At 42.5% G+C, this 288,358-nt stretch overlaps 4 protein-coding genes across 4 annotated transcripts in view; 1 reads left to right on the top strand and 3 right to left on the bottom strand.

The window, feature by feature from the left end:
• Window positions 1–10,207, bottom strand: part of rims2a (regulating synaptic membrane exocytosis 2a) — a 993,532-nt gene extending 983,325 nt beyond the window's left edge. The window contains exons 1-2 of the mRNA XM_067981485.1: window positions 10,155–10,207; window positions 9,936–10,046 (exon numbers count right to left, since the gene is read on the bottom strand). Of these exons, the coding sequence (XP_067837586.1) occupies window positions 9,936–10,046; window positions 10,155–10,207 (164 nt within the window). The remainder of the gene's footprint in view (window positions 1–9,935; window positions 10,047–10,154) is intronic.
• A 52,438-nt stretch (window positions 10,208–62,645) lies between these two features.
• On the bottom strand, window positions 62,646–184,848 carry dcaf13 (ddb1 and cul4 associated factor 13). The gene is made up of 11 exons (XM_067981474.1): window positions 184,233–184,848; window positions 169,612–169,811; window positions 159,287–159,394; window positions 156,597–156,686; window positions 155,512–155,667; window positions 140,184–140,261; window positions 140,010–140,092; window positions 125,257–125,421; window positions 107,802–107,937; window positions 66,188–66,351; window positions 62,646–62,970 (listed from the first exon to the last, which is right to left on the bottom strand). Exons 1-11 carry the CDS (start codon window positions 184,300–184,302, stop codon window positions 62,883–62,885), a joined length of 1,338 nt encoding a protein of 445 aa, XP_067837575.1. The 5' UTR covers window positions 184,303–184,848; the 3' UTR covers window positions 62,646–62,882.
• Window positions 184,483–234,426, top strand: LOC137319123 (solute carrier family 25 member 32-like). Its single transcript, XM_067981475.1, has 7 exons — window positions 184,483–184,814; window positions 198,883–199,033; window positions 201,985–202,070; window positions 203,845–204,005; window positions 216,865–216,978; window positions 232,242–232,387; window positions 233,681–234,426. Exons 1-7 carry the CDS (start codon window positions 184,646–184,648, stop codon window positions 233,808–233,810), a joined length of 957 nt encoding a protein of 318 aa, XP_067837576.1. The 5' UTR covers window positions 184,483–184,645; the 3' UTR covers window positions 233,811–234,426.
• Window positions 234,427–234,892: 466 nt separating this feature from the next.
• LOC137307076 (collagen triple helix repeat-containing protein 1-like) lies at window positions 234,893–266,599 on the bottom strand. The gene is made up of 4 exons (XM_067976413.1): window positions 266,384–266,599; window positions 259,163–259,384; window positions 236,939–237,155; window positions 234,893–235,655 (listed from the first exon to the last, which is right to left on the bottom strand). The coding sequence occupies exons 1-4, from the start codon at window positions 266,495–266,497 to the stop codon at window positions 235,510–235,512; spliced, it is 699 nt and encodes a 232-aa protein (XP_067832514.1). The 5' UTR covers window positions 266,498–266,599; the 3' UTR covers window positions 234,893–235,509.
• Between the last annotated feature and the right edge of the window lie 21,759 nt (window positions 266,600–288,358).

Raw genomic sequence — 288,358 nt, 5'->3', positions numbered from 1 at the left:
CAACAGGTGTAATGTTTGCATTCCTTCATGAGGTTATTAAAATCAAGTAACAAGTACAGATTACTCTTAGTTTTATTTCTTATAATCGGAATTTTTATCACATTGAAACTTTTATCTTAAATTAAGGAACAATATTACTATTAAACTACTTTAACTACAAATTTATGACAAAATATAACTTAATGAAGCATCATTTTAATTACACAGAAAATGAGTTTGTTTGTAGAGAACGTGGCAGTGTAGTGCTGCCCCACACGTGCATAATTCAAAAGCAACACTTGTAATAGTGCGTGCAGATAGAGCACACATTTTGACTTTAGTGCCTAAAGAAAATCAGGGGAAGAACCCTGTAACTCACTTGTTCTGTTGTAGCTAATGCTACAAAACTTCTGTTGGGCACTTTGGATGTGCCACCTCCTATTTCTAAAGCAACTACCTCCTAGTTTAATCATTACTAAAAGCAGAGCACAACACAATGGATAAACTGGCTTCTTTTAAAATAAAGGTATGTTTTCTCTGTGAACACACCTGGTATAATTCCTATATCTATGTCACAAGGAGGTTGACCAGAGCTGTCAACATCAGGTATAAGATTTTCATTCAGGAGTCACCTCGCTTCACATCCTTTTTCTCTCTCATTCTTCTTTGATATTATTTTCCTTTTCTTTTTTATTTCTTGTGCCCTTTCCCTCTCTCCTTTGTCTGTTTTCTCTTTTTGCCCTTTCTCGTGTGTTGTCCTGTTTCAGCTTCTCTCTGTTTTTCTTTATTTCTGTTTCTGACTCCACAGCCTATCTGCCTGAGGGGCGAGTAACACTATTGTGGCTTTCTCTTGCTACAGAAGAAGGGAACAAAAAGAATGCTTTGGAGAAAGGACTATCCCAGCATTCACAGCCACAGGGAAAGTCCCCTATTAAATCTGCAGAGCCCCAAAATTTTAATGGAGGAAACTTAATATTGCTACGGGTCCTGGGAAAGCCATGCCTCCATAACATTATTTTGCTCTCTTTTCATCTCCAACAGGAAAAAGCAGAATAAAACTCCAAGCTGTTATTTTACTGGTATAGTGCAGAAGTGAGATGGACAGTCATTGCTCACAAGAGTTTCCCCATCAAATGTAGGAGAATTGGTAAGCATGACAATAAAAGGCAGCTTCAAAAAAATTTAGTTTTATATATAAAGTAACCATTTGTCTAAATAATGAAGAATCTTACAGCAGTTACTATAATGCGTGTCCTTTTAGATGGAAAAACATTTTAAAACTAAAATATACAAACACTATATAGATTCTGAGGTCTTGTGAATTGAGTGACAGCAGTAAAGATGTTTATACCACAACTGTGGCATTGGTGCAAAGTAGTTTCCACTTCTCAGCAATGCTAAAATTGCAGTACAAATCCAAAGTCGGAGCCTGAGTCTAGTTCTGGAGAGAAATGATGCAAAGCTTCTGGAGGATGTAGTCTCACACCACATTGGTTTGACCCCCACATGGAGTATAACTTCAGTGTACTGTCAAACCAGGTTTAAAAAATACTCAGTGTTATCTACCTGGTACTGATTTAAATGCTTAGAGAACCGAGACGCTCCTGACCAGATTCTCTAAACATTTAAATTTTAACTACTGGAAGAGGAGCTCTGTGCGGGCAGGTAAGCTTGTAGACACAAAGTTCTTCCTCCAAGGCAAAAGAACTGCAGTTTGAGCCAGGCAGTATGAACATGGTACTGCTCAACTGGAACCAATATAAATGCACCACTAATGCTTTACTATGAGCCTATTCGATACAGTGTCATTGTACAATTATATTTTATTGTCCTATATAAGCCTGTTCCACAAAGTATCAAAAATTTAAATCAAAATCATATTCTGTTTAAGCAAATCATTGCCATGAAAAGTATTTTGTACTTCATGGAAATGGCATTACAACGGAGAACAGACAGTATTGTTAAAATAAAGCTTCAGTAACCTCACCCAACTGTTCTGCAATCCATACAGCAATTTAGTTCTTATTTAAAATTATAATTTACAACTAACTTTCATCACTATAATTACTTAGCTCATGGTATTAACAGAATATATGATGAGGAGCCACGGAATACAATTTATATCCCATATGTGGCACTCACCATAACTCACTCCTGGCTTTGTTGCTTAGGACTTAACAGGTCAGCCCACCAGTGCAATATAAATCATATCTCATAGTTCCTCATCATGAATGCTCTATTTGCATAGTTCAGGCTCATAAATGAATCAAAGTATATGGCAGCAATACACTACTGAAAAAAATCATAAAGACTCCTTGGGAAATACAGCAATTATATGAACTGAATTTCCTCAGCTGGAGTATTGTGTCCAATTCTGGGCACCACACTTTAGGAAGAATGTCAAGGCCTTGGAGAGGGTACAGAGGAGATTTACTAGAGTGGTATCAGGGATGAGGGATTTCAGTTATACGGAGAGACTAGAGAAGCTGGGGTTGTTCTCCTTAGAGCAGAGAAAGTTAAGGGGAGAAACTGTTTCCACTGGCAGGAGGGTCGGTAACCAGAGGACACAGAATAAAGGTAATTAGCAAAAGAACCAGAGGGGAGATGAGGAGAATTTTTTTACACAACAAGTTGTTATGATCTGGAATGCACTGCCTGAAAAGGTGATGGAAACAGATTCAATAGTAACTTTCAAAAGGGAATTGGATAAATACTTGAAGGGGAAAAAATGCAGGGCTATGGGGAAAGAGCAGGGGAGTGGGACTAATTGAATAGCTCTTTCAAAGAGCCGGCAAAGGCACGATGGGCTGAATGGCTTCCTTATGCACTGTATGATTCTATGATTCAATCAATTTGTACGTTTTCATTTAAACAATAGACTGGTAAAATTAAAAGGTATGAAGATAACACATTAAAACTCATCTTTTTCAGAACTCTGTCGTGAATAGGGGATGGTATTACTGGGGCAGTAAGCTCACCATGCACCAAAGAAATGATCCTGAGAAATTCAATCAAGAGTCTCACCATCAATTATATAAAAGAAAGAGAGACAGAGGGACAGATAGAGATAGAGATGGATGTTTGTTTCAAAGTATTGTGATGAATTTTAACATCTTTTAGTTTTTGCTTCTGGCCCCTTTCTGTGGATTTGCTGAATATTTTTCTTTGAGCAGCGCTTACACCATTGAAGGAAACGGGTCTGGAGTAGTTACTATTTCCAAATGTGTGAAGGACCTGAGTTAAAATACGAAGTTAAATAATAAGACTGCTGAGATTCTCAGGATTAATATAGTACACTTTATTAAACTAATGGTCTATCATTAACAGAATACAAACTGAAAACTTTATGGAAACTAATCTACTCATGCCGTAGTTCATATAACTCAAGAATACAGCCAGTGCTACTTGATGGCTTACTTTTGATAAAGCACTAGCTCCAAAAGCATGTGCTCTATTTACTATCAAGCTCAGCCACCACTCTACATGTTTAAAAAACTTAGAAGAAATAGACAAAAATTATTGATTGACTGGGTGGTTCAATGTGTTGGAACATTCTCCTTTTACCTCTTGACAAGATTTGAATCTTGTTTAGACTGGTGGAATGAAAACCTGTACTAGATTTATCGCCCTGATGGCTGTAAGGGTCCCACATGGAATTAATTTGGACAGTCCTTAATACCTTTGGTGAAATTTTGTGCTAATTAAGGTGAAGAAAGTCAGTGAAATTAACAGAATATTTTCCACTTCTCTTTTGGTGCCAAATGTTAACATCAAGTAGCCCAGATCAGGCATCAATAATACAGTTAAACTTTACCTAAACTGCACAAAAGTATACCTTAAGCATTACCTAGTGCATTAATGTGATTTCTTCATTTCCCGTACCAGTCATCCTTATGACCTTTCTAAGTGGTATTGCCAATTTAAAATAACGTAATGCTAAATGAGGGGGAGTATTATATTGTGGACCTACAGCTATCAGGAACTTGTATGGGGGCTGTTAAGCATACTTTATCACATCAGTCTGGGCTGGATCTAATCCCAGGTGTCTGCAAGGAGAAGATTGTACTCTAACTTATTGAATCACTCGGTTTCCTACGTTTGCACAGTCTTAACCCAAGCTCTTAGTAAGCACAAGATTCTCCATAATACTGTATTATCAAGTAGTAATCTTACTTAGAGGCCATGAATGTGGCTGTTGTGGGAAGTGGAATGCAAGAGGGGTTCTCTGGGATTAGTAATACTACCAATTGTTGAGGCTGAGTAGCAGGACCTTTACACCACGTATAACCAATTGCTATAGCTGGCCTGACAATGTTTAATGTTGACTCTGGATATCTGCTATTTACAATGGAGCTGCTCCAGGATGCTCCCCAGTACATCACAGTAGTAACCTACCTGAGGGTCTCTATAGTGGCAGTAAAATTGACATGTTTTAAAAAATATCAAAAAGTTATGATCGAGGGTTTTTTTATATATATATATTTATAAAAAAGGAAAGTATTTTGAACAAGAAGTATCTCCATAGAGTTTCCTTTCCCTTGAATGAGCACACAAATTCATGAGAATTATTGTTAAAAGTTAGTCATATTGCTTTGAAATTGGATTTTTAAAAAGGGTAATGATGGTGACTCTTTACTTAAAAGGTTAAAATAATTATTCGCCTGCACAGTAATTTAAATCATCCAAATAAAACAATGAAGATCTTGAAGTGGCTCAGTTATCGTTTCCAATGTTATTAGTATCAAAAAAGTGACTTGCTCCACGTAATGTGAGATGGACTCAATTAGTAGGATGTTCTGGAAGAAATGTCTTTCCTTCACCTATTGAGATTTGTCTGAAAAAAACACTACAACATAGGTCACTGCTCCTTTTTGACTACAGGAACTAGAAAGAAATGTGTTCCTGTTTCTCTGACTTAATGTGAACCACCGCATCTGACCAAACAGCTATACTGACAGGAGAGAATTTCACGTTCTCCTTCTATTCCAACTTAATATGAGCAGAGTTACTAACCGGATGAAATACTCACTAAATTGAAAACTGACTCCTGACACAACTCATCAGTTGTAAGGAGCAAGCATGCAATCTACAGTAACCAATGTGTGTGTGTAATCCAATTATGAGCATGAATGAGTTCAAACTGCACACTAAATGGCACCTCTCAATGAGGTGGTGGAGGGATAAAGGAGGTCTATTCTGCCCAAAGAAAGTGAGGAAAAGAGTACTTTTCCATTTTAATGTGGTTCACTTTGGGCCAGCATGCAAGATTGAACTTGAAAATGTGACACTTGGTGCAGTGTCAACTGAATAATGAAAACTACAGTGAGATGCAAATAATGTAGTTTAAGCTAGAATCGATAATTTAATGGTTTACTTTTATTTTTGGTCAATTTGGTGCTAGTTATGATGAAGCATGTCAATTTTGGGCAAGAGAATGCTATTTCATTTTAACCACCTAATGCAGCATTAAGCACTCCCAGGTAATTACAGCATACACAGGCCAACAATACTTGAGAACCACAGCGAGCGAACAGCCCCAACTCAGTCTTTGATATTCATTGCATCAACCATCTTTGTGTGGCCGCTCTGAGTGAGGACTGCTAATTAGTATCATATTATGGGAAGTATAGTGCTGTGGATTCATTCCTACTAACATCCTTAGAGCTGGCAGAGGGAGGAGACTTATCGTTCATCCATCATGCTGCATACACTCCCATGACTCAGATGTGAGTGTCCTAACCCATTGTACCACCCAGTTCCCTGTTCATTGTTCAGTTTTTAATTTTTTAAAATTCCATGCTTCCCTCCTCCAGTACCCAGTAGCCAATACCTCACCGGATATGCACATGTGAGCCTTGGCATAGAACCTGAGCATACTATTCGGCATCAAAACATATCCCAATCATGTCCTCACCTAACAGTGGCATATGTGCACTTCCAGTAGAGGATGCTGAATAGCGATCTAGAGTGGGAACTCTCTCATTTTCATCTTCCTATCGGAAGGACACAATGATCAATTGTATCACCCCTAACACCAGCATGCCTGAGATCAGCTAACTCAGCACAGACCAAGGATTGAACCTGTGATCTTCCTAGTCTTTATGGCTCAGCTAATCATTGGATAACCTCACTGAGCTTTCAGCAGACACATTATTCAGTTTAAATCCATAATTGGGAGCAATTTACAAAAGTAGTGACAAGAAGAGATCAAAGTTAAATCTTTGCTGTTAATTTATAAATTCTACATACAAGATTTAATATTACCCATATTTACAAAGAAACATCCTTTCTACTGAACTGTCATTGCTCTCCTAGTAATTCCTGTTTCTTCCTTTATAAATTAATTTTGACCATAAATATACACCATTTACAGCTACAATTATATGTTTATGCCCTATTTTCAGAACTTCTGATTTGCTGTCCTTTTCCCTTTTTTTCTAATTCCTCCACCACTGCCTGGCACATGAAGAAAGACTAGTTGGTCAATTCCTTCAAGAAATGAGGAGTGAAAGGGAGAATATGGATAGAACAGAAAGCAGGAAAGAAAAATACACAAAAGTGAGAGTTTTGTCTGCATATTGTAGGAGTATTTTGAAAAATTATGCCCATGGTCTTTTTCTCCCTCGCCATTTAAAATTCTTTATATTATCACTGTAGTTTGACTATTGTAATATTGGTATTCTGTAAATAGATCTAGCAGGATATGTGAAATATGATACACATAACCCTCAATGAAACAGAAAATGGATCAAGACCATTAAAATACATTGTACATGGGCAAAGGAAGTTACATTATTGGCAGAAACGATGTACAGAATAATAGATACCTAGAGTGATTACAAGGCAGTAATCTCATCAAGTGGTTCAGGTGACAGTATAACCTATGAGATTGAGGCACGAGCAGTTTATAATAGCCATCTAAGCCCAGAGATGAAATTACAGCCTTGAAGTCACCCTCATGCATCTTTTTTTCTTTTTAATATATAAATTAAATCTTGCGGGGTTATTTTGTTGAGGATTTTTTTTGCAATAGCAGCAAGTGCCACGGCAGACAGCAAAATCCAATGAGTTCCATGTCATTGATCCACAATAATGTCTGCATGGAAGGATTATTAATTGGGACATAATCACTACAAAATTATCAAAATGTGATCTCCACTTGATAACTTGGAAATAACAGTCAGTATACAGAAGTTTATATCACATGTATGAAAAGTTATGGTGTACTATGTGAGGTATAAAAACGCCATTAGCTTCTGTCCAAACTATGTCAGAGCCTTCACAATATGTTCCAACTTTCAGGCCCTCTGCCTGTTAGTATGTTAACATCAGTGCATCTTGGCCAATTAAATAAAAAGTTAATATAAATGGAAACAAATGAATCAATCATCACCCTTACATATTTCAACCTCCTGTCTGCCAACTTTTTCTCCGTGGTCTGGGTAGAGGACTTAGCTGTTTGCCCTCTAGTTTGAATTTCTCAAACACCAGTAATTAGGATAGCAGTCAACTTCCACATCATATGGCCTCCATAAAAAAAATTACTGTGTTCAGAATGCCAAAGCAACAAACACACACACTTGGAATCAGTGCATAAATAAAAATGTGAACTTATTTTAATACATTTTTTACAATATGTATTGTGGATTTTAAGCAGCTCACATACCCTGGAGTGGTGGGGAATGACAAATACACCACTCATGAAATTGACCCTACAAGTCAACCTGCCTGTGGCGCTCAAGAGTTAATAGACCGAACATTGCTCAATAGTGTATTTTTCATACACCATGACTTCCATCATGGACTTCTATATAAATGTGAACATTTTTAAGGAGAAACATGAAGCGTACAATGTTGTGAAATTCCCCACTGCGGCATCAGTTGAGATAGTTTTTTGTCTATTTGACTACTCTAAAGAACACTAGTTCCCATAAATAGATCCTGTACCAGTTTTATCTGACCATCTGGAAAAGTATTTCTCAACGTATGCACACTGACCTGGACATATTTGTCTAAATTATTTTTTTTTCTCTTTCACCCATTAAACTACATTGAAACAGCAAGTTTCTAGATAACCTTTCCACCTTCACAAGCCTACATTCCAGTTTAAAACGTATTATTTCCAGGAAAGCATTAATTATATTGACTTACATTGCTTTCTTCTTACTCGATAACTTGTCAAATATCACACCTATATTTCATTCTACTAATGTACACCATGCACAGCAGATGCAACATAACAAAAATCAAAATTTCAAACACACAGTCAGACAACCAAGACAGAGAAGTTGGCCATCCTTTTGAGAAAAAGTCAAAATGCTTAGTTTAAAATGGGCTTTTTCTTAGTGTCACAATGGAAAATTTTCATACACTCAGACGTAAGCACCCAGTTCGAAACTTAAACACATTCTTAAAACTGTCACCCCACCTTACGCAGCACTGGAAGTGAACATGACTTCAGAACTTTGGATAACATATATTTATTGTACAACTTTCAATATCATTCTCCAGCCCAAACAGCGAAGCATCACACAACGAGCAACACACCACAAACTGTGCCATTAAAAAAACCACAAAACTGAACTGAGGAAGATTCACCAGCAGGTAACTAATACTTCATATTCTTCTTGTATTCTCTGAACCCACAATCTAAATAATTAAAGAAGACACTGGGCCCATCAATTTAATTTTAAAAGAAAATATTACATGAGCAAGCAATCCTCTCTTATCACAATGAAGAGATAATGATGATATGAATATCATAGCAAATGTAAATGTATTAAGAGACTGAATAACTAATCGAAATACAGTAGCATTTTGAAGTGAATTAATTTAAAAATGCATAACCACTGCAACACTTCAGCGTAGTATGACACCAACACCTTTCAGCCAGCTCCAGCTGCTGCAGGTGACTTTACCTTATAATCTCTTTTTGAGGTTCAGTTTAGCATAATAATGACATTATCAGAAACAGGAACATTTAACTTGACGAACGGTTAAATTACTTTTGATACCCTCCCATATTTTCTTACACACAATGTATATTATCCTAGTTCTGGCTGCCCATGCTCTGTGGCCTTTAGTTCTCCATTGCCCTCTTTCTTTCTCTCTCTCTCTCTTTGGGCAGGGTTGTGCTGGCTGTTGCTCAGTCTCAGAGTTGAGCTCTGGTTGTGGTTATGGTCAGGGGTCTGGCTGTGATTCTGCCTCAGAGTCTGGCTGTGGCTGTGGGCTCAGCCTCAAGCGTCTCCTTCGGTTGTGATTGTGTGTGAGGCTGGCTGTGGGCTGCTGGGCGCTGTCCGCTGCTGTGTGGTGCTGAAACCCCCCCCCCAGTCACCCGGGGCTCGCCTGTCACCAGCAGCTGCTGCCGGTTTTCTAACTTTCACTGGATACCGCCGCGGCTCCCACAGCACCGATCGCCCTGGGGCTTAGCTCGGCACAGGTGGGGGGCGTTAAGCGCTGGGTCGAGGACCCGGGGCTTTGGCGGGGAAGAGGAGGGGATGAAAGGTGGGGGGAGAAAGAGAGAGAGAGAGAGAGAGCAGGGGAGAGGGTTGACATTATTACAATCTCACATCATTTCCAAAGACATTTCCGTACATCTGCACAAAAAAAAAACCACACTCAGGGACCCAAACCCTGCAGAGCTCTGCTCTGAATTCATCATTTTAAAAAAATGATACAACTCAAACCTCACAGCACAGCCTTTTGCTGAAATTTCAGGCGGAAGATGGCGGCTGGAAAACCCAACCCACGGCTTGTAGGCCAAATGTTACAAATTTAAAAAAAAAATCTTTGCAAGTCTGAGTCTCTGGGTGTGTATTTGTTTTTTTTTGCATTTTTTTTTTCCTTCTTTGCATTTTGCTCTTTTTTTTCTTGCTGTTGTTGCAGCGATTGTCTTTTTTTTTTCGTTTGTCGTTAGAGACAAACAAATTATTGTTCTTTTTTCCCCATCTTCTTACCTGAGCATGGACTGTTCCTTCTCTTCCTCCTGGCGTTGCCTGTCCATGACGGCCAGGATGATCTTCCTCTCCTCCTCGGTGAGGTGGCTGAGGTCCGGCATTTCGGACATGTCGGCGGCAGCGGGCGCGGGAGAAGCAGAAGCGGCGGCGGCGGCGGCGGTGGAGGAGGAGGCGGCGGCGGCAGGAGGAGCAGCAGCAAGAGGAGATGGATGAGGGTGAGGAGGAACAGGGCCGGGCTGACGAGGGCCCCGAGGCCCCAGCGGAGCCGACATCTTTAACGATGATAATAACAATATATAATATATATATATATATATATTCTTTTTTTTAAAAAAAAACCACCCCACTAACAATTACAGGGAAAGAAAGAGGAAGAGCTGATGGAGACGGCGCGCTGGTCTGCTGATACTCCCGGGCTCGAGTGCTGGAGGAAGCGGCAGCAGCAGCAGCAGCTACGGTAAGAGCAGAAAGCTGGTCCAGTCACATCCAAATTATTTCCACCGCTCGCTGCAATTCGCTTCATAATTCTCTCTCTCCATTTATGCATATGCACTTTACAGGAAAGGGGGGAGGACTCCGCGGGGGAAAAAAAAAACTATTAGTTAAGAACGGCGATGCATTTTATCTTCTTGTTGTCTCTCTCTCTCTCGCAGTCTGTCTGCTAACCCATCGCTAACATGATTAGCGAGCACGTTATTTTTGCATCCAGCCCATCGCCTCCCTTTCGACTTGTGCAGAGAGAGGGGGGAAAAAATTGAAGAAAAAAGCCAAACAAAAAAAAAGCAAAAAAAAGTTCACATTTTTTTAAAAAAGAAAAGCCTAAAAGGAAAGACAAGGCGGGGTCTAATTACGAGACGTAGGACACACACAGCTAAAAGGATATATTAACTGTAAGAGTGAGAGGGGGGAAGAGAGCCGGAGTGCGCTTTCATTGAGAGCGAAAACTCTGCAAACTATGGAGCGGATTATTGATCAGGACCTGGAGCGCTGTCAAATTGGACTCGGCTCAACCCTCCCTATCCTGTCTGACCCAAGAGGAGGCAGAAATCAAATTCCGTTTGGGATCATTGTGATGAGATTTAATTAAGGTCGGTTCTATCTGCCATTATTAAAACATTGGTTTGCATGTATACATTTTTTTTTCTGGAACACACAATATTGAGTTACACAGTAGCCTAAGCATTAATCATCATTTTTAGCATTAAGATTCAGACCCATTTATCTTTGCTCGCTATGAGAGAAGACCTGGTGCATTTAACTTTGCAGTGGGACCGGGTTAAGGTCGTTTTTCCTCGCTTCATATAATATGACACGTGTAGCATTTTCCACCACACTTTTTTTGGGATTAAACGGCAAGTAAGTTATATACTTTTAATCACCGACAAAAATAAGCCTACATTTCAGGGGCCCAATTTAGAGTCGCGCACACATTGTGTCGAGGAACCGGATTTATTTAAACGGTAGCATTTCCAGGGACAATTTTAAATTTGCTAGCTAACAAATAAAGGAAAATGACATCGGGCTATAGAAACGCTCTTCATTATTAAGCTATAAGAAAATAAATCGTTGATATTGCTTTTAATTTTAAAAATACACGAAGTGGAATATTTAAGTCACGTCACCCCATTTCCCTTGGATTCCTTTGTTGCCGAGGGCAGGCTTAAGTTGCATGTGATTGGGAATACAGGACCTCGGACAGCAACCAGCGTGGCTGCCCCCTCTCCAGAATGTGCCAGGACAGTGCCTGTCATCGATATCAGATAACTTCCTTAATATCCCATTTTCTGTCTGGATCTTTAGCTTCACGAAGAACATTTACTTGACTGAATGCATGCTTGGATTGACAGCTATGAGAAAACAACAACAAAGCTTTAACTGGACAGTCACAATCGTCAACTGGGTATATTTTTATTCAGGGCTAATGTAAAAGATCTGACAGCGCAGGGAGAGAAGAGCATTAAATGCTCCGGAACGAATACAAATGTTAATAGGCCTGTATAGAGTTATTTCCTCCCGACTTCAGAGGGTTGGAATAAATTACGACTTGCACGAGTTGACAGTAACTCCAATGATAGGAAGTCATCTCATAAAATTGTGTAAACGCTCAATGAGTTGCCAAAGGACTTTACAATCGGTTCAAGTGAAATCCTTAATTTTTAGAGCCAGTCAAAACCACACACACACACACACATAATATATTCATTGTCAGAAATAAGTTTACTGAATCAGACAAATTGAACGAAAATCTTTTATTGAAAACCTACTGGGTTATAACGATTAGCCAGTGATAAATTAAACTAACAGAGCTATCAAAAGGCTCGGAAACTGGTTGGATCATATAAGTAATTATTTTCATATGGATATATTTGGATTATTTTGTTGCACTAGAAGGGTGATTAAGACGAAAATACAATTAACCAGAATTTACACAATTTACACCATAAGAACTTTGCTGTAAAGATGAAAAGCAAGAAAACAACTGCAAATGCTGGAAATCTGAAGGAAAGACAGGAAATACTAGAAGTATACAACGTTGAGAAAGAGAAAAGATAGCTTAACGTTCTGGGTATTCTGATCAAGGGTCTACACCCGAAACATTAGTTTATCTTCTCTGTGCAGTTGCATACTGTGTATTTCCAGGAGTTTCTGATTTTATAGCAGTTGTACTATATATTCAAATGTCATAAAAATCGATACTTTCTGCATTCTCAGTAAAATAACTCATAAGCTTTTGTCGAAATGCCTTAAACAGTATCCTGTCCTCAACAATAAATAAAATAAAATCTAAATGGCCTTATGACCCCCTTTCACTTTCCATCCATTAGGAAATGTCAATTAATTATCCTCTGTTAACTGTGTGAAGTCTAACAGATAACACGCACAAATCCTGATGTATGATTGTATCCATGTGTAAAAATAAATGGGGTTCTGAGGTGGACAGGATCAGTGTTCCAGCCCATTCCAAAACATTGGAATTTGATCGGTACAAGCATTTCCTGTGTACAGTCTAAATGCCTTGGAAACGTATGGAAATTAGTGTGTTCGTAGTACTTCACCATTTTGAATGGGAGTTGCTGAGGGGGAAACAATCCATTTCAGCAGCAAACGCCCCGGCTTTACAATACTGCACATTAGAAGTTGGAAGAGTAATTTGACGAGTAAAATTAGCCTGGTAAAAATCCTCCATGTCTGACTGTTCATATTCACAAATGTTTAAAAGTCAGAGGCATTCGCGGGAGGAAAGGACGTAAAAGAAAAACAGAAGTTACTGTAATTTAGAAATCTGAATTTAATCAGGTGGCTTGCAACGGAGCGCTATGCCATTACACGATATGTGCACACCATCAGCTACGCTTTAGTAATAACATTTCGTCTCTGTTATTTGTGTTCTACAAGGATACGTTATTCTCAGAATTACTTAATTAAAGCAACTTCATGTGCAATTTTCAAAGGATAATTCGAAGGAGCAGCCCCCCTCCATTTCAGAGTTTAGCATCGTATATATGCGAGCTATATATTTTCTCCTAATTCCCCTTCTTCGCTCTCTGCTCTCCTAACGGTGGTGACTCGTGCTAAGATAAAGTTCCTGAGGAACAGGCACCCCTCTACTAATTTGCTGACAAGGCCATTCTTCACGTCTGAATGTGGGCGTGCTACTAGACCACGGAGACGGGGGATGGGTGAGGGGGGAATCACAGCTAAGCCTGATCATGGCTTCATCTGACATTCACGTGTGCACACTTTCCAGCAAGGCTAGCTGCTTGATGACCAGCAACTAATTTTTGTGCCACCCACCCCATCCCAACCTAGCTCTCAGGGATATTGAGCATTTGTACTGCCAACTGTCTGAGACCAGCTAACTCAGCACAGGCCAGGATGGAGCCTTGGATCTCCTGGTCTGTATAACTTACTGCCCCACCACACAATGCTTTTACTCTCTGGGCCAACAGAGAAGGTCCAAACTATATCTTAACTATCACATTTCAAATAAAAAATCTATGTGTTTGTGTTGATTTTAATTGAACTCTTACCATTTAAAACGGACCATTGTTCCTTCCTTACTATACTTTTAACTGTAGATTTTATTAATAGTTTGAAATAATTAGGAAACAGACTATCTAAAGAAGTATGTCTCACCTTTCTTTACCCTGTCTCTGGATAATTATTTGTCCTGCCTGGGGAACCGAATCAGGGATCACACAATAGGAATGTTTAGTAACAGTTTGTTTCAAATGATTGTCCTGACAGAGTAAGGCGAGTCTGTTCCATTTGCATTTAAACATCATTTGTACCTAGTAGATTATTGGTGGTAGAATCAGAATATTAACAATCCCAGCACCAATACTGTCAATTAGGGTATTTATTTTTCTGATGCATACATATTATTCTTCCAATGTAATTGGTTCCTATAATATTTAGTGGAGGAAATTACCCAATATCGTCTCAGATTTAAGCACTAGATACTGTTTCAGCAAAACAAGATTGCAATATTGCTCGTAAACTAAGCTTAACAGTACAAGTAACTTTCACTTGCCATAGACTAAGTTTCTGTTTTGAGCATTTTATTAACACTTCTTACATTTTGGTCCCCAGGTGAATGCAGCTGCAATTTTATAAATCCTCAGCCTCCAGTTATTCCCTGATCTCCGAGAAGAGACAACCACAACCCAATTAAGTAATGTAGGAAATCATGTAAAAATAGAAAATATTGAGATGGCTGACACCTTATGGTGTATAATGTACAATTTCTTTAGAAGGGCAAGTTAAGTTAATGGCGGTGGGGAACTGTGCACTATAAATCAGTAAACTTGCTTTTCGGAAGAATTTGCACACTATGCAAATCAGTGTTCCATTGATTGTGTTGGCAGTTCTCAAAGAATAATTCTGAGCATTAATAGAAACACACAAGTGATAATGAAGTCAACATTCAAGATTATTTTGTAAATGTCTCTTTTTAAGAACCCATACCTTTTCATTTCTTTTGAAATTATCCCCAGAATGTATTTAGATTTATATTGGATAATAAAATATAATCTTAACTAGCCTATATTGTGGACAGGAAGGTTCAGCAATAGAAGTTATCAATTCAGCTCCATGGTAATAAATTAAACTTGTCTACTTTGCCCATAGTTGGAAGCACATAACTACAAAACAGAAGTATTTTCACCGTATATAGATGCAATAAGATCCTCAACAATGGCTAAATACCCAGCTGTTAAACATTACTCTATTGATAGAGAAAATATATATGCTCAACCTTAATGGGAGCCTTACTTCTTCTTTGCCATATCAGAATGCAGATTTATGGAGCCAATTTATATCTGTATGTCAACACCAACCTAGGAAGTAGACTTACAAAATTAACCAGATATCCAGATTAATAATTTCTAAACACTGGTGAATTTTGGTTAAGCTATTTTGAACCATCATTTCAAACTTTTGTTTTTGGAATTTACTGATATAAAACTAAATTTATTTGTTCAATGTTGAACAAATGTCAAACACAAAGGTGTGGCCAATGAAGGAGTTTGAAATTTCTGTATGTGGCTCTTTACCCAAAAAGGGTTGATATCACTGTTGTAGATTACACTCTGTAAATCTCTTTACAAAACCTCTCTGATGTGTATTTGGTTTTATGTAAATTAAAGTTCATTAACACCAGCTCAAATATCGATGTTGTAGTGTTGTAGTAGCTAATCATCTGACAACTGACTCCGTGAAATGGCGCGCTAAACTTAAGAAATGCTAAATGCCTGGCTTACCTTAGGAGAAAAGTTAATCAAAGTGCATTGTTACCATCTCAAGTAAATGTCAACATTTGAGTGCAACAATCCATTTGGCTGGTGGCATGCAAGTTTGCCTTCTTAATATACAATGGAAAGTGCAATTCTGCAATCTATTTCTCCCCTTTCCAAGTGAGTGCCAAGTGACAATGATGAGGGACTTCAGTTATTTGGAGAGACTAGAGAAGCTAGGATTGTTCTCCTTAGAGCAGAGAAGTTTAAGGGGAGAATAAATACAGGTGTTCAAAATTATGAGGGGTTTTGATAGAATAGATAGGGAGAAACTGTTTCCACTGGCAGGAGGGCCAGTAACCACGGGACACAGATTTAAGATAATTGGCAAAAAAATCCAGGGGGAAATGAGGAGAATTTTTTTACGCCGTGAGTTGTTATGCACTACCTGAGAGGGTGGTGGAAGCAGATTCAATAGTATCCTTCAAAGGAGAATTGGATATATACTTGAAAAGGAGAAATTTGCAGGTCTATGGGAAAATGAGGGAGTGGGACTGTTTTGGATAGCTCATTTAAAGAGCCGGCACAGACACGATGGGTCGAATAGCCTCCTTCTGTGCTCTATGATTCTATGACAAGATTACTGATACAATGCTAGATTTCTTTGGGGTCCTGTGTATAGGCATAGTGTTTCGTTTGATGATAACTATGTGTGAACCATGGATAGTTAATACTGAGCTATAAGAAAATGGTAATTTATAGTAAATGGCAAATTAAACCATTTTGTGAAGTAACATGTAATAATGTAAATTTAATACTTTAACAATAAGAGATGAGCAACTATTTAAGTGTGGTTTATAGAGAAAACTGGATATAAAATTTACATTGAAGCCGCAATTGAGAGAGATTTTCATACTTTTGCAACACAATTTATTAATAGATTATGTTTTAACATGTTACAAACTTATACTGTATCAATCCTAAGATTGTCCAAAATTTAATGACTAGGAATGCAGAAATTTTGGCTGAATAATCTGAAATGGATGGTATGCTTAAAGTGAACCATAATTAATGACTGAAAAGAACGGCCAAGAATGGCAGTCTGTCAGCAGAGAAAAACACTGAGTGTTGCAGAACAGAAAGTGTCTCTACTTTTTAGCTTCGCGAAGGAGAAGACCACAGCATTGGGCTTTCAGATTCTGGTTGGTTATTTCTGTAACATTATAAGTTATATCACGTTATATCACTGTATAAAATATCAATTATGCATAATGTAGGCTAACATGATATGAATATCAATATCAATTTACACAGCATATTGCAATGCGTACATATTCCATTCCCACTTTTCTGCGTTCAAAGGCAAATGATCTAAATCATTCACTCAGAACTGCACATGTGAACAATTCATATCCCAAACCTTGTCTGGAGCATTGGACAAAGACCCCATCATTATGTCTGAAGAGGCGGAGAATATTTAATTTAATAATGTTTGGAGGAAGAGGAGAATGTTGTCTCTTGTAGCATAAATAATCCAGCTTCTGACAGATGGAAGGCTATAAACTCAACTGGAGGGCTCAATTAGAAAGAAAGAAGTAACTTACTTGCATTTATATAGTGTCTGTCATGTCCTCAGGATGTCCCAAAGTGCTCCACAGCCAATGAATTACTTTTGAAGTGTAGTCACTGTTTTATGTAGGGAAACATAGTAACCAATTTGTGCATAGCAAAGTCCCACAAACAGCAATGAGACAAATGTATTGGTGGTGTCAGTTGAGGGATAAATGTTGGCTGGGATACTGGGAAAATGCTCCTGCTCTTTTCTGGATTGTGCCATGGGATCTTTTACATCCACCTGAACAGGCAGGCGAGACCTCCAACAATTCAGAGTTCCATCAGTACTGCACTGAAGTGTCAGCCTAGATTAAGTGTTTAAGTGCTGCAGTGGGACCACAACCTTCTGACTCAAGGGTTAGTGTATTACCGGAGGAGCAAACTGACAAGTACAAGAGACATATAGGAAACAAGAAAGGGCATATCAGTCAAGGGAATCAGGAATTAGCCCCTCAATCCAGTTTCTGTAGACTTTGAGACAAGGAATTTTTCAAGAGCTTAGAGAACCAACAGTGTTATCAATACTGTGCAAACTGTCCTACGCCAACTGTATAATGACTCACATACTTGGATTGAAATATTGCCAGGCAAGGTTAGCTGAGTAGATTGGCTCAATCATTGCTATGTTAACTTTTGCAAAGTTGGAAATCAGTTATCACTTCAAAATTAAATGTAAAGATTGAATAAAGATTATATAGACAATAAAAAAAAGATGACAAAAGGGAGTACGAAGAGGTTAGGAAAGAAGTAAAAAAAAATTAGGAAAGCAAAGAGGAACTATGAAATTAAATTATCAAGGAATATAAAAATAAATAGTAAAGTATTCTACTGACACGTAAATAACAAAAGAAAAACCAGGATACGGATAGGGCCACTAAGGGATACACAAGATAAACTCATAAGTAATGATAGCGAAATGGCAGAAATATTGAATAGTTACTTTGCCTCAGTATTTACCAGGGAGACTAACAAGGTGGACATGACATTAGAAGAAGAGATCAAAAAAGATATAAAGACTTTTAAGATAGAAAGTGGGGGAGATAATTGATAAACTAATCAAACTTAGAGAGGATTAAACCCCTGGTCTGGATGAACTCCGTCTGTGCATATTAAAAGAAGAAAGGGAAGAGATAGCACAGGCACTATTATATATTTATAAAAATTCATTAGAAAAGGCAATAATGCCAGAGGATTGGCAGACAGCTAATGTGATTCCTATATTTGAAAAGGGAGATAGAACAAGTCCAAGGAACTATAGACCAGTTAGCTTAACATTGGTGGGAGGAAAGATAATGGAATATTTACTCAAAGATGTAATAGAAAAACATCTAGAAACCGAAATTATAATAAAGAGTAGTAGGCACGGATTTAAGGGAAGGTAAGGCTTGACCAAGCTTATTGAATTCTTTGAATGAATAACAGAAAGGATATACAAGGGTAATGTAGTAAATGTAATATATTTAGATTTTCAAAAGGCCTTCGATAAGGTACTGCACAGTAGACTCATGACTAAGGTCAGGGCATGTGGAGTCAGAAGACAAGTAGCAGAATGGATAGCAAGCTAGCTACAAAACAAAAAACAAAGAGTAGGGGTTAAGGGTAGCTACTCAGACTGGCAAAAGGTGGGAAGTGGTGTTCCACAGGGATCGGTGCTGGGACCACTGTTGTTCACCATCTACATAAATGATTTGGAGTCGGGAATTGGAAGTTTCAAAATTTGCGGATGACGCCAAATTTGGGGGTGTAGTTAATACTGAGGAGGATTGTGACGAAATACAAGAAGACATTTTTTTTATTCATTCGTGGGATGTGGGCGTCACAGGCAAGGCCAACATTTATTGCCTATCCCTAATTGCCCTTGGGAACATGGTAATGAGCCGCCTTCTTGAACCGCTGCAGTCCGTGTGGTGAAGGTTCTCCCACAGCGCTGTTAGGTAGGGAGTTCCAGGATTTTGACCCAGTGACGATGAAGGAACGGCGATATATTTCCAAGTCGGGATGGTATGTGACTTGGAGGGAAACGTGCAGTTGGTGTTGTCCCCATGTGCCTGCTGCCCTTGTCCTTCTAGGTGGTAAAGGTCGCTGGCAATGAGCAAGTCATTGTAGCCTGTCAAGCCTCACTACCCATTACCTCTGTGGTCCCAGAAACTTCTGGGAAATTATTCTATACACCAACCACCTGCATTAATAAACTTGCAGAAATAATTGGCAAATGAATTCCAATACAAATAAGTGTGAGGTGGTGTATTTTGGTAGGAAAAATAAATTACCCTTGGAAAACAAGAGTCTAAATGGGATAGATCATTAAAAGTAGCAATATAAGTTAATAAGGCCATAAAAATACAAACAAAGCAATGGGGTTCATTTCTAGAGGTATAGAATTGAAAAGCTATGTTAAATTTGTGTAGAACCTTGGTTACAGTTCGCGTACTGTGAACAGTTCTGGTCTCCAAATTACAAAAAGGATATAGAGACACTGGAGAAGGTGCAAAAAAGATTTACACAGAAATGAGAGGTGATAACTATTAGGAAAGACTGAACAGGCTGGGGCTTTTTTCTCGAGAAAAGAAAAGGCCGATGGGTGACCTAATAGAGGTCTTTAAAATTATGAAGGGGTTTGAAAGATAGACGTAGAGAAAATGTTTCCACTTGTGTGGGAGTCCAAAACTAGGGGCCATGAATATAAGATCATCACTAATAAATCCAATAAAGAATTCAGGAGAAACTTCTTTACCCAGAGAGTGGTTGAATGTGGAACTCGCTTACCTAATTCAGTTGATCTGAACTTCTTCTAGTATTGAAGTGTAAACGGTAATATTCCTCATCATATATAGTGTGTCTTTATACTGATTTGCGCTGACTATCCAAAGTTAACTTTGTGAAATTGCTATTATGCAATTACATCAACTAACTCTTTCCAGTTGATGTTACATACAGTCTAAAAGTCAGCAACATCTGTTTCAGCTCTTCTTGGCAGTATTTCAAGTCTCAATCAGTATGTTTTTTTCTTCTGAACTGATGGTAAACAGTAGCTTGCACTAATTTGCTAAATCACAGTGGCTATAAATCAAGGCAAAAAGCAATAAATTGTACAGTTGGTTCACAAAGTAAATGGAAATTTTAAAATGGTCATAGTTGGATTTGTGGCAAAAATGTAATGAAGCTATGCAACAAGAACTTTCTGACAAGATTCAGTCTCCCCATTACAGAGCCTATTTAATGTCAATTATGATAAGATAAAATTCTAATTATGATAATTTTTGTTCTATCAATAAATCATCACACTACTTCTGAGAATCACTGTTGATGAGAACTGGACGTCTTGAGTCACTGAGATTTATGTTGAATACTCATTCTTTAAAAAGATTAGACTGTGAAGCCTCTGTTACAGCAGCAGTACATCCCGTTAGCTGCAATAGATGTTCCACTCTGCTTTGTGAGAAATTCAGTGGGTGCATAACTGGTAGAAGGAAGGGCATCTGCATGAGGATTTATTACATTAGTACTCCTGATTATTTTGGTTTTTTAAATAAATTTGTTGTTATTTTAAGGGATTGATTAATTTTGTTCTCACTTCTGGCCTCTTTGGTTGCTAATGGATGGCTCTTATTGGTGCTGTGGATATGATTTGATCTTTTAATGCCACTTCTGAAGTTTGTTCAGTTGTGTATGTGTGAAGCAGGTGGTTGGTGTATAGAATAATTTCCCAGAAGTTTCTGGGATCACAGAGGTAGTGGGTAGTGAGGCTTGACAGGCTACAATGACTTGCTCATTGCCATAAGCAACATAGCTGAGATAATTTATCAGAGAGCAATTCAACTAAACATGATAGTCCCTCAGTTTCTCAACCAATTTGATGAGAAGCTTGTTTAACCATTCTAGTAATAAACTCCTACTTGTGGATTGCCAAACATATCTGGGACAGTGCCCCAACTACTTGGGTGCACTCCTGCCTAAAACTGCCTAAGATGGCGTTTTTCTAGTGCGTGTATAGCACACATTTTTATTAATATTAAGGGAAATGCCATCATTCTTATCTGTATCTATCATGTCAACTATTATCAACAGCTCCCATCACTGCATTGGGATCCAACTCATCTACCCAAAGAAGTTTTACTCGAGGCCACAACCACAGACAGACGTGGATGGATCTGTGGCAAGCGCTTCAGGTGCATGCTATTTGAAACACAAGTGGTATTAAGAACATAAGAACATAAGAAATAGGACCAGGAGTAGGCTATACAGCCCCTCAAGCCTCCTCCGCCAGTCAATCAGATCATGGCTGATCTTCAACCTCAACTCCACTTTCCTACCTCATCCCATATCCCTTGATTCCCCTAGAGTCCAAAAATCTATCTATCTCAGCCTTGAAAAGACTCAATGACTGAGCATCCACAGCCCTCTGGGGTAGAGAATTCCAAAGATTCACAACTCTGAGTGAAGAAATTCCTCCTCATCTCAGCCTTAAATGGCTGACCCCTTATCCTGCAACTAGGCCCTCTAGTTCGAGACTCTCCAGCCATGGGAAACAACCTCTCCCTCTATCCTGTCAAGCCCCCTCAGAATCTCAAATGTTCCAATGAGATCACCTCTCATTCTTCTAAACTCCAGAGAGTATAGGCTCATTTTACTCAACCTCTCCTCAAAGGACAACCCTCTCATTCCAGGAATTAATCTAGTGAAACTTCATTGCACCGCCTCTAAGGCAAGTATATCCTTCCTTAGATAAGGAGACCAAAACTATACGCAGTACTCCAGGTGAGATCTCACCAAATCTCAACCAATTCTCTATCCTATACAATTGTGGTAAGACTTCCTTACTCTTGTGCACCAACCCTTGCAATAAAGGCCAACATGCCATTTACCTTCCTAATTGCTTGCTGTACCTGCATGCTAACTTTTTGTGTTTCTTGCACCAGGTCGGTAAGTGTCTGCAGCTCAAGGAACTTCGGCTCCGAGTTGAGGAGCTGGAGTCTGAGCTGCACACATTGCGAGGCATCAGGGAGGGAGAAAGTTACCTGGACACTTTGATCCAGGAGGCAGTCAAGCGCCTTAGACTAAATACTGTAGAATTGGCATGTGGTCAGGGACAGGAGGGTATGACTGCGAGTGAGGCAGGTATGGGGATTCAGGAGGTAGCATTGCAGGAGCCTCAGCCTCTGCACTTGTCCAATAGATATGAGGTTCTTGCAGCCCTTGTGGACGAGTGCAGGAACTGCAGGGAGGATGAGCAAACTGGCCACGGCACCGTGGTTCAGGGGGCCATTCAAGTGGGGGGAGTAAAAAGGAATGTGGTTGTAGTAGGCGACAGTATAGTTAGAGGGATAGATACTGTTCTCTGCAGCCAAGAGCGAGAGTCCCGAAGGCTGTGTTCCCTACTCGGTGCCAGGGTTAAGGACATCTCCTCAGGGCTGGAGAGATACTTGGAGTGGGAGGGGAGAGGATCCACGTGTCGTGGTCCATGTAGGTACCAACGACATAGGTAGGACTAAGAAAGAGGTTCTGCTGAGGGAGTTTGAGCAGCTAGGGACTAAATTAAAAAGCAGAACCACAAAGGTGATAATCTCCGGATTATTACCTGAGCCACGAGCAAATTGGCACAGGGTAAATCAGATCAGAGAGCTGAATGGGTGGCTCAAAGATTGGTGTGGGAGAAGTGGGTTTCGATTCATGGGGCACTGTCACCAGTACTGGGGAAAGAGGGTGCTGTTCCGTTGGGATGGGCTTCACCTGAACCATGCTGGGACCAGTGTTCTGGCAAACCGAATAACTAGGGCGGTAGAGAAGGCTTTAAACTAAATAGAGGGGAGGAGGGCTCAGGTGGGGAAAAGTTTAGATTGATAAAGAGAAAAGACAATGAAGTAGTACAGGAAAGTGATGGGGCTAATGATAAACAGAGTGTATCAGGAAGGGACAGAGCATACAAACATAAGAGTGCACTAGCAAAGGGGGCTGGGGTAGGAAAGAATGGTAAAAAGACAAAATTAAAGGTTCTTTATCTGAATGCGTGCAGCATTCGTAATAAGATAGATGAATTGATGGCACAAATAGAAACAAATGGGTATGATCTCGTGACCATTACAGAGACATGGTTGCAAGGTGACCAAGGTTGGGAGCTAAATATTCAGGGTTATTTAATATTTCAGAAGGATAGGAAAAAAGCTAAAAGTGGTGGGGTAGCTCTGTTAATAAAGGATGAAATTGGTAAAATAGTCAGAAATTATCTTGGGTCAGAAGATCAAGATGTCGAATCAATTTGGGTGGAGGTAAGAAATAGCAAGGGAAAGAAATCACTGGTGGGAGTAATATATCGGCCCCCTAACAGTAGCTATACTGTAGGGCAAAATATTAATCAGGAAATAAGGGGGGGTTTTAAAAAAGGTAATGCAATAATCATGGGCACATGGGCGATTTTAACTTTCACATAGATTGGACAAATCAAATTGGCAAAATAGCCCTGAGGAGGAGCTCATAGAGTGTATTAGGGATTGTTTCTTAGACCAATACGTTGGGGAACCAACCAGGAAACAGGTCATTTTGGATCTGGTAATGGGTAATGAAACAGGATTAATTAATGATCTCAAAGTAAAGGATCCCTTGGGAAGCAGTGATCATAACATGATAGAATTTCACATCCAGTTTGAGAGCAAGGATCTAGGGTCTGAAACTACTGTATTAAACTTAAATAAGGGCAATTATAAAGGAATGAGGGCGGAATTGGCTAAAGTGGACTCGGTAAACAGATTAGATGGTATGATGGTGGATAAGAAGTGGCAAATATTTAAAAAGATATTTTGTGACTTGCTAGAAAAAATATATATCCCTGTTAAGAGGAAAGACTCCACAAAAAGGGTGAACCAACCATAGCTAACTAAGGAAGTAAAGGATGGTATCAGGTTAAAAGAAAAAGCATACAACATGGCAAAGATTACTGGTAAGCCCGAAGATTGGGAAAACTTTAAAAACTGGCAAAGAATGACTAAAAGAATAATAAAGAGGGAGAAAATAAATTATGAGAGTAAACTAGCAAGAAATATAAAAACTGACAGTAAAAGCTCTGACAAGTATATGAAAAGGAAGAGGGTAGCTAAAGTAAACATTGGTCCCTTAGAGGATGAGACTGGGGAAATAATAATGGAAAACAAGGAAATGGCAGAGAAATTGAAGAGATAATTTATATCTGTCTTCACAGTAGAAGACACTAATAATATACCAATAATAGTAAAAAATCAAGGGGCAAAGGGGTGGGGGGGAGAAACTAAAAACAATCACTATTACTAGAGAAAAAGTACTAGGTAAACTAATGGGTCTAAAGGCTGACAAGTCCCCTGGACCTGATGGCTTGAATCCGAGGGTCTTAAAGGAAGTGGCTACAGAGATAGTGGATGCATTGGTTGTAATCTTCCAGAATTCATTGATTCTGGAAAGGTCCCAGAGGATTGGAAAACCTTAAACGTAACACACCTATTCAAGAAGGGAGTGAGACAGAAAGCAGTAGTTACCAGGTAGATAGACCAGTTAAGCAGGTCGACCAGTTAAGCAGATAGATAGACCAGTTAGTCTAACATCTGTCATTGAGAAAATGCTAGAATCCATTATTAAGGAAGTAGTAGCAGGATATTTGGAGACTCATAATACAATCAAGGAGAGTCAACATGGTTTTATGAAGGGGAAATCTTGTCTGACAAATTTATTAGAGTTCTTTGAGGAAGTAACGGGCAGGGTGGATAAAGGGGAACCAATGGATGCAGTATATTTGGATTTCCAAAAGGCATTCGATAAGGTGCCACATAAAAGATTACTGCACAAGATAAGAGTTCATGGTGTTGGGGGTAATATACTGGCATGGATAGAGGATTGGCTAACTAACAGAAAACAAAGAGTCGGGATAAAAGGGTCATTTTCAAAATGGCAATCTGTAACTAGTGGGGTGCGCAGGGATCAGTGCTGGGGCCTCAGCCACTGACAATATATATCAATGACTTGGATGAAGGAACAGAGTGTCTTGTGGCCAAATTTGCTGATGATACAAAGATAGGTGGAAAAACAAATTGCGATGAGGACACAAAGTGTCTGCAAAGGGATATTGACAGGTTAAGTGAATGGGCAAAAATTTGGCAGATGGAATATAATGTGGGAAAATGTGAAGTCATCCACTTTGGGAGGAAAAATAAAAAAGCAAAATATTATTTGAATGGAGAAATATTGCAAAACGCTGTGGTACAGAGGGATTTGGGTGTCCTCGTACATGAAACACAAAAAGTCAACATACAGGTGCAGCAGGTAATCCGGAAGGCAAATGGAATATTGGCCTTTATTTCTAGGGGGATGGAGTATAAAAGCAGGGAAGTCATGCTACAACTGTACAGGGTGCTGATGAGACCATACCTGGAGTACTGCATACAGTTCTGGTGCCCTTATTTAAGGAAGGACATACTTGCATTAGAGACAGTTCAGAGAAGGTTCACTAGGTTGATTCTGGGTATGGAAGGGTTGTCTTATGAGGAAAGATTGAACAGGTTGGGTCAATTCTCATTGGAGTTTAGAAGAATGAGAGGAGATCTTATTGAAACATACAAGATTCTGAGGGGACTCGATAGGGTAGATGCTGAGAGGATGTTACCCCTCATGGGGGAATCTAAAACTAGGGGCATAGTCTCAGAATAAGGGGTCGCCTGTTTAAGATGGAAATGAGGAGGAATTTCTTCTCCCAGAGGGTCGTGAATCTTTGGAATTCTTTACCCCAAAAGGCTGTGGAGGCTGAGTCATTGAATACATTCAAGGCTGAGTTAGACAAATTTTTGATCAGCAAGGGAGTCAAAGGACATGGGGAAAGGGCGGGAAAGTGGAGTTGAGGTAAAAATCAGATCAGCCATGATCTCATTGAATGGCGAAGCAGGCTTGAGGGGCCGAATGGCCTACTCCTGCTCCTATCTCTTATGGTCTTATGGTCTAGGACACCCAAGTCTCTCTGGGCACCAACATTTAATAGTTTCTCACCATTTAAAAAATATTCTGTTTTTCTATTCTTCCTACCAAAGTGAATGACCTCACATTATACTCCATCTACCACCTTCTTGCCCACTCACTTAACCTATCTATATCCCTTCGCAGACTCTTTATGTCCTCCTCACAGTTTACTTTCCCACCTAGCATTGTATCATCAGCAAACTTGAATAAATTACACTCGGTCCCTTCATCCAAGTCATTAATATAGATTGTAAATAGCTGAGGCCCAAGCACCGATCCTTGCGGTACCCCACTAGTTACAGCCTGCCAACCTGAAAATGACCTGTTTATCCCTACTCTCTGTTTTCTGTCCGTTAACCAACCCTCTATCCATGCTAATACGTTACCCCCAACCCCATGAGCCCTTATCTTGCGTAACAACCTTTTACGTGGCACTTTATCGAATGCCTTTTTAAAATCCAAATATATTACATCCACTGGTTCTCCTTTATCTACCCAGCTAGTTACATCCTCAAGAAACTCTAATAAATTTGTCAAACACAATTTCCCTTTCATAAAACCATGTTGACTCTGCCTAATCATATTATGATGTTCAAAATCATTTCCTTATTAATGGATTCCAGCATTTTCCTGACGACTGATGTCAGGCGAACTGCCCTGTTTTCTCTCTTCCTCCTTTCTTGAATAGCAGGGTTATATTTCCTACCTTCCAATCCGCTGGGACCGTTCTAGAATCTAGGGAATTTTGGAAAATCATAACCAATGCATCCATTATTTTTGCAGCCATCTCGGATGTAGGCCATCATGTCCAGGGGATTTACCGGATTTTAGTCCCTTTACTTTCTCAAGTACTTTTTCTCTACTGATAATAATTACTTTAAGTTCCTCACTATCATTAGCCCCTTGGTTCCCCACTATTTTTGGTATGCTTTTTGTGTCTTCTATTGTGAAGACAGATACAAAATATTTGTTTAACGCATCTGCCATTTCCTGATCCCCATTATAATTTCTCTTGTCTCAGCCTCAAGGGAACCAACATTTACTTTTGCTACCCTCTTCCTTTTTACAAACTTGTAGAAGCTCTTAAAATCTGCTTTTATATTCTGTTTTCTCCCTTTTTATCAATTTTTTGGTCATCCTTTGCTGGTTTCTAAAACTCTCCCAATCCTCAGGCTTACTACTCTTCTTGGCAACATTATAGGCCTTTTCTATTAATCTAATACTATCCTTAACGTCTTTAGTGAGCCACAGGTGGATTGCTTTTCAACCGTCATACCCCTTAATTTAATTTCCCATTCAACCTTAGCCAACTCACCCCTTATACCTATGTAATTGGCTTTATTTCAGAATCTAATTTCTGACTTAAGTACGTCACTGTCAAACTCAATGTGATAATCTATCATATTATGATCACTCTTCCCCAGAGGATCCTTTACTGTGAGATTGCTAATTAATTCTGTCTCATTACACAGAACATGAATTAAAATAGACTGTTCCCTGATTGGTTCTATGAACTCGTCCTCCAAACTACCTTTGCCAGTTTGATTTACCCTGTCTATTTGAAGATTAAAGTCTCCATGATTACTGCATTACCTTAGGATATGTATAAAAGCTACTGGAATCATATGGCTGAGGAATCACAGCTGTAAAGAAGGAAATTACTACTTGTTGTGTTGAAAGGAATTACAGCAGTTTCTTATATAGTGACCACTGCCGCAATATGAAATTATTCTTGATAGTTAGGGTGAATGAAAACATTTCTATTGGATTCCAATATAAGGATAATTTATGGCATTTAAAGTTGATTGTGTGTTCGTAATTGCTCCAAACTACATGTTATTTTAACCATCATCAAATGAGGACAACACGGTTACACAATACATTGGAATGTCAACACACTGCACTACAACATCAGAGGATGTAGGTCCAATTCTCCATGTCACTGAATTGTCATTCTCAGTTGTGCTAGAGACCAAGCATCTCTCTGTAGAAAGGAGGAAACACTGAGAGAGAGTCATTTCCAGAGTCTCTTCATTGTCAGTGATGCTGGATAGAAACCCTGGTTGCAGTTTGCCTGATATCCCACTCAATTGCAGATGGTGCATGTCCTAGGGATACCAATGAACTGGGAAGAAAAGAGAGGGATTTGATTGTTCCACAAAAACTAAATTCCATTAAAGTTATCTGTTAAAACATATAAACTCCATGTCCTGATGAAGGGTACACACCCAAAACATCATAATCTGTCTTTTCTCTTTATAGATGTTGACTGACCTGATGTCTATTTCTGTCCTTATTTCAGATTTCCAGTTTTCCCTTTTTATTTTATGTTCTACGTTTGTATAACTGACATAAATATGGACATCAATTTACCTTTGACGCAAAATTTTAATAAGGATCTCACATGAGCTTAAGATTGCAGGACACTTTGTATCGTGAACAACAGATCATGTTGTTGAACACTTGAATTGGCATCAGTGATCTGCTTGCGTCCAAATCCATGACATTACAGTCATGTTTCCAACTTTATAATAATCTGTACCGTAGTATTATAAACCAAGAAACATATGGCAGGTATCAAACTGATGTGTGCCTTGTACTGCATTTGGATATTTAGTACATAAGTTCTTTGCTTTCTCACAATAGTCTATCCACACACTACATAATTAAAATATGAAACCAAAAAAATGCCAGCAACATTGGAATTTGATGGATGTGACTTAGAAGCTGTGTCCTTAAAACTGACCTCAATCTTTTCCAGCTTATTAACAACCTGGAGTGAGATGAGCTGGACAGCTGTCTCCTCCATCAGCATCAGTCATTCCTAGGAAGTTGGGCCACCTCCTGTGACCTTGACTGAGCACTTGACGTTGGTTAATTTATCCTTGGCATGTTGTCTGATGTCCATTTGCACTCTCCTGCATTGCCCCCAGATGATCTTACCTTCAAATCCAGTATTTATAATAATTTTTTTGTACTACACACAGCTACTTTTCTGGTATATTTTTTCTTGTTGCCAAAGTTTCTCCAATGATAGTTCACTGTCTCAGTCATCAATATTCCATATGTGTACATCTTTGCATTTGGCTATGATTTTTGCATGCAAAGTAAAAGTATAGGTTTGAGTTTTTAACACCAGTACTCATCTAATCATTAGGAAAAACGATTACTTTGCTCGGTGACTTAAGGTTAAAGATTTAACATTCCACAACCCTATTACCTTTGGGTGAAAACTTCTACCAGACTTGCTGTCTTATTCCTAATTTCCTAATTTTTCACTCATGTCCCCTTGTATTTGAACCCTTTATCATAGTGAACAAAAATAACCTCCTCCCATTATATGGCTTGGACACTATAAACCAGAATACATGTGTAAAAAAAAAATTTCCAAAAAAGCCTACGGACACATAAATAACAGAAAACTGCATCTATGGAGCTGATACATTGATACTAATGAATAGCCCCCTCTCCTAAACTGGGAGTCAATTCAGATGTAGAAAAACCCCAAAACAAGAGATTCTATTTTATTAATTCTGCATGGTACCAAGTCACCCAAGCTGGATTAAAATAACAAAACTGATTCTCCTGTAATAAGTAATCCACTGCATGATGATAAAGCAAGCACTGAGGCCAAACAAGCAGCCACTGAGCTGGCTACACAATGTAATTCTATTAGTCAGAACAAGAGGGCAGCACAGTGGCACAACTCACTGAAGCATCAACATACTGGTATTACAGGTTTGGTCCCTCATTCTCTGAATTCTCAATCTCAGACTTATCCAAAAATACCAACATCTGGGGCTCGATTTTACCAGGCCTGCGGGTTTCCGGCGGGTTGGGTTTCGGGAGCGTGGTCAACACGCTCGGTGAAATTAGTGGGTTGCCCGCGCGAACGTAGCAGGCAACACACTAATAGGAATCAATTACCTGCTCCTCTGGGGTCCACGCTGCTGGTCTGCACGTCGGGCGGGCTGCGCATGCGCAGTATGATCTGTCAGCTGGAGGCTCTCTAGTTAAAGGGGCAGTCCTCCACTGACAGATGCTGCAACCAATGGAACAAATTTCAGCATGGAGCAGCCCAGGGGGAAGGCTGCTCCCAGTTTAATGATGCCTCACCCCAGGTATCATCAGATGGGGTGAGGAGGAGGGCGAAGACAGAGATCTTCCACCCGGCGGGCGGGAGGAAGCGGCCAGCCTCTGCCACCAAGAAGGCCTGGCTCGAGGTGGCAGAGGGGGTCACCTGCGCAATCAACATATCGCCCACCTGCATACAGTGCAGGAGGCGCTGCAATGACCTCAGTAGTTCAGCCACAGTGAGAACACGAAGTCTTTCCCCTACACTCCATCTGCCACTACACTGCCCCAACCCCACATCTCCTTCGGCACCGCCAACACTACTCTGTCACATCACCCCTCATACCCACTCAAACCCCATCCTCATCTTACCTCCACCTACTCACCTCGCCAGTACTCATCCTGCCACTAACACGCGACCCAATCCTCATACAATCTCATGGCTCTATCCCATACTCACCCTCTCGTGCATCTCCCTCACGGCCAGCCTCACTCAACCTGCCACCACCTGTGCTGCAGCCACAGGGCATGCATCACATATGTGCAGTAGGCAGCGTAAGGCAAATGTTTTGTGAGCATGAAGGGGGTGCACAAGGGTGTCGGAGGGTTTGCCATGGGTGTTACCTATATTGAATTTCAGAGCAACAAACAGCACACATTATATTGGCACCACCACTGCCATGTCTCCGCGAATCCTGTCTGTTGTGTCCAATAATGCCCGCTCCTGGGTATCACTATGAGGACCCACCACTGATGCCACCCATCGTGTTACTGCAGTGTAGGTGCAGGTGTATTTGCAGGGCTCTTCCGCGCAGACCACTGAGAGACATCCGAGGTGTAGCCGGCTGCACCCTGGAAGGATGTGGAGGAGAAGGTGTGGAGGGCAGTGGTGACTTTGACAGCGACAGGTAAGCAGTTGGTGCTGGGGCCAGCCAGGAGCCGCTCGGCATGAAAGAGCCTGCAGATCTCCACGACTACATGTCGAGCGAATCTGCGCCTCCGTGTGCACTGCTGCTCAGAGAGATCCGGGGAGCTGCGCCTCGGTCTGTGGACCCTGTGGCGAGGGTAGTGCCCTCTGCGATGCGTCTCTCTCTGCGGTAGCCCTCCCTCCTGCTGTGCAGGTGGGCGTGCAACAACACTGTGTTGGGGGGCTCCACGTCTCTGCGGCAGACGGCGTGGACTGCGAGGCTGCTGGGGCTGGTCATGCTCTTCGTCCTGCGAGGGTGTCCACGCAACACCCATCTGGCAGGTGTTGGTCTGAGGGGTTGTGCAGGGTAGGTGGGTGGTTCCTCGGACTGGGGCTGCAGTTTCGTGTCGGTCTGTCCTCTGGCTTGGCGGGGGGTGGTGGGGGCCAGGGGTTGCCCTATGTGACGCGGTGGCCTCCTGCGTGGGTGAGGGCTCTCCCCCGTTGGGTGCACCTGCCACAGGCTGCTGGCTGCAACACGCCTGGTTGGAGAGAGACTGTTTCCCCCAGTGTGGGAAACACGCTGCGATGCAGGTGAAATCCCACACTTCCTCTTTTGACAGCTGATTCAGCTCATTAACTGACCTCAACAAGCAAGGTAAGTACTCTCAAGTGGAACCCCGCTGGCTTTAATTGCCTGTGGGATTCCCACCAGCGGGGGCCACGCACGCAGCCCCGCACGTCGTCGGGGAACCTGGAAGTGGTCGGGATCGCGGCGCGACCCGGTCACGTGACCTCATATCGGGATTTTCGGGGCACCCCCGCTGGAAACCCGCAGGAAACCCGACCCTAAAATCGAGCCCCTGATTTATCTAAAAAATCAAGGGGAAAGGGCAACCAGGAGACCAGTCTGGCAGGATTTATACATAATTAAATCTGATGAATTTAGTTCTATTTAATTTCATCTTGGTGTTCATCAGCATTGTACAGAGAACAAAACCCACCTGCAAAGGAAACACTCTTGCCAAAGTTTAACAGGACAGGGATAAATAACCTCAATATAGAATGCAGATAGCAGGTGGAATTAGATAAGAGCACACCACATACCTGGCAATATACGCATTTGAATTAACTCTTTGTGTACATAGTTGGCTATCACACCCCTGAAACAATTGGGACTGGGTCACTGCCTCCTGTCTATAAAAGCCAATCGTTCATGAGGAAGGTCCAACAATGTTCTTGTCTGTGTGTGTGTGGCAATATTATAGAAAGATTTCAACAGATCAGTCAGCACCTGTAAAGAATTATTGGCTAATTGACATAGCAGAGATTTTCTGCTTAACCTGTAATATGTTTCTGACATGTGCACAGGTCAAGGATTTCTAAGGGTTAATTTTCAAGGGTCCAGCATCCTTTCCATCACCTTGACAGAGAAAGGCAGACTTGTGCCAGCAAGACAAAGAATGGATTGGTAGGTTAATGAGCTCACCTAGGAGCAAATGAGCCAACCGTTGAAACCGTTACCCATAACAATCTGGAATACTCGGTAATTTGTTATCTCATTTCAGACACTTCCTGTAAGCATTCACACATGAGATCGTTGGAGAAGCTGTGTTCTTGTGTGCACAGCATGGGTTGTCTGGTAATAATCCACTCTTACGAGGGTGGTAGCTAGTTTAATTGGCAGCTCTACTGGCCAACCCCGGATGGGTCAAACTGCCAAACTTCCTGTCAAGAAGGCCGCAAAATCACAAAGACCCATATAATTAGGATCAGCTGTTAAGGTCTGCCGAGAGAGGCAGGTAAGGTGTAGGCAGGTCTACCTTAAGAAACAAGCTGACCAATCTCAGAGCAAGCCTTCGCTGATTCAGTGTTAAGGCGGACTAAAACTGAATTTAACTTAGCCCACCAACTGAGATGAGATGGTGGCTGTTTATTACTTTTTTATTTATGATGAGAATCTGAAGTTAAGTTGATGTAAGGTGAGATTTTCTATAACTGTTACTCTGTATGTTCACTTACTGTAAAATAAATCAGCTTAATGATTCGAGTATGGCCGCATCTCACTAAAATATTAATCAATCTGGCTTTTGGAAGATTAGAAAAGTGCCTGTGAGGCGCATTCAAAGATTGGAATATTCAGTCCATATAACAAGAGAGACTCATTGGCCCCGATATTTACTCGGAGCCAGGAAGAGAGTGGGGGGGGAGGATTTTCGGATGGGAAACCCGGAAGTAAGGGTTTCCCACACGTCATGACAATTATTGATGGTAGGATGTCCTTTAAATTTTTTCATCAGGTTTTGCGCCCGACAGCCAGCCAGATTGATAGGCTGACTGCCTTTTGGGCGAGAAACCATTTGGGGAGAAATCGGGGTCTTTGGGGTTTGGATCAGGGGGGTCGGGGAGAGATCAAGGTCTTCGGGGTTTGGACCGGGAGGGCCAATCGCGGGGGTGGGTGGGGGAAGTCAGACATCGCGGGAAGGGGGTGGGGCGAATCGGACATCATTGGGGGTGTGGGGCGCATTGGATATTGTGGGGGGATTGGGGTGCATCGGACATCATGGGGAGCGGGGGGTGAATCGAACATTGTGGGGGGGTTGGCCGATCGCGGGGGTCCGATTGCGTGGAGGTAAGCTCGGTGAGCCACAGGGAAGCACTGCTGCTCCTCCTGGTCCACAAGCAGTGCAACAAAGGCACTTACCTCATGAATCCAGCCCTTCTCACCTCCTTTTATGGGAATCCCAGCCTCCATGCCTTAAAAATAAAAATTGAGTTAAAATGGAGGCAAGCAACCTCTGTTAAAACCGGAAGTGGGCGGGTTAGAGGCGGGTTTGAGATTTTTAAGATTTTTATCTCCCCACCCACCTCCTTAGGGGTTAATATTCACCCCATTGTTAGACCTTCTATGTTATGAGAATGTATTATTAGGGATTGGGTACTATCGGCAAAGTTCTGAATGTAAGTGATGTGAGGTCTGCCTATGGGAGTCACCAGCACCATTGACTCTGAGAGAATATCTAAGGCAAACTGAAAATTTGTAACAGACACTTTTATGACATTTTGGGTGTGAACCCTTTGTCGGAACCTGAAACATCATAATCTATCTGTTCTCTTTACAGATGCTGAATAACCTGCTGTATACTTTCAGTATTTTCTGTTTTTATTTCAAATTTTCAGCATTTGCTGTTTTTTTACTTTGTAAGACACAATGTACTAAATATCCTTGGCAGGCCTTCTGAGGGCTGTATTATAGTGAATTTCCTTAGTGATTTGGCCATTTGAACAATATTTACAACAATGCAATGATCTTTTCAATGACACCGCAAGTGGACTGGATTACTTGATCATAATTCACTTTGGAGAGGGTTACCAGGAGTTCCAGGAGCAGTTGTCAACCAATGTCACATCCCATAGACATTGGCGAGTCAGCCATGAAAGATCTGTATATTCATCAAAAATGGTACTTGTTGGGCACTGAAAATAACAAAAGATTCCCTTCTATATCAACTTGACAATAACTCATAATATTTTCTTACTTAGATACTAGCACTAATAACACTGCCTACCTATGAGAGCCACAAGCCTGAAATGGGGTCAGTATATCCTATGTAATATTCATGGTTCTCTCCTAATTGTTGCCTTTCTCCCAGTCCCACTATTATTTGGGGTTATGCACCACATGTAACAAATTTTATTGCACATAGTACGTAGAAGAAACTTTCTCCCCAGTTCATCCTTACTTTTTTTCTTATTCGTTCATGGGATGTGGGCGTCGCTGGCGAGGCCAGCATTTATTGCCCATCCCTAATTACCCTTGAGAAGGTGGTGGTCAGCCACCTTCTTGAACTGCTGCAGTCCGTGTGGTGAAGGTTCTCTCACAGTGCTGTTAGGAAGGGAGTTCCAGGATTTTGACCCAGCGACGATGAAGGAACGGCGATATATTTCCAAGTCGAGATGGTGTGTGACTTGGAGGGGAATGTGCAGGTGGTGTTGTTCCCACGTACCAGCTGCTCTTGTCCTTCTAGGTGGTAGATACCGCGGGTTTGGGAGGTGCTGTCGAAGAAGCCTTGGCGTGTTGCTGCAGTGCATCCTGTGGATGGTACACATTGCAGCCACAGTGCGCCGGTGGTGAAGGGAGTGAATGTTTAGGGTGGTGGATGGGGTGCCAATCAAGTGGGCTGCTTTGTCCTGGATGGTATCGAGCTTCTTGAGTGTTGTTGGAGTTGCACTCATCCAGACAAGTGGAGAGTATTCCATCACACTCCTGACTTGTGCCTTGTAGATGGTGGAAAAGCTTTGGGGAGTCAGGAGGTGAGTCACTCGCCACAGAATACTCAGCCTCTGACCTGCTCTTGTAGCCACAGTATTTATACGGCTGGTCCAGTTAAGTTTCTGGTCAATGGTGACCCCCAGGATGTTGATGGTGGGGGATTCGGTGATGGTAATGCCGTTGAATGTCAAGGGGAGGTGGTTAGACTCTCTCTTGTTGGAGATAGTCATTGCCTGGCACTTGTCTGGCACGAATGTTACTTGCCGCTTATCAGCCCAAGCCTGGATGTTGTCCAGGTCTTGCTGCATGCGGGCTCGGACTGCTTCATTATCCGAGGGGTTGCGAATGGAACTGAACACTGTGCAATCGTCAGCGAACATCCCAATTTCTGACCTTATGATGGAGGGAAGGTCATTGATGACGCAGCTGAAGATGGTTCAGCCCAGGACACTGCCCTGAGGAACTCCTGCAGCAATGTCCTGGGGCTGAGATGATTGGCCTCTAACAACCACTATCATCTTCCTTTGTGCTAGGTATGACTCCAGCCACTGGAGAGTTTTCCCCCTGATTCCCATTGATTTCAATTCTACTAGGGCTCCTTGGTGCCACACTCGGTCAAATGCTGCCTTGATGTCAAGGGCAGTCACTCTCACCTCACCTCTGGAATTCAGCTCTTTTGTCCATGTTTGGACCAAGGCTGTAATGAGGTCTGGAGCCGAGTGGTCCTGGCGGAACCCAAACTGAGCATCGGTGAGCAGGTTACATGATTTTTGTTGTTTTCAAAAGTTACTGAGTATCTGGTTACCTTTGAGCAGGTCTGAATTGTCCACATTGTTTGTTCTTGTTACTTTGCTTAAGTGTTGGGCAATTTTAAAATTATTTCCCTCCACTCTCAGAAATCTGACTTTTGCCATTTGTTTTGTCTAATTGAGAAGGTGGGCTGAAGTCCTCTGTTGGTGACCATCAATAAATAGCCTCTAGGAGGTGTGTATAGGCAGCCCAGGATGCTTGGGCATCTTCTTTCATCATGGTATCATAGTAGGTACTGCACAGGCGGAGGCCATTTGGCCCATCATGCCTGTGCCAGCTCTTTGAAAGAACTATCCATTTTGTTCCATTCCCCTGCTCTTTCCCCATAGCCCTGTAAATTTTTTCCCCTCAAGTGTTTATCAAAGTCCCTTTTGAAAGTTACTATTGAATCTGCTTCCACCAACCTTACAGGCAGTGCATTCCAGATCATTACAACCCACTGCGTAAAAAAATGTTTCCTCTTGTCGCCTCTGGCTCTTTTGCCAATCACCTTAAATCTGTGTCCTCTGGTTACTGCCCATTCTGCCACTGGAAACAGTTTCTCCTTATTTATTCTATCAAATCTGTTCATGATTTTGAACATTTCTATCAAATCTCCCCTTAACCTTCTCTGTTCTAGGAAAACAACCCCAGCTTCTCCAAACTCTCCACATAACTGAAGTCCCTCATCCTTGGCACCATTTTAATAAATCTCTTCTGCACCCTCTCTAAGGCTTTGATATGCTCCCTAAAGTGTGGTGCCCAGAATTGAACACAATACTTTAGCTGAGGCCTAACCAGTGTTTTATAAAGGTTTAGCATAACTTCCTTGCTTTTGTACTCTATGCCTCTATTAATAAAGCCCAGGATCCCATATGCTTTATTAACAGCCTTCTCAACTTGTCCTGCCACCTTCAAAGATTTGTGTACATACACACCCAGGTCTCTCTGTTCCTGCACCCCCTTTAAAATTGTACTATTTACTTTATATTGCCTCTCCTCATTCTCCCTACCAAAATGCATCACTTCACACTTCTGTGCATTAAATTTCATCTGCCATGTGTCTGCCCATTTCACCAGTCTGTTTATGTCCTCCTGAAGTCTGTTATTGTCATCCATATTGTTTACTACGTTTCCGAGTTTTGTGTCATCTGCAAACTTTGAAATTATACCCTCTATACCCAAGTCCAAATCATTCATATATATCAAAAAGAACAATGGTCCTAATACTAACCCCTAGGGAACACCACTGTATACTTCCCACTCATCTGAAAAACAGCCATTCACCATGACTCTCTGCTTTCTGTCCCTTAGCCAATTTTGTATCCACGCTGCCACTGTCCCTTTAATCCCATGGGCTTTAATTTTGCCAACTAGTCTATTATGTGGTACTTTATCAAATGCCTTTTCAAAGTTCATATACACAACATCAACCACACTACCCTCATCAACCCTCTCCGTTACTTCATCAAAGAACTCAATCAAGTTTCCTTTAACAATTTAACAATGTTCCTTTAACAAATCCGTGCTGACTTTCATTTATTAGCCCATACTTTTCCAAGTGCCAATTAATTTTGACTCGGATTATTGTCTCTACAAGTTTCCCCACCACCGACGTTAGGCTGTCAGGCCTGTGATTGCTGGGTTTATCCCTCTCCCCTTTTTTGAACATTTGCAATCCTCCAGTCCTCCAGCACCAACTCCATAGCTAAGGAGGATTGAAAGATTGTGGCCAGAGCCTCCGCAATTTCCACCCTCGAATGCATCTCACCTGGACTGGGTGACTTTTCTACTTTGAGTACTGCCAATCTTTTAAGTACCTCCTTTTCATCTATTTTTATTCTATCCAATATCACTACTACCTCCTCCTTTACTGCTACAATGGCAGCATCCTCTTCTCTAGTGAAGACGGATACGAAGTATTCATTTAGTACCTCAGCCATGCCCTCTGCCTCCACAAGATCTCCTCTTTTGTCGCTAATCGGTCCCACTCTTCCTTTAACTATTTATATGTTTATAAAAGACTTTTGGGTTCCCTTTTATGTTAGCCGCTAATCTCTTCTTATAATCTCTCTTTGTCCCTCATATTCTCTTTTTTAGATTTCCTCTGTACTTTCTGTATTTAGCCTGGTTCTCTACTGTATTATTAGTCTTACATTCATCAAAATCTTCCTTTTTCTGTTTCATTTTAATCTCTATATCTTTAGTCATCCAGGGAGCTCTAGCTTTGGATGCCCTTCATTTCCCCCTCGTAGGAATGTGTCTACTCTGTACCCAAACCAACTCCTCCTTGAAGGTCTCCCATTGTTCAGTTACTGTTTTGCCTAACAATTTTTGATTCCAATCCACCTGGGCAAGATCCCTTTTTAACTCACTGAAATTTGCCCTCCTCTGGTTAAGCATTTTCATATTTGATTGTTCCTTGTCCTTTTCCATAACTATTCTAAACCTAATGATATTATGATCACTGTGCCCCAAATGTTCCCCCACTGAAACATACTCCACCAGCCACACTTCATTCCCCAGAACTAGATCCAGCACTGTTTCCTTCGGTTGGGCTAGAAACACACTGTTCCAGAAAGTTCTCTTGAACACATTTCAGGAATTCCTCCCCCTCTTTGCCCTTTACACTGTTACTGTCCCAGTCTATATTGGATTATTGAAGTCCCCCATTATCACTATTCGATAGTTCTTGCACCTTTCTGTAATTTGCCTGCAAATGTTCTTCTATCTCCTTCCCACTCTTTGGTGACCTATAGTATACACCCAGTAGCGTAATAGCTCCTCCATTGTTCCTTAATTCCAATTAAATAGATTCTGCCTTTGACCCTAAAACTACATTATCCGTTTCCAGTGCTATAAGAGTTTCTTTGATCAATACAGCTACCCCCATCTTTCTTTCCTTCCCTATCTTTTCTGAATATCTTGTAGTCAGGAATATTAAGTCCCCAATCATCCCCTTCTTTGAGCCAAATCTCTGTTATTGCCACCATATCATAGACCCATGTGGTGACTTGAGCCTGCAGCTCACCAACCTCATTTACCACTCTCTGTGCATTTACACACATGCACGCCAATCTCATCTTAGATTGCCTCGCATTTGTCCCCTGTCTGATCCCTCCTATTTCTGAACTACTCTTTACTCCAATGCTACTTGTCCCTCCCATTCCTCTGTGCACCTTGATTCTCCTCTCTAATGTTTCATCCTGGTGCCCATCCCCCTGCCAAATTCGTTTAAACCCTCCCCCACAGCACTAGATAACTTACCCGTGAGGACATTGGTCCCAGCTCTGTTGAGGTGTAAACCATCCATCTTGAACAGATCCCTTCGGCCCAGAACTGATCCCAATGCCCCAGGAATCTGAAGCCCTCCCTCTTGCTCCATTATTCCAGCCACGCACTAACCTGTCTTATCCTACTATTCCTATACTCACTAGAGTGTGGCACTGGGAGTAATGCAGAGATCACTACCTTTGAGGTCCTGCTTTTTAACTTCCTCCCCAGCTCCTGAAACTCTGACTGCAGGACCTTAACCCTTTTTCTTCCTATGTCATTGGTTCCCACGTGGACCACGACTTCTGGCTGTTCCCCTTCTCCCTCAAAATGTTCTGCACCTTCTCAGTGACGTCCTTTACCCTGACACCAGGGAGGCAACACACCATGAGGGACTCACATCGGCAGTTGCAGAAATGCCTGTCTATTCCCCTGACTATCGAATCCCCTATAACAACTGCATTTCTTTTGCCCACTCTGCAGCAGAGTCTCCCATGGTGCCCGTGGATTTGCTCCTAATTACATTCCCCCGAGATGTCAACTCCCTCACAGGTATTCAACACTGAATAGCGGTTTGTGAGTGCCACAGTCCCAGGGGATTCCTGCACTGCCTGCCTGTTCCTCCTAATCTGTCTGGTGGTCACCCACTCCTTGTCCGCCTTAACTCTCCGTAGCTGTGGGGTGACCACCTCCTGAAACATGCTCTTAGCTTACCGTATGCATTGTGGTGACACCAGCCACCCTTCAAGCTCAGAAACTCTGAGCTCGAACTCAAGCAGTTGGCGGCATTTCCTGCACATGGTTTTCCAGGACAAACAAAGTGTTCTGGAGTTCCCATGTGGCACAGGATGTGCATGCAATGGGCCCCTGCTGTCCTGCCATGTTAGCTACAGTTATTTAAACTGTTTGTTTAGCTTTAAGGCACTTTACTGTTTATCTGACACTAAAACACATAAAAAGCATTAACCAACCACTAAAAAACACTAGCCACCAACACAATATTCACTAAGAACACTTACCAACTAAATACTTACACTGACTTACCCTCAGCGCTAAAGATTATTATGCTCTTAATACTTAAGATAAATGATAAATTAAATAATTAGTTCTAATTCCTTTGCTCCACCTCTCCTCACACTGTGCTCAATATGAGGTCAGTTTTTGAGTTTTCCCCTCTATCTGTTTCCCCTCTGGGTTAGGGTTTGGGTCTCCCGATAGGCTCTGCTGCTGCTCTCGGGCTCTGTTTAAATCTGCTGCTCTTTCTTCTCCTTCCCTGCAAGGAGACATCTGGGGTATAATTTCAACCCCCAAGAACGGGTGGGTTGGGGGGGGGAGGGTGGGAGTTTAAAATAACAGCTTTTTGGAGCGGGACCACATCCCGGCTCCAACATGCCCACTTTTAGGTTTAACCCAGGCAGGTTTGTCTGCGTGTGGAGAGCAGACACCAGTAAGTTCCGCCCCCACCTAAAGTCTGCGGGCCAAAATTAAAAGGGCAATGTACCTCATTAAGATACCTGAGGTACTTAATATTTTGTGTATTGGAAAATTAAAATGAATTTAACCTTACCTGTCCGATTCACGTTAAGTGAAAGCAGGCGGGAAGGGCTGGATCCATGAGATGAGCGCCTTTATTGCAATACTTGTGGGTCCGGAGAAGCAGGAGTGCTTCATCCAGACCCAACAAGCTCACCTGGCTGACAGGGCCCCCGCGATCGGCCGCTCCCCACCCCCCCAAATGGTGGAGCCCCCCCTCCATGGTAGACCCCCATCTACCTCCGGCTCTTCACCCGAGCTCCAGCGACCTCTGATCATCAAGTCCCAGCCCATCCAATCTTCTCCCCGGCCCATCCGATCTCCTCCCCAGTCCATGATCCATCCCTCCCTCCCTCCCTCCCTCCCTCCCTCCGATTCCCAGCTGTGGCCTGTTACCGCAGGCCTTCCTGCCTGCCTGTCAATCAGGCTGGCTGCTGGGTGCGAAGCCCGGAAGTAAGATTTATTGGCCTCATTAAGGTCACGATCATAGATTGCAACTCGCCAATTTACCTTCTGGGTTTTGCACCCGAAAATCATCCCCCCCCGCTCCCTTCCCGGCTCGAAGTCAAAATTCTGCCTCTGGTCTTTGATTTGCCTGTTCATCCAACAGTATGGCTAACATTGGAAAAATCATCTTGTGGGTTGTGTGGGTGCAGCTTACTAGAGCTTCAATGTATTGCACTGCAATGCTGCTGCTACTTAGGGAAATTGTATCTCTCAATACATTCTCTTTTAGTGAGTCTTTTTTTAAAAAAGGTAACAAAAGTGACCCAGAAAACTATAGTCCAGTGAGTTTGTGGGTGAAGTTGTGGAAACTCTTATTAAAGGTAATATCATGGAGCATCTGGATAGAAATTAAGTCATAAAATATAGCCAATATGGGTTCATGAAGGTGAACATAAAAACATAACATAAGAAATAGGAGCAGGAGTAGGCCATATGGCCTCTCGAGCCTGCTCCACCATTCAATAAGATCATGGCTGATCTTTGCCCTCAAATCCACTTTCTTGCCCAATCCCTATATCCCTAGATTCCCTTAGAGTCCAAAAATCTATTGATCTCAGTCTTGAATATACTCAGTGACTGAGCATCCACAGCCCTCTGGGGTAGAGAATTCCAAAGATTCACAAACCTCTGAGTGAACAAATTCCTCCTCATCTCAGTCCGAAATGGCCGACCCATAGTCCTGAGACCATTCCCCCTAGTTCTAGACTCTCCAGCCAAGGGAAGACCTCTAAGAATTTTATATGTTTCAATGAGATCACCTCTCATTCTTCTAAACTCCAGAGAATATAGGCCCATTTTGCTCAATCTTTCCTCATAGGACAACCCTGTCATCCCAGGAATCAATCTAGTGAACATTTGTTGCACTGCCTCTAAGGCAAGTATATCCTTCCTTAGGTAAGGAGACCAAAACTGTACACAGTACTCCAAGTGTGGTCTCACCAAAGCCCTGTACAATTGCAGCAAGACTTCCTTACTCTTGTACTCCAGGTCCCTTGCAATAAAGGCCAATATACCATTTGCCTTCCTAATTGCTTGCTGTACCTGCATGTTAACTTTCTGTGTTTCGTGTACAAGGACACCCAAATCTCTCTGAACACCAACATTTAATACTTTCTCACCATTTAAAAAATAGTCTGTTGTTCTATTCATCCGACCAAAGTGAATAACCTCACATTTCCCTACATTATATTCCATCTGCCACTTTCTCGCCCACTCACTAAACCTGTCTATATCCCTTTGCATCCTCTTTACGTCCTCCTCACAGCTTACTTTCCCACCTAGCTTTGTATCATCAGCAAACTTGGATACATTACACTCGGTCCCTTCATCTAAGTCATTTATACAGATTGTAAATAGCTGAGGCCCAAGCACTGATCCTAGTAACAGCCTGCCATCCTGAAAATGACCCGCTTATTCCTACTCTCCGTTTTCTGTCCGTTAACCAATCCTCTATCCATGCTAATATATTACCCCCAATTCCATGAGCCCTTATCTTGTGTAAAAACCTTTTGTGTGGCACCTTATCGAATGCCTTTTGAAAATCCAAATATTTTCTACGTTCACTGGTTCCCATTTATCTACCCTGCTAGTTACATTCTCAAAAAACTAATTGATTTGTCAAACATGATTTCCCTTTCATGAAACCATGTTGACTCTGACACAAAGATTGGTGGTATTGTAAGCAGTGTAGATGAAAACATAAAATTACAAAGCGATATTGATAGATTAGGTGAATGGGCAAAACTGTGGCAAATGGAATTCAATGTAGACAAATGGGAGGTCATCCACTTTGGATCAAAAAAGTATAGAACAGGGTACTTTCTAAATGGTAAAAAGTTAAAAACAGTGGATGTCCAAAGGAACCTAGGGGTTCAGGTACATAGATCATTGAAGTGTCATGAACAGGTGTAGAAAATAATCGGACAACACCTTCAGAGATTATCCCCTTCGTCAGGGGAATGAGTGAAAGGTTCTCAAATCGCATATCTTATATTAGGCTGGGACACCATCACACCATCAAAAGGTGTCGTTGGTGTTCAGACAGATTAGCCACGGAGAACAGTACGTCCCAGTACACTGAATATACATTGTGTCAAATTATACAGACAGAGAGAAAGAGACCCAAATGGCAGAGAGAGAATATTAAAAAGATAACTTGTTTTTCCCCTTGCTGGTGGGGTTACGTGTAGCGTGACATGAACCCAAGATCCCGGTTGAGGCCGTCCTCATGGGTGCGGAACTTGGCTATCAATTTCTGCTCGACGATTTTGCGTTGTCTTGTGTCTCGAACGCCGCCTTGGAGAATGCTTACCCGAAGATCGGTGGCTGAATGTCCTTGACTGCTAAAGTGTTCCCCGACTGGGAGGGAACCCTCCTGTCTGGCGATTGTTGCGCGGTGTCCGTTCATCCATTGTCGCAGTGTCTGCATGGTCTCGCCAATGTACCATGCTCCGGGGCATCCTTTCCTGCAACGTATGAGGTAGACAACGTTGGCCGAGTCACAGGAGTATGAACCATGTACCTGGTGGGTGGTGTCCTCTCGTGTGATGGTGGTATCCGTGTTGATGATCTGGCATGTCTTGCAGAGGTTGCCGTGGCACGGTTGTGTGGTGTCATGGACGCTGTTCTCCTGAAAGCTGGGTAATTTGCTGCGAACGATGGTCTGTTTGAGGTTGGGTGGCTGTTTGTCCACCCCAGTCCATCACCGGCATCTCCACATCAGAAAATAATCAATAAGGCTAATGGAATGCTGGTCTTTATATCTATAGGACTAGAGTACAAGGGGGCAGAAGTTATGCTGCAGCTATACAAAACCCTGGTTAGACCGCACCTGGAGTACTGTGAGCAGTTCTGGGCACCACTCCTTCGGAAGGACATATTGGCCTTGGAGGGAGTGCAGCGTAGGTTTACTAGAATGATACCCGGACTTCAAGGGTTAAGTTATGAGGAGAAATTGCACAAATTGGGGTTGTATTCTCTGGAGTTTAGAAGGTTAAGGGGTGATCTGATCGAAGTTTATAAGATATTAAGGGGAACGGATAGGGTGGATAGAAACTATTTCTGCTGGTTGGGGATTCTAGGAGTAGGGGGCACAGTCTAAAAATTAGAGCCAGACCTTTCAGAAGCGAGATTAGAAAACATTACTACACACAAAGGGTGGTAGAAGTTTGGAACTCTCTTCCGCAAACGGCAATTGATACTAGCTCAATTGCTACATTTAAATCTGAGATAGATAGCTTTTTGACAATCAAAGGTATTAAGGGATATGGGCCAAAGGCAGGTATATGGAGTTAGATCACAGATCAGCCATGATCTTATCAAATGGCGGAACAGGCACGAGGGGCTGAATGGCCTACTCCTGTTCCTAATCATATTTTGATTTTCTAAGTGCACTGTTACCACTTCCTTAATAATGGATTCCAGCATTTTCCCGACGACTGATGTCAGGCTAACTGGCCTGTAGTTCCCTGTTTTCTCTCTCTCTCCTTTCTTGAATAGTGATGTTACATTTGCTACCTTCCAGTCCACTGGGACCGTTGTAGAATCTAGGGAATTTTGGAAGATCCCAACCAATGCATCCATTATGTCTGCAGCCACCTCTTTTAGAACCCTAGGATGTAGGCCATCAGGTCCAGGGGATTTTAATCCCATTTATTTCTCCAGTTCTTTTTCTTTACTAATATTAATTACTTTAAGTTCCTCACTCTCATTAGACTCTTGGACTTGTCAATCTAATTTACTGATTTTCTTTGAGGAGTGTGACAAAGGAGCTTGATGGGGTAAGGCAGCGGATATAGTGTACTTGGATTTCAGTAAGGCCTTTGATATTGTTCCTCTGGAAAGGCTGAAAATAAAGAAAGTGGGAATCAGTGGACATATTTTATGATGGATATGTAATTGGTTGACCGATCGAACCCTGAGGGTGGTGGTGCAGGGATTGTCAGCCGCCTGGGAGAATGTTACAGGGGTCTGTTTTGGGAGCTCTTTTGTTTAATGTCTTCATAAATGATCTGGAGCTAGAAATCCAATCATAGTGGTTACATTTGCAGATAATACAAAACTAATGAAGGTGGTAGACTCCAAATCTCAACAGGAGCATTTGAATATACTTGGCAATTGGACAGATAGGTGGCAGATGAAATTCAATGTAGAGAACTGCAAAATGCTTCACATAGGGACAAAAAAAATCAGGAAGGGATTATTACTTAAACAGAAAGAAAATAATGTGCATGGAAAATGGAAGAGATTTGGAGGTTCCGATTGACAGTAAATTGAAGTTATCGCAATAATGTTTGGTGGCAGTGAGTAAAGCAAATCAGATGCTGGGAAGTATAAAGATGTCAATATTGACCCGAAATAATGAGGCAATCCTACCACTTTAAAAATCATTGGTGCGATCGCATTTACAATACTGTGTACAGTTCTGGTCGCTACAGTACAATAAGGATATTGAGCTATTGAAAGGATACAGAAGAGGGCAACCAGAATGATTGAGGGGATGGAGAGATTGGTTTATGAGGAGCGATTATGTAAATTTAGCAGGTTCTCACTGGGAACGAGAAGGTTGAGTGGTGATATGATTGATGTTTTTAGGATTCTAAAGGGACTAGATAATGTAGACCATGATAAGCTGTTTCACCTGATCGAGAATAGTACAACCAGAGGACACATCCTGCTTTGAAGAGGGGTAAATTCAAAACCAATCTGCAGAAACATTGGCCTCGATTTTTACAGGGTGGTGGGAAGGGTGCATGGGAGCCCGGTAGCGGGCGACGAACCTGGCAAGGTCGAGGACGCGGAGGCCCTGCCAATCTTAATGACAGGGCCTCATTTGAATGAATCTCTGCAGAGTCCTGCCTGACACCCGACCAGATTCACAGCCTGGCAGGAGTGGGCATCTGGCAGCATGAGGCCTCAGCCGGGGACCCGTGGGAATGGTCCCCGCAGTCAGCAAAGGAGCGGGGGAAGGCTTTGGCACGATCGAGGTGGGGGAGAAGGCTCTGGCAAAGATCTGGAGGGGGGGTAGCAAAGGAGGCCCAAGGCTTCCTTGTGAGGCCTGGAAGAGCATTCTGGCCCACAAGGAAACCTAAAATAAAACTTTAAAACTTACTTTCTGGGCCTCTTCTGGACCATGATCCGCTCCCAGCAGGGTTGGTCTGATGGAGAAGCCGTCACTGCTCCCCCGCTCAGGCCTTCAACTAAAATTGCAGATCGGATCCTGCTGACTTCATCGGACCCAATCTGCATATTTAAAAAGGGACCCCGCTTCCTTCCTGTGGGGGGCCTGCTCAAAAGAGTAGGTTAAGATCGGGACCCGGCGGGAAGGCAGCGGGATCAGAGGACGTAAATGACTGGTCTTATTTTAACGGCCCCCCTGCATGACTTCTGCCAGGCGGGAGCAATTAAATTTGAAGGTATTATTTCAGTGAGTGAATGGTAAATCTATGGAACAGGTTCCCTAGCGAGACAGTGGAAGCAGATAGTATTGATTAATTCAAATGTAAATTAGATAGATTTCTTTCAGAGAATAATACTTTAGGATACGGTATATGAGTAATTTGAGATATAAAATATGGTAAGCGTAGCTTGCTTGGGAGGAACAGGTGACTTTGGACCTATGGTTCCCAAAGCTCTCCATCACTGGGGTTTTCCTCGCCTCATGTCTGGGTCTATTGTAGACTAATTGATAGAGATTGATTGCCATCGTTAGTCAACAACTCCATTATCGTTGTATCAAGTGACTACTAGGATGGTAGAAGGTGAACTAGATGGACCTTGGTCTTTTTTCATTTAGCACTTGCTAAGAACACATTCAGGCTTTGTGCAAATAATTCATGCATGAACATAATCTGCCCATAACAATTTAAAACATTTACTGAATATGCACAAAATGAAGCAAAAATGGATTTGATAACACGCATGCTGCAAATGGCCCAATAACAGAGAGAACTTGTACTCATACTATCCAGTTTCAGTTCACAGAAATTTGGTGAAAAACACCAAAGGCCCGATATTTATGGGGAAGTGGGGAGGGTGCGAGGGAGCCCGAAAGAACCTGCCAAGTCCGGGGACGCGGAGGTCCTGTCGAACTTAACAGCAGGACCTCATTATCACTATTTTGTTCTGTTTTCCTCCCTTCAGTCGGCAAAATTGACCCTTGGGGACGGTCCCTGGCAATCGGGTGGGGGGAGGATCGACAATCGGGGTTTGTGGTGGGGAGAGATCGGCCATTGGGGCTGGAGCGAGAGAATGGCCGTGATTTGCACGGGGGAGGCCGAAGGCTTTCTTGAAGGGCTAGGGGGATACATAAGAACATAAGAACATAAGAAATTGGAGCAGGAGTAGGCCAATCGGCCCCTCGAGCCTGCTCCGCCATTCAATAAGATCATGGCTGATCTGATCCCAACCACAAATCTAAAGAACACAAGAAGTCGGAGCAGGACCCGGCCACATAGCCCCTGGGCCCTCTCCGCCACCCACAGGGCAATGACCGATCCGAACTCAGCTTCATGTCCAATTTCCTGCCCGCTCCCCATAACCCCTAATTCCCTTTACTTCTAGGAAACTGTCTATTTCTGTTTTAAATTTATCTAATGATGTAGCTTCCACAGCTTCCTGGGGCAGCAAATTCCACAGACCTACCACCCTCTGAGTGAAGAAGTTTCTCCTCATCTCAGTTTTGAAAGAGCAGCCCCTTATTCTAAGATTATGCCCCCTAGTTCTAGTTTCACCCATCTTTGGGAACATCCTTACTGCATCCACCCGATCAAGACCCTTCACAATCTTATATGTTTCAATAAGATCGCCTCTCATTCTTCTGAACAAAAGTAGCGCTGCGAACAGTACACTCCTGCTCCTCCTGGCCCACAAGGAGTGCTGGAAAAGGCACTTACCTTGTGGAGCCAGCAGCTCCCACCTCCCTTTCACTGCCTGGTTTCCCGACCTCTGGGATGGCAGGACACTTGGACGCCCCGATATCCGCCACCATAAAAAAGGCGATGGGAGCTTGCGCTGCGTGTCGGGAACACGCTCTCCGTATTTCAGTCTTTAACCCACTCCCCCATCTGACCCTCTCCAGGTCATCATGGGGAGGTTAATATTGAGGCCCAGGTGTTACCTTTTACTATACTTACTTATGTAGATTATGCCGTACAAATATAGCGCTGTGCTATATTTTCAAAGAATGGGAATTGCTAATTCATTTCCAATGTAAAAAATACATAGCACATTTTTTAAAATTTCCATCTAAATCACTTTCAAACCTAAATTCCAAATCAGAATTTTCATTGGCAAAATGTAACTGGTTTAGGAGCTACCCTGGGATTTGACGACAAGATGGTTCTGATTTCCCATTAAGTTCACCCCTGTTTGGAATGTCCACTTATATTACACCAGATACACTAGCGTTGAATTTCATATAGTTCAGTGAAAAATGACCACAACATTGAAACAACATTTTCAGAAGATGACCAACTTGATTTATCTACAGCAGAATATAAGTGTAATGAAAGAAGATAATTCAACGTGAATTAAAGGTGCTGCTTAACAATAAAAAGCTAGTTGCATTGGTTTTGGATCAGAAACGCTAGTTCTGTTTTAGATATGTCCTCTTTGGTTATCATGTTTGGCAATTTACCTTTTGTTTAGTTTTGATGCACCAAGAGTGAAGATTTTTAATGTAAAATATATCAGTGTCAGCATTAAAGAGTTTAATATGAAATGTTTGAAGATGAGTGGGAGCATTCAGAAGAGGTATCTGAATCCTATATTTTAAAGGCCATTAATCACCTTGCAAAATCACAGAACCAATTCATGATTATCCTCTCACACCCCCATAAACCCAAGTAATTTTCTTGTTGGAACTCCAGCAGACCGTATTAGGGCATAATCTCATTACGTGCAGTTTACTTAGGTTATAACATTAATAGGACTGGTACTGGTATTTCAATCTTTAAGTCAACTGAACAGGTAGATGTCAAGCTTCCAAATTCCACATTTTTGGATTTAGAAGAAAAGAGAAAATAAAATATTTATGTACAAGTTAACGTAGTATTTTTACTCACATTAAGCAGTTTATCAAGAAAAAGCTGTACTATATTATGAAATCAGTTTAATATTCTACCTATGTTGTATTACTTTTTACATGTTTAATTTAGTCTACTGACATTTTAAATATAACATTAAATAGACTGTTGCACAGGAATCATGCACATTAGTTTGACTGTAAATACAATATAAATGTGACTTTTTCAATTATGGATTAACATGCTATTCATTAAAGTATGAATCTACTAACAGGTCCATCATTAATGACATCTTGAGGTGTCTGTGTTAACATTGGAGTGAAGTTTCTCATTTCCTTTTTTTTTCATTTATTCCTTATTCATTTAGTGATACGGTTTTAATTTTCTGTGTAGTTTTGATTGTTTATAGAGGCCAGTGTGTCATTGTGGAGAAAAATTAAATTCCAACTTAAGAATTTTTAAAAACTACAAATTTGACTTTAATAGGTCTTAATTAATTTAAATCAAATCTGCATATTTAAATAATTATTGACAGGCTTTTAAGTTTATTTAGAAGGTCCAAATATAACCTTTAAAGAATTGCTAATTGCATAAGTCTCACTTTAGCAGTCATTGTGGCCCAGGATGTGGACCTTCGCATTCTATATCATCAGTTATGCAAACTCAAAACCAGATAATAGACTGTGTTCTAATCCTTACCAAATTATCAGTTGTTGTACATCGAATGAAAACTGCTGGGGAGAAGAAATGATAACAAGTAAATGTAGAAACATTCCTATGACCATGGAAAAGATGTGTAGGTTGCATCTGCAGAAGAATCCGATAGTGGATTATCTTCAACCTATATTGGATTGGTGAGGACTGGATAGTAAGAGAATGGTGATAGCAAGGGTTATGGTCTGACCCCAAATGAAATGCACATCTTATGAGAAACACATTAAGCACCTTACTGAAGCCAACTGTTTCAAATCCCATTAAGTATTTAGAAGCAGACGCAACAACTGATGCCAGCCTTTAAGGAGAAACTTCTTTCTGGAGAGGTTATGATGGAGATGGGGAATGAAATACATGCAGGGAACCATAGAACCTTGTTCCAGATTTCACACTCCAATCTAGCCAGTTTTAGTGGTAAAAGGGATTTCAGATCTTCTGTTTGATCTGGGATCTGACCACAAATATGGGTCACAATGTCTGTTCCCATTTGGCAAACAGGTTAATGGAAGTAATCAGGATAATGCCAAGAATATAGTATCGTGAGGAGAAATACTCAGACAGCAAAACAACCAGATTAGGGTTAGAGGGGCAAAGATAAATATGCATGAATCAACAACAACTTGCATTTATATAGTGCCTTTAACAACAACAATTTAATGTAGTAAAGCATCCCAAGGCTCTTCACAGGAGCGCTATCAAACAAAAATTGATACCGAGCCACATAAGGAGATATTAGGACAGGTGACCAAAAGCTTGGTCAAAAAGATAGGTTTTAAGGAGCGTCTTAAAAGAGGAGAGTGAGGCAGAGAAGTTTAGCAAAGGAATTCCAGAGCTTAGGGCCTAGGCAGCTGAAGGCACGGCCGCCAAAGGCGCAGCGATGAAAACTGGGGATGCATAAGAGGCCAGAATTGGAGGAGTGCAGAGATTGCATAAGAACAGAAGAACATAAGAAATAGGAACAGAAGTGGGCCATACGGCCCCACAAGCCTGCTCTATCATTCAATAAGATCATGGCTAATCTTCTACCTCAACTCCACTTTCCCACCCTATCCCCATATCCCTTGATTTCCTTAGGGTCCAAAAATCTATCAATCTCAGTCTTGAATATACTCAGTGACTGAGCATCCACACCTCTCTAGGGTAGAGAATTACAAAGATTCACAACCCTCTGAGTGAAGAAATTTTTTCTCATCTCGGTCCTAAATGGCCGACCCCTTAGCTTGAGACTATGACCCCTAGTTCTGGACTCTCCAGCCAGGGGAAACAGCCTCTCAGCATCTACGTTGTCAAGCCCTCTAAGAATTTTATACGTTTCAGTGAGATCACCACTCATTCTTCTAAACTCCAGAGAATATAGGCCTATTCTACTCAATCTCTCCTCATAGGACAACCCTCTCATCCCAGGAATCAATCTAGTGAACCTTCATTGCACCCCCTCTAAGGCAAGTATATCCATCCTTAGGTAAGGAGACCGAAACTGTATTCAGTACTGCAGGTGTGGTCTCACCAGAGCCCTATGTGATTAGACCATAAGAGATAGGAGCAGGAGTAGGCCATTCGGCCCCTCGAGCCTGCTGCAAAACCTCATTGCTTTTATACTCCAACCCCCTTGCAATAAAGGCCAACATACCATTTGCCTTCCTAATTGCTTGCTGTATCTGCATGTTAATGTTCTGTGATTCATGTACAAGGACATTAAAATCCCTCTGAATACCAACATTTCTTAGTCTCTCACCTTTTAAAAAACATTCTGCTTTTCTATTCTTCCTACCAAAGTGGATAACTTCACATTTCCATACATTATATTCCATCTGCCACCTTCTCGCCCACTCACTAAACCAGTCTATATCCCTTTGCAGCCACTTTGTGTCCTCTTCGCAGCTTACTTTCCCATCTAGCTTTGTATTATCAGCAAACTTGGATACATTACACCCGGTCCCCTTATCTAAGTCATTGATAAATATTGTAAACAACTGAAGCCCAAGCACTGATCCTTGCGGCACCCCACTAGTTACAACCTGCCAACCCGAAAATGACCCGTTTATTCCTACTCTCTGTTTTCTGTCCGTTAACCAATCCTCAATCCATGCTAATATATTACCCCCAATCCCATGAGCCCTTATCTTGTGTAACAACCTTTTGTGTGGCATCTTATCGAATGCCTTTTGAAAATCCAAATATACTACATCCACTGGTTCCCCCTTTATCTACCCTGCTGGTTACACCCTTGTAAAATTCTAATAGATTTGTCAAACACGATTTCCCTTTCATAAAACCATGTTGACTCTGCCTAATCATATTCTGATTTTCTAAATGCCCTGTTAGTACATCCTTAATAATAGATTCTAGCATTTTCCCTACTACTGATGTCAGGCTAACATAAATGTTCCCTGTTTTCTTTCCAGGAGCCAATCTCGGGAGGTTGTAGGGCTGGAGGAGGTTACAGAGATAGGGAGGGGCGAGGCCATGGAGGGATTTGAAAACAAGGATGAGAATTTTAAAATCAAGACATTGCCAGACCGGGAGCCAATGTAGGTCAGCAAGCACAGTGGTGATGGCAGAACGGGACTTGGTGCGAGTTAGGATACAGGCAGCAGAGTTTTGGATGAGCTCAAATTTATAGAGTGCGCAAGATGGGAGGTCAGCCAGGGGAACATTGGAATAGAGTCAAAGGCATGGACGAGGGTTTCAGCAGCAGATAAGCTGAGGCAGGGGTGGAGACAGGTGATGTTATGGAAGTGAAAGTAGGCGGTCTTGGTGATGGAGAGGATATGGGGTCTGAAGCTCAGCTCAGGGTCAAATAGGACGCCAAGATTGCGAACAGTCTGGTTCAGTCTCAGACAGTGGCCAGAGAGAGGGATGGAGTTTGTGAATAAAGAACGGAGTTTGTGGAGGGGACCAAAGATGATGGCTTTGGTCTTCCCAATATTTTATTGGAGGAAATTTCTGCTCATGCAATACTGGACATTGGACAAGCAGTGTAACAAAAAAATTAGAATCCTAGAAACATTTGAAATAAAGTGATAGAAACTAATATTTATGATAAGACATCCCAGAATGATAGATGGTGATATATTTTTCAAGAGTACAGGGCATTCGGGAGATATAGAGATCTGCCTTGTATGTAAGGGATATCTAGGAGGTTAATATAGTTGAGTCAGGACCATAGTCAATGGTATGAAATCTCAGAACAGATGTGTTCAATAAGAAACGGGTCAGAAAAACATTTGGAGTTTACTACAGATCAGCAGGCCAAATAAGAATAACATTACTTTATTATGGTATTAGAAGTGTAAGTGAAAAAAGGAAGGCTTTACTAATGGAAGATTTCAATCAGCTCAATATAATTTAGGATAACCAAGTGGGAAGGCTGAGTTTGTCAATGTAATGCATGGATGCTTCCTGACTATGTTCTCATGAGGGGTGACTTTCTTCTGCACTTGATCCTTGTGAATGATCCAGAGAGGAAAAGTAGAGGAACCACTAGCAATAGTGATCATAGCATAACTTTTAATTTGATATAGGAAACAGCAGATATGTAACCAAACCATAGTAAGTGACTTTAGGGTTATGAGAGAAGGGAGAGGGTGATTATTGAGACCAGTAGAGGATTACGGAAGCAAATCAAAAGGCCAAGAGAAAATTGGAATGGGACATAGAAAAGGATGAAAAACATGCCAAAAAATTCTTCCAGTACTATAACAGCAAGCTGAAGATAGGGTCAAAGTTAAAACATTAAGGCATCCACATACAATTAAACATGAGAATGATTACTTTTTGGGAGATTTTTATAGGAAGACGACTAACTATGTACCAGATAGCCTAGGATTTTTGACAATAATAAACTAGAGGTTCTAGATGGGGTAAAGGGGTGGACAATCAATAAATCCTGCAGGACATTAACTATACTCCAGAGTATTTAAAAAGAGACAAGAGATTTGTAAAGTACTGATTATCATTTCGAAGAATAGTAGATAGGGTCCAACAGACTGGAAATAGGCAAATGTAGTTCTCAGTATTCAAAACGAGCTGAAGTATGAAAGCTGTTAATTACAAAGCCATGAGCCTGACCTCAATAATCATAAACAAAATTAAGTACCTGCACAAAAATAATCCAATAAATGATCAACACAGCTTCAGTAGGGTAGATCTTGCCAAATCAACTTCATAGATTTTTTGAAAAAAGGAGGCGACATCCCAAATTGACAGTAGGCATGAGACAAAGTCTACTTATACTTTCAAACAGTCTTTTAGAAAGTATCACATGAAAGACTTTTATAAACATAAGTCTATGGATAGCTAGGCTAAGACATGAACATGGATTAATAATGGGCCAAAGGAGAGACAGAGGATAGTTGCAAGGGCAGCCAGGTCGCAAAGGGGGGGGGGGGGGGCGGGGGGTAGAACTTCAGGAGTCTGTGCTGGGACCCCTCCTATTCCAAGTAAGGATATATAGGTGATTGTATACTCAAGGGAGGCAGCCAAGATCTTACAAAGATAGGGTTTCTACCTGGGTTGATCAGTGACAAATGCAATTCAATATAAAAAAGTGCAAGGCCCTGCATATATTGGATGTAAAAATAGGAGACAGATGTACTTTATGGTTGGAACAGAACTGGTCAAAGGGAAATTTGAAAGAGATCTAAGAGTGCTCGTTGACTTACCATTCACCAACGCCAAACAGTGTGAGGTGACAATGAATAAAATAATAGGATTCTGGGTTATGTTCTGTGAAAGTATTGCATATAATTCAGGATCCTGAAGAAGTGCAGGTGAGAGCAAGGAGGCTGATACCCTCAGAGGGAAGAGCTAAGAGGAACACTTGCTTGCAAAGCCAATTTTAACTACAATTCTTTTAACTTCATGGGTTTAGGGGATTGGAAAAGACTATTCACTGATTATTCTTTGATTGGTAGATTTTAACTAGCCATTTTTGGACCAATCAGGAATCAGCCTTTACCAGCCCTCCTGGAAAGTTTAAGGAGCTTAAGTATCCATGTTTTCATATTTCAAGGATGGGGAAAAGGGAGGGGGGCAAAGGCTTGAATTTTTTTGTGTATGGGGGCTTTGTAATTTGTGTGTTGTTGCTTACTTTTCTGCATCATCATAGGCAGCCCCAAGCTTCAAAACATTGAATAGCCCTGAGCTAGGGATCTTCAGCCTCAAAAGGACACGTCTTGGAGGGAGCCTTGTAAATAAATTACTTAACAGGATACAGAAAGTTAACCGAATACCTTTAAAGGGCCAGGGCAGCAGAACAAGAGTGCACAGGTTCAGGGTAATTAAGGTCAAATTTAAAATCAGTATCAGGAATTTTTTTTTACATAGAGGGCATTCAACAGTTGGAGTCGATTGCGAGGCAAGACACTGCTTTCTGTAATGGGAAGGTGTAAGGATTGGTATTATAGGACGAGATAAAATGGTTGAAGGAACTTCTTTATCCAAACTCATCTTGGAATGCCCATTGATCATATATTTAGATTACATTACACAAACAGCTTTTAGGCCAAGCTGTGAACAAAAATGGATTGAAATGCAGGTCATCAGAACTGCAGCAATTGCTGACAATCTTGGCATATATGCTGTCTGTGAGTCATTCTTAATGGAGTAAATGAGTATTTGTCCTTGTCTGTGATTTGTTTTGGCAGGACCATGGTACAAATTGTGTCAGGATGCCCTACATTTGCAAGTGTAGGTTGGCATACTTCCGTGGGTAAGATATGGTTACAAGTACTTTTGAAGTTCTTTAGATGAGAATTCAAATTATACCAAACATACACTTTGTATTCTTTTCAGAACATAGTTAAAAGTGCTTTTGAAATCCTTGTAACCATATCTTGAAAAGGTTACCATTCACCATCAGCTGTTGATGTTTGCCTACTGGATATCTACCCAGAGATGGATCATTCCACAGATCTTTGATCTTAATTATCACCATGAAGATTGGCTAAGCAGCAACAGACACAAACTATAGCTATGCTGGTCGCACCCAGCTGATTCAAACTTCAACAAGTAATGCCCACTTAAGTGTAGCACTGACTGACCCTATAGATCACCTGAAAGAAGCAACAGAGCGGCCAATACTTGCACTATATCGGAATCATGAAAAGAATACCAAGTGTAGGTTTGGCCATATGATTGGGATCATTTAAAAATTGTCTCAAACAGGCATTGGCTACATTGGACCACCAGTCAAAATATCCAGATGACTTCTCGACTCAGACAAAGCAGATCATATCTAGTCACTGCAGTGCAACCAGATCTCATCCAAGAAGTTGGCTATTGGCATGGGCTCTCAATATTATTTAAATGAAAAGTGTGCTGCAGTATTGGCTAAAAAGCTGAAATAGGTGGGGAAAAAAATCAGAACTAAAATTTCATGTAAGCGTACCTCAATGCTAAGTGAAAAAATTGTGTCACCAGCTCACACCAGGTGGAAGTCAGTATCAGTTGCAGATGATTTTTAGACAGAATCAGAAAACCGGTGGAAGGTAGTTAAATCTTTTTCCAACATCATGTCAAATTCACCTATCCTTTTGAGGATAGTCATATGCCATACCACTATACAGAAGGCAGGCCTGAAAACCACAGCAAAGTTTGGGCTTTACGCTATTCTACTTGGGTTCAGCACTACTGACCACTTGCATCCCATATGGACTGGTGTGCCTTTACCTGCCCAAAATCTACATAAGCGACAGCAATACCCATGGATTGAACACACAACCTTTGCCAGTGGACACCAGCTTACTGGAACATAGTTTCCAGAAAGTAAATTGAATATAAACTCCATCATTCAGAGACTCAATCAATAAGCCGAGAAACTTTATTTAACAGATAAACAAATCAGTGCAAAACAATGTATTTACCATAATTTACAAACGATACTATCTTCCACGATATTGCAAAAAGACACTTCACGAGCAATCTTTCAACATTCATTGAATCTCATATGGTGAACCATGCAGTGTTAAACTAGCCCAATTTCTCGGCTGGCTACAGACTGCAGACTGACTTATGAGCCACAGAAGTATCTTTCCAAGTCTTTTGAAGATGTACTTAAACAAAGTCCATTAATAAAAAGCTACATTTCCCTTAATTATATTGGTTATCCATCAGTTACATAGGATATTTGCCCCCCACTTTAAAAAAGCTGAGTTAGTTGGTATTTAACACTTCATCAATCCAGACAAAGATAATATAACCCAATGCCCCCGAATTCAATTAGTATATTAAACCCCATCCTTTGTTTTACAAGGAACTAGTCACAGATTTACATAAACATTCCCCCATCGATATCCATTCAGGCAATCCATCTTGGTTTCCAGTCATGTACAATAGCAACGATCAGATCATGCATACCAAGGACTTCCAGAACAATGCCTGTCTCTGCCTTTTCCTGAGGGGCAAATATTGGCCAGACTGAAATGTAAATTCCCTTCAGTTTAACATTTCAGTCTGGCCAATATTTGCAATTACTAATCTTAACTGTTTGTAATGTTACTAGCAATAAGGAATTCAAATCAATAATCTTATACAGATTAAAAATACATTTTTGTCACAACCATATTTACTGAAATGACATCTAAACCCAATGTCAGCAATGAGAATTTCCATCAAATGGCAGTACCTAATCATCCTGGTCAACATCAAGCACAAGGAAGTTAATTATCTTGTGAAGCTACTCACCCTAATAGCATAAGTGCTAGGGTTCTCAAAACCCTGGCTGGAGAACTACTGGTCCCCTCACTTAACCAACTTAACTGTCTGTATCAAGCAGCGTTTCCTCATGAGTGTAAAGAAAGAATTGCATTTATATTTTGCCTGGCACAGTACTCAGGACATCCCAAAGTACTTCACAGTCAATGAATTACTTTTGAAGTGTAACTACTGTTGTTACGTAGGCAAATGTAGCAGCTAATTTGCATATAGCAAGATCCCACAAACACCGTCGAGACAAATGGTCAGGTAATCTGTTTTGGAGGTGTTGGTTGCGGGATAAATGTTAGCCAGCACACCAGGACACCCCTGCTCTTCTTCAAATACTGCCATGGTATCTTTTACATCCCCCTGAACAGACAGATGGGGGAAGAGTAGTTAACTACAAGAATACATGCTTAGAATACAATGAAAGGAATTAAAGTTTATAAGGATAAATACAAACAGACAACATTCTATGCTACAGGTGCAGTTTAGACCCAAAAGGCCACTGGCAGGTTTTAGATATGATGTGGAGATGCCGGTGATGGACTGGGGTTGACAATTGTAAACAATTTTACAACACCAAGTTATAGTCCAGCAATTTTATTTTAAATTCACAAGCTTTCGGAGATTTTCTCCTTCCTGAAATGACATTTTAGATAGCAATTTGTACCCTGTTTTATGAAGTCAGCTCATTAAGCATAGCTTGAAGTGCAGATTTGGATAGGTGTTAAGGAGCACATAAATGGCAGGAGTGGAAACTTGTAACTGAAATTTAAAGGGGACAATTAAGGGGAGGGTCAGATATGGAGAACAAAAATTCCAAAAGCCTTTGGAAAGGTTCAGAAGGTATTTCAACACATTAGTGACCTTTGCCAAGTTTAAGGGGCAGCAGAGCAAAAGGTGATAGGCAAATATAAGGGAAAGAAAATTTAAAGAGCATGGGCCCGATTTTACCAGGGGTGCGGGTTCTCGGCGGGTAGTCCAGCGGGCGCGTTGCTGCGCGATCGTAGCAGGCAACACACTAATTGGATCCACTTACCTGCTCCTCCGGGTTCCCCGATGCTGATCAGCGCGGTCGGGCGGGCTGCGCATGCGCAGTAAGATCTGTCAGCTGGAGGCGCTCTATTTAAAGGGGCAATCCTCCACTGACAGATGCTGCCACAAACAGCAAAAATTACAGCATGGAGCAGCCCAGGGGGAAGGCTGATCCCAGTTTAATGATGCCTCACCCCAGGTATCATTAGATGGGGTGAGGAGGAGGGGGAGGACAGAGATCTTCCCCCCGGCGGACGGGAGGAAGCGGCCTGCCTCTGCCACCAAGAAGACCTGGCTCGAGGTGGCAGAGGGAGTCACCTGAGCCACCAACATATCGCCCACCTGCACACAGTGCAGGAGGCACTCCAATGACCTCAGTAGGTCAGCCACACGTAGTGAGAACACGTAGTCTTTCCCCTGCACTCCGTCTGTCACAACACTGCCCCCACCCCACATCTCCTTCGGCACTGCCAACACTACTCTGTCACATCACCCCTCATACCCACTCAAACCTCATCCTCATCTTACCTGCACCTACTCACCTCGCGAGTACTCACCCCGCCACCCAATCCTCATACAATCTCATGGCTCTATCCCATACTCACCCTCTCGTGCATCTCTTTCACGGCCAGCCTCACTCAACCTGCCACCACCTGTGCTGCAGCCACAGGGCATGCATCACATATGTGTAGTAGGAAGCGTAAGGCAAACGTGTTGTGAGCATGAGGGGGATGCACAAGGGTGTTTGAGGGTTTGTCATGGCTCTTACTTCTATTGAATTAAAGAACAACTCACATCACACATTATATTGGCACCACTACTGCCATGGCTTCGCGAATCCTGTCCGGTTTGTGCAATAATGCCCGCTCCTGGGTACCACTGATGCCACCCAGTGTGTCACTGCAGAGTGGGTGTAGGTGTATTTGCAGGGCTCTTCTGCGCAGACGACTGAGACACATCGGGGATGTCCCCAGTTGCAGCCTGGAAGGCTGTGGAGCAGAAGTTCGGGAGGGCAGTGGTGACTTTGACAGCGACAGGTAGGAAAGATGGTGCACCGGGCCAGCCAGGAGCAGCTCGGCATGAGAGAGGCTGCAGATGTCCACGGCTACATGTCGACTGACTCTGAGCCTCTGTGTGCACTGCTGCTCAGAGAGGTCCAGGAGGATGAGCCTCGGTCTGTGGAACGTGTGGCGAGGGTAGTGCCCTCTGCGACGCATCTCTCTCTGCGGTAGCCCTCCCTCCTGCTGTACAGGTGGATGTGTCACAGCACTCTGTTGTGGAGCTCCACGTGTCAGAGGTGGACGGCGAGGCTGGTGATGCTGTTCGCCCTCCGAGGAGGTCATGACTGCAGCTACAGCGGCCCCCATCCGCAAGATGTACATCTGAGGGGGTCCGCAAGGTAGGTACATGTCTCTGGACCCCGGGGTAAGTGTGCAGGTTGGTGACTTCGACCATCAGGAGGAGGGTGGTGGAGGCCAAACTTTGTCCCAAGTGACAGAGCGGCCTCCTGCAATGGCTGAGGGTCTCCCCCCCGCACCTGTCAAATGGACCTTTGCAGCTGCCACAGGCTGACGGCTGCAACACGTCCATTTCAACTGGGACTGTTTCCCCCAGTGTGTGAAACAGTCCCATGTTTATCCAAAATCACACAGTCCCTTAATCAGGTCAGTTAATGACCTGAACAAGCAAATACACTCAAGTGGCATCCCGCTGGCTTTAATTGCCTGCGGGATTCCCACCAGCGGGGGCTGCGCACGCACCCCCGCAAGTCAGCGCGGAACCTGGAAGTGGGCGGGATCGAGGCGCGATCCGGTCCCGCTCCGGGATTTCTCGATTTTCGGGGCCCCCCCCGCCGAGAACGCACGCGATAGTGGGTGCTAAAATCGGGCCCCATGAGTCTACAGGCAAATGACAGCAGCCCAGCACCCAACACCATAAGATGGCTGCTGAAGTGGATGTGATTCTGCATGAGAGGACTTCAAGCAGGGTGGCCCTCTATGTCACTCCACATGCCTGCAAGGTATGCCTGCAGACAATTTTCAGGCCACAACTGTTACTGTCAACAAATGTGCCAGCCCTATGTTATAGTGGTATCCGCAGTTATCCTTGTAGCAGATGGCACAGTTCTGCATCTAGCTCTCTGCTGACCCAGACTCTGAAGACTGTTTCCCATTCTCACTGCCAGGTAGGTGTGTCAGAGCTTGTAGAAATGGCTGGTGGCATCTTGCTAAGTGCAGCTGCTGTTGATTTCCCTGGCATGCCTTTTCCAATGCAATGCCACTGAAGGAGTGATATACTGTGATTGGGGTGCTTCAGAGGTATATCCAGCATTAAGGTAAGTCAGGTATTCACATATCTTAGTTATGCTATCAGGTCTGCTGCCCTAGTTTCCTTGGGGAATAGGAACCTCGTGCACTAATTGACTGTCAACGTGAAGTCTGGCCACTTCTGTCTGCAGATGTGGGTGTGAGGATGGACAAAACCAACTCTCAGAGCCTGACCTCCCTACCGGTCCCTCCAAAGGTCCTCCTCCAAACACCTCAGACAGGATTCTCATTGGTGACAGTAATTGGCTGGGTGAAAAAAATTAAACACATGACATAAAGGGGCTTATGACAACCAAAGTACCAGCAGAAAAAAAAATGTACAGAAATGTCAACAAAAATTACAAAAATATTGCAGAACAAAGCCTGTGCCCTTTAGAAATGACATTGCATGCCTGAGTGTCGGGAAATAGTGTACAGAACATTCCCCCTCCCGAAAGAATATTTAAATAAAATGCACAATCATTTTCCACTACTGGCTGCTCAATTGACGCTGTTGCAGTAGTGGAAAATCTAGGGTTATGATTCCAGGCCTGCAGGGACTTGGAATGCAACAGATCAGGGTTTACTCATATAGATTGTACCTGAAGTTTTTGCTTGATTACATTGGGGGAGGGGAAAGAAGGGAAACATCAGATAGATTAATCTTCAAGGCTTTGTCTGATTAATTTACTTGCCTCTGGAGAATGCTATGCATGGTCAGTTGCAACAAGCAAACTTTTTTTTATTTTCAAAACAAAAATCTTCTCAAAGCAGTAGAAACGTTAAAGACAATATAATCCATAACAATTAATAGCTTTATTACATTTGTGTCCTTTTATGTTTATCTGTGTATGAAATGAATGTGATCATAAGACCAGTATTTGAATTTTGATAAATTGAAGTAATTCAAAGTGGGTAAATTGGTAAGTCAGTCAAAACACAATGCTGAAATGAGAATCAGATACTTGACTTACATATTTTCATTTATCTTTACCACTTAAATCATGAGAACAGTTTTTTAAACCGATGTTCTCCATATTTAGTTGTCTAATGTACATTAAAAAAATCCCAGTTATAGATTATACAACTGTCATTTTTAGAATGCAAACAAACTTCTTCAAATATTGACTCTGTACTTCCATATTTTCACCATTATTGCATGTGATCAGTATTTAAATAGTTTAATGAACACTAAGGCTTTAAGAACATAAAGCGCTCAGTTACTAGATAGTTGGCATAATTTGAGTTCCACGCAGTGTATTGTTATGATAATTTATTTCCAGAAAAGTTAAGTTGTCCAGGAAAGCAGGTTATACATAAAATTCTTAATGAAGTTATATTTCAAATGTTTATCTTAATCAGCTTCTGAAAAAGTATTTTAAATCCTTAGGCAACATTATTTGGATTTTTGTAACTCCGTCTAAATTTTGCAAAAGTTCAGTTCTGAAATATTGCCCAATAATTAAGACACTCTGTTGTAACACAGACAGAATAACTATTTCACCACAGCCACGATATGCTTCTTCTTCTCGGAGACAAATGGTACGGATCCTGGTTTGCTGTGCTTGCGACGATTCAGTTCCCTGAAAAGATGAGTGAGTTTGTAATGAGGTACTCTTGTTTGGTTAAATACTTATTTAAACATTAATATACTTTCATACCTACTGCTAATTGTAGCATCTTCTCTTCAAATGCCAAAAATCATACACACATCTACTTGCATTTATATAGCACCTTTAATGTAGTAAAACATCCCAAGGTGCTTCACAGAAGCGTTATCAAACAAAACAGACACTGAGCCACATAAGGAGATATTAGGACAAGTGACCAAAAGCTTGGTCAAAGAGGTAGGTTTTAAGGAGCGTCTTAAAGGAGGAGAGGTAGAGAGATTTAGGGAGGGAATTCCAGAGCTTAGGGCCTAGGCCACCAATGGTGGAGTGATTAAAATTAGGGATGTGCAAGAGGCAAGAATTAGAGGAACACAGAGATCTCAGAGAGTTGTAGGGCTGGAGGAGGTAACGGAGATAGGGAGGGGCAACACCATGGAGGGATTTGAAAACAAGGATGAGAATTTTAAAATCGAGGTGTTCCCAGAGCGAGAGCCAATGTAGGTCAGTGAACCTCCTCCAACCCTCCAAGATCTCTGTGCTCCTCCAAATCTTGCCTCTTGTGCCTCCAGCTGCCTAGGCCCTAAGCTCTGGAATTCCCTCCTTAAACCCCTCCCCTCCTCTCCTCTCCATCTCTCCTCCTTTAAGACACTCTTTAAACCTATCTCTTTGACCAAGCTTTTGGTCACTTGTCCTAATATCTCCTTATGTGGCTTGGTGTCAATTTTGGGTGAACGGGACTTGGTGTGAGTTAGGATTCACACAACAGAGTTTTAGTTGAGCTCAAGTTTATGGAGGATGGAAGATGGAAGGCCGGCCAGGAGAGAGTCATTGGCAGACCCTATTTGTCAGCTAAAACAAAAAAAAGACTTTACGTTGTCTCAAAATTGATGAGAAAGCAAATTACATATTTTTTTTAAAAAAAAACAGTTGCTGGGGGTTGCGGAGGGGTTGGAAAGGAAGGCTTTCCACAGACATTTATTATAAGCTCAAAGGTACCCTCTTCCTACCTCTCTTCCTGCAAAGACCACATCTCTTTCTCCCAATGTCTGTCTCCATCGTATTTGCTTTGACGTCTCCACTTTCTGTACTGCAGCTTCTGAAATGTCCTTTCTCCTATAGGCGACAGGGCACGTGTCCACGTCCGCCCCATTTCCCTTGCTTAGCGCTCTCACTCACTCCCTCTGTACAAATGCCATCTATATATTCACTTCTTCCCAAACTAGGGTTGCCAACTCTGGATGGACGTATTCCTCGAGGTTTCATCACATAACCTCCCACCTCCAACTACTCCATCCAGTCAAAACTAACTTTTTTTCCCATCTCCAATATTTTTGTAACTAATGAACAAAAGTGCTCACAGAAAATGAAAAAAACGCTTTCCTAATCTCCCTGTTGTTTGCCATTTCAGCACCCCACCACCCACCTCCCTTACACAATTTCTCTTAGTCCTGGCTATGCTGGAGCCATCTGGTCTGGTCAGTGATTTCAGCTATCTCTCCCATTTTTTTGCCCATTTCTGTCATCTAACTGCCACTTCACCCGCCCCCATTTTGAAAGTTTTTTTTTAAAAACTGTGTGCGCATCTTTCTCATTACTTGCCCCTACTTCTAACCATTTTCCTGCCCTCTAGTTCTTTTAATGTCTGTTTACTTCCTCATTGAGATAATCCTTTCATATCACTTCTTTATAGCTTTTTTAAAAATCTGTTTGCAAGTGATTAAATCCATTAACTGGCACTCCACTAGGAATAATCATTCCCAATTCTTGACTTCTGCCTGGCCTCCTCTCCACTCTCCTCCATTTGTTCATCTCTATAAAAGGAGCTTACTTAACTTTCAATTTCCAGCTTTGTCAAAAGGTGAAGACCCAAAATGTTAACCTCTCTACACTCTTTTCAAATGCTAATGTTCCTACGCTGTATTTCTAGCATTTCCTGTTTTTATTTATACAGCAAGGAGGTAACATTAGGAAATGAGAATTCTGGATCCTGGATGTGAAGCAGGAATCTGATCTTTACTCATACATTAACCCTTTGACAGCTAGCAGATGCAGTAGCAATTTTTAGCTCTGTGGACTATCCAGTTTTGTAGCTTTTCAGCTGCTACACTGGGACATTGAAACAATTATTAAATTAAACAATTAATAAATCTACACAAACATCAGTAATAGACTACTGTATTAACCCTAATCCTTAAAAGTACAGTTAACTAACTGTAGAGATGATTTTGAAGTTCAATGGGAGCTCATTCATAAAAATCAGCTTATAGGTAAAATATTAAAAATTAAACACAGCAATTTTGCTTTCAATGTTGTCCCTCCTCCATTGACTAATTTTTTTATCATACTGAACAGGCTAGTGCTCTTTTCTCTAGAGAAGACTTAGAGGTGACCTGAGAGGTCTTTGCAATTATGAAGGGATTCAATAGGGTAGACGTAGAGAAGATGTTTCCACTTGTGGGGGGGGTCCAAAACCAGGGGCCGTAAATATAAGATAGTCACGAATAAATTCAATGAGTAAAGATATTTCTCCTGAATTCCTTAAGAGAGTGGTGAAAATGTGGAACTTGCTACCACATGGGAGTGGTTGAGGCGATTAGCATTGATGCATTTAAGGGGAGCTAGATAAGTACTCAAGGGAGAAAGGAATAGAAGGATATGTTGAGGGTTGGATGAAGTAAGCTGGGAGGAACTAGTAGAAACACAGATTAAAAAATGCAAAAGTGTCATTCTTCAGTTAAATAGATCTAAATTAGTTGTGGCTCATTCCAAGATTAGTTCACTAGTTGCTGTTAGTGCCACTCTGTAACCAACTCTTAGATGATGTGCAAGAGTGGATGGGAAGATTAATTATTTTACCTCCCTCTCTGTATGAGAGCACTTCTCCGCTACTTGCCATCACCTGAGGGTACAGGCAAGATTGGAAACACCAGATGGGTTACTGTGGATCCAAACTCATTCTACCTCTCTGCAGCATAGTGCATTGGAAAACCCACTAAGATTGCATTCATCAAATAACAATGGCATATCTAGTCAGGTTATACGTAGCCTAATTTTTGAACTGCAGCTTTATGTTTGAATGTAGTATATTTTGGGTACTTTTAAAAAGTTCTGAATCAAACTTTAGTTAAAATAGGACGTAGAAAACATTATATACAGGGTGTTGTATTGCAGGATAGTTTTTGAAACATACTTTCTGCGTCGTGCTTCCCTCATAATGCGCAGTTCCTTAGACTGGTTGTAAATCATTTTAGGCAAATGACGGTGACGGGCTATACGTTTGATGTGAGGATGGTGCTGGAATTTTTCTTTAAGTTTTTGGTTGTAGTTCAAAGCAGCCTTCTCTCTCGGTGCAAGCTAAAGCAGAAAAATAAATGGTATTAATGCATCTAAATTCTTCAATTACACTATTCAAGAACACAAAATACAACTAAGTTCTTCAGATTTGGGTTTTCAAGCTTCATGTCCCTCCCAAACCACTGACAATTTTTAATAAAGTTTTTTAATTACTAATTTATCAGCATTAATATTCCTTGCAATGTAACTTAATCAATATTTATTAAATACTATTTAGTACTTTGGTAACATCATAATTCAAAGTCTAAACATTTTCCTTATGGTAGCATACAGTTATTTGCATTAAAACCAGTAAAAATAAATCTTAACAGAAAAGTTGGAATACAAACTGAACCAAAGAAAAGAAACTCAATATGCTGAAGTGTTTTGATTGTAAGGATATCTGATCAAAATTAAACATCAACAACATTTAATTGTGTAACTAAAAGGGACCATTTTAAAATAAAATTGACGACATTATCTCTTGCCTTTGCCCAGCAACAATTATGTAAAAACCAATTAAAAAGGTGAAGTGCCATGCCAGGGCAGTACTTTAAAGAGATTACACTTTACATAGTCCAAACAAATAAAATGATTTAAAAGTTAAATAAATATCCATGAACAAAAAAGCAAAATCTATTACATTTTAAAGGATGGTTTAAAAGGAACCACTTGGAATTTTTGTCAAATGTGAGAAATTTAAAAAGGTGCATTGATAAAATGAATTCCAGCCGAAATAGGCAACAGTGGCATACTGTTGTATTTATACACAGATGAAATTTTAATGAGCAGTTCATCAACTGAACATCAGTATTCTTTTTATACTCTTAACAGATTACAGAATATTTGTGGCCGAGGTGGGGGAAGAGAAATGAAAAGACCAAAAGGAAATATTGAAAATGCATGGTCCAGTAGTTCAGTTGTGGACTACTATTGCAAGGGGAGGCAAAGGAGAAAATAGATGACCATGTACACACTTTGAATGTCTAATAAGCAAATCCTCTCCCGTCCAAGTGGGCAACATTTCAGCTCAAAGTGTTTTTTTAGCTTTTTGAACTAAAATTATCAGCACAATCACTGAATGTTCCCAATTCTGTAGAGAAGCACACATCAGATTATGGAGCTTCAGAATGAAACAAATGGCTAAGAAGCATTTTTGCGGATTGAGGAAAAATATAAATAGCTGGGGGGTTGGGGGGAGGGAGAAGAAGAGGAGAATAGGAAATAATAGGAATGTTAGAATTGAATTGAGAGGGGTGGTACTGAGAGAGGGACATGTGCTGAAAGGATTCCGAAGTTCATTTACAGTCCAGTGCCTAAATATTATTACCACGCGCAAATTGGCATAGGGTCAAACAGATCAGAGAGTTAAATGCGTGGCTCAAAGGTGTGGGAGACAGGGGTTTTGATTCATGGGGCACTGGCACCAGTCCTGGGGAAAGAGGGAGCTGATCCATTGGGACGGGCTCCACTTAAACCGGGCTGGGTCCAGTGTCCTGGCGAATCGAAAAACTAGGGCTGTCGACAGGGCTTTAAACTAAAAAAAGAGGTGGTGGGGGGGGGGGTTGAGGTGAGGGGAAATTTATACATCTAAAGAAAAAAGTCAAGGCCATAGAGCAGTGTAGCGATTTGGCTAAAGATAAGCAGAGTGTAACAGGAAGGGACAGAGAGTTTAACAGTAATAGTGCATCAGTGAATAAGGTCAAATCAGGGAAAAATAGTAAAAAGATAAAGCAAAAGATACTTTATCTGAATGCACGAAGCATTCGTAGCAAGATAAACTAATTAATGGCACAAAGAGATAAATGGGTTTGATTTAGTAGCCAATAGGAAAAAATGTTAAAAAGGCAAAATTAAAGGCACTTTATCCGAATGCCTTCGCAACAAGGTAGATAAACAGTGCCCCGCGCTAGTGAGTAAGGATGCAAAGAGGCTTCAAGGGGATATAGACAGGCTAAATGAGTGGGCAAGAACATGGCAGATGGAATATAATGTGGAAAAATGTGAAGTTATCCACTTTGGTAGGAAAAACAGAAATGCAGAGGATTTTTTAAATGGTGAGAGATTGGGAAATGTTAATGTCTGGGTGTCCTTGTACATGAGTCACTGAGAGCTAACATGTAGGTGCAGCAAACAATTAGGAAGCAAATGGTATGATGGCCTTTATTACAAGAGGATTTGATTACAGGAGTAAAGATGTCTTACTGCAATTATTATAGGGCCTTGGTGAGAACGCACCTGGAATATTGTGTACAATTTTGTTCTCCTTACCTAAGAAAGGATATACTTGCCATAGAAGGTTCACCAGACTGATTCCTGGGATGGTGGGATTGTCTTATGAGGAGGGATTGAGTAGACTAAGCCTGTGTTTTCTAGAGTTTAGAAGAATAAGAACATAAGAAATAGGAGCAGGAGTAGGCCAATTGGCCCCTCGAGCCTGCTCCGCCATTCAATAAGATCATGGCTGAAATGATCCTAACCTCAAACTTAAATTCATGTCCAATTTCCTGCCCGCTCCCCGTAACCCCTAATTCCCTTTACTTCTAGGAAACTGTCTATTTCTGTTTTAAATTTATTTAATGATGTAGCTTCCACAGCTTCCTGGGGCAGCAAATTCCACAGACCTACTACCCTCTGAGTGAAGAAGTTTCTCCTCATCTCAGTTTTGAAAGAGCAGCCCCTTATTCTAAGATTATGACCCCTAATTCTAGTTTCACCCATCCTTGGGAACATCCTTACCGCATCCACCCGATCAAGCCCCTTCACAATCTTATATGTTTCAATAAGATCGCCTCTCATTCTTCTGAACTCCAATGACTAGAGTCCCAATCTACTCAACCTTTCCTCATATGTCCATCCCCTCATCAGTTTCACTTTAGACAAAGATATAATAGCTCAAAACTCTCTGGCTACCACACAACACATTTTTGAGTCTTCCACCAGATAATGCAATATGCAAGATGGAATATTGTATACCAGTTAGAGATGAGGCAAGTTAGACATGGCATTAGGACAAAGATGGGCTTTTTAAACAATGGGATGATGACAGCTGTTTTGTGGAGGGGAACAATTCCTGAGGAAGCTCAATGAAATCAGCAAGTACTGAGCTGAGGAAGGTTCTTGAGTAGTGAGCAACTGCATTGAGGGAGCTGGCAGTATATCTCTGACGATAGGAGTCTGATGGATGCTGGTGTGGGGAGGGAGGGCTGGCACACCTTAGAGGTTGGAAGAAGCAGAGGCATGAGCAGATAGCCTAAATAAGCTTAGTGATAACACTGCAGCATTACCATTGATTTGATTGTGGCACATTCTCAGGAGATGTTTATACTGTCAGTTGCAACTTATATAGGGTAGTTCACATTGTTACACTATATACCCAACCATGTATATATGAAGTATTGTGAAAGTGTTCTATAAAAATAGAAATCTAATATAGCCTGTCTCACGTGGGTAACTTACATTTATATCAAAATAAATATTCCCATAACAGGGGATCAACCCTGGTTCAATGAGGAGTGTAGAACAGCATGCCAGGAGCAGCACCAGTCGTACCTAACAATGAGGTGCCAACCTGGTGAAGCTACAACTCAGGACTACATGCATGCTAAACAGCAGAAGCAACATGCTAAGTGATTCCACAACCAATGAATCAGATCAAAGCTCTGCAGTCCTGCCACATCCAGTCATGAATGGTGGTGGGCAATTAAACAACTAACAGGAGGAGAAGGCTCTGCAAACATCCCCATCCTCAATGATGGCGGAGTCCAGCACCTGAGTACAAAAGACAAGACTGAAGCGTTTGCAACCATCTTCAGCCAGAAGTGCCGAGTGGATGATCCATCGCGGCCTCCTCCCAATATCCCCACCATCACAGAAGCCAGTCTTCAGCCAATTCGATTCACTCCACGTGATATCAAGAAAATGATATGAGTGCACTGGATACAGCAAAGGCTATGGGCCCCGACAACATCCCGGCTGTAGTGCTGAAGACTTGTGCTCCAGAACTAGTCGCTCCTCTAGCCAAGCTGTTCCAGAATAGCTACAACACTGGCATCTACCCGACAATGTGGAAAATTGCCCAGGTACGTCCTGTCCACAAAAAGCAGGACAAATCCAATCCGGCCAATTACCGCCCCATCAGTCCACTCTCAATCATCAGCAAAGTGATGGAAGATGTCGTCGACAGTGCTATCAAGCGGCACTTACTCACCAATAACCTGCTCACCGATGCTCAGTTTGGGTTCTGCCAGGACCACTCGGCTCCAGACCTCATTACAGCCTTGGTCCAAACATGGACAAAAGAGATGAATTTCAGAGGTGAGGCGAGAGTGACTGCCCTTGACATCAAGGCAGCATTTGACCAATGTGGCACCAAGGAGCCCTAGTAAAATTGAAGTCAATGGGAATCAGGGGGAAAACTCTCCAGTGGCTGGAGTCATACCTAGCACAAAGGAAGATGGTAGTGGTTGTTGGAGGCCAATCATCTCAGCCCCAGGACATTGCTGCAGGAGTTCCTCAGGACAGTGTCCTGGGCTGAACCATCTTCAGCTGCTTCATCAATGACCTTCCCTTCATCCTAAGGTCAGAAATGGGGATGTTCGCTGATGATTGCACAGTGTTCAGTTCCATTCGCAACCCCTCAGATAATGAAGCAGTCTGTGCCTGCATGCAGCAAGACCTGGACAACATCCAGGCTTGGGCTGATAACTGGCAAGTAACATTCGTGCCAGACAAGTGCCAGGCAATGACTATCTCCAACAAAAGAGTGTCTAACCACCTCCCCTTAACATTCAACGGCATTACCATTGCCGAAGCCCCCATCAACATCCTGGGGGTCACTATTGACCAGAAACTTAACTGGAACAGCCATATAAATACTGTGGCTACAAGAGCAGCTCAGAGGCTGGGTATTCTTCGGTGAGTGACTCACCTCCTGACTCCCCAAAGCCTTTCCACCATCTACAAGGCACAAGTCAGGAGTGTGATGGAATACTCTCCACTTGTCTGGATGAGTGCAGCTACAACAACACTCAAGAAGCTCAACACCATCCAGGACAAAGCAGCCCGCTTGATTGGTACCCCATCCACCACCCTAAACATTCACTCCCTTCACCATCGGCGCACTGTGGCTGCAGTATGTACCATCTACAGGATGCACTGCAGCAACTCGCCAAGGCTTCTTCAACAGCACCTCCCAAACCAGCGACCTCTACCACCTAGAAGGACAAGAGCAGCAGGCACATGGGAACACCACCACCTGCACGTTCCCCTCCAGGTCACACAGCATCCCGACTTGGAAATATATCGCCGTTCCTTCATCGTTGTTGGGTCAAAATCCTGGAACTCCCTTCCTAACAGCACTGTGGGAGAACCTTCACCACACTGACTGCAGCAGTTTAAGGCAGCGGGTCACCACCACCTTCTCAAGGGCAATTAGGGATGGGCAATAAATGCTGGCCTAGCCAGCGACGCCCACATCCCATGAACGAATAAAAAAAAATTGCAACTCCATCCACTCGGTCTCCAAATCTGATAGATTATTAGCCTAACATGTCTGTCACTGCAGCTTGCTGTCTCAGGGTGTAAGCGGTTGGGAATGCAAAGCTTCAAAATCGGCTAGAAAATGATTTGAATTTTTAATTAAAAAATTGTATTTTTCTTCTTTCATTGTTAATGGCAGAAATGCATTATGCTACTTATGGCATATAGCTCCTTTCAGTGACATAACTTATTAATAAGTATTAGTAACAGAAAGATTTTCAATAAACCTTTAAAGTCAGGACACTAAACACGAGAAATTAAATAGACTGCTTTTTAATTGCAATTAAATTTACTCTTAAAACGTTAATTCTTACAGCTGCTGAGTCAAATGGGGCTAAGGATATGACACAGTGAAATGTTTATTAATAGGTTATCAAAAGTTAAAAATGTAATTGTTTAATTGCAAAAGAAATTCCAATATTCTATCTGCCTGAAATACTTAATTTGCTAATTTCAATGAAAGGTCAAGGGGACATCCCACTTTTTGAAGTACTATAGTATACAGATTAGAATAGGACTTCATTCTTTAGCAATGTGCATCCGTAGAGTCCACTTAACTTAGTTTGGCATAAATCAACATTTCATTCTCAGTAATTAAAATGCATCCAAAGAATTGAATTGTAGCTTTCACCGCATGTTCCTGTACATAAAATCTACACAACTACAAATACACCACCACAGAACTATTGTAAGCAAGCATGGGTACTCATGGAATAAACTGTATATCTCACTGGGTGATGACTTAAGATATTTAATATATTTACATAAGTGTACCAAAAAAATCCAGATTATTATACCAATCATGTGATGCCATATAATGTTGATTAAATGTCACCATCACTATTATTACTTTTTATCCACAATATAGTTCTTCACTTTTCAATTGCATTCTGAACCGTAAGGAAGAAAAATTGTTTTATATATAATATATATATATATATATATATATATATATATATATATCACTTATGAATGAGTCATCAGGTGGAGTTTCAATTTTTAAGCTCTGCTGACCACTTAGACTAATACCTGGGAGAACATTCACCTATGTGTTTTCTACTTGTACAAAAATCATTCTTCCTTTTATTATTAATAATGAAATGAGTTTGTGAACATTTTTCTTGGAAATACCAATTTTGCATCATTAACACAATATGCACATTACCGTGGTAATCTATGGAGACATCATACATCTCAAGTTAACTGCACATCACATAATAACTTTTGATAATTCCCCCATACAGCTACTTAACAATTAGAGAAATAAAGAACCTTGTAAATAGAGGAAAAAAAACATGCATCTCATCCAAGCCTTTAGTCCATTTATTTTTGCCACCTTTTTGCGTTCATCAAAATGACGTACATCAATTTTACCTGAACGGAGGCCCAACCAGTCCCCATCCATCACCAACTTCCTCTGCCTGGCTGAACTTGTCCTTACATTGATCAACAACTTCTTTAACTCCACTTACTTCCTCAAAATAGGTGTCGCTATGGGAACCCGTATGGGTCCTAGCTATGCCTGCCTTTTCGGGGGTAACGTGGAATGGAACATTCCTTGTTCCAGTCCTACTCAGGTCCCCTCCTTCACATCTTTTTCCGGTACAATGACGACTGTGTTGGTGCCACTTCCTGCTCTTGCCCCGAACTGGAAAATTTCATCAACTTTGCTTCTAATTTCTACCCCTCCCTCACCCTCACATGGTCGATCCTCAACTCTTTCCTTCCTTTCCTTGACTTCTCTATCTCCATTTCTGGGGATAGGCTGTCCATCAATATCTTCTATAAGCCCACCGATTCCCACAGCTACCTTGATTACACTTCCTCCCACCTCACTTCCTATAAGGACTCTATTCCCTTCTCCCAGTTTCTCTGTCTCCGTCACATCTGTTCTGATGATGCCACCTTCCACACCAGTTTTGATACACCTTCCTTTTTCTTCAACTGAGGATTCCCCTCTAATGTGGTTGACAGGGCCCTCGACAGTGTTCGTCCATTTCCCGCATTTCAGCCCTCACCCCTTCCCCTCCCTCCTAGAACCACAATAGGGTTCCCCCTTCTCCTCCCCTCCCCTCCCACCTCACCAGCCTCCACATTCAACGGATCATCCTCCGCCATTTCCGCCACCTCCAGCACGATGCCACCACCATATCTTCCCATCTCCTTTCAGCATTCTGAAGGGACCGCTCCCTTCACGACACCCTGGTCCAATCTTCCATCACCCTCAACACTCGCTCCCCTTCCTCCAGCACCTTCCCATGCAAGCGCAGGAGATGCAACACCTGCACTTTCACCTCCTTCCATTCCCACCGTCCAGGGCCCCAAACACTCTTTCCGGATGAAACAACATTTTACTTGTACTGCTTCCAACTTAGTATACTGTATTCGCTGCTTACAATGCAATCTCCTCTACATTGGGGTGACCAAACTCAAATTGGGTGATTATCTTTGCTGAACACCTCCGTTCAGTACGCAACCATGACCGTGAGCTTCCGGTCGTTTGCCATTTTAATTCTCCATCCCACTCCCACTCTGACCTCTCTGTCCTTGGCCTCCTACACTGTTCCAATGAAGCTGAATGCAAGCTCTAGGAACAGCACCTCATCTTTCGATCAGGCACTTTACAGCCTTCCGGCCTCAACATGGATTTCAATGACTTCAGATCATAATGTCAGTTCTGACGGAAGTTCTTCGACTTGAAACGTTAACTGTTTCTTTCTTCACAGATGCTGCCTGACTCGCTGAGCTTCTCCAGCATTGACTCTTCTTACTTCAGATTTCCAGCATCCACATATTTTGCTTTTGATTCAGATCATAACCACTGCTCCAATTTCTGATAGCAGATATTAGTAATGGTTCTGCTGTAACCATTTACAGCCCCACTAGACCCATCTTTTGTTTCTTTACTTGTCCCGTTATCATCCCTTTTTGCCTTGCACCATCATCCCTTTTGTCATTTAATGACTCCTGCCATCCACCCTATCACAGACCTTCCCTTTTGTTCTTCACCCCCCCCACCCCTTTTTCTCTGGCTTTGTACTCGCTTATAAACTGTTACATCTCTAACTTCTTCCAGTTCATCGACCTGAAAAGTTAACTCTGTTTCCGTCTCTACAGGTGCTGCCTAACCTGCTGAGTGTTTCCAGTATTTTCTGTTTTTATTTGAGGTACATCCATGTTGGGGAACAGAACAAGTTTGCACTTTGCAAACCTAATGCAAGCATCAAGCAATTTCAGGTAAATTGCAGCATAACTAGATCTAGACGGTAAGGTTGCTCTACCCCAACAGCAATCTTAGAACCTGCAACTTAGAAAATATCCCTAATGCACCATTGAGTTTGTAGACTTCCCACACCTACCATCCTTGTGGCCTCTGAATAAGGTATTCAATTTAGAAATAATTTGTGGTGAACTACAGGCAATGTTGTGCTGTGGATTCACCTCTATTAGGAATCAGCCTGAAACTGCTCAAAATAATATTAGATTCTTAAAATCAGCAAGACAATCATTTTCTCACCAGTCCCAGATATGAAAGAACAGTTTGCTACCCAATTGCACTTAGCCCTTTTTCCCAAGCTCCCTTGCCAACAAAATGTTTATGACTCAATTACCTTACAGGGATTTTTTTTTTACATTTTAATACTGCTCTCAGGAAAACTATGGCTGGAATGGGAGCAGAAAAAATGTTTGTATAAAAATAATCAACTTTCTGAAATACTGCTACCATAGGTTTCCAAAGCTGGTGACACAATTACTCCAATATTACCATTATACCTATTCATCCTAGCAGTTCCAGGACCTCAGTTCTATCCTAATGTACATATTCTTGTCAACATAATTTATTCTTTTCCCTCCTATCACCACCAACTTGCATTTATATAGTGCCTATAACACAAAAAAAACCAAGGCGCTTCATCAAGGGGTGAAGAAAAAATTAGCTATTAGGAGGGGTGGCCAACAGCTTGGTCGAAGAAGTGGGTTTTAAAAGGAAGAGAGGGAGCTGGAGAGGTTTAGGGAAGGATTCCATAATCCCAAAAGGAAGAGAGAGCGCTGGAGAGGTTTAGGGAAAGATTCCCGAGTCCAGGCAGTTGAAGGCATGGCTGCCAATGATGGAGAGTAGAAGATATGCACAAGAGGCTGCAATCAGAGGAACAAGTGTTGTAGTGCTGGAGGAAATGATAGCCAGGTATGGGTGAAGTCATTGAAGGGTTTAAACGCAAGGATGAGGATTTTAAATCTAAGGTGCTGGGGGACCGGAAGCCAATGTCGGTTACTGAGGACAAGGGTGATGAGCAAGAGGGACTTAATGCAGGATAGTATACGAGCAACTGAGTTCTGGATGAGCTGAAGTTTATGATGGGTTAAAAATGGGAGGCCAACCAGTAGAGTATTGGAGTAATTGATTCTGAAGGTGACAAAGACATGGATGTGGGCTTCAGTGACAGATAGACTGAGCTAGGAATGAAGGTGGAAATAACTGAGTCTTTGGATGGAGTGGATATGGCGTCAGAAGCCCAGAATGGGGTCAGTTAAGACAGAGGTTCTGAACAGTTTGGCTCAGCCTGAGACAATGACTAGGGAGGGGGAATGGAGTCAGTGGCGAGAGTATGGAGTTTGTGGCAGGGGCCAAAAGAGATTGCTTCAGTTATCCCAATGGTCAGCTAGAGGAAAATGCAGCTCAACCAAGACTGTATGGAAAAGCAGACTGACAGCACAGAGGCAGTGGAGGGGTTAGGAGAGGCAGTGTAGAGGTAGAGCTGGGTGACATTATCATTGTATGTGGAAATTGACTCCATGTCTGCAGATGAGGTCACCAAGGAACAACATGCAAGTGAGGAAGAAGAGGGGACCAAGAATGGTTCCCCCTAAGGTAACCGTATTGAGTTGTGAAGGGAAGCCATCGCTAGAGATGCTGGGTTACAACTAGATAAATAAGAGTGGAACCAAGTGAGGGCAGTGCCATCCAACTGGACCATGAAGTGAGACGTTGGAGGAGGATGATGTGATCGACTGTGTTGAAATTTGTCGAAAGGTTGAGGAAGGATAATGCAGCATGTTATTGGTTACCTCGGTAGAGCCACTTTGGGAGGAGCAGAAACCTGATTGGAAAGATTCGAACAGGAAGTTGCAGGACAGATGGGTGTGGATCCAGGAGGTGACAATGAGTTGAAGGATGTTGGAGTAAGAAGAAAACATAGGAACATAGGAACAGGAGTAGGCCGTTCAGCCCCTCGTGCCTGCTCCGCCATTTGATAAGATCATGGCTGATCTGTGATCTAACTCCATATACCTGCCTTTGGCCCATATCCCTTAATATCTTTGACTGCCAAAAATCTATCTATCTCAGATTTAAATTTAGCAATTGAGCTAGTATCAATTGCCGTTTGCGGAAGAGAGTTCCAAACTTCTACAACCCTTTGTGTGTAGAAATGTTTTCTAATCTCGCTCCTGAAAGGTCTGGCTCTAATTTTTAGACTGTGCCCCCTACTCCTAGAATCCCCAACCAGCGGAAATAGTTTCTCTCTATCCACCTATCCGTTCCCCTTAATATCTTATAAACTTCGATCAGATCACCCCTTAACCTTCTAAACTCTAGAGAATACAACCCCAAAAAAGAACTTGCATTTATATAGTTCCTTTCACAACCTCAAGAAGTCCCAAAGCACTTTTGAAGTGTAATTACTGTTGTAATGTAGAGGGCAACGTGGTAAGAAAAAGCCAAGGTGGCTGACTGGTCGTGTACAAATCTTAAGGGATCTACTACTCAACTAAACAAAGTACAAAGAACAGCTAAAGAAAACGAAAGCTGCTATTAAAAGCAGCTGAAAGGATAACGGAAAAGAGCATTGTAGACAATTGTGGAAGTAATGGGAAAGCTTTTTCAATTACATGAAGAGTCAGCAGACTGCCAAAGATCGTATTGGGCCTTTGAAGGATGCTCAAGGACAGGTTACGAAGGACTGACTGGGTATGGCAGAAATATTAAATGAGTACTTTGCATCGGTCTTCACTCTTGAAGATGCTCGACTGTTATAAATTAATCATGTTAATAAGAAAACTAGTACTATTAACATAATGTTAATATTACTAGTTTATATTAGTAATAATAACTAATTATATTATTAGTAATATATTAATTATACATTAATATAACATTGTGTGTTATGCCTCGATGATGTGTTAAAGTCTCTGGAGTGGGACTTGAACCCACAACCTTCTAACTCAGAGGTGAGAGTGCTACCACTAAGCCAAGCCTGAATAGAAAGGGAGGCTAAAGATGGGGCAGTAATTTTCAAGGACAGGGGTTGAGGGTATATTGAGAGGGGATGATGACAGTGATTTTGAAAAGGGAGGGGAACAGTCTCTTAGGAAAGGGAACCATTTATTATGTCAGTTAGCATGGGGGTCAGGAAGGGTAGTTGGATAGTCAGAGTTTAGTGCGAACCTGAGGGAGCAGGAGGGGTATATCGTGGCTGAGATGAGCTTGGAGAAAGTATAGGGGGAGATAGAGAGAAACCATCTCCCCCTATACTCTCTGGGGGTTCAAGGCCAGGGGTAAGGTGGGGACTGGGGGAGGTTTGGCATGGTAGGCTTGGCATTGTAGGCAAGGGGAGGAGGGAGAAGCAGCAGAGACAGCTGAGCGAATGGTCTCTATCTCAGTGATAAAGAAATCCATGAGCTACTCAATCTTCTCACTATAGGTGAGGGTGGAGGAGGAGGCAGGGGAAAGAGGTTTAAGGAAGCAGTTAGTAGTGTAGAAAAGGCACCTGGGGTTATTCTTGCTCTCCAGGGTGAACCAGAGGACACAGATTTAAGGTGATTGGCAAAAGAACCAAAGGGGACATGAGGAAATTTTTTTTTTTTAAAACGCAGCGAGTAGTTATGATCTGGAATGCGCTGCCTGAAAGGGTGGTGGGAAGCAGATTCAATCATGGCTTTCAAAATGGAATTGGATAAATACTTGAAGGGAAATAATTTGCAGGGCTACGGGGGAAAAGCAAGGAAATGGGACTAATTGGATTGCTCTTACAAAAAGCCAGCACGGGCTCTATGGGCTGAATGGCCTCCTTCTGTACTGTAACGATTCTATGATTCTAACTTAGAGTAGTGTGTGATCTTGGCAGAGGAGAGAAAGAGCTTGATGCAGTCCAGCCAGATCACTTGATGGATCGCTGTGGCGCATCAGGTACGCTCATATTTTGTGCCCCTTAAACTCGGGAGTGAAATTGGGGGCCATACCATGGAGAAAGATAGGGATAGGAGATAATAATGGTTTTCCTCGGGACGAGGGCATTGAAGGTGGAGGTGAGGGACTGGATGGGCAAACCAACAGCTGCAGAGATTTTGCAGCAAATTGACAAATTAGTTGCATTAATTTGCCTTGCAAAGTACAATTTTATATAATCGTACTACTTATTTAGTATATGCCCTCTGGATTTACAATATGCCCATCGTTATATTCATAAAGAAACTTGTTCCAAAGATAAGTTCATTGATTTGATAAATGATCTTTGACAGAAACTACCACTTGGAAATAACTCCTTTGGAATTAACCCTATTGAAATATACTTTTTGAAACTGAAAACATAACAAATTAATTCATGAAGTCAGTGGTAAATGTCAAAAATAATCTTCACTGTAAAAGAGTGACAGCAGTTTTGTAAAGGACTATATCTAGACTGGCTTTGTACTCATTTTCAAATAATATCTTTCAATTATTTTTCCCAGTGTGGGCCTTAAACTTTACGGACTAACAGCATAAAGATACTATGGTATTAGGCTTAATGCAATCTAGGTCATTTTAAACCTGCCAAGCAAAAAGACAAATCATTTTACCCTAATTAAATCATAGCCTTCACTTTTACACCTCAATCAATGAGGAGTTCCAACTTTCATTACCAGTTAAATAAATGTATCAAGCTTCATCCAGTCAAGTTCATTTTCCTAAGCCTTCCTAAATAGCTGCTTCTGTCTTAATAAATCCCTGTCTCACTCTTTTTACTGAAAACTGTCGAAGCAATCTAAACTGTAAGAGCTTTTATTATAATTAAAAGCAATGATTTTCTTTAATTCAATTTATTTAAGACGATCAAATTGCTGCTGATCTAGTACAACTGCAATGCTTCTCTAGACAAAAAAAGTATCAATTAAGTAAATTATGAAAGCCGTCAAAATACGTGCAACCAAATGGGTGCTTTTCGCTAGATAATCAGTAGATTACCAGGCCAGAAAATCTGCTAGAATGCTGAAGGGAATATTATCCAGGTATATTTTTCACTGTTATTAAATACAGCAATTGTAAGTCAATTGCAGTTATGATTTTAAGGCTTCAGTCATTCCATTCAGGCAAACCTGTACTTTGTGAAGTATTTAAAACTTGATAAAAAAAAATCTATTCTACAAATCTGGAATCTAAATTGTCAGTTTGTCATTTATTTTTTGGGTGAGAGGAGAATTCTAAACAACTAGTATTTGCATAGCACTTCTCAAGCAATGAAAGAATCTGATATGCTTTGCAGGGAGGTAACGGACACCAAGCAGGAAGCAAAAGAGAAATTAGAGAAGGTGATGGACAGTATGGTCAAGAGTTAAGTTTTGAGACAGCTTTTGAAGGTGAAGAGAATTCCAGAATGCACGAGTACTGTCGCTAAAAGCTCTACCACACCTGACAGAGCAAAAAGGTGCAGGGCAAATTCACAGCACACCAGAATCAGAGTGGAAGGTGCTAGCTGGGACATAGGGCTGGAGTAAGTTGCATTTACATTACCAGTGGCTCCCATGCAGATTTAGTTCTGGCAATATATCCACAAATATTTTTTTAAAACTCCTATTCCCCAGTACTAACATGTGAAGGCTTGAGATACCTGAGCATTGCTTTCATTGCAATTTCTATCCAGTTGTATCCTTTCTCGATTTAATTGTCTTTTCTCTTTGCTCCTCTTCACAATTCCAGCTGGGTGAGCTATGTACTTGGTACCTATTCCACAAAACTAGGATTGAGCAGGATTTTATTTTGGTCTTGGATGCCTGTAACTACTATAACCACCAGGCCGGCAGTAAATAACTAATATTGCACCAGGTGTGCATTACACCACAACGGCTTTGCTGGAAGACAATGTTAACAGAATCTTAGAAGTGTGGGAATGAGATAGCTAAGTTATCATTTGGGATGCATTCAGAAATTTTGGAAGGAGGCAACTGGTTAGATGAGAGATTTTGCAACCTTAATAAGTACTCTCCATAAATTTGTGGACTGAGGGATATGAGCCTGATGGACAAGAATGGATGCACTAAGTTCATTAGAGGTAAATAGTTGCTGGCAGCCAAGTACTAGACTTCAGGTAACTGGCTTTGAGCCTTTAGCTTATCAGAATGCTTTTCAAGCTGACATCTGCCGAAGATAAGATTTTAGAGACCATCTTAAAACAGGGTGTTGTGAAACACCTGTAGAATGATACCCGGACTTCAAGGGTTAAGTTACGAGGAGAGATTACACAAATTGGGGTTGTATTCTGTAGAGTTTAGAAGGTTAAGAGGTGATCTGATCGAAGTTTATAAGATATTAAGGGGAACAGATAGGGTGGATAGAGAGAAACTATTTCTGCTGGTTGGGGATTCTAGGAGTAGGGGGGCTAAATTTAAATCTGAGATAGATAGCTTTTTGGCAACCAAAGGTATTAAGGGATATGGGCCAAAGGCAGGTATATGGAGTTAGATCACAGATCAGCCATGATCTTATCAAATGGTGGAGCAGGCACGAGGGGCTGAATAGCCTACTCCTGTTCCTATGTTCCTAAGTGCAAAGTCACCGGGACTAGTCAGTATGGCTTTACTGGAGAGGGGGGCGAGGGAAAGAGAGAGAAGATCATGTTTAACAAACCTGTTAGAATTCTTTGAGAAGGTATCAGACCTTGTAGATAAAGGAAACTCCATGGACTTTGTTTATTGGGACTTCCACAAGGCTTTTGATAAAGTACCACATAGGAGGTTGCTCCATATAGAAAGAAAAACAAAATCAGTGAGTAGCTATTGGAGTGGTTTGGCAACTGGCTACATCAAAGGAGACCAGGATAGTAATGCATAGAGTTGCATCAGAATGGCAGGAAGTGACCAATTGGTTGCCCCAAAGATCAGTAATGAAACCATTGCAATTCACATTGTATATCAATGATTTGGAAGTGGGGAGAGATTAACTTGTCAAATTTGTCAATGACAGCAATGTAGTGGGAGAGTTGCAAACAATCAAGAGAAAACTGATCAGGTGCAGAGAAATTTTAAAGAGATTGGGAAATTGAACTGAGAAATGACACAATGTCACCAAGTGTAAAGTGATGAGACTAGAAAAATAAACATTGAAGCAATAAATAAAATGGTGTTACCATCCATGGGATACAGCACAGGAAAAGGATTTGGGGGTATTGGTGGACAGATCATTGAAACCACCTGCAGTGTGTGGCTGCACAGGTGGAATGGAACTAAATCATATGGTGTGATATTGAGCCTATATGTGGTATTGATTTCTCCCCATCTGGAGGACTGTGTGCAGTTCTAGTTTCCATATTACAGGAAGGATGAAAATTATGCAGCAAAAGGCTAACTGTCCGATACCCAGCATCAGATATATGAGCTACAAGGAGAGACTACAGATGCTGAGTTTGTTCAATTGGGGAAGAGAACATGCAATGAGAATTTTATTAGGCATTCAAGGATACGTAAGGATATCGACAAATTGAACCCTAAGAAACAGTACCATGGCACAAAGAATGACAACGAGGATGCATGGGATGAAGGTCAGAAGAGGGAAGTTGAAAAGACATTCAGATATATCCATTTCACGGAGGGTGGTGAATTTTTGGAATGGATTGTCTATGGAGGCAAGTGAGGCTGATAGCATCAGTACTTTTAAGAAGGAATTGCCCAGGCATTTGACGAGAAAATCCATTGAGCAATACAGGTAGTGAACTGCGTATTTTGCTTTTGAACTCCAGTGGACCGAAATGGTCCTTTCCTGCCCTGTACATTCCTATATAAGGTTACAATACATGTCATACCACTGTTGGTGTATATCTAACAAATTCAGACAGTTGTAGGAATGCATGAACAACTTACGTCCTCCAGGAATGAGCCAAAGCAGCTGTTGGGAACCTTAACATGAAAAGGAACTCCTTTACCCCTGATTTTCTCCCCTCCTCTACTGAAGGCACTCTCATATGCTGGAGTACAATTACACAGGCAGCAGCAGCTCTCCCAAGTGGGCATTTTACACGTGCAAGTCAAGATAGTGAGTGTCAGTGGGTTATTCAACTTTTGAGAGACACCACAATCAAATGTAATCTAGACTTCACTAAATGTCCTATAAGTACACTCCACCAGAGATCACTAGACAACTTTTAGAAGCAGGAGCCCCGATTATTTTTCCCCCTCGCTAGCTTAGTGTCTGAGGCTAACTCAGCACAGACCAAGGATTAAACCTAGGATCTTACTGATGTGTTTGGTTCTGCTCCAGACGTTTATCAATTGAGTCACCAGGGAAGCTGAGGCAGAAGGAATTCAAGCAGAACTTAATTATCTTAGCTGGTGAGAGTAGATTTACACATACTGAGGTGTTTTGCAAGTTAAGAGGGCAGAGGATTAGCCTCCTCCATTTCTGTGGGTATATGAATATGCAAGAGTAAGTGTATGTGTGAATGAATGTTTTGTTTGTGGGGGAAGAGAGAGAGAAAGAAGGAAGAAATGAGTTCATAGGAGGGAATGAAGGGAGATCAAGTAGTTTGGGTAAAACAGTGAATTAGTAGTCCCACAATCTGGGGCAATTTAAATTAGATAACTTCAAGTACATATTGTGTTAATAAATGTTAATATAGGAGGTGCTATTTCATGGAGATTGTGCTCGTGATTTTCTATCCGTTAAGTGTGTGGTTGGATGCTCCCCACCGGGCTGGCATATTCGTAAAATTGGCCCTAGGATGTTAATTGTGGTCTAAATTGATGCTCCTGTAACTGCATGCTAATCCTTCTCTAGCATTTATAGTTATATTTGTTTGCATTATATTGGAAAATGCTTAATCACAAAAAAATTCCCCATTCAAATAACTGTCAAAAAACAATATTTAGCAAACCCAATTTTGTAGCTAATGAATAACCAAGATTGAGTTTTTATTATCATATACATGACATCCTCTGGACACAAAAATAATTAATATAAATATATCATTATGAACATAGTTAACCAAGTAGATCCAAAGCAAAATGCATAATCAATACTGAAGACATTGTTTTGTTGTGTATTGACTCAATTAAGTTACTTTTGAAAAACAATAAGAGTCAACTATATAGCTACTCTGAGAAGGCTGGAACGCAGAAACAAAATATTTGTTGCATAGCCTCAGGCTGAACTCTACAATTACTGACTTAGTAAACCTCCAACCAACGCTATACACCAGATACATCGACGACATTTTCTTCCTATGGAACCACGGTGAAGAATCACTGAAGAGACTACACAATAACATCAACAAGTTCCATCCCACCATCAAACTCACCATGGACTAGTCCTCAGAATCGGTTTCTTTCTTGGACACACAAATCTCCATCAAAGACGGGCACCTCAGCACCTCACTCTACCGCAAGCCCACGGACAACCTCACGATGCTCCACTTTTCCAGCTTCCACCCTAACCACGTCAAAGAGGCCATCCCCTATGGACAGGCCCTGCGAATACACAGGATCTGCTCAGACGAGGAGGAACGCGATGGACACCTACAGACGCTGAAAGACGCCCTCGTAAGAACGGGATATGACGCTCAACTCATCGATCAACAGTTCCGACGGGCCACAGCGAAAAATCGCATAGACCTCCTCAGAAGACAAACACGGGCGCAACCAACAGAGTACCCTTCGTCGTCCAGTACTTCCCCGGAGCGGAGAAACTACGCCATGTTCTCCGCAGCCTTCAACATGTCATCGATGACGACAAACACCTCACTATGGCCATCCCCACGCCTCCACTACTCGCCTTTAAACAGCCACCCAACCTCAAACAGACCATCATTCGCAGCAAATTACCCAGCTTTCAGGAGAACAGCGTCCACGACACCATACAACCCTGCCACGGCAACCTCTGCAAGACATGCCAGATCATCGACACAGATAACACCATCATACGAGAGGACACCACCCACCAGGTACATGGTTCATACTCCTGTGACTCGGCCAACGTTGCAAGAAAGGATGCCCCGGAGCATGGTACATTGGCGAGACCATGCAGACACTGCGACAACGGATGAACGGACACCCCGCAACAATCGCCAGACAGGAGGGTTCCCTCCCAGTCGGGGAACACTTCAGCAGTCAAGGACATTCAGCCACCGATCTTCGGGTAAGCGTTCTCCTAGGCGACCTTTGAGACACAAGACAACGCAAAATCGTCGAGCAGAAATTGATAGCCAAGTTCCGCACCCACGAGGACGGCCTCAACCGGGATCTTGGGTTCATGTCGCACTACACGTAACCCCACCAGCGGAAAAAAAAGTTATCTGTTTTTAATACAACTGGTCATTCTCTCCCTTTCTCTTCCTTTCGGATGTTTCTCTCTCTCTCTCCCTCCCTCTCTGTCTGTCTTTGGTTCTGGCCGTTTGTATATTCAGTAGTCTGGTATCTAATGTTTCTCTGTCTGAACACTATTCAATTCATTTGATTGCCTTGATAAGTTGGAAAGATTATCTGTAATCACCAGGCATTGTTCTCTGACTATATATGCGGCAATTTTCAAGGAATCAGATACTCACCTGACGAAGGAGAAAGCCTCCGAAAGCTTGTGATTTTCAAATAAAACTGTTGGACTATAATCTGGTGTTGTAAGATTCCTTACATTAGTAAATTTGAGTTAAGGGGGGAGTGGTGTGACTCGTGTCCAAAACTAAGTGACAGACCTCATATCTGCACATCAACTGAGTTCAAATCCCGCCATGGCAATTAAATTCAATTAATTAAATAAAATCTGGAATAAAAAAAACTAGTATCAGTAATGATGGCTATGAAACTACCAGGCATGGATGTTAGGGAACTTGGGGAAATAAATAGTGATGTCTTGAGGAGTGTACATATTACAGAGAGGGAGGTGCTGGAAGTCTTAACGCGCATCAAGGTAGATAAATCTCCGGGACCTGATGAAATGTATCCCAGGACGTTATGGGAGGTTAGGGAGGAAATTGCGGGTCCCCTAGCAGAGATATTTGAATCATCCACCGCTACAGGTGAGGTGCCTGAAGATTGGAGGGTAGCAAATGTTGTGCCTTTGTTTAAGAAGGGCGGCAGGGAAAAGCCTGGGAACTACAGACCAGTGAGCCTGACATCTGTAGTGGGTAAGTTGTTAGAGGGTATTCTGAGGGACAGGATCTACAGGCATTTGGAGAGGCAGGGACTAATTAGGAACAGTCAGCATGGTTTTGTGAGAGGAAAATCATGTCTCACGAATTTGATTGAGTTTTTTGAAGGGGTAACCAAGAAGATAGATGAGGGCTGTGCAGTAGACGTGGTCTACATGGACTTCAGCAAAGCATTTGACAAGGTACCGCAAGGTAGGTTGTTACATAACGTTAAATCTCATGGGATCCAAGGTGAGGTAGCCAATTGGATACAAAATTGGCTTGACGACAGAAGACAGAGGGTGGTTGTCGAGGGTTGTTTTTCAAACTGGATGCCTGTGTCCAGCGGTGTGCCTCAGGGATCGGTGCTGGGTCCGCTGTTATTTGTTATTTATATTAATGATTTGGATGAGAATTTAGGAGGCATGGTTAGTAAGTTTGCAGATGACACGAAGATTGGTGGCATTGTGGACAGTGAAGAAGGTTATCTAGGATTGCAACGGGATCTTGATAAATTGGGCCAGTGGGCCGATGAATGGCAGATGGAGTTTAATTTAGATAAATGTGAGGTGATGCATTTTGGTAGATCGAATCGGGCCAGGACCTACTCCGTTAATGGTAGGGCGTTGGGGAGAGTTATCGAACAAAGAGATCTAGGAGTACAGATTCATAGCTCCTTGAAAGTGGAGTCACAGGTGGATAGGGTGGTGAAGAAGGCATTCAGCATGCTTGGTTTCATTGGTCAGAACATTGAATGCAGGAGTTGGGATGTCTTGTTGAAGTTGTACAGGGCATTGGTGAGGCCACACTTGGAGTACTGTGTACAGTTCTGGTCACCCTATTATAGAAAGGATATTATTAAACTAGAAAGAGTGCAGAAAAGATTTACTAGGATGCTACCGGGACTTGATGGTTTGACTTACAGGGAGAGGTTAGACAGACTGGGACTTTATTCCCTGGAGAGTAGGAGGTTTAGGGGTGATCTTATAGAAGTCTATAAAATAATGAGGGGCATAGATAAGGTCGATAGTCAAAATCTTTTCCCAAAGGTAGGGGAGTCTATAACGAGGGGGCACAGATTTAAGGTGAGAGGGGAGAGATACAAAAGGATCCAGAGTGGCAATTTTTTCACTCAAAGGGTGGTGAGTGTCTGGAACGAGCTGCCAGAGGCAGTAGTAGAGGCGGGTACAATTTTGTCTTTTAAAAAGCATTTGGACAGTTACATGGGGAAGATGGGTATCGAGGGATATGGGCCAAGTGCAGGCAATTGGGACTAGCTTAGTGGTATAAACTGGGCGACATGGACATGTTGGGCCGAAGGGCCTGTTTCCATGTTGTAACTTCTATGATTCTATTGTCGTAAAAACCGATCTGGTTCACTAATGTCCTTTTGGGAAGGAAACTTGCTGCCCTTACTCAATCTGGCCTATATGTGACTCCAGACCCACAGCAATGTGGTTGATTCTTAACTGCCCTCTGAAATGGCTTAGCAAGCCATTTAGTTGTACAATCTCGCTACAAAAAGTCATAAGAATAAGACTGGACGGACCAATAGGCACCGGACACGGCAAAGGCAAACCAAGCCCAGTTGACTCTGCAAAGTCCTCCTCACTAACATCTGGGGACTTGTGCCAAAATTGGGAGAGCTGTCCCACAGACCAGTCAAGCAACAGCCTGACAGCCATACTCACAGAATCATACCGTTCAGCCAATGTTCCAGAATCTTCCATCACCTTCCCTGGGTATGTCCTGAGGTGGCGGTACAGTGATGTACAGTTAGGAGGTAGTGGTCCTCAACATTAACTCCGGATCTCATGGCATCAGGAGAGGCTTACCGCCCTCCCTCAGCTGATGAATCAGTCCTCCTCCATGTTGAGCACCACTTGGAGGAAGTACTGAGGGTAGCAAGGGCACCACTACTGACCGAGTCCTGAAGGACATAGCTGCCAGACTGGGCCTGCGGCAGCTGGTGAGCGAACCAACACGAGGGAAAAACCTACTTGACCTCGTCCTCACCAATCTACCTGTCACAGATGCATTTGTCCATGACAGTATTGGTAGGAGTGACCGCCGCACAGTCCTCGAGGAGACAAAGTCCCGTCTTCACACTGAGGACACCATCCAACGTGTTGTGTGACACCACGCCCGTGCTAAATGGGATAGATTCAGAACAGATCTAGCAGCTCAAAACTGGGCATCCATGAGGCGCTGTGGGCCATCAGCAGAAGCAGAATTGTATTCCAGCACAATCTGTAACCTCGTGGCCCAAGGCAGGGGATCAATCCTGGCTCAATGAGGAGTGTAGAAGAGAATGCCAGAAGCAGTACCAGGCGTACCTAAAAATGAGATGCCAACCTGGTGAAGCTACAACACAGGACTACATGCATGCTAAACAGTGGAAGCAACATGCTATAGACAGCGCTAAGCGATTCCACAACCAACGGATCAGATCAAAGCTCTGCAGTTCTGCCACATCCAGTCGTGAATGGTGGTGGACAATTAAACAACTAACGGGAGGAGGAGGCTCTGTGAACATCCTCATCCTCAATGATGACAGAGTCCAGCATGTGAGTGCAAAAGACAAGGCTGAAGCATTTGCAACCATCTTCAGCCAGAAGTGCCGGGTGGATGATCCATCTCGGCCTCCTCCCGAGATCCCCACCATCACAGAAGCCAGTCTTCAGCCAATTCGATTTGCTCCACGTGAAATCAAGAAATGGCTGAGTGCACCGGATACAACAAAGGCTATGAGCCCCGACAACATTCTGGTTGTAGTGCTGAAGACTTGTGCTCCAGAACTAGCCGCGCCTCTAGCCAAACTGTTCCACTACAGCTACTACACTGGCATCTATCCGACAATGTGGAAAATTGCCCATGTATGTTCTGTCCACAAAAAGCAGGACAAATCCAATCCGGCCAATTACCACCCCATCAGTCTACTCTCAATCAGCAAATCGATGGAAGATGTCGTCGACAGTCTATCAAGCGGCACTTACTCACTAATAACCTGCTCACCGATGCTCAGTTTGGGTTCCACCAGGACCACTCGGCTCCAGACCTCATTACAGCCTTGGTCCAAACATGGACAAAAGAGCTGAATTCCAGAGGTGAGGTGAGGGTGATTGCCCTTGACATCAAGTCAGCATTTGACCGAATGTGGCACCAAGGAGCCCCGAGTAAAATTGAAGTCAATGGGAATGAGGGGGAAAACTCTCCAGTGGCTGGAGTCATACCTAGCACAAAGGAAGATGGTAGTGGTTGTTGGAGGTTATTCGTCTCAGCCCCAGGACATTGCTGCAGGAGTTCCTCAGGGCAGTGTCCTGAACCCAACCATCTTCAGCTGTTTTATGAATGACCTTCCCTCCATCAAAGGTCAGAAATGGGGATGTTTGCCGATAATTGCTCAGTGTTCAGTTCCATTCGCAACCCCTCAGATAATGAAGCAGTCCGTGCCCGCGTGCGGCAAGACCTGGACGACATCCAGGCTTGGGCTCATAAGTGGCAAGTAACATTCGTGCCACACAAGTGCCAGGCAATGACCATTTCCAACAAGAGAGATCTAACCACCTCCCCTTGACATTCAACGGCATTACCATCGCCGAATCCCCCACCATCAACATCCTGGGGGTCACCATTGACCAGAAACTTAACTGGAACAGCCATATAAAAACTGTGGCTACAAGAGCAGTTCAGAGGCTGGGTATTCTGCGGCGAGTGACTCACCTCCTGATTCCCCAAAGCCTTTCCACCATCTACAAGGCACAAGTCAGGAGTGTGATGGAATACTCTCCACTTGCCTGGATGAGTACAGCTCCAACAACACTCAAGAAGCTCGACACCATCCAGGACAAAGCAGCTCGCTTGACTGGTACCCCATCCATCTCCCTTCACCACCGGCGCACCGTGGCTGCAGTGTGTATCATCTACAGGATGCACTGCAGCAACTCGCCAAGGCTTCTTCGACAGCACCTCCCAAACCAGCAATCTCTACCACCTAGAAGGACAAGGGCAGCAAGCAAATGGGAACACCACCTGCATGTTCCCTTCAAGTCACAAACCGTCCCGACTTGGAAATATATCGCTGTTCCTTCATTGTCACTGGGTCAATGTCCTGGAACTCCCTACCTAACAGCACTGTGGGAGGACCTTCATCACACGGACTGCAGCGGTTTACGGTGGCGGCTCACCACTACCTCCTCAAAAGGCAATTAGGGATGGGCAATAAATGCTGGCCTTGCCAGTGCGCCCACATCCCAAGAACGAATAAATTTTAAAAAAAACTCCAGGATCAGACACTTTAATGGCCATATCTTTAAATCTGCAAAACCTGTCACCAAAATGATTTTTTTAATGATTAAATACCTTGCCCTGAGCAGTACAGTTACCTTGCATGCTTGAAGACAATTTAAAAAAAATAAGTATACATATTTAAAAATATAGTTTTTGCAGTATATTTTGCCAATAAATACTTAAAGATATGGTCATTGAAGAGTTTGATCCTGGAGTAACTTCTCTAACCTGGACACATGCACTAGTATTCCATTTGCAAATAAAGTAGATCCTATTTAGGAAGTTACATAATGGATTTTTTTTCTGCAGATTCCTCCCTAATGGAGGACTCTCAAAATTCTAGGGCCAAATCTTGCTGGAGCGGGGCATCTCACGGCGTACGCTATTAGTTAGACTTTTTCCTGCACCCTTCAGCTCAAAATTTTTTTGCGCTGTAACTTGCTGGAAGTACGAGCCAATAACGGCGTGGCGAGGGCAATGAGGCATCTCGTACCTTACTGAATGGCAGGACCAACAGTCTTATCTCTTTAACCAATGAGATTTAAGGATTAAGAAAGAAACAGAAAAACGACAGAGAGGAGGGTGAATTAAGAGTCAAATCAGGTTCAGAAACAGAAATAAAGAGGGAAAAAAAGATTGAATTAAGAGAGAGAGAGAAAAAAGAGACAGAAAGGAAAAGTAAGAAAAAAAATTAAAAATTGTGTAATTTTAAAAATCTCCAATAAGAATTTACTACATGCAAGAATGAAGCAGAACAGTTTAAACTGTTCACTTTCAGGGCCAGAGGTTGATTGGCATTGCATTAACAATTATCACGTCGTTAAAACGGTACTTATGCTCTTTAATTATGTGCACTAACTTTCTGCTGCGAGTTTAATGGGCAATTAATGTGTCAATCCAACAAGTTCTTAATAACGGGGAGGCTAAGGGCGAGATGCCGTTTTGTGCGAAGCAAACGGCGGAGCGGCATATATCAACAAGCAAATTCTGGAGATTCGCAACTCACAGTGCATCTCTTTATCCATTAATAACAGCGTGCGTTGTGAACTCGCTGTTATTTTTCCAGGAGGATTTGGCCCTCTCTCTCGTCTCCTCTCATACCATAGGTGACATTCCAATTCTAAAATGACGAGTATACCAGTACTCTGGTTACTAATAACAGTTGGGTTGGCTAAGGTTACACATCACTACGAAACGTATTTATTTCTAATTCTGTGATAGTGGGCAATGTCCTCTTGGAGTGATTTGCTTGGCTCAATTCAAGCCGTTGTTATACCATACGTTATAGTCACGCCTATTAAATATTTGTAATTGTATGAAGGTTACACATCACATTCTAATCTTTGCAACTATTTTTTTCTTTGAAAAATTGTTTGAAGAGAAAGTTCAGCACACAAACATTCCAACCCACATAGCAACAAAGTAATCAGCATTTGCTAAAACTACAAAGAAATAGTTTGCACCATTACACATCTTTTCTCAGCTAAATATTTAATATTTAATGGTTAAAAACACAAGGACCTGTAAGATAGGATTTAGATCACACTTGTGTAGCTGCCTATAGCTCACTTGTGATTTCAATACTCATGAGTTATCAAGTAACCCCATTTGTGGATATAAATGCTATCCTTCATCTCTCTCTGTAAAGCTGTTGGAAAAAGTCTTACATAAATTTTAAAATGTTTCTGGTAAGGATCTTGAGCACTAAGAGGATATACTGTACATAACAAATATCCTTTTGTAAAATCCTGTAACTCAATAGATAATTACTCTGTATTTAACACATTGGGTTAATTTTTAAAATAAGTCACAAGTTCTCATTACTTTACTCTTCATACATTGTCCAATCTCTAGGACTTTACAAAATAAGTCCTTCCTGATCACCTTAAGATTGCGGTTTACTGTGTATAATGTATTTTCTGCACAGTTATTAAATGCTGAACAGAGCAGTTACAATGCTGTATCAGTTATAAAGCAATGTCAAGCAGGGAAGGGAAAGGGGGAATGGAGTTTTTGTATTGTGCACGGGACTCCTTTCTTACCCAGTATGTAAGAAGCCCAAGAGAGGAATCACTGCTGGATCTAGTCATGGGAAATGAACCCAGAGCAGGTAAGAGAAGTAAACATAGGGGAAACATCTAAACAATAACGATCACAACATAATACGGTTTAAAATAACCTTATTGAGAAAGACACAAGTAAAACAAAGACCAAAGTAATAGATTGGAAAAAAAGCTAATTTTGAGGGAATGAGAATGGAACGAGGGAGGATAAACTGGAAAAAAATATTGACAAACAAAGCAATTGACAGATAGAGCAGCAGTGGGAAGTATTTAAAAAGGTGATCAATAGAGTTCAGGAGAAATATATTCTGCTAAAAAACAAGAACAAACTAGCCAATAATGAGACACCATGGATGACTAAAGAGATAAGGACAAAATTGAAACCGAAGAAAAAGGCATACACAATAAAGGAGAGGATGACAAAAGAGAATACGAAGAGATTAGGAAAGAAATCAAAAGAACAATTAGGAAAGTTTGTTAGGAACTACAAAATTAAATTATCAAGGAATATAAAAATAGTAAAGTATTCTACAGACACAAATAACAAAAGGGAATTCAGTATAGTGATAGGGCCACTAAGGGGTGCACAAGATAAACTCACAGGTAATGACAGCAACATGGCAGAAATGTTGACTAATTACTTTGCCTCAGTATTTACCAGGGAGACTAAAGGGGTGGACATGATTGGGCCATGTAGCGCCCATTGTTTCAGCGCTACACAGCCTCTCCAACACCCAAGATGGTGTCTTGGCTGTGCACGCACGTTTCCAGCGTGACGTGCGCCTGACGCCATCTTGGTATAGGAGTCAGCGCATGCGCAAATACCGAACGCCGGAGGCATGTAAAGTGAGGAGAAAATGTATACAATCAGTGTGCAACGCTGATTTAAAGTGATAAACACCATTTTGGGACTTAACACTCAACTCAACACAGTTTTAACTCCAACCATCTGAACGTGTCTTAAGAATGGCGGAACAGGCCACTTGCTGCCTCCTGATATGCGCCACCTTCTCCTGCAAGAAAGCAGGAGTGATGTGCCTGTCATGGTTGAACAGCTGCCAGTGTGTGTGGCCTGTGAGTTGTGGGTGGGTGGCTTGCAACAGTGGTAACGTGTAAGGGTGAGAGGAAGCATCTGATTGGAAGAGTTGAGTACTGATGGAAAGAGTTTGTTGATATGTGGGTGATGGGGGGGGGGGGGGGGGGGGGTGTAGTGCATGGAGCAGTGGATGCGGCTGGTGGTGTAGTTGGTAGGAGACGCCACTTGACAGTTTACCTACTCACCTTGACCACTCATGTCAAAGCATTGAACTTCTTCCTGCACTGCATCCACATTCAAGATGCTGTGCGCCTGGCATTGACTTCATCCCCCGCTGCCTCTCACTGCCTTTTGGGTATATGTCTGGAGGGCCTCTTGCCCCCACCCCCTGCAAATATATGATGTGCTTCCTTCTGTCCACCTCTTACACCAAGGCCTTTAGTGCATCAGCAGAGAACCTTGGTGCACGCTCTCTCACTGGCCTGGTACAAACTCAGATCGGCAGATTGGTGAGGTCCAGCATGCAGATTGGAGGATATGGGATTTAGTAATGGGTAACCTTTATTCAATGTTTGAACATAACTCATCAGTTTGAAACATGGGGACGGGAGCTGCATCTGTGTTTTGCATGTGCAATGTCTGATCTCAGTTTAGATAGCAGACTGTTATTTTCAGCAAATAACAGGTACCAGCTATATTTAAGAGATTTTTAAGAGATAGCCTGCCTGCTGGTGGAAAGTGCAAATTGCATTAAAAATCCTCGTGTCAATGCTGATTCGGAATGCTGCTTGGAGTTAAGTCCTCAAGACTCACAAAAGTCTCATCCTGCCTGCGCAGGGGCCACTGGGTTAATAGCGGATCACGCTACCCCGCCCAATAATAGGCCCTATCCAATTTTTACCCCCGATATCTTTTCTGTTCTCTTCTTCTAATGTCAAGACTTTCAAGATAGAAAGGGGGGAGCTAATTGATAAACTAGCTAAAATCAGAGGATAAAACCTCTGGTCCAGATGGATTACATCCACACATACTAAAAGAAGCTAGGGAAGAGATAGTAGAGGCACTATTATATATTTATAAAAATTCATTTAAAAAAAAATTCGCTCATGGGATGTAGGCGTCGCTGGCGAGGCCGGCATTTATTGCCCATCCCTAATTGCCCTCGAGAAGGTGGTGGTGAGCCGCCTTCTTGAACTGCTGCAGTCCGTGTGGTGACGGTTCTCTCACAGTGCTGTTAGGAAGGGAGTTCCAGGATTTTGACCCAGCAACAATGAAGGAACGGCGATATATTTCCAGGTCGGGATGGTGTGTGACTTGGAGGGTAACGTGCAGGTGGTGTTGTTCCCATGTGCCTGCTGCTCTTGTCCTTCTAGGTGGGAGAGGTCGCGGGTTTGGGAGGTGCTGTCGAAGAAGCCTTGGCGAGTTGCTGCAGTGCATCCTGTGGATGGTACACACTGCAGCCACTGTGCGCCGGTGGTGAAGGGAGTGAATGTTTAGGGTGGTGGATGGGGTGCCAATCCAGCGAGCTGCTTTGTCCTGGATGGTGTCGAGCTTCTTGAGTGTTGTTGGAGCTGTACTCATCCAAGCAAGTGGAGTGTATCCCATTACACTCCTGACTTGTGCCTTGTAGATGGTGGAAAGGCTTTGGGGAGTCAGGAGTTGAGTCACTTGCCGCAGAATACCCAGCCTCTGACCTGCTCTCGTAGCCACAGTATTTATATGGCTGGTCCAGTTAAGTTTCTGGTCAATGGTGACCCCCAGGATGTTGATGGTGGGGGATTCGGTGATGGTAATGCCGTTGAATGTTAAGGGGAGGTGGTTAGACTCACTCTTGTTGGAGATGGTCGTTGCCTGGCACTTGTCTGGCGCGAATGTTACTTGACACTTATGAGCCCAAGCCTGGATGTTGTCCAGGTCTTGCTGCATGCGGGCTCGGACTGCTTCATTATTTGAGGGGTTGCGAATGGAACTGAACACTGTGCAATCATCAGCGAACATCCCCATTTTTGACCTTATGATGGAGGGAAGGTCATTGATGAAGCAGCTGAAGATGGTTGGGCGTAAGACACTGCCCTGAGGAACTCCTGCAGCAATGTCCTGGGGCTGAGATGATTGGCCGCCAACAACCACTACCATCTTCCTTTGTGCTAGGTATGACTCCAGCCACTGGAGAGTTTTCCCCCTGATTCCCATTGACTTCAATTTTACTAGGGCTCCTTGGTGCCACACTCGGTCAAATGCTACCTTAATGTCAAGGGCAGTCACTCTCACCTCACCTCTGGAATTCAGCTCTTCTGTCCATGTTTGGACCAAGGCTGTAATGAGGTCTGGAGCCGAGTGGTCCTGGCGGAACCCAAACTGGTAATTTGAAAATGGTATCGTGCCAGAGGACAGCTAATGTTATTGCTATATTTAAAAAGGATGATAGAGAAAGTCCAGGGAACTATAGACCAGTTAGCTTAACGCCGGTGGTAGGAAACATAATGGAATCCTTCCTCAAAGATGTAATAGAAAAACATGTAGAAACTGAAAATATTAGAAAGAATAGTCAACAAGAATTTCAAAAGGGAAGGTCATGCTTGATCAACCTTATTGAATTCTTTGAAGAAATAACAGATCGAGCAGACAAGGGTAATGCAGTAGATGTAATATACTTGGATTTTGAAAAGGTCTTTGATAAAGTACTGCATAGTAGACTCATGACTAAAGTCAGAGCATGTGGAGTCAGGGGACAAGTAGCAGAATGAACATAACACAAGAACATAACAATTAGGAACAGGAGTAGGCCATACAGCACCTTGAGCCTGCTCTGCTATTCAATATGATCATGGCTGATCTTCTACCTGAACTCCACTTTCCCACCCTATCCTCATATCCCATGATTCCTTTAGTGTCCAAAATTCTACTGATCTCAGTCTTGAATATACTCAACAACTGAGCAGTCACAGCCCTCTGGGGCAGAGAATGCCAAAGATTCTGAGTGAAGAAATTTTTCCTCATCTCGGTCCTAAATGGTCGACCGCTTATCTTGAGACTATGGTCCCTAGTTCTTGACTCTCCGGCCAGGGGAAACAGCCTCTCAGCATCTTCCTTGTCAAGCCCTCTAAGAATTTTATAGCGTTCAATGAGATCACCTTTCATTTTCTAAACTCCAGAGAATATAGGTCCATTCTACACAATCTCGCCTCATAGAACAACCCTCTCATCCCAGGAATCAATCTAGTGAACCTTCGTTGCATCCCCGCTAAGTTAAGTATATCTTTCCTTAGATAAGGAGACCAAAACTATGCACAGTACTGCAGGTGTGGTCTCACCAGAGCCCTATATTATTGCAGCAAGACCTCATTACTCTTAGCCTTCATTGCAAGGGGTTGGAGTATAACATACTATTCGCCTTCCTTTTTGCTTCCTGCACCTGCATGTTAACTTTCTGTGATTCGTGTACAACGACACCCAAATCTGTCTGATTGACAACATTTCTTACTCTCTCACCTTTTAAAAAATATTCTGCTTTTCTATTCTTCCTACCAAAGTGGATAATTTCACATTTCCCCACATTATACTCCATCTGCCACCTTCTCGCCCACTTACTTAATCTGTCTATATCCCTTTGCAGCCTCTTTGCATCCTCCTTGCAGCTTACTTTCCCACCTAGCTTTGTATCAAATTCACAAGCTTTCGGAGGCTTCCTCCTTTGTCAGGTGAACGATGTGAAAATCGTTCACCTGACAAAGGAGGAAGCCTCCGAAAGCTTGTGAATTTAAAATAAAATTGCTGGACTATAACTTGGTGTTGTAAAATTGTTTACAATTGTCAACCCCAGTCCATCACCGGCATCTCCACATCATAGCTTTGTATCATTAGCAAACTCGGTCTCTTCATCTAAGTCATTGATATACATTGTAAACAGCTGAGGCCCAAGCACTGATCCTTGCAGCACCCCACTAGTTACAACCCGCCAACCCGAAAGTGACCCGTTTATTCCTACTCTCTGTTTTCTGTCCGTTAACCAATCCTCAATCTATGCTAATATATTACCCCCAATCCGATGAGCCCTAATCTTATGTAACAACCTCATGTGTGGCACCTTATTGAATGCCTTGTGAAAATCCAAATATACTACATTCACTGGTTCCCTCTTATCTGTCTTGCTAGTTACACCCTCAAAAATTTCTAATAGATTTGTCCAACAAGATTTCCCTTTCATAAACCCAAGTTGAATCTGCCTAATCATATTATGATTTTCTAAGTGCCCTGTTACTATGTTGTTCTTCATAGATTCTAGCATTTTCACTGCTACTGATGTCAGGCTAACAGGCCTATAGTTGTTTTCTCTCTCCATCCTTTCTTGAATAGTGGGGTTACATTTGCTACCTTCCAATCCACGGGGACCGTTCTAGAATCTAGGGAATTCTGGACAATCAAAACCAATGCATCAACTATCTCTGCAGCCTCCTCTTTTAAAACATTAGGATGTAGGCCATTGGGCCCAGGGGATGTCAACTTTTAGTCTCATTAATTTCTCCAGTTCTTTTTCTTTACTAATCTTAATTACTTTAAGTTCCTCACTCTCATTAGACCCTTGGTTCCCCACTATTTCCAGAATGTTTTTTGTGTCTTCTACAGTGAAGACAGATACAAAATATTTGTTTAACGTCTCTGGCATTTCCTTAATCCCCATTATAATTTCTGCTGACCCTGCATCTAGGGGACCCATGTTTACTTTTGCTATTCTCTTCCTTTTTACATACTTGCAGAAGCACTTACTAGTTACTTGCTAGTTTACTCTCATATTCTATTTTCTCCCTCTTTATCAATTTCTTGGTCATCCGTTGCTGATTTTCAAAAACCCTCCCAATCCTCAGGCTTACTACTCTTTTTGGCAACACTATAAGCCTCTTCTTTTAATCTAATACTGTCTTTAACTTCTCCAGTTAGCTACGGTTGGATCATTTTTCCCGGAGTTTTTATTCCTCAAGGGAATGTATATTCGTTGAGAATTATGAATTATTTCTTTAAATGTTTGCCATTGCTCATCTAGTCATATATTTTAATCTAATGGACAGCAAGCTGGCCACAAATCAGAGAGTAGGGGTTAAAAGTAGTTACTCAGACTGGCGGAAGGTGGGAAGTGGTGTTCCACAGGGACCAGTACTGGGACCACTGATGTTCACCATTTACTTAAAGAATTTGGACTTGGGAATTGGAAGTACAATTTCAAAATTTGCAGATGACACCAAATTGGGGAGTACAGTTAATACTGATGAAGACTGTGACAAAATAAAAGAATATGTAATAAACTTGCAGAATGGGAATGTAAATGGCAAATTTCAATATAGATAAGTGTGAGTGGTGCATTTTGGAGACCACATACAAGAGTCTAAATGGGAAAGAGAAGTAAAGGGATCTAGTGGTACACATTCACAAATCATTAAAAGTTAAGACCATAAATAATGCAAACAAAGCACTGGGGTTCATTTCTAGAGGAACAGAATTGAAAATTGTTAAACTTGTATACAACTGTGGTCAGACCACACTTGGCGTACTGTTCTGGTCTCCATATTACAAAAAGGATATAAAGGTGCTGGAGAAGGTGCAAAAAAGATGCACAAGGATGATACCAGAACTGAAAGGTTATAACTATCAGGAAAGACTGAACAGGCTGGAGCTCTTTTCTCTAGAAAAGAGAAGGCTGAGGGGTGACCTAATAGAGGTCCTAAAAATTCTAAAGGGGTTTGATAGGGCAGATGTAGAGAAGATGTTTCCACTTGTGGGGGAGTCCAAAACTAGGGGCCATAAATATAAGATAGTCACTGATACATCCAATAAAGAATTCAGGAGAAATTTCTTTACCTCGTGTGTGGTTAGAACGTGGAACTTGCTGAAGTAGTTGAGACGAATAGCATTGATGCATTTAAGTACATGAGGGAGAAACAAATAGAAGGATATGCAGATAGGTTAGATGAAGTAGGGTGGGAGGAGGCTCGTGCGGAGCATAACCGGCACAGACCAGTTGGAACGAATAGTCTGTTTCCATGCTGTAAATTATATGTAAACTGCATACTTAGTTAGTGCAATTTTGTAAGTACTTAAGGCATTTATGTAGGTTTTGATTGCCTCAGAAGTGCACAATCGCCCATGCACTAGAAATGTGAGGCATCTGTTAAGGAGATCTGCATCTTGAGATCAAATGATGAGGCTACACTCAAAATGGAAGGAAGTACTTGCAAGTATCATAAATTCTATATATCAAACTTTCCTGCCATCTGTTAAAAATACTTTAGACTTTTATTCTTGGCTGTATTTACAGTTTATGAAACTAGAATCTTCTGATTTTTAAAAATCTTGTATAGTATAGCACATTATTGGTATTAAGACAGATTTTTTGACCGTGTGGAACATGCGTTAGAGGTTATAGTGACCTGATTTGACAGCCTTACAGAAAAGTGAGTGCCAGTCTATGGATTTGTTGGATTCATTTAGGAGTGATTGGATTTGTTCTAATTTCAAATTCAGTATGTGAGTTGTTTTCAAAATACTGGAATGACTACTGCTATGTGGTTGTCAGGGTTACAAGCAGCATATGTTCACTACAAATAGCTGTTATGCTTTTTAAATTGGTAGACGTTTTTAGCATATATCAATATAGTTTGGGATAGTAATTTTCCTTCAGAGGACTTTGTTCCTGATTGGACAAGACTTAGAAGTGACAGTGATATATGACTATAATAGTTCTTAATTTAATAACCTCTAAATGATCCCATTTCAAAACAATTAAGATTGATCTAGATTGTTGTAGCCACAAAGCCCTTTTTTCAACTACTGAGGAATGGGAGTTCCAGTCATCATATGTAGGACTTCCTGGATGCAAACTAAAAAGGTAAATATATCTATACAGGAACCAAAATTACCCATGCTTTATATAAAATCTATTTGCTCTGCCTCAGACTGTTATCTAGCATTACAATTTGGATATGAATCCAACCAGCCAATTATTTTATTGACTATGTATAAACACTAAATCTGTTAAGTCATTTCAAATTCATTCCTAAAAGGCTCATCCATTTTTGGCATTTCTACATAGGTATTGACACTTAAATGATAACTTTATTACTCACAGATGCTCCAAACACATTCCATTCCCCCCTGCCTCACTTCAAGGCAAAATATTTGGTCTACAAGAAGGTAGTAAAATACCCTAGTCAAGTAAAGAGTTCATACGATCAAGAGCCAATAAGTAGATTGATTATACTAAAAGGACACACAAGACAGCATGCAGAGCAGTTTCACTATGATTTTTAAAAAATTATAAAAATACTTGTGATGGGAAAGCAACAAAATAAGTGCCTTGCTAATATACTAACCAATAGATAAGCCTTCTTATAATAACTTTCTCACTCAGCCGTTTATGCTGTGCGATTACTGGATAACATTCCAGAAAAGGCTAGTGTTCAGTGGACTGTGAATATCTATTCACTAAAGCACTGGTACATCAATTTTAAAATCTGTACTGATTGAGTGTCCTGAGTTGTTACATACTAATTGACTTATGAACTACAGCACAAGCACAAGATACAGATCCATGCTTATGGTTCTCTACATGCACGTTTTCAATTTTAACAGGAGTTTTGGGCAGAACGGAAAGAAGAGGGAGGACGTTCCCATGACAGTTTAAAAATTCAGAGTAGGATGATATTTGTGTCATAATGGTCAATGCCAGGAACAGAATAATGTTGCAGTTATGAAAAGTTATGAAAAGCAATGAAAAGGTAGGAGATAAAGAGTAGGGATTATGGGTATGTACTCTAATTGGCAGGATGTGATTAATGGTGTTCCCCAGGGATCTTTTCTGGGGCCTCAGCTTTTCACTATATTTATCAATAACTTAGATGAAGGAATAGAGAGCCGTATATCTAAGTTTGCTGACGACACTAAGTTAAGTGGCACAGTGAATAGTGTAGATGGGAGCAACACGTTTCAAAGGGAAATTGATAGATTAAGTGAATGGGCAAATGGAGTTCATTGTGGGGAAGTGGGAGGTCATCCACTTTGGACCTAAGAAAAATAGATCAGATTATTTTCTAAATGGTGAGAAGTTAGGACCTGTGGAGGGGCAGAGAGATTTAGGGGTCCATGTATAGAAATCATTAAAAACTAGTGGACAGGTACAAAAAAATATATAAAAGGTGAATGGAATGTTAGCCTTTATCGTAAGGGGATGGAATACAAAGGAGTGGAAGTTATGTTACAATTGTATAAAGCTCTGGTTAGATCATATCTGAAGTACTGCATTCAGTTCTGAGCACCGCACCTCGGGAATGATATATTAGCTTTGGAGGGGATGCAGCCCTGATTCACTAGAATGATACCGGGTATAGAAGATTAAGGGGTGATTTAATTGAGGTGTTTAAGATGATTAAAGGATTTGATAGGGTAGATACAGAGAAACTATTTCCTCTGGTGGGGGAGTTCAGAACAAGGGGGCATAACCTTAAAATTAGAGCTAGGCTGTTCAGGGGTGATGTCAGAGAGCACTTCTTCACACAATGGTTGTGGAAATCTGGAACACTCTTCCCCCAAAAAGCTGTTGAGGCTAGGTCAATTGTGAAAATTTCAAAATTGAGATTGGTAGATCTTTGAAATAAAAACAGAAAATGCTGGAAATACTCAGCAAGTCAGGCAGCATCTGTGGACGCTCCTTAAAACCTACCTCTTCGACCAAGCTTTTGGTCACCTATCCGAATATCTCATGTGGCTCGGTGTTAAATTTTGTTTGATAACGCTCCTGTGAAGCGCCTTGGGATGTTTTACAACATTAAAGATGCCATATAAATGCAAGTTGTTGTAATAATTGCAGTTACCCTGTTCCAATTTCCCATATGATAACAGGATTTGATACAGTAGATACAGCGAAGCTAATTCCTCTGGCAGGGGAATCCAGAAAAAGGGGGCGCAATCTTAAAAATTAGAACTAGACCATTCAGGAGTGAAATCAGGAAGTTTTTTTTTTAATTCGTTCATGGGATGTGGGCGTTGCTGCAAGGCCAGCATTTATTGCCCATCCCTAATTGCCCTTGAAAAGGTGGTGGAGAGTCCCCTTCTTGAACCACTAGAGTCCGTGTGGTGATGGTTCTCCCACAGTGCTGTTAGGTAGGCAGTTCCAGGATTTTGACCCAGCGATGATGAAGGAACGGCGATATATTTGCAAATCGGGATGGTCTGTGTGTGACTTGGAGGATAACGTGCAGGTGGTGTTGTTCCCATGTGCCTGCTGCCCATGTCCTTCTAGGTGGTAAAGGTCCCGGGTTTGGGAGGTGCTGTCGAAGAAGCCTTGGCGAGTTGCTGCAGTACATCCTGTGGATGGTACACACTGCAGCCACGGTGCACCGGGGTGAAGGGAGTGAATGTTTAGAGTGGTGGATGGGGTGCCAATCAAGCGAGCTGCTTTGTCCTGGATGGTGTCGAGCTTCTTGAGTATTGTTGGAGCTGCACTCATCCAGGCAAGTGGAGAGTATCCCATCACACTCCTGACTTGTGCCTTGTAGTTGATGGAAAGGCTTTGGGGAGTCAGGAGGTGAGTCACTTGCCGCAGAATACCCGGCCCATGACCTGCTCTTGTAGCCACAGTGTTCATGTGGCTGGTCCAGTTAAGTTTCTGGTCAATGGTGACCCCCAGGATGTTGATGGTGGGGGATTCAGCGATGGTAATGCTGTTGAATGTCAAGGGGAGGTGGTTAAGACACTCTTGTTGGAGATGGACATTGCCTGGCACTTGTGTGGCACGAATGTTACTTGCCACTTATCAGCCCAAGCCTGGATGTTGTCTTGCTGCATGCGGGCACGGACTGCTTCATTATCTGAAGGGTTGCGAATAGAACTGAACACTGTGCAATCATCAGCGAACATCCTAAGGTCAGAAATGGGGATGGAGGGAAGGTCACTGATGAAGCAGCTGAAGATGGTTGGGCCAAGGACACTGCCTTGAGAAACTCCTACAGCAATGTCCTGGGGCTGAGATGATTGGCCTCCAACAACCACTACCATCTTCCTTTGTGCTAAGTATGACTCCAGCCACTGGAGAGTTTTCCCCACGATTCCCATTGACTTCAATTTTACTAGGGCTCCTTGGTGCCATACTCGGTCACATGCTGACTTGATGTCAAGGGCAGTCACTCTCACCTCACCTCTGGAATTCAGCTCTTTTGTCCATGTTTGGACCAAGGCTGTAATGAGGTCTGGAGCTGAGTGGTCCTGGCGGAACCCAAACTGAGCATCGGTGAACAGGTTATTGGTATGTGCCACTTGATAGCACTGTCGACGACACCTTCCATCACTTTGCTGATGATTGAGAATAGACTGATGGGGCGGTAATTGGCCGGATTGGATTTGTCCTGCTTTTTGTGGACAGGACATACCTGGGCAATTTTCCACATTGTCGGGTAGATGCCTGTGTTGTAGCTATTCTGGAACAGCTTGGCTGGAAGCGCGGCTAGTTCTGGAGCACAAGTCTTCAGCACTACAGCCGGGATGATGTCGGGGCCCCATAGCCTTTGCTGTATCCAGTGCACTCATATCATTTTCTTGATATCACGAGGAGTGAATCGAATTGGCTGAAGACTGGCTTCTGTGATGGTGGGGATCTCGGGAGGAGGCCGAGATGGATCATCCACTCGGCACTTCTGGCTGAAGATGGTTGCAAACGCTTCAGCCTTGTCTTTTGTACTCACGTGCTGGTCTCCGCCATCATTGAGGATGGGAATGTTTACAGAGCCTCCTCCTCCTGTTAGTTGTTTAATTGTCCATCACCATTCATGACTGGATGTGGCAGAACTGCAGAGCTTTGATCTGATCCGTTGGTTGTGGAATTGCTTAGCAATGTCCATAGCATGTTGCTTCCACTGTTTGGCATGCATATAGTCCTGTGTTGTAGATTCACCAGGTTGGCACCTCATTTTAGGTACACCTGATGCTGCTTCTGGCATGCTGTTCTACACTCCTCATTGAACCAGGGTTGATCCCCTGGCTTGTTGGTAATGGTAGAGTGAGGAATATGTCGGACCATGAGGTTACAGATTGTGCTGGAATACAATTCTGCTGCTGCTGATGGCCCACAGTGCCTCATGGATGCCCAGTTTTGAGCTGCTAGATCTGTTCTGAATCTATCCCATTTAGCATGGTGGTAGTGCCACACAACACGTTGGATGGTGTCCTCAGTGTGAAGACGGGACTTCGTCTCCTCGAGGACTGTGCGGTGGTCACTCCTACCAATACTGTCATGGACAGAAGCATGTGTGACAGGTAGATTGGTGAGGACGAGGTCAAGTCGGTTTTTCCCTCGTGTTGGTTCGCTCACCACCTGCTGCAGGCCCAGTCTGGTAGCTATGTCCTTCAGGACTCGGCCAGCTCGGTCAGTAGTGGTGCTACTGAGCCACTCTTGGTGATGGACACTGAAGTCCGTCACCCAGAATGCAGAGTACATTCTGTGCCCTTGCTACCTTCAGTGCTTTCTCCAAGTGGTGCTCAACATGGAGGAGGACTGATTCATCAGCTGAGGGAGGGCGGTAGGTGGTAATCAGCAGGAGGTTTCCTTGCCCATGTTTGACCTGATGCCATGAGATTTCACTGGGTCTGGAGTCAATGTTGAGGACTCCCAGGGCCACTCCCTCCTGACTGTATATCACTGTACCGCCACCTCTGGTGGGTCTGTCCTGCTGGTGGGACAGGACATACCCAGGGATGGTGATGGAAGAGTCTGGGATATTGGCTGAAAGGTATGATTCTGTGAGTATGGCTATGTCAGGCTGTTGCTTGACTAGTCTGTGGGACAGCTCTCCCAATTTTGGCATAAGTCCCCAGATGTTAGTGTGGAGGACTTTGCAGGGTCGAATGGCCCTGGTTTGCCTTTGTCGTGTCCAGTGCCTAGTGGTCCATCCGGTTTTATTCTTATTATGACTTTTTGTAGTGAGATTGTACAACTGAGTGGCTTGCTGGGCCATTTCAGAGGGCGATTAAGAATCAACCACATTGCTGTGGGTCTGGAGTCACATATAGGCCAGACCGGGTAAGGACGGCAGGTTTCCTTCCCTAAACGACATTGGTGAACCAGATGGGTTTTTACGGCAATCTGGTAGTTTCATGGCCACCATTACTGATACTAGTTTTTTTTTATTCCTGATTTTTAAAAACATTTATTTAATTGAATTTAAATTCCCCAGCTGCTGTGGCGGGATTTGAACTTGTTACTCTGGATTACTAGTCCAGTAACATAACCACTATGCTACCGAAAGTGTAGTGGAAATCTGAAAATGCTCTCCCCCAAGGTGAATTGAAATTTAAAAGACTAAGAGCGACAGATTTTAATTAGGTAAGGGTATCAAGTGCCATAGATCAATGGCGGGTAAATGGAGTTGAGGTACAGATCAGCCATGCTATAACTGAATGGAGGAATAGCCTCCAGGGGCTGAATGACCTACTCCTGTTCCTATGTTCAACCCTCTTACCAATCTAACCTTGAATGCTGACAGTTTCTGCTTCGACCACTAACCCTGGAAGTGAATTCCATACCCTCACAACTCTGTGTAAAGAAGTTACTCCTGCCCTCTTCTAAATTTCTTACTTTTAACCTTGTATCTATGGCCCCATGTTCTTGACCCTTCTAACTCTTCTATTAATGCCCAATCTCTACTTTCATGGGAAGCATCTTGGGATGCTTTTCTACATTGAAGGTGCGACATAAATGCAAATTTACTGATGAGAGTCCCAGGCTGATGGTGGGAAGCAGCAATAAAATCAAAGATATCTCCAATGAGATTTTTTTTGGGATCAGATGGCTCTGGATTAGACAAACCCAAGTTGTAGCCCCCACTAAAATGAATAGATCTGCACTTGGATACAGCTGGCTCCTCCCAGTCAGTGACAGTCAGATTGGTTTGACAGGAAGGACACCTGGCATAGCAGGTGTCAGTTCAGTTGTAAGTTTGAAGTTCCTTAAAGTAGCAAGAATATGTTTGTAATTACTTCTTCCCCATGGCTTGCCTTCCCTTTAAACAGAAAATCTACTGTATTAAGTGGGCATCCTCAAAACAACAGTAAAAGCATTTCAAATCCGAACTGACACAGTTCATATGATATGCAATGTTGTGTTCAGATTGGTATAAAAAACTTGATGGTAAAGAATCCACTTTGTTTTGAAGGTCAGATTATCCTTTCGCCCTGCCCTATGCCAAGAGGTGTCATCTCGAGTCCCTACCTTCACACTTAAGAGGGTGAGAAAGTATCTCTCTTAGCCTGTTTATTGCTGAGAAAGGAAGTTCTAATAACAATTTCAAATAATACATGGGTCATCAGCATTAACAATCAGGTAACAACCAACTGACTAGTCTGTGGGACAACAAGGGCGAATATGATGTTAATAGAAAAATCTTTAAGTATGGAACAAAAAGTTATTGACAAAACAATTGCCAGATCCTGGGGAATGTAGTCTAGTCTGATAGAAATCTCATCACATATAGGACAGAGTGATGATATTTTACTTTTGAGTAAGATAAGATGGTGGCTCTAAAACAATCAACTGATCAAATAACACAGCTGGTTTCATGGCCTAACAACGTTGATGGGTTATTACTCATAGAATCTTCAAAATGACCGATTCTTTTATTTTATTGGTGTACTCGAAATTCTATAGCACTGACATTGAAGCAAGAGACAGCATAGCAGGGCTAATTGGTTCTTGCAGTATTTCACACTGTAAAATAGTGCATCAGTAGTCATAAAGTTATCCTATAAATGTTTCTGTAACAAGCTAGGACCAGATGTGGCTTATAGGCACTTACATACGTTTAATGCCATTTTGCTTGTAATGTGCTTTTCAACTTTCCTCCATAATTCAAATGCCCATTGTATAAAATATCATGGAACTGTTGCAATTAAATATGCAATGAAATTCTCCAGAAGCAGCCCAGTATTATATCTGGAAAACTACTTTGGTAAATTATCTGAATAATAAAACCACTCAGTTTATAAAAACCCTCAAATAACCATATAATCACACATCATAGAAATAAATCTCAAGATTTATGTACAATGCTAACAGGAAACTAGTAGTCAGGTATTATTCATCATGCACATTCTCGTCAGGATGAATGCAGTGGGAATTCTTTAAATGCTACCACTTACCACACCAAGCTTTTCAGAAGCGTTAGCCTTCCACAAACGGATATTCATTTCATCAGAACCACATAGTATGTATTTGTTGTCGGCAGACCACTTTACACACATCACGTGCTGCATACGTTTTGTATGGTACACCTCCCTAGAAAATAAAATGGTTATATTAATAGAATGATGCTTTACAGCCAGCATTACTATTTGAAACAGAAGGCGTATATGAAAAAAACCAGAAAGCTTTCTTGTGGATCAAACACACCCAAACAAATGGACCTACAGTTGGTGCTGCCATCGGTGAAGTAAATAGAAAATGCTAAATCTAAAATTGTTCTCCATTATGTTTATTCCCATTAATGGTATATTTGCTCAAAAAGTTTGTTCATGAGAAATTTTACACCCAAATTGCACAATCATCACTTTCTATACAATTTGTTGCAGTTTCACTAATTTCTGCAACTCATCACACTGCAAGTTAAAATAACCACGTGAAACCTGGTTTACATGTAATGCAAAACATTTACATTGCCAAGAGTATTAAAGAACAATTGAGACACAAAAACCTGGGAATTCCTGAAAAGTGGACAAAATAAGGGAGGGGGGTGGGGAAGAGAAAGGCAGTTTTCTTGTTGGCACTCAGTGCATATACTGTATATACATGATTACTGTATTCACATGAAGTTAAGATCAAGGCAGATTTAAATAAGGAAAATGCCATTACTAACAAATGCAGGATCAGTTAAAAGGAGATTTTTAAACAAACAGTGTTCCACTGTTCTTTTAAAAAATGTACAATAGCATTTTATTTTTTTCAAAAGTGTATTCTTCCTCAGGTTCAGCAGTGTCACCTGTGCAAAATCAAAATGAAATAGCCTAATAAATCGGCTTTTCAAAGTTAAGCAATTTCAATGATTAAGTTTCTAAAGATTAAATACCTCACTTTAAATGATTAAAAAATCACTGCCAAGCCGATTGCTTATTTTCAGGAGAAACTGTAGCAATAGGGTTAACTTTTTTTTTTAACTTGGTTTGGTATCACAGGGTTGGCACTTGAACTGAGTGGATTCCAGGAGACAGTGTTAAGGGATTCAAAACAGACAAGTGTTCTTTGTCAATGCTTTGCCAGTTTAACGACATTGAGCACGTAAATCCTTGAGACCAGTTTTATCAATAAGAAGATTAAACTTTGCTAACTTTTAATTCAGTGCAGATATAAAGCATGTTAATTGGACAACTAATATTTACAGATGTGTTGTACCATTTTAATTGAAATCCTAACCTTGATAAAGAGTAGTTGGCCAGATTGTCAGGAAATAATGATGCTGCTCTGATAGTATTTAATTTCTGCATCTGCTTTAACAAATTAGCAAAATCAGTACAAGATGAGATATGGTGCTACCAGAGAGCTAGTTAACTTAACACAAGTATAAAAGAGAGATAACTGAAGAAAGAAATTAGTCAAAGAAAATTGTCAGTAAACCAGGAAGAAAGTCAACAGATGATTTTCCCCATACAGACTCTAAAGACATGAAACAGTGCACCACAGAATGGTGTTTCAACACGATGATTTACCTGTTAATCTGATCAATGAGGACAAATGTCTTTATGCAATCATCCAAGTTAGACTTAATACTGGAGTACCTTGCTAGTTAAACGACAAGTGTTGACTTTACAAAGTATATATGGTAATCCTGGAAATTAAATGTTGTTACTTTTAGTTGAACTCAGTGAAGGTGGTGCTAGTGTAATTGATCTAAATTTGCAATTTATATGTTGATGGGTTCAGTTAAAATAATTTAGGACTGATGTCAAGTAATTGCTCTTCACAAAGAAAGTGATCAACTTAGAGAATAGATTTCCAGTGCTAGTAGTGGAGGCGAAAACTATGGAATCTTTTAAGAAACAATTGGATGCCGATACTGGGGAACTCTAGGATCTCTATGGATGGATGAATTAATATGGGCTGAATGGTTTACTTCACCCGTAATTATCTTGTGAATTACAAATACATTAAACCGTGTTTTGTCCTGTCCTGGGCAAGTCCGATATGAATGAAGAAATGGCTGTGGTTGTGTTCTTTTCAGTCGTCATTATGTAAGGGCAATGCTAGACCGCTGAATGGAATCATGGAAACTATAGACATAAACCAAAATCTCAGCCAATTTCTCCTACATATTACAAAAAAAATGGGAAAAGGTACAAATTGATCACTCCTGTGCTGTCCTATGTAGCCTTTCTAGCAAGGCACTCATCTTCTTTCATAACATAGCCTTAACTCTTAAGTCAAAAAACCTTCCTCTGTAACCAAAATAAAACACTGGCAACTTCTTTACAAATATGAATCTTGAGAAATCTAAACACTAAACTACTACAATATACAATGTGTAAACTTTTTGCATGGCTGTTCAAACATTCTAAACCAGAAAAAAAATCACAGAAAATTATTTCTATCTATACATTAAAAGTAATAACTAGAATGAGATTCAACTTTTGCAACAAGAAAATGCTGAAACACAGAGTTTGGTAAAATAATGCTGTTTAAACTCACAATACAAGGTCCTTGATTACGCTGACCTTTGAAAAGTACATTCATCTATGCTCAGCAAACAGTGGAAATTTCTGCTAAATCATGGTCTTAAGCTTTTAAAAGCTGTATTAAAATCAATATGCAACATCACTGATCAATGGTGTACACAAATAATTATTTTTGTTTCGACTTCTTCAGTATTAGCACTGTTAAAGTCATATCTACAAAGAACAAATTAATAACATCATAGCATTCTTTCATAAATGAAGGCTGAGGAATGAAAGGAATTGTGTGTGTTAAATAATTATCGCCCCTCCAACAAATAGGCTCTACAGAATAAGTTCGGAATATGCAAATTCCCAAATCTACAAACTATAACTAAACTTCACCATCTAAAATTAAAATGTCTGATGTTTGAAATTACAATATACTCGTATGAAACAGAGTTTTAATACAAACTGGATGATTGCTTTAATCAATATTAGCCCCCAAAATGTAGTATCCTTTATCAGAGTAGCTCCCTACGCTTTCCATTTTATAAGCGGTTCATAAAAATCTGAACTTCTGGTTACTTAAATTTTTTAACATCTCTTGATTAACTCAAATAAAAGCAATCACACAGTATTGGAAAGTTCCAGCCTTAGGGAAGCAATTTATCCAGACATTGATGTTTAGCTAAAATCATTTTTGTTGTTCCAACCTTCCTTCTCTCCATTCCAGTAACTTGAGCACATATCAAGGCTGACACTTCAGTACAGTACCAATGGAGTGCTGCACTATCGGAGGTGCCATCTTTCAGATGAGATGTTAAACCAAAGTCCTATCTGCCCTGTCGGATGGACTTAAAAGATCCCATGGCACTATTTGAAGAGGAACAGTAGAGTTCTCCCAATGCCCTGGCCAATATTTATACCTCCACCAACACCATTAAAAATGATTTTCTGGTCATTCATCTCATTGTTGTTTATGGGACCTTGTGTGCAAGAATTGGCAGCCACGTTTCCTACATTTCAACTGAAAATACACTTCAAAAGTACTTCATTGGCTGTGAAGTGCCTCAGGATGTCGTGAGGACTTGAAAAGTTCTATGTAAATGCAAGTTCTTTCTTTACATCTGGCTACCTCATATTGCTTGGCTTCTTGAACTCTCATTTCATATTTTCGCTACACTGTTCATACGAAGGGTTCAACATCCAAAATATTGACTTCTGTTCTCTCAACAGATACTGCCTGACCAGCTGAGTGTTTCTAGCATTTTTCTGTTTTTGTTTCATATATCCAGCATTTGCAGATTTTTTGTTGTTGCTTTTTTATTGGTACTTTTAACTTTATTTGTTTACTCTTTCTTCTCCTTTCACTGAAATTAGGTGATTCCACTGTCTGAGTGGTAGTGACAGTGACAGACTGAGATTCCCTCACAGGAAGAAATATTTTGTGTATATACATAAACATTGCTTTGCTGCTTAATTGAGAAACCTTGTGATTTAGCTATTAGTTTAAGAGTTTTATAGCTGCAATTAGTTAATCATGGGAAGGGATGTATTGCAGAACTGTAATTTGCAAAAAAAGTGGAAAGAATATAGAATTACATAGGATGTACAGCACAGAAACTGGCCATTCGGCCCAACTGGTCCATGCCGGTGTTTATGCTCTATTCGAACCTCCTCCCACCCCTCTTCATCTAACCGTATCAGCATAACCTTCTATTCTTTTCTCCCTCGTGTTTATCTAGCTTCCCCTAAATGCATCTATGTTATTTGCTTCAACTACTCCTTGTGGTAGCACGTTCCACATTCTAACCACTCTCTGGGTAAAGAATACTAGCTGACAAGAGAACAAGCAAGAGGATTCACTCCTTCAATTAGGTAGAAGGCCTTTGTCAGTTCATTCATTTATTTTACCCGTTGGGATTGTTTGTTCTTTAAACTTTCCTTTAATATAATGATGTGGCTGGCAGATGTGCAAAGAGTCACAGAGGCTGTAATTTCAAGCCTTAGAGAAGACAATTAGCAACCTACAGAGCTGACAGCTGCAGCCAAGGTAGAACATCTTCCGGCGCCTCCCAAATTTGGTAACTATCAATCAGTTCAGTTTGACGATACAGTTTGTTAGATTAAGAACTTTACTGCATGTACTGTCTCATTATATGAATTTTATATTAATTGAATAATTCTTGTAGAACCTCTTCCATAGCCTATTATATCATTGTGGAATCTACATTTTAAAAATAAAGCCTGATCTTAGCGGGACTAATGTGAGGAATTGAAAGTTCTGAACCAAGGACAAAAAAAATGTAAGTAGACCTTTGCATTAGTCCAACACAACCATCTAACAATTCTCCTGTTTTTCTGTTATGTAAGTTACATGTCATTCTACCGACACTGCCTCTCGTGTTTTCTCCTTCCCATTTGTTCTGAATCTATTAAAATGTTCTGGAGTCATTTTTTCAGTTTTGATCAAGGGCTGTACACCTGAAACATTAACTTAATCACAAGATATTTACAGACAACGAAGACCATTTGGCCCATCTGGATTCATCCATCTAACCAACCCTTTCTTAAATGATTCCAGGGTTTTAGCCTCCACTATTCTATCAGAGTTTATTCCACCTGATGAACATTCCTGTGTGAAGAAAAATTTCCTGATATCTGCCACAAAAGTACTTTTCTCTAGGTTGAATCAGTGTTTTCTAGTTCTACTCCCACTGTTTAATTTAAAATAGTATTCTAGGTTAACATTTGCTATGCCGTAACAATCTTACTTATCTCAATAAGATTATCTCTCTGCCTCGGAGACTGAAAAGCCCACGTTTTTCCAGTATTTCCATATTAACTCAGACCCCTGGACGTTGGAGATCAGGTTCATGGCTCTTCTCTGCACTGCCTCCAATGCTTGAATGTCTCTCTCGTTTCTTGCTGACCAAAACTGGATGCAGTCTGATTAGAGTTCCTTGGTTTCTTTCAGCTTCATTCAGCCATTTCAGCATCATTCAAGTGTTTCTATTTTTTCTGTTCTCTCCACAGATGCTGATCTTTGTTCCCAGCATTTTTGGTTTTTGTTAAATTCCAAAAAAGGTTTGAAATAGATAATTTAAAGAGATTGTTTTAAAAAAAAACAAACGAAAAAGTGCAGAAAGGGTCAAAGAAAAACAGAAAGAAAGGCAAGTTCAAATCAGGAACGCAAACAAAACACTATAGGGAAGAAGGACATAAGCAGCAGAATCTAAAAAAAAATCTAAGTATATCCTAGTGAATATTCTATAGCATTGCTCAGATAAAAGTTAAAGGAATAATTTAATGTATGAATAAGTCAATCTGTGCCCTATAACCGCCAGTTACAAAAATAATTCCATGCCAGTTATCCACATAAAGAAGTGTGACATTATTCTATGCTATCTCATTTTTTAGATATTAGTAAATCCCCCATGCACCGCTCACAGAAAGTATGTGAATGCAGTATTTTTTGAGATTAATAACCATCATATAATGTAAAATGTAGATGTGTGTCCTTTTAAAGCTGCAAAGTCCAATTGCTGTTAAGTAAACACTGAGTGAGATCATACAGATGCCAGTTAAGAGACTGCTGGCATTGGTAGTGCGCGTTCTAGGAGATTTGCTTTGTTTATTCACACTTCTATATATTATCAAAATGAGACCAGAACTAGGGGCCATAAATATAAGATAGTTACTAATAAATCCAATAGGGAATTCTTTACCCAGAGAGTGATTAGAATGTGGAACGCGCTGCCACAAGGAGTAGTTGAGGCAAATAGCATAGACGCATTTAAGGGGAATCTAGATAAACACATGAGGGAGAAAGGAATAGAAGAATATGCACATAGGGTTAGATGAAGAGGGGTGGGAGGAGGCTCATGTGGAGTAGTTGGGCTGAATGGCCAGTTTCTGTGCTGTACATTCTATATAATATATATATATATAAAAATAAATGTCTTATTACCAGTTAACACTCATGAACTTTTCAATGTTAATTGTATTTACATCCCACCCCCCCCATTACTTTTGTAATTGCCTGAAGATGGCACTCTAATGGGGCTTTCTAATGTAGAGCACGCTTTGTCATGTTTTTTGAGTCACAACAGACTTTGACTGCAATTCCCGATTAAAAAGCTGGTTTGAGTCTGCCTACAGTTCCATGTTCTCACCACTACGAAGCTCTGAAGCAATTTAGCATTCTGAAACTTTTCTTTGGCAGTTATCTTGGAAAAGGTTGAGTATTAGGAAGTTTAAATTTTCTTCCCAACTCTTTAATTTTTTTATCATTTGAATTGAGTGTTAATGCACCCTCCTCCCCCCACCAACAGATAATCTTAATCTTTGAAATCAGAGTCCCCATGCCCATAGACTGATTCACAGTGGAAGTGTGTGGAAGCGAAAGACTTGATGTACGTTTCAGATTTATTCCCCACTGAACTGTAAATTATAATTTAATGCTATAATTATAATCTAATATATTATAATGTAATAATGTTATCTTATAATTTATGTTTACATTCTTCACCTAGAGTTATCAACTCCAAAAGATATACTTTGCAGCAATTTTTAAAAAAATTCATTTTCAAGATGTGGGGCAACATTGACAAACCTGCATTTATTGTCCACCCCTATTTACCCCAAGAAGGTGGTGACAGGTCTTCTCTTTGAACGATTACAGTCCTTGTGCTGCTGGTGCTTGCACAATGGTGTTAGGTAGAGAATTCTAAGATAATGACCCAGCAACAATGAAGGAACAGCAATATATCAAAGGCAGGATGATGTTTGACTTGGAGGTGAGTGTGTTCCCATGACATTGCTGCTCTTGCCCTTCTCACTGATATAGGTTGCAGGGGAGGGAGTTCCTGTCGAAGCAACCTTGGCTAGTTGCTGCAGTGCATCCTGTAGATAGCACATAACTGCAACCAGAGTGACTGATGGTGGAGGGGGTGAATATAGAATCCAGTGGCAGTGGCGCAGACTGCCGTGTCCCGGATGGTGTTGAGCTTCTTGAATACTGCTGCAGCCACACCCATCCAGGTTGGGTGGCAAAGATGGTGGAGAGGTTTTGAGGATCAGTAGGTGAACCACTCATTGCAGTGTACTTAGCCTCTCCCCATATCTTGTAGTCATGGTGTTAATATGGCTGGCCAGTTAAGCTTCTGATCAATGGTAACCCCTAGAATGTTGATGGTAGCGAACTTAGCAATGGTGGTGCTGTTGAAAGTCGGGGGAGCTGATTGGACCTTTTCTTGTTGGAGATGGGCAGTGTCTGGCACTTGTGGCACAACTGTTACCTTCCACTTGTCAGCCCAAATGTGGATGTTGTCCAGGTCCTGCTGTAGGCTGGCATGGGCTTCATTATCAGAGGAATTGTGAATGGAGTAGAACGATGGAGGTCAGGAGTTAGCAAAAAGCCCACTCCTGACCTCAGGATGGAGGACGGTCATTGATGAAGCAGCTGAGGATGCTGTCCTGAGGACCTCCTGCAACAATGTGCTGGTCTGTGATGATTGGTTTGCAACAACCATGGCCATCTTTCTTTCGGTCAGCTATGACTCCAAGCACTGGAAGACTTTCCCATTACACCCATTGCCAAAGTTTTGCTATGGTCCTTTGGTGCCATACTTGGTTGAATGCTGCCTTGATGTTAAGGGCAGTTATTCTAATCTCTCCTATGGCATTCAGCTAATATTAATGCCTGGAGCAAGAACTGCTATACAGATCTTCAGCACTGCAGCCAGGAATTTATCATGGCCCAAAGCCTTGGCTGTGTTCAGTACACTCAGCTACTTCTTAGTGACATGTGGAGTTAAGTGATTTGGCAGAACACTGGCATTTATGATGGTAGGACCCTTAAGAGGACGCCAAAGTGGGATTGTCCTAATTGCACTTGTGGCTAAAGATATTTGTAATAACTTCAGCTTTGTCCCTTGCACTCACGTGCTGAGTCCCACCATAGTTGAGGATGGGTATGTTCATGGAGCCTCCTCCTACCCATCAGTTGCCTGTTAATCCGCCACTATTATTGACAATGTCGTAGGGCTATAGAGCTTTGCACTGATACATTGGTGTGATGCTGCTTAGCTGTCTAGAACATGCTGCTTTTGGTATTAGCATACAGGTGGCCCTGTAGCTTCACTAGGTTGGTGCCTCATTCTGAGGGATGCTTGATGCTGCACGCCTTTCTACACTCCCCATTGAACCAGGTTTGGTCTTGATGGTGATGGAGGTGTGAGATATGTTGAACCATAAGGTTACAAATTGTGGTGGCATACAATTATGCTACTGTTGAATGCCCGCAACACCTCATGGATGTCCAGTTTTGGGCTTCTAGATCTGTCCTTAGTCTGTCTCACTTAGCGTAGTGGTAGTGCCAAACTACATGATGGAGGGTTTCCTTACAATGAAGATGAGATTTTGTCTTCACAAGGAGTGTGCTGTGGTCACTCTTACCAATGCCTTTATGGCATACATGTCCTATTCAACAATGGTGATGGATAAGTCTGGGTTGTAACCTGATGGATATGATTTGAGTATTCTGTCAAGCTGTTTCTTGACTAGTGTGTGGGACAGCTCTCCCAATTTAAACATCAGTCCCCAGATGTTCGTGAAGAGGAACTTTCTTTGTTTCAGTCTCATTTACACCACCTTTATTTTCCTGTGTTACTTCTTTTTTGCCTTACCACTTTTGCTTTCCTTTTTTCTCATTCTCTTACTTATTCAGGCAAGTGGCTGGGTTAGAAGCAGCACCATCAGTAGCCATTGCAATCAGGGCAGGGAGAAAGTATACTAGAGACGCTGCTGAATGTGGGGTCTGAGATTACACTGGTTGGTGGTTTACCGTGAACGTGGAGTCTATTAGGGGAGCTGGCATTGTCACCCTACTTAGTCTTCAACAGTCTGGGTTAGTCAGCTCCTTCAAGGTGGGCTCGGCTGGCCAAGCATTGATGGCAATCCTCCTTCCCACTCACAGTTCTAGCACAGAGGCACAGATAAATGAGGTGAGCTCTTTTTTTTTTAAAAAAAAGCACCCACTTTCTGGATGAACTCACTGGTAGAAACATCTGAGCTGTCATTGTGGTTTTATGGATTTAAAAAATGTTTTCTCTGCAACACAGCAGACTGAAATAGACCTTTCCTAGCCTTGCTACTCTCCCATTCTAACTAGTACCTGCAGCATGGTGGATTTCTGAGGCAGGCCCTCACTGGAGGGAGACAGCACTGCTAATAGGAATGGGTTGCCCATGTCAGCCACAGGCACTCCTGCTGTGAAAGCCAGCAGTGCTGTCTGATTTGATGCTTTTTTTTTAAAACCACATGATCAGAACACCATGGCCCAATATTAACGCAGTGACAGGAGCGGAACACGATAGTGGGCAACATACGTGCAACATCATGGGATGCGTAGGAACGTCCTATTATCATTTTACTTCCGGGTTCCGTGTCTCCAATATGCATGAGCAGGTGTGATGCAGACCTGCATGACAAAATTTCACCGACTATTTAAGGGCCCAGTTCACAGATGCAATGGTGGAGGTCTGGAGATCGATGGTGAGGTGTTTGAAGGAGAAAACTAAGGGAAATGTCTGCAAAGAGAGCAAAGATGGCATCCAGATTCAGTGTCATCTCTGTATGTTCTGCTGGGTGCAGTGAGGGTTAGGAGAGAGGTACTCTTTCCCAGCAGTGTGGGGGGGGGGGGGGTGGGAGGGAGAACTGTTGCCACCACTAAGGTGGCGTGGCAACAGGTGGCACACAAAGTGAGCAGCAGGAGTGTTGTGATGAGGACCTGGATCCAATGCAGGAAGCATTTCAATGATCAAACCAGGTCAGGAAAGGTAAGCAAAGTTGCAGATTTATCTACATCCTGTTGTGCACCCTCGCTCACTCTATCTTGTCACATCCATTTCACTTTCAGCAGCACTCATCATCCGTTTCAATGCACATCCTTACTTTCCCCTTCCTCCATCCACCTCTGCCACTCACTCCAGTCCTCATGTAATCTGATAACACCTCAGTCAGCTCCTGATTCTCAGCACAAGTCCTCAAATGGCACTGTCAAAACACTCCTCAAATGCATGCCGGTGCCACTCATGATGCATCTGCCTGATTGTCACCTTCATCGGATGCACACATGCTTTAGAGCCACCCATAGGTCTGTCGTATTACCATTGCAAGATAAGAGAGCATAGAATGCCAGGGAGAGGGCGAGAACCAGAAGCGGACCCCCACAGATCGTGAATCTTTACCCAGTCGAGGAGGAAGCATTACAGATTAGCTGCATATCTGCCTCCCTCAGCATTGGAGATGGCGAGATTGGTAGTGCATTGGAGCAGGGTGATAGAATATCTCAGACCCACATCTCCTACAATACAAAGACATCTTGAGTTGACTTAATCACTATCAAATATGATCACCTTAATCACTTGCATTTCAAAATTTGTAGAATAACATGATTAAATCATATCCGTCTCTTCTTTCCTCCAGGGCCATCATGCAAAGAAAACAAGCTCCTTCCCAGAGATTGAGAGGACTCCTCAGAGGAGCTCATGCCTGCTGAGGGCGTACCATCACAGGACACATGGGTCACAGCACCAACGCAGATAGAAGCACATCGATGGGTCCTCTTAGACAGTTAGGTGGGATGTCACCTGGTGAATCACACACCACAAGTGAGCATGAGCAGAGAGTGGCAGCAGGGACTGTTGTGGAGAGTCCGCGTTGGATGGCGCAGTCCTCTCCAGGTGGACAGAAACGCTAAACCGGGGGGGGGGCGCAATGAAAAGGAGAATGCTATTGGCTCAGCAGCAACTGTGCAAGTACTAGGAGTCCTGCCAGGCACACTCTCCACCATGTCATAGAGGATGGAAGAGTTCAGCTCAAACATTTGTGGAGTGATGCCACAGTCTCCTTGGAAGATACAATATTCAATTATGAGTCTGGCCGCCTCTATGGAAGTTGAACCACGATGCACAAAAAATTGAGAAATAGGAAAGGATCTAAGACTATAGTGGGAGTTGTGTACAGGACCCCTGGCAGCAGCTCTGAAGTGCTAGATTGTATAAACGCAGGATTACTACCAGTGCCTCGTGCTAGTGAGTATAGGAACAGGAGAATAGACCGGATGAATGCGTGGCTGCAGGGATGGTGTAGGAGAGAGGGATTTAGATTCCTGGGACATTGGAACCGGTTCAGGGGAAGGTGGGACCTGTACAAGTGGCAGGGGGATGGGAACCTGAGTGGGGAGTCAGAAGAGAGTAAAGTTGAGCGCAGCAAGAGAGGGGAAGACCCAGGGGAAATTTACAATACAAATAGTTGTTCAAGAACAAGTGAAAGGGAAAAGTGTAGAGCAGCAGAAAGAAAGTGTACTTTAGGCACTACAGATAAAGTGAAAACTAGAAGGCTTAAGGCGATTAACCCAGCATCAAAGCTGAAGGTCAGGCTTGGGTGTGTGGCCCAACTAAGAGTTCTATATACAAATGCACGGAGTGTAAGGAATAAATTAAATGAACTACAGGTACAAATTCAAATTGGAGGGTATGACATGATAGCTATTACTGAGACATGGCTGCAGGATGGTCAGGATTGGGAACTAAATATACCGGGTTATAAGGTCTACAGGAGAGACAGGGAAAATGGAAGAGGGGGAGGAGTACCCTTAGTGATTAGAGATGAAATCACTTCAGTGATAAAGGAGGATATAACGAGGGGTAAGCAGCCAGAGATATTATGAGTTGAATTGAGAAATAGGAAAGGATCTAAGCCTATAGTGGAAGTTGTGTATAGGACCCCTAGCTGCAGCTCTGAAGTGCTAGATTGTATAAACGCAGAGATTAGACAAGCGTGTAACAAAGGCATAGTGGTCTTAATGGGGGACTTTAACCTTCACATAGATTGGGAAAAAGCAGACTAGCAACGGTCAGAAAGGTAATGAATTTCTTGAGTGTATCCGGGATAGTTTTCTACAGCAATATGTCCTGGAGGCAACAAGGGCGCAAGCCATACTAGATTTAGTAATGAGTAATGAACCAGATTTAATTTACAGCTTAACTATGCATGAACATCTATCCAATAGCGATCATAACATGATCGAGTTCAATGTAGTGTTTGTAAGGGAAAAAAGTGAATCAGCTAAGATTCTAGACTTGGGTAAGGCCGACTTCAATGGGATGAGACAGAGACTGTCCACAGTAAACTGGGCAAATCTGTTAATGGGTAAAATGACTGATGAACAGTAGGAAATGTTTAAAGAAACATTTAACGTGATACAGAACCGGTTCATACCCCTGAGGGGCAAGAACTCTACTTGCCAAAAAAAACAGCCATGGACAACTAAAGAGGTAAGGACAGTATAAGACATAAGGAAAGGGCATACAAAAAGGCAAAAAATGGCACAGATCCTGGAGAATGGGAAAGATACAAAGATCAACAAAGGATCACAAAACAGATAGTAAGAGCTACAAAAAGAGTGTATGAAAAGAAACTTGCAAGGGATATCAATAGCAATACGAAGAACTTTTATAGTTATATTAGAAAAAGAGGGTGGTCAGGAGCAGTGTTGGCTCCTTCAAAACTGAAAGTGGGGATATTGTCATTGACAATGGGGAAATGGCGGACATGTTGAACAATTACTTTGTGTCAGTATTTACAGTAGAAAGAGAGAATAGCATGCCGGAAATCCCAAGAAAACTAATATTGAATCGTGGACAAATCCCCAGGACCAGATGGTTTCCATCGCAGGGTTTTAAAGGAAGTAGGTGAGCATACTGCAGATGCCCTAACTATAATCTTTCAAAGTTCTCTAGATTCAGGAACCATCCCTCTAGATTAGAAAATTGCACGTCACTCTGCTTTTTAAGAAAGGAGAGAGCAGGAAACCAGGGAATTATAGACCAATTAGCCTAACATTTGTTGTGGGGAAAATGCTGGAGTCTATAATTAAGGATAGGGTGACTGAACAATCTCGAGAATTTTCAGTTATTCAGAGAGAGCCAGCATGGATTTGTGAAAGGTAGGTCGTGCCTGACAAACCTGATTGAATTTTTTGAAGAGACGACTAAAGTAGTGGACAGGGGAATGTCAATGGATGTTATTTATATGGACTTCCAGAAGGCATTTGATAAAGTCCCACATAAGAGACTGTTAGCTAAGATAGAAGCCCATGGAAATGAGGGAAAAGTACAGACTTGGTTAGGAAGTTGGCTGAGCGAAAGGCGACAGAGAGTAGGGATAATGGGTAAGTACTCACATTGGCAGGATGTGACTAGTGGAGTCCCGCAGTGATCGGTCTTGGGGCCTCAATTATTCACAATATTTATTAACGACTTAGATGAAGGCATAGAAAGTCTCATATCTAAGTTTGCCGATGATACAAAGGTTGGTGACATTGTAAGCAGTGTAGATGAAAACATAAAATTACAAAGCGATATTGATAGATTAGGTGAATGGGCAAAACTGTAGCAAATGGAATTCAATGTAGGCAAATGTGAGGTCATCCACTTTGGATCAAAAAAGGATAGAACAGGGTACTTTCTAAATGGTAAAAAGTTAAAAACAGTGGATGTTCCAAAGGGACTAAGGAGTTGAGGTACATAGATCATTGAAGTGTCATGAACAGGTGCAGAAAATAATGAATAAGGCTAATGGAATGCTAGCCTTTATATCTAGAGGACTAGAGTACAAGGGGCAGAAGTTATGCTGCAGCTATACAAAACCCTGGTTACACCGCACTTTCGGAAGGACATATTGGCCTTGGAGGGAGTGCAGTGTAGGTTTACTAGAATGATACCCGGACTTCAAGGATTAAGTTACAAGGAGAGATTACACAAATTGGGGTTATATTCTCTGGAGTTTAGAAGGTTAAGGGGTGATCTGATCGAAGTTTATAAGATATTAAGGGGAACAGATAGGGTGGAGAGAGAAACTATTTCCGCTGGTTGGGGATTCTCGGACTAGGGGGCACAGTCTAAAATTTAGAGCCAGGCCTTCCAAGAATGAGGTTAGAAAACACTTCTACGCACAAAGGGTGGTAGAAGTTTGGAACTCCCTTCCGCAAACGGCAATTGATGCTAGCTCAATTGCTAATTTTAAATCTGAGATAGATAGTTTCTTGCCAACCAAAGGTATTAAAGGGATATGGGCCAAAGGCAGGTATATAGAGTTAGATCATCGATCAGCCATGATCTTATCAAATGGCAGAGCGGGCTTGAAGGGCTGAATGGCCTACTCCTGTTCCTATGTCCTTGTAGGCCCAGACGAGAACGTTGCAAGCTTTGTCTGCCAACATGTCCGCTGGCTTCTACATGCTGGCAGATAGATTATAGAATCATAGAATGGTTACAGCACAGAAGGAAACCATATGGCCGATCGAGCCCTAGCCGGCTCTTTGTAAGAGCAATCCAGTTAGTCCCATTCCCCCGCTCTTTCCCTTAGCCCTGCAAATTTTTTCCTTTCAACTATTTATCCAATTCCTTTTTGAAAGCCACGATTGAATCTGCTTCCACCATCTTTTCAGGCAGCACATTCCAGATCATAACTACTCGCTAAGTAACAAAGATTTTCCTCATGTCGCCTTTGGTTCTCTTGCCAATCACCATAAATCTGTGTCCTCTGGTTCTTGACCCTTCTGCCAATGGAAACAGTTTCTCTTTATTTACTTTATCTAAACCCTTCATGATTTTGAACACTTCTATCAAATCTTTCCTTAACCTTCTCTGTTCTAAGGAGAACCACCCCAGCTTCTCCAGTCTATCCACATAACTGAAGTCCCTCATCCCTGGTACCATTCTAGTAAATCTTTTCTGCACCCTCTCCAAGGCCTTCACATCCTTCCTAAAGTGTGGTGCCCAGAATTGGACACAATACTCCAGCTGTGGCCAAATCAGTGTTTTATAAAGGTTCAACATAACTTCCTTGCTTTTGTACTCTGTGCCTCTATTCATAAAGCCCAGGATCCTGTATGCGTTTTTAACCGCTTTCTCAACCTGTCATGCCACCTTCAAAGATTTGTGCACACGTACCCCAGGTCTCTCTGTTCCTGCACCCTCTTAAGATTGTACCATTTCTTTTATATTGCCTCTCCTCATTCATCCTGCCAAAATGTATCATTTCGCATTTCTCTGCGTTAATTTCATCTGCCATGTATCCGCCCATTCCACCAGCCTTTCTATGTCCCCTTGAAGTCTAATTACTATCCTCCTCACTGTTTACTTACACTTCAAAGTTTTGCGTCATCTGCAAATTTTGAAATTGTGCCCTGCACACCTAAGTCCAAGTCATTAATATATATCAAAAAAAGCAGTGGTCCTAGTACCGACCCCTGGGGAACACCACTGTATACCTTCCTCCAGTCTGAAAAACAACCGTTCACCACTACTCTTTCCTGTCACTTAGCCAATTTTGTGTCTATGCTGCCACTGCCCCATTTATTGCACGGGCTTCAATTTTGCTGACAAGCCTATTATGTGGCACCTTATCAAATACCTTTTGAAAGTCCATATACACAACATCAACTTCATTGCCCTCATCAACCCTCTCTGTTACTTCATCAAAAAACTCAATCAAGTTAGTTAAACATGATTTGCCTTTAACAAATCCGTGCTGGCTTTCCCTTATTAATCCACACTTGTCCAAGTAACTGTTAATTTTGTCCTGGATTATCATTTCTAAAAGCTTCCCCACCCCTGAGGTCAAACTGACTTGCTTGTAGTTATCGGGTTTATCCTTACACCCTTTTTTGAACAAGGTTGTAACATTTGCAATTCCTAGTCCTCTGCATCATCCCTGTATCTAAGGAGGATTGGAAGATTATGTATGGCCAGCACCTCTGCTATTCCCATCCTTACCTCCCTCAGCAAACTAGGATGCATCCCTTCAGGACCGGGTGACTTATCTACTTTAAGTACAGCCAGCATTTCTAGTACCTCCTCTTTATTAATTAGACGTGAGTTTCCAAGGCATCACTGATTTCCTCCAAGGCGCTCTCCCGCAGATGCAGGATTGATGTGCCGCTGGCTGGCCCAGGAGAGGGAGGATGGTGATAATACTCAAAGTATTTGCATGTCTCACCTGTTGCACCCCCCCCCCCCACAACCCCAATAACCAGTACCAGACATGCTGCCTCCTCTTCCGTTGGCCCAATAACTTTCAGTCGCTGATAACATGTGATCGCCTGGTCCAGCAGGCAGCCTTCCTTGTCGGAGGCTGCAGAGGTCTGTGACCACCTGACGTGACAATCTCAGCCTTTGGAAGCACTGCTCCTCCAACAGGTCAAGGAAGCTTAGCCTCTGTCTGTAGACCCTATTATTAGGCAGATAGGGCCTACTGCGAACTCGTCCCCTCTGTTGCTCCCCTCTCTGCTGGCCACCTGCAGCTCCCTCCACATCACGCTTTTGCTGCTGTTGATCCTCATTATCCTGCTCTTCCTCAATCCAATCAAAAGCAGCCATGGCGCCACCCATCGTGATCATCTCTGTCTGAACGCCTCCAAACTCTCCAAGTAAGTCTCTCACACCAATTACTCTCACCAAACTGTGCCCCACAGGGAACTGAGAAAACAGCTGAAACAGCAATCTTGCCTCTGTTGCCCTGATTACTTTCCCGACCCGGCAAACTCATGCAGCACCAGTTAATTTCAAATTGGACCCCCAATTGCATTCAAGAAGCCCGATTTAAAAATGTTAATACGCCTTCCGACTCTCCACGATGGGACACTCAGATGTCCTGACATTCGCCAATGTAGCTTCTCAATATAGCTGCACTGAGAAGTTCACCACAAATGGTGACACAGTAAAAACAATAAAACAAAACACACACAAATATATAAAACAGATAATGAAAAGGAAAAACACAACGGCATTTTAAAAAGCACCAAACCAGAAAAATTAAAAAGAAACCTCAATATTCTAATAGATGAAATAACATAAAAAATAATTTTTAAAAAATCACCAACCTGCTATGTCCCTTGTCTGTAGGGAAAATGCGAATAGATTTATCAAAGCTGGCTGAAACAAACTCCTTTCCTGTTGGAGAGTAATCTACATCAAGTACTGCCGATACGTGATCCATATGCACCATTAGGGGGGTATCAAGGTGGCGCATGTCAAATGTATATAAGCTGCATAAAGATAAGAAAATTGATGAACTAGTCTATCACTAGATTACACACAGAAATTTGAGATACTTTATTAATGAAAAATGGCAGCCAGGAAAGGACCTACTGGTCCACGCTGCTTTTTGGGGAAAAGAGGCAGAATTTATGCTATTTTAGTATACTGTATATACACATAATTTAAAGTTTGACCACAAAGGTTACCAATGAAAATACTTTTATCATTAAATATTCCCCAACATTTTTTTTGCTGTAGCATATTTACCTACTTTAAATTTGCTTCATCTTCATTTTTAACATTGCCCTGCCCCTTTCAGAAGTTCTGCCACTTACGGCATTCTTCATCTTATTCAAAGACAGAGAAGCCTTATTCTACTTCCACTACCTGGACCTTAGGAAGTGACTAAACTATGTCTTGGTTTTAAAAATTGCTTTAACAGCCTTTTGTGTAAAAGGTCATGTAACAACTTAAGATAACAAAAACAGGTTGATAGTTTCAGATTTCTGACATGAGCACTTCCTTTTCAAAACACAATCTAGTCTAACTGGCAATGAAAAATTATCCAGTCTCTTATGCAGGAAAGCAGGAATGTAGGCTGAGGGAGTACCCCATACTTTCACAATTTTTTTCCCCCTTCCTGAGCCTCAGCTCAGAAGTCTGTACCATGTTAATAAACAAGCTATTTTGCTTACTGATGGCATTTTTATGCAAGAGCAACATTGGTGTAATCACTTTTTACAATGAAGAACTGCAACTCTATGACATGAAGCTCCAAATATTCATTCCAAGACTTTATCCCAGATTGAGTAAAATCAAGTCAATTCACAATTTGTATCACATTAAAAAAAAAAGCTATATTCAAGTAGAAGTGCTGCAGATTCCTACAAGTTTGGATAAGTTAAAAAAAACAGTTCTGTAAAGGTAATAAAGAAGATGTGTAAACAGAGGTGATGGCAGATTAAACCAATCTCCAGACCCAACTGTTGAATCTCCACCATCTGAACTCCAGTTTTAAGACCACTGTGCAAATATGGTCTTCTGTGGTTTGGGCCATAAAGTGCAAAGCTAGGTAGGGGGGAAAAATCTAAAAGCATTCCCTAACTGGTTTTCACTCTTGGGGGTAATGTTAAAAATATTTCCAGTGGCTTCAAAACAAACAAAACTATTTTGTATGCATGTGACATCATGTAAATGTCATCACACAAATAAATTCAGATTGGGTTTTGGAGTTGCCAGTGTGAATCGGCCCTCCAGCCTGGAAATTCAAGTAGATCTGGGAGACCAATTACAGCAGTATTGGTAAAAGTAAACAAGTCACTGCTATAACCCTGGAAGGAAGGTTACTTGCTCAACCTTGCAGGTAGGGAATGATTTGTAGTGCAAAGAGGTATCTGATGAGAGAAAGAAAGAGAATTTCAAAACAGGACAGAGACTGGGCAGAGACTGGGAAGGAGATGGAGATGTAAAAATTTTGAAACAGAATACAAATGGAATTGCTTTCTTTCATTTTCCTCAAATCGTAATTGAAAATTTAATGAAAACAATTTTTTTAGTTTCCCCTCCCCAAACGGTTAACTCAACTTTGTTACCATGGGCAAAATGTCCATGAGTGGCTGTGATTTCATTATATGGCAAAAGACTTGTAATGAAACTAAAACTTCTTAAAACAGACAGTGACAAGCAATCAATTCATTCACTTATAATCAACAATAAATTCCCATCAACTACTTTAAAAGAAATCAATGAGCCTTTTCAAGATCGTCACCGTGAACATCCATAAAATTAAATTTAGTGCAGTTTTAGCAAAAACGGCACGATGAGATTTTGGCTGCAACTATGAACAGTAAGCACTATCTACATGATGAAGTACAACAAAAGCTTTCCCAAATACAAAACAAATTATGCCTAAGGGCAGAGGATTCCATTCTTCTGCCTTCGCATGTAATAAATGCTGAGAAATAAATTAACCTCATCTTCCTTGGAAAGTTATTATTGATAGCTACTTCTAGCTGGGATTGGGAGAAACAAAACCCAAGAAACTGGTTACAGGTCCAGAATTCTGCTGCTAGAACAATGTACAGTATGGAAGTACTGCCTTGTTCTTTTGCAAACATAATGGGCAAAGCAGGGTAAAGACTGGAAGTAATTAATGCGGACAAATTCCTCAAAGTTTTGACAATGGTAGTTGATGGAAACAAGAGAGCTTGGAAAGATTGTACTCGGGTACAAATGAATACAATGCATGCCCCCAGGTTGAGTCAATGACAGTTAACACGGCATTTTAATTTCTACATACAAGGACAGATCTCCGCTATTTTCATTTCCTATATATTATCTATGTGGACTACCTTAAGTTACTAAGAAAGTCCAAAATCATCTTCAGTAGACATTCAAACAATATAAATTCAGTATACAGGGGAAGCATGAAAGAAATAGATATAAAATACTTATCCCTTTAGCTTTCCTATAGCCTGCAATTAAACAAAAATTAAACATAGGAATAAATTCCACTTTCAGATATCTTTTCAATATAGTCAATTTATACTCTCCAAGAACCTGGGACTAGCATTTGGTGAAGAGGGAATGCTCCACTGATAATCCCCGTCAGTACTATTGACGAACCGGATTCTTTCCCCTCAGTCTGGTTCAGCAAGAACTGATTCGAGTACACCGTAAAGTTCAAACAACTTTAATAGCAGATCTTAGTCTGTAGCTTCAATTCAGATTCCTGAGAGAATCCGAACGATTCTAACAGAATAAGGAGAGACAAAGACAAAGACAAAAACTCATACCTTTATACAAATCCATAGAGGTTGGAACATCATTAACACAAAAGTCAACACCAATCATAAGCCGGGCACAGGCTGCCATGCGGGGTTACATTATTTCCGGCCAATCATAGACAATCCATATGCTGACCATGTTGCTATTAGACATCAAAGGGGTTACTTCCTCACTTTCCAACTTGGAAGGTTCTTCCCTGTTCCTTCTATTCCTTATCTCCCAACCTGGAATGTCTTTCAACTTTGGCTAAGCTCGTTCCCTATATTGATCTGCCATAAACATGGAGACATTCAGACCAGTCCTTGACTCACATCAAAGACCTATCATTGATAAGACAATGCAGGCCTGCTGACTAAGCAACCATATGGCCCAGCAGGAGGGCCAGGCCACTTGTATCAATCTCAGTTACTAACTAATTAACCCTTTCTAACCATTTTGCATTCTGCTTCTTTGCCACATAGGCATTTTAATATTTTACTAAAAACTGACCACGTAGGGATTCTCATTCCCCCCTTTTATCATTTAATGATAACCAACCCTTGTTTACTCATCAGTTCTGCCTAAGCAGAGTCTCATACACGAATCTGTTCCATTGCCGCCTTACAGCAGATTTTAACGCAAGCAACGATCAGGCCAAAAGTAAGTATTGCTACAATTAGAATAACTAATCCATGCATCAAGTACGATCCCCATGAGCCACTGAGGAGCCATTCTAACCAACCTTCTCCCAGGGTCTGGTGTAATTTTGTTACGGCTTTCTGTATATGCTCAACCAGATTAGTTATATTTTCTGAGTTATCTGGTATGTAGGTGCAGCATTCTGATCCAATCAGTGCACAGGTTCCCCCTTTTGCGGCTAACAGGTAGTCTAAAGCCATGCGATTCTGCAAGGCCATTGTCCGAATGGCTATCATTTCTGCATTTGTATCCTTCAGTGCCACTGCGGTGTCATTAGCTACTTCTTCTAATACCGAAGCCATCTGCCGAATTTCCTTAATTGTCCTGGCTACCCCATACCCAGGGAACAAAATAGCGAAATATCGCTCCGTTTCTGTAATTTCCCTTTTAGACCTATATTGGTAATGATCCGCTAGGGAAGGCAAGTGATGAACATGGGGTACTACATATCCTAAATAACAGGACCCGATCCAGTTCTGAGGCAACCATGGGTATGCCTTATGGCCGCATATGAAATACGTACCATTATATGCAGTTAAATTTCCCTTTTTAGCCATATATATAAGAGGCTGAGAGTCAAGGTGATTCCACAGCAACCCACTGGTTTTATTAAGCGTTGGGGCCCATTGGCCCTGGAACATGCCCTGGGTAGTCAGGTTGACTATGGGCGGTAGCCAATAGTGGGTGGTGCTGCAATCACTATGTCCCATAAAAGGGCCATTATTTGGGGCATTCTTATTCCAACATACCGTCCCGTTTGGTCTAGACGTATTGGTCAAGAGCAAGAACGGGGGCTTATGGGCTTGATTGTAATTAGGCTGGTACCATCCTCTAAACTCATTAAGACTATACCCCGCTGATGCCCATTCTATTGTTTCCGGGGTTCCTATCGCATTTCCCGAATTGTTTCGTCTAATGACCCATTCCGCAGATTCATGGGACATAAAGGGAATCGGCTTTAAAGGGATACCTCCCTTGGAATGGATAGGAATGTGAGAACACACCCAACAGCTGGAGATACCCTGCCGTTTGGCATACACATAACTCATGTACAGGAAGGTGTTAACGTGCAGTTCGCGCTTTTGGAGTTGGAGATCTCTCTTTCGTCTCTGTAGCAGAGAACCCCCTAATCTTGGATAGTTAAAAATCTCTATGGGGGCTAACCCATTACGCTTTCTCCCTTGGTTAAATCTCAGGTACCGATCGTACCTCTGTGTATCTCTCTCTTGTTCACACAACTCAGAGGTCTTTTCCCCTTCACGTTTACAAACATAATCATATTTGCACTCAGTCCAATAACAAGGTATTCCTCCATGCGATATTCCAAACTCTATCGAGCGGTGGGGCTGCCTCAGGAGCCCGGCACATCCATCTATCCGGGTGATGTTCCACCTTCCGAATCCGTCTGGGTCATTATCGTTGCATCGAAGTACGTCTCCTTCGCATAAGTGGTGTATGCGCTTAGGCTGGTCCCGTCGACATGTTCTCCCTTTGGTTACTCCCAGGGTCAGCAAGAGTTCAAGGCAGAAGATCCAAGGGAAGACTTTCATAACTGGTCACGATACCTATATAGGGAAGATTTCTTAGAAGAAAAGAAAAGTTAGCATTTTAAGTTTGAGACGTGGAACTGATAGTTTTACAGTGGTGGAGGTGAACCCAAGCACTCTTCCCCTCTACCTTCACAGCGGTAGGGGTGGTGAGTAGAACCTGATAGGGCCCCTCCCAACGAGGTTCCAGTCCTTTCCTTGTCCAATTCCTGATTAACACGTACGTTCCCGGTTCAATTTTAGATGGACTGGCGATAGGAGGAAGTTCGACGTAGGCAGCTCGTACCCGAGAGTGGAGGCTTCTCAATGCCTTAGTTAATGACAAAATATAGTTAGTCATTTCTGTCGTCATGTGGTGAAAGTGGACAGTTTTCGGAACGTTTTGATTCCACGGGGTCTTGAGGGGTCTCCCGTATATAATTTCAGCAGGACTTAACCGTGCTACCCCAGCCGGAGTAGTACGTATCTGAAATAAGGCTATAGGAAGAAGTTTAAGCCAAGTAGTACCAGTCTCTGCCTGCAGTTTAGCCAGTTTATTTTTCAAAGTCTGATTAGCTCGTTCGACCAACCCAGCGGCCTGTGGCCTGTAGGCACAGTGTAACTGTTGTTTAATGCCCATTTGGGTGCAGAATTCCTTGTTCACCTGACCCACAAAATGAGGGCCGTTATCTGAACTCAATTGATTTGGGATTCCGTATCTCGGGATGATCTCTTTCATCAGAACTTTTACAACAGTGGAGGCTTTGTTATCTGTTGTCGGATAGGCCTCTATCCATTTACTAAATACATCAACAATAACTAGGACATATTTATAACCCTGACATCTTTCCAACTCAATGTAGTCCATCTGGAGGGTCTCAAAGGGACCTTCCGGCAAAGGGGTCTTTCCCCATTCGCAAGGCACTCCCTTCCCAGGGTTGTATTGTTGACAAATGAGACAGCGACTGCTGATGCTCTGAGCTAGGGCTTGCAACCTAGGATGCCACCAAGTGGCCAGCAGCGTACCACTAACAGCTTTGGCACCACAATGAGTTGCAAAGTGTACACATTCAATAACCCATACTGCTAATTTATCTGACATACAGGTCTGCCCCACAGGGGTAACCCATAATTTAGATACACAGTCATAAGTACAACCAAGTTGTTTCCACAATTGTTTATCACAGTCAGGAGCGTCCTCCTGTAATTTAATGACGTCTTGGATGGTTGGCATTGGCTTTTCAGAGGGAGACTTGCTCTGTTTTGAGCTTTTAGTCTGACTCATCATTCTAGGGACAACCACCCTCTGTGTCTGGGACACTTCCTTAGCTTCCTGATCAGCATATCTATTCCCTATATCTACTGGGGTCTGTCCTGTCGTGTGGGCGGGGCACTTTATAACCGAGATCTGTCTTGGTAGCATAAGGGCTTGTAACAAATCTGAAACTAACTTCTGATGGGAAATCTGCGTACCTACAGAAGTCAGAAACCCTCTGTTTTTCCATAACTGTCCAAAGTCGTGAACTACCCCGAAAGCATATCTCGAATCTGTATAGACATTAACCCTTTGGTCTTTCCCGAGGACACAAGCTCTTATCAATGCAAACAGCTCCGCTTGCTGGGCAGAATATGGAAACTCAAAAGCAGCAGATTCGACAGTTTTACCGTCCTGGTCCACTATTGCATATCCAGAAAGTTTCTCTCCAAAGGAACCAATAGAGGCACTCCCATCCACGTACATAGTTATGTCCGGATCTTTTATTGGGACATCAGATAGATCATCTCTGACAGAAGTGTCTTCCTTAATTAAAGATAAACAATCATGTCCTGGATCAGTCTGTTCCATGGGTGGTTCTGTGAGAAAACATGCTGGGTTGATAGTAGTACAATGTTTAAATCGCAGTCTAGGATTATTAAGCAGATATATCTCATACTTATTCTGTCGAGCCATGGTAAGATGTTGAGTCTGCAGCTGTCCTAATAATGCAGTTACCGAGTGTGAACTGTATACAGTGATGTCCTGTTGTAAAGTCAGATTAGCCGCCGACTGTAGGCTATTGTAAATGGCCGTTAAAATCTGAGTACAAACTGGATGTCCTAGTGCTACTGGATCTAACTTCGAAGAGTAGTACGCCACCGGTCTATGCTTGTCGCCATGTTTTTGAGTCAAAACAGCAGTCGAGCAATCAGCGAGGATAGTACAGTACAACTGAAAGGGTCTGTCATACAAGGGTCTCCCCAATGCGGGTGCTTGTGACAAAGCTTCCTTTAATCTCTCAAATGCTCCCAAGGCATCAGAATCTAGTTGAAATTCACCCTCTATGCTGGTGTATGGCGTTAATAATTTAGTGTCCAAAGCAATGTTAGGGATCCACTGTCTGCAATAGTTTACCATTCCCATCCACTGCCGGACCTCCTTTGCAGTTCGAGGCACAGGGAATTGACAGATTGGTTCAATCCTGCTTCTTTCTAGGCTCCGCTCAGTTGCTGAGAGCATAACTCCAAGAAACTTAACCCTCTGTTGGCCCACCAGTACTTTCGACTGGGATACTATGTACCCTAGCGAGGATAAGTGATTTAGCAATTGGGCAGTGTCTTTTCGGTTACTCTGCTCATCAGGGCTGGCTATCAACAGATCATCCACATACTGGACTAGTTCAGACCCTTGTTTCAAAGTCAAGGTCTGTAATTGTTCCTGTAAGCATCTAGAAAATAATGTTGGGGAGTTAACAAAGCCTTGTGGCAGTCGGGTCCAAGTATATTGCTGTCCCTTGTAAGTGAAGGCAAAAAGGTACTGACTTGATGGGTCTAGCGGTAAGGCGAAAAAGGCGTGTTGAAGATCGACTACTGCAAAGACTTTGGCTGTTGCAGGAACTTGAGCCAGAATATGAGCTGGATTGGGCACTAGCGCGTGGAGTGGCTGTACAATGGCATTGATTGATCGCAAATCCTGTACTAATCTGTACTGGTCTGGCTTGCCTGGCTTTGGAACTGCCAGTATCGGCGTGTTACACGGGGACTGACATTTAATCAAAATCCCTTGTTTTAACAACCCAGCGATCAATTTGTCAATGCTTGGTATCGCCTGTTGCTTTAGTGGATATTGTCGAATAGAGGGTAATACAACATTTTCCTGCAGGGCAATATGAATAGGAATCATTTTAACGCATCCCACCTGTGTGGGATCCTCCGCCCACACTTGCGGATTAACATATTCTGGTTTTTCATTGCCCACATGGTGGCGCAATTGTGCCCTGTTAACCCTTGGTGTCTGGTAAAACAGAATAGTCCGACCGCATGACAGGGTCTGTTTCTGTCGATTATTTGAATCAGCTTGTTCGACTGTCTGTTTTACCATGGGTCCTAAATCTTTCGCATGGTACGGGTAATTCACCTCCCAGGTGATATGTGGGGCTCCCTTTATTTCAAAGGGTCCTGGGTCCCATCCTATTGTTTTTGCAGCACCCCGAGGGATGTAACCTGTAACAGGTGCTTCCTTCCACAACTCTGAGGGGATCTCAACATACTCTGCTCTCCCTTCTGGTCCTGTAACCATAGCCCGGCGAATAACCTCCCATTCCGTTCCTATATAGCTTCGGTAAAAGTCCTCCAATTCCTTATTTCTCCCACTCATATCGTAGGCCAAGGTTACATGAAGGGAACCCTCATCTTCGAAGTCTAGAGACCACCATTGTGGGGTGATGGAAACATAACACTGCATTTTGGGAGCCCATGGTTTCACAATCAGTCCTTCGTCCCCGCATTCAATGCTCAGGCGGAATGCACATAGCAAGTCTCTAGCCATGAGGTTACAGTCTAGTCCACTTGTAATTACAAATTGGTGTTTCACTGACTCATTTCCAAATTGTACTTCCACTGGTTCAGATATCGGGTATTGGCTCACTTGTCCCTGAAAACCAGACAGACTCTGTTTTTCCCCGGACTCAGGGAGATTGAGCTCCGATCGGACAGATGACATGGTTGCTCCGGTGTCTACCAAGAATGTATGTGGGTTTCCTTTAATCATCAGTGACAAAACGGGCTCCTGCTCTGACTGGATCCCGTTTACCACAAGGTTAGCTAGTCAATACTGGGGGAACGGATTGTTTTGGGAAAAGTCCGTATATCTTCCTCGTCCTCGATTCCCTTGCCAACCTCCTCTTCGCTGCCCTTGCATATGGCCCCCTCTTCCCTGTCTACGGGAGGGACATTCCTTGCTCCAGTGGCCTAGCTGACCACAATTGAAACAGGCATCTGACCCTGTTTGTCTCCCTCCTCCTCTTTTCCCTTCAAAATTACGTCTCGGAGGAACGTAGGGTGGGCCATAGTTAGGGGCGGTTGGTCCGTTAGGGTGTGTATCGTACCCATACCCTTCTCTATTAACCCATCCTGGAACACAATACTGAGGCTCCATCTGATATCCTGTTCTGTCTGAGGTGCGTTTCGGCCCTTCCTTTTTCACCACATACTCAGTTTTAACTTGAACTTGGGCCTGACCTTCCTGGTGCTTATTATCTATCCAGTAGTATTTTACTGCCCTATTCATCTGGCTGGAAGTATTCTCTGACCAGTCCATATTATTAGTCCTAATTGCTTGAGAAACCGGAATCGGTAGGCAGTTCAGTAGCATAGCGCAGTACTGTGGTGAGTCTCTTCCCTCACGGTACGCTGTGTCCCCTGATTGATTCCGGTATACTTCCGAGAATCTTTCCAAATATTCATCTGCTCCTTCTCCCTTTTTAGGCCTGGTGTCTAAGATCTTAGTTATGTCAATTGGTTTTTGTAGAGTAGCACTAAGGGCACCCAAAAGACGCTCCTGGCGCTCAACATCATTGTTTGGTATCTGTGCTACCAATGCGACATGAGTCCGGACATTCAATTGGTCCAGGAATTTGGTATGTTCAGCATGGGTTAAAACTTGCTGTATTAGCGACCATAAGTCCCTTGATTCTGCATTATAGACAGAAACGGTAGTCTTAAGGAATTCTATAAATGCGGTAGGTGACTTTCTCCTATCCGGCACCCCAGATAGAATGGCCATTATCTCGTTAGGTTTCCATGGACAGTACACATCTATCGTTCGGGAGTTGCCGGCTACTCCAACATTGTCTGGGTTTGGGTCAAAAGTAGGATTAGGCATCGGCCTCATTGGTAACTGACGAGGGGTCGGCTCATCCCTAGCTAGTGTCTCAGTAGTACGTTCTAAGTTTAGTGATGGCAAGTCGTCTCCTGACTCTTCAGTTTCTGCGTCTCTAAGTCCCTGACTGTCCAATCTCTGATCTCTCTGCTGACTTAAACTAAGTGGGCTGACTGAGAATTTAAATGTTGGAGCCAATAATTCCCTAGTTTTACTTCTAGTACGGGAAGCAACCGGGGAGACAATTTGAGGCATTATCACAGGGGTCTGAACAGTCTGTACCATAGGCCCTGAAGAATAGATATTACTGTACTCAGGAGGGGCACTAGGACCCTGGGGAGCTACACGGGACCTACAATTCCACTCATCCAATTCATCATCGTCTCCCCCAGCCAAGGCAAGGCCAATCATTGGATTACATAATCCACTTTTCTCAACCAGTTTGGGCTCGCCCGAAGTCTTTTCAGACCTCTTTTTAGAGCACTTTTCATGAGCACATTCTCCTTTTAGGACCTCTACGGACTTGACCACCCCTCCTTCAGTGAGTCCTATCCCTAACTTCAACGCATTATCCTGCCAACTTGCTAATAACGAAGCTTCTTTCAGTTCTTGACAGTACTGTCTCCATAAAGCAATTAAATCTTTGGCTACTTTATTTCCGTTATTTTTCCAAATTAATTCCTGTGCTTTTATGGCAGTATCTAGGTCTTTAACTCCTCCCAATGGCCATTGACCATTCCCCAGTTTTTTATTCAACCCGCCTGACAATTGTCTAAATTGTTTTGCCTTGTCCGGATATTTTTCACACAAAGTCTGTAAGGCACTCCCTGGTTCTGCAGAGGTATCCAGACAACTACCCATTCTATGTCCCGTTTTCCTTTACTCTTAGTCAACTAATTAATACAACCGTATTTGAACAGAATTCAAAGATGGACCTGACTCCTTGTGCCTCACAATCCCAAGTGCCTTTGGTCTCTACACCCACTTCAGGGTCCTGACCTTCGCGTGGGGGATCTCCCCTCTTAACAACCGGTCGAAGGCTGCGTGTTGAGACAGGCACTTCCTCCCTTAGTCGATCAGCACAAGCAATCAGTTCCTGTTTATACCCACTCACCAGGAACTCGAACTCTAACTCTCAGTGATAATTTTAATCACTGACTCAAGATTCTGGTTTATAACAAATCAACAAAAACTCGAACTCTAACTCTCAGTGATAATTTTAATCACTGACTCAAGATTCTGGTTTATAACCAATCACCAAAAACTCGAACTCTAACTCTCAGTGATAATTTTAATCACTGACTCAAGATTCTGGTTTATAACAAATCACCAAAAACTCGAACTCTAACTCTCAGTGATAATTTTAATCACTGACTCAAGATTCTGGTTTATAACAAATCACCAAAAACTTGAACTCTAACTCTCAGTGATAATTTTAATCACTGACTCAAGATTCTGGTTTATAACAAATCACCAAAAACTCGAACTCTAACTCTCAGTGATAATTTTAATCACTGACTCAAGATTCTGGTTTATAACAAATCACCAAAAACTTGAACTCTAACTCTCAGTGATAATTTTAATCACTGACTCAAGATTCTGGTTTATAACAAATCACCAAAAACTCGAACTCTAACTCTCAGTGATAATTTTAATCACTGACTCAAGATTCTGGTTTATAACAAATCACCAAAAACTCGAACTCTAACTCTCAGTGATAATTTTAATCACTGACTCAAGATTCTGGTTTATAACAAATCACCAAAAACTCGAACTCTAACTCTCAGTGATAATTTTAATCACTGACTCAAGATTCTGGTTTATAACCAATCACCAAAAACTCGAACTCTAACTCTCAGTGATAATTTTAATCACTGACTCAAGATTCTGGTTTATAACAAATCACCAAAAACTTGAACTCTAACTCTCAGTGATAATTTTAATCACTGACTCAAGATTCTGGTTTATAACAAATCACCAAAAACTCGAACTCTAACTCTCAGTGATAATTTTAATCACTGACTCAAGATTCTGGTTTATAACAAATCACCAAAAACTCGAACTCTAACTCTCAGTGATAATTTTAATCACTGACTCAAGATTCTAGTTCGATCACTGACCCGAAGTTCTAGTTCGATCACTGACCTACCGCTTACAAGTTATTCCCTCAGTCCCTGTACTGACCCTCAGTGATATTCAACCATTGACCTCTTTCTGCTATTTCTGTGTATTCGCCAGACTGACCTGAATCTCGTAAAGACGCCACTCGAGTGTTAGCGATTGGACGATTCGTCGTCAGACTTAACAGATTTAGGAAAGCCGATATAGTAAAGAAAAGTTTACTCACACCGGGCGCGCCCTTCCCGTCCTCTGTGTCCAAGACAAACCGCCTCTTACTCCGCGAACTCTCGGTGAACGACCGTTGAAATCCCCGTAAGGGCCACCAAATGACGAACCGGATTCTTTCCCCTCAGTCTGGTTCAGCAAGAACTGATTCGAGTACACCGTAAAGTTCAAACAACTTTAATAGCAGATCTTAGTCTGTAGCTTCAATTCAGATTCCTGAGAGAATCCGAACGATTCTAACAGAATAAGGAGAGACAAAGACAAAGACAAAAACTCATACCTTTATACAAATCCATAGAGGTTGGAACATCATTAACACAAAAGTCAACACCAATCATAAGCCGGGCACAGGCTGCCATGCGGGGTTACATTATTTCCGGCCAATCATAGACAATCCATATGCTGACCATGTTGCTATTAGACATCAAAGGGGTTACTTCCTCACTTTCCAACTTGGAAGGTTCTTCCCTGTTCCTTCTATTCCTTATCTCCCAACCTGGAATGTCTTTCAACTTTGGCTAAGCTCGTTCCCTATATTGATCTGCCATAAACATGGAGACATTCAGACCAGTCCTTGACTCACATCAAAGACCTATCATTGATAAGACAATGCAGGCCTGCTGACTAAGCAACCATATGGCCCAGCAGGAGGGCCAGGCCACTTGTATCAATCTCAGTTACTAACTAATTAACCCTTTCTAACCATTTTGCATTCTGCTTCTTTGCCACATAGGCATTTTAATATTTTACTAAAAACTGACCACGTAGGGATTCTCATACTATCAATAGTATTACTGCTGGAAGTACTGAGAATCAATGAGTTACGGTGCTTTTAATTCAAATTTGATCTACTTTCCCTTTAGTGTGTGCCAGTGTTTGCTGATCAATAGCAAAACTAGAATCAGTGCTTTGGTGTAAATGTAGTGAATAAAAGGCTTGGAGGGATCATCAGTCCAGGATTTTCAGTACTTCTTGTAAGATTTGTTCCATGGAGATTCTTGTTGGTTCTATCAGTTATCAAAAGACACCAATCCTAGGCATTCACTGAAATCTATTAACTGTTGGTTTTAAACCATATTTTTCTTTTTAAATCCAGGGAACAGGAATTACGACTCTTGTATAATGCTAACAGCTTCCACAATTCACAGCAAATTTCATTACAGTCTCCAATTTATTTCACAGTAGCTCTGACTCTTCCTGGTGACACTGTGTTCAAGATTCCATGCTGGCATTAATCAGGATTTTTCAGAATGGAGCATCAAAACATCAGATTTTATGTCTGAAATGCACAGTAAAAAGGGGTCCTCCATGATCATCAAAACTCATGCATTTTTAGTGACGTACTCATCTTCTGAAAGAGTGTATCCTAGAAGATGACAAAATTGGTACAGAAATGGGAATATGTCTGATACGAGTTTGAACCAAGTAGCCAGCACAAACTGAATTTGCACTTAGTGTACAATTCAGCTGAATGAAATCCAACCAGTTTAGAATTTTTGTTTGTATTAGATTGAGCTCGTCATTACTCAGTGCCAGTTTGACTTCCTGAAAAACTTAACTATTTTTTCTTTCTTTTTATTAATATCAGTGACCTGGACACGAAGGAATACTGTCTGAAAAGTGGGTCGAGTTCACCAGGAAGCATTAGCAAAATAATTGTTGGTGAGGCATTATTTATTTAGATAGGTTTTTTCAGAACAGTATTCAGTGCATCTCTCTTATCTTCATACATTAGTCACTGCATAGCCAATAATTAAAACAGCAGTATAATTAATTTACTGGAACTTCTGGGACAAGGCCTCTTATAACTCTAGTTTCTGTGGCTTGGATGGGGCAAGTCCAGTTTCAAGAATTTTAAACAAATTCCAAATGGCAACCTGCATATGAATCAAGCTGACTCTAGGAGGAATAATTTAGTAAAACAGAGCCTGTAACCAAACCTATTGCCTACTACATCCTGCATCTGATCTTTATTTTTAAGATAACTATATTGAACGCTCTTGTATGGCTCTCAGAATTAAATTATAAGGTATCTACTGTATTCCCACACAAGCACAGATCCATCCTCTTTCCTTGCTCCTGGCTTTATACAAATAATTCTAATCTTTTTACAAGGAATTACTTGTAATCTTCATTCGCTCCAGTAAAAATAAAAGCTTCCAAGGGATTCCAACACACAGTGTTAGTCCGCAGGTCCATGACAACCTGTCAAAATAAAATGTGTGTGTTAAAAATAAACAGATGTCACATTTTAATTCTATTCAATTTGGTACAAATGGCAAATTAAATGTCATACCTTCTTCAAAGGGGTTGCCTGCCTTGTATCATACAGAACAATATTTCTATCTGAAGCACAACTTGCAAGAAGGTAAGTCTAAAATGGAACACAAATTGAACACATTTAACACCATTATGTCATTACAGAAACCAAAACCAACAACACGCAATTAAACCAAGTCTATTCAAGAATCGAGATGGGTTCTGAAGCATAGCTAACAACAAATGGTCTGCTATCCTGGGTAAGTGCTTACCATTTCATTATTCTTAAAAAAGTTAAAAATACACCTAACCATCTTAAATACATTTAACGATCTTCAATTTAAACTGAGCTTAACGTGCTATTTTCTCATGGCTAAAGATTAAGCTTCTACTACAAGACATGCCAACCTAGGACACTAGCAAAAGCAGAACCGCAGCTTCAAGAAAGCTAACAGTCCCATAAAAGCTGACAACTTTTAAATAGCCCTGATTTATAGACCTATAACCAAGGCCACTGGTTTATAGTGACTGAATTATTTAAATTCCATTTTTATTACATACAATTCCAGGATTTCATACCAGCGCTATGCAATTGCATTCTACATAGGAGCAGGAATAGGCCATTCAGCTGCTTGAACCTGTTCCGCCAATAAATTAGATCTTGGTTGATCTGTACCTCAACTCCATTTACTTGCCATTGCTCCATATCCCTTTATACCCTGACCTAACAAAAATCTATCAATCTCAGTCTTGACAATTTCAACTGCCTCAGCATCCACAGCCTTTTGGGGGAGGGAGTTCCAGATTTCCACTATCCTTTGTGAAAAAGTGCTTCCTGATTTTACTGCAAAATGGCCTGGCTCTAATTTTATTATACCCCCTTCTTCTGGATTACCCCATCGGAAGAAATAGTTTCTCTGTGTCTACCCTATCAAATCCCTTCATCATTTTAAAGACCTCGATTAGTTCACCCCTCAAAACTTCTGCACTCGAAGGAATACAAACCAAGTTTAAGCAACCTGCCCTCATACTTTAACTTGGTACCATCCTGGTGAATCTGTGCTTTAACCCCTCCAAGGCTAATATATCCTTCCTGAGGACCTCAGGAAGGACTCCTTGTGTCTAAAATTGAACACAGTACTCCAGATGGCACCTGACCAAGGCTCTGTACAACTGAAGCATCACTTCCTCACTTTTGTATTCCAATCCCTTTAAGATAAAGGCCAACATTCCATTAGTCTTTTTGATTACTTTTTGTGCCCAAGCACCGGATTTTAGTGATTTGTATACATGGACACCTAAATCCCTTTGCTCCTCCATAGCTTCTAGTTTCTTACCTTTAAGATAATATTGCAATTTTTCTTTCTCAGTTCCAAAGTGGATGACCTCACACTTCCCCAAACTGAACTCCATCCGCCATAGTTTTGCCCACTCACTTAGTCTGTCTTATGTCCCTTTGTAATTTCCTGCTCCCATCTACACAACTTATTGTGCCTCCTAAATTAGAGTCAGCTGCAAACTTGGATATACAACTCCCCATTGCTTCATCTAAGTCACTAATATATATGGTAAGAAGCGGAGACCCCACTACAATTCCCTGGGGAACACCACCTGTCACATCCCGGAAATCGGAGAAGGTCCATACCCCTATTCTCTGTCTCCTAGCTCCCAACCAACGTCACAATGTTACCCCCAATTCTGCATGCTTTCATTTTTGCCGATAATCTCTTGTGTGGAACCTTATCAAATGCCTTCTGGAAGTCCATATAGAAAACATCCATAGGCACTCCGCTATCCACCATGTTCGTGACCTCCTCAAAAATTTCAACTAGATTAGTCAGGCATGACCTACCCTTCACAAATCCATACTGATTGTCATTGATCAGCTCATACTTGTCCAAGTGCTCAGTCACTCTGTCCCTGATGATAGATTCCAATAATTGCTCCACAACTCATGTTAAATTGATGGGTCTGTAGTTACCTGGTTTTTCCCTCCTCCCTAAATAATGGAGTGACAGTTGCAATTTTCTAATCCAAAAAAGGTACAATTCCTGAATCTAGAGAGCTTTGGAAAATCATGACTAACATCTGCAATTTTCTCAGCTATATCCTTTAATACTGAGGTGGAAACCATTAGGTCCCGTAGATTTGTCTATCTTAAGTCCCATTATTTTCTCCATTACCCTTTTAAAAACACTTGTATTACATCCAATAAGTTCATCCCCTTGACTTATTTTTAGGTTCCCTCGTACTACTGGTATTTTGTTCTCTTCCTCCGCTGTGGGAACAGATACAAAAGTATTAATTTAACAAGCCTGCCATTCCCTTATTGTCCATTTAGTCTCGCCTGCATCTGTCTTTAATAGGCCCATATTCCCCTTTAGTACTCTCTTTCTTTTAATATATTTAGAGAAACTTTTCCTGTTGGCTTTCATATCCCTTGCAAGTTTTTTTTCATATTCCTTTTCATACTTCGTTACTTTCTTTGTATTCTTTTTGTTGCTTTTATAGCTCCACCAGTCTACTGGATTTCAACTTTTCTTTGCATTTGTGTAAGCCTTTTCTTTTAGCTTGATATTGCCTCTTACCTCATTTGTTGACCATAGTTGCTTAACTACACAAGTAGAGCCTTTGCCTTTAGAAGTATGTACTGGTTTTGTATAATACCAAATACTTCTTTGAATACTTCCCATTGACTGTAGGTTTACCCATCAACAGTTCATCCCTTCAATATTTGCCATACTTCCAATTAAAACCTTGGTTTGTGACTCTCCCTTCTCCCTCTCAAACATAATATCAAATTCAATCATATTATGGTCACTATTTTCAAGGTGTTCCCTTACCATCAAATTATTAACTAATTCTTGTTTGTTACTCATCACTAGTATGGCCTGATGTTCCCTCATCAGCAATAAAATATATTGTTTTCTAGAAAACTGTCCTGAATATATTCCAGAAATTCATTGCCTTTACTACTTAAGCTGTTCTGCTTCTCCCGGTCTATATGAAAATTAAAATCTATTATAATCACGTTCTTTTTGTGACATGCTTCCCTGATCTCTGTATTTACACTTCTTCCCACTACATCACTACTTTTAGGAGGTCTGTAGACAACTCCTACCAGAGTATTGCATCCTTTGCTGTTCCTTAACCCTACCCATAGTGTTTCTACTGCCTGATCATCCTTACTGATATTGATTCTTTCTACTTCTGTAATTGTGTCATTTTTGTCAGTATTGCTGCTCCTCTTGCTTTTCCAATTTCCCCATCCGTTCTAAAGATCCTACAGCATGCAATATTTAGCTCCCAATCATGTCCAGCTTGTAGCCAGGTCTCTGTAATGGTTACTACATTATACCCTTTAAGCAGAATTTGTGCTTCTAACTCACTTGTTTTATTTCTTATGCTATGTGCATTTGTGTACAGAACTCTTATTTGAATAACTGCCCCCACCCTGCTCATATGCCCCGACCGTTTTCTTGCACTTTTTGACCTGTGTGGATTTTCCCCTCCAACTCCCTAATTAGTTTAAATCTTTCCCTACTGGCCTATTTATCCTTTCCGTAAGATGGTCCATTTTTCTGCGAAAACCAAAACTCAGTGGCCTTGCTTGTAACATGCAAAAACAAGTAGTTACACTGAGAGGGCAGTGCAGCATAAACATATCATAACTTAAGTGTCAAGTATATTCCTCCATTTGAATTGCAAGAAAAAAGGTACATAAAAATGCGTTTTATTTTTGCAGTGGCACATTTGGAAATGACTGAAATAGGCACGGCGAGCACTAAATATTATTTTCTAGGGGGTCAGAGGCTGGGGCTACTCCATCCGAACCAGGAAATTTTAATTTTTCACACTTTGCTGATTTTCTAGCATTTGGAGGTTACTATAATTTTGCATTGGGAGCTGAAAATAATTAACATGGAAGGATTATAGATATTTTAAATGTTGAAACGAATTAGTACATAGCAAGCAAAGTACAGAGGGCCTATATGTAAGCATATACCATAGCTGAATTATGCACTTACTTATGTCACTATATTAGGTCTTACACGTGGCACACACTTATCTACAAGCGAGGGCACAGAGCAATAGAGAAAGGGCATTGAGAAATAGAGAAAGGGCATTGAGAAATAGAGAAAGGGCATTGAGAAATACCTGTGGGGAGGGGGAAGGATTAAGTGAGAGAGATTTGGGTGAGTGGCAGAGGGTAGATATTGTGAGAACAGACAGATGCTACCTGAATACAGAACAGTAGAAACAAAAGGGAGAGAGAATGAGGGAGAGAAGCAGCACAGAGATGGGTAAGAGGGAGAACATATCCTCCACATTACCATAATCAATGCTACAGCAGTCCATTAGTAATGTCTATTTCCATAATCTTACAAGTAACATTTTTAATGCAAATATTTTGATCTACATGACCACCGTGGATGCATATCTGTTAGCCATTTTACCAATACTCTACTTCAGTTGGCTCTTTTCTACACCATAAGTAAAGCTGTTAAAAAGTGAATTCATTTTCAAAAAATCAGAACAGTGCACAATATGCCAATTGCCATGTTGAATTTATTTCCGTGTTTTGCGGTCACAAATTTGGCTGTCTTGATTCTGACTGGCAATAACATTTGTTGATTCCAAACAATTGCGCAAGAAACAGCATTAGACTATAACTTGATAGGTACACCATCTAAAATTAAAGGCATGTGTTTTAAAATATTACCAGGATAGTCATCTATGCATATACTTATATTAAAAATGCACAAGGAAGCTTCATGAATTTCTCCTCGACTTTTTTTTAAAACATTCCCACAGCTCATGAGCAACTGTCAACAGTGAATCCTGGTCAACCTCAAGCGAAAATAATACATCAAGTAGTAAAAATCCTAAGAACGCCATGAAGCTACCCATTTACCGTAATGAAGTGAATTAAGAAATCAGCTATAAACTTCTGCTATGATCAAACTACATGTAAAATCTAACCCTGCAGTCAGTAATTGTAAAAAAACCCATACACCAGCAAAAATAACCAGCTGCTAGCATCTAAACAATTAATTACTACTTAGTTCGGTTGTAATTGACATTTCAGGTTCCAATAGTGGCTGCTACTAAAACTACGTGATTTTTAAAAAACTTTTGTTGTTAGCAATTACTTCCTAGTCAGTAGTTAGATTAGATTAAAGGGCAAAAATAAGTTCAATTAAGTTTAATACAAAAATGTTTCTACACATACATGCCGGATACCTCACATCAATGTTACCCATTCCATGGGACACTGGAACCAGCACTTGAGACAGGAAGGAGCTGTACTGCTGGGATGGGCTCCACCTGAACCGGAATGGGACCAGTGTCTTAGCCGAAAGGATAAAAAGGGTTGTCGATCGGACTTTAAACTAGTAAGAAGGGGGGAAGGATCTGGTAAAAATAACAAGTCTGAAGATAATAGAAATAGGAGATGAGAGTAAAGGTCAGACCAAGGTAAGGAATAAGGGTAACATAAATGGTCAGGGAACAAATACAGTTATATAACACGAGTACAAAATGATTTAAAAATAAAGTGAGGAGAATAATTATTAAAAACAAATTAAATTGACTGTACAGCAATATGCACAGCATCCAAAACAAAACGAAGGAACTGGAGGCAATACTTTGCAGCGAGGAGCTAGATGTAATAGGGATAACTGAAACATGGTTATGTAAAAAAACAGGACTGGCAGTTAAATATTGCAGGATATAACGTATTTAGATAGGATAGGGAAGGAAAAAGGGGGGGGGGGGTGGAGTAGCTGCACTAATTAGAGACAACATAATGGCAATAGAAAAAAGGGAAAGAAGTAATATTAAGATAGAAACAGAATCCAAATGGATTGAGACAAAGGATAAGAAGGAATCAATCACGTTAATAGGCATATTCTACAGGACACCTAATAGTGGAAGGGAAGTGGAGGAGGAAATCTATGAAAAGAGTAAAAAAAACATTAAACAATAATCATGGGAGATTCAACTACCCCCAAATAAATTGGCAAGAGGTAGGGAAAGGGAAATGGAGTTTTTACAGTGTGTACATGACTCCTTTCTTACTCAGTATGTGAAAAATCAGTGCTCGATCTAGTAATGGGAAATGAACAGAAAGCAGATAAGAGAAGTAAGTGTGGGGGGAACATCAGGCAACAGCGATCATAACATAATAAGGTTTAAAATAATGATTGAGAAAGACATAAGTAAGACAAAGACCAAAGTAATAGATTGGAAAAAAGCTAATTTTGAGGGGATGAGAATAGAACTAGGGAAGGTAATCTGGAAAAAAAACTGACAGAGATAGACCAGCAGTGGGAAATATTTAAAACAGTGATCAAGAGAGATCAGGAGAAGCATATTCCTCTTAAAAAAAAGACAAGAACAAACTAGCCAATAATGAAACACCGTGGATGAATAAAGATATAAGCATGACATTGAAACTAAAAAAAGGCATACGCTAAGTACATAGACAATAAAGGAGAGGATGCCAAAAGAGAATACGAAGATAGAAAGAGGAGAGATAATTGATAAACTAATCAAACTTAGGAGAGGATAAAACCCCGGGTCCACACATATTAGAAGTTAGGGGACAGATAGCAGAGGCACTATTACATAGAGATAACAATTCATTAGAAAAGGAATAGCTAATGTTATTCCTATATTTAAAAATGGGAGATAGAACAAGTCCAGGGAACGATAGACCAGTTAGCTTAACGTCAGTGATAGGAAAGATAATGGAATCTTGACTCAAAAGGGGCAACAGAAAAATATCTAGAAAATGGAAATAGAGTAGCCAGCATGGATTTCAGAAGGGAAAGTCATGCTTAACCAACCTTACTGAATTCTTTGAAGTAACAGAAAGGGTAGACAAAGGTAATGTAGTAAATGTAATATATTTGGATTTTCAAAAGGCCTTCGATAAGGTCAGAGCATGTCGAATCAGGGGACAAACAGCAGAATGGATAGCAAGCGGGCTACAAAACAGAAAAGTAGCCATGATGTGGAGATGCCGGTGATGGACTGCGGTGGATCTTACAACACCAGGTTATAGTCCAACAGTTTTATTTGAAAATCACAAGCTTTCGGAGGCTTTCTCCTTCGTCAGGTGAGTGTGATGACCTGACGAAGGAGAAAGCCTCCAAAAGCTTGTGATTTTCAAATAAAACTGTTGGACTATAACCTGGTGTTGTAAGATTCCTTACAAAACAGAAAAGAGAGAGATGGGGTTACAAGTAGTTACTCAGGCTGGCGGAAGGTGGGAAGCGGTGTTCCACAGGGATCGGTGCTAGGACCACTGTTGTTCACCATTGACATCAACGATTTGAACTCGGAAATCGGAAGTACAATTTCAAAATTTGCGGACGACACCAAATTGGGGGGTGTAGTTAACACAGAGGAAGAATGCGTTAAAATGCAAGAAGACATTAATAAACTTGCAGAATGAGGTTCTCATTGGCAAATGAATTTCAATTTAGGTAAGTGTGAGGTGGTACATTTTGATAGGAAGAATAAGGAGATCACATATTGCTTGGGTAATAAAAGTCTAAATGGGGTAGAGGAGCACAGGGATCCCAGGGTACAGACACACAAATCACTAAAAGTAGCAAGGGGGGTTAATAAGGCCATAAAAAGGCAAACAAAGCACTGGGGTTCATTTCCAGAGGGGTAGAATTGAAAAGCAGAGAAGTTATGTTAAACTTGTACAGAACCTTGGTTAGACCACACTTGTGCACAGTTCTGGTCTCCATATTATAAAAAGGATATAGAGGCATTGGAGGAGGTACAAAATAAAATCACAAGGATGATACCAGAACTGAGAGGATATACTTATCAGGAAAGACTAAATAGGCTGGGCCTCTTTTTTCTAGAAAAAAGGCTAAGGGGTGACCAACATAAGAACATAATAAATAGGAGCAGGAGTAGGCCAATCGGCCCCTCAAGCCTGCTCCGCCATTCAATAAGATCATGGCCGATCTGATCCTAACTTCAAATCTAAATTCATGTCCAATTTCCTGCCCGCTCCCCGTAACCCCTAATTCCCTTTACTTCTAGGAAACTGTCTATTTCTGTTTTAAATTTATTTAATGATGTAGCTTCCACAGCTTCCTGGGGCAGCAAATTCCACAGACCTACTACCCTCTGAGTGAAGAAGTTTCTCCTCATCTCAGTTTTGAAAGAGCAGCCCCTTATTCTAAGATTATGCCCCCAGTTCTAGTTTCACCCATCCTTGGGAACATCCTTACCGCATCCACCCGATCAAGCCCCTTCACAATCTTATATGTTTCAATAAGATCGCCTCTCATTCTTCTGAACTCCAATGAGTAGAGTCCCAATCAACTCAACCTTTCCTCATATGTCCACCCCCTCATCACCGGGATTAACCGAGTGAACCTTCTTTGTACTGCCTCGAGAGCAAGTATGTCTTTTCTTAAGTATGGAGACCAAAACTGTATGCAGTATTCCAGGTGCAGTCTCACCAATACCTTATATAACTGCAGCAATACCTCCCTGTTTTTATATTTATCCCCCTAGCAATAAAAGCCAACATTCCGTTGGCCTTCTTGATCACCTGCTGCACCTGCATACTAACTTTTTGATTTTCTTGCACTAGGACCCCCAGATCCCTTTGTACTGCAGTACTTTCCAGTTTCTCGCCTTTAAGATAATAACTTGCTCTCTGATTTTTCCTGCCAAAGTGCATAACCTCACATTTTCCAATATTGTATTGCATCTGCCAAATCTCCGCCCACTCACCCAGCCTGTCTATATCCCCATGTAGGTTTTTTATGTCCTCCTCACTCTCTACTTTCCCTCCCATCTCTGTATCATCTGCAAACTTTGATATGTTACACTCGGTCCCCATCTCCAAATCGTTAATATAGATTGTAAAGAGTTGGGGACCCAGCACCGACCCCTGCGGAACACCACTGGCTACAGGTTGCCAGTCCGAGAATGAACCATTTATCCCAACTCTCTGCTTCCTGTTAGATAACCAATCCTCCACCCATGCCAGAATATTATCCCCAATCCAGTGATTCTTTATCTTGAGCAATAATCTTTTATGTGGCACCTTGTCGGATGCCTTCTGAAAGTCCAAATACACTATGTCCACTGGTTCCCCTTTATCCACCCTATATGTTATATCCTCGAAGAACTCAAGCAAATTTGTCAGACATGACTTCCCCTTCATAAAGCCATGCTGACTTTGTCCTATTAAATTATGTTTATCCAAATGTTCCGCTACTGTCTCCTTAATAACAGACTCCAAAATTTTACCCACCACAGATGTTAGGCTAACTGGTCTATAATTTCCAGCCTTCTGCCTACTACCCTTTTTAAATAAGGGTGTTACATTGGCAGTTTTCCAATCTGCCGGGACCTATGCCGAGTCCAGAGAATTTTGGAAAATTATTACCAAAGCATCCACAATCCCTACTGCCACTTCCCTCAAGACCCTCGGATGTAAGCCATCAGGTCCAGGGGATTTATCCGCCTTGAGTCCCATTATTTTACTGAGTACCAATTCCTTAGTGATTTTAATCGTATTTAGCTCCTCCCCGCCTAGAGCCCCGTTTGTCCAGTATTGGGATATTCTTAGTGTCCTCTACCGTAAAGACTGAAACAAAATATTTGTTCAGCATTTTTGCCATCTCCATGTTTCCCACCATTAATTTCCCGGTCTCATCCTCTAAGGGACCTACGTTTGCCTTAGCCACCCTTTTTCTTTTTATATAACTGTAGAAACTCTTGCTATCTGTTTTTATATTTTTTGCTAATTTATTTTCATAATCTATCTTCCCTTTCTTAATCAATCCTTTCGTTACCTTTTGCTGTATTTTGAAGACTTCCCAATCTTCTATCCTCCCACTAAGTTTGGCTACCTTATATGTCCTTGTTTTTAGTCGGATACTGTCCTTAATTTCTTTATGATGTGGAGATGCCGGTGATGGACTGGGGTTGACAATTGTAAACAATTTTACAACACCAAGTTATAGTCCAGCAATTTTATTTTAAATTCACAAGCTTTCGGAGGCTTCCTCCTTCCACATTTACCTGAGGAAGGAGGAAGCCTCCGAAAGCTTGTGAATTTAAAATAAAATTGCTGGACTATAACTTAATTTCTTTACTTAGCCACGGATGGCTGTCATTTCTTTTACACCCTTTTTTTCTCAGTGGAATATATATTTTTTGAAAGTTGTAAAATAACTCCTTGAATGAACACCACTGCTCATGTACCGTCTTACCCTTTAATCTATTTTCCCAGTCCACTTTAATCAATTCCGCTCTCATACCATCATAGTCTCCTTTATTCAAGCTCAGTACGCTTGTTTGAGAACCAACCTTCTCACCCTCTGATTGGATATGGAATGTAACCATGTTATGGTCACTCATTCCAAGGGGATCCTTAACTAGGACATTATTAATTAATCCTGGCTCATTACACAGGACCAGGTCCAAGGTTGCTTGCCCCCTTGTAGGATCAGTTACATACTGCTCAAGAAATCCATCCCTAATACACTCAATAAACTCTTCTTCAAGGCTGTCCTGCCCAATTTGATTTGTCCAGTTAATGATAGTTAAAATCCCCCATAATTATAGCTGTTCCCTTATTACATGCCCCGACTATTTCCTGATTAATACTTCTTCCAGCAGAGTTGCAACTATTATTAGGTGGCCTATATACTACGCCCACTAGTTGTTTTTTTCCCCTTATTATTCCTTATCTCTACCCAAACTGTTTCATTATCCTGATCTTTTGTCCCAGTGGACCTGATAGAGGTCTTTAAGATAATGAAAGGGTTTGATAGGGTATACATAGAGAACATGTTTCCACTTGTGGGGGAGTCCAAAACTAGAGGTCATCAATATAAGATAGTCATTAATCCAATAGGAAATTCAGGAGAAACTTCTTTACCCAAAGGGTGGTAAGAATGTAGAACATGCTACCACAAGGAACAGTTGAGGCAAACAGCATAGATGCATTTAAGTGGAAGCTGGATAAGCATACGAAGGAGAAAGGAATAGGAGATATGCTGATAGGGGTAGATGGAGTCGGGAAGGAGAAGGCTCGTGTGGAGCATAAACGCCAGCATGGACCAGTAGGGCCGAATAGCCAGTTTCTGTGCTGTGAACTCTATGTACCTTTTGAGCAGGAACCACCTCATTGCTGCACATTTTGCAGAGCTTTGCTGAGGTGCATTATGGGGTGGTTTTGGGGCAGAGCGCGACGTTTAAATTTACATTGATTTGTCAACAAACATTAGCTGTCCACAAAAATGCAGACACAGTTGGTACATATACCTACATTCCAGATGTGTTTTCTGAAGAGACTGGAGGCCAAATGGCCCAGAACAAATTATCAACTAATCATACTGTATCGCCCAAGCTTACAATCTTTCCCCCACCCAAATAAAAAAATAAAATTTAATTAGAGTACAATATTTATAAACAGCGTAAGTTTTAGGCTCTGTTAACCCAAGATCTGAGGGTCTCCAAAGCAGTCTGCTCAGTTCTTAACACAACTTCCACAAGAAGCTGATCAGCCATGGGTCACACATGAAAACACAATTTGCTGCCATGGGAAATATTTTCCACGTAACTTATGAACTGCCAGCTTTGGCTCAGTGGTAGCGCTCTCGCCAGAGTCAGACGGCCATGGGTTCAAGCCCTGCTCCAGACACTCAAGCACATAAACTAGGCTGACACTCTAAGTACAGTATTTAGGGAGTGCCATCTTTAATTTTAAAAGCCTCTACTAAATGACCTCTTAGCCTTTTCTCCTTCAGTAGAAATAGTCCCACTATCTCAAGTATCTCTGCCCAACTATAGTTTTCCATTCCAGGCATCATGCTGGTGAATTATAAAATTAATATCCTTTCTGTAATGAACCCCCAAAAACTGTGGCTTAACCATCCATGTACACAACAAAAACAAAAGTGAACCCAGCACTGACCCCTACATCAATCTAACATTAACTATACTCAAAGCAATCAAAATACAGTGAGCAAAGCAAATTAGAATGACCTCAAAGATCATACAATAGCAGCATTTCTGAAACCATAATTTCAAAAAAAAGTGACAAACTAAAATGGACTGCACTACATGATTCGCTTAAATTTTCAGGAACAGTGTTACTTTCTGTGATTGACTTAGTGCAGTGTGCCTCGTCAGCTGACGTGTGAAAAACTAGCTGTAGGTGTGATCTAACGTGAGCACAGCCAGTGAAAAGGTCACGTGAAAATCTCTGACCAAGCTTTTGGTCACCTGTCCTAATATCTCCTTATGCGGCTCGGTGTCAAATTTTGTCTGATAATTCTCCTGTGAAGCTTCTTGGGATGTTTTACTACGTTAAACGCGCTATATTAATGCAAGTTGTTGTTGTTGTACTGCTAAGCAAGACTGGTTTAAGTAAAACAAGAGACAAAGTTATTTTCCAATTAAACATCCATTCAATCTGGACTCTACAGATTAAATTTTCCATTATTTATTGTACGGGATGAAGAACAATGGCTTGGTGCATCCAAACATAATGGGGTTAAATTGGATAACCCCCGAAAACTGGCACGGAGATTGCGGTACGCAGTTAATTATCGCCCGTTTATTGCGCTGCAGGCAGCACGTTAAGTTGGTTCTGCCTGCTGATTTCAGAGATTGCTGCAAGCAGCCAGTACTACCCGCGCTGCTGATAGGCTGCACACATCAGCAAGGGGGCCGATATAGTGAGTGGCCAGCGCTACTTAAAGGCAGTCAGCACCTTTAGCCAACTTAAAGGGGAGGTACATTGCGGCTGGAAGTGGTGGGAATCATTTGTAAACTGAATCTGTGCTCTAATACTTTGAAGAATGGCCCAACATGAGGGTTTTTTCATGCTGCACTGGAGGCCTTGGTGCAGGAGGTGGAGAGGAGAAGAGATATCCTCAATCCGCCGGGGGGGGGGGGGGGGGGGGCGGTCTCAAGACCTACAATGAGGAGCCAGTGGAAGGAAATAGCGGTGGAGGTCAATGCCAGAAGTATAGCTCCAAGGACACAGGTGCAGTGCAGGATGTTTAACGATCTGACAAGAGTTGTCAGGGTGAGTTCAGAAGGCATATCCCAGTAGCCAGCATTTTCTTGCCGTGCTGGTTAGAATACAGGGGGCACAGAGGACTGCCGTTGAATTGAAGAATCATAACTGCTGCCAGGATAGTGGCATTCACCTGCATGATGCACTGCCTGTGGTCACAGACCAGCTGCACATTGAGGGAGTGGAATCCCTTTCTGTTGATAAAGATTGCAGAGTTCAAACGAGGAGCACGCAAGGCAACGTGCACCATGAGGAAGCCTGCAATGAGTGCAAAACCTTGTGCTCGCTCATCCTGCTTGTCTCTGGCAAGTGGGAATGAGATGTATGTGTTTTTCATCGTAAAGAGAGCCTCAGTGACCTCCCTTATACAGCAGCGCACTGCAAACTTGAGATGTTGTTTATATCTCCAGTCACAACCTGAAGGTAGCCAGAGGCATTCAAATTCAGAGCTACAGTCACCTTGACAGCCACAGGCAATGTCGTCCTTGCCCTGCTTTGAGGCTGCAGCAGTTGACAGATTTCAGTGACTACCTGTTTTGTGAAGCGAAGGCATCTCATGCACCGGTCCTCGCTGAAGTTGAGGTAAGAGAATTTCTCCCTGAAAACCCTCCGCGAATGTGGTCTCCTGCTGAGTGCTCTGCTCCTGCTCCTCCACCTCTAGCAGCTTGTCCTGCTCTGCGTGGCCTTTCTACATTCTCCCAGTTATGTTCAATTTCCAGAGGAAGCCCTACCAGACGACCTATATCTGGAAGATACTTCTTTCACCATAATATGGGACAAACAGAACTGCAAGATCAGCCAGGCCACTCCCCGTAGAATATTAAAAACTTTAGCCAAGTCTAGAAAACCTCCAAAAATGCCTAAAATTGCACCAGCAGCCAGAAAAAATAATCCAGCAACTAACCTATAAGTACTACATGATCCCTTTAAATAGCAGTGGTGTTGGGGGGGGGGGGGGGGGGGGGCGCGTGGGGAGGGGGGGGGAGGGGGTGTCCTTCATGCTGTTTAACATCATATTGAGCTGAGCGAGGTGGAGCGTGGAGTTCCAAAATGACAGCATGGGTTTCAAATCAGTTTTGCACACTGATTCGCATCACGATCTGCCTGCTCTGCATGCTGCCGGCGGTCGTTAAGTGGCACAAACCCATTTACCAAGATGGCACACTGCGCACATCTTGGACCTCATTTTGAAACGTTAGGCGCTACGTGGCAACCTAATAAAATGGGTGCTACACAGCTCAATTTAACCCCCAATGTTTCCCATCTCGTCCTTCAAATAATAAATTGTTATTATTCAAAAACCTATATTTTGTAGGTTTCTTTATTTTTAAAAATAGTGGGCACATGACGCATTAAGTAAGTACTTAACAAAATAAGTTAAGTTAGGTGTTCTGCACATAAACATTATACACATTCAATTTAAAATGAGCAGAATGTAACTTAAGCATCCACTTACCTATCAGATAATAATCAGTTTTATCTATTAAAACTGATTATTTTCTGCTGCACTCATTTTTACATTACTAATGTGCAAAGTCAGGTTGTGCTTAAATCAGTGATGTTTTTACATAAGTGGATGAAGCAGTACACCACAACTTTATGTCCATTAGGATTAAGCTTGACCAGGTATGCATTAACCCAGGCGTCAGTGTACATGTTTATGTGATTATATATTTCAATTCAGGATCTTACCAGACGTCCTGAAATGAATTACTATAGTTTCTTAGTTGAACGCTGACCAAAAATCCATAACAGAGTAAAGAGCATATGATTTTGAAAAAAAGTGAAAAAACCTACACAGAATTTGTTTCTGAACCTCAGCCACTGGGAATTCCCTTGCCCTTTTTCTGCAGTCTGCCCACTCATCTAAAATGAACACAAAGTGCTTCAATGGGGGAATAATAGCTAATGGTCCAAGGTTTATGTAGCAGTCCATGGATGGCATTATAGGCTTGGTGTATTCTCTAAACTTCTTCCACAACTGCATTACTGATACCTGAAAACAAAATGTTCTTGCCCTCTACTGATTAAATGTGAAAAATACTGCACACACTGGAAAATGTCTTCCAGTTTTACAAGCAGAAGAGACTTGCCAGTTTTAGACTGATAAACAAGAAAACTGAAGATCGATTTTAGTTGAAGAATAATAATTTTTAAATCATAAAAGTTCAACACTATCTCCTGTAAAATAATGTTCAAAATCATGTTTATTTTTTCTAGTCAAATACTGTACTTATTTACTTTCAGTAAATTACAGGATTTTTCTCTGAAGTAGCAGTATTACCTCTATTGGGTTGAATTTGACACTGCTGATACTGTCCACACCCCAAGTAAATGAGCGGATTGGGCTGGTCCTCTGCTCATCCCAGATGTCCACCTGCTGTCCACATGTTGCAAATACACCATCCCTCCAATGGTGATCAATTCCTGTGTAAACAGTCTAAGCACAAGCATAGCAATCATATTTATTAGGAATTCTAAGCAAGCACGCAGTACTAAAAGTATACAACAATGCCAGGGTAAAATACAACACACTTAAGATATAAAAATCCAATTTGGCACATTTTCCAACTTTGCTTGTGCTCAGAAGCAATTCATTGAATAACTTGTTGATTCATAAAGGAGGGAGGAAAAGTATAGTACAGACAGGAGGGGGCAATAGAGGGAAATGACTGAAGGGAATGACTCAACCATTTTCGGTAGAGGCAGGCTGAACTGCAGTGACACTTTCACACTTATTTGCAGCCTTAACACGGTTTTACAAGCCGTCTACGGAACAGATGTAATAAACTCTATCACATCTGCTTCTTCACCTGATCTGAAGACATGTAGGGTCAGCTAGATGAATTGAATCATAAAGCTACTTTTAAATGCCCAATAAATCCCAGTCCCACCAAGTCTCCTTCCATGTTCTGCTCCAGTGATAGATGGTAAACAGGGATATGGCAGAAGGGATCAATTTCCTTTGAAATTATGGCACTCAGGGTGCACCTGTCAGAGTAGCTGCGCACTACTTCAACTATCACCACAATCAGGTGGATGGGTGTGATGCATTCATAAACATGCAGATTGCTTGTCCTAACCATGAAGTGATCCCATCCCCATAATTTGGAACAGGATTCATGTCAACTACACTTCTGACAGCAGAGCAAGGACCCTGGAATGCATTTTCTTGGGAGAACTTTTTGCACCAATGTCCGGTGGCTTGATATGACCTCATCATGCACAACTCTCCATAATCTCTCACTAAACACACATTGGTAATGGTGCCCAAATGTGACCAGCACAACTCGATGGTTTATTTCCTTGAAGTACTGGTTCCTACTGCACATCTTTCATTTATCAATTATTATACAAAACATGGCATACCTTGCCTAGTATTGTGTGTATTGGCTCTTCTTGCTCCTCATATGCAGGACTCTCCATTTTCCACTGTTTGATGGTCTTATCATCACCAACCTTTAAAAAAGTCACTCTAGTTCATGTTGTTGCAAATAAACAAAGCTAATTCTTTTTTACTATCATCTTTACTATTACAGTACCAGTTAAGAGCTAACAACAATTTGTGGAGCAACTGTGGACCACATGATGCTGATGTAGTTTCTCAGATTGATAAATAAAACTTCACATAGCTATGACAGAAACTTTTAAACATTTTTGGGAGGGGAGAAGTGTAATTTTCTATAACAAAACCTCAAATACCAATAAAAATTCATCTTTACTTAAAAAACGCCAATGTTAAATACTAGGTGTTCATAGTTGGATATCCAATAATATCATACTCTTTGGTCTTCTATACAAAACATAAGTCCTTAGGTCTTCACTTAACCTCGTTTTGTCCCATCTGTATCTAGATTACATCATTAATTCCACTAATCTCAGTGATTGAGTTATGATTGTTAACATTAAGGGGGCAGTACATGAAGTATCAAAAGTACTTTGAGTTTTGAAATACAGTTGATTATTCAGAGCATGTTGCTTGAGAGCTGAGAAAATATAACTCAATGTAAGCATAGTCTCCTATCTATTCAGTGGTAGCCAGAGAATCTCTTGCAATGGCATCTCTTCCCGTTCCTGCACCGTTACCTCCGGAGACTGCCAAGGATCTATCTTTGGCCCCATCCTATTTCTCATCTACATGCTGCCCCTCGGCGACATCATCCGAAAACAACGTCAGATTCCACATGTACGCTGACGACACCCAGCTCTACCTCATCACCATCTCTGTCGACCCCTCCACTGCCTCAGATTTGTCACGCTGCTTGTCTGACATCCAGTATTGGATGAGCAGATATTTCCTCCAATTAAATATTTGGAAGACCGGAGCCATTGCCTTCGGACCTCACCATAAACTCTGTTCCCTAGACACCGACTCCATCCCCCTCCCTGGCCATTCTGAACCAGACAGTTCGCAACCTCACCGTCCTATTTGACCCCAAGCTGAGCTACTGACTCCATATCCTCTCCATCACCAAGACTACCTACACGCACCTCCGTAACATTGCTCGTCTCCATCCCTGCCTCAGACCATCTGCTGCTGTAACCCTCATCCATGCCTTTATTACCTCCAGACTCTACTATTCCAATACTCTCCTGGACGGCCTCCCACCTACCATCCTCCGTAAATGTGAGCTCATCCAAAACTCTGCTGCCCATATCCTAACTCACACGAAGTCCCACTCACCGATCACTCCTGTGCTTGCTGATATACATCAGCTCCCGGTCCAGCAACACCTCGATTTTAAAATTCTTATCCACATGTTCAAAGCCCTCCATGGCCTCGCCCCTCCCTATCTCTGTAACCTCTTCCAGCTTTACAATCCTCCGAGATTTCTTTGCTCCTCCAAATCTGGCCTCTTGCGCACCTCCGATTTTCTTCGCTCCACCATTGGCGGCCAGGTTTTCAATTGCCTAGGTCCTAAGCTCTAGAATTCCCTCTATAAACCTCTCCACGTCTCTACATCTCTCTCCTCCTTTAAGTCACTCCTTAAAACCTATCTCTTTGACCAAGCTTTTGGTCCATTGTCCTAATATCTCTATGTGGCTCGGTGTCAAATTTAGTCTGATAACACTCCTCCGAAGCACCTTGAGACGTTTTACTACGTTAAAAGCACTATATTAATGGAAGTTGTTGTTGTCTCAACTGGTCAGGAATGGCCATTTGTTTTATAAAACAAATATACAGAAAACGACCTCAGCAATAAAATCTTACAGGGCTGCAGCATGTGATTATTGAGTACCAATCTATGGAACGTAGGAACAGAAGTAGGCCATTTAGCCCCTCGATCCTGTTCTGCCATTCAATTAGATCATGGCTGATCTGTACCTTGTATTCCCTTAAGCTTGGAAAGTTGAGAGTGATTTAAGGTCGCGTCTCAAGGGAATACAAGCCAAGTTAATGCAACCTGTCCTCATAATTTAACCCTTTAAGCCCTGGTATAATTATGGAACTAAATAATCAAGCTGACACTTAATAAAAAATTTTGCAAGAGAAAAATGAGATAGAACGAAAGTTCTAATGTATCACAACATTTTTAGTGCAGAAATAGAAGGGCTGCGGATGGATATCTTGACCTGATATAACATGGTCATTGACTGGAGGTGGTGAGCTGGAACACAACAAATGACCCGTCAGCTATCGTTTATGTAATACAGACATGAATTTTGACCCAAACATTAATAGTCCCTGGCAAATGTCTATTTTATCGACTGAAACTTAACAAATGAATTGGTCAGAAAGACACCTAATACTTGCTTGACACCCATTGAATAAACAGGTCACAATTTTAAAAACCTGTACCCTTTGATAAAGTAAGCAGTCGTAAGTTTATGTTCTAGGCACAGAAGGCATCAAGGGGTATGGGGAGAGAGCAGGAATATGGTATTGAAATAGAGGATCAGCCATGATCATAGTGAATGGCGGAGCAGGCTCGAAGGGACAAATGGCCTAGCAGGCTCGAAGGGACGAATGGCCTACTCCTGCTTCTATTTTCTATGTAAGCATCATCTGAAGTTGTTTCTCTCTATAAATAAACTTTAAGAGGTACCGTTATACTTACTGAAAAGAACGACGTACCACAGAATCTGGAACAGAGCCCTCTGACAAAACCTGTATGTGCTTGTAAAGTACGGATGCATTCACGGTTCATCAAGTTCCAAACTTTTATCTACATAAGAATAACAAGAAAGATTCACATTATGTCAAGAACTCATACACAAACTGTACCTCTTTCTGAAAGTGGTAGAGAGTGAAAATCCAGTTTTAATATAATTTTTACATATTTAAGAATTTTAACCAGTCAGAAATGTCAAGTGATTCCAAAACTGGGAATTTAATCTATACAGAATGCCTGAGATAATTTGGTAGAATGCAAAACCTCCAGCTGGGTTCATCATTACGTAAATTGGTACTAAAGAAACCATGTTTCATTTTAGGAGTGATGGGGCCATTGCAGTAGCATCTGTTATCGTTGCTCATATACAGATAAAAGTTTAAACTGGATTCTCTTGGTCCTGGATGAGAATCCTGTAGCTCCAGCATGCACTCAGCTAGTGGGGGATGCATACAACATTGGAATCTCTAGAATCTGCATTCAGAACAAGGAGGAAATCCAACTATACAACTGCAACAAAAGCCATGCTGACAGACCTGCTACATAAGTTGGCTGAGCAGCTCTTTTCCAACTTTAAGAGATAATGAAGGGGGGAAAATTTGGCACTAGGCAGGGGAGGTCTTGCAGGACTTAAACGTTCACCAAGGAGGTTATAATGAACCTTTATAAAACACTGGTTCGGCCACAACTGGAGTATTGTGTCCAGTTCTGGGCACTGCACTTTAGGAAGAATGTGAAGGCCTTAGAAAGGATACAGAAGAGATTTACTACAATGATTCCAGAGATCAGGGGAAAGCAGCAAGAGCCAAGTTCGTGGCACCATGGGTGGCTCTGCTGCACAGAAGGGGAGGAAGAAGAGTGGCAGGGCTATAGTGATAGGGGATTCAATTGTAAGGGGAACAGACAGACGTTTCTGCGGCCGCAAATGTGAGGCCAGGATGGTATGTTGCCTCCCTGGTGCTAGGGTCAAGGATGTCACGGAGTGGCTGCAGGTTATTCTGGAGGGGGAGGGTGAACAACCAGCAGTCGTGGTCCATATCGGTACCAACAACATAGGTAAAAAAAGGGATGAGGTCCTGCGAGATAAATTAAAAAGCAGGACCTCAAAGGTAGTGATCTCAGGATTACTACCAGTGCCACGTGCTAGTGAGTATAGGAACAGGAGAATAGACCGGATGAATGCGTGGCTGCAGGGATGGTGTAGGAGAGAGGGATTTAGATTCCTGGGACATTGGGACCGGTTCAGGGGAAGGTGGGACCTGTACAAGTGGCAGGGGGATGGGAACCTGAGTGGGGAGTCAGAAGGGAGTAAAGTTGAGCGCAGCAAGAGAGGGGAAGACCCAGGGGAAATTTACAATACAAATAGTTGTTCAAGAACAAGTGAAAGGGAAAAGTGTAGAGCAGCAGAAAGAAAGTGTACTTTAGGCACTACAGATAAAGTGAAAACTAGAAGGCTTAAGGCGATTAACCCAGCATCAAAGCTGAAGGTCAGGCTTGGGTGTGTGGCCCAACTAAGAGTTCTATATACAAATGCACGGAGTGTAAGGAATAAATTAAATGAACTACAGGTACAAATTCAAATTGGAGGGTATGACATGATAGCTATTACTGAGACATGGCTGCAGGATGGTCAGGATTGGGAACTAAATATACCGGGTTATAAGGTCTACAGGAGAGACAGGGAAAATGGAAGAGGGGGAGGAGTACCCTTAGTGATTAGAGATGAAATCACTTCAGTGATAAAGGAGGATATAACGAGGGGTAAGCAGCCAGAGATATTATGAGTTGAATTGAGAAATAGGAAAGGATCTAAGCCTATAGTGGAAGTTGTGTATAGGACCCCTAGCTGCAGCTCTGAAGTGCTAGATTGTATAAACGCAGAGATTAGACAAGCGTGTAACAAAGGCATAGTGGTCTTAATGGGGGACTTTAACCTTCACATAGATTGGGAAAAAGCAGACTAGCAGAAAGGTAGGGAATTTCTTGTGTGTCCGGGATAGTTTTCTACAGCAGTATGTCCTAGAGGCAACAAGGGGGCAAGCCATACTAGATTTAGTAATGAGTAATGAACCAGATTTAGTTAACAGCTTAACTGTGCGCGAACATCTATCCAATAGCGACCATAACATGATCGAGTTCAATGTAGTGTTTGAAAGGGAAAAAAGTGAATCAGCTGCGAAGATTCTAGACTTGGGTAAGGCCGACTTCAATGGGATGAGACAGAGACTGTCCACAGTAAACTGGGCAAATCTGTTAATGGGTAAAACAACTGATGATCAGTGGGAAATGTTTAAAGAAACATTTAACGTGATAGAAGAGCAAGAACTCTACTTGCCAAAAAAAACAGCCATGGACAACTAAAGAGGTAAGGGACAGTATAAGACATAAGGAAAGGGCATACAAAAAGGCAAAAAATGGCACAGATCCTGGCGAATGGGAAAGATACAAAGATCAACAAAGGGTCACAAAACAGATAGTAAGGGCTACAAAAAGAGAGAGTATGAAAAGAAACTTGCAAGGGATATCAAAACCAATAGGAAGAACTTTTATAGTTATATTAGGGAAAAGAGGGTGGTCAGGAGCAGTGCTGGCCCCTTAAAAACTGAAAGTGGGGATATTGTCATTGACAATGGGGAAATGGCGGACATGTTGAACAATTACTTTGCGTCAGTATTTACAGTAGAAAAAGAGGATAGCATGCCGGAAATCCCAAGAAAACCAATATTAAATTGGGGACAGGGACTCAATAAAATTAACATAAGTAAAACAACAGCAATGAAGAAAATAATAGCACTAAAGAGTGACAAATCCCCAGGACCAGATGGTTTCCATCCCAGGGTTTTAAAGGAAATAGGTGAGCACATTGCAGATGCCCTAACTATAATCTTTCAAAGTTCTCTAGATTCAGGATCTGTCCCTCTAGATTGGAAAATTGCACGTCATTCCGCTTTTTAAGAAAGGAGAGGGAAACGGGGGAATTATAGACCAGTTAGCCTAACATCTGTTGTGGGGAAAATGCTGGAGTCTATAATTAAGGATAGGGCGACTGAACACCTCGAGAATTTTCAGTTAATCAGAGAGAGCCAGCATGGATTTGTGAAAGGTAGGTCGTGCCTGACAAACCTGATTGAATTTTTTGAAGAGGTGACTAAAGTAGTGGACAGGGGAATGTCAATGGATGTTATTTATATGGACTTCCAGAAGGCATTTGATAAGGTCCCACATAAGAGACTGTTAGCTAAGATAGAAGCCCATGGAATCGAGGGAAAAGTACGGTCTTGGTTAGGAAGTTGGCTGAGCGAAAGGCGACAGAGAGTAGGGATAATGGATAGGTACTCACATTGGCAGGATGTGACTAGTGGAGTCCCGCATGGATCTGTCTTGGGGCCTCAATTATTCAAAATATTTATTAACAACTTAGATGAAGGCATAGAAAGTCTCATATCTAAGTTTGCCAATGACACAAAGATTGGTGGCATTGTAAGCAGTGTAGATGAAAACATAAAATTACAAAGCGATATTGATAGATTAGGTAAATGGGGAAAACTGTGGCAAATGGAATTCAATGTAGATAAATGTGAGGTCATCCACTTTGGATCGAAAAAGTATAGAACAGGTTACTTTCTAAATGGTAAAAAGTTAAAAACAGTGGATGTCAAAGGGACCTAGGTGTTCAGGTACATAGATCATTGAAGTGTCATGAACAGGTGCAGAAAATAATCAGTAAGGCTAATGGAATGCTGGCCTTTGTATCTAGAGGACTAGAGTACAAGGGGGAAGAAGTTAAGCTGCAGCTATACAAAACCCTGGTTAGACCGCACCTGGAGTACTGTGTGCAGTTCTGGGCACCGCACCTTCGGAAGGACATATTGGCCTTGGAGGGAGTGCAGCGTAGGTTTGCTAGAATGATACCCGGACTTCAACGGTTGAGTTACAAGGGTTGTATTCTGTAGTTTAGAAGGTTAAGAGGTGATCTGATCGAAGTTTATAAGATATTAAGGGGAACAGATAGGGTGGATAGAGAGAAACTTTTTCCGCTGGTTGGGGATTCTCGGAGTAGGGGGCACGGTCTAAAAATTAGAGACAGACCTTTCAGGAGTGAGATTAGAAAACATTTCTACACACAAAGGGTGGTAGAAGTTTAGAACTCTCTTCCGCAAACAGCAATTGATACTAGCTCAATTGCTAAATTTAAATGTGAGATAGATAGCTTTTTGGCAACCAAAGGTATTAAGGGATATGGGCCAAAGGCAGGTATATGGAGTTAGATCACAGATCAGCCATGATCTTATCAAATGGCGAAGCAGGCACGAAGGGCTGAATGGTCTACTCGTGTTCCTATAAGGGCCTTCAGTTATGTGCATCGGCTGGAGGAGCTGGGTTGTTCTCCTTAGAGCAGAGGTGGTTTAGAGGAGAGTTGATAGAGGTATTCAAAATCATGAAGGGTCTGGACAGAGTAGATGGAAAGAAAATGTTCCCACTGGCGGAGAGGTCAAGAACCAGAGGACACAGATTTAAGGTGATTGTCAAAAGAAGCAAAGGCGACATGAGAATTTTTTTTTTAAAAAACAGCAAATGGCTGTGATCTGGAATGCACTGCCTGAGGGGGTGGTAGATGCAGATTCAATTGTGGCTTTCAAAAGAGAATTGGATGAGTAATTGAAAGGAAAAATTTGCAGGGCTACGGGGATAGGGCAAGGGAGTGGGACTAGCTGGATTGCTCTTGCAGAGAGCCGACACGGAGTCGATGGACCGAATGGCCTCCTTCCCTGCTGTAGCCATTCTATGATTCTAATTATATGGAGATGGGGAGAACTATGAAGTACTTCAAATTAAAGTTATTGCCCTTACCAAGTAATTTTTTTCTCTCATCTAATTTTACCCCTTCACTGAATGTAGTGATTCATGGGTGCCACCAGTTCAACTGGCCATTATTCATGTGCAAGCCAAGACATGGACATTTACGGACTAACTGACCAGTGGGGCATCAGAGCAGAATCGAGTTCTTGTCTCATTTATCTATACAAACACTCACTTTCTCAATTTCCAGGGGAAGTCATCAGGTAGTGATCAGAAACTGAAACAGAGCAGATTTTCCCCCTCCTAGCCTGGAACACTTAAGCAAATTGTAATGCCCTACTGCCACCCCAATTAAAGGACAGCTAACTCAGCATATACCAGGAATTGAACCAGGGATCTGGCCTGCTTGACTCTATACTGCATCATAAAGTGTATTTACCCACCAAGCCACCAGAAGAGATCGTAATGTATGCAGTCAAAAAATATTGTAATATTGGAGGGTACTGGATGCCAAATGAAGCCTCGATCAACAGGATAAAAATCTGCTCCTTTCTAACTGTGAGAATCCTACATTTAATCAGTTTGGGTAATCTCAACCCAAAGAATCTGGCACTAAATAACAATCTCACTCAGAGAATTCATAAGGATGGCTGATGTGGAAAATGTAGTAGGGAGAGAGATGCTCTTCTGCAGTTGGAAGTTAAAGCACTTTGTTGGTAAACAACAGAGGTAGCTTAACTCTGGATCCAACCTGTGCTATACCTAACCCGAATGGAAATGTGTTCCATTCCCTGGCACATACATGCATCACCTTGCTGAGCACAAAAATCTGAAACATTGGCAGATCTCCAAAGGCAGTGCCACAATAAGTCAAAGAACACACAATAGAAGCATCAAATCATGTAATGCACAATCTAATATTTTGGTGCCAATGTGCAGCTGTGTGTGACCTGGCCTGTCCCTTTAAGTGCACCCTGTGTAAATCCAGGTAATTTTCGCTGCATGTTATCTAGTTGCTCGTAAAAGTCAATTTGAGGCCAGTAAATTTCTTGTACATTTTAAGTTCCAGGTTAGAAGAACCCAAGTTAAAAGGCATCTGTAACAAAAGGTGACTTCTAGAGTGTGCCAAATGGGCTAAAGATGCAAGACGTTTACTTGTTTAGTAGAGGACCTTCCATTGCATCACTAAGTCAGTTGGAGGATATATTCTATTATGCTATGTAGTGTACAATATATCAGCGCCACTGATTTATGATGATTAAGTAAGTCAATTTGCATTTTAGAGTATGGTAAAAGTGTTTGTGGTATTATCAGGCTCAGATTCCATGATTATGTGCAAATTTACATGGAAACTGTAAATCGGTGTTCTTAATTACTGTAAATGTTAGTTTAACTATGCACGTAATTTTATCTCTTACCTTTTTTAAAGCCCAAGATACAGAGTAAAGTGGCAGACGAAATACTCAAAGTTGAAGGTAGGTTGTTGCAACAATGGGCCATAATTTGCTGTGGCAGGGCAAATGCCATTAGTTAGACTTGTCCTTGCGCGTTTAGGTTTCTTATATTTTTGCATAACAAGTTGCAGAAAGTGCAAGCTGATAACGTCACAGCAAGGGAAACAGGGCATCTGGGACCTGAGTGAACAGGGCAAACAACTGTGTATCTCCTTAAACAGTCAGATTGAAGGATTGTGAAATTAGCAGCACAAGGACTGAGAAGGAAATATAAATTCAAGTGGGCAAATTCAATGTCAAATCAGGTAGAGAAAAAAGAGAGGGAAAGAAAGATCGGATTAAGAGAGAGACAAAAGTAAAAAATAAAAATTTCACATTTTTAAAATCTCCAACAATTAAAATCTGAAGGAATGAGACTCCACATTTGTAAGTTAATTTTCAGTACCAGAGAGGTTGACTGGCAGTAATTAACACTTATCACGTCGGTAAAAGGGTACTTAGACTTAAAATGACTTGACAACTTTCTGTGGCGAGTTTAGTTCGTATCTACTGCGCAAATACAGGAACTTCACGCCGTTCAATGCATTTCAATGATTAGGCAGACAGTGAGATGCTGTTTTTGCGAAGCTAACGGCGGAAGGGTACATCTTGGCAGCAACTTTTGGATTTCCGCGTTTAACCGTGCATCTGCCCTTCACCTAAAGTTGCGGTAGCATTTGCACATAAACACCACCCAGCGCCATTAGCCTCACCGTTGTTTTGACAGCAAATTCTGGCCCTATATGTTGCAGTAGATAGCAGTTGAGGGTGAGTGACTAGTATGGAGGATGAGAAGTGGACACTTTAGGGAAGTGAATAATTGTGACCGAGGTAATAGAAAGGGGGGTAAACACTGGGTATGGAAGGGGTAGTAGGTACTGGTGAGTCAGGAGAGAAGAACATTTTTGCTCAGACACTGCATTTAGATACAAAGCTAGCACACTGATGAAATTAAAATGTTTACATTTTCTAAATCTCAACAAAAAAAGGTGCCTTTGTGTTTACATGGAAAGCTTTCCAATTTCAATTAATTTGTGTTTTGTTTGAAAAATGATAAAGAACTGAGTGATAGCTCTGCATCAAATTACAAACTTCAAGCCCAGAAAGGCAGAGGCCTTCCCATAAGAACATTATTGAAGCCACTCAAACACACAAAAGACAATTTCTTAGACAAGTTTCAGATCAATGTGAAATATATAATTTTTTAAAAACTTTTAATTTAGAAACCTTGCCTTGGACGCTAAAAGGTTCAGTTACTGAAAATAAAATGGCAGCTGAAACTATTTTGAGCAATTTGTGAGGTTCACCTCCTGCTTTCTGATAAATGTGCACGGCACTAGATTACAATTGACAAATTTGAATTAGATTGTAGAAATTTGCATATAAGCCAATCAGATTTATCTTCTCTTTGACAGCCATGAATATGAATGTGACAGAACTGGGGAAGTTGCTGAGATCTGGAACAGTAAAGGTGAGGATATCCGGGGTCTGGCAGCACTAGGGTACACCCAGGACTCCAGCTATAATGGCAAAGGAGAGGAGGGAGATGTTGATATCGGGAGATGACAGCCTACCGGGGGGGGGGGGGGGGGGGGGAATTACAGATTTTTAGCAGCACTGAGGGGTAGAGGCCATGCATGTGTGAATGACCGAACGCCACAACAAACAAAAAACCCCAGAAAAATTAGGGCCACCAGACTGTACAGCACGAGATGGCATACAGGATAAGAAGCCATCAGTATGTGGAAAGGGGTAATAGGGAGAGGGTCCAACATTCACGCTGCAAACCGTTACATGTGGTTACCTGCATAAAGATTATATTTATTCACCTAATTTAAACAATCACAAATAAGAAAAGTATTCTTGCTGTCAGCCAGAGTTAAGCGGGATTTGTCTCCCTCTACAGTAACAGAATTTAACAACATTGTCCAGGACCTATGCAGTCACCTGTATTAGGTATCTTTAAAACAACTTGTATTCCTATAACACTCGTTATGTGCAAAGAGTCGCTTCAGAAAGCTTCACAGGGCGGTGGATAGTGAGTGCCAAGCCACGAATGATATTCTGTCAGTTATTCTGCTTCCCTCCTGTTGTCCTGCCTACGCTTATGCCTATGAAATCCTGTTACTGTCTATGTGCTACCTCTGTACCCCATTCTACCCCAAGCTTGTACTTTAAAAAAGGCTAGAAGTGCAGAAGATCTGAATCAGAGCATATTTTTAACTAATCTAAATTTTTATTGTAGCACTCCTGATGTATTATTAATAAATTCCAACAAAGTAGCCAGATACAAGTTATATCACTAACAGATTATGAATGGGCATCCAACATCTGAAAAGCCACATCTGTTGCTAAAGTGCCCCTTCCTTTGCTTGTATTGCAGCTCTTTGCCTTATCACCTCTAATTCGCTGTAATGCGGCTCTTTATCTTGTACCCACCATCATTGGCTGAACTGTTGGCTACTTTACTACACGTGGAATTACATCGAGCCAGAAAAGTTTTGTGATGTGACAAGCACAGACAAACAAGAAGCAGCAACCTTCACCACACAGACTGCAGCGGTTCAAGAAGGCGGCTCATCACCACCTTCTCAAGGGCAATTAGGGATGGGCAATAAATGCCGGCCTCGCCAGCGACGCCCACATCCCATGAACGAATAAAAAAAAACAGGACTGCTGTTGAGATGGAGCCAAATTCAGAGAGGAGTCCCACTGAGCAGGGTGTACAGTAAGGGTACAGAGAGCAAACTTGTCTGTTTTAAGTATTTTTTGGTAGAACTGTATGACAGAGTTGTAATTTGAATCTTTTAGGTCAACTAGAAAATAAGAGGAAATTACACAAACTATTACTTTTTAGGGAGCAGAGGGTTTAAAAGCAAAATTAAAGTGCAGAAAACAAGGGGAAGATAGGAAAAAGGTGCTCAGTGCCTAGGTGTGCCATGTGAATGCTTAATACGTGACTCTGAGCTGATGCCTCTCCTTTATGGACTTTGAAAATGATATATTTGCAGCCAATAGCAGAGTCCCATTTTGGTATTGCCCTCCCAGGATATGACCTATTGAACTGTAACATAAAAAGCCCCAGAAAACTTGCGGCTTTTTGTCAGATAGGACTTTCTTTTTTTGGCTTGAGCTCTGAAAATTTAGCCATTCTGCAACAGATACATTTATTATTCTGATAAGAAACATCTTAATAAGCACGCTGTGTAAATATCTTTCAGCAACATCACCTTCAGAGCTTCCATCACGGTCCTACTAAAATATTAAACTGCAAATTCAAATTATTCTTTCGTTACCGAGGAGGTTATTCATATAACTTCAGAAGTGTATTCCACATTCACTAGTATCATTTCACTGATGTGTGCCTGCTATTACTTAGAGAAGCATAGTCAGAAAAGATGAGAGAATTGTAGACTTTGCTAAATATTTTCAAATATAGCTAAATCTTCCAGTCTTTAGCCACATTTAATAATCTATTAATAAAACTTGTATTTTAGCAAACTAGTGTACCTTTTAAGAGGTTAAGCAAAATGCTTTAAAAACATAAAACATAAGCACTTTCTTGCTCATTGTTGGAACATATGCTATTTTGGTTGGTGTAAAAGTCACTCTTGCAATTTCCACACACGGTGACAGTACACCAATCATATCCGTGCATGTGTGTGTCTCTAGTTTGTAAGTCAGAAAAACCATCACAAAACCATGGCTTATGCTGCTGCCAGCCAAAATTGTGTTTTGATAAATATATTCACTTGTGAGACTGTCCATAATTCACCTCTGAGCATCCAGTCAATCTTACTTGAGATATTTATCTCATCGCATTACTAGCTATGACATATCCATTTATTCATACCTACAGTCAATTCAGACTCTACTCTGGCACCAACCTAAGCTGGACACTATTTATTTTACAAGAAACTAAAGTATGAACCCTTATTACAACAAATTACACAACACAAAAATATATGCATCACTCACCTCGCCATTGCAAGCCCCAGAGATTACTGTGGATAAACTCTTAAAGTGTTTGGCCATACAGTGCACACCATCCCTGTGACCATCAAGTGATGCTACAAATGGTTTAGCAAAAACTCGTTCCAGTTTAGTTGCATTCAATGCTCTAGTGTATTCCCGAGGTACTTCAAATGGATGCAGTGCAGGATCATAATTCCGTGGAACTGAAAATATAGAAATTGGAGATTTAACAAATGAGGACAAAGCCAATTATCTTGCAATTAAGTTCTCTAATGATTAATAAAGCAAACATATCTTGGCAGTAGTGGCATGGGCCCAGGCCTGCACACCAGTAATAAATAATACACTCTTCCCCCTTCATGCCACCTTCTCTCCCGTTTTCCCTCCCAGACAAGATGGCTTGAAACTGGCCCAGAGCCTCCTTGTGAACGCTAGTACTGCAGTATAGAAAAACAGAATATTTTTTAAATGGTGAGAAACTATTAAATGTTGGTGTTCAGAGGGATTTGGGTACCTTTGTACACGGAACACAGAAAGTTAACATGCAGGCACAGCATGCAATTAGGAAGGCTAAGGCACGTGTGCTGGCCTTTATTGCAAGGGGGTTGGAGTACAAGAGTAAGGAAGTCTTGCTGCAATTATACATGGCTTTGGTGAGACCACACCTGGCGTACTGTGTACAGTTTTGGTCTCCTTACCTAAAGAAGGATATACTTGCCTTAGAAGGGGTGCAACGAAGGTTCATTAGATTGATTCCTGGGATGAGAGGGTTGTTCTATGAAGGAAATTGAGTAGAATAGGCCTATATTCCCTGGAGTTTAGAAGAATGAGAGGCGATCGCATTGAAACATAAAAGATTCTGATAGGGCTTGACAGGGTAGATGCTGACAGGCTGTTTCCCCTGGCTGGAGTGTCTAGAACTAAGGGGCATAGTCTCAGGATAAAGGGGTCAGTCGTTTAGGACTGAGATGGGGTGAAATTTCTTCACTCGGTTGTGAATCTTATGAATTCTCTATCCCAGAGGGCTGTCGTTGCTCAGTCGTTGAGTATATTCAAGACAGAGATCGATAAATTTTTGGACTCTGAGGGAATCAAGGGATATGGGGATCGGGCGGGAAAGTGGAGCTGAGGTTGAAGATCACCCATGATCTTATTGAATGGTGGAGCTGGCTCGAGGGGCTGTATGGCCTACTCCTGCTCCTACTCCTATTTCTTATGTTCTTAGTACCAGGTTTCTATGACTATGTTGCTGTATTTTTGATCATAAATTAGCTAATTATTTCTTTTTGAGTATGAATCTATTGATTCAATCAGCTGAAGAACCAGGGTAGATAGCTGTCTGCAGAATAATTTATTTATTCATAGAAGAAAAAGGATGCAAGACTTTGGTGGGAGTTATTCATAGGCCTCCAGATAGCAGTGATAAAAGAGTGGGATATATAAACGCGGAGATCAGAGAAGCTTTTTGCAAAAACAGAGTGGTTATATTGGGAGACTTTTATTTACATCTAGACTGGGGGAAACAGAACAGCTTGAGTTCCAAAGGCAGTGAACTTCTTGCGTGCATTTGGGGCAGTTTTCTGGATCAATATGTTCTTGAACTAACAAGAGAGCAGGCCATCTTAGATTTAGTAATGAGCCTCCATTAATCAATAAATCGAACGATAAGGGAACACCCAGCTAAATGACCATAATATGCTAGAATTCAATATTAGGTTTGAGAGGGAGATGGGTGAGTCACAAACCAAGGTTTTAAATTTAGGTAAGGCTGACTTTGGAGGGAGGAGGCAGGAATTGACCACAACAGATTGGACAGAACTATTAAAGGAGAAAACTATGGATGAACAGTGGGAGGTATTCAAAAAAGTATTTGGTAGAATACAAGACCTGTAAATACCCCTAAAGGGCAAGTTCAAGTGCTCTACATGTGTAATTAAACAACCTTGGTCAATAAGAAAAGTGAAAGACAGTATAAAACTAAAAAAAATGGCTTATACGAAGGCAAAGAACAGTAGAGATCCCAGAGACTGGGAGAGATATAAAGAACAGCAAAGGGATGCAAAGTGGTAAGAGCTGCAAAAAGGGAATACGAGAAAAAGCTTGCAAGAGATATCAAGGACAACACTAAAGGTTTTTACAAATATATTAAGAGAAAGAGGGGAGCTAAGGATTATGCGGTCCCCTTAATGACAGACGCAGGAGATGTTGTAATTGGAAATAAGGAAATGGCGGACTTACTAAATAGCTACTTTGTATCGGTCTTCACTGCAGAGGATGAGGATAAAGTATCAGAGATACTTGGAAAACCAAAAATAAATCGGGGAGGAACTAACTAGATTCAATATAAGTAACAAAACGGTGATGGAAAAACTAATGTGATTAAAGATAGACAACTCTCCAGCTCCCAATCGTTTCCACCCCAGGTATTAAAAGAACTAGGTGAGGAAATTGTTGATGCGTTAGTCATGATCTTCCAAAACTCTCAATTCAGGAATTTGTCCCCTTGGACCAGAAAACTGTCAATGTCACTCCATTATTTAAGAAAGGTAGGAGAGATAAACTAGGAAATTATAGGCCTACTAGGCTAACGTCAGTTGTGGGGAAGTTACTAGAATCCGTTATTAGGGACAGAGTGTCTGAGCATTTGGACAAATATAAGATGATCAGAGAGCCGGCATGGATTTGTAAAAGGCAAGTCATGTCATAACGAATCTAGTTGAATTTTTTGAGGAGGTAACTAACATGGTAGATAAGGGATTGTCTATGGATGTTATTTATATGGACTTCCATAAGGCATTCGACAGCGTCACACATAAGAGACTTAACAAAAATGAGAGCGCATGGACTTGGTGGCAACCTATTGACTTGTATCGGGAATTGGTTAGGAGGTAGGAGACAGTAGAAATAATGGGTATGTACTCAAATTGGCAGCATGTGACTAGCCGTGTCCCCCAGGGAACTGTGTTGGGGCCTCAGCTTTTCACTATATTTATAAATGACTTGAATAAAGGAATAGAGAGTTGTTTTTCTAAGTTTGCTGGCACAGTAGATAGTGTAGATGGGAGCAGAAAGTTGCAACGGGACATTGGTAGATTAAGTGAGTGGGAAAGTGTGAGGTCATCCACTTTGGATCTAAGAAAGATAGATCAGAGGATTTTATAAATGGCGAGAAGCTAGGAACTGTGGATGAGCAGAGAGATTTAGGGGTCCATGTACAGAAATCACTAAAAGCTAGTGAACAGGTACTAAAAATAATTTAAAAGGCCAATGGAATTTTGGTCTTTATTTCAAGGGGGTTGGAATAGAAAGGGATGAAAGTTTATGTTACAGCTGTACAGAGCTCTGGTTAGACCCCATCTGGAGTACTGCATTCAGATTTGGACACCGCACCTCAGGAAGGGTATACTGGCCTTGAAGGGGGTGCAGCTCGGATTCACCTGAATGATACTGGGGCTAAAAGGGTTAAATTATGAGGACAGGTTGCATAGACTAGGCTTGTATCCCCTTGAATATAGAAGATTAAGGGGTGATCTAAATGAGATGTTTAAGATATTAAAGGATTTGATAGGGTAGATGGAGAGAAAATATTTCCTCTCGAGTCCACAAGTGGGCATAACCATAAAATTAGAGCTAGGCAATTCAGGGGTGATGTCAGAACATAAGAAGTAGAAGCAGGAGTAGGCCATACGGTCCCTCGAGCCTGCTCCGCCATTCAGTAAGATCATAGCTGATCTTCTACCTCAACTCCACTTTCCTGCCCGATCCCCACATCCCTTGATTCCCTTAGTGTCCAAAAATCTATTAGTCTGAGTCTTGGATATAGCCAATGGCTGAGCATCTACAGCCCTCTGGGGTAGAGAATTCCAAAGATTTACAACCCTCTAAGTGAAGAAATTTTTCCTCATCTTGGTCCTAAATGGCCAACCCCTTATCTTGAGACTATGCCCCCTAGTTCTAGACTCTCCAGCCAGGGGAAACAGCCTCTCAGCATCTATTCTGTCAAGCCCTCTAAGAATTTTATACGTTTCAATATGATCACCTCTCATTCTTCTAAACTCCAGAGAATATAGGCCCATTCTACTCAATCTCTCCTCATAGGACAACCCTCTCATCCCAGGAATCAATCTAATGAACCTTCGTTGCACGCCCACTAAGGCAAGTATGTCCTTCCTTAAGTAAGGAGACCAAACCTGCACACAGTACTCCAGGCATGGTCTCACCAGAGCCCTATATAATTGCAGCAAGACCTCCTTACTCTTATATTCCAACCCCCTTACAATAAAGGCTAATATACTATTTGCATTCCAAATTGCTTGCTGTACCTGCATGTTAACTTCCTGTGATTCGTGTACAAGGACACCCAAATCCCTCTGACTACCAACATTTCTTAGTCTCTCACCTTTTAAAAAATATTCTCCTTTTCTATTCTTCCTACCAAAGTGGATAATTTCACATTTCCCCAGATTATACTCCATCTGCCACCTTTGCGCCCACTCACTTAACCTTGTCTATAGCCCTTTGCGTCCTCCTCATAGCTTACTTTCCCACCGAGCTTTGTATCGTCAGCAAACTTGGATATTATACTCGGTCCCCTCATCTAAGTCATTGATATATTTTATAAACAGCTGAGGCCCAAGAACCGATCCTTCTGGCACCCCACTAGTTACACCCTGCCAACCTAAAAATGACCCATTTATTCCTACTTTCTGTTAGCCAATCCTCATTCCATGCCAATATATTACCCCCAATCCAGTGAGCTCCAATCTTGTGCAACACCTTATCGAATACCTTTTGAAAATCCAAATATACTACATCCACTGGTTCCCCCTTATCTGCCCTGCTAGTTACACCCTCAAAAGAACTCTAATAGACGTGATATATATGGACTTCCAAAACACGTTTGATAAATTGTCATATAATAGGCTTGTCAGCAAAGTTGAAGCCCATGGAATAAAAGGGGCAGTGGCAGCATGGATACGAAATTGGCTAAGTGACAAGAAACAGACAGTAGTGGTGAACGGCTTTTTTTCAGACTGGAGGAAGGTATACAATGGTGTTCCCCAGGGGTTGGTACTAGGGCCACTGCTTTTCTTGATATATATTATTGACTTGGACTTGGGTGCACAGGGCACAACTTCAAAATTTGGAGATGACATAAAACTTGGAAGTGTAGTGAACAGTGGGGAGGATACTGATAGACTTCAAGAGGGCACAGACAGGCTGGTGCAACGGACAGACAAGTGGCAGATGATATTTAACGTAGAGAAGTGCAAAGTGATACATTTTGGTAGGAAGGAGGAGGAGGGGCAATATAAACTTAAGGGTACAATTCTAAAGGGGGTGCAGGAACAGAGACACCTGGGGGTTTACGTGCATAAATCATTGAAGGTGGCAGGGCAGGTTGAGAAAGCGGTTAAAAAGGCGTATGGGATCCTGGGCTTTATAAATATAAATAGAGGCATAGAGTACAAATCACGGTGTGCGGATACACAGTGTGAACTGAGAGTTTGGTACGTGTGGGAGTTCGGTGAAGTGGGGGAAGGAGGTGCTGCGTTGCCTTGCTTTTCCTAACTTTTTCCCCAGAGCGGCAGTGAGCCTGAGAGTAGAAGACTGAGATTGGGGAATAAAAAGCAGCAGCAGACCTGCAACAAGAGACAACTACTGTGCAATGTCGCAGGTGAGGCAGGAGAGTCCGAGAGGTGAGCACAGTATAAAAGGAGAGACCTAGAGCGGGAGGAGAGTCTAAGGCAAGTCATGGCAGCAGAGCTCGCACCCGTGATATGCTCCTCCTGCACTATGTGGGAAGTCATGGACACTACCAGTGTCCCTGGCGACCATGTGTGCAGGAAGTGTGTCCAGCTGCAGCTACTGGCTAACCGTCTTTCGGAGCTGGAGCTGGAGCTGCGGGTGGATTCACTGTGGAGCATCCGCGATGCTGAGACTATCGTGGATAGCACGTTCAGTGAGGTGGTCACGCCGCAGGTAAAGATTACGCAGGCAGAAAGGAAATGGGTAACCGCCAGGAAGAGTAAAAGGACTAGGCAGGTAGAGCAGGAGTCCCCAGGGGCCATCTCCCTCTCAAACAGATATTCTGCTTTAGATACTGTTGGGGGAGATGGCTTATCAGGGGAATGCAGCAAGAGCCAGGTTCGGGGCACCACGGGTGGTTCTGCTGCACAGGAGGGGAGGAAGAAGTATGGCAGGGCTATGGTGATAGGGGATTCAATTGTAAGGGGAACAGATAGGCGTTTCTGCAGCCGCAAACGCGACTCCAGGATGGTATGTTGCCTCCCTGGTGCTCGGGTCAAGGATGTCACGGAGCGGCTGCAGGGCATTCTGGAGGGGGAGGGTGAACAGCCAGTAGTCGTGGTCCATATTGGTACCAACGACATAGGTAAAAAAAGGGATGAAGTCCTGCAAGGCGAATTTAAGGAGTTAGGAGATAAATTAAAAAGCAGGACTTCAAAGGTAGTGATCTCAGGATTACTACCGGTGCCACATGCTAGTGAGTATAGGAACAGGAGAATAGACAGGATGAATGCGTGGCTGCAGGGATGGTGTAGGTGGGAGGGATTTAGATTCCTGGGACATTGGGACCGGTTCTGGGGAAGGTGGGACCTGTACAAGCGTGACGGGTTACACTCGAGCAGGACCGGGACCAATGTCCTCGCGGGGGTGTTTGCTAGTGCTGTTGGGGAAGGTTTAAACTAGAGCGGCAGGGGGATGGGAACCTGAGCGGGGAGTCAGAAGGGAATAAAATTGAGAGCAGCAAGAGAGGGGAAGACCCAGGGGAAATCTACAATACAAATAGTACAAACAGTTGTTCAAGCACAAGTGACAGGGAAAAGCGTAGAGCAGCGGAAAGAAAGTGTACTTTAGGCACGACAGATAAAATAAAAACTAGAAGGCGTAAGACGATTAACCCAGCATCAAAGCTGTGGCAGGGGGTTGGGAACCTGAGCAGGGAAACAGAGGAAAGCGTGTCAGGAAGGGACAGAAGGTATGGAGTAAAAGGTAAAGTGTTAAAAAAGGAAAAAGCAGGAACTAAGTGTCACAAAACATATTTGAAAGTTCTTTATCTGAATGCACGTAGCATTCGTAACAAAATGGACGAGTTAACGGCACAAATAACTACGTATGGGTATGATCTTGTGGCCATTACAGAAACATGGCTGCAGGGTGACAACGACTGGGAATTAATATGCCAGGGTATTTAACAATCAGGAAGGACAGACAGGAAGGAAGGGGAGGTGGGGTGGCTATGTTAATAAAGGAAGGAATCACTGTAATACAGAGAAATGATATTGGGACGAAGGATCAGGATAATGAAACAGTTTGGGTCGAGATCAGGAATAATAAGGGGAAAAAACACTAGTGGGCGTAGTATATAAGCCTCCTAATAGTTGCAACTCTGCTGGAAGAAGTATTAATCAGGAAATAGTCAGGGCATGTAATAAGGGAACAGCTATAATGATAGTTAAAATCCCCCATAATATTAACTGGACAAATCAAATTGGGCAGGGCAGCCTTAAGGAAGAGTTTATTGAGTGTATTAGGGATGGATTTCTTGAGCAGTATGTAACTGATCCTACAAGGGGGCAAGCAACCTTGGACCTGGTCCTGTGTAATGAGCCAGGATTAATTAATAATGTCCTAGTTAAGGATCCCCTTGGAATGAGTGACCATAACATGGTTACAGTCCATATCCAATTAGAGGGGGAGAAGGTTGGTTCTTAAACAAGCGTACTGAGCTTGAATAAAGGAGACTATGATGGTACGAGAGCGGAATTGATTAAAGTGGACTGGGAAAATAGATTAAAGGGCAAGACGGTACATGAGCAGTGGTGTTCATTCAAGGAGTTATTTTACAACTTTCAAAAAATATATATTCCACTAAGGAAAAAAGGGTGTAAAAGAAATGACAGCCATCTGTGGCGAAGTAAAGAAATTAAGGACAGTATCCGACTAAAAACAAGGACATATAAGGTAGCCAAACTTAGTGGGAGGATAGAAGTTTGGGAAGTCTTCAAAAGACAGCAAAAAGTAACTAAAGGATTGATTAAGAAAGGGAAGATAGATTATGAAAATAAATTAGCAAAAAATATAAAAACAGATAGCAAGAGTTTCTACAGTTATATAAAAAGAAAAAGGGTGGCTAAGGCAAACGTAGGTCCCTTAGAGGATGAGACCAGGAAATTAATGGTGGGAAACATGGAGATGGCAAAAATGCTGAACAAATATTTTGTTTCAGTCTTTACGGTAGAGGATACGAAGAATATCCCAACACTGGACAAACAGGGGGCTCTAGCAGGGGGGGGGGGGGGCGGGGGAGGAGCTAAATACGATTAAAATCACTAAGGAATTGGTACTCAGTAAAATAATGGGACTCAAGGCAGATAAATCCCCTGGACCTGATAAATACATCCGAGGGTCTTGAGGGAAGTGGCAGTAGGGATTGTCGATGCTTTGGTAATAATTTTCCAAAATTCTCTGGACTCGGCAAAGGTCCCGGCAGATTGGAAAACTGCTAATGTAACACCCTTATTTAAAAAGGGTAGTAGTCAGAAGGCTGGAAATTATAGACCAGTTAGCTTAACATCTGTGGTGGGTAAAATTTTGGAATCTATTATTAAGGAGACAGTAGCAGAACATTTGGATAAACATAATTTAATAGGACAAAGTCAGCATGGCTTCACGAAGGGGAAGTCATGTCTGACAAATTTGCTTGAGTTCTTTGAGGACATAACGTACAGGGTGGATAAAGGGGAACCAGTGGACGTAGTGTATTTGGACTTCCAGAAGGCATTCGACAAGGTGCCACATAAAAGATTATTGCTCAAGATAAAGAATCACTGGATTGGGGATGATATTCTGGCATGGGTGGAGGATTGGTTATCTAACAGGAAGCAGAGAGTTGGGATAAATGGTTCATTCTCGGACTGGCAACCAGTAGCCAGTGGTGTTCCGCAGGGGTCGGTGCTGGGTCCCCAACTCTTTACAATCTATATTAACGATTTGGAGGAGGGGACCGAGTGTAACGTATCAAAGTTTGCAGATGATACAAAGATGGGAGGGAAAGTGGAGAGTGAGGAGGACATAAAAAACCTACAAGGGGATATAGTCAGGCTGGGTGAGTGGGCGGAGATTTGGCAGATGCAATACAATATTGGAAAATGTGAGGTTATGCACTTTGGCAGGAAAAATCAGAGAGCAAGTTATTATCTTAAAAGCAAGAAACTGGAAAGTACTGCAGTACAAAGGGATCTGGGGGTCCTAGTGCAAGAAGATCAAAAAGTTAGTATGCAGGTGCAGCAGGTGATCAAGAAGGCCAACGGAATGTTGGCGTTTATTGCTAGGGGGATAGAATATAAAAACAGGGAGGTATTGCTGCAGTTATATAAGGTATTGGTGAGACCGCACCTGGAATACTGCATACAGTTTTGGTCTCCATACTTAAGAAAAGACATACTTGCTCTCGAGGCAGTACAAAGAAGGTTCACCCGGTTAATCCCGGGGATGAGGTGGTGGACATATGAGGAGAGGTTGAGTAGATTGGGACTCTACTCATTGGAGTTCAGAAGAATGAGAGGCGATCTTATTGAAACATATAAGATTGTGAAGGGGCTTGATCGGGTGGATGCAGTAAGGATGTTCCCAAGGATGGGTGAAACTAGAACTAGGAGGCATAATCTTAGAATAAGGGGCTGCTCTTTCAAAACTGAGATGAGGAGAAACTTCTTCACTCAGAGGGTAGTAGGTCTGTGGAATTTGCTGCCCCAGGAAGCTGTGGAAGCTACATCATTAAATAAATTTAAAACAGAAATAGACGGTTTCCTAGAAGTAAAGGGAATTAGGGGTTACGGGAGTGGGCAGGAAATTGGACATGAATTTAGATTTGAGATTAGGATCAGATCAGCCATGATCTTATTGAATGGCGGAGCAGGCTCGAGGGGCCGATTGGCCTACTCCTGCTCCTATTTCTTATGTTCTTATGTAAAAGCAAAGACGTTATGGTGAACCTTTATAAAACACTGGTTCAACCACAACTGGAGTATTGTGTCTAATTCTGGGTATCGTACTTTAGGAAAGATGTGAAGGCCTTAGAGAGGGTGCAGAAAAGATTGAGGAGAATGGTTTCAGGGATGAAGGACTTCAATTACGTGGATAGACTGGAGAAGCTGGGGTTGTTCTCCTTACAGCAAAGAAAGTTGAGAGGAGATTTCATAGAGGTGCTCAAAATTATGAGGGGTCTAGACAGAGTCGATAGAGAGAAATTGTTCCCATTGGCAGAGGGTCAAGAACCAGAGGAAGAACTGTTTTGCACAGTGAGTGGTTATGATCTGGAATGCGCTGCCTGAGGGGGTGGTGGAGGCAGATTGAATCGTGGCTTTCAAATGAGAATTGGATAAGCACTTGAAGGGAACAAAACTGCAGGGCTACGGGGATGGGGCGGGGGTGTGGGATTAGCTGGATTGCTCTCAGAGAAACGGCACGGGCTCGACGGGCCGATTGGCATCCTTCTGTGCTGTAACCATTCTATAATTCTAGATTTGTCAAACATGATTTCCCTTTCATAAAACCGTGTTGACTCTGCCTAATCGTATTATGATTTTCTAAGTGCCCTGTTACTACATCCTTAATAATAGATTCTAGCCTTTTCTCTACTACTGATGTCAGGCTAACTGGCCTGTTTTCTCTCCCTCCATTCTTGAACAGCGGGGTTATATTTGCTACCTTCCAATCCACAGGGACCATTCTACAATCTAGGGAATTCTGGAAGATCAAAACCAATACATCCACTATCTCTGCAGCCACCTCTTTTAAAATACTAGGATTTGTCAGGAAGCACTTCTTCACACAAAGGGCTTTCCAATTAGTCCCACTCCCCTGCTCTTTCCCCATACCCCTGCAATTTTCTCCCCTTCAAGTATTTATCTAATTCCCTTTTGAAGTTTACCATTGAATCTGCTTCCACTATCCTTTCAGGCAGTGCATTCCAGACCATAATAACTCACAGTGTAAAAAAAATTGTCCTCACCTCACCTCTGGCTCTTTTGCCAATTGCGTTAAATCTGTGTTTTCCGGTCACTGACCCTTCTGCCCCTGGAAACAGTTTCTCCTCATTTACCCTTTTAAAAAAAACCTTCAGGATTTTGAATGTCTCTATTAAATCTCCCCTTAACCTTCTCTGCTCTAAGGAGAACAATCCCAGCTTCTCCAATCTCTCCTCCCTAGTACCATTCTAGTAAATCTCCTCTGCACCTCTCCGAGGCCTGAACATCCTTCCTAAAGTGTGGTGCCCACAATTGGACACAATACTCCAGTTAGGACCTGACCAGTGATTTATAAAGGTTTAGCGTAACTTTCTTGCTTTTGTATTCCATGCCTATTTATAAAGCCAATGATCCCAAATGTCTTTTAACAGCTGTGTCAACTTGTCCTGCCACCTTCAAAGATTTCTGTACATAATCCCCTTCTCTGTTCCTGCATCCCCTTTAAAATTGTACCATTTAGTTGATACTGCCTCTCCTCATTCTTCTTTCCAGAATGCATCACTTCACCCTTCTCTGCATTAAATTTAATCTGCCATGTGTCTGCCCATTTCACCAGTGTGTCTATGGCCTCCTGAGGTCTGCTACTATCCTCCTTACTGTTTATTACTTTTCCAAGTTTTATATCATCTGCAAGCTTTGAAACTATACCCTGTATACCCAAGTCCAGGTCATTAATATATATCAAAAAGAGCAGTGGTCCTAATACTGACCCATGGGGGACACCACTGCACACTTTCCCCCCCCGTCTGAAAAACACCCGTTCACCGCTACTCTCTGCTTTCTGTCCTTTGGTCAATTTTGTATCTATGCAGCCACTGCCTCTTGAATCCCATGGGCTACAATTTTGCTAACAAGTCTATTACGCGGTACTTTATCAAATGCCTTTTGAAAGTCCATATACACATCAACCACACTACCCTCATCAACCCTCTCCGTTACTTCATCAAAGAACTTAATCAAGTTAGTCAAACATGATTTGTATTTAACAAATCTGTGCTGGCTGTCATTGATTAACCCATGTTTTTTCAAGTGACAATTAATTTTGTCCTGGATTATTGTCTCTAAAAATTTCAGCACCTCTGAAGTTAGGCTGACCGGCCTGTAGTTACCTGGTTTATCCCTTTCCCCCTTTTTTTTAAAAAAGGGGTGCAACATCTGCAATCCTCCCGTTCTCTGGCACCACTCCCATATCTAAGGGGGATTGTAAGATTGTGGCCAAAGCCTCCGCAATTTCCGCCCTTACTTCCCTCAGCAACCTAGGATGCATCCCATCCAGACCGGTTTATGCAACCTGTCCTCATAATTTAACCCTTTAAGCCCCGGTATCATTCTGGTAAATTTGTCCTGAGGTGCGACGCCCAAAATTGAATGCACTACTCCAGATGGGGTTTGACCACGGCTGTATACAACTGAAGCATAACTTCCTCCCCTTTGTGTTCCAGCCCCTTTGAGATAACGATTAGGGAGAGAATAGGAGCTGAGGAGGAGCAAAGGGATTTAGGTGTTCCTGTGCACAAATCACAAAAAGCTTGTGTACAGATACAAAAAGGAAGAGAAAGACTTGCATTTATATAGTACCTTTCACGACTTCAGGATGTCCCAAAACACTTTACAACATATGAAGTACTTTTGAAGTGTAGTCACTGTTGTAATGTAGGAAACGTGGCATCCAATTTGCGCACAGCAAGGGCTCATACACAGCAATGTGATAATGACCAGATAATCTGTTTTAGTGATGTTGGTTGAAGGATAAATATTGGCCAGGGCACCGGGGAGAACTCCCCTGCTCTTCTTCAAATAGTGCCATGGGGTCTTTCACGTCTACTTGAGAGGGCAGACGGGGCCTCGGATTAATGTCTCATCCAAAACATGGCACCTCCGACAGTGCAGCATTCCTTTAGTTCCACACTGGAGTGTCAGCCTGGATTATGTGCTCAAGTCTCAGAAGTGGGACTTGAACCCACAACCTTCTAACTCAGAGACGAGAGTTCTACCAACTGAGCCACAGCCGACGCTATCAAAAAGGCTAAAATAACGTTGGCATTTATCTCAAGGGGGTTGGAATACAAAAGTGAAGAAGCAATGCTCGAGTTGAAAAGAGCTTTGGTCAGACCCTATCTGGAGGACTGTATTCAGTTTTGAGCAGTGCACCTCAGGAGGGATATATTAGCTTTGGAGGGGGTACAGTGCAGAATGATACCAGTACTTAAAAAGGGTTAAATGAGGATAGGTTGCATAAATTTGGTTTGTAGTCCCTTGAGCTTAGAAGGCTGAGGGATGATCTAATCAAGGAGTTTAAAATAATAAAGCGATTTGATAGGGTAGATAGAGAGAAACTATTTCCTTTGGTTTGAGAATCCAAAACAATAGGACATAATCTTTAAATGAGACCTGGGCCATTTAGGATTAAAATCAGAAAGCACTTTTAACTCGAAGGGTAGCGGAAATCTGGAACTGTCTCCTCTTAAAAGACTGTGGATGCTGAGCCAATTGAAACTTTCAAGTCTGAGATCAATAGATTTTTTTGTTAGGTAAGGGTATCACAGAATATGGAGCAAAAGCAGCTAAATGGGGTTGAGGTACAGACCAGCCATGAGGTACAGATCTGTACTTGGGATGTCACATATCAAAACCAGGTTTCACAGACCTGAACCAAACCAAGAGATCACACAAAGGGCAGTGGGCTCAGTGTTTGAGGAACTTCTCACAGGCACATAGTCCTAAACTCTGCTCAGCACCAACATTTCTAAACCACTCCGAGTTCAGACTCAATAAGGGAGGGTTTTCATAGAAATAATAGGAGGCGGCCAGTCGGCCCCCAGTGCTGGCGCTCTCTCCTGTAACTCCATTCCCCGCCCCCCCCCCCAAAGATCCTTTTATATTCATCCTTTTCAAATATTTATCCCATTCCCTTTGAAATGAAGTTTGGTCTCTACCTCAATAGCTATATGTGGTGAAGTGTCCCACGGTCTAATAGTCCTCAGTTCAAGAACTTTCCAACTCCCTTCCTCTTTGTTTCTTCCAGTGACAATCCTTGGTTTTGGTTCCCTAGTTCCCCATTCGCCCACCGGTGGAATCAATCTTTCACTATTTAACCATGATGTGGAGATGCCGGTGATGGACTGGGGTGGACAAATGTAAGGAATCTTACAACACCAGGTTATAATCCAACAGTTTTATTTGAATAACCTGGTGTTGTAAGATTCCTTACATTTCACTATTTAACCACAGTAAGGTCCCCAGAATTCACTCACCCTTTTACTGCCTACTCCTCTCTAACCGCCTTGCTGCTGCTTGCTCCTGGCTCTGAGTGAAGTGCTGGTTGCCTTCCAACCCTCCCCAGGATAAGTTTGAATACAAACTTTGCAGCGGACTGAAGTTACCCAATCCCCAACTGTCCAATGTAACCGTGGATGCCCCCCCCCCACACACACACACACACGACACGCCTGCCGTCCCGCAAACAGGCAGCACATGGGGCCGGCGATTTAGCCAGGGCCCCAGGTTTTAAAACGCGGCGAGTTCCCCTCAGCAAACCGAGCATGGCCTCCCCCCACCCCAACCACTCACCTCTCTGAATGTCCTTTGTGGTTTCTCTCACGTAATTATCCGGATTGCGGCACAGGATTTTCACTTTCATTTTTTAAAAAAAAAATCCCCGTTCAATCCACCGACATTTAAAAATCTCATCCACTACGGTTTTAAATTCCGCCTGCACAAAGTGAGCGCTCCCTGCGTCGTTGACGTTACGTTGGGGGGGAAAGAGAGAGAGAGAGAGAGATCGCGCGAGCTGTGGCCGGGCGCGTGCGTTGCCCGAGCACGCGCGCGCCGTGACGTTCGCTGTCGGGGCGCGTGGGTGGCGGTTGGTTTCGACGTTGTCGCCGAGCTCGAGCGGCTACTGCGAGATCCCCGTCCTTGCGTTATTTATCGACCTGCCGTCCTCTCCCGTTGTCCGTAAAAACAACCAGGGTGCCGCTGAGAGGATGTCATCGGGAGCCGGGCAGGCCCCCGAGCCCGACCTGACGTGGGAGGCGGCGATGCTCAGGCTTATCCGCCTGGTGAAGTACGAGAATTTGGTGGCCGGCATCAGCGGCGGGGTCGTGTCCACCCTGGTGCTGCACCCGCTCGATCTTGTCAAGATCAGGTTCGCAGGTAAAACAAAAAAAAAACACAGTCGCTTGCTTCGCAGCTCTGAGTTTCGCACGTTTTCGCTCAACCAGATGAATAGTGATAGCAACTGTGTAAACAGTGTGAAATCACGTGTTGGGGGAGGGGAGGTGTGTTAAACACGTGTCAGCCCAGGCAGTTGGAGCGTGAACGCGTGGGTCGGGGGGAGGCATGTTAACCACTCTTGGGGGTGGGGGGAAGAAAGGAGTGTTAATCACTTGGGCGGGAGAAGGAGTGTTAACCACTGGGGGAGGAGTGTTAACCACTGGGGGGGTGTGTGTGTGAAAGGAGTGTTAACCACTGGGGGGGGGGGGTGAAAGGAGTGTTAACCACTGGGGGGGGGGGGGGGGGGTGAAAGGAGTGTTAACCACTGGGGGGGGGGGGGGGGTGAAAGGAGTGTTAACCACTGGGGGGGGGGGGGGGGGTGAAAGGAGTGTTAACCACTGGGGGGGGGGGTGAAAGGAGTGTTAACCACTGGGGGGGGGTGAAAGGAGTGTTAACCACTGGGGGGGGGGGTGAAAGGAGTGTTAACCACTGGGGGGGGGGGGGTGAAAGGAGTGTTAACCACTGGGGGGGGGGTGAAAGGAGTGTTAACCACTGGGGGGGGGGGGGTGAAAGGAGTGTTAACCACTGGGGGGGGTGTAAGGAGTGTTAACCACTGGGGGGGGTGAAAGGAGTGTTAACCACTGGGGGGGGGGGGGGGGGTGAAAGGAGTGTTAACCACTGGGGGGGGGGGGGGGGGTGAAAGGAGTGTTAACCACTGGGGGGGGGGGGTGAAAGGAGTGTTAACCACTGGGGGGGGGGGGGTGAAAGGAGTGTTAACCACTGGGGGGGGGGGGGTGAAAGGAGTGTTAACCACTGGGGGGGGGGGGGGTGAAAGGAGTGTTAACCACTGGGGGGGGGGGGGTGAAAGGAGTGTTAACCACTGGGGGGGGGGGGGTGAAAGGAGTGTTAACCACTGGGGGGGGGGGTGAAAGGAGTGTTAACCACTGGGGGGGGGGGGTGAAAGGAGTGTTAACCACTGGGGGGGGGGGGTGAAAGGAGTGTTAACCACTGGGGGTGTGTGTGTGTGAAAGGAGTGTTAACCACTGGGGGTGTGTGTGAAAGGAGTGTTAACCACTGGGGGGGGGGGGGTGAAAGGAGTGTTAACCACTGGGGGGGGTGTAAGGAGTGTTAACCAGTGGGGGGGGGGGGTGAAAGGAGTGTTAACCACTGGGGGTGTGTGTGTGTGAAAGGAGTGTTAACCACTGGGGGTGTGTGTGAAAGGAGTGTTAACCACTGGGGGGGGGGGGGTGAAAGGAGTGTTAACCACTGGGGGGGGTGTAAGGAGTGTTAACCACTGGGGGGGGGGGTGAAAGGAGTGTTAACCACTGGGGGGGGGGGGGTGAAAGGAGTGTTAACCACTGGGGGGGGGGGGGTGAAAGGAGTGTTAACCACTGGGGGGGGGGGGGGTGAAAGGAGTGTTAACCACTGGGGGGGGGGGGTGAAAGGAGTGTTAACCACTGGGGGGGGGGGTGAAAGGAGTGTTAACCACTGGGGGGGGGGGGGTGAAAGGAGTGTTAACCACTGGGGGGGGGGGGTGAAAGGAGTGTTAACCACTGGGGGGGGGTGAAAGGAGTGTTAACCACTGGGGGGGGGGGGTGAAAGGAGTGTTAACCACTGGGGGGGGGGGGGTGAAAGGAGTGTTAACCACTGGGGGGGGGGGGTGAAAGGAGTGTTAACCACTGGGGGGGGGGGGTGAAAGGAGTGTTAACCACTGGGGGGGGGGTGAAAGGAGTGTTAACCACTGGGGGGGGGGGTGAAAGGAGTGTTAACCACTGGGGGGGGGGGGTGAAAGGAGTGTTAACCACTGGGGGGGGGGGTGAAAGGAGTGTTAACCACTGGGGGGGGGGGGTGAAAGGAGTGTTAACCACTGGGGGGGGGGGGGGTGAAAGGAGTGTTAACCACTGGGGGGGGGGGGTGAAAGGAGTGTTAACCACTGGGGGTGTGTGTGTGTGAAAGGAGTGTTAACCACTGGGGGTGTGTGTGAAAGGAGTGTTAACCACTGGGGGGGGGGGGTGAAAGGAGTGTTAACCACTGGGGGGGGGTGTAAGGAGTGTTAACCACTGGGGGGGGGGGGTGAAAGGAGTGTTAACCACTGGGGGGGGGGGGTGAAAGGAGTGTTAACCACTGGGGGGGGGGGGGTGAAAGGAGTGTTAACCACTGGGGGGGGGGGGGGGGGGTGAAAGGAGTGTTAACCACTGGGGGGGGGGGGGTGAAAGGAGTGTTAACCACTGGGGGGGGGGTGAAAGGAGTGTTAACCACTGGGGGGGGGGGGTGAAAGGAGTGTTAACCACTGGGGGGGGGGGGTGAAAGGAGTGTTAACCACTGGGGGTGTGTGTGTGTGAAAGGAGTGTTAACCACTGGGGGGGTGTGTGAAAGGAGTGTTAACCACTGGGGGGGGGGGGTGAAAGGAGTGTTAACCACTGGGGGGGGTGTAAGGAGTGTTAACCACTGGGGGGGGGGGTGAAAGGAGTGTTAACCACTGGGGGGGGGGGGGTGAAAGGAGTGTTAACCACTGGGGGGGGGGGGGGGTGAAAGGAGTGTTAACCACTGGGGGGGGGGGGGGGGTGAAAGGAGTGTTAACCACTGGGGGGGGGGGGTGAAAGGAGTGTTAACCACTGGGGGGGGGTGAAAGGAGTGTTAACCACTGGGGGGGGGTGAAAGGAGTGTTAACCACTGGGGGGGGGGTGAAAGGAGTGTTAACCACTGGGGGGGGGGTGAAAGGAGTGTTAACCACGGGGGGGGGGGTGTGAAAGGAGTGTTAACCACGGGGGGGGGGTGAAGGGAGTGTTAACCACTGGGGGGGGGTGAATGGAGTGTTAACCACTGGGGGGGGGGGGTGAATGGAGTAACCACTGGGGGGGGGGGGTGAATGGAGTGTTAACCACTGGGGGGGGGGTGAATGGAGTGTTAACCACTGGGGGGGGTGAAGGGAGTGTTAACCACTGGGGGGGGGTGAAGGGAGTGTTAACCACTGGGGGGGGGGTGTGAAAGGAGTGTTAACCACTTGGGGGGGGGTGTGAAAGGAGTGTTAACCACTTGGGGGGGGGGTGTGAAAGGAGTGTTAACCACTTGGGGGGGGGGGGTGTGAAAGGAGTGTTAACCACTGGGGGGGGGGGGTGAAAGGAGTGTTAACCACTGGGGGGGGGGGGTGAAAGGAGTGTTAACCACTGTGTGGGGATGAAAGGAGAGTTAACCACTTGGGGGGGGGGGGTGAAAGGAGTGTTAACCACTGGGGGGGGGGTGAAAGGAGTGTTAACCACTGGGGGGGGGGGGTGAAAGGAGTGTTAACCACTGGGGGGGGATGAAAGGAGTGTTAACCACTTGGGGGGGGGGGGTGAAAGGAGTGTTAACCACTGGGGGGGGGGGGGTGAAAGGAGTGTTAACCACTGGGGGGGGGGGGGTGAAAGGAGTGTTAACCACTGTGTGGGGATGAAAGGAGTGTTAACCACTTGGGGGGGGGGGTGAAAGGAGTGTTAACCACTGGGGGGGGGGGGGGTGAAAGGAGTGTTAACCACTGGGGGGGGGTGTGAAAAGAGTGTTAACCACTGGGGGGTGTGTGAAACGAGTGTTAACCACTGGGGGGGGGGGGGAAGGAGTGTTAACCACTGGGGGGGGGGGGGGTGAAAGGAGTGTTAACCACTGGGGGAGGTGAAAGGAGTGTTAACCACTGGGGGGGGTGTGAAAGGAGTGTTAACCACTGGGGGGGTGTGTGAAAGGAGTGTTAACCACTGGGGGGGGTGTGTGAAAGGAGTGTTAACCACTGGGGGGGGTGTGAAAGGAGTGTTAACCACTGGGGGGGGTGAAAGGAGTGTTAACCACTGGGGGGTGTGTGTGAAAGGAGTGTTAACCACTGGGGGGGGGGGGGTGAAAGGAGTGTTAACCACTGGAGGGGAGGTGTGAAAGGAGTGTTAACCACTTGGGGGGTGGGTGTGAAAGGAGTGTTAACCACTGTGGGGGGGGTGTGTGTGAAAGGAGTGTTAACCACTGTGGGGGCGGGGGGGGTGAAGGGAGTGTTAACCACTGCGGGGGGGGGTGAAGGGAGTGTTAACCACTGGGGGGGGGTGAAGGGAGTGTTAACCACTGGGGGGGGGGTGAAGGGAGTGTTAACCACTGGGGGGGGGGTGAAGGGAGTGTTAACCACTGCGGGGGGGGGTGAAGGGAGTGTTAACCACTGGGGGGGGGGTGAAAGGAGTGTTAACCACTGTGGGGGGATGAAAGGAGTGTTAACCACTTGGGGGGGGGGTGAAAGGAGTGTTAACCACTGTGGGGGAATGAAAGGAGTGTTAACCACTTGGGGGGGGGGTGAAAGGAGTGTTAACCACTGGGGGGGGGGGTAAAAGGAGTGTTAACCACTGGGGGGGGGGGGGGTGAAAGGAGTGTTAACCACTTTGGGGGGGGGGGGTGAAAGGAGTGTTAACCACTTGCGGGGGGGGGGTGAAAGGAGTGTTAACCACTGGGGGGGTGAAAAGAGTGTTCACCACTGGGGGGGGAGTGAAAAGAGTGTTAACCACTGGGGGGGGGGGTGAAAGGAGTGTTGACCACTTGGGGGGGGGGGGGGTGAAAGGAGTGTTAACCACTTGGGGGGGGGGGGGTGAAAGGAGTGTTAACCACTTGGGGGGGGGGGGGGGGGGGTGAAAGGAGTGTTAACCACTTGGGGGGGGTGAAAGGAGTGTTAACCACTTGTGGGGGGGGTGAAAGGAGTGTTAACCACTTGGGGGGGGCTGAAAGGAGTGTTAACCACTCTGGGGGGGTGGAAGGAGTGTTAACCACTTGGGGAGGGGGTGAAAGGAGTGTTAACCACTTGGGGGGGGGGGGTGGGGTGAAAGGAGTGTTAACCACTGGGGGGGGGTGAAAGGAGTGTTAACCACTGTGGGGGGGGGTGAAAAGAGTGTTAACCACTGGGGGGTGGGGTGAAAGGAGTGTTAACAACTTTGGGGGGAAGTTGTGTTACCCATTTGGGGGGGAAGGAGTTAACCATGTGTCAGAGGGAAGGGGGGAGAAAACATAAGAAATAGGAGCAGGAGTTGGGCCATTAAGCGCCTTGCGCCGGCTCCGCCATTCATTAAGATCATTGCTGATCTTTGACCTCAACCCCATTTTCAAACCCGATCCCCATATCCCTTGATTCCCCTAGAGTCCAAATATCTATCCATCTCAGCCTTGAATATACTCAAGGACTGAGCGTCCACACCCCTCTGGGGTAGAGAATTCCAAAGATTCACAACCCTCTTGAGTGAAGAAGTTTCTCCTCATCTCAGTGCTAAATGGCTGACCCATTATCCTGAGACTATGTCCCCTAGTTCTAGCCTCTCAGTAGCAACCCTGCCAAGCCCTCTCAATCTTGTACGTTTCAATGAGATCACCTCTCATTCTTCTAAGCTCCAGAGAAGGACCATTTTACTCAACCTTCTCATCCCAGGAATCAATCTAGTGAACCTTCACTAAAGAGTGACAAATCCCCAGGACCAGATGGTTTCCATGCCAGGGTTAGAACATAAGAAATAGGAGCATGAGTAGGCCAATCAGCCCCTCGAGCCTGCTCCGCCATTCAATAAGATCATGGCTGATCTGATCCTGCCCGCTCCCCGTAACCCCTAATTCCCTTTACTTCTAGGAAACTGTCTATTTCTGTTTTAAATTTATTTAATGATGTAGCTTCCACCGCTTCCTGGGGCAGCAAATTCCACAGACCTACTACCCTCTGAGTGAAGAAGTTTCTCCTCATCTCAGTTTTGAAAGAGCAGCCCCTTATTCTAAGATTATGCCCCCTAGTTCTAGTTTCACCCATCCTTGGGAACATCCTTACCGCATCCACCCGATCAAGCCCCTTCACAATCTTATATGTTTCAATAAGATCGCCTCTCATTCTTCTGAACTCCAATGACTAGAGTCCCAATCTACTCAACCTTTCCTCATATGTCCACCCCCTCATCCCCGGGATTAACCGAGTGAACCTTCTTTGTACTGCCTCGAGAGCAAGTATGTCTTTTCTTAAGTATGGAGACTAAAACTGTATGCAGTATTCCAGGTGCAGTCTCACCAATACCTTATATAACTGCAGCAATACCTCCCTGTTTTTATATTCTATCCCCCTAGCAATAAAAGCCAACATTCCATTGGCCTTCTTCATCACCTGCTGCACCTGCATACTAACTTTTTGATTTTCTTGCACTAGGACCCCCAGATCCCTTTGTACTGCAGTACTTTCCAGTTTCTCGCCTTTAAGATAATAACTTGCTCTCTGATTTTTCCTGCCAAAGTGCATAACCTCACATTTTCCAATATTGTATTGCATCTGCCAAATCTCCGCCCACTCACCCAGCCTGTCTATATCCCCATGTAGGTTTTTTATGTCCTCCTCACTCTCTACTTTCCCTCCCATCTTTGTATCATCTGCAAACTTTGATATGTTACACTCGGTCCCCTCCTCCAAATCGTTAATATAGATTGTAAAGAGTTGGGGACCCAGCACCGACCCCTGCGGAACACCATTGGCTACAGGTTGCCAGTCCGAGAATGTACCATTTATCCCAACTCTCCGCTTCCTGTTAGATAACCAATCCTCCACCCATGCCAGAATATTACCCCCAATCCAGTGATTCTTTATCTTGAGCAATAATCTTTTATGTGGCACCTTGTCGAATGCCTTCTGGAAGTCCAAATACAATACGTCCACTGGTTCGCCTTTATCCACCCTGTACGTTATATCCTCAAAGAACTGAAGCAAATTTGTCAGACATGACTTCCCCTTTGTAAAGCCATGCTGACTTTGTCCTATTAAATTATGTTTATCCAAATGTTCTGCTTCTGTTACCTGAGGAAGGAGAAAATCTCCGAAAGCTTGTGAATTTAAAATAAAATTGCTGGACTATAACTTGGTGTTGTAAAATTGTTTACAATTGTCAACCCCAGTCCATCACCGGCATCTCCACATCCTTAATAATAGACTCCAAAATTTTACCCACCACAGATGTTAAGCTAACTGGTCTATAATTTCCAGCCTTCTGCCTACTACCCTTTTTAAATAAGGGTGTTACATTGGCAGTTTTCCAATCTGCTGGGACCTTTGCCGAGTCCAGAGAATTTTGGAAAATTATTACCAAAGCATCCACAATCCCTACTGCCACTTCCCTCAAGACCCTAGGATGTAATCCATCAGGTCCAGGGGATTTATCCGCCTTGAGTCCCATTAATTTACTGAGTACCAATTCCTTAGTTCTTTCAAAGTTCTCTAGATTCAGGAACCGTCCCTCTAGATTGGAAAATTACTCATGTCACTCTGCTTTTTAAGACAGGAGAGAGAGGGAAACCAGGGGATTATAGACCAGTTAGCCTAACATCTGCTGGAGTCTATAATTAAGGATAGGGTGACTGAACACCTTGAAAATTTTCAGTTAATCAGAGAGAGCCAGCATGGATTTGTGAAAGGTAGGTCGTGCCTGACAAACCTGAATGAATTTTTTGAAGAGGTGACTAAAGTAGTGGACAGGGGAATGTCAACGGATGTTGTTTATATGGACTTCCAGAAGGCATTTGATAAAGTCCCACATAAGAGACTGTTGGCGAAGATAGAAGTCCATGGAAATGAGGGAAAAGTACGGACTTGGTTAGGAAGTTGGCTGAGCGAAAGGCGACAGAGAGTAGGGATAATGGGTAAGTACTCACATTGGCAGGATGTGACTAGTGGAGTCCCGCATGGATCTGTCTTGGGGCCTCAATTATTCACAATATTTATTAATGATTTAGATGAAGGCATAGAAAGTCTCATATCTAAGTTTACCGATGACACAAAGATTGGTGGCATTGTAAGCAGTGTAGATGAAAACATAAAATTACAAAGCGATATTGATAGATTAGGTGAATGGGCAAAACTGTAGCAAATGGAATTCAATGTAGGCAAATGTGAGGTCATCCACTTTGGACCAAAAAAGGATAGAACAGGGTACTTTCTAAATGGTAAAAAGTTAAAAATAGTGGACGCCCAAAGGGACTTAGGCGTTGAGGTACATAGATCATTGAAGTGTCATGAACAGGTGCAGAAAATAATCAGTAAGGCTAATGGAATGCTGGCCTTTATATCTAGAGGACTAGAGTACATGGGGGCAGAAGTTATGGTGCAGCTATACAAAACCCTGGTTGGACCACACCTGGAGTACTGTGTGCAGTTCTGGGCACCGCTCCTTCGGAAGGACATATTGGCCTTGGAGGGAATGCAGCGTAGGTTTACTAGAATGATACCCGGACTTCAAGGGTTAAGTTACGAGGAGCGATTACAAGTGAGATTAGATAACACTTCTACACACAAAGGGTGGTAGAAGTTTGGAACTCTCTTCCGCAGATGGCAATTGATGCTAGCTCAATTGCTAATTTTAAATGTGAGATAGATAGCTATTTTCCAACCAAAGGTATTAAGGGATATGGGCCAAAGGCAGGTATATGGAATTAGATCACAGATCAGCCATGATCTTATCAAATGGCGGAGTGGGCTCAAGGGGCTGAATGGCCTATTGCTGTTCCTATGTTCATTGCACCCCCTCTAAAGCAAGTATATCCTTCCTTGGGTAAGGAGACTATAACTGTACACAGTACTCAAGGTGTGATCTCATCAAAGCCCTATTCAATTGCAGCAATACTTCCTTATTCTTGTACTCCAACCCCCTTGAATAAAGGCCAACATACCATTTGCCTTCCTAATTGCTTGCTTTGCCTGCATGTTAACTTACTGTGTTTCGTGTGCAAGGACACCCAAATCCCTCTAAACACCAACATTTAATAGTTTCTCATCATTTAAAAAATGTTCTGTTTTTCTATTCTTTCTACCAAGGTGAATAACCTCAATTCCCCACATCATACTCCATCTAGCATCTTCTCACCCATTCACTTAACCTGTCTATATTCCTTTGCAGACTCTTTGTGTTTTCCTCACAGCTTACTTTCCCACCTGGCTTTGTATTGTCCACCAAATTGGATACATTACACTCGGTCCCTTCATCTAAGTCATTAATATACATTGTAAATAGCTGAGGCCCCAGCACTGATCCTTGCGGCACCCCACAAGTAACAGCCTGCCAACCTGAAAATGACCTGTTTATTCCTACTGTCTATTTTCTGTCCGTTAACCAATCCTCTATTCCTGCTAATATATTACCCCCAACCTCATAAGCCAATATTTTGTATAACAAGCTTTCGTGTGGCGCCTTATCAAATTCCTTTTGAAAATCCAAATGACTACATCCACTGGTTCCCCTTTATCAACCCTGCTAGCGACATCCTAAAAAAAAACTCCAATAGATTTGTCAATCACGATTTCCCTTTCATTAAACCACTTTGACTCTATCATGTTATGATTTTCTAAGTGCCCTGTTACTACATCCTTAATAATGGATTCCAGCATTTTCCCGACGACTGATATCAGGCTAACTGGCCTGTAGTTCCCTGTTTTCTCTCTCCCTCCTTTCCTGAATAGCGGGGTTACATTTGCTACCTTCCAATCCGCTGAGACCATTCTAGAATCCAGGGAATTTTGGAAGATCACAACCAATGCATCCACTATCTCTGCAGCCACCTCTTTTAGAACCCAAGTATGTAGGCCATCAGGTCCAGGAGATTTGTTGGCTTTTAGTCCCATTACTTTCTCCAGTATTTTTTCTTTACTAATATTAATTACTTCAAGTTCTTCACTCTCATTAGACCCTTGGTTCCCCACTATTTCTGGTATGTTTTTTGTGTCTTCTACTGTGAAGACAGATGCAAAATATTTGTTTAAGGTCTCTGCCATTTCCTTGTTCCCCATTATAATTTCTCCTGTCTCAGCCTCTAAGGGACCCACGTTTGCTTTCGCTACTCTCTTCCTTTTTACATACTTGTAGAAGCTTTTACAGTCTTTTTATATTTCTTGCTAGTTTACTCTCCTAATCTATTTTCTCTCTATCAATTTTTTGGTTATCCTTTGCTGTTTTCTAAAATTCTCATCCTCAGGCCCACTACTCTTTTTGGCAACATTATAAGCCTCTTTTAATCTAATACTATCCTTAACTTCTTTGGTTAGCCACGGATTGATCACTTTTCCCATGCAGTTTTTATTTCTCAATGGAATGTACATTCGTTGAGAATTATGAAATATTTTTTTAAATGTTCCCCATTGCTTGTCTACCGTCATATCTTTTAATCTAATTTCCCAATCTACCTTCGCCAGCTTGCCCCTCATACCTATGTAATTGGCTTTGTTTCAGTTTAAGACTCTAGTTTCAGACTTAAGTACGTCATTCTCGAACTAACTGTGAAATTCTATCATATTATGAACACTCTTCCCCAGAGGATCCATTACTATGAGATCACTAATTAATCCTGTCTCATTATACAAGACAAGATGTAAAATAGCCTGTTTCCACAATGTATTGTTCTAGGAAACTGTTTCGAATGCATTCCATGAATTTGTCCTCCAAACTATTTTTGCCAATTTGATTTGCCCAGTCTATATGAAGATTAAAGTCCCCACGATCATTGCATTACCTTTGCTACAAGCTCCTCTTATTTCTTGATTAATACTCTGTCCAACAGTATAACTACTGTTAGGGGGCCTATAAACTAATCCCACCAGTGTTTTCTGGCCCCTGTTATTTCTTATTTCCGTCCATACTGATTCCTGATCTTCTGAGCCAAGATCCTTTCTCACTACTGTCCTTATGTTATCCTTTGTTATCAGGGCTTCCCCCCACAACCCTTTCCTTTTTTTCTGTCTTTTCAAAAAGTTAAGTACCCTGCAATATTTAGCTCCCAACCTTGGTTACCTTGCAACCATGCCACAGTAATGGCTACTAGATCTAACCTATTTATCTCTATTTTTGGCATTAATTCCTCTATCTTGTTACGAATGCTTCATGCATTCAGATAAAGCCCCTTTTGCTCTAATTTTTTTGATTTTTTTTTCCCCTGATTTCACTGATGCACTATTACCATTAAACTCTGTCCTTTCCTGTCACACTCTGCTTATCTTTACCCAAATTGCTACAACGCTCGATGGCCTTGACGTTTCTCTTTAGATTTATAAATTCCCCCTCACCTGAACCCTTTCCCCCCCACCCCACCACCATTTTTTTAGTTTAAAGCCCTATCTACAGTCCCAGTTATTCAATTCGCCAGGACACTGGTCCTAACCCGTTTTAAGTGGAGCCCTTCCCAACGAAACAGCTCCCTCTTTCCCCAATACTGGTGCCAGTGCTCCATGAATCGAAACCCCTGACTCCCACACCACTCTTTGAGCCACGCATTTAACGCTCTGATCTGTTTGACCCTATGCCAATTTGCGCATGGCTCAGGTAGTAATCCAGAGATTATTACCTTTGAGGTTCTGCTTATTAATTTGGACCCTAGCTCCTCAACTCCCTTAGCAGATCCTCATTCCTAGTTCTGCCTAAGTCGTTGGTTCCTACGCGGACCACGACAACTGGATCCTCCCTCTCATGCTCCAAGTACTTCTCCAGCCGCGAGGAGATACCAACACAGCCTTCAGGACTCCGGGTCGCAGCTGCAGAGAACAGTATCTCTCCCCCTGACTATACTATCCCCTACTACTACCACATTCCTTTTTACTCCCCCCGACTTGAATGGCCTCCTGTACCACGGTGCCGTGGTCAGTTTGCCCCTCCTCCCTGCAGTCGTTGTTCTCATCCATACATGTCGCAAGAACCTTGTTGGAGAAGATCAGTGGCTGAGGCTCCTCCATCACTGCATCCTGGGTCCTCATACTTGCCTGACTCACAGTCACATCCTCCTGTCCCTGACCACTGACCAAATCTAAACTACTACCTAACCTAAGGGGTGTGACTGCCTCCTGGATCAAAATGTCCAGATAACTCTTCCCCCTCCCTGATGCATTGCAATGTCTGCAGCTCGGACTCCAGCGCAACAACTCTGAGCCGAAGTTCCACGAGCTGCAGAAATTTGCTGCAGGTGTGGTTTCTCAGGATCTCGTTGGTCTCCACAAACTCCCACATGCTGAGGTCACAACATATCATCTGCACTGCCATCCCTATCTAACCTTATTTTATATATTTAATTAATTAAAGTTTTTATTCGCTTGATATTTTTAATTTTGTTAACTAATTAGTTTATCTAGTTTAAGTAATTGATTTAATAAAGTAATAAATATAGTTTCCCAGTTCTTAGTTTAAACCACTCCCTAGCTTAGCAATAAAAAAACGGTAATACTCACCAACCAACCACCAACCTGCTGTCCTGTGACGTCACTCCTTGATTATTTTTTGCTGTCTCTCATTGGGATGGGGATGTATAGTTATGAAGAGAGACTTGAGATACTTCGACTATTTCCACTCGAGCAGAGAAGGTGTGAGATCTCAGTTCCTTTGTTCTCTTTGTTGCTGTTATTATGTGTTTTAAAACTGCTGGCCAAAGACATTTTGTGTAGAATTCACCCACTTCAGCAAAGAAGGCAGATGACAATTGGCCAGGTTCCATGCAACAAGTCATGACAGATGGTCAATAAAGCTGGACGTCTTTCATTTTCAATTGCACCGTACTTCACTGAGCTCTCTGCACTCCGTTCAAATCACAGAAGTGCAAATCTCCAGGGAACAATATGGGATTTGTTAAAAATAGGTGAAAAGATCTCACCACCTTCCATGTCATATAATGTGAATCTTAAAGACAAACTATGGGAACCTTATTGTCTTCAAAGGATATTTTTGGGGCCATGGATAGTTTTCGAGTTGACAGTTCAGCAGTTGAGTGGCCGTGTTGCGTGAGTGGTTTGAGAGGAGTGTTAACCACATGTCAGTAGGGAATGGTGGAGGGGAAAGTGTTGGGGGGTGTTAACCATGTATCGGCGTGGGGCGGGGGTGGGAGTGTTAACCGCGTGTTAGCGGGGGTGGGAGTGTTAACCGTGTGTCAATGCAGGGGTTGTACTAACCATGTGTCAGTGCTGTTGAGGAAGGGGTGTCAAAACCACATGTCAACACTGGGAACAATAACCAAGGGCCAGCCTGAGGGGTGTGGGTTGGAGTTGCACTAGCTATGTATTGCTATGGATGGGGATCTGATAACCATGTGTCAATGTGGGGTAGGTCGGTACACCATCTTTCTGGCAGATGACCTTAATGTACCCTCAGGTTGTACCCAGTTATTTGAGATCCATATCTGAGAACCAGGCATGCTGGCATAGGTCTTCCATAGTGTAAAAAGCACCATTCTCCCATCACAATGGCTCAGGAATTTCTCTTAAGACATTTTTTGCTGTGGTAGTCCTTGCTATTTTAAAATCTAGAGAAATACAGGGAACAGAAGAGCTGTAGTGAGAGCTCTCATTACTTTTAAAAGGGGACTGATGATAATGATACTCTAAAGATTATTTGGATTATAAAGTGTTTCTTTTAGTTTGAAATCATAATATTCAGCACCAGCAACTCAGTACTAAAGAAGGAACTTGCATATATTTAGTGCCTTATCACATCGACAAGCTGTCCCTACAGGCGTTTCACAGCCAATCAGTTAATTTTAAAGTACAGTCACTGTTATATAGGCAAACATGACAGCCAATTTGCACACAGCCAGGTCACACAAATAGCAGTGAGATGAATGACCAGTTCATCTGTTTTTGTGGTGGTGGTGGTTGAAGGATGAATATTAAGCCAGGACATTGGCCAGCTTCCTGCTAATCTTCCATGTAGTGCCATGAGATCTTTTACATCCACCTGAACAGGCAGACAGGGTCTCTTTAACAACTTATCTGGAAGACGGTATCTCCAACAATGCAACACTCCCTCAGTACTTCACTGAAGTGTTGGCCAAGATTATGTACTCAAGTCTTGGAGTGGGGCTAGAACCCACAATCTTCAGACTCTGAGGCCTGAGTGTTACCAACTAAGCTAAGTTGACATTTACGACAGTAGAAATGTTCAATATTTTTACAAAGGACTAACTCAAAATATATAAACTAAGACTCTTTAGCAGTTATTTGAACATTGAAATTTGATTGTATTTTTTTGTGCAGTGAGTGATGGGTTGCAGATGAGGCCAAAATACAATGGAATTGTACATTGTATCAGGAGCATCTGGAAACACGACGGAATTCGAGGACTTTACCAAGGAGTAACCCCCAATGTCTGGGGCGCGGGTTTGTCTTGGGGATTATACTTCTTCTTGTAAGTACTAGAAATATCACTGCAGGATGTGTCAGCTAGAATTCTCTGCTTTGGTGTTAACGATTACATGTATGGGTTGCAGTGATGAAAGTGCTTTAAAAATTGCTGTTTGACAGGTAAGTGTCTTTACTTTGAGAGGAGAGTTTGAAACCCTTAATTTTTCTCCCAGGACCCAATCGATCTATGGACAAAAAGATGGCTGACGTATTCACATGTTTCCCCCCAGCTCTCCTGTCAACTAGCTTCTTGGGTAGCAAGAGGGGGGCCCAAGGATGATCATTCCTACAGTCTCCCTTCCCCATGAACAAATGCCTGGCTTACACTCTGCACCTCTCTACCGTGAGGCAGCTGGGATCTATAAACCAGCACCATGTAGATCTGACCCATGAGTATAACACTTGCATCTTGTTATTTTTGAAGTGTAGACAGATGTCCAGCCAATTTGCACACAGCAAGCTCCTATAAACAGCAAGTGACTTATGACCAATTAATTTGGTTCGATGGTGTTGGTTAGCCACTTAAAATCTGAGTCTTTATAATGAAGTCTCTTGTGTCCATCATATATGTCAAACCTGTTATCTATGTTGCAACTAGCAAACTATCAGTCAGTTTCTTGTTTTGCATTAGTTAAGTGTTTAAGTCACTTTGGTTTTCTGGTTATTTTCTACATTTGTCATATTTTCATTCCCGATCGTATAATGCACAACATTTCACTTCAATTTAAATTTTTCCCTAAATCACATTCCACCAAAAGAAATTCTATCCAACCATATAGCTATGACATTTCCCCACTAATCCCACTATATATCCTTTTAAAAAAATGTATTATGATAAATATATTTTAACAATTCAATTGTACAGGGAAAAGTTGCTAACTTTATCCCATCTTCACATCACTCCAAAAACTCCTTTCCCCAGCATGGCCTGATTTACCGAACAGGCCTCATGATTCCAACCTCGGTACATTCTTCCTAAGGACAGTGAAAGCTGTAAATTACGGATACCTTAGGGACTGGCATCCGCTGTCCTTTTATTGCAGGTGTCCTTATTTTCAAAATGGTCATTGTATGTACTGTAAACATCTTCAGTAGAATGGGGCGTTCTTTACCCTGGGATGGAGCCGTGCAATCATTCAATCCCAGAGGTAGAGCGATTTCTCTGCCGCTATGGATGCTGGATAAAGAGCTCCCCATTCTACAAAAGCCATTTCACAAAACCTGCTGCCGCCTCGTGCTCACCTGCATACACTGACCTCACAAGAATTTCGGGCAGACAGTAAGCAAGCTGCAAGGGGAAGCGCCAGTGATCCCGACTCAGTAAAAGTTCCAGATGCAGCAGCTTCACAACAGGCTGTGTCCCATGTTTTAAGTTTTAAAAGGGCTTGCTGCATTGAAGGATGTCCGTAGTTCCTAATTTGCAAGTACCTCTTGTATATTTTCCTGTGTAAGTTATTTGGGTCTCTTAATAAGTGTGTTTTTTTGCAGGTGTCCATTTTTTGGGAGTTAATTAAAATCATAGAATATACAGTACAGAAGGAGACCATTCAGCCATCATGCTTGTGCCGGCTCTTTGAAAGAGCTATCCAATTAGTTCACATCCCCTGCTCTATCCCCATAGCCCTGCAAATTTTTCCCCTTTAAGTATTTATCCAATTCCCTTTCGAAAGTTATAATTGAACCTTCCTCCGCCACCGTTTCAGATCATAACAACTCACCGCGTAAAATTTTTTTCCTCATGTCGCCTCTGGTTCTTTTACAATTACCTTATGTCTGTGTCCTCTGGTTACTGACCCTTCTGCCACTGGAAACAGTTTTTCCTTACTTACATAATCAAGACCCTTCATGATTTTGAACACCTCTATTAAATCTCCCCATAACCTTCTCTGTTCTAAGGAGAACAATCCCAGCTTCTCCAGTCTTTCCACATAACTGAAGTCCCACATCCCTGGTACCATTCTAGTAAATCTCCTCTGCACCCTTTCCAAGTTCTTGACATCCTTCCTAAAGTGTGGTGCCCAGAATTGGCTACAATACTCCAGCTAAGGCCTATCCCTATAAAGGTTCAGCATAACTTCCTTGCTTTTGTACTCTATGCCTCTATTTATAAAATCAAGGATCCCATATGCTTTTTTAACAGCCTTCTCAACTTGTCCTGCCGCCTTCAAAGATTTGTATACATACACCCCCAGATCTCTCTGTTCCTGTACCCTCTTCAAAATTATACCCTTTAGTTTATATTGCCTTTCCTCATTCTTCCTACCAAAATGTATCACTTCACACTTCTCTGCGTGAAATTTCATCTGCCATGTCTCTGCCCATTCCACCAGCCTGTCTATGTCTGTTATATCCTCCACATTGTTTACTACATTCCCGAGTTTCATGTCATCACTTCATACTTCTGCGTTAAATTTCATCTGCCATATGGGCTTCATTGTACTTCATTTTCCAGCTCACCCAACTGAATCTGATGTTCTGAGCCAAACAATTTCAGTACAGCTTCAATGAACCAGCACATAGCCCGACCTCCATTTCAACGTATGCACAAAAAATGCAATTCTACTGAGACTTACATGACATAATCAGACCTATTGTGTTTAGATAGTTGCATGAAAGTGACAAACAAATTAAGCATGAGAGCATCACAGGATCTTTTGCTTTTGCCATGCTCACCCTAAAATTCTGTGTATGTGCACAATTAATAACAATGGCTGCTGTTGAAGAACTTCTCCAATAATCCTTTTCTGTGTAGCAAGAGTCAAACTATCCAGTTAAGGAAAAACTGAGTAGTTTGATTCTCACTGAAAATTATTCTAGTAATTAGGTTTTTCCTTAACTGAGTAGGTTAGTAATGTGATACAAAATCAATTTCAAGATCTGTAATAAAGTTAATGGTACTATTCTTTGTGTTGGAGTTCACTGCTGAATTACTAAACATAGATATGCTACTTTCAGTTATAACGCCATCAAGGCCTACAAACAGGATGGTCATCCAGCAGAACTTACTGCTACTCAGCACCTTATCTCAGCTGCTGAAGCCGGTAAGTAGTTGAAAGAGTTAAACTTGGCTGAGTTACAAAAGTAGGGCATCCATATTAATACCTCCATATTACATTGATGCATGAAAATGTAACTGGATTGTTACTTGTGCAGGCTTTGCCCTCACTAGCTGATTTTTTGATTGCTGCTGTTGATAGTCACATTTGTGTTCTTTTTGGCTGAAGACATGTTAGTTTCAGTATTGCATACTTGACTTCAGCACAAAGAAGCAATATCCCTACTGGCAGCTCAATGTGCAGATTTTAACATGCTGTTTTAACAGTCAAAAGAATATTATACATCTAATTTTAATAGCATTTTCAAGCAATGAATTCAAGTTTTGTCCATTTGCTCTCAGTAGCTATTAATGTTTGTATGCAAAATGCAGAGACTAATGGATACTCCCATGTATGTTATTTTTTTTTCATTGACTTAGGATAGTTTCATTTCATTTTCAACTACTTTGTTTCTGTTAGCATGGGATGGTATGGTTGGCCATCTGCCCAGGCACTTACTCTGTGAATTTGAGGCACAATGTCCATGCTGTTGAATTAATGGTTCTGACATAATCATTACACATTCGAGTGATAATTTGAAGCTGATTACCAGAAAATAACATATTGTACGTCAATTAAAATGGCAATCCTATAGTAATCCTATTAAGAGAGGAATTATCCTAGTAGAATAGTGTGATGCAAAATTGAAGCAAATTGTGCTCATCGAATGTTTTTGCATTCATCATTTTATTCAATGCCAGAAGTTAAACTCCCACACAAAACTGTTGTGTGTTCATATCTCACAGTTATGCAATTTGGCACTACTCTGATGAGTGGTGCAGTAAAATTGTCCTTGTGGATCTGTTCAAGAAATATGGTTCAATTCATCTGTCTATGGTGATTATTTAGTGTTTTTATTGACCATGTACCCTCTCCCTTTAGCCTGCTTTCTACACTCTTTCCCCCCCACCAAAAAAAAACATAACATTTCAGAATTGTTTGTGAGAAAGGAAGATAATTTGTTCTAGTACAAAAATGCTGAACATTCTGTCAGCCAAATTTGTGCCCACTATTTTTCTAACACAGCTTGTAGATTTGCCTGGAATGCTAGCAGAACTACACAGAACTTTAGCTGAGAGTACCAGAGACTATGTAATGTAAAGACACCTGAAAGAAGGAGGTTATTTAGAAATGTTGGCTGGTCTTGCAGTCTTAACCGTGGTTAACTTTGAGTATTTGTATAACATTTAAGTGGAGCTAGCAGCAAAGTTTGACTATTATTGATAATTGACTTCTGGGTATAGGTGGTATTTCTAATTACATGTTCATGTATGAGATGTATATTATCAAGTGTATCTCATTGTGAAAGAAACTTTCTGAGAACTACAGTAAGACAGCTTAAGTGGAAGGCATCCTTTTTAATGTTTGTACAGATAAAGTATTTCTGGGTAGATAGTCACACAACCTTATTTGGACTATTTGTGCTGGACCTAAAATGTTTTCATACAAAGTATGGAATGGAATAACATTCACATTCAAAATAGAATAGCTAAAGAAATCATCTTCTGAAGTTCTAATCAGCTATGGGAATTTGATCCAAATAATAAGTATTTATAGACATTTTGATATAAAGGAATTTTTGCCAACTTTTAATATTTCAGTTTTATTTTACACTGTTACCTTTATATAATCACAAATTGGATAAAAAACACAAGTAAATACGTGTACATACAACAATGTAAGCACAACTTCCTTCAGCAAATGTACCTGTATTTTTTAGGCGCAATGACACTTTGTATTACAAATCCAATTTGGGTGACGAAGACGCGGCTGGTTCTGCAGTATGATGCAGGTGTTGATCCATCAAAGAGACAGTACAAAGGCATGTTTCATGCCCTTTCAAAAATATACCTGAATGAAGGTATTCGTGGACTCTACAAGGTGAGGTAATAGTACCAGTAACTAGTCCTTAAAGTTGTAAACTCTGTCTTTTTATAACCGTTAAACACAACTGTTTCAATAAATTGGCTCAGGTAGTACTTGTGGGTTCTTGTAATAATTTTATACTGTGTACTTTATTTTGTATTGTCCCCTTTTCTCCCTGAAGGTGTCAGTTCCACCTCCAGTACCTTGCCCATACGGGCATTTTTTAGTTAGAACCTAGCTAAGTAGTGTCAGGAGCAATTCAATTGGAGGGGAGGTCAATCTTGTCCTCACCTGGGTGCCGATTTTCGGATGGCCATGCGGTGGGTTGGGGGGCTCCTAAAATGAAAGAATCCCAGAGCGGGTTCGGAGCCCGGCTCCAACCCGCTGACTTCCGGGTTCCCCAATGACGCGTTCGGGTGTGCGCGGAGCTCCCGCATGTGGGACTCCCACCAGCAATTAAAGCCAGCGGGATGATAATTTACATTGTTATTTAGGTAGTTGAGGTACTTGACAGACCTCATTGACTGGAGATTTTGGCAGGGGTGCAATTTTGAAGGATCCTCAGCATGTTTCCCGTGCTGTGGGAAACACTCCCTGTTGGAATGGACGTGTTGCAGCTGTCAGCCTGTGGCAGCTGCAAAGGACCATTTGACAGTGGGGGGGGGGGGGGGAGATGCTCGCCCATTGCAGGAGGCCACTCTAGACAAAGTTTTGGCTGCAACACCTTTGTCTTTCCACTCAAATTTATTAATTTATACCCTAAACTCTGCTGTGCAAGCACATTTACCTACTTTGCGGACCCCCTCAAACTCTCACCGTCCGGATGGGGGCGCCATAGCTGCATTCGTCACTTCATCCGAGGACAAGCAACATCAGCAGCCTCGCCAGGCACGCCATCCATCTCCGCCACGTGGAGTTCCACAACACAGTGCTACGCCACAGGCGCTTGCACAAAATAGTCTTGCAACTACACATACACCCACTGTAGGGTGACCCAATGGGTGGCACCAAGTGTGGATGTTCATGGTGAACCTCATGAAAGGGATATATTACACAAGCCAGTCAAGAATGGCCAAGACATGGCAGTAGTGGTGACAATAATAATATTTAATGTGCCATTAACAAAAATCAAATATAAATAAAAAATATGACAAATCGTCAAGACACCCTTGTGCATCCCCTTTGTGCTCACAAAACCTTTGCCTTATGCTTCCAACTACTTCTACGTGGTGCTTCCCCTGTGGCTGCAGCAGAGGTAGTGGCAGGTTGCTCTTGTTCATGCCCTGACCGATTAGATGCTTTGGGCCTACGCCCTCTGGGTTTCGGTGCCCGTGAGGGGCCCCTCCAAAGACTGCTCCTGTGCAGGGGCAGACTCGACCACCTGGAGAGGAGGCAGCATTGCGGGTACTGGTTGAGAGGGGGGCAATGGGTGCGACGTGGGAGCGCTTTGAGTGGCGTCCCACTTCCATGTCCCCTTTCGCCATCATCCCTCTCCTGGGCCAGGCCCACATCACTCCTACCACCCTGCTGGACGTCAATTTGGAGGACATGTGTGAAGCCTTGTAAGGCCAGTGCTAGTGTATCTACCTGCCAGTTTAAGGCGGCAGAAAGTTGCTCACCCTGAATCCGAAGGGCCGTTGTCAGGGCCTGAATGGATTCATTGGTGAGCCGTGCTTGAAGCTCGATGGAGGCTAGCCTTCCCTCCATTGCAGACATTCCCGCACTTACCCGCGACACTATTTCAGAGATGCCCTCACGTCCCTGTGACAGTATCTCAGAGATTCCCTCCTGTACCTGTGCCACCATTCCACTCATGCAGGAGTTGGATTCCTCCATCCTCTGCGCGATTGTGGAGAGTGCACATGGCACCTGTTCCAGCACCTTGCAAATGTACTGCTGCCCTTCGATCATTCTCCTTTTAAAGGATGGCCCCCAGGGTTCAGCCTCTGTGTCCAGCTGAACAAAGCCTGGAGAAGAGTGCTCCCACCGACGCGGACTCTCCACAACTGCCGCTGCCACCAGTGTCTGTCGTGTGTGGTGACTCACCATGTGCGACCCCAACTAAGTGAGGACAGGGACCCACCGAGGTGTGTGTATCTGCGTTGGTGGATGGCTCGCTCAGGTGTGATGGTGCCCCCTCAGAGGCTGGCAGGTCCTCTAAGGAATCGCCTTCCGCTGTCACAGCAGTCGCTGAAGGCCCTGTAAGAGAACAGAAGGCAACATTAAGCATGATGACAGATGTTGAGGTGCCAAAGATGGCAAGGCATGTTAACATCATTTGCTATTGTGAGTGCTGAATGTTAAAGTTCTGTCAGGTCTGGTGGCAGTCTCGGCGTCCCCGACGGACAGGCACTCAAGGGTGCGGCTCACTTCAAGTGCCTCCTGCTCCGCGTCCATGAGGACGACCTCTGGTCTTCACCCTCTCCCATGCATTCTGAGCTCCCTTCTGCTATAAGGGGAGAAAGTAGACAGGGATGGTGACGTGGCCAACTGCTGAATGCATTGGTTTGGGTGAGGCTGACCGTGAAAGAGATGCATTAGAGGGTGAGTATGATCTTCCAAAATTCCCTAGATTCTACAACGGTCATGACATTGTATGAGGATTGGGTTGAGTGGTAGTGGTGGGATGAGTACTGGGGAGGTGAGTAAGTGCAGGTAAGTTGAGCATGAGGTTTGAGTGGGTGTGAGGAGTGATGTGATAGATTGGTGTTGACAGTGCAGAAGGAGTTGTGGGGTGGGGATGGTGATGTGGAAGACAGAGTGTAGGAGAATGAGTAAGTGTACTCACTTTGGCTGACCTAGTTAGGTCATTGAAGCGCTTCCTGCACTGGATCCAGGTGCAGGAGACGTTGTTGCTGCTAGTGACCTCCTCTGCCACCTTGAGCCATGCCTTCTTGGTGGCAGAGACAGGCCACTTCCTCCCGTCTGCTGGGTAGAAAATCTCCCTCCTCCTCCTCCTCCTCACCCCATGATTTCCCTTTCATAAAAGCATGTTGACTCTGCCTAATCATATTTTGATTTTCTAAGTTCCCTGTTACCATTTCCTTAGTAATGGCTTCCAGCATTTTCCTGATGACTGATGTCAGGCTAACTGGCCTGTGGTTCCCCATTTTCTCTCTCCATCCTTTCTTGAATAGCGGTGTTGCATTTGCTACCTTCCAACCCGCTGGGACCGTTGTAGAATCTAGGGAATTTTGGAAGATCATAACCAACGCATCCACTATCTGTTCCATCACCATCCCTGGGTATGTCCTGTCCCACCGCCAGGAAAGACCTACCAGAGGTGGCGGTACAGTGATATACAGTCAGGAGGGAGTGGCCCTGGGAGTCCTCAACATTGACTCTGGACCCCATGAAATCTCATGGCATCAGGTCAAACATGGGCAAGGAAACCTCCTGCTGATTACCACCTACCGCCCTCCCTCAGCTGATGAATCAGTCCTCCTTCATGTTGAGCACCACTTGGAGGAAGCACTGAGGGTAGCAAGGGCACAGAATGTACTCTGGGTGGGGGATTTCAATGTCCATCACCAAGAGTGGCTCGGTAGCACCACTACTGACCGAGCTGGCCGAGTCCTAAAGGACATTACTGCTAGATTGAGCCTGCGGCAGGTGGTGAGCGAACCAACACGAGGGAAAAACTTACTTGACCTCATCCTCATCAATCTACCTGTCACAAATGCATCTGTCCATGACAGTATTGGTAGGATTGACCACCGCACAGTCCTCGTGGAGACGAAGTCCCGTCTTTGCACTGACGACACCATCCAACGTGTTGTGTGGCACTACCACCGTGCTAAATGGGATAGATTCAGAACAGATCCAGCAGCTCAAAACTGGGCATCCATGAGGCACTGTGGGCCATCAGCAGCAGCAGAATTGTATTCCAGCACAATCTGTAACCTCATGGCCCGGCATATTCCTCACTCTACCATTACCAACAAGCCAAGAGTGTAGAAGAGCATGCCAGGAGCAGCACCAGGTGTACCTAAAAATGAGGTGCCAACCTGGTGAAGCTACAACTCAGGACTACATGCATGCTAAACAGTGGAAGCAACATGCTATAGACAGGGCTAAGTGATTCCACAACCAACGGATCAGATCAAAGCTCTGCAGTCCTGCCACATCCAGTCGTGAATGATGAGTGGACACTTAAACAACTAATGGGAGGAGGAGTTTCTGTAAACATTCCCATCCTCAACAATTGGGGAGTCCAGCATGTGAGTGCAAAAGACAAGGCTGAAGCGTTTGCAACCATCTTCAGCCAGAAGTGCTGAGTGGATGATCCATCTCGGCCTTCTCCCGATATCCCCACCATCACAGAAGCCAGTCTTCAGCCAATTCGATTCGCTCCACGTGATATCAAGAAATGGCTGAGTGCACTGGATACAGCAAAGGCTATGGGCCCAGACAACATCCCGGCTGCAGTGCTGAAGACTTGTGCTCCAGAACTAGCTGCACCTCTAGCCAAACTATTCCACTACAGCTACAACACTGGCATCTACCCGACAATGTGGAAAATTGCCCAGGTATGTCCTGTCCACAAAAAGCAGGACAAATCCAATCCGGCCAATTACCGCCCCATCAGTCTACTCTCAATCATCAGCAAAGTGATGGAAAGTGTCGTCGACAGTGCTATCAAGCGGCACTTACTCATCAATAACCTGCTCACCGATGCTCAGTTTGGGTTCCGCCAGGACCACTTGGCTCCAGACCTCATTACAGCCTTGGTCCAAACATGGACAAAAGAGATGAATTCCAGAGGTGAGGTGAGAGTGACTGCCCTTGACATCAAGGCAGCATTTGACTGAGTGTGGCACCAAGGAGCCCTAGTAAAATTGAAGTCATTGGGAATCAGGGGGAAAACTCTCCAGTGGCTGGAGTCATACCTAGCACAAAGGAAGATGGTAGTGGTTGTTGGAGGCCAAACATCTCAGCCCCTGGACATTGCTGCAGGAGTTCCTCAGGGCAGTGTCCTAGGCCCAACCATCTTCAGCTGCTTCATCAATGACCTTCCCTCCATCATAAGATCAGAAGTGGGGATGTTCGCTGATGATTGCACAGTGTTCAGTTCCATTCGCAACCCCTCAGATAATGAAGCAGTCCGAGCCCGCATGCAGCAAGACCTGGACAACATCCAGGCTTGGGTTGATAAGTGGCAAGTAACATTCGTGCCAGACAAGTGCCAGGCAACGACCATCTCCAACAAGAGAGAGTCTAACCACCTCCCCTTGACATTCAATGGCATTACCATCGCCGAATCCCCCACCATCAACATCCAGGGGGTCACCATTGAGCAGAAACTTAACTGGACCAGCCATATAAATACTGTGGCGACAAGAACAGGTCAGAGGCTGGGTATTCTGCGACGAGTGACTCACCTCCTGACTCCCCAAAGCCTTTCCACCATCTACAAGGCACAAGTCAGGAGTGTGATGGAATACTCTCCACTTGCCTGGATGAGTGCAGCTCCAACAACACTCAAGAAGCTCGACACCATCCAGGACAAAGCAGCCCGCTTGATTGGCACCCCATCCACCACCCTAAACATTCACTCCCTTCACCACCGCGCACTGTGGCTGCAGTGTGTACCATCCACAGGATGCACTGCAGCAACTCGCCAAGGCTTCTTCAACAGCACCTCCCAAACCGGCGACCTCTACCACCTAGAAGGACAAGAGCAGCAGGTACATGGGAACAGCACCACCTGCACGTTCCCCTCCAAGTCACACACCATTCCGACTTGGAAATATATCGCCGTTCCTTCATCGTCGCTGGGTCAAAATCCTGGAACTCCCTTCCTAACAGCACTGGGAGAACCTTCACCACACAGACTGCAGCGGTTCAAGAAGGCGGCTCACCACCACCTTATCGAGCAATTCGGGATGGGCAATAAATGCCGGCCTTGCCAGCGACGCCCACATCCCATGAACGAATTTTTAAAAAACTCTTTTAGAACCCTCGGATGTCGGCCATCAGGTCCAGGGATTTATCGGCTTTTAGTCCCATTAGTTTCTCAAGTATTCTTTCTGTACTGATATTAATTACTTTAAGTACCTCACTATCATTAGCCCCTTGGTTCCCCACTATTTCTAGTATGCTTTTTGTGTCTTCTACTGTGAAGACAGATCCAAAATATTTGTATAATGCATCTGCCATTTCCTGATTCTCCATTATAACTTCTCCTGTCTCAGCCTCTAAGGGACTAACGTTTACTTTTGTTACTCTTTTCCTTTTTACAAACTTGTAGAAGCTCTTACAATCCGTTTTTATATTTTTTACTAGTTTACTTTCATATTCTACCTTCTCCCGTTTTATCAATTTTTGGTCGTCCTTTGCTGGTTTCTAAAACTCTCCCAATCCTCTTCTTGGCAACAGTATAGGCCTCTTCTTTTAATCTAATACTCCGTAACTTCCTTAGTTAGCCACGGATAGATCACTTCTGTGGTGTTCTTATTTCTCAGTGGAATGTGTATTTGTTGAGAATATTGAAGTATTTCTTTAAATGTTTGCCATTGCTTATCAACCGTCATACCTGTTAATCTAATTTTCCAATCCACCTTAGCCAATTCACCCCTCATACCTATGTAATTGGCTTTATTTAAGTTTAAGACTGTGGTTTCTGACTTACGTGCATCACTCACAAACGCAATGTGAAAGTCTATCATATTATGATCACTCTTCCCCAGAGTATCCTTTACTGTGAGATTACTAATTAACCTTGTCTCATTACACAATACAAGATCTAAAATAGCCTGTTCTCTGGTTGGTTCCATGATGTATGGTTCTTGGAAACCGTCTTGAATGCATTCCATGAACTCGTTCTCCAGACTACCTTTGCCAATTTGATTTGCCCAGTCTATATGAAGATTAAAGCCCACCATGATTACTGCATTACCTTTGTTACAAGCTCCTATTATTTCATGATTAAATCTGTCCAACAGTATAGCTACTGTTAGGGGGCCTATAAACTACTCCCCCAAGAGTTTTCTGCCCCTTGTTATTTCTTATTTTCACCCGTACTGATTCTACTTTTTGGTCTTCTGAGCCAAGATCCTTTCTCACCACTTTCCTTATGTCATTCTTTATTATTAGGGCTATAGATTGGCATATTTAAACGTTTTCAAATTAGTTGTAACACAATATTCGCCCTCTCCGGCATATGCCACTTAAGTGGGTTTTAGATCCGCCTCTAGGGCCTCCATGGTACAGTTAATATTCAGATTGGTACCGGCATTATTAAACCCACACTGTGCTTCTAGGCTGTGTCCAACACTATGTGGACACACAGTGACAGCATGTCTAGTAACACATCCCTTTAATTTTGTTCCAGCCAATCAGCTTAAATCTACGTCCTCTGGTTCTTGAACCCTCTGCTAGGGGAAACAGGTACTTCCTGTCTACTTTATCTGGGCCCCTCATAATCTTGTAATTTTGTATCTATCGTGCGGATATCTTCTAAATACTGTTTCTCCCAATTTTATTGTTAACTAATGGGAACCTAACCCTGAATTTTGGAAATCCAAATTACTGTGTCCCTCTTTACTTTAATTTCAGTCCTTTTGATTGATACCAGTGTTTCCTGACTGTTTCATTAATTAGTTGGTTTCTCTATGGACCATGTGTCAGTGCCTTGTTTAAAAGGATTTCTCACTCGCCTGGACCACATTAACCATTTTCCTATTGTGCTGATGTCAAGTAACTGAGCCTGTCTGAGACTCATTCTTCACTGTATCTTCTTCATGTATCTCCGCAGACTAGCAGCATCTCATAGGAATGAGCTTAGTGTTCTTGGATATTAACTTTCTGCTGGCCAGTCTCTTCTTCCTCATGGTATTTCCGAACATTTTCCATGGCACACATCATATGTCCTGTAGGATTCAGTCCTGTAAAAGCAACTGGTTTGTTTAAAGAGTGGTTGCAATAGCTCACCAGGCCAGAGGCCTTTGTAATCATGTTCTTCATCCTGGTCTCCGTTTCAGATGATGGCAACATACATTTGTATCTTTTATGTCCACTGTAGCCATTCTTAGGTTTTCAGGTTATCTTATCAAAAAGATCAGGGGTGTCTAGAGTGCTTATCTCCCCCTGCATGGTCCCGATGTCAGGGTAGTGGCCAGGCTATTGAGTGTAGCCTTCTCATTGTTCATTATAGGCAAGGACACAAATATCTCCACGAGAAAGCTATCAATTTACTATTCTCAACTACACTTTCCTGACTTCCACTAGATTGTATATTTATGCCAGATTGATTTTTTTTTATCATGCCCAATTCAATGACTTTAGAGAAATTCCCATTTGGTGTAATTTCTCTGTTTCTTACTTTAATTCTCAATCACTTCCTCTCATCCAATTTTACATAACCCATTATATTACCTATCATGAGCCCTGGAGGAATGTTACTGTCTGATACGATATTTACAGTCCGGTCCAATATCCCAAAATTTATTCACCTTACGTAATTTTTCTTGAACCGCTTTTCATTTCCCAAAATATCCCACTACATTGTGCCCGAGTCCCTTCTATCATTTCACAATTATCCCAACTTAAGAGCAGTATTGTTGGACCGACAGGACTTGTCAATGTAAAATTCTCTTCCCTCTCGAAAAGAATTCTTCTTTGATACACAGCATTCATAGGAACCATTTAGACTGGACTTCCTTTATTTTAAAATATAATTTGATTATCCCCTTAAATTACAAGTTAATTTTTTCCTTTCTCGAGGGCTTAAATAGCAACTTATATAAATTTTTCTTATCAATTCCAATTTCAGAAACAAATTATGTCCAGGCTTTGTGGTTTTATAGTAGAGATGTGCAACTCCCATATCTCCCCACCTCGAGCACTCTGTCTCGGAAGACAATAAATAGGTTAAAACAAAACAAATCAAAATGTTTTCAAAAGAAGAGAATCAGGTTGATATCACCACGCTGTGACATTTGGTAACCGCTGATGTCTGCAGCTAAAGTCTTAAATCTTTAACACCACTGGATCGTTTCCTGCACCAAATTTCTCCAGCAAAGGTTGCACCGTAACTTTGTAACTACTCTTGGTAATCCTGCACCATCAACACTCACGTGGTCCCAAAAAAAAACCAGGGTCACCTGTTTTAAAAGAAACACAGAAAATCCATTGCTGCTCTTCTTGAGAGCCCAAGTGATTAATTTGTCAAATCTTCATTTATTATTTATTTATCCAAAGGAATAATCCCTTTACCCGAAACAAATTCAGAAAACAAAACAGGAGAGAGAAATTGCCTACTCCCTCTCTCGCTCTCTCTCTGAAGCACGCAGCCTGTCTGAAATATACACTGTCTCTCCCACATACAGATGTACGCAGGGCTGCAGACTGGAATTTCTAACTCCAAGTCCTAATCTCTGTGTTTTCAAGATGTAACCACATTAAGCAGATATCATTAGCAGCCGCCTGCTAAGATACGTTATATTCCTCTTTTATTAATTTATTAATGGTTTGGGCATGTGTTTCTAGCACTGTAGCTATCCTTTGCAAATGTATGGTCAGCATTTGATCCTCAGACAATTCCTTATCTGTATTTTCATTTATCTTTTAATATATCTTTAATGCGAGACCCTAAATCTCTGACCTTTTGATCTAATGTTGTCAAATCAATGGTGTTAACAACTGAGGCAAAGGCAGTTGCTATATCACTTATCACAGATCTTTACGTCTCCATATTTGCCTATCTCTTTTTACGATGTCCACCTCCATTCCATGTCGCTCTTTGTTTTAACACTTGAGTTAGGAGGTGTTGATCTAATTGTTGAGTTTTCTTAGCAGTCTCAATGCGAGCTATATAATTTGTCAGGGAAGGTCTCCCCTCTTTGGTCAGATCTTGTATTCTACTATTAATTTCAAATAAAATTGAATAGCCCCAGAACTTGTCAAAACTTCCTTATCATACTGTGGCAGGGTAAAACTGATAGGCATTTAGTACCCTGTGTCAGTACATAGCTCAAGTAATGGACTTCCAATTGTCTAACCTATGCTTCCTTTTCATATGATTTGTTTTACATTCCTTTCTTATCAATTTTTCACTGTAGCGTGAAAACTTATATCTCAGTCAATCGTAGCCTTTGGCATTTCCGAGTGATTGGGACAATTTTACTAATATAACCTATACCAATTATTACCTCATGTTCACCTGTGTTCTGGGCAAGCCTCAGACAGTTCTCAACCGACTGGGTCATTTCTATCTGTTTGAACTGCTCTTGGCATGACAGTCTGGCTTCTTGGGATGGAAGGGGTTAATATTAACTTGCTCTTGTGGTAGGAGTAACTTGATCCTTCTCCCTTTGAGATTAACTTCCCACCTTCAAAATTTCACTTCACACAGGTTTGACTGATTTTTTTACTTCTCACATTTGTGGATTGCTTTATACTATATTTTTGCACACTATTTTTTCACATACTTTTAGTGCATGTGATTATAATCAACGCTCCGAGCTGTTCCAGCTTTCCGACTTTTCCTATCACAGTGATACCAGATAGTTTTTTAATGTATCCCGTTAATTTTTAACCTCTTTTTAAACCACAGCCAATCACAAAATAAACATTCAAAATGCCAATTTTTTGAAGACCCCATGTCTGGAATTTAACATGCCCACACTTTATAAGAACCAGAATTTAATAGGTCACTTAACCTCAATAACTCCAATTTTAATTCAGCAGTATCAGAATTAAACACATGACAAGACAGATACATTACACAAAGGAAGAAAACACGTAAGACACAGTAAGAAGGGGGCGTGGCCCACAACACCGACAAAAAAAACACTGATCAAGACAGGCTTTTTAAAGGGACAGTACACTTAAACAACAAAACCTTTCTTTTTCGGGTCTCTGTCTTTTAAACATTTGTCTAGTCACTTAATTCTATCCATATTTTTTTTTACAGTACTGTCTCCATAAAGCAATTAGTTCTTTGGCTGTGGTACCTCTGTTATTTTTCCAAATTAATTCCTGAGCCTTTTTGGCGGCATCTAAGTTTTTATCAATAGTTCCTGTTTATATCCAATCACCAGGAACTTAAACCCTGACTATCCTCAGTGATATTAACCACTGACCTACCGCTTACAAGTTATTCCCTCAGTACGTACGCTGACCCTCAGTGATATTCGACCACTGACCTCTTCCTGCTATTTCTGTGTATTCGCCAGACTGACCTGAATCTTGTAAGGACGCCACACGAGAGTTAGCGATTGGACGATTCGTCGTCAGACTGACGGATTGGAGGAAAACCGACGTAGTAAATTAAGACTACTTACATCGGGGCGCCATTTCCTTCCTCCGTGTCTGAAACAATCCGCCTCTTACTCCGCGAACTCTCAGTGAACGACCGTTAAGATCCCCGTACGGGCCACCAAATGACGATCCGGATTCTTTCCCCTCAGTCTGGTTCAGTAAAAACTGAAGTCGAGTACATTTTAAAGTTCATCACAACTTTAATAGCAGGGTTCTTAGTCTGCAGCATGGATTTGGACTCCTGATAGAGTCCCTCTATGCTGGCAGAGCAAGAACAAAAACATACAGAAATCCACACGTTTTTATACAAATCAATAGGGTTGGAACATACTTAACGAGGGTCAACACCAATCATAAGCCGGGCACAGGTTGCCATGCGAGGTTACATTATTTCCGGCCAATCATAGATAATCATGTGCTGACCATGTTGCTGTTAGACATCAAAGGGGATAACTTCCTCACTTTCCAACTTGGAATGTTCTTCCCTGTTCCTTCTGTTCCTTATCTCCCAACCTGGAATGTCTTTCAACTTTGGCTAAGCTCGTTACCTATATTGATCTGCCATAAACATGGAGACATTCAGACCAGTCCTTGAATCACATCAAAGACTCTACATTGATAAGACCATGCAAACCTGCTGACTACGCAAACATATGGCCCAGCAGGAGGGCCAGGCCACCTGTATCAATCTCAGTTACTAACTAATTAACCCTTTCTAACCATTTTGCATTCTGCTTCTTTGCCACGTAGGCATTTTAATATTTTACTGAAAACTGACCACGTAGGGATTCTCACCATCACCCCTATACTTGCTGACCAACATTGGCTCGATATTAAAATTTTCATCCTAGTGTTCAAGTCCCTCCGTGGCCTCGTCCCTCTCTATCTCTAACCTCCTCCAACCATACAAACATCTGAGAACTTTGTGTTCCTCCAACTCTGGCCTCTTGTACATCCCCTACTTCCTTTGCCCCTTTCATTGTTAGCCATGCCTTCAGCCATCTAGGTGCTAAGCTCTGGAATTCTTTCCCATAACCCCTCCACCTCTCATTCCTCTTTAAGACCCTCCTTAAAACCTATCTTTTTGACCAAGCTTTTGGCCACCTGTCCTAATGTCACCTTCTTCGGCTCTGTCAATTTTTGTCCGATTGCACTCCTGTGAAGCACCTTGGGGCATATTGGGTGTACTGGTGGGCAGTGGGGATTTTATGTCTCAAATTATCTTTAAAGTCCCAATAGGACTGCAGATCCGTATACCTTTATTGCTCATTTTCAAAATCTCTTAAAGGCTGAAATACAACCCTGCAAGGTAAAAAAAAAATGTTCACTTTCAAATCCTAATGTTTACCTAATGTAAGTCTGATAGTTGCTATACAACTCTGATTGTAACAATTTGCTTTGTAAAGAAATTGGCTTAACTTTTGGGAAAGAGAAAATCTTTTATTTTGTCTGAGGTTAATGTGGCAGAAAATTTTAAATCCAGTGCCTTTCAATTTTTACCCAGGTTTTGGGTGTCGTTTGAGTCCAATATAATATCATATGATCTGAAAAATGAATGCTTTGAATTTGTAAAACTGCACTGAGTTTGAGCTCCGTATCTTCTTTTCTATAGGGATTTGTGCCAGGCCTTTTAGGTACATCACATGGTGCTCTCCAGTTCATGGCTTATGAGGAACTGAAGAAAGAATACAGTAAATACAAGAAAATGGCAACAGATGCAAAACTGGTGAGTTTGTTGTCACAGGCAAGGTTCATTTCTAATCACACAGTAAATTGCATTATTACAGCATGCGTTAAACACATTGGACCACTTTTGTTACAACCCAGAAGTCTCTGCAGATCTGAGAAAGCTGTTTCAAAATACAGATTTCATTTACATAGACTCATTAACCGTTCTTTAAAGTAACAGTTATGCGTTAATGATGTTCTATTTAATATGCACAATGTTCTTGACTGGGTACAACATGGTGTCCCTTCTGACTTAGGTCGATGGTTTCCCAATAATTCTGTGCATCATTATTTTGCATCCTCTTTCTGATCTATAGTTTAGCTCATTGTTCCAGCAATTCATAGAATCATAGAATAGGATCATAGAAAGGTTACAGCATGGAAAGAAGCCATTCGGCCCCTCGAGTCCGTGCTAGCTCTATGCAAGAGCAATCCAGCTAGTCCCACTACCCTATCCCCATAGCCCTGCACATTTTCAGTCATTGTTGATAAAACCTAATAATTTTTATTACTAAGGGCTTGTCTTGTCCAGTCCCATGATCACTGGAATTTCCTGCTCTAGGCTGTCTACATGGCCTACGGGCACTACCCCTGGAAGCATCTAGCGTTGACTGAAGGGACAAGGAAACACGGCACAGCTGTAGGCCTCTTTTGCCAATCTGGGACGTACCTCTTTTTCCTAATCTTTGCGGCTGGGAGAACGAAGCATTCCTTGGGGCATGTCAGGAAAATCCACCCTCATACTTTCTTGTGACTGATGTGACTGAATTTTTTTTAACGTCCCTCTTTCATCTTCCTTTCCATTGTCTGATTAAGCTGTAGGTTTGTGTTATCTTTTGAGAGGGATATTGGATCAATCTAGTGTGCAGCGAACTACACAGGTGTAATTAATGCCTACACAATCATTGATCTGTCAGAGTGAATGATATATATATGAATGTTCTTCAGTTGGTTTTCTCCTTCCTAAAGTAGACAGACTGAGCTGTATTTGTGTGACCAACTGTATTGCTCACCGCTTTATTGCATTGGCACCACTGATAACCTTAATTCTGATTTTAGAAAGTGTTCACTTTACACATAGGTGATCTGGTGGAGATTAAATAAACTCCCCCTCTAGAGTGGAAATGTGCAACATATGGCCAGCAAACTAGATTTGGCCCGTAAGCTCCTTTCATCTGGCCCCCACTTCTTGTCATTAAGCACCCAAAACTGATTTCATTGGGAGCTGAAAGTAACCATAGTTGAAATTGCTGGATCTAGTAATAGGAAATGAACCAGAATAGATGATAGAAGTAAGCATAGGGGAACATCTAAGCAATAGCGTTCACAATGTAACAAGGATTAAGATAAAGATTGAGAAGGACATGAGTAAGATAATGACCAAAGTAATAAATTGGGAAAAAAAGCAGATTTTAAGGGGATGAAAATGGAATCAGGGAAAATAAACTTGAAAAATTTACTGACAAAAAAAAAATAGAACAGCAGAGGGAAACATTTAAAACGGTAATCAATAGAGTCCAGGAGAAATATATCCCACTAAAAAGCAAGAGCAAACTAGCCGGTAATGTTACACTCTGGATGAATACAGAAATAAGGGCAAAATTGAAACTAAAGAAAAAGGCATACACTAAATACATAGACACCAAAGGAGAGGATGACAAAAAGGAATACGAAAAGCTTAGGAAAGAATTAAAAATAACAATTAGGACAGCAAAGAGAAATTCCGAAATTTAATTATCAAGGAATATAAAAAGAAATAGTAAAGTATTCTACGGACGCATAAATAAATAAAGAAAGAAAAATCAGGATAGGGAAGGGCCACTAAGGGATATAGACGATAAACTCACAGGTAATGACAGCGAAATGGCAGAAAAACTAAATAATTACTTTGCCTCAGTATTTACCAGGGAGGCTAACATGGTGGGCATGACATTCGAAGTAGAGATCAAAATGTAGAAAGACGTTTACAATAGAAAGGGAGGAGATAATAAACTAATCAAACTTAGAGCAGATAAAACCTTTGGTCCGGATGGATTTCATCCGCGCATTTTAAAAGAAGTTAGGGAAGAGGTAGCAAAGGCACTACTACATTTATATAAAAATTCATTAGAAAAGGGAATAGTGCCAGAGGACTGGCAGAGATCTAATGTGATTCCTATATTTAGAAGGGGAGCTAGAACAAGTCCAGGGAACCAAAGACCAATTAGCTTAACGTCGTTGGTGGGAAAGATAATGGAATCCTTACTTAAAAGATGTAATAGAAAAACATCTTGAAATCGAAAATATAATCATAGTATCATAGGACTAAATAGCTAGCCCTTTCAAAGAGCCAGCACAGGAGAGGGCCATTCGGCCCATCGTGCCTGTGCAGGCTCTTTGAAAGGGCTGGCCAATTAGTCCCATAGTCCTGTAAATTTTTTCCCTTTGAGTATTTATCCAATTCCCTTTTGAAAATTACTATTAAATCTGCTTCCACCACCCTTTCAGGCAATCCGTTCCAAATCATTATAACTCACTGCGTTTAAAAAAAATGTTTCCTTCTGTCTCCTCTGACTCTTTTGCCGATCACCTTAAATCTGTGTCATCTGGTTCCCGACCCTTCCGCCACTGGAAACAGTTTCTCCTTATTTACTTATCAAAACTGTTCATCATTTTGAACACCTCTATCCAATCTCCCCTTAACCTTCTCTATTCTAAGGAAAATAACCCCAGCTTCTCCAGTCTCTACACATAACTGAAGTCCCTCATCCCTGGTGCCATCCTAGTAAATCTCTTCAGCCCCCTGTCTAAGGCCTTGACATCCTTCCTAAAGTGTGGTGCCCAGAATTGAACACAATACTCCAGCTGGGGCCTAACCAGTGTTTTCTAAAGGTTTAGCTTAACTTCCTTGCTTTTGTACTCTATGCCTCTATTAATGAAGCCCAGGATCCCATATGCTTTTTTAACAGCCTTCTGAACTTGTCCTGCCACCTTCAAAGATTTGTGTACATACACACCCAGGTCTCTCTGTTCCAGCACTCCATTTAAAATTGTACTATTTAGTTTATATTGCCTCTCCTCATTCTACCAAAATGTATCACTTCACACTTTTTTCTGCTTTAAATTTCACCTGCCATGTGTCCGCCCATTTCACCAGTGTGTCTGTGTCCTCCCAAAGTCTGTTACTATCCTCCACATTGTTTGCTACACTTCCGAGTTTCGTGTCATCTGCAAACTTTGAAATTATACCCTCTATTACCAAGTCTCGGTCATTAATATATATCAGAAAGAGCAATGGTCCTAATACTAACACCACTGTATACTTCCCTCCAGTCTGAAAAACAACCATTCACCACTACTCTCTGCTTTCTGTCCCTTAGCCAATTTTGTATCCACGCTGCCACTGTCCCTTTAATCTTATGGGCTTTAATTTTGCTAACAAGTCTATTATGTGATACTTTATCAGATGCCTTTTGAAAGTCCATATATACATCAACCACACCGCCTTCATCAACCCTCTCCATTACTTCATCAAAGAACTCAATGAAGTTAGTCAAACCCTATTTCCCTTCAACAAATCTGTGCTGTTTTTCATTTGTTAGCCCATACTTTTCCAAATGCCAATTAATTTTGTCCTGAATTATTGTGTCTCAAAGTTTCCCCACCACTGTCGTTACGCTGACTTTCCTGTAGTTGCCGGGTTTATCCCTCTCCCCTTTCTTGAACGGGGGTGTGACATTTTCAATCCTCCAGTTCTTCGGCATCGTCCCCATACCTAAGGAGGATTGAAAGATTGTGGCCAGAGCCTCCCTTACTTCCCTCAGTAACCGAGGATGCATCCCATCTGGACCGGGTGACTTTTCTACTTTGAGTACTGCCAATCTTTTAAGTACCTCCTCTTTATCTATTTTAATCCTATCCAATATCGCTATTGCCTCTTCCTTTCCTGCTACAATGGGAGCATCCTCTTCTCTAGTGAACATGGATACAAACTATTCATCTAGTACCTCAGCCATGCTTTCTGCCTCCACAAGGAGATCTTTATTGTCCCTAATCGGTCCCACCCTTTCTTTGACTACCGTTTTACTATTTATATGTTTATAAAAGACTTTAGGGTTCTCTTTTATGTTAGCCACTAATCTATTCTCATACTCTCTCGTTGCCCCTCTTATTCCCTTTTTTAGATCTCCTCTGTACTTTCTGTATTCAGCTTGGTTCTCTACTGTATTATGAAACTTACATTTGTCATAAGCCTCCTTTTTCTGTTTCATTTTAATCTCTATATCTTTAGTCATCCGGGGGCTCTAGCTTTGGATGCCCTTCCTTTCCCCCTCGTAGGGATGTGTCTACTCTGTACCCGAACCAACTCCTCCTTGAAGGCCTCCCATTGTTCAATTTCTGTTTTTGATTCCAATCCACCTGGGTAAGATCCCTTTTTAACTCTCTGGAATTAGCCCTCCTCTGGTTAAGTATTTTAACATTTGATTGTTCCTTGTCCTTTACCATAACTATTCTACACCTAATGATATTATAATCATTGTTCCCCAAATCCTCCCCCACTGAAACATGCTCCACGTGCCCCACTTCATTCTGCAGAACTAGATCCAGCACTGTTTCCTTCCTCGTTGGGCTGGAAGTTATCTTGAACGCATTTCAGGACTTCCTCCCCCTCTTTGCCCTTTACACTGTTACTGTCCCAGTCTATATTGGATTGTTGAAGTCCCCCATTATCACTACTCTATAGATTTTGCAGAGTCCAAAAATCGATCTGTCTTAGCCTTGAACGTACTCAACGTCTCTGTATCCACAACCTTCTGGGGTAGAGAATTCCAAAGATTCACAACCCTCTGAGTGAAGAAATTTCTCCTAATCTCAGTCTTAAATGGCTGACCCCTTATCCTGAGGAATAGGCGTGCTCTTCCAGGCCCCACAGTAATCCTTGGGCCTCCTGCGATTGCTTTGGATTCCTCCCCCTCACTTAGCTTGCACGGATGCTTAACTGCGGCCTTCTGCTGCGCTCGAACGACTCCTACCAGGGCCTGACCACATTGATGCTGAGTCCGGGCAGGAGTCGGTCCTCATCTATTTAAATGAGACCCAGGAGTTAAGATGGCCGGGCCTCAAGTCGTTAAGCTTAATGCTCGCCCTGACAGCTCCACTAGCAATCAGTTGAAATCGGGGCTCATATTCTAAATGTGGCCTTAACAATGAGTTATACGGCAGTAGAATGAACTGTTTGAGTTTCTAATTAAGTGCCTTCAAGATAAATCCCAGTACTTGATTAACATTGTTGATGACTCCAGTGCATTGAGCGGATGCTTTCAGTGTAGAAACAACAATCAGACCTAAATCCTTTCCCGTGTTCGTTAATGAACACCCGTACATTGTGTAGACAAATATCACATTTTCTGCTCCAGTATACATTATTTTGCCTTTATCTTCATTAAAGTCTATTAGCTACTTCTTAGTTCATCACACAGGACGTTTTGAATGCTGTTAATTTTCCTTACGCTAGTCACCTTAATAGATAGCTTCATGTTATCAGCAATTTTCATAAGTAACCTCCTTCATGAATAGTGTAACCAGCCAGCAGAAACCTGACCTCTCCAGAACTCTTAGTTTTTGCCCTGTAGGCAGTTCCATTTATCACTACTTTCTGTTTCGTGTTGTCATTTCACTTTTTCAGTTCAGCTAGATAATTACATTTCATGAGCCTTGGTTTTCTTTAAAAGCCTAACTCCACAAATTACTTGCATCCTTAAAGAATTCCATTAATTTTGCACAATGTGATCTATTGTTTCTAAAATCACATTGGCTGTTCTTTATGGCTCATGTACTCTTTGGATGAACATTAAGCTGCGGAATAGCTGTGATTGACTACAAGAATACTTATTTCCCTGCAGCTATTTGCCCACGATCCAGAAAAGTCCGTGGGGGAAAAACCATAGTAGTGTGTTGCTCTTTGAACTCAAGTCAACACATGAGGCTCGATTTTAGGGTCGGGTTTCCGGCGGGTTACCAGCGGGGTGGCCCCGAAAATCCCGATCTCCGGTCACGTGACCGGATCGCGCCGAAATCCCGGCCACTTCCGGGTACCGTGCTGACGTGCGGGGCTGCGCGCGCAAGCCCCGCTGGTGGGAATCCCGCAGGCAATTAAAGCCAGCGGGGTTCCACTTGAGAGTACTTACCTTGCTCGTTGTGGTCAGTTAATGAGCTGAAGCAGCTGTCAAAAGAGGAAGTGTGGGATTTTAGGTTCAAGGCAGTGAGTTTCCCACACTGGGGGAAACAGACTCCCTCCAACCAGGCGTGTTGCAGCCTGTGGCAGGTGCCAAGGTGCGCTCCACGGGGGAGAGCCCTCACCCACGCAGGAAGCCACCGCGTCACATAGGGCAACCCCTGCCCTCCACCACCCCCCGCCAAGCCAGAGGACAGACCGACACGAAACTGCAGCCCCAGTCCGAGGAACCACACACCTACCCTGCACAACCCCTCAGACCAACACCTGCCAGTTGGGTGGTGTGTGGACACCCTCGGAGGACGAAGAGCATGACCAGCACCAGCAGCCTCGCAGTCCACGCCGTCCGCCGCAGAGACGTGGATCCCCCCAACACGGTGTTGTTGCACGCCCACCTGCACAGCAGGAGGGAGGGCTACCGCAGAGAGAGACGCGTCGCAGAGGGCACTACCCTCGCCACAGGGTCCACAGACCGAGGCGCAGCTCCCCGGACCTCTCCGAGCAGCAGTGCACAGGGAGGCGCAGATTCGCTCGACATGTAGTCGTGGAGATCTGCAGCCTCTTTCATGCCGAGCTGCTCCTGGCTAGCCCCAGCACCAACTGCTTACCTGTCGCTGGCAAAGTCACCACTGCCCTCCACACCTTCTCCTCCGCATCCTTCCAGGGTGCAGCCGGCTACACCGCCGATGTCTCTCAGTCGTCTGCGCGGACGAGCCCTGCAAATACACCTGCACCTACTCTGCAGTAACACGATGGGTGGCATCAGTGGTGGGTCCTCATAGTGATACCCAGGAGCGGGCATTATTGGACACAACGGACAGGATTCGCGGAGACATGGCAGTGGTGGTGTCAATATAATGTGTGCTGTTTGTTGCTCTGAAATTCAATATGGGTAACACCCATGACAAACCCTCAGACACCCTTGTGCACCCCCTTCATGCTGACGAGACGTTTGCCTTACGCTGCCTACTGCACATATGTGATGCATGCCCTGTGGCTGCAGCACAGGTGGTGGCAGGTTGAGTGAGGCTGGCCGTGAGGGAGATGCACGAGAGGGTGAGTATGGGATGGAGCAATGAGATTGTATGAGGAGTGGGTTGCGTGTTAGTGGCAGGGTGAGTACTGGCGAGGTGAGTAGGTGGAGGTAAGATGAGGACGGGGTGTGAGTGGGTATGAAGGGTGATGTGACAGAATAGTGTTGGCGGTGCCGAAGGAGATTTGGGGTGGGGGCAGTGTTGTGGCAGACGGAGTGTAGGGGAAAGACTTCGTGTTCTCACTGTGGCGGACCTACTGCGGTCATTGCAGCGCCTCCTGCACTGTATGCAGGTGGGCCATATGTTGGTGGCGCAGGTGACCCCCTCTGCCACCTCGAGCCAGGCCTTCTTGGTGGCAGAGGCAGGCCGCTTCCTCCCGCCCGCCGGGGGGAAGATCTGTGTCCTCCCCCTCCTCCTCACCCCATCTGATGATAGCTGGGGTGAGGCATCATTAAACTGGGAGCAGCCTTCCCCCTGGGCTGCTCCATGCTGCAATTTGTCCCATTGGTTGCAGCATCTGTCAGTGGAGGACTGCCCCTTTAACTAGAGAGCCTCCAGCTGACAGATCGTACTGCGCATGCGCAGCCCGACCGACGCGCAGGCCAGCGCCGTGGACCCCAGAGGAGCAGGTAATTGATTCCGATTAGTGTGTTGCCTGCTACGATCGCGTGGGCAACCCACTAATTTCGCCGTCCGCGTTTTCGACGCTCCCGGAGGACCACCCGCTGGGAACCCGCAGGCCTGCTAAATTCGAGCCCATGATGCTTTCATAAAGTGTCTATTATGGCTGCAGCCATATTGAAGCTTAAGGGATTCTATCCTCATGTAGATGATGAGCTCATCAAAGCACCCTAGAAAGTTCACAAAGACCACTGTCCAGCTTGTACTCGCTGTCTAATAGGGTTTGTATTTTGTACATTTGCATTGAATGCAGGTGTTTGATTCTGAACAGTCCAAGCTTGAACTATGAAGACATGACTACTTATAGTCATGCTACTTATAAATGCAGAAGAAAATTAAATTAACCAACAAGGTAGCCTTTGAATTGAAGTATCTTCTACATGGTCCCACCAAAGCAGCCCAATTCCTCCTTTCACATAAGCCATTCGGCCCTTCGAGCTTGCTCTGCCATTCAGTATGATCATGGCTGATCCTCTATCTCAATACCATATTCCCGCTCTCTCCCCATACCCCTTGATGCCTTCTGTGTCTAGAAATCCTTCTTAAATATATTCAGTGACTTGGCCTCCACAGCCTTCTGTGGTAGAAAGTTACACAGGTTCACCACCATCTGAGTGAAGAAATGTCTCCTCTTCTCAGTCCTAAATGTCATACCCCGTATCCTGAGACAGTGACCCCTTGTTCTAGAACCCCCAGCCAGGGGAAACATCCTCCCTGCATCCAGTCTGTCTAGCCCTGTCAGAATTTTATACATTTCAATGAGATCCCCTCTCATCCTTCTAAACTCTAGCGAATACAGGCCTAGTCGACCCAATCTCTCCTCATACGACAGTCCTGCCATCCCAGGAATCAGTCTGGTGAACCTTCGCTGCACTCCCTCTATGGCAAGTATATCCTTTCTTAGGTAAGGAGACCAAAACTGCACACAATACTCCAGGTGTGGTCTCACCAAGGCCCTGTATAACTGCAGTAAGATATCCTTGCTCCTGTACTCAAATCCCCTTGCGATGAAGGCCAACATACCATTTGGCTTCCTAACTGCTTGCTGCACCTGCATGTTTGCTTTCAGTGACTGGTGTACAAGGACACCCAGGTCCCTTTGTTCATCAACATTTCCCAATCTATCGCTATTTAAATAATGCTCTGCCTTTCTGTTTTTCCTTCCAATGTGAATAACTTCACATTTATCCACGTTATGCTGCATCTGCCATGTATTTGCCCACTCACTCTACTTGTCTAAATTGCCTTGAAGCCTCTTTGCATCCTCCTCACAACTCACAATCCCACCTAGTTTTGTGTTGTCAGCAAATTTGGAAATATTACATTTGGTTCCCTCATCCAAATCATTGATATATATTGTGAATACTGGGGCCCAAGCACTGATCCCTGGGGTACCCCACTAGTCACTGCCTGCCACCCTGAAAAAGACCCATTTATTCCTACTCTCTGTTTCCTGTCTGTTAACCAATTTTCAATCCATGCCAGTATATTACCACCAATCCCATATGCTTTAATTTTGCACACTAACCTCTTATGTGGGACTTTATCAAAGGCTTTCTGAAAATCCAAATAGACCACATCCACTGGTTCTCCCTTATCTATTCTATCGGTTACATCCTCAAAAAACTCCAGTAGGTTTGTCAAACACTATTTCCCTTTCGTAAATCCATGTTGACTTTGTCTAATCCCGTTGATATTTTCTAAGTGTCCTGTTATCACATCCTTTATAATAGACTCTAGCATTTTCCCTACTACTGATGTTAGGCTAACCGTAAAATAGTGGGGTTACATTTGCCACCTTCCAATCTGCAGGACCTGTTCCATAATCTATAGAATTTTGGAAGATGACAACCAATGCATCCACTATTTCCATGACTACCTCTTTTAGTACTCTGGGATACAGATTATCAGGCCCTGGGGATTTATCGGCTTTCAGTCCCATTAATTTCTCCAGCACTTTTTTTTTACTAATACTAATTTCCTTTAATTTCCCCTTCTCACTAGACCCTTGGTTCCCTAGCATTTCTGGGAAGTTTTCTTTATTCGTTCATGGAATATGGGCGTCACTGGCAATGCCAGCATTTATTGCCCATCCCTAATTGCCCTTGAGAAGGTGGTGGTGAGCTGCCTTCTTGAACCGCTGCAGTCCATGTGGTGAGGGTTCTCCCACAGTGTTGTTAGGTAGGGAGTTCCAGGATTTTGACCCAGCGACGATGAAGGAACAGCGATATATTTCCAAGTCGGGATGTTGTGTGACTTGGAGGGGAAAGTGCAGGTGGTGTTGTTCCCATGTGCCTGCTGACCTTGTCCTTCTAGGTGGTAGAGGTCGCAGGTTTGGGAGGTGCTGTCGAAGAAGCCTTGGCGAGTTGCTGCAGTGCATCCTGTGAATGGTACACACTGCAGCCACGGTGCGCCGGTGGTGAAGGGTGTGAATGTTTAAGGTGGTGGATGGGGTGCCAATCAAATGGGCTGCTTTGTCCTGGATGGTGTCGAGCTTCTTGAGTGTTGGTGGAGCTGCACTCATCCAGGCAAGTGGAGCGTATTCCATCACTGACTTGTGCCTTGTAGATGGTGGAAAGGCTTTGGGGAGTCAGGAGGTGAGTCACTCGCCGCAGAATACGCAGCCTCTGATCTGCTCTTGTAGCCACAGTATTTATGTGGCCAGTCCAGTTAAGTTTCTGGTCAATGGTGACCCCCAGAATGTTGATGGTGGGGGATTCGGTGATGCTAATGCTGCTGAATGTCAAGGGGAGGTGGTTAGACTCTCTCTTGTTGGAGATGGTCATTGCCTGGCACTTGTCTGGCACGAATGTTACTTGCCACTTATCAGCCCAAGCCTGGATGTTGTCCAGGTCTTGATGCATGCGGACACGGACTGCTTCATTATCTGAGGGGTTGTGAATGGAACTGAACACTGCAATCATCAGCGAACATCCCCATTTCTGACCTTATGATGGAGAGAAGGTCATTGATGAAGCAGCTGAAGATGGTTGCGCCTAGGACACTGCCCTGAGGAACTCCTACAATAATGTCCTGGGGCTGAGATTATTGGCCTCCAACAACCACTATCTAAGTTATTTGTGTCCTCTTCCGTGAAGACAGAACCAAAGTATTTGTATAATTGCTCTGCCATTTCCTTGTTCCCCATTATAAATTCTCCTGTTTCTGACTGTAAGGTACCTACATTTGTCTTCACTAATCTTTTTCTTTTTACATACTTGTAGAAGCTTTTACAGTCCACTTTTATGTTCCTTGCAAGTTTACTCTCATACTCTATTTTTCTCCTCTTAATCAATCTCTTGGTCTTTTTTTGCTGATTTCTAAACTGCTCCCAATCTTCAGGCTTGCTACTTTTTCTGGCAACTTTATATGACTCCTCTTTGGATTTAATACTCACCTTAATTTCTTTTGTTGGCCATGGTTGGGCCGCTTTTCCTTTCGTGTTTTTTCGCCAGAAAGGAATGTATAACTATTGCAATTCATGCATTCGTTCTTTAAATGTTAGCCATTGCGTATCCACCGTCATGCCTTTTAATGAAGCTCCCCAATCTGTCATAGCCAACTCACTCCTTATACCTTCGTAGTTTCCTTTGTTTAGATTTAGGACTCTAGTTTCAGATCGGACTACTTCACTTCCCATCTTAATCTTGTGTAGTAATTCATGTCCAGAGAAGTGACATATAAGACATGGCAAAGGCTATCATATAATTAACAGTGACACCAAAAACATCTCAAAGGATCTATTGACTTTATGATGATTCTTGTTGATGACCTGTACGTTTATTAGATATGAAGGAAGCATCGACAACTCAGTAACAGTGATCTTTCTCAAAAATGGAATATTCTGTTCTAAACATCATCTATGCAACATTGCACTGTGATTCTTCCTTCAATGAACATCAGATTGACCGATATTTCATCTCATTTGCTGTTTGTGGGACCTTGCTCTCCAAAGTGGCAACTTAGTTTGCCTCCATAACAGTGATTGCAATTCAGAAAGTTATTAATTGGTTGTGAAGTACTTCAGGCCATTTTCAGGATACGTCCAGACACTATGTACAATCCCCACCATGTGTAGCAGGCGCATTGGTATTAACGTGATTTGTCCGCCATACACGGTGGACAGTCAAACCAAAAAGGTAAGTAAACAACATCATTTTTAAAAAACAGGCTATCTCCATTTAGCAACTGCGTCTCCTGCTTGTTCGCAGTTGCATCCAGAATCGCACTTTAACGGGTAATCGCACTTTAACTAGGTGCAAACAGCTGATTGAAACTGTTGACCCTGTCTGAAATCATTTTAATTCGGTCAGTACAATACAGGGGATCAAATCAAAAGCAAAATACTGCGGATGCTGGAAATCGGAAATAAAAACAGAAAATGCTGGAAATACTTAGCATGTCAGGCAGCATCTGTGGAAAAAGAAACAGAGTTAACATTTCAGGTCGATGATCTTGCGTCAGAACTGGAAGAAGTTAGAGGTGTGAACAGCTGATTGAAACTGTTTGAAGATCCAACTTTGGATGAAATCAGCACAGTCTCAAATCAGTTACTACAATACAGGGGAATAATGAGCTGTGAACAGCTGATTGAAACTGCTTGAATGGTGGAATGACACAGCACAGAAGGAGGCCATTCGGCCCATTGTGCCTGTGCCGGCTCTTTGAAATAGCTATCCAATTAGTCCCACTCCACTGCTCTTTCCCCATAGCCCTGCAAATTTTTCCCCTTCAACTATTTGTCTAATTCCCTTTCGAAAGTTACTATTGAATCTGCTTCCACCACCCTTTCAGGCAGTGCATTCCAGATCATAACTCGTTGCGTAAAATAAATTTTCCTCTTGTCGCCTCTGGTTCTTTTGTCAATTACTTTAAATCTGTGTCCTCTGGTTACTGATTCTTCTGCCACTGGAAACAGTTACTCATTATTTACTCAGCTGATTTGAACAGGTGATTGAAACTGCTTGAATACCCGACTTTGGCCGAAATCAGCTCAGCCGTTTAAATCGGTCAGGATAATACAGGGGAATAACAAAGTGTGAACTGCTGATTGAAACTGCTTGAAGACCAAACTTTGGCTGAAATCAGCACAGACTTTTAAATGGGTGAGTTCTTATTGACCTGCCCAAAATGGTCGACGCACTTAATACATTATGGGGGTTAAATTCGATAACCTCCGAATCCAGGCGCGGAGACTCATGCTGCCTGCTCATTTACCTGATGCCAGGCCTAGCTGCATTGTTCAGTGACTTCTCACCAGCAGGGGCTGCCTGATATCGCGTGGGTGCTTCGCACCATTTAAAGGCATCCTGCACCTCTTATGTGCAAAATATAAGATGCGGTTCTGCATGGAGTCTAAACGGAGATCAGACATCGTACATGTAAAACACAGAAGAGGGTCCCGTCCTTATGTTTACAAACTGATGAGTTATGTGAAAACATTGAATAAAGGTTGCGCACTACTAAATCCCACATCCTCCAATCTGCATGCCAGACCTTGCCGATCTGAGTTTGTACCCGGCCTGCGAGAGAGCGTGCATCAAGGTTCTCTGTTGATGCACTAGAGGCCTTGGTGCAAGAAGTGGACAGAACGAGGGGCATCCTATATGCATAGGGAGGGCAAGCGGCCCTCCAGACATATGCTCAAGAGACAGTAGGGGACGAAGTCAATGCCAAGCACATAGTACCACGAATATGGATGCAGTGCAGGAAGAGATTCAATGCTTTGATACGAGTGGTCAAGATGAGTGAGGTCAACTGTCAAGTGGCATCTCCTACCACTGCACTACTAGCCACATTCACTGCTCCACGCACTACACTCCCCATCACACACCTACCAACAAACTCTTTTGATCAGTACTCAACTCTTCCAATCAGATGCTTCCTCTCACCCTCACGCATTACCACTGTTGCAAGCTGCACACCCACAACTCAAAGGTCACACACCCTGACAGCTATTCAACCATGACAGGCACATCACCCAAACATCCTGCAGGACACTCACCGACACACGTCCTGCTTTCTTGCAGGAGAAGGTAGTGCGTAACTGGAGGCAGCAAGTGGCAGCGACATTTAGCCCCTCGAGCCTGTTCTGCCATTCACTGAGATTGTGGTTGGTCTGTGACCTAACTCCATAAACCTGCCTTAGGCCCATATTCCTTAATACCCGTGGTTAACAAAAATCTATCAATCTCAGATTTAAAATTAATAATTGAGCTAGCATCAACTGTCGTTTACAGCAGAACATTCCAAACTTCTACCACCCTTTGCGTGTAGAAGCATTTCCTAACTTCACCCCTGCAAGCCCTGGCTCTAAATTGTAGGCCATGATCCCTAGTCCTAGTATTCAAGTATAGGAGGCCTCCAAAAACAGTGCTTCTGGCTGCATCAGCAGCCAGAAGCACTAATCCAGCAACTAACCTGTAAATCCTGCATGGTCCCTTTAAATAGCGCTGGTGGAGGGTCCTCCAGGCCGTCTACGACATGTTCAGCTGTTTGTGGTTAAGACAGTGCGTTGGCTGGAGTGTTGAATGCCAAAATGGTATCTATCCCTCTAAATCAGCATTGCACACAGATCTAACGCATAATCTCTTTACTTTGCATGGTACCGGCCGTTTGTTATCTGCGCATGAGCAAATGCCTTTACCAAGATGGCATCCGTTGCATGTCATGCTAGAAGCGTGTGCGTGCATTCCAGATGCCATTTTGGGACCTTAAGAGGCCTCGTGGTGCCTAAAAAAAAATGGACACTACATGGCCCAATTGATAGTCTTTGTAATTGACTCCTATGGTAATGGAAATGGTAAGTACCATTTACCCGATATAGGCGGCTGCCCGTGCTAAGCGTGAATCGGTTTGAGTGGTGGAGACTGTAAATGCAAGGTTTTTTTTACGTAGTTTAGATTGCCTGACTAGCATTCAACTGTAAAGATGTAAAGGTAAGTACTGGCTGTTAAATCAGCTTTTCTCTTGTTTTTGTATTGTAACTAAGCTTCGTCTGCTTGGAGTGCATAATAGCAATTTGGACACAGGTCAGAAGATCCACAAAATTTTCTGACCACTGACATCTGATCTGCACCGGAATTTTGATATCTGCTCCTGATACACAAAGCTCGAATTTGTAAAATCCATTCTGTTGATTGGTTTGAAGAAAACTAAAAACCTGAAACACTACATATTGCCCTAGTGAAGGAATCCTCTGAGTAATTTGAAAATGTGGTATTAACTGAAAGAATGTAAACATATTACAGCTCAATCACAGGCCTGTTTGTGTTTTCATAATAATTGTAAAATCTTAGTTTTATTTTGTTTTTCTTCTCTTGTCTGCCTCAGAATTCCTTAGAATACATAACAATGGCAGCATTGTCTAAAGTATTTGCTGTATCAGCAACCTATCCATACCAAGTAATTCGTGCTCGGCTGCAGGATCAGCATACCCAGTACTCTGGAGTAACGAATGCCGTATGGAGAACGTGGAGGTAAGATCATAAAGATTGAATAAAACTTGGATTTATTTTTCATTACATTATATTTAAAATTATAATTGCAACGTCTGAAATTTAAAATTGTTAAGCTATATATAAAGCATTTACCAGTGGAAGATGCGTATACTGATGTATCGTGAGCAAATTGTTTACATTTGCTTTTCCTTTTCCTATCGATCCATTTTTTTAATCAAATGTCTAGGCCCTGTGCTCTGGAACCATCTCCCTAAACACCTCCACTTTTCAAACACCCTCTCCTCTTTTAAGGCCTTCCTTAAAACTCACCTATTTGACCAATCTTTTGGTCACATCTCCTTCTTTGGCTTGGCTCAATATTTGTCTGCTTACACTTCTGTGAAGCGCCTTGGAACATTTATCTATGTTAAAGATGCTATATAAGTGCAAGTTGTTGTTTGTGTTCAGCCAACCAAAGGGGCCTTTTGGTGTTTCTGTAGTTGCTGGTCATGAGGCAAGCTTTGTTTGGTGTGCAGGCATACTGACCTAGATGAACATATCTAGTTTTTTATCATGGTGATATGTCGTCTTTACTCCCAGTGTTTCAGCTTGGCTTAATTGGTCGCCTCTGAATCAAACGGTTGTAGACTCAAGCACCACTCCAGGACCGGAGAATGTACAGGTACAATTTCTGCAAGGGTTCCCCAATTTCTTCCTCTAAATGTGGCAGAAGATTGATGGAGAAATGGCATAAAAAGTTGTTTTCAACAATCTGCCAAAGTCACAGCAGGAGATTGGAAGAACACCCGCAGAAATTCCAGGTGTAAATCTAGGTGCCCTGAGGGAATGCTGCATGATCGGAGTTGCTATCTTTCAGATGAGACGTTAAACTGAGGCCCCATCTGCCTGTTCTGGTAGTTCCATTGGATGTTATAGCTGTTATGTTATTATATGAAGATGAGCAGGGAGTTCTCCTGGTATCCTGGCCAATTTTTCTCCTTTAACCAACATCAGATTAATTGATCATATTGTTTGCTGTATGTGGGACCTGGCTCTGCAAATCGACAACTACTTTTGCCAGTGATTGCAATTCAGAAAGTTTTTAATTGGTTGTGAAGCACTTCAGGCCATCTTGAGGTTATGATCAGTAAATGTAAGTAATTTGGAGTGCCTGATGATAGCCTTCAACCATAAAGGGAACTCCCTCGCTGTTAAATCAGGTTTTCTGTTGTTTTTGTATTGTGGCTAAAATAATAACTTGTAAGTAAATGGAAGGCTTACATTTTAGTAATGTATAATTCAAAAATTGAAAATTGTCATTTTCTTTTTCAGGAATGAAGGGGTTCATGGATTTTACAAAGGAATTGTTCCAAATGTGCTTAAAGTGACTCCTGCATGTTGCATTACATTTCTGGTATATGAAAATGTGTCTCAATTTTTATTTGGTTTCCGACAATCCTGAACTTTGGCCTGTTGTCAGAATTTTAATCACAGAGGCATACCATTTTACAAAAGAAATACACACGGTATGAGGAGAACATCAAATGGTCGCTAAAAACCACTTGCAGCACCCCCAGCTGTTACAGTAGTATTTTAAGTACTGCTGTTAAAATATTATTTATTTCAGTTTATAAATCTGTAACGTTTGCAGATATGGTTATGAACTCGAAGTTAAACTTCTGAGGGTCAGGCGTTGTTTCCAGGGTAAAATGGAGACAATGCCTGAAATTTCAACGGATTTAATTTCTTGACTCTATAATCAGCAAATAACAGTTAACATTTAGCAAGTAATGTCAAACTGAATATATAAAAACAATAGTTTTATGTTTTATATTTTCGCAATGATCTTTTGTAATAAAATACATTTGGTAAAATAATGCATTGTTAATTAATGGGGATTATATTATTTAAAATGTAATTTATTAAGTTAATTACGGTTCAATCGGAAAAGTTTATGTATTGTGCGCTGGGAAAGTTTATAAGCCTACATGTGAATGTACTATCATGGTGCCGCTAAATCTAGATATTAATGAGCCTTGCTCCAGATGGTAGAACTGAATAAAAGTGTTAATTTCTAAGGACTGTCTAATTTAATCTACATCACAAAAGAACTTAACTGAAGAGTTTGGATAAAGTGATGACCTTGATGGTCGTCTTCAATCAGTTATTAGTGGTGTTCAACTCCCACATTATGATTTTGACAGTTCCTACATTGAGGCTTTTTCCCGTGTGTCTACCTGAATATTTGTTTCAGTTGCTGATCTCAGCTGATTGCAAACAAAGAAATTAAGTGTCACTGTTGGTTGGAGATGGACATTTCTCCACATTAGCACAAGTGAAAATTCTTTTGAATCATACACAAATATTTAAGATGTAGGAACAGATTCAGGTAGAATAAATCTGAACATTCAAATCAGCACTACTTGCATTTACTACTACATTTTGTCATCTAACCTCTAGTTAGTCTACTGAAGTTAGTATATCCAGGCTGGATTTCAAAACACTAATTTCTTCTAGTCTTACAGTAAACTTGTGCTATCCAGGTTGCTTTTTATTTAAAATCATGAATATCCAGTATTCTACAAATGTTCTAAAAATATGCAAATCATGCCAACTTTGCAATTTTCTAATGCTAAGGAGTACAATACTTTTTAAAAAATTAGTCCAAAAGGTACACTTTGTTCAAATTAAACCAAAAGAGTAGCAAAAGATATAGGGGTAATTTTGACTTTGGATGCTAGTGTAAAACAGACGATATCGATTCAGCTGCCCGTCATACATTTTCATGAAAATCAGGAGAGATGTATAACGGATGGTTGAATTGCTATCACCTGTTTTATACTATCAACCAAAGTCAAAACTACTCTCATACAATCTAAATTTAATTCATATTTCCACACTAAAAATTATTTTGATGGTATTACTTGAAAGTTCAGGTACAGAAGTACAACTGCATTAAATTTGACTTTCCCATTTGGTAAAGTGATTTTTGTTTTTTTTTAGTTTCACTGTGGGGAATTTAAAATTACCAATAGTTTTAATTAGAAACCTATGTGTGAAACATGTTTTAAGTTTATTTTTATGAAGTTGATAATTTTCCATCAATCTGTTTCTGAAAGAGCAGACTGGCTCTTGATAGTTTTCAGCTTGTAGAAGCAAAGCTATTTTGGCAGCTCCTCGATAATCATCCGTGATACTGAGTTCCAGCCAGTAGAAGCATCACCTTGTGGGTAGCCATCTGAGCATAACCCAACCCAGACTGTAACATCCACTAGTCCAGCATTGATTCCTTCACACAGCCCTTCCACTGGTGAAAAATGGAATAGAAATTTGTTAGAACGGTGCAAGAACAAACATAACTAACTTAAAGATTATTTTAAAACAAAGCTGCAGTATATGCCCAGTTCCATTGTGAAGAAAAGCATTAGATTATAAACCACGCTAAGATTTCCCACTAAATTTTTGCAGAATTCTTTCCCTAATTCTCTTCTCCCCCTGCCTCCCACACACATACTCACACGTATGACAATTTTCCTTTTTAAATTTTAGTTTTAAATGCTTTTTCCCTATTCAATTTTCTACTCACTGCTGAAACTAATCACTCTTGCTGGGAGGTGGCTCCACAGATGTAGGAAGACAACTGGAGCCTCATCCAAGTTGCCATTCTTCATGATTCAGTGAGACAACAATTGTCCACGTGATATTTATTGGCAGGGGAGGGGAGAAGTGTATTTCAGCCAAGCCTGATTCTGACTTCCACATTCTTAGACTTTTTCTATTAAGCTGTCAGTGGATATTGGCCAAGAGTAAGAAACCTGGGCCTAGAAATTCAGGAGTAAGAAACCTGGGCCTAGAAATTGATGAGCAAGAACCGCTGCACTGTAATTGATGATGCAAGAGGATCGTGCAAAGTTTGTCCTCTTGCATCATCAGGACACGTGCTGGGGGCTCCAGTCCCACCCCAAGAGGCAGTGTGCCAGTCGTGAAGAAGATGGAGATCGGCTGGCACTGGAGCAACTTTGAGTCTGGGAGAAGAAGCACTCCTGGCTCCACATTCAGGTAAGTATAAAATGGTTTACTTAGCTTTTTGGTGGTAGCCTCCAGCGGTCCTTTTAAAGACCACAGGTTTGGCTGCTGTGCGCCTGAGAGAACTGACCGCAGCAAACACGGCTCAGGCGCCAACTAATTTCGGGAAGAGGCCTGAAATAGGTGTTAGGCTTCCAATTTGCATAGGCAATGGGCCTAATGCCTGTTTCAGGCATGCACCTTGAATACAACAGGGTACCCTAACCAATATGGTGTCCAGCGCAGTGAATGAGCGTCCATAGGCCATATTGGACCCGTCTGTGTCCGTTTTCACCTGAAAAACAGAAGCTGAGCGATCCAATTTCTAGGCCCTGATGGTTTTTCCTCACTCCCTAGCCCAGCGACAGCAAAACTGTTGGGACTCTGCTAGCGCCCCAACTGAAATCAGCAGAGCACAGGGATTGAATTTTGTAATGTTTGGTGTAACAGATTTTTACACATGCATATTTTTACTGAAAAAATAAACCAGCAGCTACTAAACCATAAGTCTGTTTCAAAACAAACCTGAAGATGTGCGATGGATATTAATGGTAGAGTTGAATTCTGGGCTTCCTTGATCAAGATAGACGATGGCTTCAATTGGCAGTGGACCATTGCACTCAGCCCCATTAAATGTAAAGTACCAGCGTTGACAGCAGGCAGTTTTGCATTTCAGACGAAGGGAGCCAATGAACAGTACTCTGAGAGCACTGTCTGTGCGCAACTTGGTGAATGTGCATTCCTGAGGTAACACACAAATAGGCATAAGTCAACACAGGTCAAAATATCGTACATATGCTATGACTTTGTAAATCACATTCTCTTCTATTAGTTAAACTCCACATACAAATAGGTTAATCCCTTTCCAAAAAGGTGAAACTCATCCATTGTCCCTTTTAAAAACTTCATGTACACTTAGTGACACTTCCCCACATAGTTCATCTGGTAAACTTAACTACAATAAACTTTATTTTTGCATATTTCACATTTCCTCATTTGTTCTGAAAATAAAGCCCACTTGAATGTTTGTCCTTTCAATAATATCTGCATGCACATGTCAGATGTAAAAAAAATTGTCCTTAAGCTCCCTCATGCAAAAACTTAATCAGGTGTAAATTTCCCAATTTATAGTGTAGAGTACATTTTGCAAGATACAATCTTTGTTTTACACATGCCACACAACAGCCACTCTGACTCCCATGCCTAATTATTCGATCTCCACTCCAAAGAAATAAGGCACCACTCCAGGAGCGCAGTTCATAGAATTTACCGTCTTCATTCTAGAGATGTTCCTGGTTTTTCTGTTAACTGCAATATTGGCTATTAGAAACTGCCTTGAATGTCTGAGTTACGTTGTATATTAGTTCTTCATTCCAATTTTTTTTTACAGGTTTCAGAAAACTCAATTTTTCTCCTAAACTTTCATTTTTTTAGCCTAACTTCAAGATCATCATTGAATATCATGGATCTTCCTGTGAGGCGCCTTGGGACGTTTTACTACGTTAAAGGCGCTATATAAATGCAAGTTGTTGTGACTAATTAGCAGTGAAGATTCATTATCTGGTGGACGGTGATGCTGATGAGAACAATACTTAAGCTCAGTCCCCCTAGGCATAAAGAACCCTTGAGTACGACCTTCAATGAAGCACTCTTCCAAGGTATAGGCCAGATAGGGAAATCGATTGGAAGTAGTGATTGTACTGTACAGAAATGATTGTCAAAAGATGTGCTAGCCAAGAGACATTTTCAGCAGACTTGCATGCCTAGGGAGAGGACATTCATTCATTGGGAACATAAACTATTTCCTTCAGCACCATTTGCGAGGCTTCTAAAGTACAGGGTCCTATGTAAGTATGAAATTTGCTAACACTGGTACTGAATACAACTAAATCAGCTAAGGTCTTTGACTAATTATTCTGATGCAAGATTACCATCCCTATGAGTGTAGACTTTATCTTCAGTCAAAGCAGTCCCCTCTTGATTATGGATTGGATTTCAATAGATACCAGTGCCTATCAGGAAATTACAGGCCTGGTTTGCAATATCCTCCTTTGATCAGTCTTGAACTTCTCATGGAATCTATTGTGCTTATAACGTACATAATAAGGAAAAGCTCCCTGCATCCTCTTCTTCCTGGACCCTCAGACATCTAAATTTGGATCCACACATTGGGAGTAAAAACTGGGGGAGTGGGAGTAAGTTGTCTCCTGCACTTTAAATTAACAGATGGCTACATTAATTGGCACTCCTTTGATATATTTATTTACTTGAAAACAAAGTCAAAATTCATGGTTTACATTTTGATTCTTTTTGAATAGCTAATCTGGCTGATGATCATAAAAAATGAATCAGGGTGTGTTTTGCACCCCCTCCCAGTTTGGTGGCTGTGTTCATAAACTCAGAAGGGAAGGTTAGTTAGCTACATTCGAAAGCCAAAATGAATAGGGAAGCAGCTTGCCATGATTGATATGGACTATAGCCAATCAGGAGGAACCTCGGCATTTACACAGAAAGAAGTTAGCAAAGCCAAACACAATAGTTGAAACTCTCGCCAAATACTCAGGCTTCTGCCACGGGAAAATGTTTCCACTGATTTACAACAATTTTATGAGTACGAATAAGCAATTTATTCAGAATTGTTTCATTCTTAATGAACTTTTATGCTCTAAGTGTTCATTTTGCCTGTAACTTTCCAATGGCAGCAAAATTTCAAGATAGTGACAAACGAACTTCACAAAATTTTTACAGTGATTTGATTATTAACTTTCTGCAATTTCCCACTTTGGAGTTGGTTATTTTGAAAACAACATTGAGCGATTTGATTGCTTGGTTTTCTGCTGATAATTTTTCCTCATTCGTGTTTAATGAATTGGATTGCTTTTGATTCATTCATATTTAGTCAGTTGGATATTTGGTCACCTAACAGATAAGTCCTTATTACAGCCAATCACTGATTTTCAGCCTATGGATGTGTGACATCCTGAATGTGACACTTTCAGGTATGGCACCCCTGAAAGGTGTGACATGACAGGTGTGCATTAGATTCAAGACTATAGCTAGACATAAATTGGGTTATATTTCCGCGCATAACTCAAACATAAGCAAGTGGGAGATGTTTAAATTATGAAATTTGATACTTAGCTTAGTTTGTTTACATTATCATATTTTTGACATTGATAATACACTAATCCAGCTCTATGCAATGTGCTGTGAGATTCAGGTGAAGGATGACAAGTGTATATTGATTAATTTTAACACAATAAAATCAATTGTGCTACATGAAACTGTTTTCAGACGTCTTTATTTCAAACATCTCTTAGTATTTCAAAACAATGGACAGTTCTGTTATACTGGAAGAGCAAAGTTCTACTTTTGCTGGAAAACAGATGCTTCAGCCAATGAAGGCACATTTTACACTGCAGTATTCATTTAAGTATGGATTGATTCAGGAGCAGTGTCATGTCACTCTCGTGCTTGTACAGCAAAATGTTCCCTGCAGAGTATACATGCATGTTCTTTTCGTACGCATTGAAACAAAGACACTGATATTTACAGGGAGGGTGAGGGGGAGCGCAGTTGCATGGGGAAAACTCGGCAATTCCAGGGATGCAGAGGTCCTGCCGAATTTTTTTCTTCCTTTTTCCACCTGTGGAACGTCGGCTTTACACCCTGCCCAATATTACTCTCCATTGACTTCAATGGAGAGTAAAATCGGGCAAAGTGCAAAAACAGCGTTGCACCCGATCTCGTTAGCTTCCCAACAGGTGGGTTAGGTTAAAATGTCTATGTCTAATCAGATGTGTTTGACCTAAAATAAATCTGTAACTGAACCTGGGTTTTAATTCTAAACCATCGTGCAAACCAAATCTGGAAGCTTTAAAAGCCGTAATGCACAGATGAAATTAATTTCACTCATTACTTGCTCTTTAATTAATATTGTTGCAAAACAGATAATTTCAATTAAGGTTTAAGTTCAATTTGGATGCTAAGTGCTAAATAAAGATACATAATAGTGAACAGTAGAATACCCAATTCATTCTGCAACGCATAACTTATGAAGGTCTTCCTCACATGAAATAAATAGGTCCCCTGTAGCATGTTTTTTTCTTCTATTTTTTTCCCTTTGCCTTTTTTTTATCAGAAGATGACTCATGTTGGGGTGCAGTTCCAGAGCCACAAGCAGCACTTCACAACTTTGCCTGATTAACCATTCTTCATATAAAAGTCTGGACAGTGCACGTTAGCAGACCAATTGCCCATGGAGGGTGCATTGCAGTCATCATAGGTTTTAAAACTGTTCCACATTTTGATTGCACAGGTTTTAATTCTAAACCACTATATTTAGTTGCACACTTTTTAAAAAGTCAAACACATCTGGTTAGATGTAGACAAAGCGTTAGGTATCAAATTTAAAATAATTATATTTTGTTCCTATACACCATCAGAACCCTTTTCTGGTAATAGAGGTCATGAAGGTTGATCCAACTGGATGAGTCACATGAAATCAATTCAGAAATGCTCAGTGTAACGTCTGGTGATCACAAATGGATGATGAAAACATGCATTGTGAAACTTAGCGTCTCTGTTTCAATGTGTACTAAAAGAACATGCGTGTTTATTCTACAAAGAACATCTTTGCTGTACAAGAGTGACATGACACTGCTCCTGAATCAATTCATACTTAATACTATAATCAGATGCAGAGCAAGTAGCTTCGATATAACATATTGATACAGCATTTAAATCAAGCATTAGATTGCAATTATGCCTGGGATGTGGGCCGTGGGAAAAACACACATTCCTGAAGCAATCAGAACAGTGTCACAAAATGTAACTGCCCAGATTTTAAGACCACATTTCCGACTTGTTTGTCCAATGGTTAAAATGAATACTGCAGAGTAAAATGTGATTTGATTGGCTGAAACATCTGTTTTCCAGCAAAAATAGAACTTTGCTCTTCCAGTATAACAGAAATGTCCATTATTTTCAAATACTACGGGATGTTTGAATGAACAACTCCTGAAGATAGTTTGACGTAGCACAATTAATCTTAATGTACTAAAATTAATCAATATACACTTCTCATGCTTCATCTGAATCTCAGAGTGCATTGCACATAAAGAGCTGGATTAGTGTATTATCAATGTCAAAAATATGATAATGTAAACAAACTAAACTTGACCTCCACACATTCCCACTTCCAACAGGGACCACTAGTCGATTTTATTTTCCCTTCCCTCTTCCTAGGGAACTGGGAGCAAATGTAACATCCTCAATGCTTCTCTAACTGAAATAAGCCAACACAGCAGCGACTAGAAATTGAACCTAGGATCTTCCAAGTTGGTGTAGCTTAGTACCACACCATGCCAAGCATTTACCCATGCAACATAGTCCAACGTGTTGTGTGGCACTACCACCGTGATAAATGGGATAGATTCAGAACAGATCTAGCAGCTCAAAACTGGGCAAACATGAGGCGATGTGGGCCATCAGCAGCAGCAGAATTGTATTCCAGCACAATCTGTAACCTCATGGTCTGGCATATCCTTCACTCTACCATTGCCAACAAGCCAGGGGATCAACCCTGGTTCATTGAGGAGCGTAGAAGAGCATGCCAGAAGCAGCACAGGCATACCTAAAAATGAGGTGCCAACCTGGTGAAGCTACAACTCAGGACTACATGCATGCTAAACAGCGGAAGCAACATGCTATAAACAGAGCTAAGCGATTCCACAACCAACGGATCAGATCAAAACTCCGCAATCCTGCCACATGCAGTCGTGAATGATGGTGGACAATTAAACAACTAACGGGAAGATGAGGCTCCGTGAACATCCCCATCCTCAATGATGGCAGAGCCCAGCACGTGATTGCAAAAGATAAGGCTGAAGCCAGAAGTGCCGATGATTCATCTCGGTCTCCTCCCGAGAGCCCCACCAGACGCCATTCTTCAGCCAAATCAATTTACTCCACGTGATATCAAGAAACGGCTGAGTGCACTGGATACAACAAAGGCTATGGGCCCCGACAACATCCCGGCTGTAGTGCTGAAGACCTTGTGCTCCAGAACTAGCCGCGTCTCTAGCCAAGCTGTTCCAGTACAGCTACAACACTGGCATCTACCCGACAAAGTGGAAAATTGCCCAGGTGTGTCCTGTCTACAAAAAGCAGGACAAATCCAATCCGGCCAATTACCACCCCATCAGTCTACTCTCAATCATCAGCAAAGTGATGGAAGTTGTCGTCGAAAGTGCTATCAAGTGGCACTTACTCACCAATAACCTGCTCACCGATGCTCAGTTTGGGTTCCGCCAGGAACACTTGGCTCCAGACCTCATTACAGCCTTGGTCCAAATATGGACAAATAGAGATGAATTCCAGAGGTGAGGTGAGAGTGACTGCCCTTGACATCAAGGAGCATTTGACCGAGTGTGGCACCAAGGAGCCCTGGTAAAATTGAAGTCAATGGGAATCGGGGAAACTCTCCAGTGGCCGGAATCATACCTAGCACAAAGGAAAATGGTAGTGGTTGTTGGAGGCCAATCATCTCAGCCCCAGGACATCACTGCAGGAGTTACTCAGGGCAGTGTCCTAGGCCCAACCATCTTCAGCTGCTTTATCAATGACCTTCCCTCCATCATAAGGTCAGAAGTGGGGATGTTTGCTGATGATTGCACAGTGTTCAGTTCCATTCACAACCCCTCAGATAATGAAGCAGTCCGTGCCCGCGTGCAGCAAGACCTGGACAACACCCAGGCTTGGGCTGATAAGTGGCAAGTAACATTTGCGCCAGACAAGTGCCAGGCAATGACCATCTCCAACAAGAGAGAGTCTAACCACCTCCCCTTAACATTCAACGGCATTACTGTCGCCGATTCCCCCACCATCAACATCCTGGGGGTCACCATTGACCAGAAACTTAACTGGATCAGCCACATAAATACAGTGGATACAGGAGCAGGTCAGAGGCTGGGTATTCTGCGGCGAGTGACTCACCTCCTGACTCCCCAAAGCCTTTCCACCATCTACAAGGCACAGGTCAGGAATGTGATGGAATACTCTCCACTTGCCTGGATGAGTGCATCTCCAACAACATTCAAAAAGCTCGACATCATCCATGACAAAGCAGCCCGCTTGATTGGCACCCCATCCACTACCCTAAACATTCACTCCCTCTACTACCGGCGTACCGTGGCTGTAGTGTCTACCACCGACATGATGCACTGCAGCAATTCGCCAAGGCTTCTTCGACAGCACCTCCCATACCCGCGACCTCGACTACCTAGAAGGACAAGGTCAGCAGATGCATGGGAACAACACCACCTGCACGTTCCCCTCCAAGTCACACACCATCCCGACTTGGAAATATATCGCCGTTCCTTCATCGTCGCTGGGTCAAAATCCTGGAACTCCCGTCCTAACAGCACTGTGGGAGAACCTTCACCACACGGACTGCAGCAGTTCAAGAAGGCGGCTCACCACCACCTTCTCACAGGCAATTAGGGATGGGCAATAAATGCTGGCCTTGTCAGCGACGCCCACATTCCAGGAATGAATAAAAAAAACACAACCTCTCACCAAAACTGGCCCTCAAAATTGAAAATCTCTTAACAAATGAAGAATTTCAATCTTGTAAGTATCATGGTCATAAATTTATTTATAACCTTTTATCATAGTAAGTACAGACAAGAGGAGGCCATTCGGCCCATCATGCCTGTGCCTGCTTTTTGAAAGAGCTATCCAATTAGTCCCATTTCCCTGCTCTTTCCCCATAGCCCTGTAATTTTTTTCCCTTCAAGTATTTATCCAATTCCCTTTTGAAAGTTACTATTAAATCTGCTTCCAGGCAGTGCATTCCAGATCGCTACAACTCGCTGCATAAAAAAATGTTTCCTCGTCTTCTGGCTCTTTTGCCAATCACCTTAAATCTGTGTCCTCTGGTTACTGACTTTTCTGCCACTGGAAACTGTTTCTCCTTATTTACTCTACTAAAACCATTCGTGATTTTGAACACCTCTAACAAATCTCCCCTTAACCTTCTCTGTTCTAAGGAGAACAACCCCAGCTTCTCCAATCTTCACATTACTGAAGTCCCTCATCTCTGGTACCATTCTAGTAAATCTCTTCTGCACTCTGAAAAATTCTTCCTAAAATGTGGTGCCCAGAATTGAACACAATATTCCAGCTGATTAAGAGATCAAGGGGTTAATTTTTACCTTCACTACCTGGGTGATAATCTGACAGAGTGGATTGCCGGCTCATTGCAAAACCTGCCCGATTTGTTCCCATTGAAATTAGTACCATGAAAATCGGACAGGTTCTACATTGGGCGGGCGATCTGCTCCATCAAGTTACCACTGTGGTGCGGCGGTGGGGGGTGGCGGGGGGGGGGGGGGGGGCTAGGGAGGAAGGTGAAAGTTATATCCCAAGTAACTTCTCTTCCTCTGATGGACACATGGGTGTATTGGTGGTAATGGTATCCATGGTCAAATTCATAGGACATCTATTCGTTGATACAGTTGCTTCTGAATGCACCATTTTGTTATGCCATCCAATACAGACACAAACACCAAAAGTGCTCAGAGACAGAGGAAGAGCCTAAAAGTGTATTATCTAAATGCAAGTTTCCCGCCCCTCCTCTCTAGGCACCGCTGCTATTTTGTAACTCCACACTCCAGCCAGCTCCCTGTCTTAACCTCGCACAGTTGAACACAATGTTAAACGGCATGAAGGACCCCCCCCCGCCCGCCCTCCCACCAGCGCTATTTAAAGGGATCATGAAGTACTTACAGGTTAGTTGCTGGATTATTTCTTCTGGCTGCTGGTGCAATTCTACGTGTTTTTGGAGGTTTCCTATACTTGGCTAAAGTTTCAATACTCCACATGGAGTGGTCTGGCTGGGCTTGCAGTACTTTTAGCACATGAGCTGGATTCCTCCATGCTCTGTAACATTGTGCGCAGGCTTTCTGGCAGGCTTTCCAGTGCACCAAGCATTTGGTTGTGTACACCCATCAGCCTTCTTCTGTAGCCTGGGCCATCGAAGTCCTCATCGGACTCCTCTGCAGCAGAACTAGTGAGCGACCTCGCCCTCTGGCAAGCTGGCACCTGCGGTATCCTTTCCCCTCGCCCTGGCTCCTGCGCACTTGTGCTCAGTGTCTCACCACGTGCAGATCCCTCCTCTATCCTAGCCTCTAAGGTACGCGCAGTGTCAGCCTCTGAGCTGGTGGCTGCGAGTGTAAGATCGAGTGACGGTGTGTCTTCCTCATGACTGTCATTTTCTTCTGTCTCCTCTGACTGGGAAGGTTCCGGTTCTTGGGTATCTAAAATGATAAAGGGACAAGGGTTGGGTTGTGGTGAGGGGAGAGGAGAATATAAGAAATGCATGCTTACACCATCTGGAGCACGTGAGTCAGAAAAGATTGTGGGATGAGGAAGAAGTGGGAAGAGAGAAGGAGGATTAGGTATGCAGAGACCCTCATCATCGATCCCTCCAGTGCTGCCAGTGGCCACGGCCTCAGCAATGCCTCTTCCCATGGTGGGTAGCATTCTCTCTTCCATGGGGCTTAAAATGTGTAGGTGTGATTGTCCTCCTCTTGTTGTTTCTTGCTGCCTCCTGTTATGCACCAACTTCTCCTGCAAGAAAGAAGCAAGTGTGTCAGTGAGTGTCCTGCAAGATGTTTGGGTGAAGTGGCTGTCATGATTGAATAGCTGCCAATGTGTGTGAGCTGTGAGTTGTGGGTGTGAGGCTTGCAACAGTGCTAAGTGTGTGAGAGTGAAGTAAACCATATGCATTGAAGGGTTGAGTACTGATTGATAAAGATTGTTGATAGGTGGGTGATGGGGGTGCAGTGAATTGAGCAGTGGATGAGGCTAGTGGTGCAATTGGTAGGATATGCCATTTGAAGTTGAACTCACTCACCTAGACGACTTGTGTCAGATCATTGAACTTCTTCCTGCACTGCATCCATGGTCTCCTGGTATTGACCTCTGCCGCTACTTCCTCCCACTGCCTCCTGAACATATGTCTGGAGGGCCTCCTGCCCACCCTGTGGATGTCCCTCCTTCTCTCCACCTCTTGCACCAAGCCCTCCAGTGCTTTATCAGAGAACTTTGGTACACGCTTGCTCGCAGGTTGAGACATCTTCACAAAACATCTTCCAAAGCAACCCATTTCCTGACAGCAATTCCATCAGCCACAGAACACCTCCCCTTTAAGAGGTGCAGGCTGTCTTTAAGTAATGCCAGCCACTCATGATATCGGACCCCCTGCCAATGTGTGCAGCCAATGAACAGCGCAGGTAGCAATCATGTAAAACAGCAGTCAGCATGAATTTAACGTGCTGCCTGCAGCGCAATGAACGGGCGCGGGTTAATCGCGTACCGCAATCCCCACGCCCATTTTCAGGGGTTATCCAATTTAACCCCCTCTACCACTGACAGACTTCTGAAAGCTATGATTCACTCATACAATCTGATGTCAGGGAGAGTATTTGGGGGATCAATGTACCATTATGCTAAATTGAAATTATCTCATGAATAGCTTTGTATCAGCCTCCAATTATATTGCTGCTTAAAAAGAAGAATTTTAAATGATATGAGGAATGAGCAAGAAATTGGCACTATACTTGATGACTCATGTGGAGAAAAACACCAGCGAAGAATTGATGGGCCAAATGGTCTCTTTCTGTGTTGCAACATTCTATGATTCTATCTGGGTCAAGGAGCTCTTAAGACAGATTTTTTCTCATGACTCACTATAGAGGTTGAACACTATGAAGTGGTTCTGTATATCCTGGTATCAGTGTAACAGTAGTTGAATCCTTATTGGAACTTGACAATTGGGTAAATGTCTCTAGGGACCAAGCCCAGATGAGCCAGTTATTTTAGATACAGATATGTGAATATCAGCTACCAGGAAGGTGAAACTCTCACCAGGAAGGGTGAAGCTGTAATACCTCATAATAATTGCATTTTGCCATTATCTGAGAATGTTATAGGGCACTTATGATGGATATTTGAATTATTACATGTAAGAGTTAAAACATGTTGCCTTAAACGATAGTTGTGTGCAGGGATGTTGCTAATGAATTTCCAGTACTGTCCAGGCAAGTTAACCCTGAAAAACATAGAAATTTCTGTCACCATCCCTTCATGAGATGTGGATAGCTTTAATATACTGTGACATGTGACTTTTTCCCTCACTGACTTTGAAGCCTCCGGCCGTAAGCCAAGCATTTTGGCTTCTAAGAAAACTGTAGCTTCAACAATGCTCTGCTTTTCTCCAGATGCCAGTGCTAAATGTCAACTTTGAAACCATGTGGGCTCACAGGATTTAATACCTCAAGGTGCACCTGCCTGCTGAAGACATTAATATTGAGGCTGCTACAAATCTTGAACCTAATACTGAGCCTTCACTGGATTTGTACGTCTTGGTGGACTTATTTCTATAGTAGGAGAAATTGCTTGACTGACTTGATCTTTTCGTAACCTTGTATTCCTCATGCTTAAGAGTACAATTCAGGCGTTTTGGTCTCTAATGTTACTGAGTCTCTAGAGTACCTGTTTCTTTAATTTTCCTAAGTATGTTGACGGGATTTGCCGATTAAATCATGGAGTTGCATGGGACAATTTTTCAAACATGTGCTGGTGGGAATTTCACCCACCACCTGCGCATACTTGGAGAATTGCCCCCACTGTGCAGACATTAAGTATAGATCTTAGCAGGAAGGATTACAACAACCACATACTTTTATTTAGCATCCTTCACATAGAAGAATGTCTCAGAATGCTTTACAAGGAGGAAGAGGACCATGCTGAACAAAAAAAAAGAGAAATAGACTGAAGATATAGGAATAGGTTTTAAGGAGACTTTCGAAGGAAGCAAAAGAGATAGCAAGATGGAGAGGTATTGAGAGTGTTCCAAGCAGCAAGGGTGAAGTGGCCAAAGGATTGTCCTCTTATGATGAAGTGGAGAAAGTCGGGAATGGAGTCGGACAGGAGTATGGACTGAGACACATAACTGGAGAAGATCATTGACATAAGGTGAAATGAGGCTGTGGTGGGGCTTGAAAACTAAGAAAAGGACCTTGAAATCGATAGACTCAAGAATGGAGAGCCAGTGGGGTGTAGCAAAGATAGGGATGATGAATGTGCAAACTCTGCAAAAGACAGAGATATAAAGTTTTGGATTAACGATCGTTTATTAAGGGTGGAGGAGGAGGGAGATCTGACAAAGTAGCACTTGAAAATCCAACCTTTAAGGTGATGAAGGTATGAATTAGGCTTTTGGTAAATGAATGGGGAAATTAGAGGCACAAGCAAGTAAGCTGCAGAGGCGGTAAAAATGCATCAGAGATAAGTGACTAAATCCGAGATAAAAAGGACAGCAGATCATCAAGGCTGCACATCACCTAGTTATTATGAGTTTCTTACCCATGGTACAAAACAATTTAGGAACATATTTGTAACAGGTGAGTCATAAGAAAGGATCATAATATTCAATATGTGTTATAATTGGATCGCCATATGGTGGAGGATAGAATACTGGAGCCTGGTCCTTAGTTGTTTCTAAGCCTTTATTCCTAGAGATTCCCCTTACACACGCACCACACCCTAGCTAAGCTCACCTATAAAAAGGATACAAGAGCGTCCCCAATTGATACCCATCACCTGAATACAATTAACACTCATTGATATAAATCATACAATTAACAATATGGATACTATTGAATTATTGAAACTATTTATGTAGTATCCAGTTTTAGCCACAGGGTGGCATAATGATAGCAACAGAAAGAACCTCTGTGCCTGTCTACATGGATTTAATATAATGGGTCATTTGCTGGCTCTCTCTGCCTTCCGGATGTTTCTGCCTCTCTCTGTGTTTTTTTTTCTCTGTTTTTTTTCCCTGTTTGTTTTTTTGTTGAATGTGTATTCGGGGGTTCTGCAGGTAACACCTCTCTGTCTGAACACGGTGATTGCCTTGGCAACGGGCAGTTGCAGGGGCAGTCTGTAAACACCATGTATTGTTCAATATGTATAAATGCGTAGGCTTCAAGGAGCTCTTGAAACATTTGCCTGAGGAAGGAGAAAATCTCCGAAAGCTTGTGAATTTAAAATAAAATTGCTGGACTATAACTTGGTGTTGTAAAATTGTTTACAATTGTCTACATGGAGATGGCAGATTGACGTTCACCTGAATTATTTTGACTGAATTTCTTTCTATAAAAGCCTAGATACAATTTTGACTGGATTTATTTTATAGAATAATGCTCTTGTCCTAGCAAAGGAAATGAAAAGCATGGAGGAATAAAACATTGATGCAACCCTTCTCTTCTTTAGTATAGCTAACTCACACGTCTGACAGTGAGTAATAAACTCAATTTCGTATTCCACCCATGTGAAACCACAAGATTTTCTTTTGATTTGCCTAAGCACTTTTTTTGGAGGCTAACTTTTGTAAACATGTTTTTGCATGAGGCAAGATATTGAGTAACAGTTAAAACAGAAGTAAAATTTATTATTGGTCTTACACTTAGAACTATAGAATCATACAGCACAGAAGGAGGCCATTCGGCCAATCCTGCCTGTGCCGGCTCTTTGAAAGAGCTATCCAATTAGTCCCATTCCCCTGCTCTTACCCCATAGCCCTACAAATTTTTCCCCTTCAAGTATATATCCAATTGTCTTTTGAAAGTTACTGTTCAATCCTTTCAGGCAGTGCATTCTAGATCATTACAACTTGCTGCATAAAAAAAAATCTCTTCATCCCCCCTCTGGTTCTTTTGTCAAGTACCTTAAATCTGTGTTCTCTGCTTACTGACCCTCCTGCCATTGGAAGCAGTTTCTCCCTATCTACTCTATCAATACCCTTCATAATTTTGAAGACTTCTATTAAATCTCCCCTTGACCTTCTCTGCTCTAAGTAGAATAATGCCAGTTTCTCTAGTCTAGTCTCTCCACATAATTAAGGTCCCTCATCCCTGGAACCATTCTAGTAAATCTCCTCTGCACCCACTCCAAGGACTTGACATCCTTCCTAAAGTGTGGTGCCCAGGATTGGACACAATTATCCAGCTGAGGCCTAACCAGCGATTTATACAAGTTTAGGATAACTTCCTTGATTTTGTACTCTATGCCTCTGTTTATAAACCCCAGGATCCCATATGCTTTTTTAACAGCCTTATCAATTTGTCCTGCCACCTTGAAAGATTTGTGTATGTGTTTGTTTTAAAATTAACAAAAGTGGAAAATAATTACCCTATACAAGAGTTTTAAAAATCAAGTTCATCATGAAGGGGGACATTTTAAAATACAAAACAAAGGGAAAAAGTTCAAATGAAAAGAGTAATTATGCTAAATAAACATTAGAAATTAAGAGTGAATTAAGCAAATAAAATATTGTGAGCAAAATCAGAAAGGATGCATATAGAAAGAAAAAGCATAATGCATGTTAAAGCAGGAATAGAAAAGTTTAGACTTAAGATTTAGAAGCACAAAATAGAGAACATTGAAGGTAAATGAAATAAAAATGTAGTGTAGGACAGACATTATAATGAGAAGGGAGCTTGACAGGGTAAAGGCTGAGAGGTTGGTTCCCCTGGCTGGAGAGTCTAGAACTAGGGGGCATAGTCGCAGGATAAGAGGTCGGCCATTTAAGACTGAAATGAGGAGGCATTTCTTCACTCAGAGAGTTGTGAATCTTTGGAATTCTCTACCCCAGAGGGCTGTGGATGCTCAGTCGTTGAGTATATTCAAAATTGAGATAGATAAATTTTTGGATTCTAAGGGAATCAAGGGATATGGGGATAGGGCAGGAAAGTGGAGTTGAGGTTGAAGATCAACCATGATGTGAGTGAATGGCGGAGCAGGCTCGAGGGGATGTATGGTCTACTCCTGCTCCTATTTCTTATGTTCTTACGTAAGAATAAAAAAACTGAACAAAGGCAAAAAAAGAGAGGAAGTTGGCCACTTGATTCTTTTAATGATTATTTGGGTTAGTAGCTGAAGTTGGGACATGCAGATTTCAATGTGTACTGACACTAGACCAGGTCAGTAAAATTAATTTTTGACCATTTATTGAAAATCTTAAATATTTGTTATGAAGCATGATTGCAATGAATGTCTAAAGTGGCTTGTGTGTGGTATAACAAGTAATCAGTGGTGCAGTACTAGACTCCAGCAGTTGAAATCCATAAAAAGAACTAAGAATCTTAGTAGACTTGGTGCTCAAAATACTCGCCCAACTGCAGAGCAGCAATCAACAAAGCCAATAGAATGTTGAACTACACGGCAAAAACTGTAGAATACAAGTCAGAGGAAGTCACGATCAAATGATACAGTGCTCTGGTCAAACTACACCTTGAGTATTGTGCCAGTTTTGATTATTGAGACACAAAGGAGGCAGTGCAGAGAGGGCCACAAAGCTGATCCCCAATCTTAAAGGTCTCAGTTATGAGGAAAGAGAAGAAATTAGGACTCTTCAAAGGAGATATCTAAGAGGTGATCTTACAGGGGTATACAGGATCATAAACATTATAGGTGTCAGCTGTGGCTCAGTGGGTAGCACTTTTGGCTCTGAGTCAGAAGGTTTTGAGTTCTGTAAGATTCTCAAAATTCACAGATCCCCCAAAACTCGGAGAAAAATCCTAAAAAACCCTGAGCATGGGAAAACTTTGGCCATTGACTATAAACCTAAAATGGAAGGATAGGTGAGAGGTCACCAGACAAAATCAACAACACACACACCGTGGAGCTTCAGACATGTCTCTGTTTTAATGCAAAACCGACCGCAGGGGGTCGACAATTACTCCCATTGAAAGAGGCAACTGTTCCAGACATGGTGGGGCCATGCCTTTGTTTTAAAGCAAAACCATCAACACCTAGGACGTTGGATACAAAAGGAAGCCTTATGTGACAAGCTCTAAATCGGAATTAAAACAATGACCCATTGGGAGAAGCAATTACAATATGATGAGGGACCATCAAAAAAAAGCCATCAAAGATTCTTAAGGACTTTGTTGTAAGAACTGTTTAAACAGACCATTGTAAGAGAGACATCCACAAGACGAAAGCTCTCTCTCTCTCTGGCTTGCTGGCTCTGGTGGGCTGCTTGTCTTGGTTCTGCCTGTGTCTGGAAAGAAGAGCAGTTTCCAGCAGACAACAAGGAAAGATGTTCGACAGGGAAGGTCAGCAGCTCGAGAAGCAGGCCGACACACAAGAAGAAACCAGAGCAACAGCCCCAGTGACCATCAGACACCTCGCGGCAACAAGTGTCTTACGAAACAACCAACCGAATATTACCACCAACCAACCGGGTAATATTGAGCCACCGCGACCAAAAAAAACCAACTCGGGAGAAAACCGAAGATCTGCAAAGTTTCCACTCTACAATCTATTTCTGACTTACCTCTGGGTGAATTACTGTCAAGGTTTCGTTTGGTGAGCATTATCCCTGGTCCTTTAGAGTCCAACCTAGCTAGTACAGTGGGATTGGGAGGGGTGAGGTATCCTTCCGACTGTAATTTCCCTCGCGTGTAATGAAGTGTTCCCCATTTTATTAGAGTGTTAAGATTGTTGTGTTGTATTTCCTCTCTTGAATAAAGGTCAAAGTTTCTTGCACCAAAACCAGTTGTCTGCTGCACTTTGTCACAACCCCCAAATAAGTCCAAGGTCTAGAACCCAGGGAGTGGGAGCGATTCGGACCGCTCAGAAGTCAGAGGTGAAGCTGACACACAGCACCACCCCCTACAGTTCCAAGTCCCACTCCACAGACTTGAGCACAAAAAATCCAGGCAAACGCCTCAGTGCTGTAGTGTTGGAAGTGCTGTCTTTCAGATGAGACATTAAACTGAGGCCCCACCTGCCCTCTCAGGTGGACTTAGAAGATCCTATAGCACTATTTTGAAGAAGAGCTGGAGTTCTCCCCGATGTCCTAGTCAATATTTACCTCTCAACCAAAATCACTACAAAAAAAAGATTATCTGGTCATTATCACATCGCTGTTTGTGGGACCTTGCAAACTGGCTGTTGCGTTTTCCTACATTACAACAGTGACTACACTTCAAAAGTACTTAGGAACATAGGAACAGGAGTAGGCCATTCATCCCCTTGTGCCTACTCCACCATTTGATAAGATCATGGCTGCTCTGTGATCTAACTCCGTACACCTGCCTTTGGCCCATATCCCTTAATACCTTTGGTTGACAAAAAGCTATCTATCTCAGATTTAAATTTAGCAATTGAGCTAGTATCAATTGCCGTTTGTGGAAGAGAGTTCCAAACTTCTACCACCCTTTGTGTGTAGAAATGTTTTCTCATCTCGTTCCTGAAAGGTCTGGCTCTAATTTTTAGACTGTGCCCCCTACTCCTAGAATCCCCAACCAGCGGAAATAGTTTCTCTCTATCCACCCTATCTGTTTCCCTTAATATCTTATAAACTTCGATCAGATCACCCCTTAACCTTCGAAACTCCAGAGAATACGTCCCCAATTTGCGTAATCTCTCCTCGTAACTTAACCCTTGAAGTCCGGGTATCATTCAAGTAAACCTACGCTGCACTCCGTCCAAGGCCAATATGTCCTTCCGAAGGTGCGGTGCCCAGAACTGCTCACAGTACTCCAGGTGCGGTCTAACCAGGGTTTTGTATAGCTGCAGCATAACTTCTGCCCCTTGTACTCTAGTCCTCTAGATATAAAGGCCAGCATTCCATTAGCCTTATTGATTATTTTCTGCACCTGTTCATGACACTTCAATGATCTATGTACCTGTACCCCTAAGTCCCTTTGGACATCCACTGTTTTTAATTTAAATTGGCTATAAAACGTTTTGGGACGTCCTGAGGTTGGGAAAGGTGCTATATAAATGCAAGTCATTCTTTTTTTCTTTGGAAATTAAACTGTGAAAGTAGAGCAAGGGGTCACATGTTTATCTTGTAAAGGGCAAATTTAGGACTGATATCAGGAAGTTCTTCTTCACACAAAGAGTGATCGACACATGGAATGGACTCCCAGGTAAAGTAGTGGAAGCGAAACCCTGTAATCATTTTTTTTAAAAGGTGGATGCTGCAATGAGGGGAATAAAGGGAGTTTTTGGATGGTTGAGCTGAGATGGGATCAGTGGCCTCCATCATCCGTAGCTTTCCTGTGTATATCAAAGAGGTGGAGGAAACGGGTCATCCTTATAAAGCTAGTGCTAAGATTAGTTTATTCAGCAACATTTTGAACAAGAAAGGTTTCTACTGCAACAAAAATGCTTGTACAATATTTCAGTCTAGCGTCTTGCTTTTGTGATTTGGAGATGTAGCCTTGAACAGTTGAAGAAAGGAGGTGCATGTTTAGATCGAGAATCTCCCATAGAATTTTTTAAAAAATCAATGACAAAATAAAATATGAAGCAAAGGATGATTTAGCTTAAGGCTAGTGTCAACAGTGGACCAACTGATCATCTAGTTTGGACACATTATGCACAATAATGATTTCAAATATGATTTAAAAATCATATATATTGATGAAAATCAGAGGTGAAAGAAAGAACAGGAGAAAACCTTTGAAAGGAAAACAAACTAGTCTTTGTATTCTCAATAGTTAAAGGAGTGTGGATATTTGCTAACAGTAAATTCCATTTATATAGTGTTCTCACATAATAATATTTCAGAGCTCTTTACAAGGAGAGAAATGGCCATTGAAGAAAAGGAACAATTATGTTGGAGAGTGGAGGGTAGAGAGTGCAGAACAGGTTGGAGATCGTTGGAGAGGGGTCAGAGGTCATGGGGGGGTCGGAAATTGTGGGGGGGGTCGTAGATCGTGGGGGGGTCGTAGATCGTGGGGGGGTCGTAGATCGTGGGGGGGTCAGAGATCATGGAAGGGGGTCGGAGATCATAGGGGTGGTCACTACAGGTAGGTTTATTGGGCCTGGGGGAAGCACTCCTGCTTCTCCGGGCCCACAAGCAGTGCTATAAAGGCACTTACCTGCAGTTTCGGGCCTGCTCACCTCCTCTCACGTGGCGTGAAGTAGAAGGCCTGGGAATCCCAGCCCCCAGGGGTTAAAAACAAAAAACCTATCAAAATGGAGGCATGCAGTCTCTTTAAAAGCTTTTACTGACTGACCCGCCTCCTGAGTGCAGTTTGGTCGTCCGCCCCTCGTCCCGCCTCCATGAAAACCGGAAGTGGGCGGGTTGGAGGCGGGATTTAGATTTTAAAAATTTTTACTGCCCCAACCCACCCGTTTTTCCCATTTAAAATCATGCCCATAGTGACTGAAATATTACTCAGTGCTGATGGAGTGGAGGGAGTGGAATTCAAGCAGGAAATTAGTGAGAGGAATGGAAAAGTTTAGTGCTTTGAACAATCTGTTTAATAGATGACATGATCTTGGACCATTAAAGAGCATATTTTCTAGAAATGATGAACTAATAATATTCATCTATCTACAATTCACTGCAAGTATCCTACACAGACACAGACATGCTTAAAATGAGTCTATGCAGTAGATCCCTTTTAGCATCCTTAGTTATTTCAAAACTTTTAAAATATTAATAATTAACACATATAAAACATGCCCGTTACATGGCCCCTCCCACTTTTTGTATGGCCCTCAAATCGTTCTGCCTTATCCCTTTGCAATATCCTGTCTCATTTTGTTCAATAAAATATATTTACTATCCATGAATGTTTTAAGTGACAATGGGTTCTTTTTTTTAATTCTTGCAGTTGTTCCTACATTACAAAACAATGATACACAATGCATCAGTCATGGTACACCGTGGTACACAATGAGCTTTACTGAGTGGCTTGGATTGTAGACAACCTTGGATGCACAGCTATGCTTGCCCACTGACACTTGATTGTTATAGAATAAACACATTGGGCCAGAAATTGCTGCAATAGCATTTCTCACGGTGAATGACATTAATTGGACTTTTTACCTCATTGTTCACATCGCATCGTATTTGCGTCGCAAATTGCTGGAATGTCGAAACAGTAACGGCGCAGCGATGTTATGATCTGGATTGCGCTGCCTGAAAGGGTGGCGGAAGCAGATTCAATTGTGGCTTTCAAAAAGGAATTGGATAAATACTTGAAGGGAAAAAATTTACAGGGCTACGAAGAAAGAGCGGGGAATAGGACTAACTGGATTACTCTTACAAAGAGCCAGCATGGGCTTGGTGGGCCAAATAGCCTCCTTCTCTGCTGTAACCATTCTATGATTCTATGATGTCAATGTCGCATCTGGGACCTCATGACCGTTGTCTCCTTAACATAGAAGCATAGAAAATAGGCGCAGGAATAGGCCATTCGGCCCTTCGAGCCTGCTCCACCATTCAATATGATCATGGCTGATCCTCTATCTCAATACCATATTCCTGATTTCTCTCCTTGATGCCTACAATGTCTAGAAATCTATCTATCTCCTTCTTAAATATATTCAGTGACATTAACCAATGAAAGACAGGATAGAAAAAGAAACAGAGCAAATGATGGAGAAGGAAATATGGTAAATTGGAGACCGAAGGCAATTGCGCACAAAAGCGCTTGAAATTGTGCTGGTTAGGTTCCATTCAAGTTTCCGCTAAATCACAAACGTAAAATTTTCCATGAACCAGCGCAATTGGGCAGCTTGATAGAGCGTAATCATTTACTTTTTTTCTTTTCATTATAAGGTATTCCTTGGTGTATTTAAGAGTGGTAACCTGGTGCAGTTTTATTAATTCTGCTGAAAATGGGTTTATCATCAAAAATAAACATTTTTAATAAGGGTGTCCAGCCCTGCTCCTGTGAGTAACCTGATTTAAAATCAGTGAAAATGGCTTAAAAAAAATATACTGAACCACTTGACAGTTTCATTGGTGTACATTAATCAGTTTCATAGTAAATTAAATATTTTTTGATATGAATAAACTTTTAAAACGTGCCTACTCGTGCCTGTGAGCCTAAGAAAATGAGCGCAATTTGAAGAGTCTTCCCGAACCACGCAATCGGTGGAATCTCACAATTTCAATCTGGCCAGTTTTGTGGGCAGGGCCTGATCCGGGCGAATTGAATCTTGAACCAGCGTAAAAGATTGTGGAAAACACAAGCGTATGTGGTTTTGGGTATAACTCACTTTCATTTAAAATTCCCCCATCTTTTGCGCTGGTTTGGCCAATTGCGCCTGGATTGCACTGATATTACTGCATAAACGGACGGCAACTCGACCCTATAAAAAGAAATAAAGAGAGGGAAAGAAAGTGAATTAATAGAATGAGAAAAAAGAGACAGAAAGGAAAAGTAAGAGAAGAATTAAATAGAAAGCAGAAGAAGAGGACATTGTAACCCAGTTGCGAATTGTTGTATTGGTCCTTGAGAAGTTAATGAGTGAATGGTAGGGTAGGTGTGAAAAATGTACAAACATTCTTGACCCATGAAGTATAGAACCAGCAAACCAGCATGATCAGGAACAGTGGAACTGCTTTCGTAGGAACATAGGAATTGCTAGATAAAGAAAATGTGAGGTCCATCTAGTTCGCCTTCTACCATCCTGGATGTCACATAATTTCACAACGATGATGGAGTTGTTGATTAATTATAGCAATCAATCTCTATCAATTAGTCTACAACAGACCGATAAATGACACGAAGAAAACCCCAGTGGTTGAGATCTTTGGGAACCATAGGTACAAAGTTACCTTTTCCTCCCACACTTACCATGTCATGTCTCAAATTACTCATATATGGTACATAGGAACATGGGAACATAGGAACAGAAGTAGGCCATTCAGCCCCTCGTGCCTGCTCCACCATTTGATAAGATCATGGCTGATCTGTGATCTAACTCCATATACCTGCCTTTGGCCCATATCCCTTAATACCTACCTTTGGTTGACAAAAAGCTATCTATCTCAGATTTAAATTTAGCAATTGAGCTAGTATCAATTGCCGTTTGCGGAAGAGAGTTCCAAACTTCTACAACCCTTTGTGTGTAGAAATGTTTTCTAATCTCACTCCTGAAAGGTCTGGCTCTAATTTTTAGACTGTGCCCCCTACTCCTAGAATCCCCAACCAGCGGAAATAGTTTCTCTCTATCCACCCTATCCGTTCCCCTTAATATCTTTTAAACTTCGATCAGATCACCCCTTAACCTTCCAAACTCTAGAGAATACAACCCCAATTTGGGTATCCCAAAATGTTATTTTCTGAAAGAAATCTATCTAATTTGCATTTCTAGTGCCGAAATAGCTTTCCTTCCTGAAAATTATTGCCTTTTGACACTAACAGGAGTGTGGATGGCAAGACTGGCATAAAAATACTGCCAAGACAGTTAAAACATTTTATAAAACCTCTAGGAACAATTCACTACCTGCAGATTGAGACTCCACACCTTCATTATTCCTATTCTGCGCTTCCAAGGTCAAGTGTCATGTCAGGACCATAAATCACGTCATTAACAGGGTCCTTTCGACATGAATTACCAGCACTAAATGGCTGCAGCAAGATTAATTCGTATTAACGTCATAAATCCAGCAATTTCATGACACAAAATGAACTTCAATGTGGAGCCTCATGGCGAGATGGTAATTTTTTCGGTTTTGGCGAGGCTAACGCTGGAGCAAATTGCCCAGCAATTTGTGGCATATCTCTTTGCCGCAAATTGCTGGATTTTTTATGAACTAATAATGGCGAGCGCCGTTAATGCGGCATTATTTTTCCAGGAATTTCTGGCCCATGGAAATAGTATTCCAGTGCTTCATCTGCTTTATGTCACCTCACTTACCGCGATTTTGCCGAGGTCGATGCCGTAGTTGAGCGCTTTCCAAGCGCACTGCTTGAAGTTGATTCTCCAGGGCTCTTCGAGGCGCTCTTGCATACACTCGCCTTTTTCTCCCTTGGTTCCATCTCGTCCTGGAATCCCTGAGGTTCCTGGGATGCCGTTCATTCCAGGATTACCCTCCCGGCCAGGAACACCTGGTGAACCCCGCATGCACACACCATTATACTGCATTTAGAACAGAGAAAAAAATCATCAGTTTCAATCAAATTTTGCTGCCCAAATGGAACAGGAATGATCCATTACAACGGGAGTAACAATGGGATTACCACAAGTAACATAGTTGGTATCAATGGAGAATAAAGGTTTTATTGGAGACAAAGGGACTTGAGGGAGAGTTTTTTCTGGAGCAGATGCAGCAGGAAGTGGGGTTGGAATGGAGTAGCGGGATGTGGGTGGTGAGGGATACAAGGAATTAGTTGGAGATGGTCTTGTCTGTGATCGAGTCCTGGGAGCAGAGAGGTCACGTGAGATGGCATGTTGAGGGGGCGGTCATGAATATGGGTAGAAGAGTTTATATGGAGGGAGAGGTTTAAGGAGGGCAGGAGGTTAGTAAATTCAGAGGAGAAACAGTAACAGGAACTGAGATGGAGATTGAAATCACAGAGGGTGAGTAAGTCACACAGTGCAGATGCTGATGGAGGAAAAGAGGAAGGATATCTCAGTGAGAAACTTGGGGTGCCGCTTGAGGTGGGAGTTGTGTTAGATTATAAGGATTGTAAAAGAGAGGCAATGGGTGTGGAACAAGGTGAGGTGTTCGTAGGAGAAGGTGTCAGAGAAGTAGGGGGGGAGTCCAAGGTGAGATTTGGTGATAAGGGCTACACTGTCACACGGTTTGGGCGGGGCAGGTGGTGGAAAGTATAACCAGGTGGGGAGGCTTCAGTAAGGGGAAAGCTGCTGCCACCCAGGAGCCAAGTTTTAGTCAAAGCCATAACGTCAATGAATTGTCTCATATTGTCTCATGTTGTGCATGACGAGGGCCTTGTTCGTGAGTGAACGGATATTCTGGAGGGAAATACAGAGAAGGGTGGTGATTGATGAAATGCTGGCAGAGTCCAAAGGGGCGAATGGGCCAGGGAGGATATTGGCAAGATTAGCGTCTGGTGGGCTTGCAGGATGGGTAGGTCATTGAGAGAGGAGGATGGGGAGTAAGGGTGGCTTACAGGGGAGTCAGCGACTGGTGCCTTGAAGGTCCCTTCAAAGAATCCCCCATCTCTGAATGTGGCTTGACTGGATGACATGAATGAAAGTAAAAGGGCCTGAGAGGGACCAAGAGAAAAAATAAGACTCATAGAAGTAATGGACTCCAGTCCAAAATGTGCATGTGAATGGACACAGAAGAATTCAGGTTACGTAGGCATGGCAAAGATTAGAAGAGAAATGTCCTGGTTGTAAACAGAGGACTGGGAGGAGACAATATGAGACAGTCTAAAGTTGAAGTGGAAACAGAGGGCAAAGGAGAAGTGGAGAATCTTCCATGAGCTAGCAGTGGTTGATCAGAGGTTAATAGCGGCATAGTAGAATATTGCGATTTTTGTTTATTAGCTAAATGCTTGAGCACAGTAAGATTGGGAAAGTTGTTTCTGGGATCAGTGTTGCAAAGGTTTCCACATCGTCAGCAGGGCAGGCAAGGGGACACACTGCACATCTGGTCCTTTTCTTTCTTGCTCATCCTGGGTACCAACACATTCTTCACTCTCTTAAAGTTACACTTGCTCAACTAATTAATCACAGTGCTCTCTCCAACTCGGCATCTTACATTATGACTACCCAGCTCCCCTCATAGCAATTACTTACACAACCCTATAACTCCTTCCTCCCCTTTAACAGCCTTGTACTCCAATGTCACCTACTTCACCTCTCCCATGCCACTTGGCACACATTCCTCAACTGCTAGCCTTACCTTCATCCACTCTATTTTCTTGCAGGACAAATTGGCATACAAGGCTGCCAAAGGCAGACCACTGGAGGGGCATCCCCACCTTTAAAACCCTCAACCTAGGTTACTGACTGAGCACCTACACTGTCACAACCTTCCACTCCATTCTCTATCTCCTTAATCCCAAAGGGTGTAATGTTCACCCATTCTTAGCTTCTACCCTCCTTTCTGCAGGTTCACCAAAGCAATTGGTGGCACAGGAGGAGGAAGATGATGATGGTGATGAAGACGATGATGAGGACCAAGACATCCAGGAATCACAGCTGCAATGATACTGTCATGTCTCAGAAAAACAGTACAAGCCAGGCCTCCAGTCATCCCCCACATAGCGTTATATCAATAGAACATGGGAGGCAACACCAAGCTGCCAAAAAGCAAGTTGACATGAGCCAAGGGTCTCCTCTGTCCCATGAGATTTTTGTAGAGCTTGCGCAGCCAACCTATCATGGAATCATACAGTACAGGGGGCCATTCGGCCCATCGTGCCTGTGCCGGCTCTACGAAAGAGCTATCCAATTAATCCCCTGCTCTTTCCTCATCACCCTGTAAATTTTTCCCCTTCAAATATTTATCCAATTCCCTTTTGAAAGTTACTATTGAATCTGCTTCCACCATCCTTTCAGGCAGTGCATTCCAGATCACAACAACTCGCTGCATAAAAAAAAAATCACCTCATCCCCCTACGGTTCTTTTGCCAATTATCTTGAGCACCTCTATTAAATCTCCGCTTAACCTTCTCTGATCTAAGGAGAACAATCCCAGCTTCTCCAGTCTTCCCACATACTTAAAGTCCCTCATCCCTGGTATAATTCTGGTAAATCTCTTCTGCACCCTCTCCAAAACCTTGACATCCTTCCTATAATGTGGTGCCCAGAATTGGACACAATACTCCAGCTGAGGCCTAACCAGTGATTTACAAAGGTTTAGCATAACCTTTTTGCTTTGGTACTCCGAGCCTCTATTTATAAAGCCAAGGGACCCATATGCTTTTTTAACAGCTTTATCAACTTGTCCTGCACCTTCAAAGATTTGTGTATGTGAACACATAGGTCTCTCTGTTCTTGGACCCCCTATAAAATTGTACCATTTAGTTTATATTGCCTCTCTTCATTCTTCTTCCCAAAATGCATTACTTCTCCTGTCACTGCATTAAATTTCATCTGCCATGTGTCTGCCCATTTCACCAGTCTGTCTATGACCTCCTGAAGCCTGTTACTATCCTCCTCACTGTTTACTACATGTTCTACATTTTGTGTCCTCCTCCTGCGATCCTGGCTTTCGGGGCACCTAGAAGAAGCAAAAGAATAGGCGCCCGTAGGAAATGGCATATTTGCTTCTGAGAAGCCATGACTGTGGATAAGAGGTGGGATTCTGAAAATCCGCCAGTGGTCTGACCCTGTGAGAAACAGTCAAAAGCAACTGCAGCTGTCTGTGGGCAGAATGCCAAAGAAAAACAACACTTTAAAAATCATTTCCTGCCTGGAGAAGTCTGAATTCAAGGAACTCCTCACGTCTGCCGTGAACAGCTGATCGTAGAAATACATAGACTTTTACAGCACAGAAACAGGCCATTTGGACCAACAGGTCTATGCTGGTGTTTATGCTCCACACGAGCCTCCTCTCACCTTAATTCATCTCACCCTGTAAACATAACCTTCTAGGAACATAGGAACTGGAGTAGGCCATTAACCCCCACGTGTCTGCTCCGCCATTTGATAAGATCATGGCTGATCTGTGATCTATCTCCATATACCTGCCTTTGGCCCATATCCCTTAACACCTTTGGTTGCCAAAAAGTTATCCATCTCACATTTAAATTTAGCAATTGAGCTAGTATCAATTGCCGTTTGTGGAAGAGAGTTCCAAACTTCTACCACCCTTTGTGTGTCGAAATGTTTTCTAATCTCACTCCTGAAAGGTCTGGCTCTAATTTTTAGACTGTGCCCCCTACTCCTAGAATCCCCAACCAGTGGAAATGGTTTCTCTCTATCCACCCTATCCGTTCCCCTTAATATCTTATAAACTTCGATCAGATCACCCCTTAACCTTCTAAACTCCAGAGAATACAACCCCAATTTGTGTAATCTCTCCTCGTAACTTAACCCTTGAAGTCCGGGTATCATTCTAGTAAACCTACGCTGCACTCCCTCCAAGGCCAATATGTCCTTCCGAAGGTGTGGTGCCCAGAACTGCTCACAGTACTCCAGGTGCGGTCTAACCAGGGTTTTGTATAGCTTCCTTCCTTTCCCCTCATGTACTTATCTAGCTTCCTCTTATCAATCTACGCTATTCGCCTGAACTACTCCACGTGGTAGCGAGTTCCACATTCTCACCACTCTCTGAGTAAAGAAGTTTCTCCTGAATTCTGTATTGGATTTATTAGTGTCGATCTTATATTTATGGCCCTTAGTTTTGGACTCCCCCACAAGTGAAAAAATCTTCTCTACGTCTATCCTATCAAACCCCTTCATAATTTTAAAGACCTCCATCGGGTCACCTCTCAATCTTCTCTTTTCTAGAGAAAAGAACCCCAGCCTGTTCAGTCTTTCCTGATAGTTGTACCCTCTCAGTTCTGGTATCATTCTTGTAAATCTTATCTACATTTTCTCCAGTGCTTCTATATGTTTTTTGTAATATGGAGACCAGAACTGTTCACAGTATTCTAAGTGTGGTCTAACCAAGGTTCTATACAAGTTTAACATAACTTCTCTGCTTTTGAATTCTATTCCTCTAGAAATGAACTCCAGTGCTTTGCCACTCAAATTTTCTGATCAAAGAAGATGCCTATGCTGTTCCTGATTGGTAAACATGCAGGAAATGATGAGGAGATACACCTCCAATGATTTTTAACAATTTTCTTACCTGCACTTTTTAGGATTCAATTTCCTGATTTTTCTCCCATTTTTCATGCGAAAATGGAATCCGAAAGAAACTCATGTTTTTAAATTGGCAATAAAAAATTACTTTGATAATCCTTATACAGTACATTGTTTCTATTGATCTAACTTAGAAAGGCCGACTAATGTAATTTAAAGATTGATTTCAGGTAATTGTAGTTTTATTGAAATCCTGGGGACCATTTTCAACTTTCGCCTAAAACGGGCGTGAAGTTGGTTGGTGCCCAATTTCGGTGGGTGGTGAAGTCTGTGCCCACCTGCTAGATTGAATGGGAGACCCAAACCATTTCCAGGTTCGGGCCTCATTAAAATACAGTCGGTGAGCTGGTTACTGCTCAATGAGTGCTAGCGGGCAGTTCACCAAACTGGAGGGCGGAATATCTGATGGCATATTTGCTTCTGAGAAGCCATGACTGTGGATAAGAGGTGGGATTCTGAAAATCCGCCAGTGGTCTGACCCTGTGAGACCAAACTGAAGGTCGGTAGTAAAAGGTTGGGTGGGGGGGGGAGGCACTCCTCCTGGACCCACAAAAATTACCCCACAAAATGTTGCAGGGTGTTTTTGGAGCGGCCACCAGCAGTTCCTTTAAAGACTGCTGATTAGGCCGCTCACTACCTGGTACAAATGGGCGTTTTCTTATCAGAATAGGACCCCGATTTGCATTTGCAAGTAGCGGGAGTGCTTCGCGGCCATTTACAGGCCCGCCTGATGTAAATTTCAGCCAGGCCTTGGGTGTCCAAGGGGTGGCTGATGTTTCCCTGCCATTTTCAACTGCTGGACACCTCATAAACGGGAGAGTAGGCATTTGAAAATTGGCCCCCTTTGCCTTGATAGCTGGAGTAAACATATACTAAGCTGTTGGGAGAAATCTGCATCTCCATGCCAGGGACCAATCATCTAGCCTAGCTAGTTTGCCTCAGTGACATTGTTGCCAGTAATCACAAATTAATTGCATCAGAAACTACCACATATCCTGGAAATACTAATATATGCGAACTTGGTTAGAATTTATTTCTGTTTATATCAGATGGCCCAAGCAAACAACTCAATAGACAACCAAGAGACTGCTATTCACACCTTATCTACTTGACTAGTAGAAATTATTAATATTCCGATTGCCTGAGCATTGAGAATTTGTCTGTTCTTCAAAGAAGCCTGTTTCTATGTCAAGGAAAGTCCTAAGATCTTCAGTCCTAGGATTTTCAGTTCCATAGTATTGACCAGCTGTTTTCAATTGAGGCAGCCTGGAATAGCTTGGTGGAAGCCTTTACACCCAATGATTCATCAGAAATTCAGTTTAATGATTTTGAAAAGAAGTACAAAGGCTTCCAACTCCATTATTTTTGGAACAGTTTAAGTTTTGCTTAAGTCAAATATTGTACTTAGTTACCTGCTGTGTGTTTTCTGCTTCTGTGTAATTAACTAATTGTAAATAAATTTGACCAATTGTTTCAGCCTGAATGCAATGATCTGAGAGGGTGGACAGGAAAATACGATGAATAACCCACATAATCTCCAGTGCATAGTGCTGTAGAAAAGCCCGTTCATGTCACACACAAAATTGCAAATTTCAGTTCATAGGAAACACAGATCTGCTTATTATGCCTTTTTGCTCTGAATACCAGGAAATAGTGGTGGGAAAAGGCCTAAATTATAACACTGGGGTCCTCTAGATCTTCAATCCAAATTAAATATCTTTCTCAATGTATTAAGCCCCTCCCCACGATAAATTCCTAGATATCCCAAAGAGGCATCTATACCATAACTAATAAGTTACACAGAATATTCCCCCCCACCCAGAGAGGAGCAAATGGTAGGCATCATACTTAATAAGATTTTATGAAGAAAATACATTTATAAAACGAGGTTAGTCTAATGAGAGTTAAGGAAAAGATTAATGAAATGAGATGTGTCCTAGTGACATTCTAGTTGGAAAATTTAGACACCCATTTATTTTATATTAAATAAGTAAAGACTGCTGATTAAAGCTGCATTCTCCTTCACCTCTCCATCCCCACCGCCCCACTCCCCAGCCAATGGAAATAAATCCATTTCTTCTGTTGTGGGACTGCAAGGGAAAGATTGTGGGTTAATGTCTAAACAATTGCTTCACTAGACATCTCTGACTAAGCAGTCTGCAGACTGCAGTTAGATTAAGAACGGGATTCACAGGCAGTTTTTGCACTCAGCAGTATTGCAAAAAGTAGTTAGTTTTCCTCCCCAGATTTTAACAATTCCAAACGGGAGTTTCAGAATCATCCCTTTACGGTATGGACAACTGCTGGACACCTCGTAAACGGTATGGACAAAATAAAAGACACAAACTTTACCCTTTCCATAAACTCCTCATCCCGTTGACGAGCAGTTCTTTTCTTGCCTGATTCGGCGCCAAGTAAAGGTAGAATGAGCCAGGTGAGGAGCAACAGCCGAGCCAGTGAGCCCATGTTGGGAGGACGAGTATTAAAACTTGAGACCCAAAGACGGGGCAGGGAATTCACTCAGATCCCACTCAGCCTCTCGCTACACTTTGCGTCTGCTTCGGATCATGAACATCAAATATCTGCAGGGATTTCAGGAATGTCCCACCCCAAACACTGACTCACTTCTGTGTGCAGCTCCACTTCAGATCAAATGAAAAGTTGGAACGTTTGAGAGTTTCAAAACTACAGATGCAATCTTTATTAGAAAGTTTAGATTTCTTGATGGAATGAAAATAAAGACATGGATGGAAAAACAAGTTTGTGGCCAGTAAAGGTCTGGTCAGGATATAGATTGTACGTTATAAACCGCTGCTCGTTTTGGGAACAAAGACGGTTCTGTGTTCCTTTACAGCTCCGAAACTGAATGAATGCAGAGTTTTCAAGCTGGATATTATAAACGTGGCGTGTCAACAGATTTAGACAGAACACAAAGCGTAAATGATAGGATATGTAAATAATATGTCTGCTTCAAAAACGTAGTTACCAGAGCTCTTCTTTGAATTACAGTACGGCTAAGTACAGTAAGTGTTCATTTCTGTTGGCATAGCATTCGCTGTCGAGTCTGCACCGATGCTAAACCTACTAGTGTGTAAAGCGGGTGCTGACATCGCAACTGATTCTGTAGCGAAGCAGAGTTAAGACTCCGTCCTCCAGGGAATTTCACTCCACTTGGCTCAAGACCCGGAATTCAGCCTGAATTTACATTAGAATCACTACATCGTAAATGTAACTTAGGAACATAGGAATAGCAATAGGCCATTCAGCCCCTTGTGCCTGCTCCACCATTTGATAAGATCATGGTTGATCTGTGATCTAACTCCATATACCTGCCTTTGGCCCGTATCCCTTAATACCTTTGGTTGACAAAAAGCTATCTATCTCAGATTGAAATTTAGCAATTGAGCTAGTATCAATTGCCGTTTGCGGAAGAGAGTTCCAAACTTCTACCACCCTTTGTGTGTAGAAATATTTTCTAATCTCACTCCTGAAAGGTCTGGCTCTAATTTTTAGACTGTGCCCCCTACTCCTAGAATCCCCAACCAGCGGAAATAGTTTCTCTCCATCCACCCTATCTGTTCCCCTTAATATCTTATAAACTTCGATCAAATCACCTTAAATGCTCTCACTTACACAAAACTTTTATCAGCCAATCAGAATGTTGTAAATATTTGGGTGGGGGAATTGGTAATTTTACTCTGAGGCAGAATATTGCACTTTAGGCGATCAGGCTATCTGAAGCAGTATTAATGCCTCTCAGCACTTTCTCATATAGGAACATAGATAGGAACATAGGAAAAGAAGTGGGCCATTCATCCCCTTGAGCCTGTTCCATCATTCAATTAGGTCATGGCTGATCTGTGTCTTAACTCCATCTACCATCCTTGGTTCCGAAACCCTTAATAACCTTGCTTAACAAAAATCTAACAATCTCAGTTTTGACATTTTTAATTGACCCCCAGCCTCAACAGCTTTTTGGGGGAGAGAGATCCAGATTTCCACTACCCTTTGTGTGAAGAGGTGCTTTCTGACATCACCCCTGAACGGCCTAGCACTTATTTTAAGGTTGCGCCCCCTTGATCTGGACTTCCCCCACCAGAGGAAATAGTTTCTCTCTATCTACCCTATCAACTCCTTTAATCATCTTAAACACCTCAATTAGATCACCCCTTAATCTTCTATATTCAAGGGGATACAAGCCTAGCGGCTGAGTTCTGGACACGTTGGAGTTTATGGAGGGTGGAGCAGGAAAGGAGAGCAAGGAGAGCTTTGAAATAGTTGAATCTAAAGGAAACAACAGGAGGATAAGTATTTCAGTGTCAGAGGGATTGAGATGGGGAAGAGGAGGATAATGCCAAATAAGTGATCTTGATGAAGGATAGGGTGTGGTTTTGAAACTCAGCTCGGTATTGAACAGGACACCAAGGTTATTCATGGTCTGTTTCAACTTGCATGAGTAGCCAGGGAGAGGATAATTTTGTAGTAAAGGAGTCGAATTAATGGCAGAACAAAGCCAAAGTAATGGCTTTGATCTTCTCAATCATCATTTAAAGGAAGTTGTGACTCACCCATGATTTGATATTTTACAGGCAGTCCAACAGCATGGAGGCAGTTATGGATTCAAGGGAAGTTGAGTTGGGTATCATCAACATACGTATGAAAGCTGACCCTATGATGCTATGAAGGGGTAGCATGTCATCCAGGAACAGGAGGCGGCCAAGGATAGATCCTTGGGGACTTGAGGTCTTCTCTGAACAACAAGTGCGAGGAGCTCCTGGACTTCTTTGTCATTAAGATTGAGACCATCCGTTCAGCTGCCTCTGCCACTTCCCTCCATTCCCGTAGCCCACCAAGCCAAACTTCTCCCAAGGTTCCCTCCTGCCCCAGCCCAGAAATCGCATCTTTCTCTAGTTGCTCTCCTATCTCCCCTTATTCCTTCTTCGCATTCACCTTGTCCATGAGACTCACTTCTTGCTCCCTCGACCCTATTCCCACCAAACTGCTGACTGCCCAACTTTCCTTCCTGCCCTCCATGTTAACTGATATTTTTAATGGTTCTCTCTCCTCAGGTAATGTCCCCCTCCCCTTCAAATCTGCCGTCATCACCCCCTCCTCAAAAAAACCACCCTTGATCCCTCTGTCCTTGCAAACTATTGCCCCATCTCCAACCTCCCTTTTCTCTCCAAAGTCCTTGAACGTGTTGTCACCTCCAAATTCATGCCCATCTTTCCCACAACTCCATGTTTGAAACCCTCCAAACAGGTTTCCGCCCCTGCCATATGTAAAATTAGACATTTTCAGCATATAAATCTTACCTTTGGATTAGGTTTTTTTAACGTATAAACCATATAAACTACTCAAGTTTAGGTTAGGCACCATAATGCATAAACAGCACCTGCTTACATACATAAGATGGCTAGGAATCGTAGGATAGTCGCTAAAGATCATGAAATGGCCAAGTTAAAACCACCCAGAATGAAGAAGGAAAGGCTGAGCGAGGTGATGCTGAAAGCTGCTTACATTGCAGGTTTCAAGCATTTTGCAGACATGATAAAGGCAACGTTGAGACTGTGTACACAATGTGTTGAGAATATGTAGACTGTGGGCATGTCAAGATACAGGGGGCTTGTGTACGCACAGACCCTGAGCTAAATGGGGCTTGTGTACGCACAGACCCTGAGCTAAATGGGGCTTGTGTACGCACAGACCCTGAGCTAAATGGGGCTTGTGTACGCACAGACCCTGAGCTAAAGGGGGCTTGTGTACGTGCAGACCCTGAGCTAAAGGGGGCTTGTATACTTGCAGACCCTGAGCTAAAGGGGGCTTGTGTATGCACAGACAGCTAAAGGGGGCTTGTGTACGCACAGACCCTGAGCTAAAGGGGGCTTGTGTACGTGCAGACCCTGAGCAGTTCTGATAAGGGAGTCAAGGAATGTGAATAATAACCCTGATAAGAGAGGAATTGCGTGAGAAGAGGGGTATAAAGAATACTAATTTTACACTTGAATTTATAGAAGCACAGGACAGGAAGAGAGAGAGAGAGACAGACAGACAGACAGAAAAGCAACCATCCGTTGGTTATTGCTGCTATCCAAGGAAGGTGACGGGTAATATTGTTTGTTTCTTTGTAATACTATTGATTAAACATTGTGTATGTTGATAATTAAAAATTCAATAAAGGATTAATCGCAGCCATATTGATATCAAGTCCGAATCGACCTTACACAGCACTGAAATGGTCCTTATCAAAGTTACAAATGACATCCTATGTGACTGAGACCATGGTAAACTATCCCTCCTCAATCTTCTCGATCTGTCTGCAGCCTTTGACGCGGTTAACCACATCATCCTTCTCCAACGCCTCTCTTCTGTTGTCCAGCTGGGTAAGACTGGCCTCGCCTAGTTCCATTCCTATCTATCCAGTCATAGCCAGAGAATCACCAGCAATGGCTTCTCTTCTCGCTCCCGCACCGTTGCTGCTGGTGTCTCCCAAGGATCTACCCTTCGCCCCCTCCTACTTCTCATCTATACTTCAATAAAATATTGGGAAGACCAAAGCCATTGTCTTCAGTCCCCATCACAAACTCCGTTCCCTAGCCGCTGCCTCCATCCCTCTCCCTGGCCACTGTCTGAGGCTGAACCAGACCGTTCGCAACCTTGACGTCCTATCTTAGAATAGAATCATGGAATCATAGAAAATTTACGGCACAGAAGGAGGCCATTCGGCCCATCGTGTCTGCCCCAGCTGAAAATGAGCCACCCAGCCTAATCCCACTTTCCAGCACTTGGTCCGTAGCCTTGTAGGTTACGGCCCTTCAGGTGCACATCCAGATACTTTTTAAATGAGTTGAGGGTTTCTGCCTCTACCACCCTTTCAGTCAGTGAGTTCCAGACCCCAAACACCATCTGGGTGAAAAAACTTTTCCTCAGCTCCCTTCTAGTCCTTCTACCAATCACTTTAAATCTATGCCCCCTGCTTATTGACCTCTCTGCTAAGGGAAATAAGTCCTTCCTATCCACCCTATCTAGGCCCCTCATAATTTTGTACACCTCAATTAAATCACCCCTCAGCCTCCTCTGTTCCAAAGAGGACAACCCCAGCCTATCCAATCTTTCTTCATAGCTAAAATTCTCCAGCCCTGGCAACATCCTCATAAATCTCCTCTGTACCCTCTCCATTGCAATTACATCCTTCCTGTAATATGGTGACCAGAACTGTACACAGTACTCAAGCTGCGGCCTAACCAGCATTTTATACAGTTCCAGCATTACCTCCCTGCTCTTATATTCTATGCCTCGGGTAATAAAGGAAAGTATCCCGTATGCCTTCTTAAACATCTTATCCTGCTACCTTCAGGGATCTGTGGACATGCACTCCAAGGTCCCTCACTTCCTCTACACCTTTTAGTATCCTTCCATTTATTGTCTATTCCCTTGCCTAGTTTGCCCTCCCCAAATGCATTACCTCACGCTTCTTCGGACTGAATTCCATTTGCCACTTTTCTGCCCACCTGACCAGTCCATTGATATCTTCCTGCAGTCTACAGCTTTCCTCCTCACTATCAACCACTGATATCAACTATCTGATCTTGAGCTGAGCTTCCGACCCCACATCCTCTTCATCACCAAGGCTGCCTACTTCTACCTCCATATCATCGTCAATCTCTGCATCTGTCTCAGCTCATCTGCTGCTGAAACCCTCATCCATGCCATTGTTACCTCTAGACTCGACTATTCCAATGCTCTCCTGGCCAGCCTTCCACCTTGCACTCTCCATAAACTTGAGCTCATCCAGAACTCCGCTGCCCGCATCCTCACTTGCACGAAGTCCCATTCACCCATCACTCCTGTGCTCGCTGACCTACATTGGCTCTCAGTCCAGCAATGCCTCAATTTTAAAATTCGTGTCTTTGTTTTCAAATCCCTCCATGGCCTCGTCCCTGCCTACCTCTGTAACCACATCCAGCCCTACAACCCTCCAAGATCTCTGTGATCCTCCAATTTTTGTCTCTTTAATCCTCAATTTTTTTCGCTCCACCATTGGCGGCTCTGCCTTCAGCTGCCTAGGCCCCAAGCTCTGGAATTCCCTCCCTAAACTTCTCCACCTCTCTAACTCTCCTCCCTTAAGATGCTCCTTAAAACCTACCTCTTTGACCACCTGTCCTAACATCTCATTATGTGGCTCGGTATCAAACTTTGTTTGAAAATGTTCCTGTGAAGCGCCTTGGGATGTTTTACAACATTAAAGGCGCTATATAAATGCTAGTTGTTGTTGTGATGGTGCAGGAATGGGAAGGAAGGCCATTGCTAAGATGCATTGGCTGTAGATCTTAAGTGACACTGTTCATAGCAGATGATATGCTGTTTTATACGGAAAAGGAAGGAAAGAAATTGTATTTGCCTGGTGCCTTTTACATCCCAAAGCACTTTACACTAAATTAATTACTTTGGAAGTATAATAACTTGTTTTGTTTGCAAACAAAGCAGCTAATTTGCGCATAGCAAGATGTCACAAACGGCAATGAGATGAATGGCTAGTTAATCTGTTTTTGGTGGTGTTGGGTGATGAATAAATGTTGGCCAAGACGTTGGGAGAATATCCCTACCCTTCTTTGAATTATGCCATGGGATCTTTTACATGCATTTGAAAGCACAGATGAGTCCTCAATTTAATATATCATCCAAAATTGGCATTCTGACAATGTAGTGCTCCTAATACATAATCATAGAATCAGAGAAAATTTACGGCACAGAAGGAGGCCATTCAGCCCATCCTGTCCGCGCTGGCTGAAAATGAGCCACCCAACCTAATCCCACTTTCTAGCACTTGGTCCGTAGCCTTGTCGGTCACGGCACTTCAGGTGCACATCCAGGTACTTTTTAAATGAGTTGAGGGTTTCTGCCTCTACCACCCTCTCAGGCAATGAGTTCTAGACCACCACCACCTTCTGGGTGAAAAAACTTTTCCTCCGCTCCCTTCTATTTCTTCTACTAATCACTTTAAATCTATGCTCCCTGCTTATTGACCTCTCTGCTAAGGGAAATAGGTCCTTCCTATCTACCCTATCTAGGCCCCTCATAATTTTGTACACCTCAATTAAATCACCCCTCAGCCTCCTCTGTCCAAAGAGAACAACCCCAGCCTATCCAATCTTTCTTCATAGCTAAAATTCTCCAGTCCTGGCAACATCCTTGTAAATCTCCTCTGTACCCTCTCCAGTGGAATTACATCCTTCCTGTAATGTGGTGACCAGAACTGTGCACAGTACTCAAGCTGTGGCCTAACCAGTGTTTTATACTGTTCCAGAATAACCTCCCTGATCTTATATTCTATACCTCAGCTAATAAAAGAAAGTATTCCATATGCCTTCTTAACCACCTTATGTACCTGTCCTGCTACCTTCAGGGATCTGTGGACATGCACTCCAAGGTCCCTCACTTCCTCTACACCTTTCAGTATCCTCCCATTCATTGTGTATTCCCTTGCCTTGTTTGCCCTCCCCAAATGCATTACCTCAGACTTCTCCGGATTGAATTCCATTTACCATTTTTCTGCCCACCTGACCAGTCCATTGATATCTTCCTGCAGTCTACAGCTCCTCCTCACTATCAACCACACAGCCAAATTTTTGTATCATCTGCGAACTTCTTAATCATGCCACCTTCATTTAAGTCCAAATCATTAATATATATCACAAAAAGCAAAGGTCCTAGTACTGAGCCCTGCGGAACCCCACTGGAAACAACCTTCCAGTCACAAAAGCACCCGTCAACATTACCCTTTGCTTCCTGCCACTGAGCCAATTTTGGATCCAACTCGCCACTCTCCCTTCAACCCCGTGGGCTTGTATTTTTTTGACCAGTCTGCCATGTGGGACCTTGTCAAAAGCCTTGCTAAAATCCATGTAGACTACATCAAAAGCACTACCCTCATCGACCCTCCTTGTTACCTCCTCAAAAAATTCAATCAAGTTAGTCAGACACGACCTTCCCTTAACAAATCCATGCTGACTGTCCTTGATTACTCTGTGCCTTTCTAAGTTACGGTTTATCCTGTCCCTCAGAATTGATTCCAATAATTTGCCCACCACCGAGGTTAGACTGACTGGCCTGTAATTACTCAGTCTATCCTTCGCTCCCTTTTTAAACAATGGTACAACGTTAGCGGTCCTCCAATCCTCCGGCACCACACCTGTATCCAGTGAGGATTGGAAAATGATGGTCAGAGCCTTCGTTATTTCCTCCCTTGCTTCTTTTAACAGCCTGGGATACATTTCATCCGGCCCTGGTGATTTATCTACTTTCAAAGATGCTAATCCCCTTAATACTTCCTCTCTCACTAGGTTTACCCCATCCAATATTTCACACTTCTCCTCCTTAACTACAATGTCTGCGTCATCTCCCTCTTTTGTGAAGACAGACGCAAAGTATTCATTAAGAACCATACCAACATCTTGCGCCTCCACTCATAGGTTACCTTTTTGGTCTCTAATAGGCCCTACTCTTTCCTTAGTTATTCTCTTGCTCTTAATGTATTTATAATGTATTTTACTTGCCAATATTTTCTCATGCCCTCTCTTTGCTTTCCAAATTTCCTTTCTAATTTCACTCTTGCACTTTTTATACTCCTCTAGGCTTTCTGTCGTATTGAGTTCTCGGTATCCTACATAAGCTTTCCTTTTCTGCCTTATCTTACCCTGTATGCTCCTAGTCATCCAGGGGGCTCTAGATTTGGCTTTTCTTTGTGGGAACATGTTTACTCTGCACTCCTTGAATCTCCCCCTTGAATGCCTCTCACTGCTCTGACACTGATTTACCTTCAAGTAGCTGTTTTCAGCCCACTTTTGCTAAATCACTTCTTAGCCTAGTAAAATTGGCCTTTCCCCAATTGAGAACTTTAACTGCTGTTCTATCTTTGTCCTTTTCCATAACTATGCTAAAACTAACTGAATTATGATCACTACCACCAAAATGCTCTCCCACTGATACTCCATCTACCTGCCCAGCCTAATTTCCTAAAGCTAAATCCAGAACTGCCCCCTCTCTTGTTGGGCTTGCTACATACAGGCTAAAAAAGTTCTCTCGAATGCAATTTAAGAATTTTGCGCTGTCTATACCATTCACACTAAAATAATGTATTATTCTGCTGCTTAAGATGATAATGTGTCCTTCAAGTGCACAAAATGTAATTGCTAATCTGTAAGCTACACCTCCAGCCAATTGGAATTTGGTTTGGTGAGAGAACTGTCCAGAGTGAAGTCAGTCAGAGTTTCATTATCTTCAAGTTGGAAGTCAGAACCCAGGATGATTAAAAAAGAGAAAGCCAGTTATTTCATCAATTAATATATATGTGTATAAATACATATTATATCAGGATACACAGCAAGATGGTAGGCAACATGTAGCAGGTTGGAGGTGTATATCAAGTATTTAGCAGGATCGGGGAATAGAGGGAAGGGTGCATGGATTTTAGAAGCACTGGGGGAGTGGGGATTCCTGAGCTTTGGCAGCCCTAGGAGAGGGATGCTTCTGGGGCTTGGGAGAACTAGTGGTGCCCATTCTCTCCAGGTCTTAGAAGAGTCTGCCCTCCTTTGAGCTAATTTGCCCGTCCAGGTCATTGGTATCCATAGAATTAAATTAACATACCGTATAACCATATACTTAAGACAATCATATGCTAAGTTTATATATTACTAAAAGTAGCAAAAACAGATTAAAAAGGAGATACATGTTGATCAGCCAGACAGTAGTTTCTTTCTCTTTGAACTTGTTAATGCAAAACGATATCATCTCATTGTTTGTGATTGATTCTAAAATATCACTTTCACAGAAGAGCATCAGAAGATTTGAATGCTTGTATCTGACATGATCGACCTTAGCTTGTTCTTTATAATAATGACATGGCTGATGAATTGTTCTGCAACAACACTTTTTACTGCAATTGAACACAAGTCGAATACAAAATCATAGAATGATACAGCACAAAAGGAGGCCATTCGGCCCATCGTGCCTGTGCCGGCTCTTTGAAAGAACTATCCAATTAGTCCATCTCCCCTGCTCTTTCCCCATAGCCCTGCAAATTTTTCGCCTTCAAATATTTATCCAATTCCCTTTTGAAAGTTATTATTGAATCTGCTTCCACTGTCCTTTCAGGCAGTGCATTCCAGATCCTAATAACTCATTGCATAAAAAATGTTTTAGAATCATAGAATCATAGAGAGGTTACAGCATGGAAGGAGGCCATTTGGCCCATCGAGTCCAAACCGGCTCTATGCATGAGCAATCCAGCTAGTCCCATTCCCCGCCCTATTCCTGTAGCCCTGCAAATTATTTCCTTTCAAGTACTTATCCAGTTCCCTTTTGAAGGCCATGATTGAATCTGCCTCTACCACCCCCTCAGGCAGTGCATTCCAGATCCTAACCACTCGCTGTGTAAAAAAGTTTTTCCTCATGTCACCTTTGGTTCTTTTGCCAATCACCTTAAAACTATGTCCTCTGGTTCTTGACCCTTCTGCCAATGGGAACAGTTTCTCTCTATCTACTCTGTCTACTCTTCATGATTTTGAATACCTCTATCAAAACTCCTCGCAACCATCTCTGTTCCAAGGAGAACAACCCCAGCTTCTCCAGTCTATCCATGTAACTAAAGTCCCTCATCCCTGGAATCATAATAATAAATCTCTTCTGTACCCTCTCTAAGGCCTTCATATCTTTCCTAAAGTGCAGTGGCCAGAACTGGACACAACACTCCAGTTATGGTCAAACCAGTGTTTTATAAAGGTTCAGCATCACTTCCATACTTTTGTACTCTATGCCTCAATTTATAAAGCCCAGGATCCCATATGCTTTTTTAACTGCTTTCTCAACCTGTCCTGCCACCTTCAACGATTTGTGCACATATACCCCCAGATCTCTCTGTTCCTGTACCCCTTTTAGAGTTGTGCCCTCTAGTTTATATTGCCTTTTCTCGTTCTTCCTACCGAAATGTATCTCTTCGCATTTTTCTGCGTTTAATTTCATCTGCCACATGTCCGCTCATGCCACCAGCACTATCCTCCTCACTGTTTACTACCCTTCCAAGTTTTGTGTCATCTGCAAATTTTGAAATTGTGCCCTGTACCCCAAGTCCAAGTCATTAATATATATATCAAGAAAAGCAGTGACCCAGCACTGACCCCTGGGGAACACCACTGTACACCTCCCTCCAGTCTGAAAAACAACCATTCACCACTACTCTCTGTTTCCTGTCCCTTAGTCAAATCTGTATCCATGTTGCTACTGCCCCCTTTATTCCATGGACCGCAATCTTGATGATAAGTCTACCATGCGGCACTCTATCAAATGCCTTTTGAAAGTCCATATACATCACATCAACTGCATTGCCCTCATCTACCCTCTCTGTTACCTCATCAAAAAACTCTATCAGGTTAGTTGCCTTTAACAAATCCATACCGGCTTTCCCTAATCAATCCATCCTCGTCCAAGTAACTGTTAATTCTGTCCCGGATTATCGTTTCTAAACGTTTCCCACCACTAAGGTTAAACTGACTGGCCTATAGTTGCTGGGTTTATCCTTACACCCTTTTTTGAACAAGGGTGTAACATTTGCAATTCTCCAGTCCTCTGGCACCACCCTAGTATCTATGGATGTTTGGAAGATTATGGCCGGTACCTCTGCAATTTCCATTCTTAATTCCCTCAGCAACCTAGAATGCATCCCATCCGGACCGGGTGATTTATCTACTTTAAGTACAGCTAGCCTTTCAAGTACCTCCTCTTTATCAATTTTTAGCCCATCCAGTATCTCAACTACATCTTGCTTTACTGAGACTTTGGCTGCCTCGTGGGAATGTGCCTAGACTGTACCCAAACCAACTCCTCCTTAAAGGCTGCCCACTCTTCAATTACAGTTTTGCCTGCAAATCTTTGATTCCAATTTACCCGGGCCAGAGCTGTTCTCATCCCATTGAAATTGGCCCTCCTCCAATTGAGTATTTTTACTTTGGAGTGGTCCATGTCCTTTTCCATAGCTATTCTACACCTTATGATACTATGATCGTTGCTCCCTAAATGCTCCCCCACTGACACTTGCTCCACTTGGCCCACCTCATGCCCTAGAACCAAGTTCAGCAATGCCTCCTTCCTCGTTGGGCCGGAAACGTACTGGTTAAGAAAGTTATCCTGAACACATTTCAAAAATTCCTCCCCCTCTGTGCCCCTTATATTATTATTGCTATCCCAGTCTATATTAGGATAGTTGAAGTCCCCAGTTATCACTACTTTTGCACCTCTCTGTAATTTCCCTACAAATTTGCTTCTATATCCTTCCCACTAATTGGTGGCCTATAGAATACACCCAGTAGTGTAATGGTACCTCTTTTATTTCTTAACTCTAACCAAATAGATTCTGTCCTTGACCCCTTCAGGACATCCTCTCTCTCCAGTACTATAATATTCTCCTTAATCAATACTACCACCCCCCACTTCCTTTCTTTCCCTATCTTTCCTGAACACCTTGTATCCAGGAATATTTAGTACCCAATCCTGCCCTTTTTTGAGCCAGGGCTCCGTTATTTCCACGACATCGTATTCCCATGTGACTATTTGCACCTGCAGCTCACCAGTCTTGTTTACTACGCTTTGTGCGTTTACACACATGCACTGCAAACCAGTCTTAGACTTTCTTGTACTCTCTCTAAGTCTGATCCCAGTCCATATTAGGATAGTTGAAGTCCCCAGTTATCACTACCCTCTAGCTTTTGCACCTCTCTGTAATTTCCCTGCAAAGGATCCTATGTCGTCTCTTTTTCTTTTGCCAATTACCTTAAATTTGTGTCCTTTGGTTACTGACCCTTCTGCCACTGGAAACGGTTTCTCCTTATTTACTCTATCAAAATCCTTTATGATTTTGAACACCTCTATTAAATTTCCCCTTAACCTTCTCTGCTCTAAGGAGAACAACCCCAGCATCTCCAGTCTCTCCAAGTAACTGAAGTCTTTTATCCCTGGTACCATTGCAGTAAATCTCCTCTGCACCCTCTCTAAGGCCTTGACATCCTTCCTAAAGTGTGATGTCTAGAATTGGACACAATACTCCAGCTGGGGCCTAACCAGTGTTTTAGAAAGGTTTAGCATAACTTCCTTGCTTTTGTACTCTATGCCTCTATTTATAAAGCCAAGGATTCCATATGCCTTTTTAACAGCCTTCTCAATTTGTCCTGCCACCTTCAAAAACTTGTGTATGTACACCCCCAGGTCTCTCTGTTCCTTTAAAATTTTAAAATCTCTTTAAAATTGTACAATTTGTTTTATATTGCCTCTCCTCATTCTTCCTACCAAAATCAATCACTTCACACTTCTCTGCATTAAATTTCATCTGCCATGTGTCTGCACATTTCACCAGTCTGTCTATGTCCTTCACATTGTTTACTACATTTCTGAGTTTCCAGGTCATTAATATATATCAAAAAGAGTAGGGGTCCCAACACCCACCCTTGGGGAACACCGCTGCACAGTTCCCTCCAGTCTCAAAAACAACTGTTCACCACTACTCTCTGCTTTCTGTCCCTTAGTCAATTTCGTATCCACGCAGCCACTGTCCCTTTAATTCTATGGGCTTTAATTTTGCTAACAAGAACTAATAAATTCAGAAATTATGAGCGTTGACTGGCAAGCATGAGTGGTTTGATAAACAGATGATCAGTCGACTTTGAGAATGAAGCATCAATTTGTTTCTTCTGTATCATCCTCATGTTCATAGTACATTCTTGACGTTTTGATGGTAAGATCTTCAATTTATATACTTTTGTGAGCTTCAGCATTTACTTCTCCTGAGCAATGAGAGGAGGATTGAGATTGTAACAGTCACGCAGCTCGTGGGCCTCGGATTCCATTACTGTCTCTTTATTACTTAGCAGATTGTGTGAGTTTAAGAAACCCATTTTCTGAAGATAGACAGCAAATGATCAGAGCAGCAATCATTCAGTTGCATTACAAGCAGGTTGATTGATCAAAAATACACTTCAATCTTTCGTCGCTGAAATTCATCTGTGATTGCTGTATCAACATCAAGCTCATGGACAAGTTGCTTTCATTTTCTGCTTCTCTTTGGAGCCTGAACTTCAATGTCATGTTTATGTACAAAATTCTGAATTTCTGTGTCTCCCTCTAGGACTCGTTGTTATGAAGGTTTTGAGGACCACTCTTGGTATTACGGATGAGAACAGAAACAACCCTGAAACCAATTACCCTTGTAAGCAAATCTTGACTGGAGGTAGCAATTGACTTCCCCTTACATATACGTTTTCTGTTTACTAAAAACTACTAGTAGACACACACTTTTCCTTGGCTAATTTCATAGTTATAAACATATTTAAAACAAAAGTATCCCTCCTTCCATGTGTATAATAACATGTGTATATCATGTGAGTTCGCCACCACTGGTTTCTTTTCATTGCTACTGCAGCGTGTGCACTCAATCAAACCTCAGACGCTGGAATATTTATCTGTTCATGCAGCAGTTTGGAAAGGTTCTCCTGCGCATACTCCTTTCCCGTGTGAGAAGGGCCTTTTTTTTTAAAAGCCTGTACCCAAAGATTGAACCAAAATTCAAAATGACTGCAGTTTGGCTAAACTACTTCAAAAGAAAAGTTGTGGCTTCTGAGAACTGTCAGCGCAGAGCTGTGTCCTTAACAGTGATGTAAAGACGGGCACCTCAGCACCTCACTCTACCGCAAGCCCACGGACAACCTCACGATGCTCCACTTTTCCAGCTTCCACCCTAACCACGTCAAAGAGGCCATCCCCTATGGACAGGCCCTGCGAATACACAGGGTCTGCTCAGACGAGGAGGAACGCGATGGACACCTACAGACTCTGAAAGACGCCCTGGTAAGAACGGGATATGACGCTCGACTCATCGATCGACAGTTCCGACGGGCCACAGCGAAAAATCGCATAGACCTCCTCAGAAGACTAACACGGGACGCAACCAACAGAGTACCCTTCATCGTCCAGTACTTCCCCGGAGCGGAGAAACTGCGCCATGTTCTCCGCAGCCTTCAACATGTCATCAATGACGACGAACACCTCGCTATGGCCATCCCCACACCTCCACTACTCGCCTTTAAACAGCCACCCAACCTCAAACAGACTATCGTTCGCAGCAAATTACCCAGCTTTCAGGAGAACAGCGTCCACGACACCACACAACCCTGCCACGGTAACCTCTGCAAGACATGCCAGATCATCGACACAGATCCCACCATCACACGAGAGGACACCACCCACCAGGTGCACGGTTCATACTCCTGTGACTCAGCCAACGTTGTCTACCTCATACGTTGCAGGAAAGGATGCCCCAGAGCATGGTACATTGGCGAGACCATGCAGACACTGCGACAACGGATGAACGGACACCGCGCAACAATCGCCAGACAGGAGGGTTCCCTCCCAGTCGGGGAACACTTTAGCAGTCAGGGACATTCAGCCACCGACCTTCGGGTAAGCGTTCTCCAAGGCGGCCTTCGAGACACACGACAACGCAAAATCGTCGAGCAGAAATTGATAGCCAAGTTCCGCACCCATGAGGACAGCCTCAACCGGGATCTTGGGTTCATGTCACGCTACACGTAAGCCCACCAGCGAACAAAAGCTATCTGTTTTTAATATAATGGGTCATTTGCTGGCTTTCTCTGCCTTCCGGATGTTTCTGCCTCTCTCTCTTTTTTTTTCCTGTTTGTTTTTTTTTGTTGAATGTATATTCGGGGGTTCTGTAGGTAACACCTCTCTGTCTGAACACGGTGATTGCCTTGGCAATGGGCAGTTGCAAAGGCTGTCTGTAATCACCATGTATTGTTCTGTGATTTATAAATGCGTAGGCTTCGAGGAGCTCCTGACATTTACCTGAGGAAGGAGGAAGCCTCCGAAAGCTTGTAGATTTCAAATAAAGTCGTTGGACTATAACTTGGTGTTGTAAAATTGTTTACAATCCTTAACAGTGAATAATGCAACTGCCTGTGACTTGGGCAGTCTGTGGTGAAAGGAGGCTGCTTGGGAAACAACTTCCTTTGCACAATTGAAATTCAAATGCAGTCCAAAGTTGATGTACTGTACACAAGTTTGCAATTACACATTTAGAATAAATGTATTAAAAAACAAGCACACTACTCCATCTAGTGGTTATGTGCTGTCATTTTGCTCCTCCATAACTTTCATTTGTTAATTAAAAAGATTCCTGCCTCATATAAATATTACAGTTATACTTAAGAGTTAGCCAAAATCATGTGTTACGTGTTAGTCCAATCTCAGACTAAAACCACTTGAACTTCGCTCATGTGACAGGTTGTCAGGTGAACTCCTGAGTGACTTTACGAAGACATGAAAATGACTGGGAGAGACCATGTGACCCATCAAGTCTCCTCCAACCAGGCATGGTGTTCCCCCCCCCCACTCAATACATCATTTACCAATCTCTTAAATACACAATCTTCTGGAAGAGACAAAAAAAAGAGAAAGTAGCTGCCCTCAACATCATGGCAGCATTCCACAATTACGGCACCAAGGAGCTCCAGGAAAACTGAGGTCAATGGGAAAGTCCTCCACTGGATAGAATCATATGTATTGCACTGGAAAATGGGGTTTTTGGAAGTCAGTCATCTCAGCCCCAAGATATCGATGGAAATGTTCTCAATCCAACCAACTTCAGCTGCTTCATTAATGCCCTTCCGTGCCATAAGATCATGAGAGGGACTGTTTGGTGACGATTTTACAGTGTACAGTTCCATTCACAACTTCTCCAATAATGGAGCAGCCTGTGCCAGCCTACAGCAGAACCTGGACAACATCCAGGTTTGGGCTGACAAATGGTAGGTAACATTCACACCATGTAAGTGCAAGGCAATGACTATCACCAACAAATGTAAGGAATCTTACAACACCAGGTTATAGTCCAACTGTTTTATTTGAAAATCACAAGCTTTCGGAGGCTTTCTCCTTCGTCAGGTGAGTGTCACATCTAAGAAAGCCTCTGGCAAATTCCTCACTGATTCCTTAAGGCAATCATGAAAGATTCAGGGACACTGCAATAGCCCATTATATTGCAGCATCCCAGTTAACAATAAACCTCTATAATTGGAAATGTCCTCTTCACTCGGGAATTTAACAAGTTCTCTTTTAAAGAACTGCAGCAATTCAATCCCCATCATGTTTTAGTAGTCTGCAAAAAGAATTACTTTCTGGCATCTCTTTACCTAAGGATTTTATATGCATACTCTCTAATCCTGCCATCTCTATACACCTCAAATAACCCATCTAATTGGACTGAATGCATTCCCCTTGATCATTTTATAAACCTCAATCATGTATCCTCTAAGCCTGCATTTCTTAAGTAGTCCTAACTTTTGGAATCTATCCTCAAAACTAAGGGTGCTAAAGCTATGGGTATCACTTGCTAGCCCTCCTTTGCAACTTCTCCAGAGCTCTCAGTATCTTTCTCCATGTGTAGCGATTAAAACTGGATTTAATACTCCAAGCGCAGATGCACCAAATGCAACTTGTATTGCCAAGGCATAGTGCTCTTTGTTTTATACTCATGGTCTTGGCATTACACCCTATAGCCCTATTTGCCTTTCCTGTAGCCACCTAACGCTGCTTGTGCACTTATTACACATATTCTATGCCACTTTCACCACAACTCTCTGTTTCCTGTCACTTAGCCAATTTCGTATCCATGCTGCCACTGCCCCTTTTATTCCAAGGGCTTCAATTTTGCTGACAAACCTGTTATGTGGCACTTTATCAAACGCCTTTTGAAAGTCCTTGTACACAACATCAACCGCATTGCACTCATCAACCCTTTCTGTTACCTCATCAAAAAACTCAATCAAGTTAAACACGAATTGCCTTTAACAAATCCGTGCTGGCTTTTCTTTATTAATCCACACTTGTCCAAGTGACTATTAATTTTGTCCTGGATTATTGTTTCTACAAGCTTCCCCACCACCGAGGTTAAACTGACTGGCCTGTAATTGCTGGGTTTATCCTTACACCCTTTTTTGAACAAGGGTGTAACATTTGCTATTCTCCAGTCCTCTGGCACCACCCCATATCTAAGGAGGATTGAAAGATTATGGCCAGCACCTCTGCAATTTCCACCCTTACTACCCTCAGCAACCTAGGATGCATCCCATCCAGACCGGGTGGCTTATCTACTTTAAGCACAGCCAGCCTTTCTAGTACCTCCTCTTTATCAATTTTGAGCCCATCCAGTATCTCAACTTCCTCCTCTTTTACTGTGGTAAAGACAGATGCAAAGTACTCACTTAATATCTCAGCTATACCCTCCATTCGTAGATCTCCTTTTTGGTCCCTAATCGGCCCCACCACTCCTCCTACTACCCATTTACTATTTATATAGAAGACTTTTGAGTTCCCTTTTATGTTAGCTGCCAGTCTATTCTCATACTCCCTCTTTGCCCCACTTATTTCCTTTTTCACTTCTCCTCTGTACTTTCTATATTCAGCCTGGTTCTCACTTGTATTATCAACCTGACATCTGTCATACATCCCCTTTCTCTGCTTCATCTTCCTCTCTATCTCTTTCGTCATCCAGGGAACTCTGGCTTTAGTTGCCCTACCTTTTCCCGAATCATCTCTTTAAAGGCCGCCCATTGCTCGATTACTGTTTTGCCTGCCAATCTTTGATTCCAATTTACCTGACCCAGATCCATTCTCAACCCATTGAAATTGGCCCTCCTCCAATTAAGTATTTTTACTCTAGATTGCTCCATGTCCTTTTCCATTACTAATCTAAACGTTGATACTACAATCACTGTTCCCTAAATGTTCCCCCACTGAGACTTGCTCCACTTCACCCACAGATGGAGGGAGGGTGGGGCGAGGCTATAAATGGATTTGAAGGATAAGGATCTTGAAGTCAATGTACTGGAACACATGGAGCCAGAAGAGGATGGGGCTGTGCAGTGTGGCATTCTGGATAAGTTGTTATAGAGATGGGGAGGATTGCTAGAGAAGTTGAGATTAAGGTAATAAATGCATGTAGGGTTTATGTAGCAATATATTTTGAGGTTAACATACCATTCTAAATGTTTAATGCATCATATCAACTCCCTCACTGTCATTGCCCTGTAACACATTCCAGACTCTGTATATGCAGTAAGTAGTCACTGTTACTTTGTGGACAATTTGCACACGGCCGCACTCCATAAAATGAGCAGATAATGTTTTTGGTGGTTTTAATTAGAGATGAATGTTGACCTGGACATCAGAACTCCCTCAACACATAGATCGGGCCTTCGTTTAATGTAGATATTTTACATCCACCCAAATGCACAGACAAGGCCTTGGTTTAATGTCTCATTTGAAACACAGCACCTCCACTCAGCACTCCAGCCCTCTGGCCTCAACACTGACTTGAATAACTTCAGACTTTAACTATAGCTTCCAATTTCTTTACAGCAGGGGATGCAGATAATGTGAAATGGGGTGAGATGTGGTTGGCTGGTACTTGGGGTGGAGACCTTTTGTCAAAACACCATGCCAGCGGAAGATTCTGTGCCCATGGTGTGAGGCCTATCTCTCTCCTCAGGCCCCACCCTGATTTGCTAGCTTCTCCCGTTTCAATTTCAGACAAATTTACTGCCTCAGCTATTGACATGCTCTTTGTTTCTCTCATTTCTTTTATGTTTCTTCCAATCATCTGATGTAAAGATCATCTCAGCCATCTAACCATTTCCTGTTTTTCTTTAAAGTTGACCAGAAAGAATTATTTGTGTGTGTGTGTGTGTGTGTGTGTGTTATTCCCCCCTCCAAATTGTTCTAGTTCTGCTTAAGTATTTGCTTATTTTTCCTTTTTCAGTTCAGATGAAGGGTTACACCCGCAATGTGAACTTGTTTGATCTCTGCACAGATGCTGACTGACCTGCTCTTTTCTGTTTTTGCTCTAATAAACAGCCAGCACTGTTTACAGGTCAGTAATGGCCACTGTGGTTTGTAAATTTCCCAGTGCTTTTATAACAATAGAGTTACTAGTACAGGTTAGCATTTACATAAAATAGCTGACTAGTGCACATTTAAACATGAGTAGTTACTGCATTTTAATCTTTAGATAGATATAAAAACATTTTTGAATTTGCAGCAAATATTGTAGAATAATTTGACATATTAAGTACTTTATTATAATCAAAAAGCACATCAAAAGTAATCAGGTTACAGAAATGCAAACTTGTGCAAAAGCAGTTGAATCACAGGCTACCCCCATCAAGAAGAAAACATATTTTAAATGGCATATATATATATATATATATATATAAAAATAGCAGCAAAACACAAATAAGAAATTAGAAACATACCACTGTCCAGTCCCTTTTCGTATTATTTAGCTGCCTGTTTCAGAATTAATTTGAAAGGAAGAATCTTGGTGTTTATCCACTTAATTATCCACATTCAGTAACTAAATTATACATACACATGACAGTCCATCCCAATGTGTTTCCACCATTTAGCTCACGTGCATTTAAACTGGAGCAAATAACGTACAATGACTGCACACTGAAACTGTCGGCAGAGAAAGTTTTGGTTACCTCGTACTACTAAACTTTAGAGCAAAACTCATCTCCAGGGCTAATATAACCTGCTCACTAAAAAAGTACAAATCACTAAACGTGGAATTTATTATAAGCACACGTTTCTTCGAAATAGCTTAATACAGTTGAAGAATTGGTCGTTTAGCTCACTCAGTACACACTGTTACTGGCATTTGCGGTGGCCTGCATTTAACTATATAATAAATACTGCTGACGTATAAACATCACCCCAGTTAATCAATAACCCCTCTAGATTACAGATACTCGTTTATGTGTCTCTCTTGTTCCCATTCTGTACGATGAATGCAATCTGATTGATACCTACACACTGTACAGTTTGCTTATCCCACACTCTAGATATGTAATACCTTATTGGTGTGGAGGCGAAAGCTAACCGGAAATGACATGGGTTTAATTTGGTTCAAAGCAGCACACAACTCTCTAAGAAACCTATATTTTTGGTGATTTTTAAAAAATGCTCCAAGGATGCAAATGGAAAAGAATGGAACACTTTCCTACTTTGGCCATTTAGTGGCAGCAACGAGCACTTGCAGCTCGGGTAATGCCTGGGGTAGTTTTTCCAGTAAAACTCCCTTTATTCTGGCCCCCATCTCAGAAGAACATCTGGTAGGGGAATACTGTTTTTTTCACCATTTCCCTCACCAGATATCCTTAAGGCCTCCCTAAACCCTATTCGTAGCAGCGAACGGGAGCTGAATAATTCATTATAAAGTGGCTTGAATTGAAAAAAAAACTGCATTTTCATAAACCCATTGAGGGCTTCATAGGTTAGCAGTGCTAGGCATGGTTTCAGAGTTTGATTTCATGCCACTATAAACAGCAGCAGGAAAAGCAAAAAATCAGCCAAAATTCTTGGCTGCTACCAGCCAGCATCAGTTCTACTTGCATTTCTTGATAAAGTGCTTCTGCAAAATTACTTTTGATTTCCCCACCCCACCCCGAAGAGATCAGGTGATATTAAAAAAAAACAAAATAACTAAACATTCTAAAATCCAAAACAGCAGAACAAATAAAACTATGAGAATGTATAGTAAAACCAGATCAAGAAAGCACGCAAGCACATTGAGAGGGTCCCCACTGTCCCTAGCTCCGACCAAGGGAGGCCAGAATCCAAAGAAATCCTCTGAAAACGACAGATGCTGCATCATAAAACTTAAACGCAAGGTTGGGGGGCAGGCGGGGAAAGAGAATTCCTACATAGGCCACATAAATATTTAATAATCTAATGGGTGCGTGGGACAAATGAGCTGAGAACAGAATGAATCACCCAATCTTTCACAGAAGTATATTCAAAATGGGAGAACTCTGGATAGAAATGATAACCAACTTAAAAGAGGAATATGAGGCACAAATCTTGGAATCCACCAAACTCTGACCAAGCTTCTTGTGCTCCATCAGGGACAAGTCTCCTGTAGGAAAGGGATATCACTCTTCTCCTTTAGGATAAAGGCCAGAGTTTTATGACATTTGACAGGACAGTTAATTCAGGGCAGTGATGCAGAGGGGATCTCATTATGTATCAGGAAAATACAACGCTAGCAAAAAAAGATGGAATCACCTAGAGAACAAGGATGGTATCCTGACATAAAAAAAGAAACTAGTTAAGAAATTCAAAAATGAGCAAAACCAAAAAGTTTCTGGGAGAACAGAGCCTGTCAAAAAAAAACAAAGCTGCCCTGTTCCCCCATCCTCCGGTCCAACA

This window comes from Heptranchias perlo, chromosome 3 (genome assembly GCF_035084215.1).
Source record: "Heptranchias perlo isolate sHepPer1 chromosome 3, sHepPer1.hap1, whole genome shotgun sequence".
Taxonomy (NCBI): Eukaryota; Metazoa; Chordata; class Chondrichthyes; order Hexanchiformes; family Hexanchidae; genus Heptranchias; species Heptranchias perlo.
The sequence above is the reverse complement of the archived record's forward strand: the minus strand, read 5'-3'. Positions and strand labels throughout refer to the sequence as shown.

What these genes read in the sequence shown, in the direction of transcription:
- LOC137319123 (XM_067981475.1), top strand. Translation starts at nt 184,646, where the DNA reads ATGTCATCGGGAGCCGGGCAGGCCCCCGAGCCCGACCTGACGTGGGAG. An exon ending in TGGCAACAGATGCAAAACTG is followed by an intron (nt 216,979 to 232,241) that starts GTGAGTTTGTTG and finishes TGTCTGCCTCAG; the next exon opens with AATTCCTTAGAATACATAAC. An exon ending in GCCGTATGGAGAACGTGGAG is followed by an intron (nt 232,388 to 233,680) that starts GTAAGATCATAA and finishes TTTCTTTTTCAG; the next exon opens with GAATGAAGGGGTTCATGGAT.
- LOC137307076 (XM_067976413.1), bottom strand. Translation starts at nt 266,497, where the DNA reads ATGGGCTCACTGGCTCGGCTGTTGCTCCTCACCTGGCTCATTCTACCT. An exon ending in ATGAGGAGTTTATGGAAAGG is followed by an intron (nt 259,385 to 266,383) that starts GTAAAGTTTGTG and finishes TTCTAAATGCAG; the next exon opens with TATAATGGTGTGTGCATGCG. An exon ending in TATCCATCGCACATCTTCAG is followed by an intron (nt 235,656 to 236,938) that starts GTTTGTTTTGAA and finishes ATTTTTCACCAG; the next exon opens with TGGAAGGGCTGTGTGAAGGA.
- dcaf13 (XM_067981474.1), bottom strand. Translation starts at nt 184,302, where the DNA reads ATGAAAGTGAAAATCCTGTGCCGCAATCCGGATAATTACGTGAGAGAA. An exon ending in CTGGGGCTTGCAATGGCGAG is followed by an intron (nt 159,395 to 169,611) that starts GTGAGTGATGCA and finishes ATTCTTATGTAG; the next exon opens with ATAAAAGTTTGGAACTTGAT. An exon ending in CTTCTGAAAAGCTTGGTGTG is followed by an intron (nt 66,352 to 107,801) that starts GTAAGTGGTAGC and finishes TTTCTGCTTTAG; the next exon opens with CTTGCACCGAGAGAGAAGGC.